Here is a 288,358-nt window from a genome sequence, read left to right as displayed (position 1 = left end):
GCAGCTGCTTTGGCAACAACCTGCCACACCACACCCAGGGAAAAGGGCCAAGTGTCAGGTGACCTTCCAGTGCAAGAAAAATAATGCAAGCTTACGCTGTGTAGCCTGCTACAAGTACACATGTGGAAAATGCAGTGCCAGATATGTGCCAACAGATCACACCAATGAACTGCTAAAATACTGGTCACTCACACACACACACACATACACAAACACCAGATGGTGCACACTTATGTAAATATATATTTTTCTATTAGTGGTAGTAGTAGTTTTTATGCTGGGAGACGGCTACGTGGAGATAAATGAGTGGAATTTACATACCATTTGTCTTCAGTATGCCTCTTCTATGCTTTTCTTTTTATTCTATTTTATTGTGTTTTCTTATTGTGTCAATTTGTTGGGCAGTCGTGCAATATATTTCACTTCATGCCGTACCGTGTATGTATGTGAATGTGACAAATAAAATGTGAATTTGAATTTATGTTGTATGTTTTTTGTTTAAGAAAATAAAAGCTTTGAACTTTGGAATCTTTGAATAAAATGTTTCTACCCCAATTGTACCCATGGTATGGCCCCTTACATATTGCTCCTAGATGACTGTGATCCCTGATTGTAAAGTCAATAGCACCTTGTACGTCGCTCTGTAAGTAATTGCTACATTTACAGAACAAAGGCAACTGTTCACACGTGATTAAGGATATTAGGTAAAAACAACCGGGCCAAATGGCCCCTCTCTGGTAGAGCTAGGGGGATAGGGCCAAATGGCCTCTCTCTGGTAGAGCTAGGGGGATAGAGCCAAATGGCCCCTCTCTGATAGTTCTATCATCGTCATCGAAACCAAAACTGATACCGATGCGGACAGGCTTTATTACCTCAAGCCGTATACTACAGGAGGGCCTAAAGTTCTCGTAAGAAGCTGCCAGCACATGCCAGAACATTGTGGCTACGCAGAAGCTATGAGACTGTTACGTGAATAATAATTCAATATTAATTGCAACAACACTGATGCAAAAGGCACTCAAGTGGCCGGAAATAAAGTCAGAGGACGGAAAATCGTAAACCACATTTTCCCTGTTTCTGGTAAACTGTTACAACACTATGTCAAACATTGACTACATGGATAAGTTAGATAACGCTACTAATTTGAGTTTTATTGCCTTAAAACTGCCCTACAAATTGCGTGAAAAATGGAAAAGTCACGTATATGAGTATGAGGAGCGCAATCAGAAAAGAGCTAAGTTTGTGCAGCTAATGAAATTCGTAGATCAAGAAGCAAAGGTAATGTTCAACCCACTTTTTGGAGACCCGAACGACTAGTGATAAAAAACACAGCAACAAATCTCCTCCAGGATTCAAGCAAAAAAGGGAAGGAAAAAGTACGACTGTACGACTACAGTAAAGAGTAGTAGTGCATTAGTTATCAGTGCCTTCACTAAACCTTGTGCATTCTGCGCTCAAGGTTATACATTAGACTACTATCCAAGATGGCGCCGAGTATGGCTGTCTCGTCGCGAGCACCCTCAAGCAATAGTGTTTTTTTGTATCTAATTCTAATTTTATTTTATTTTATTACTAGTAACACGTTATGTCTTTTTGTTTACGATCGCCAAACCTTACTAGATATAAGAGCAGGACTTTCTTACCGTTTTCCGGAGTTCGTTTTGGAACACAGATCTAACCCTAACCCTAACTCATTCACAAAGGACATGCTTAAACAGAGAACAAAAAGGATTAAGGGACAGGCAAATAACTCAATAACAGAAAACCATAAGTCTCTAACATTTAAGGACTTAACAAGGTCAGAAAACTAAGTTATTAAGTTTGTTCAAAACTGAACAACTAGTGATAAAAAACGCAGCAACAAATCTCCTCCAGGATTCAAGCAAAAAAGGGAAGGAAAAAGTACGACTGTACGACTACAGTAAAGAGTAGTAGTGCATTAGTTATCAGTGCCTTCACTAAACCTTGTGCATTCTGCGCTCAAGGTTATACATTAGACTACTATCCAAGATGGCGCCGAGTATGGCTGCCTCGTCGCGATCTCCCTCAAGCAATAGTGTTTTTTTGTATCTAATTCTATTTTTATTTTATTACTAGTAACATGTCTTTTTATGTCTTTTTGTTTATGATCGCCAAACCTTACTAGATATAAGAGCAGGACTTTCTTACTGTTTCCCGGAGTTCAAGTTTTGTAACACAGATCTAACCCTAACCCTAACTCATTCACAAAGGACATGCTTAAACAGAGAACAATAAGGATTAAGGGACAGGCAAATAACTCACTAATAGAAAACCCTAAGTCTCTAACAATTAAGGACTTAACAAGGGCAGAAAACAAAGTTATTAAGTTCATCCAAAACCAAAAATTCAAAGACGAAATTTCCATGTTACAAAAGGGTAGTGCATCCGTAAAAGGAAACAGTTGTCTCTCCAAACTAGATCCAGTACTGCAGGATGGAGTGCTAAGAGTTGGAGGACGTCTTGGTAGGTCTGCAATGCCTGAGCATGTAAAACACCCAGTCATTATACCCAGTGCTGAATTGCGTAAAGCTATTTTGCTTTAAATTGAAGGCATCCTCATGCAAAAGGGGATACAATGGATATTTAATCCTTCTGCTGGGTCTCATTTCGGTGGTATATGGGTAAGGCAGATAAGATCAGTCAGAAAGATCCTGAGGTCCGTATTAAAACAACAAACACTAAACGATGAGAGCTTGCATACATTCCTGTGTGAGGTGGAAGCAACAATAAACGACCATCCCCTTACCACTGCTACGGATGATCCCACAGACTTGGAGCCCCTGACACCCAACCACCTGCTGCTAATGAAAAAACAGCCAAACTTGCCTCCTGGACTTTTCAAAAAAGAGGACATTTACGAACGTCGCAAGTGGAAGCCAATTCAATACCTTGCCGACTTATTCTGGAAGCGATGGGTGTGTGAATACTTGCCCTTGCTTCAGGAGCGCCAAAAATGGTCTCAAGTGAGAAAAAAAAACGATTGGAGACGTAGTTCTAATAATTGATGAGTCTTCTCCAAGAAATTCATGGGTCGTCGGACGGATCACGAAAGTGTTCCCTGATAAAAAAGGACTTTTTAGACCATCGATAAGCTGTGCCTCATGTGTGAAATGGACTGTTAATTACCTTATAAAGTAGTTATGTTCCTTTCATTTGGTACGCAACGATATGTATACCTTAAGTAAAACCGTAAACAAGATGTTTAAAATGTTAAGAAAGTTAATTTTGTGGCCCTATTGTTGAGAAAAAAAAAAAAAAGTGTGTAATTGTCAGTCTCCCTGCCTGTCAATTAGGGGCTGGAAATATAAGGGCCATATTTCATTCTTGTGATTTGTTGTTGTGTTTATTTCATTTCAATTTAGTAGTTAAGCATTATACATTAAGTCCATTAAGTTTATTAGTTTAAGCATTTAGCATTATATTCGTAAGTTGTATTGTAACATCATTTTATAAGTTGTTCTGTGACATCATCCCACAGTTGTGTAGCTGCATGTCTAGTTGTTCAGTTGTTGTTAAGACACAGAAGGATACAGAAAGGTGTGGAGAACACAAGCTTTTGACCGTGATACTGTAAGTTAAAGAATACAGTAAAATAAGTTGTTGTAACTGTAATCTACCGAAGCAACAGAACACAGCAAACGACTTGTCGTGACTACAGTGGATTTATGCAAGAAACTGTAACAACCGTTGTACTTTGATGTTGAAAATAAAACAAGAGACAAAGAAATCAACCGACGTTTGGAGTCGTGAGTGACACTGTGTAACAAGAAAGACACGCGTCAGAACTTGTGAATAACATGCACGTACAGTGTGTACAAACAATATAGCACAATGCATGTGTGTGAATGGCTGAAATGTGGTTGTGAATAAACCTTTTAGTGAACGTAAAATGTTCGCGTGAACCTGCGCGCGCATGTGCGCTCTTTCACTTTTCCGCGCCAATATGAGAGATTTGTCTTTCCCAGAAATATAACAAACACACATTTATACGTGTTAAATAAGCGCTGTATTTGCGGTGCTGTGCGAAACGCACGCCGATGCCTTATTTCAGTCATAATATACAAATATGTTTTAGCTGTGTAGTAGACCGCGCGCACAACCTCTCGCGGGCGAGCCATTCTCTAAATGCGCCGTTTTAACGGGGGTGGGGATAAGAAACACCGCACCGGCAGAACTAAACTAATGATTTTGAATGCGTCGGGGAAAACAGCAAGGAAACTGACTGGCCATTTTAATAATTCATTGATAAGTTGCTGTCTTTTCGTTTCGGCTGTGAGTGGATGCGCTGTAGTAATCCACGTTTTATACGAATTACATAAGATGACATTTTGCTTTCTGTAAGTATATATTTTTCACGTCTGTGAGGCGAGTATACATGGAGTTTTGGTTCTTTTTCTGACACTCAAGTTCACCGAAACCGATACAGAACAGCGCTGTATCCCTGTTTGCTTTCATTAATTTACCAAATCATAATGTTTTGTCTTCATTGTGCGTGCCCCTTAAATAAAAGTAGAGTCTTATAAAGGCTATTTAGCTTATATAGTTTTATTATATCGTTTTTACCCATTAATCTGAGAACACCTTTGTCCCACCCACTTTTTCTGTGTTTTCTGGCTACGCGAGTGTTACACATGATAAAATATAAAGGCTTACTGTGTTAACATTTACTTTGCTTAAATTCGATGAAACTAAGAAACGCCTATATTTAATTTAAGTTCGGTAACACTTTATTTTGATAGTCCATCTGTTGACACTCTACTAGTTACCAGTAGTCATTTAGTAGCTTGTCAACAGTGCATCAGTTGACATTCAACAACATTGTTTTAACAGACAAGCAACATACAATCAACTAACTGTCTGTAGATTATAAACTGCATTTCACTTTCTATTCTATAGATTTTATAAAAAGTGCATGTTGACTGTCAGCATGTCTTTCTCAACAGGTTATTATCTAATAGTAACTACTCAGAATTAATCTATCAGTTGATAGTCTACAGCCATGTCAACATATGATCAAGAGCATATATCTTTAATCAAGGGTCTCAAATGCATCAGATAACTAATTACTTAACCATCTCTTTTTTATTTTCCCAAAATCACTAGTTTATTATCTGTTGATAGTCAACTAAACATTAGTTGCACATCTGTTGCTTGTCAACTAATGTACAGTTTACGTTCAGCAGACTATTAGTAGGCATTCTCTACTAAGCATATGTAGATACATTTTAGGACTGTCCAAATAAAGTGAAAAACAGTTGATAACTGTAGAAAGTCAATAAGCTATTAACAGAACACATACAGCCATCCATTAATAATAGACAACAGATTTACCATTTAAGATAAGAAGTCAGTACCAGACGATAAAATACAATAGACAAAACACTACAGGCAGGATATGAGAGAACGTTGTTTTATTAACAATATGTTAACACAAACCCATTGTTCACCAGGGTATCAGATCATAAAACAAAAAGAAAAACAATAAAATAAACATGCTGCACTGGCAGCACCATGTCACCGTATAGGGGTCACGCAACTTCACCATCAGCACACCAACATTTCACATTATGAAAAAATAAAACTTGCCTGTTTAACAATCTTACAAACAAACAAAAATATCCTGCTAACATCCTGTTACATCCTGCATACATTCAGTCTTTCTTGGCAGAAAAGGGGATGAGCTGTTTGTTGTTTTTCATTTCAATTATCTTTTCTGCCAGCTCACCAACTATTTTTTTCTGACAAATTTGCGCTAGTTTCAGAAGTGTGTATTTACCCTTGAACTGGCTTAGGAGACTTTTGTCAGCTATGTAAATCTCTGCAATTGCTGCCGTGTCTTTCACGGCATTTCTTGAAACGCGAGCTTCTTGAAAGCTGTGGTCATCCTGAAGCCTCTTTGCACATGTTTGAGGACACGCCGATATCTTTTCACCACATCCGAGATTGAGGCAACTGAAAGAAAAAACAATGTGAAGAAATCACCGATGAGTTCTGTTTTGTGTCTTGTGTGGTGTTTTAGTTGCAGGGTGAGACACAGGGTGAGACTTAGTTGCACAGTGCTTCCCAAAAAGCTGCAACTTGGATGAAGGTGTTTATCTTTGATTCAGAACATTTATTGTATTTTATAGTAGGCAGTGTGAGAGCAGTCTGCCAATTAAGCCCATGCAAGACTATTTGCTGATTACTGGTTAAAAAACAAAGAGAGATAAAAACTAGTCAGAATATTCTTCATATTTAACTATTAATTACAGGTTCACCTCATCCAGACATAATAGGTAAGTGCAGACAAATTGTTTCTCTATTTACTTCATTCGAAACATTTTTAAGAAACCTGTAATAAAAATACAAGTTGAATGCAGATCGTCACTGATTGAAGAAAAAAAAAAGGACAGATTTCAGAATTGACACATTGATTTCATGTAATTCAAAAGAGAGATGATAAGATTGATATTGGTGGACAGTGTGCAGAATGTCTCAAATCCTAAAAATATAACCTCAACACTTGATACCTAAACAAATACAGCATGTCTTAAGAGCCTACCATACCTCGCTCTCCTTTTCCGCCTGACCTCTTTGCCTTTTTGTTTTCCTTCGTTCTTTTTTTGCTTCTCTTCTTGCCATTCTTCTTTTTATACTTCTTTTTCTTCTTTTCCTTATCTGACGAGTCAGAGGTAGAGCTGAAGCTGGAGTCACTGCTGGAGTCAGTGCTGGAGTCAGAGCTTGAATCAGTGCTAGTGTCAGTGCTGGTGTCCACCATCATGGCCGGTGGCCCCTCATCTCCAGTGGCCATTATCTCAATGTTCCCATCTGTCAAATCATAAAACAAACATAAATAAAGTGTAAAGCTTATATATATACAGTGGTGTGAAAAACTATTTGCCCCCTTCCTGATTTCTTATTCTTTTGCATGTTTGTCACACAAAATGTTTCTGATCATCAAACACATTTAACTATTAGTCAAAGATAACATAATTGAACACAAAATGCAGTTTTTAAATGATGTTTTTTATTATTTAGGGAGAAAAAAAAACAAATCTACATGGCCCTGTGTGAAAAAGTGATTGCCCCCCTTGTTAAAAAATAAAACTTAACTGTGGTTTATCACACCTGAGTTCAATTTCTGTAGTCACCCCCAGGCCTGATTACTGCCACACCTGTTTCAATCAAGAAATCACTTAAATAGGAGCTACCTGACACAGAGAAGTAGACCAAAAACACCTCAAAAGCTAGACATCATGCCAAGATCCAAAGAAGGGAACAAATGAGAACAAAAGTAATTGAGATCTATCAGTCTGGTAAAGGTTATAAAGCCATTTCTAAAGCTTTGGGACTCCAGCGAACCACAGTGAGAGCCATTATCCACAAATGGCAAAAACATGGAACAGTGGTGAACCTTCCCAGGAGTGGCCGGCCGACCAAAATTACACAAAAGACCCCAGGACAACATCTAAAGAACTGCAGGCCTCACTTGCCTCAATTAAGGTCAGTGTTCACGACTCCACCATAAGAAAGAGACTGGGCAAAAACGGCCTGCATGGCAGATTTCCAAGGCGCAAACCACTTTTAAGCAAAAAGAACATTAAGGCTCGTCTCAATTTTGCTAAAAAACATCTCAATGATTGCCAAGACTTTTGGGAAAATACCTTGTGGACCGACGAGACAAAAGGTAAACTTTTTGGAAGGTGCGTGTCCCGTTACATCTGGCGTAAAAGTAACACAGCATTTCAGAAAAAGAACATCATACCAACAGTAAAATATGGTGGTGGTAGTGTGATGGTCTGGGGTTTTTTTGCTGCTTCAGGACCTGGAAGGCTTGCTGTGATAGATGGAACCATGAATTCTACTGTCTACCAAAAAATCCTGAAGGAGAATGTCCGGCCATCTGTTCGTCAACTCAAGCTGAAGCGATCTTGGGTGCTGCAGCAGGACAATGACCCAAAACACACCAGCAAATCCACCTCTGAATGGCTGAAGAAAAACAAAATGAAGACTTTGGAGTGGCCTAGTCAAAGTCCTGACCTGAATCCTATTGAGATGTTGTGGCATGACCTTAAAAAGGCGGTTCATGCTAGAAAACTCTCAAATAAAGCTGAATTACAACAATTCTGCAAAGATGAGTGGGCCAAAATTCCTCCAAAACGCTGTAAAAGACTCGTTGCAAGTTATCGCAAACGCTTGATTGCAGTTATTGCTGCTAAGGGTGGCCCAACCAGTTATTAGGTTCAGGGGGCAATTACTTTTTCACACAGGGCCATGTAGGTTTGAATTTTTTTTCTCCCTAAATAATAAAAACCATAATTTAAAAACTGCATTTTGTGTTTACTTGTGTTATCTTTGACTAATAGTTAAATGTGTTTGATGATCAGAAACATTTTGTGTGACAAACATGCAAAAGAATAATAAATCAGGAAGGGGGCAAATAGTTTTTCACACCACTGTATATATATATATATATATATATATATATATATATATATATATATATATACATACATACATACACCAAATACAAAAATGATTATCATTAAACAAGGACAGTATATTTTCACATTAAGAAAGCATAATAACAAATAATATAAATAGTAAACAAAACATAATTTGTATATTTTATTTTGGCATGCTGTGCCATGACTGTTGACATGCTGCTGCTCAAATTCTAAACATAAAAAAACATTACCATAAAAACACATTCTGTCAACTGTAACTGTTGTACAGAAGTAATGCTCAGTGCATCACAGACATCTCCACAATTATCTGTTAGAAGCTGGAACCTTCATGCTGAAGAAATTTACATGCTTAAAATTATGGTCATGTTGGGCCTCCGAGTGGCGCAGTGGTAAAGTGCTCGCCCTATCATCCGCGGATCGCTGGTTCGATCGCCCGGAGGAAAGCACTAGCCACTCCTTTAGCGTGCGCGAGCTCACAGACGCCCCTGATTGGCTGTAGAGCCGTGATTAATGTGGGAGCACTCATCCCTCCCCTCTGAGAGAGAGAGCTCGGCCAATCAGCTCTCTATAGGTCTCCGGCTGTGAGAGGTAACAGCATCATTTGGGGATCGATCCCCGGGTGATGCTGTTACCTCTCACAGCCTAGAGAGAGCCCCCTAGTGACGGTGAGGAATCCCAAAAAAATTAAATAAAAAAATTAAATATATATATATATATATATATATATATATATATATATATATATATATATATAGTCATGTTTATACATTTTTTTATGTTTTGGTTATTGTAACATATGGCTATGATGACATAGTATGGGCGATGCTTTTGAAATATAATATATTTTGCTATTATCGTATAATATCCTTTTTAATCCATACCGACATAAACTATGATAACGTGTTGTAGTGCAATTGTAATCTATGTACTCAAGCTCTAAACACATAGTATAATATCCAAATATTGTACTTATGTAATACGCTTGCATTGCTTACCTATGTATGTACTTCATCCATGTAAATAGACTGCAGTGTGATTGTGAGAAGAGTGACTTTGACCTAACACTTCTTTTCAACCGTCCACATCTTTTACGTCGACACTCCCTGGGAAGTTTTAGGACATCAAATTGTATGATATATATATATATTTTTTTTTTTACATATGCCCTTCAACACACACACACACACACACACTGAGTAAATTGGATATATAATTAATATAAAAAATTTTGTAAAATCGAATCATGTTAAGTACCAATATCTCAAAACATTTGAAGTACATGTTGAGAAATATTTAAATTGTTTTAAAAAAGTAATAAGGTGTTTAAAGAAATACAACAAACAAATGATTGTGCTCATAGTAGTGAGATACAAGAGTTACAAAATATGACAGTTTACAATAATTTATTCTTACCAGATGAAATAATCCTTGGTCTGGGAAGCAACCATGCTCGGTTTATGCCCACAGTTCTTGCATTTAATTTTCCGTTTCAACAAGCCAATCGTTTGCAACCATTTTATTAATTTTAAAGATGATTTTTTAGTTTCTCTAACATAAACTTTAGTCAAAAGTTTTCTCTCCAGTGAATCCATACTATGGAGTGATGGGTCGTTCTTGAACGATTCGTTCTTTTTGAACGAATCTTTTAAATGACTCAGATAAACGAGTATCTCGGAGAGTGATTCGTTCATTTTCTATTGGGCGCGCATGCGCAAAGCATCGCAAAACCTCCGTATGTTATATACAGGAAACAGTTTTGAATGATTCTCAGCAATGAGTCTTCGAGTCCCGAGTCGTACGCGGTGCAATAGATTTAAAAGAACGAACGACTCAGACTGAAAGATATAAGAGGTGAGCTGTTCATTATGTTTATTATGATATGTCCTTAGTTACATTGTAATATTTTCATAACTGGAATTATAGCCAAAATGTCTGTATGTTAACGTATTGGGGGTATTTTTTATTGAAAACGCAACATTTTAATTTATTTCTGATCAAAGAACCGAGTCACTTAAATGATTCGAACTTCCCATCACTAGCCGGAAGAGCTAGTAGGCTAACTATTCTTCAATTTAACGACCAAGACAACCAAAGAATTAAAATTTGGCGCACTTTCATTTCATTGGCTAATTATGTTATCAGCTACACCAACCATGGATGAGTGTTCACACGTGACCAAGCACTTCTACAATCGGATTGGCCAAAATCTCACGGCCTGAAAATTTCGTTGTCCAAATGGTAAGAGTTAACTTCTTTTGGGTAATATTGTTCTTTTTTCTTATAGAAAGTATTTTTTATTACTTGCATGTGAACTAAAATCATTATCAATTTACTATTCAGCATCAACATGTTTGATCCAGCACATTCAGTGCATCGTCCCTCACCTGGCATGGGGAGCAGTACGCTGGGTACCATGCATTTTACCCGGGCAAAGGCACAGAGGGGAAATGCCGAGAGCGAAGATGGAGGCGAATCCACGAACAAAAGTGGTAAGTTGTGTTTATAGACCTAAAGATAGTTTACATGAAGCTGATGTTTCGCGTAACGAAATAATATACAAAGTCAATTAAAATACACGAATGGACACAAATTCGCGTCGGACGATGCATCACAGAAATACGCGTCTGATATAATTGAGAAAGATTTGATTGGGTAATTCATGTACAGTATTACTTTTTTTTTAGTTAGTTCTTAATTATTTTAAAAATGTCATTAACATTGAAGAATTGAAATTACTTTTCTTGTATAGCCTGATGACTGCTGCCTCTACCCTGGGTACAATTCACTGAAATATTCTAAGTTATAACAAAGTTCTAAACAATGCAGCTTGAAAGTCGAACACTAATGCATTTTTTTTTTTGTTTCTGTATATATCAATTTTGTACACATTATTTGTAATTCTTCAATGTTTCCTTAAAGGAGAAGGCCACAAGATTTACAGATAATGTACTCACCCCCAAGTCATCCAATATGTTTTTTCTCAGATTTATTAGTCTAAACACACATTATACACATTAGCCATTAGGTAATATAACAACTGGGGGCAACAGGGCTAGCTTTTGATTTTGACTCTGTGCCGCTTACATATATTACAAATTTTATATGTCATATTGTGCAGCTGGTAAGATGGACAGTCTCAAGCCTGTTAAACAACACATTCTGTGGAAAAACAAGGCTAAGATGCTCCAGTCTCGGGTGGATGGGCTGCAGGAGGAAAATGACTTGCTGAGGAAGCCACTTGAAGAGAGGTCTGCACGAGAACAAGGTATGGATAAGTACAGCAGGTGGACCTCCAGAACTTGTGTGGGATTCAAAAGAATTCTGCCAGTACCATAACAATATGTTTAAAAATATTACTGCCAGCATTTCCATATTATTTTGAAAAATTATCAATCTGAAAAAGTGAAGACATGCATATGTGAAAGTAATTTGATCTAAAGCTATATGCTGCTGCTTTTTGTCCATGATATTTAATTGAAACAAAAAAGGGGTGCCTCAGTAGCCATCTACTTTTTCCATAGTAGGTCTAGACTTAGTGTTTAACTCTGCTTAAAAAATATTTACAGAAAAGGATATTTACATATAAACATACTTTTATTTAGACCATAATACTTACAGATTTAGTTGTTAAATTACTTTAATAATGTTAATTTAGTTGTCATTTGTAAGAAATTTGAATAAAGAATTGAAATTACTTCTCTTGTATAACCTGATAACTGCTGCCTCTACCCTGGGTAGAAGTCACTGAAATATCCTAATAGTTATAGAAAAGTTCTATACAATGCACCTGGGAAGTAGAACACTAATGCATTTTCTTCTTTTTGTACATATACAACCTGAGAGATTTTGTACACATTATTTGTAATGTCTCCTTAAACACAATGTTATCTCCACCACATTAATTAAATTCTTTAAAGTTTTGTGGTGCCTATAGGCACAGAGCTGAGGGTGAAGTTATGCTTTACACTTTATTTATGTTTGTTTTATCATTTGACAGATGGGAACATTGAGATAATGGCCACTGGAGATGAGGGGCCACCGGCCATGATGGTGGACACCAGCACTGACACTAGCACTGATTCAAGCTCTGACTCCAGCACTGACTCCAGCTCCAGCTCTACCTCTGACTCTTCAGATAAGGAAAAGAAGAAAAAGAAGTATAAAAAGAAGAATGGCAAGAAGAGAAGCAAAAAAAGAAAGAAGGAAAACAAAAAGGCAAAGAGGTCAGGCGGAAAAGGAGAGCGAGGTATGGTAGGCTCTTAGGACATGCTGTATTTGTTTAGGTATCAAGTGTTGAGGTTATATTTTTAGGATTTGAGACATTCTGCACACTGTCCACCAATATCAATCTTATCATCTCTCTTTTGAATTACATGAAATCAATGTGTCAATTCTGAAATCTGTGCTGTTTGTTTTTCTTCAATCAGTGACGATCTGCATTCAACTTGTATTTTTATTACAGGTTTCTTAAAAATGTTTCGAATGAAGTAAATAGAGAAACAATTTGTCTGCACTTACCTTTTATGTCTGGATGAGGTGAACCTGTAATTAATAGTTAAATATGAAGAATATTCTGACTAGTTTTTATCTCTCTTTGTTTTTTAACCATTAATCAGCAAATAGTCTTGCATGGGCTTAATTGGCAGACTGCTCTCACACTGCCTACTATAAAATACAATAAATGTTCTGAATCAAAGATAAACACTTTCATCCAAGTTGCAGCTTTTTGGGAAGCACTGTGCAACTAAGTCTCACCCTGTGTCTCACCCTGCAACTAAGACACCACACAAGACACAAAACAGAACTCATTGGTGATTTCTTCACATTGTTTTTTCTTTCAGTTGCCTCAATCTCGGATGTGGTGAAAAGATATCGGCGTGTCCTCAAACATGTGCAAAGAGGCTTCAGGATGACCACAGCTTTCAAGAAAGCTCGCGTTTCAAGAAATGCCGTGAAAGACACGGCAGCAATTGCAGAGATTTACATAGCTGACAAAAGTCTCCTAAGCCAGTTCAAGGGTAAATACACACTTCTGAAACTAGCGCAAATTTGTCAGAAAAAAATAGTTGGTGAGCTGGCAGAAAAGATAATTGAAATGAAAAACAACAAACAGCTCATCCCCTTTTCTGCCAAGAAAGCCTGAATGTATGCAGGATGTAACAGGATGTTAGCAGGATATTTTTGTTTGTTTGTAAGATTGTTAAACAGGCAAGTTTTATTTTTTCATAATGTGAAATGTTGGTGTGCTGATGGTGAAGTTGCGTGACCCCTATACGGTGACATGGTGCTGCCAGTGCAGCATGTTTATTTTATTGTTTTTCTTTTTGCTTTATGATCTGATACCCTGGAGAACAATGGGTTTGTGTTAACATATTGTTAATAAAACAACGTTCTCTCATATCCTGCCTGTAGTGTTTTGTCTATTGTATTTTATCGTCTGGTACTGACTTCTTATCTTAAATGGTAAATCTGTTGTCTATTATTAATGGATGGCTGTATGTGTTCTGTTAATAGCTTATTGACTTTCTACAGTTATCAACTGTTTTTCACTTTATTTGGACAGTCCTAAAATGTATTTACATATGCTTAGTAGAGAATGCCTACTAATAGTCTGCTGAACGTAAACTGTACATTAGTTGACAAGCAACAGATGTGCAACTAATGTTTAGTTGACTATCAACAGATAATAAACTAGTGATTTTGGGAAAATAAAAAAGAGATGGTTAAGTAATTAGTTATCTGATGCATTTGAGACCCTTGATTAAAGATATATGCTCTTGATCATATGTTGACATGGCTGTAGACTATCAACTGATAGATTAATTCTGAGTAGTTACTATTAGATAATAACCTGTTGAGAAAGACATGCTGACAGTCAACATGCACTTTTTATAAACTCCATAAAATAGAAAGTAAATTGAAGTTTATAATCTACAGACAGTTAGTTGATTGTATGTTGCTTGTCTGTTAAAACAATGTTGTTGAATGTCAACTGATGCACTGTTGACAAGCTACTAAATGACTACTGGTAACTAGTAGAGTGTCAACAGATGGACTATCAAAATAAAGTGTTACCAAAACAATTGAGTATAAATATAATGTTTTTTGTCTGCATTGCAATATACAGTATATATATATATATATCAATTCAATTCAATTCAATTCAATTTTATTTATATAGCGCTTTTAACAATGGTCATTGTCTCAAGGCAGCTTCACAAAAATAAAAAAAAATTTAAAAAAGAAAATATTTGGAAGTGGTATGTGTAAGGAAAATGTGCCTAGATAATAATGAGATGAATAAATGATGAATGAAATGTCTCTGATATGCAAGCCAAGGGTAATGGCGACAGTGGCAAGGAAAACCCCCTGAGATGACATTAGGAAGAAACCTTGAGAGGAACCAGACTCAATCAGGGAACCCATCCTCATTTGGGTGATAACAGATAGAAATTACAGTATATAACATCATGTGTGTTGTGCAGGTGAAAGTTCAATATAACAAAAGTTATTTAAATTAACATGAAGTCCAGTTCAGCACAGGGAGTCAGAAGGTGCAGAGGTCAGATGGGGTCATGATCACTGGAAGAACAGGAGCAGCATGCGTAGCTCCAACCATCATAAAACAGAATCCAGCTGGAGCTGGTCCTTCTCTGGATGCCTCAGAAACCTCGCAGGGTTGGCCTTTGTCTACTGAAGCTGGCACAATCTCCAGATGCCTCGGGATGGATAGGGTAAAGTACAGAACAAATGGAGAGAATTAGCGTAGTTACCATCCAGGATAGATGTACTGGAGTATGAGGTTATAGGATGAGTTACATGTATGCCAGATTAAAGAGATGCGTCTTGAGTCTACTTTTGAACTGGGAATGATATCTATATATCCATATTCATATATTCTATATATCCATGTCCATTCATATATCTTCATGAGACCTGAAAGAAAAGTTTTTTTCTGTAAGGATTTCTTGAATTTTGGTAGACCTCCTTTTGTCTACTCAGTGCTCAGCCTGTAAGTATTATATCATATTGTAGCCTTTTTCACTGCTACGAAGGGACTTCGAGAGACGAGTGAGCTTCCTTGCTGCCCAATGCAAATGGCTGGGAGTATTTTATTTATCATGGCACGAAACGGCATAAACCACACATTTAACAGTCAATAAACACACATCAACAGGACACACTTCTAACCCACACACACACACACCCTGGCCGAAGCCACTAACCCAAACACCTTTCCTCGACAAGGTGAACACCTAACAGCCCCTCCCGCAAAGCATGATGGTTACTAGTCCAAAACCCCGCCCACGCCACAATATAATAAGTAATATAGTTGGAAGCAACAATGAGCAGGCCCAAGCACCCTGCGCCATCACCACCCGGACAAAGTTATATCACTCAATGTGATGTTCCACAGAAGGTTCTTAACCACTTCTCTGTGTATGTTTTACCCCTAAAGAGATTCTGACATGTCCTGACATTTGTGTATTTTTCAGTTACTTATAAACATATACAGTGGTGTGAAAAACTCCTGATTTCTTATTCTTTTGCATGTTTGTCACACAAAATGTTTCTGATCATCAAACACATTTAACTATTAGTCAAAGATAACATAATTGAACACAAAATGCAGTTTTTAAATGATGGTTTTTATTATTTAGGGAGAAAAAAAATCCAAACCTACATGGCCCTGTGTGGAAAAGTGATTGCCCCCCTTGTTAAAGAATAACTTAACTGTGGTTTATCACACCTGAGTTCAATTTCTGTAGTCACCCCCAGGCCTGATTACTGCCACACCTGTTTCAATCAAGAAATCACTTAACACTAGAACTACCAGGTTTTTCTGACCCCTCCAGCCCTACCAGAGGTAGGCCAAATGGCCCCTTGGTTTTAAACTAACAACTTAATCACTGACAATTGACTCCCATTCATTTGTAAATGGGTGGCCGATTGGAATGTGTCACTCCCCTTCCCCCCACAAATGGAAGGGCAGAGTAAGAAAAGCTTTGAAGGACGCTGGGAAACCATATTTAAATCGAAGAGGAGAACAAAAACCAGGGAAAAATCCACCTAAAGAGTTGAGTGGAAGAAGCGTATGTGTGATGTGATCTCTTTCTCTCTGAACATGCTGAGGAGCACTAAACGCCACAAAAACAGTTAACCTATCAAAATAAACCACATACCATATATAATAATTTAAATGTACATAATTAAGGTAAAAAAAAAATAATAAAAAAAAAATATATATATGTGTGTATATATATATATATATATATATGTATGTATATATATATATATATATATATATATATATATATATATGAATGTATATATGTATGTATATATATATATATATATATATATATATATATATATATATATGTATATATGTATGTATATATCAATTGTGTCAATTTATCTTTGTTATTCACATTACAAATAAACATAATATGAATAAAAAACAAAGTTTTTATTTTTCAGGAAGATTAGGTGTATTCAGCAGTTTTGAATTAACAAACATGAAAGGTGAAACACTATATGCTTACACACTTCATCCATCATTTCATTCTATTTTATCTTAAATATGTGTGAAGAATAGAGTGAATCTTATAGTTACTTACACTATGTGTATCTGTTAGAAATAAAACACATGAGCAAATTAGATTCGAATGGGTTGTTATTGTTGCTTCCATAGACATCTTTGTGTATTTTACAAGCTCAACATGTGTTGTTTTACCAGTACATATGTGTGTTTAAATGTCTGAAACCTAAAATATGCCTTATGTGGTTAACCCTCTGGGGCCCGAGGTGATTTTGGGGCCCTTAAGATGTTTGGACATGTAATGTGTCACTCTCCTTCCCCCCAAGAAGTGTACTCTAAAGTACCTCACACATGGCTGTGGTTTGGATGACTGTGGGTAGGGCTGTTTACTGATGACAAGCTAAACTTGGAAATAAAAGTGATAGTTTACTACATGCATTCACAATCTTCAGGAACTTATCAGTATGAACAAGCTGCAAAGATACCAAGACATTACACTGCTGCTGAGGCTTTGGCTCTGCTGCAAAACAATGGGTGGCCCATTGTAATGTGTCACTCCCCTTCCCCCCAAGAAGTGTACTCTAAAGTACCTCACACGTGGCTGTGGTTTGGATGACTGTGGGCAGAGCTGTTTACTGATGACAAGCTAAACTTGGGAATAAAATGAATAGTTTACTACATGCATTCACAATCTTCAAGAACTTCGGTTCTTCTACATCGGTACGAACAAGCTGCAAAGATGCCAAGACATTACACTGCTGCTGAGGCTTTGGCTCTGCTGCAAAACATGGACTCTAGTGACTCGGATGGTGGGGAAGTATCCATTCACTTGCAAGAGAGTTCGGACTCTGACATGTCTTCAGGTGATGAGATGTGTTCCAGGTTAGAAAGTAGAACTCCTCTTAAGAAGAAAAGTCGGCTGGAGACACAGACCACACAGAAGAATTCCAGCTATGAGACGGCAAAAGATGGCACAGTGTGGGTTGAGGAAGAAGTAGGGAGGCCGCTTGCTCACGGCCAACTAGAAACATATACATGTGATGGAGAGCCAACAGGAGAAGTCAGAAGAACCATCAAAAATCACTTGCAGAGCTTCTTGTTTTTGGTGAGTTGGGACATCCTTCACACTATAAGAAAATGTACAGTTGAGTATGGCCGCAGGATGGAAGCAGATCGGGACATGTCTGTCTATGAACTAATGGCATTCATCTCCATCCTTCTCTGGAGGGGGGTGATCAGAATTCCGTCGCTGGCTGATGCATGGTCGGCAACATTGGGGATCTCGCACGTCAAGAGCACGATGGCCCGAAACCGCTTCCAGGACATCATGAGACACCTACGCTTCGATGACAAGGACACACGCACTCAACGGGTAGCAACGGACAAGTTCGCGGCAATCTTAAATGTTTGGCAGATGTTTGTTACTAACTGCATCAAGTCTTACAACCCGGGCCAGCACATCACTGTCGACGAGCAACTTTTTGCAACCAAGTCTCGCTGTCCTTTCCAGCAGTACATTGCCACAAAACCTGACAAGTTTGGAATCAAGTTTTGGGTTGCATGTGACTTATAGTCAAAATACATGTGCAACGCTATTCCTTATCTTATATCTATATCTTATCTTATAGCCAAATATGTGCCAACAGATCACACCAATGAACTGCTAAAATACTGGTCACTTACACACACACACACACACACACACACATACACAAACACCAGATGTTGCACACTTATGTAAATATATTTTTTTCTATTAGTGGTAGTAGTTTTTATGCTGGGAGAAGGCTACGTGGAGATAAATGAGTGGAATTTACATACCATTTGTCTTCAGTATGCCTCTTCTATGCTTTTCTTTTTATTCTATTTTATTGTGTTTTCTTATTGTGTCAATTTGTTGGGCAGTCGTGCGTTTTGTTTAAGAAAATAAACGCTTTGAACTTTGGAATCTTTGAATAAATTTTTTCTATACCAATTGTACCCTTACATATTGCTCCTAGATGACTGTGATCCCTGATCACAGTCAATAGCAACTTGTGCGTCGCTCTGTAAGTAATTGCCACATTTTCAGAACAAAGGCAACTGTTCACATGTGATTAAGAATATTAGGTAAAAACAACTGGGCCAAATGGGCCCTCTCTGGTGGAGCTAGGGGGATAGGGCCAAATGGCCCCTCTCTGGTAGTTCTAGTGTTAAATAGGAGCTACCTGACACAGAGAAGTAGACCAAAAGCACCTCAAAAGCTAGACATCATGCCAAGATCCAAAGAAATTCAGGAATAAATGAGAACAAAAGTAATTGAGATCTATCAGTCTGGTAATGGTTATAAACCCATTTCTAAAGCTTTGGGACTCCAGCGAACCACAGTGAGAGCCATTATCCACAAATGGCAAAAACATGGAACAGTGGTGAACCTTCTCAGGAGTGGCCGGCCGACCAAAATTACCCCAAGAGCGCAGAGACAACTCATCCGAGAGGCCACAAAAGACCCCAGGACAACATCTAAAGAACTGCAGGCCTCACTTGCCTCAATTAAGGTCAGTGTTCACGACTCCACCATAAGAAAGAGACTGGCAAAAACGGCCTGCATGGCAGATTTCCAAGGCGCAAACCACTTTTAAGCAAAAAGAACATTAAGGCTCGTCTCAATTTTGCTAAAAAACATCTCAATGATTGCCAAGACTTTTGGGGAAATACCTTGTGGACCGACGAGACAAAAGTTGAACTTTTTGGAAGGTGCGTGTCCCGTTACATCTGGCGTAAAAGTAACACAGCATTTCAGAAAAAAAACATCATACCAACAGTAAAATATGGTGGTGGTAGTGTGATGGTCTGGGGTTGTTTTGCTGCTTCAGGACCTGGAAGGCTTGCTGTGATAGATGGAACCATGAATTCTACTGTCTACCAAAAAATCCTGAAGGAGAATGTCCGGCCATCTGTTCGTCAACTCAAGCTGAAGCGATCTTGGGTGCTGCAGCAGGACAATTTCCCAAAACACACCAGCAAATCCACCTCTGAATGGCTGAAGAAAAACAAAATGAAGACTTTGGAGTGGCCTAGTCAAAGTCCTGACCTGAATCCTATTGAGATGTTGTGGCATGACCTTAAAAAGGAGGTTTATGCTAGAAAACCCTCAAATAAAGCTAAATTACAACAATTCTGCAAAGATGAGTGGGCCAAAATTCCTCCAGAGCGCTGTAAAAGACCCGTTGCAAGTTATCGCAAACACTTGATTGCAGTTATTGCTGCTAAGGGTGGCCCAACCAGTTATTAGGTTCAGGGGGCAATTACTTTTTCACACAGGGCCCTGTAGGTTTGGATTTTTTCTCTCCCTAAAAATTAAAAACCAACATTTAAAAACTGCATTTTGTGTTTACTTGTGTATTTTTGACTAATAGTTAAATTTGTTTGATGATCAGAAACATTTTGTGTGACAAACATGCAAAAGAATAAGAAATCAGGAAGGGGGCAAATAGTTTTTCACACCCATATAAATGTCTAAAGTCTGATAACATTGTATTCAGCACAAACTGGGCTACAATAATATATGAGCACCATTTATGTACAAGTTTGTATATAGGAGAAAAAACAGTTATGATTATTGAAAACAACAAAAAAATTAGTCACTGAAATAAATCCACAAAACACATTCATGACATTTGTGTACAAGACTTTTGTGACTTGGATCTTGTAGTGTAGAGGTTTTACTTCAAAAAGATGTGACAATCACCTCGCTCACTCATTTACAGAAAACAATACATTCATTTAAAATTTCTAAAACACTTTTTATTTAGAAAGGCCGTATGCGAGGAGGTGTAACTGAACATGAATAATGCTGTAATTCACAACAGAGAAGACAAAGACCAGCATAATGAGCTGTATAATTACTCCTTTCAGTCAGGTATGGGACTAAGGAAAGTGACATTTTAAGGCAAATGGTGCAAACAGGAACTGTACAAGATAAAATGGGTATATACTTTGTATAGTCACACATCCCTGTGCCTCTTGAAAGCAGTTCCTGTTCAACTGAAGACACAGGGAAACATTGCATGCCTGGCATTTCCAGGGTGTTTTTTGCCGCTTTCCATGCACTGCTTTGGTGTTATGGCACAGAGTTATGGCGAAACAGTGCTTGTTGAAAAAAAACAGCTTGAATAGACTAATGGGAAAATGTGAGTCAGCAGACGGCAGTGGTGGTCCAGGTTCCTGTGCGGGCAGGAATCCCAGAGTCTGTGGAGAGTGTCATCATCAGTCTGTGTTTTCCATGACATTGGCTGCATCTTGTTTGCCATTGCTATCTTAAGGACAGGTGGCTGATCATTTTTACTATTTAAAAAAGCAAACAGAAAAAACTATGAGCATGCTGATAACACAATAAAATAAAGTAACGTACATTATCATCATGTGATAATAACGGCTGTGTACATTCCTCCATCCGCGAATGCCACTGCCGCCTATGACGTCATTCATTCTGTAACTGGCAAACTCCAGACTCGGGTTTTTTTTTTCCCCTCTCGGCTCTTGACGAAGGCGGTCGCATCTGCTCTCCCTCCCTTATCTCTCCCCGCTTGCTTCTCTTGTCTGTCTTGTGAATATTATTCAGAGACTCTCCTCGTCTTGCTCTTGAAAATTAAAAAGGAATATGGATTTGATCAACTGGTCTCTGAATGCAATTGACACGATCTTCTCGACGAGAAGTGTGGGTTCTGGGGAACCTACTTGTCCTGCTGGGACGTTTGCTGCTGGATATACGATGGACAGTTGGGAGAAGTGGCGCATTGTGTGCCTGGCCGCACTGTCTCTGGAGGATGTTGAAGATATCTACCTATTCGGAACTCTGATAACTGGGATTCTGCTGATTGGATTAGGTGGGATACTTGGATATCGAAAAATCTTAAAAGCAGTCAGTCTCAACCCCAAGAGACTGGCTGGCTGGGAAATAGTGGTGACGAGAGCTGTCGGTAATCAGACTGTGGTTCTGGACCGCAAATTGGATAACATCTTGGAGAGACTAGCAGCTATGCAACGTGATTTGGACAGACCTGCAGACCAGTGATGGACATTAAATATCTGTGAAATTGGCAGATATTGTTCGAAACCTGGAAAATATGATTTTCTTTTTCGGCTGCCCCTTTTTTCTTCCAGCTACTGCATTCAAGGCCGTGGCTGGAGTCATAACAAACTCCCCGAAGACCAAGATAACGAGATGCTCTGGAATCTTACTATCTTACTCCCCCCCCCCCTCAAGGACACCTGGCGCAGACTATTACGGAATGTTACAGGCTTACAAACTGATACGCACGCACTCACGCACACACATAACAGCTACAGATAGACACTCTACCTTCCCCATATCCAACGCCTTCGTGTGCTTATTCCCTTCAGTGTGGGTAGGCGGAATCGGGACCAGCGCTCTCTAGCTGCAGGGACTGGAGCTGTTTGCCTACATTGGACATTTCCTATCCCCTGTACCCTAATCGTTGCAATGTTTATGTCCTGTGTTTACATGTTTTTATGTGCTTGTTGCTGAGGTATTTTTGTACCCCTGATCGCACACTGCCCTTTTCGAAGGACAGTCTGGGAGGGGATTTTTTACCCTCGTTATCCTAATGTATCTATTCCTTATCTTCTATGATGGCGCCGGTTAGGTGGCTGCCGTCGCGACTCTGTGGTCGCACAAAATCATTTCACTGCATATTGTACTCTGTATGATTGTGTATGTGACAAATAAAATTTGAATTTGAATTTGAATTTGAACCCTGATGCCTTTCTCCTGATTTCCGGTGATTTCAACCACACATCGCTGACCAAGACTATTCCCACTTTCACTCAATATGTGGATTGCCACACTAGGGGGGAGAGGAAACTAGACCTGCTGTATGCTAATGTTAAAGGTGCTTATAGTGCTGCAGCACTTCCTCCCCTGGGGAGGTCGGATCACAACCTGGTCCACCTCATGCCAACATGCAAACCCCTTGTTCAGAGACAGCCTGCTATAGTGAGGAGTGTAAGTAGGTGGTCAGAAGGAGCCACTGCTACATTACAGGATTGTTTTGAGGCTACGGGCTGGGAGGTTCTCAGTGCACCATATGGCGAGGACATTGATGGAATGACGGACTGCATCACGGAGTACATTAACTTCTGTGTTGACACATGTGCACCGATCGCTGTTTCCCTAACAACAAACCCTGGGTCACCAAGGACATTAAAGTGTGTTTAAATGCAAAAAAAAAATTGCTTTTAGGTCTGGTAATAAGGAAGCAATGAAGAAGCCTAAAAAAATGCTAACTGGTAAAATCAAGTAGGGGAAAGAGTCATACAGGAGTAAACTGGAACAAAGGCTGAAACAGAACAACACGAGAGAGGTGTGGAGGGGCATGAGGAGCATCACTGGCTATAAGACAAGCGGCCAGGCTATTAAGGAGTATGTGGAACATGCAAACGACCTCAACACTTCCTTCAATAGATTTGATGTCCCTAAGTCCCACACTTCTCCCAGCTTCAGCCCCAATCCACACTTTCCTGCTCCTATGTCCTCCCCTACACAGAGATCAGTCACAATCACTACTCCTGCACTCCCAGCAATCAATATCTCAGTGGATCAGGTAAAACATGGCCTAAGGAAGATCAGCCCCACAAAAGCTGTAGGTCCGGATAAGATCAATCCTAGAGTCCTGAAATCTTGTGCTCCCCAACTTTGTGATGTCCTCCAGCACGTCTTTAGCCTGAGTCTGTCTCTACAGAAAGTCCGTGCGTTGTGGCAAACATCATGCATTGTACCGGTACCCAAAACACCACGTCCTTGTGTCCAGAACGACTACAGGCCTGTTGCTTTGACATCGCACATTATGAAGGTGTTTGAGAGACTGATCCTGGATACACTTTGTCCCCTGGTGAAGTCCTCTCTGGACCCTCTTCAGTTTGCCTATCAGCCATTCATGGGAGTCGATGATGCCATAATATACCTGCTACATCGTACCTACTCTCACCTTGACAAGCCTAGGACCACTGTAAGGATGATGTTTTTTGACTTCTCCAGTGCCTTCAACACCATCCAACCGGCAGTACTGGGGCGGAAACTAATAAACAAACATTGACACCCGCTTGGTTTAGTGGATCATGGACTATCTGACCTGCCGTCCCCAGTATGTCTGACTACAGAACTGTGTGTCCGAGACTTTGATCTGCAGCACTGGAGCTCCCCAGGGGACTGTACTGTCTCCGTTTCTTTTCACCCTATATACATCTGACTTTAGATATAACTCAGAGTCATGCCACCTGCAGAAGTTCTCTGACGACTCTGTGGTTGTTGGGTGTGTAAAGGAGGGTGACACCTCTGAGTACCAGTCTGCAGTGGACTAATTCGTTTCCTGGTGTGAACGTAATCACCTACCACTGACAATCAGGAAAACAAAGGTGACGGTTGTAGATTTTACGAGAAGCAAGACCCCTGTGACTCCTATATCTGTCAAGGGGGAGATAGTGGACATGGTCTCTGAATAGAAATATTTGGGAGTCCATCTGGACAACAAACTTGACTGGTCACTCAACACAACGGCACTCTACAAGAAAGGACAGAGTCGGTTGTACTTTCTTTGAAGGCTCAGGTCTTTTAACGTCTGTAACACCATTCTGCGGATGTTCTATGAAACCGTTGTGGCGAGTGTCATTTTTTACGCTGTGGTCTGTTGGGGTGGTAACATTAAGGTGTCTGATAAGAACAAACTGGACAAGTCAATTAAAAAGGCCGGATCTGTGCTAGGCATGGAGCTTGACTCTGTGGATGTAGTAGCGAAGAGGAGGATTCTATCCAAAGTACAATTCATTTTGAACAATCCTTCTCACCTGCTATACAGTGTCTTCGCTGAACAGAGGAGCAGTTTCAGCCAGAGACTGATTACTATCAAGTGTTCCACAGAGCGCCACAGGAGATCCTTTCTCCCAATGGCCATAAAAGTTTACTACTCTTCTCTGTAACTCATACACACATGTATGTGGATTTTTCACTAACTGTTACACAACAGGACATTAACACTTACCGTATTAATAATATGATTACTGCAATACTACTTCTCAATAAAATATGTAATACAAGATTACGTATAATAACACAATATTACATACATATACTAGATTACTGTGCAATACTTACAAGATTATTATTATTATTATTTATTACCTTTATTACCTTTTCTTAGTTAACAACTGTGAGCACCTGTACCCGAGCATAAGCAATTTCCTGGGATTAATAAAGTTATTTGAATCTTGAATCTTGAATATAGATATATACACACATATGTGCACTTACTCAGTATAATTCTAAATTGTGCTCAAAATGCGAGCACCGAGGATCATGTATTATGCATGTGATCACAACTGAGCCAAGGGTCTCTCTCTTACGCTGCGGAATTGTCCGTAATAGTCTCCCCTGCTGGGTCTTAGTGCGCGTCTCTCACTGGTATAATCAACATTCATGCACATGTGTACTGTTTAACACTGTGATCATGTGAAACATAATTTATTTTGTGTCTGTATGTGTGTGTATACAGCGTGCGTGTACTGTTTTTTATAACACATGTGTGCGCGCGAGTAAAGCAAAGGAAAGTCTCAATACAGAGGTTAAAAATCTATTTTCTTTCTCAGCCTATCGCTATGTGTGCGCGTAATTTGACACTGTGCCGGTTCACACACACTCTCTCTCGTCTTAATGTGTGTGCGTGTTTGTTAAGCACCCCCTCTCTGCTCTACAAACACGCACACACATTAGGCGAGAGAGAGAAAGAGAGTGTGTGTGTGTGAACCGGCACAGTGTCAAATTACACGCACACACACTCTGCTCTCAACAGAAATCACAGTCGCGATTCTTTTCAATGGTAAAGTGCAGGTTCATTTGTTTTTAGTTTACTTTACAGCAGTGATTCCGTTAGTATGCGCTCACACGAGTGTCAGTAGCGATGTTCCTTGCTAATTTTTCCCGACAAAACAGTCTTTCCGTTAATGTATGTTTATGTTTGTGTGAGATTCAAATAAGACAGGTTTACTGTGTAAGATGAGAAGGGGGAGACAGGAGGGGCTGAAAGTCTCCTCTTACGTTAGCTTCACACACATACTGTGTAGGGACCATCTGACCATTTTGATTCATACACATTAAAATTCCATACAAACTTATATAATTCTTTTGATTGTGTAAAGCTGCTTTGGGACAATGACAATTGTTAAAAGCGCTATCACAATAAAAAGAAATTTATTGAACTGAATTAAATACAGCGCCTGCGCGCATAAACGGAAACACTTATCTGTCGGGTCTTATATGAACTTTTTTTAAGGTAAAATGCGGGTTAATTTGTTTTGTTTTTGCTTTATATTTTGTGTTAATTATTTTAATGTATTTATTTTTTTGGGCTGTGGAACGTATAATTTGAGTTTCCATTATTTGTTGGGGGAAAATAAAATTTGGTTTACGAGTGTTTTGGAAGATAAGGCCGCTTCCAGAACGAATTATGCTCGTAATCCAAGGTTCCACTGTAAATAAAAAAAATGTTAGCCTATACTGTTGAAATGGATGTGCAATTAATAGGTATGGACGCACAATATATACAGAGAGGCCCAAAAAATGTATCCACACTTTAAGATGAAAAATACACCCGTCTTGTGTAGGTGACATGGCAGCATCAGTGATGGTGATACAACTGACATTTTTAGAGGATAAAGATAATACTAACACTGATGCCATAATTCAATTTGAGTTAAAAAAAAAAAAAAAAAAGCCATAGATAGTTGTGAATGTGTGTATATATTTTTGTGTCTGTTGATGGGCAATAGGCTGGACAAATATTTGTTGATGGGCCATAAACCATGTAGTGCATTTCAAACATTTACACCTGAGACATAAGCAAACACCATCCACTGCCCCAAAAAAAAAAACCTTGTGTATTACAAATATATTGAAATCCTCAACAATACATTGCAAATATACTAACAAAAAGTTGTACCATCAGTTAATACATAAAAAGTATACTAACATCATGCTTTTATCAAATTTTGGAATTAAACTTTAAATATACTTCAAAATAATTGTATTATAGTAGACTTTTCAAAAATATATTATTGGAAAATATACTTTAAGTGAAAGGTTAGTCTAATTTTCAAAGTATACTTATTTAAGCTTTGTTTTTCAATGTATTTTTGGTATATTTTAAAAAAATATGCTTGAAATAATCATTGTACAAATGTACAGAAAGTACACATTAGAATACAATTTTTAATATACGGTAGTCTCAGTATATTATCAGTTAAATTTAAATGTACTTATTCATATGTACTTATATTTAGTGCACTACTCTCTCGTGCGTGCACGCTTTAGGCTACATTTACACTGTCAGTTAAATTCAGATTTTTTTGCTCATATGTGACACATATCGGATATGTTCTATGTCCATGTAAACAGGAAAAAAATGCATGCATTTTGATATTTCGAGATCGTTTTCAGGCCTCCTTCATATGTGGAAATAAATCAGATATGTGCTAATGTGATTGTCGTGTAAACAGACAGATCGGATTTTCTGAGGCATTGTGTTCTGTACAACTTTATTCTCCGGTGGAAGCATGTGTGGAATGATAACATCGCAGGTGACATGGAGGAGGAAAAGGTCCCCCTGCCTTTAAGAAATCAGTATGAGGTGAATGAAGCATATGCACAGGCTGCACTTTGTTTTTCCCTCCTCCTCCCGTTTCGAAACCATGGTGACGTTTCGCGAACTTTGCATATATTGCAGAGCTAGTGTCAAGCATATTTCACCACCGCCCATCTTGGCTAGTGTGTAGCGCAGGAATCTCCCTTTAAGTATGCACAATGTTTCAGATGCTATGGCAAGTATAAACACTTGAATCGGATATGGGTCATAGTTGAAAAAACGTGTAAACAGACGGTCAAAAAAATTAGATATAGGCAACAAATCAGAATTGGGGATTGAGACCTGCAGTGTAAATAGGGCTTTAGACTCGTTTTTGCATGCTGAATCTCTCTCACGTGCGCGCTCTCAAACTCATTTTTGTGCGCTGAAAATCACTTTTACGCCTTCAAGATAATTTATGTTTGCACTCTCTTACTCTACTGTGTGCTCACTGTCATAAAGCTACACTTGCACAAACTGCAGCAGCGTTATAAATCTGCAACTATTCCAGCCAACCAGAGACTAGAATCAGAATCAGAACTCTGGAGGCGGGCAGATTCGGATGGTCTGTTTTCCTGATTGGCTCCCCAGTCCTCCACTTTTAATTCGAATTAACGGCTGAAGCTGCATCGTTGCGTGTGTTAGTTTGTATCGTTATTATTTTATTTTTATCGGCATAAGGTAAATTTTATGGTTTTTGTTAGGTAATTTGTAATTAAGTACATACTTTAAGCTATAGAATGTATTGTCTAATGTGTTGTTGCTAAATCTTATGTACTTTGCTTGTGGTATAATTCTCCGTAGCTCTCAGCCTGTTTTCAGTCTCTGTGTAACAGAATCAACACACCAGGTTTAAACTAACACTGTACCTGTATACTTTAATACTAATGTCTGTCTGTGTTCAAACTACAGTTTATATTTTAGTTTGTATTTGTGAACACAAATAAACTATAGTAGTGCTTTTTTGTAGCCTTGAGCAAATTAAATCTGTTGAACTCATGCTTAAAATCTGCCTCTATATTACTGATGTAATGTGTTTTTAAAAAACATGTTATAGTGTAGAAAATGTATTTAGCATTTGTAAATTAGCCTAAACACCTTTAGTGTACTGGTAACACATTTGCAATACTGTAATATAGAAGGTTTTATGTACTGTATGATACAATAAAGTATATTTGTATTAACCACAAAGTGTACTTTTTTAGTATTTGTAATTGACCACAAATATAACAGCATGTTACAGCTGCAATTATAATATACTTAAAGTATATTAATCATATATTTGTAATGCAGTAAAAATAGCTGTAATGTACTTATAATACATTAAATATATACTTACATTGTATTAATTACTGTCAGGTAAGTACGTTAGTACACACACAGCCATATACTTTAAGGGTACTAAGTATACTTAAAGTTGTTCCACTTTATCACAAAAAAGTAAACTTAATACACTTAAAATTGTGCTTTTGTACAATTTAATTACAACTAAAATACATTTAGTGCAAAATTAGTTGTTCCAAAATAGCAAACTTCAAGTATACTGTACTAATCATTAGTCTGCTGCAAGTATACTGAAATATGCTTGGATTCAATAAACATAGCATACTTTTTTTTTACTTGGGTGGACATGCTTTACACACATATTTAACACATTCTAAACATTTACACCTAAGCAAGTATTTGTAAATATAAGCCAAACAAAAGGCATTATGAACATTTACACCACATAAATCCATAAACATCTCTTAGTTACACAAGGCAGTATTTTAGCCAGCTGGAGCTAGCTTGTTTATGCTAAATAACATTACCGATAGCAGTGTTATAAGCTAACCAAAACGGAGCCAAATATATATTAGTAACCATAATCTAAAGCTATCCAAAACGAGGTGAAATACATTAGAACATCTACAAACATCTCTCTGCAGTCTGCAGATCAGGGCGGGGCTGAATATGGGGCTGCACATGTCGCCCCGCCCACATAGTTTCTCATTGATTGTAAGTAAATTAATGACGTCGACGCAACGTTCCTCCCACAACTTCTCTCATTGGTTAGTGAAATGGATTGAAGTCGCTGACACTGGAAACAATACTGGAAGTTATACAAACGCTAAATCTTTTGCTTATTTATTCAGCTTTCAGATGCGTACAAATTTCAGTTAAGTTTTTTTTATTTTTATTCACGCTTATGACTGGTTTGTGGTTTAAGGTTACATACATTTACAAGCGAGACTTCCGTTGTTTAGTTCTCCCTTTTCTGGCAATCCGAGATGGTAAAAATGTCAACCAATCGAGTTTATTTACAGCTTTTTTTTATATTGTTAATAAAATACATAAATGTGGAATATTCTCACCACTATCCTTATGTTATTAAATTAATAAATAAAAAATTGTTGTTAAACATCAGAATTGTTTATAAATACAAACATTTATGACACATGAATGAATTATGATGACACATAAATGAATTTCACTGTTATTTATTTAGGATGATACTGTTCACAGTTATTTCTAGAGGATAGAGGAGAAAGCAGGTATTTATACATCTCTCCCAATTTAATAATGGCATGCGAAACAGCAGTCTGGGTCCTCTGTGACATCATAAAATCCTCGGAGGCAACCACATTTCCCATTGCCGCAATAACCGAAGCAGGTCTTGAATAACGTTTTACATATTTTGCATTCTTTAATTTCAAAACGCACTCGTAATTCAGCCCTTGATGCTTACTCTAATTTTTTTCAAGTTCACAACACCTGTAGCCAAAAACACACAGACAAAGCAGGACTTATCTAGGATTGTTAGCCATGATACAGCTTTAAAAATACAATAAGCAAAATTACATTTAAAAAAAACGGACAGATGCTTACTGTCAAGCCATAGTGTGCCTTCTGTCTGAACTCAGTCCTGTTTACAATTGCACTAAAGCAACTGCAAGTAAGTGAAATATTCATGTAGGCAGCATCTCCATCCTGTAGCACTACTTCCAAGTATGATCTCCAAGATCTCCATGAGTAACTGGAAAGTATATGGAAAAGGTTTAACCCCTTATTTGCTTGAATGAAACAGGACAGCATTCCAGCACTAAAGAGACTTACATCCAAAAGTTGCAACTCAGAAGTCATGATTGCCTTTTGTGCCTAAAAAGGATAGCAGAGATGACATGTAGTTATGCATATGTTAAGAAAATATGACAAAAATAAATAAATCATATTAAGTGTAATTAAATTACATTATTTTCAGTTTGCCTCTTGAGTCTCTTTGTTGCACCTCTTTCTTCTTCAGACCTGTAATGAAATGTAGTAAAAGAGAGTTATGTTATTATTTTTAAAACTTTTATTTACATAATAAAAAGTGCTACACCTTTAAAATAAAAAATTGACGGATTCCCATTAAACGTACAAAAGTTACTCTATTTGTGCTTTTGTTCATGACCCTAAATATATATATATATATATATATATATATAGACTTTCTAATTACTTTTTAATTATATGGCAAATATACGTTAGAGTTTTTACTTACCTCTGTAAAATCAAAGTTCCCTACGGTTAAATCTGACTTAAATCTGAACTAAGGATGCATTCCTGTAATATTACACATGGAAACAGTTCAATATTTTTAAAAAAATAATAATTGTTTACATACGGCACAAATTCAGGCAGAAGCAGACATAAGTAAACCTACACAAACCATCCAATGTCCTGGTACCCATGTTGGGAAGATAAACCAGTCAATGTTTGTATCCAGCTTTAAAAAAATACTACTGGTCATGACCAAAACTCAGAAAAGGTGTCAGGATTTAAAATTTTAAAAATGTAACTAATACATACAGACAAGTGTAAAAGTTGCTCTTCAAGCGCCCTATTTGGCCATGTAGCAACTTGATATGAATTGGCACAAAAAACATTTACATTCTGTATTAAAAAAAAAGAACATACTTTAAGCTATCCCTTTAAGCAGCGTAAGCAATCTGAGGACAAAATACAGACTCTATCACTTTAAGGCAACGGTTGAGAACCTGTGAATAAAGAACAAAAAAAAAAAATAATAAATAAAATAACGGAAACTCAACATAAACATCAATTCTATATGGAAATATTATGTGTCTTAGCTGTTTACCGTTCCCTCTATGTCTTTTTCCAGGCCTAGAGAGCACAGGTCTGATCGTGTTAGGGTTATGTTGTATACAGTTGTGAGTTGCTCATCTCAAACTTTCTGACATCCAAAGCATTGTTACGCTAGGATTTAAAAAAAAAAGAAAAACCAAAACCACCAAAATAAAATAAAAAACCTACGTGGATCAACTGTATTTTGCAAAATAAAATTCCCGAATGTAACTTACCAACTGCTGTTGCCCCCAATTTGGCATAGATCGCCAAAATGTTCTGCTTGCTTTAACAGAATTCAGGCTTCCACAGGATGTGAACACCACCCAGGGTCACATTGCGACTGGACAGCTGTACATAAGTAAAAGATATAAACAAATCTTAAATATTAAGCAAAGCACATAAACTTTATTGATTTAAAGAACAAGCTCAACCTGCATGTATTTCTTGCACATCAAGGGTTTCATTCAAAAATTGGACTGTCTTTGAATAATATGCTGCCACATTTAGTTCTGCTCCTTCTGTGCATGTTATGAAGATATAGTTAGTACAATAAAGTTTAAAAGTATAAGGAAGTTACCCTTCAGAATTCACATTCAGCACATAGAATATTTAAACATTATCCCATGTGATCTTTCCATTGCAATTTAACTAAAAATTACGATTGCCACTGAACAGTTGCTTGAGGTGCTCCTTCTTCTTCCTGTTCTTCCCAAGGTTCCAATGATGAAGTATATTTCGAGCAAGAAATATGTATGCAGATGGTCTTAAATGATTTAAGAAGTAATTATTTTTCTTTACTTCTGAAAACAGCTGCTCTGCATACTGACTATTAATTTTTCCAGCCAGCTCTGGTATGACACCAATAGTACGCAGCACATCTCTCTGATCTTTACTATTGTTTTGGTGGAAAACGTCACACAAGCAGTAATTGGGTGGCAGTCAGGAAAGGTGAAACTTTAACATCCCTTCTTTTGCTTTTTTATGTTTTTTAGGGTTAGGGTCTTTGCCCTCAAAGGGATAGAAAGGTGGGTGAAGTTGTTTTCGCTTATTTGTGTGTGCCACCAACCCTCTTGGATAGTCATAAATCGTTCAAAAAGAACGAATTGTTCATGAACCACCCATCACTATTCAATTAAAATGAAATTTTATTTGTATGGCGCTTTTAACAATTGTCATTGTCGCGAAGCAGCTTTTCACAATCAAAAGAATTATTTAAGTCTGTATGGAATGTGAGTGTGCATAAATCCAAATGAGCAGATCGTCCCTGGTGAGCAAGCAGCGGGCGAAAGTGGCAAGGAAAACTCCCTGAGATGGTAACAGGAAGAAATCTTGAGAGGAAACAGACTCAACAGGGAACCCATCTTCATCTGGGTGAAACAGAAAACAGAAATTTATCTGCATTTATACAGTGTGTCAGGTGTGTTAGTTCAGCTATAACAGTTGATGTTAATTGATGTTAATATGGAGTCCAGGTAGTTATTGGACACAATTGCAGTCTTAAACTATCGAGCAACCGCAGCCAAGTCAAGTCCTCAGAGAAACAGCTGTCAACACCAGTCGAGGCCAGAACCGTCTTATGGTAGAGTGAAACCATCCCCAGACACCAGACGCATCCCAAAGAGACACATGGAGCATCCATACGATGAGATCTTCAACCAGAAGCGGAGCACCAGGATGGGTCAGACAGGTCCGGAGGGCAGAGGGAGTCTGGATCAATGGCAGCTTCGGAACAACATGTGTAGCTCGACAGAAAGAGGGAAGAGAGAGAGGGGGAGATAGGAATGAGAGAGAGGGGGAGAGAGAACAGAAGAGGGGAGAGCAGAAGTGGAGAGATAACGGTTAGGTATGGTCGCAGTCACATAATGTATAATGTGAATGTATATTACTGTAACTGTAGAGTGCAAGCAGAGACTCCGGCAGGACTAACTATGACAGCATAACTAAAAGGGAGAGCCAGAAGGAAATGCAGACATGGGGGCTTCCTGAGATGTAAAGCAAACAAACACCTCACTGTCAACAAACCTAAGGGGGAATTGGGGAAGACAGCATCTAAACATACCAGTTCACAATAATACTCTATGTCCATGAGTCCCCCAGATCTGCCCCTTTACCCAAGACAAATCTATTTATAAAAATGCTTGATTAAATAAATAGGTTTTTGGCCTGGACTTAAACACTGAGACTGTGTCTGAGTCCTGAACACTATTTGGAAGACTATTCCATAATTTTGGGGCTTTGTAAGAAAAAGCTCTGCCCCCAGCTGTAGTTTTAACAATACGCAGTACTGACAAGCAGCCTGCATCCTTTGATCGAAGTAGGTGTGGCGGATCGTAAGACACTAGCAGTTTGCTCAGATACTGTAGCACGATACCATTTAATGCTTTATATGTCAAGAGAAGCATATTGAAATCAATGCAAAATTTCACGGGGAGCCAATGAAGTGAAGATAAGGTAGGTGTGATGTGCTCGTTTCTTCTGGTTCTAGTGAGGACTCTTGCTGCTGCATTCTGGACTAGCTAAAGCTTGTTTATGCATCTAGTTGAACAACCAGACAGTAAGGCATTACAATAGTCCAACCTAGAGGTGATAAAAGCATAAACTAGTTTTTTTGCATCGTTTAGTGACAGTATATTTCTCATCTTGGCAATATTTCTGAGGTGAAAGAATGCTATACTGGTAATATTATCTACATGAGCTTCAAATGAAAGGCTGGAATCTCTAATCACACCGAGGTCTTTTACTGTTGCACTTGATGAAACAGAAAGGCCATCTAAAGTTACAGTGTGATCTAACATTTTACTTCTGGCTGAATGCGGTCCTATGACAAGAACTTCTGTCTTATCAGGATTAAGCAGGAAGTTAATTAGCATCCAATTTCTTATGTCCTGCACACATTGCTCAATTTTAGTAAGCTGGTTTTTCTCATCTGGTTTAGCTGAAACATATAACTGTGTGTCGTCAGCATAACAATGAAAACTGATACCATGTTTACGGATTATGTTGCCGAGAGGAAGCATGAATAAGGAAAAAAGCAGTGGGCCTAAAACTGAACCTTGTGGAACACCAAACTTCACTAGAGAGCATGCAGAATAATCACCATTTAAGTCTACATACTGATAACGGTCGGTCAGATGGGATCTGAGCCATGAGAGGGCTGTACTGTTAATTCCTACTAAATTTTCTAATCTGTGAAGAACAATACCATGATCAATGGTGTGAATGCTGTGATTGAGTAATACAAGCATAGTTACACAACCCTGATCAGATAGGAGGTCATTTATTACTTTAACGAGTGCTGCTTCTGTGCTGTGATGGGGTGTAAATCTTGACTAATACAGTTGATGTATGCTATTTTTCTGTAGATATGAGCATAGCTCCTCCGCTACTATCTTTTCCAGAATCTAAGAGATGAAGGGGAGGTTTGATATTGGCCTGTAATTGGAGAGCTGACAGGGGTCGACGTCAGGTTCTTTATTATCGGTTTAATAACTGCTAATTTAAAAGCTTTTAAAACATACCCGATGCTGAGTGAGGAATTAATTATTCTCAACAGGGGTTCTGTTATTCCTGGTACTATCTATTCAAGAAAATGTGTCGGTATAGAATCTAATATACCGGTTAATGAATTTGCAGAAGAGATGAGTGAAATTAGTTCATTCCCTTCACGGGGAGTAAAGTATTCTAGCTTCCGATCTGACATGGCTAGTTTAACATCTGCATCAATTACATTGTCCAGTTTCAAAGCCTCAATTTTATGCCTGATATTTAAAATTTTATATTATATATTTAAGTCCTCACTATCGCACGATGTTGTTGTGGAGATTTCTGTAGTGGTCTTATTTCTAGTTAATTTTGCTACGGTGTTAAATAAAAATTTATCATTATTTTTGTTATTTTCTATAAGAGTGGAGAGATCTGTTGATGTAGCTACACTAAGAGCTTTTCTATAGTTCAGGATGCTCCTCCTCCATGCTATTTGAAATACTAACAATTTAGTTCACTAGAGTCCAGACCTTAACCCCATTGAGAATCTTTGGGATGAAGAAGGCTTCACGCAGCAGTCTGACTCTCACATTATAAATACAAGATCTTAAAAAAAAAAATTTTGTGACTCTAAATAGAATTTTATTTTTAAAGATGCAGTGGTGATGTAATTAAAGCAAAAGCAAAATTGGTTGGCTGAATAATGTTCCCAAATTGCCGATAGACTGTGATTGGGTGTGAGAAGTGGATAAAGTCTTTATGAACAGATAATCCAGAAGACTAACACTGGGCACGAAAATAAAAAATATAATATAATATAATATAATATAATATAATATAATATAATATAATATAATATAATATGAACACATAAAGTGTGTTTATGTCTGAGTCTTCAGAAAGAGGCTGGAGCTCAGTGATGTCGCTGCGTGTTACACACACTATTGTTTTAAAAGAAACTGAAAGTGTGACTTGAGAGCGTGTGAAGATAAGTGACTGCGTGATTCTCACACTCAATGTGAGAGAGTTGGCAGGTATGAAAATGTCTTTATATTATTTAATAATTCTGAGGCTAATAAAATATTTAGAAGGATTTATTAATTAATTTGCTTGATTGTGAATTAAATGTGAGTAGTCGACTGATCTCTCGCTCCCTCTCTCTCTTTTCACATCCCAGAATTTCTGGACATTTTTTATCACAGCGTTTGGAAACGAGAGGATAGTTTTTTTAAAGGCTTTGTCCCAATCCGCACTGTGCCCTACACCCCCCTCCCACCCCCACACAGACAGCAGTGTGACCCTACATGAAGTGTTTCTGCAGCTTAACGACACACCGCGGTTAGCGCGTGCATGATGACTTCCCGAGACATTCCCGCCGTAAGTCATCCAGACCAAAGAGGACAAGGACAACCCAAGTTGTTATCAATGCTCAGTTCAGAAGCCTGCATCTCTGATGGTATGGGGTTGCATGAGTGCGTGTGGCATGGGCAGCTTGCATGTCTGGAAAGGCACCATCAATGCAGAAAAATATATTCAGGTTCTAGAACAACATATGCTCCCATCCAGACGTCATCTCTTTCAGGGAAGACCCTGCATTTTTCAACAAGATAATGCCAGACCACATTCTGCATCAATCACAACATCATGGCTGCATAGGAGAAGGATCCGGGTACTGAAATGGCCAGTCTGCAGTCCAGATCTTTCACCTATAGAGAACATTTGGCGCATCATAAAGAGGAAGGTGCGACAAAGAAGGCCCAAGACGATTGAACAGTTAGAGGCCTGTATTAGACAAGAATGGGAAAGCATTCCTATTTCTAAACTTGAGAAACTGGTCTCCTCGGTCCCCAGATGTCTGAGTGTTGTAAGAAGAAGGGGAGATGCCACACAGTGGTGAAAATGGCCTATCATTTTCCCTTAAAATGATACATTTTCTCAGTTTAAACTTTTGTTCCGTGATTTATGTTCTATTCTGAATAAAATATTAGAAGTTGGCACCTCCACATCATTGCATTCAGTTTTTATTCACGATTTGTATAGTGTCCCAACTTTTTTGGAATCCGGTTTGTAGTCACAAACATGAGAAAAACATAGGATAAAGTGGTGGATTATTTCTTAAAAGTTAATATTTGTATATATTAACTATATATATATTATATAAATATATATATATATATATATATATATATATAGATATATACAGTATATATATATGTGTGTGTGTGTGTGTGTGTGTGTGTGTAGCAAACCTTTGTACCCCGTTCATAAACCCAATTCCCCAAGCCTCACAAGGCTTAATTAATTAGCCTACTGTGTTGTATTTTTCTTGTCATATGAACAGGTATGGATATATGGATTTATTCTTTAGTGCCAGCCTTTTACGTCTTTATGCAGCCTTTTTGAATCATTGATTGCACGTTCAAGTTTTATTTTAATTTTGCTCAGCATACCAGGGCCGGTTCTAGACCAGACCATTTGGGGGAGCAGTCAGAAATGTGAAGGGGGCATCATGTGTACACGTCATGATCGAGCACTCTTTTTTTCCCCTGTGCTTATAGTAACAGTATTGTCTTTGTTGAATTGTGTTGTTAGCTGCGTCCAAAGCCTGAAGAAGTGGATTGCACTTTGTCAGGCCTCTACCTTCAGACCTGTCCAACTTGGGTGTCCCACTTGAAGACTAAGCTCCTGCTGGTATAGCTCTTAAGGTCACTGAGGCACGCAAACCCCCTGACCACAATAAGGTGGCAATCCCTCAGGGGAAAACTAAAAACAAAAAATTTAATAAATGAAACAAAATAAAATAAAATATCCTTAATCCAGATTTTATCAATCAACAACATAACATTTATCTTAGCTGGATGGTCTAATTCTCAAAAACGTTTAACCTAAGGTAAGATTTAAGACAGTATAAAATATAACTTACTACTATAGGGGCCAAAATAGAACTTTATTCAAATAAAAGTAAATACATAAATAAATTGTATTATTTAAAAATTACAATTGTAGCTCTACAGGAAAAAAAAAAAAATAAATAAATGAAATTATACTTTAAATAAAACATTTATAATAAGTAAAATAAAAATAAAAAACAATAATAAACTGAAGTAAAATCAACACTGTCATCTGCTGGAGCTTTCCAATGTTTAAAATTTACAAAGGCACACTTCTTGCCTTCTTTCTTGAGGCAAAGTCGTACATGAGCTCTTCATATGATAAAGCCTTTGCTAATTCAGAGTTGATGCTGACAGTTGCCAGACCACTCATGCTCTCTTGTGCCATAGATGAGCCCAAGTACGTTTTGATGAGCTTCATTTAAAAAAGAATCACTCATCAGAGGTAACAGTTACAGGGAGCGTCACTGAATCATATTAAGAAATATGCGTTAGTCGTGAAATTATTACCGACATTAAAACACATTATTAACGTCGACAGAATAAAATAATAATATTAATTTTCACAGGATTATGAACGTACCTGAAAGTGTAAACATATAAAAACCCCATCTTTGCTGTTAATAAACAGAGACCTTTCTGACGGACAACGTGTCTGTGTGTGTTTGACCGAGTCTCTCCTGGCGCCAGAAAAGCTTACCAAAAGCACAGCGGACGGACCGAGCAATTCGCTTCTTCTACTACGCAACTTCAGAAAAACTTTACACACAATGAGTCCCGTAACCGGCTTATACAGCTGTCATGTGACCAACGTATTTAACCGTGAGGAGTCCAGTGGCGTATACAGACGTGAATAGTCGCGTTGAGACCGATGACAGACAGACATATCAGTGGCAGCTACTGTACTGGTAGCGTGCGAGTGACAGCTGCCAGTGCAATGCGCAAGTAGCGGTGACATGTGGAGTGGAAGCTGCCAGAGCCATGCGCGCACAGCGGTGACATGTGGAATAACAGCTGCCAGTGACATGCGCGCACAGCGGTGACATGTGGAGTGGCATATGCCCGTGGCACGGAAAGATTTTACCCCCTCTCGCAGTAAGAGTAAAATCTTTCCGTGCCACGGGCATGGCACGGAAAGATTTTACCCCCTCTCCGTAAGCGCGCAACTGGTGTTGATTTACCTCAGGCTTTAGCATCGTTAGCATCTTCCACAGACCCTGAGCTCACCCGCTGGAGCAGCGATAGAGGAAAAAGTCAGTCTATTCTAGTCATGTATTTCTTCACTTAGACAGGTAATATTCAGTTAAATAATAGAGAAGAGAGAAAAATAGATCTTAGTTTTCTCACGAATTGTGAAAATATTTAAGAGATTCTGGTGTTTTGTGGCAGAGAGTTTTTTTTCCCCTCAGCTTTATAAAACAAGTAGGACATTTATAATCAGTTAGAATGGAAACGGTGCGCGAGAAAGCGGAAGTGCGGCAAGCGGGCGGGAGTCTGTGCTAGGCTAAAAAACAAACCCTAGCTGGCCGGCTTTCCCGTCCATCATTTTATCTAACGTCTGCTCCCTGGACAATAAACTGGACTACGTCCGACTCCAGCAGGCTACACAGCGTGAGGTTAGAGACTGCTGTGTCTTTGTTTTCACGGAGACATGGCTCAGCGACAGACTACCGGACCGCTATTCAGCTAGACGGGCTAGCCTCGTTTCGCGCCGACAGAAATGCAGCTCTGTGCGGTAAGACTCGTGGTGGCGGCTTGTGTGTTTACATTAACACGAAATGGTGCAAGAACTCTGTGCTAGTTTCTAGTTATTGCTCATCACTAGTGGCGTTTGTGACTGTTAGATGCAGACCTTTTTATTTACCACGGGAATTCACCACTGTTTTCATTATCGGAGTATACATTCCACCTAGCGCTAATGCTAAGGAAGCACTATGGGAACTGTATACAAAGATCAGTGAACTGCAAAATACACACCCAGATGGACTGTTTATTGTTGCTGGAGATTTCAACCATGCAAATCTTAAATCAGTGCTTTCTAGATTCCATCAGTATGTGGACTTTGCAACGAGAGGGGATAACACGCTGGATCTTGTTTACACAAACATCCCCCGGCGCATATCGGGCAGAGCCCCGCCCCCACCTCGGCTACTCAGACCACATCTCTGTTATGCCAATTCCAGCATACAGACCACTCGTCAGGCGCTCAAAACCGGTTCTGAAGCAGGTGAAAATCTGGCCAGCAGGAGCCATCTCTGCTTTTCAGGATTGTTTCGAGAGCACTGACTGGAACATGTTTAGGGAGGCTGCAACGTACGGCGACTTTACTGACGTGGAGGAGTACACGTCATTAGTGACCAGCTACATTAACAAGTGCACCGATGACATCACTGTCTCCAAGAGCATCATCTCACGACCAAACCAGAAACCATGGATTACTGCGGAAGTGCGTGCACTTCTGAGGACCAGAGACTCTGCCTTCAAAGCGGGAGACAGAAAAGCAAGGGCCAAAATTTCTCGGGCCATCGGAGATGTAGGTGCATGTAATTCACAAGTTCTGACACGTGTCTTTAGTTACACAGTGTCACTGACGACATCAGACGTTTCGTTGATTTCTTTGTCTCTTGTTTATTTTCAACATCAAAAACAACGGTTGTTACAGTTTCTTGCATAAATCCACTGTAGTCACAACAAGTCGCTTGCTGTGTTCTGTAGCTTCGATAGATTACAGTTACAACAACTTATTTTACTGTATTCCTTTTAGCTTACTGTCTCACGGTCAAAAGCTTGTGTGCTCCACACCTTTCTGTATCCTTCCGTGTCTTAACAACAACTAACAACTAACGTGCGTGATAAACATGAAACTGCATAACTGTGGGATGATGTCACAGAACAACTCATGAAATGATGTCACAATACAAATTATAAGTATGATACTTAATGCTTAATGCTTAACTAATAAACTGAAATAAGATAAACATAACAACAAATCACAAGAATGAAATATGGCCCTTACATTTCCAGCCCCTAATTGACAGGCAGGAAGACTGACAATTACACACATTTTTTTGTTTTGTTGTTTTTCTTTTTTTTTTTTTACCATTGGGCCACAACATTTACTATTGGATTAAAATTTGAATTAACTTTCTTAACACTTTAAACATTTGTTAACGGTTTAACTTAAGGTATTCATATCGCTGCGTACCAAATGAAAGGAACATGACTACTTTATAGGTAATTAACAGTCCATTTCACATATGAGGCTGTAGGGAATATTTGATTTTTAGTATGTTTCATTGTATTCTGTGTGCATGAGAACAGAGTGATTTTCGTCCTGTTCTCACGACATAAGCTGTGCTTTCAAAAAACACATCCTATGGAAGTTTATGTTAAAGGTCGTAAAACTGTTAAACGCTCGTAAATTGAGAGCTACTCCTAAATTTATGTTCTTCCTTACCTTATCTGTTAAAAGCATTCTAGACTGGATGTAAACACTTCTGCATCCACCTTTTCTTTGGTTCTTTGTGTGTGTGCGTATATATACTCCTGTCTCCCACAATAAACTTTGAACGTCTCACTGAGCACTGACTTGTGTGTATCATTGAGGGGTTCCCTGGTACCAGGCGGGACAAGCAGAATACAGGCTGAGCACTGAGTAGACAAAAGGAGGTCTACCAAAATTCAAGAAATCCTTACAATTTGGGGGCTCTGTCCGGGATACCTCTAATCAGGTGAGTGCTGCTTTTAAATTTTTTTCTCTATAAGCATAGAGCAAGCACGCTCACTGGTTTTTGGTATCTGGACCATATGCAGTACGGGGGAGGATTGTCTTGGGGCTTTTACGCCTGTTTAGCGCGCGCTCGCTTCTGAAAGGTTCCTTGAACTGAAGCATAGTGTGGAAGCTGTATTCTGTTGCCCGCTCTTTGTTATTGTCTTTGTTGAGCTCTTTGTTGTTGTCTTTGTTGAAGTATTGTGTGTTGTTTGTTGAGGATATTGGTTTTTTCTGTCGCGGGTTTATTCACATTTATAAAATGGGTAATAAGAACACAACTACTTATCCAAAGCCGGACCCAGAAGAGGTTCCGCGTGACTGGATGAATAGGTGTGGACTTACTTACTTTACCACACCTTGGCTTGATAATTTATCAGGGTCGACTGAACCACAATCTCAATTTTTAACCTATCCACGAGGAGGTACTTTTAAGCCTGAATATCTAGCCTCTGCTTACTCTCAGATATATGAGGGTATCGGTGATCCAGGTTGGGATTATCCTTATATGGGTTCATGTTATCAAAAATGGGTAGAAATGAAAGCTCTTTGGGATAAATATTTAGACATAAAAGAAACTAAAATACAGAAGAAAAAGATTCCAAAGGTTACATCTGAAACTAAATTCAAGCCGCCTGTTTACTCAACCTTTCCGATTCCTCCTCCATATCCTGTTGACATAGTAACGTCAGCATCTAACCAACTAATTGTTGAGAAAATCTATCCTAATTTGAATCCCACTAATCCTTTTGTGAGCTGCCCATCTGTGCCTGTCTCCCCTGTACCCACAAAACCGTGCTCACCTTCGTCGGAAGTGTGTGCCTCAGGAAAGGGAAAGACTCCCAAGAAGGTGTCAGGACGAACTTCTGACAGCCCTCTATCGGATGATCCCGAGGATACTGATGGTGAGGATGATGATAATTCGGACGATGAAGGTCCGGATGAGAGGTCTCGCCCCAAACCTCGACAAGAAAATACTGCGTTTGTTTTCTCTATGGGACCAAAGGGTCCAAAAATCCTTCCACCATCCGTAAGCACGCTGAAGGACATTATTAAGATGCTCCCTTCTCCCAACAAACCTTTGCATTTTGTTGATATGCTGATAAAGGCTTCTAGGCACTGTCAGCTCGTGGGTGCGGATTACCGCTTTATTTTGCAATCGGTTTTGGGAGATGGGTACGATGAGGCTGATTTGATAAAAACAGTAAAATGCTTAGACCCTGAAAAAGACACATGGACTGTAGTGGTGAAACAGGAAGATGTAGAGGGTGGGGGAAGACGGAAAAAGAAGGAATATGACTTTCATTGGGGTAATTCTAATGAGGCTATGAAACTTTTAAAAGATGAGCTAACTACTTATCTTCTTGCACGTCAACAAGCTAGTCAAGATCTGTCACAGGTAACTAATTGTAGACAAGAAAAGAGTGAGACTACATCCAGGTTTCTGGAGCGGTTTCGAGAGACCTGGACCCTTTTGGGTGGTATGCCCCTCCCTGAAGAAAATCCTAACCCACTTTTCCTTACAACCTTCTTGAATAATTGTCGACCAGAAATTGTGAAAATTTTAAAGTTTCAATTGTCAGATCGTTCTACAATGACTATTAAAAAATTAGGTGAGCGTGTGAGAACACTAGAAGGAGATGGTATTTTAGAAAATAAACAAGTGGCATGTTTGTTTGTGGAAAGTGAAGGATACAGAGGTGGAAAAAAGGGAGGTAGAGGAGGCCGAAGAGGCCGTGGAAGAGGTAGAGGAGGTCTGCAGGGTCAGAGTGTACCCCGTAGATCTGGTTATTGTTATTATTGTTATAAAGAAGGTCACTGGGCTCGTGAATGTCACACGAAGGCCCGAGATGAGGGACGTAGTGGACAAAATGTGTATAATCAATTGAATGATGCTAATGAGGTGTTTTCTCCTAATCCTTCCCAGCAGCCACCACAGCGAGTACAACAACAACAACAGCAATATAGACCCAATCCCTTCTCAGGGATGCAGGTAGGAGCATATGATGCATAGGGATGCCCGCAGAGTTCCAGCCCCGCAATGTTACTTTGTACTTTCGAGTCACCTCAGGTTAAACAAGTGCTACAGAACCTTCAAACACAACATATGACGGCTCAGAGAAGGTCTGGGTATGAGATTATCCTTTGTTCTACAAGTAACTTAGAGATAAAATCCACCTCTTCTTTTGACACCCTTGGATATGCTCTGGCACGCTTGATCAATGCACAGGACGACACGTTAGTAGATACAGATCATGACTGCTGTTCAGAGATTATTCACTCCACTAGTATACGCCCTGATCTGTCTTCTACTCCATTAGCAACTGGTGACACTCTGTTTGTAGATGGTTCTTGTTCAAAACCGTATGATGGGAAATTTCTTTGTGGTTATGCTGTGTGTGCATTGCCAGATATAACCATTGAAGCTTACTCTCTCCCTTTCTCATCTGCTCAGGCAGCTGAACTTTTTGCTCTAACTCGTGCGTGTGTTCTTTCTGAGGGAAAAGATGTCACTATATACACTGATTCTCGTTACGCTTTTGGTATCGCTCATGACTTTGGCCGCATCTGGCAATCCAGGGGTTTTCGTTCTGCTGAGGGTAAGCCAATTTCTCATTCTTCTCTAGTTCAGGATTTGATAGACGCATGCCATCTACCTAGTACTCTCGCTATTGTAAAAACTAAGGGTCATTCTTCTGGGGACTCTATGGAAGTGCGAGGTAATTCTCTAGCTGATTGTATTGCTAAAAAAGCAGCTCAAAAACAGATTTTCTTTCCTGACTCTGGTTCTGATTTGATCAATACATCCTTTCTTGCTAGCTCTTTGATTCCTGATGTAGATTTATGGTCTTTGCAAGCTTCAGCCACGCCGAATGATTCCTCTTTTTGGCAAGCTCAAGGTGCCTATGTTGCTTCTGATGGTTTATGGTATTGTGCTGATGGTCGTTTGTGCCTGCCATCTCATTGTCTTCCGTTCCTCGTGCGCGAGTTCCACGGTGTTACACATCGCGCGCGAAGGGGGGTTAAGGAAGATATGAAAAAACTCTTTTGCATAGCCAACATGCTTGGAACAATTGATTCATTAATATCTAGATGTTTGGTGTGTGCTCAGAATAATGTGACAAAGGGTTTAGGTAAACACGAAAGTCTTCTATTACCTATTGCCCCGTTTGCAGAGTGGCAAATTGATTTTACGCATATGCCTGCATGTGGCACATTCAAATATCTTCTGGTTTTGGTAGACAAGTTTTCTAGGTGGGTGGAAGCTTTCCCGTGTGCTCGTGAGAATGCAAAGGTGGTGACCCGAGTCTTAGCGAAAGAAATAATACCTCGTTATGGCGTGCCTCATGCTATTGACTCAGATAAAGGAACACCTTTTACATCTCAGGTAACACAGAATTTGTGTAAATATCTTTCACTGTCCTGGTATTTTCACATTCCTTATCATCCACAGTCATCAGGTATAGTAGAAAGAACAAATAGGACACTGAAAGAAAAATTGACTAAAGCAATGCAAACCATGGGAAGTAAAAACTGGGTTGATCTGTTACCTGCTGTTCTAGCTGAAATGAGAATGACACCAAGAAAAGACGTGCACATGTCCCCACATGAAATTATATTTGGCAGACCCTTTCCCGTGCCATGGAGGAAAGGTAAACCCGCGATAGGAACAACTGATCTTGATGTACATATTGCTAAATATTCTGCTGCTCTGATAGATACTCTAACTAAACATTATGAACAAATTGCTAATGTGACTCCAATACCCTCAACAAAACCCACACATCCTTTTAATGTGGGAGATACTGTTCTGGTAAAATCTTTGACCCCCAGAAAACTGGGAGATTGTAAATATGATGGACCAGCAGAAATAATCGCAATTACTCGTACTGCTGTCTTAACTGATCTTTTTCCACAGTGGATCCATGCTACTAGGCTGAAGAGATGTCCTGTCGGCGTGAGACCAAAGGATGAATAAATGCGTGTGTATTATTATCTTTCTGTCTCTGTGATTTTTGTTTCCTAGACTAAAGACGTGCTGCAGTGATGTCCAACCCGTGATGTGACATAGAGAGAGTGACGTGACACAGAGGGATCGCCTGGGGTTGCCACTGAATGACTTTACTTCTGCTATTAGTGTAGCATTTCTGGTGGTGTCTTAGCGCCTCGTAAGGTGGGACGAGTGCAGATTGGGCGTGCCCGCACTCTGAGCACTGTATCGTCAAGAAAGGCAATAGTTCACCACTAGTAGTTATTTATGAGTTTGCACTCAACTTGTTATATTTCTGTGTATTCTTTTGGTCACACTCCATCCTGTAGAGTTTGTAGAACAGCACTAGGAGTGGAAACCTCTCCTGCCTTGAGATGAAGTTTCTTTTTGTCCTCCTAATCTTGAACAAGGGATTGTTGTACATAGTGCAACCTCATCCACATGATAATGTTTTTTGGAGATTCGCTAATTGGACCGCTAAGCAATATACCAAGGAGTCTTGTTATGTGTGCCAACATTTCCCTTCCGCTGTAGGACAGACGTCACTGAGACCCCTACCTGGTAATGAATCAGCTCTCTTAGTAGCTGCACGAGTTTGTATTAGTTCCTACTGTCGAAATGGTACTCAGTATATTAACTCTAACCTGACACATAGCTTATTTTTGAATCAAACAGGGTCTGACTGGTGGTGCAGACTGATGCACTACGATCATAATTTCTCAAACCCTTGTGACTATTCACTTACTGCTTTAGATATTAGCCTTCTCCGCTTCAGCACGAGGAAAAGAGCTCTCGTCACTGCTTTCCAGGTCTTCACTTTGCCCAATTTTAAATATCCTTATTGCTTTATAGGAAATGGCTCTGTATTTCTTGGAAACATGCATCTAGATATGTGTAGTGAAGCATATTTTCCCTATTCTCCAGATCGTTCTTGTCCTGAAGGTAATTGCTCAGTAATCCACCCTGGCCCCCGTGGGACCATTAATCACTATTCAGATTGGTATTGGGTTTGTGATAAGGCTGTTTACATTTTCCTCCCTGCTAACTGGGCTGGAATTTGTGCCCCTTCTCAATTTAGAGGCTCTTTTACACTGGTCACACGAAACCCACGTGGAACCCAACATCATGCTCGCCTTAAACGAGATAGTGATCCATTCCCTCCCCCTGATCATCAGTTACAGATTAAGGCAGTTAAATTTTGGCATGCTTTTTTTCCTCAATATGGTGTGACTCAGTTATGGAATCAGATTGAGGTAACACATTACAGGTTAGCTACTTTTGTTAATGCCACTAATATTGCTGTAGAAGGTATTAAAGGGGAATTAACTGCTCTTCGACTGACCACGGTACAGAATAGAATGGCCCTTGATTTAATCCTCGCAGAGAAGGGGGGTGTTTGTGCTATGATAGGTGATAGTTGTTGTACATACATTCCAGCTAATGATGATGAACATGGAAAAATTTCTACTGCTTTGGAAAAGATGCGCGAGGTTGCTTCTCAGTTAAAGGATGATGAAAAGGGTCAAGTAGGTTGGGGAGTTTGGTATACTTTGTTTGGTCAATGGGCTCCTTATCTCTCCCTTGTCGTACCGGTTTTGTTTATTTTATTGTTGTTATGTCTTTTAGGTCCATGTATTTTTCGCTGTGTGCAAAATCTTTTGTACAAGTATGTTTCAGGTTATGTTCCTGCGCCGCGTCCGATGACCTATTATCCGCCAGCGACTTCTTGAAAGCTCTGAGTTTTATTCAATGATATTTCTTATGAATAAAAGGGGGGAATTGTAGGGAATATTTGATTTTTAGTATGTTTCATTGTATTCTGTGTGCATGAGAACAGAGTGATTTTCGTCCTGTTCTCACGACATAAGCTGTGCTTTCAAAAAACACATCCTATGGAAGTTTATGTTAAAGGTCGTAAAACTGTTAAACGCTCGTAAATTGAGAGCTACTCCTAAATTTATGTTCTTCCTTACCTTATCTGTTAAAAGCATTCTAGACTGGATGTAAACACTTCTGCATCCACCTTTTCTTTGGTTCTTTGTGTGTGTGCGTATATATACTCCTGTCTCCCACAATAAACTTTGAACGTCTCACTGAGCACTGACTTGTGTGTATCATTGAGGGGTTCCCTGGTACCAGGCGGGACAAGCAGAATACAGGCTGAGCACTGAGTAGACAAAAGGAGGTCTACCAAAATTCAAGAAATCCTTACAGAGGCACAGCTTATCGATGAGTCTTTCCAGGGTACTGGTTTTAGTTTTGACCAGTACACGTCTCACAAGTCCTTTTTTATCAGGGAACACTTTCGTGATCCGTCCGACGACCCATGAATTTCTTGGAGAAGACTCATCAATTATTAGAACTACGTCTCTAATCGAGAGGTTTTTTCTTACCTGAGACCATTTTTGGCGCTCCTGAAGCAAGGGCAAGTATTCACGCACCCATCGCTTCCAGAATAGTTCGGCAAGGTATTGAATTTGCTTCCACTTGTGACTTGCATAAATGTCGTCTTTTTTGAAAAGTCCAGGAGGCAAGTTTGGCTGTTTTTTCATCAGCAGCAGGTGGTTAGGTGTCAGGGGCTCCAGGTCTGTGGGATCGTCTGTAGCGGTGGTAAGTGGACGGTCATTCATTATAGCTTCCACCTCACACAGGAATGTGTGCAAGCTCTCATCGTTTAGTGTTCTTTTAGTACAGACCTCAAGATTTTTTTAACTGACCTTATCTGCCTTTCCCATATTCCACCGAAGTGAGACCCAGCAGGAGGATTAAATATTCATTGTATCCCTTTTTGCATGAGGACGCCTTAAATTTTTGACTGATTCCACTGTTGGATAGCTTTACGCAATTCAGTCCCAGCGCCTATGAAGTTTGTTCCATTATCACTTCTCATAACTGACACCTGGCCTCTTCTGCACATGAAGTGTCGAATAGCATTTAAGCAGGAGTCTGTATCTAATGACTGCGCGACTTCAATGTGCACGGCTCTTGTTGTCAGACAAGTAAACAATACGCCATATCTTTTAACATTACTTCTACCCCGTTTGACCTCGAAGGGTCCAAAATAGTCTACCCCTACGTTAGTGAATGGTGGGTGATCTGGTGTTATTCTATCGCGTGGCAGTTCTGACATTTTTTGTTCACTATTCTTCGCTCTGATCTTTTTGCATGTCACACAACTGGACAGAAACTTTCTCACAAGGGAATTTGCTGTCGGAATCCAGTATTTCTGCCGCAATTTTGAAAGCATATAATTCCTTCCACAATGTCCGACCTGTTCGTGAGTGTCTTAAGATTAGAGTTGTAATGTGTGAGTCTTTGGGTATTATGATAGGGTGTTTTGCATGCTCAAGCATTGCAGACCTACCAAGACGTCCTCCAACTCTTAGCACTCCGTCCTGCAGTACTGGATCTAGTTGCATTACCCTTTTGTAACATGGAAATTTCATCTTTGAATTTTTGGTTTTGAACGAACTTAATGACTTCATTTTTCTGCCATTGTTAAGTCCTTAATTGTTAGAGACTTATGGTTTTCTGTTATTGAGTTGTTTGCCTGTCCCTTAATCCTTTTTGTTCTCTGTTAAAGCATGTCTTTAACGCAAAGAATCCAGGCAACAGATCTTTTTAGCTTATACCAGTCAGAGTGATAGTTAATCAGTTTACTCACGGCATCTGTGCTCTCGGTAGTTTTTACGAGATTCACTGAGGCTGAGTGTTTAATCTCAATGTCATCCTCTTTCGTCGACAGATCGTGAATGTTTTCAGGCCATTTACTCTCTGGTGTTTTGAGAAAGGATGGATCCAATTGTTATTTTTCATGAATTTTTCACAGGAAACTCCTCTGGATTTTTGAAGTGTTGACGTACCTCCACTGCTGTGGCTTGGTTGACTCTCGTATGATGGAGACTCTGTTAGCGACAAAGGTTTTAAAGCGAAGTTTTTCATTAACAATGTATCTCAAGACAGTTGTGATGTCGGTCCAAAACACAGAGTCCAGCAGTTCTATTTCCAGTTGACCTTTCAACATTTTGTCGTTGTTTACGGCGACCACTGCCGCTGTCAATTCCATTCGGGGGATAGTAGTTTGTTTCAAGGGCGCTATGCGAGAATTCCCCATCATGAATGCACAGTGTGTGAGTCCATCAGCATTTACTAACCTAATATATGAGACAACTCCATATCCCATTTCACTTGCATCTGAGAAGTGGTGAAGTTGTGCTGTAGTTGTAACTCCAAAGTCAACTGGTTTTACGCATCTTGCTACACTAAACTCAGACAATTGATGCAACTCGTGTAGCCAGGCCCTCCATCTTTTTATAAATTGTTCGGGAATGTCATCGTCCCAAGCGAGTCTCTCTTTACATAACTGCTGCATTAAGATCTTAGCTGGCAGTATAACTGGTGCAAGGAAGCCTAAGGGGTCATAAATTGAACTAGTGACTGACAAGATTCCTCTTCTAGTCACAGGCCGCTCTTTTAAACTAATCTTGAACTTGAGCGTGTCTGAATTAATACACCACAGCACCCCTAGAGCTCTCTCAACAGGGAGTACGTCTTTACTCAAATCTAAGTCCCTCATGTCTTTAATTCTCTCACCCTCAGGGATGGAAGCTAGCAATGTACGACTATTACTTGCCCACTTGGTGAGGTGAAACCCTCCACTTGCGCACAGTTTGGTGAGATTACTATATAGCGCAACTGCTTGACTATGACTAGAGACAGACTTCAAGCAGTCGTCTACATAAAAGTTTTTAAGTACTGTGTTGACTGCCTCGGCAGATGCATTGCTGCGGTTTTCTTCTGCTGTTTTCCTAAGGGCAAAGTTAGCTACGCTTGGAGATGATTTTGCACCAAACAAATGAACAACCATTTTATACTCAACCAAGTCCTGACTCACGTCTCCATTCGGCCACCACAGGAAACGCAACAAGTCTGTGTCCTTTTCCGGAACTCTAACCTGATAGTACATGGCTTCCACATCTGCCATCATGGCAACTTCTTCTTGTCTAAAGCGTGCGAGCACCCCAATGAGTGAGTTTGTCAGGTCGGGTCCCTGCAGAAGCTTGCTATTTAATGATATTCCCTGATAGCTGGCAGCACAGTCAAAGACTACCCTTAGCTTTTTCTTTTGAGGATGGTACACACCATGGTGAGGTATGTACCACACTTGCTCGTCTTGTCGACTTAGGTGGGGTGTGGGGACCCTGACTGCATGACCCTTCTCAAACATGTCGTTCATGAAGTTTAAATACTCTTCGTGAAAGGAGCGGTTATGCTTAAACTTCCGTTTGAGGTTCAGTGCGCGCTGCATGGCTGCGCTTCGGTTATTGGGCATTTGAATAGCTGCTTTCTTAAATGGGAGACCGATGTAGAAGTGATTATCGGTAAACTGCAGAGAGTTAGTTACAGAGTCTAAAAACTGATAGTCCTCCTGTGACAACTCAGCTTTGTCATCACAATTCCGTTCAGGAAAATCATGGTTGTACTGTTGTATCAGCATTTGTTCTACGCTTTCGATGGAAACTCTGTTGACTGCAACGCTCACTTGCTCATTGTCACATGTGCCTTCCTCGACCGACTCTCGAAGAGGTCCATTTATGGTCCATCCAAGAGCGGTCTTTACTGCGTATGGCCCATTGTGCCTGCTGTTAATTACTCGCCATGGTTCTAGGAGCCTGTGCTCTTTGTTACCTATGAGAATTTCAACTCCAGCATTAATGTGAGGCAGTTTTACTTCGCTGAGGTATGGCCACTTATCGATGTCGTGCTGTTGTGGAATGTTTTCCACTGAGACTGGGATACTCTTTTGTGTGAACACTTTGGGAAGTTCAACAAAGGTGTTTTCTTCCAGACTACTAACCTCTAGGTCAGTAAGCACGTAACTTTCTACTTGTTTCCTCGCATTCATGGTGCTTAACATGATGTCAATTTTTTTACCTTGTACGTTTAAACGCCTTGCTAATGACTCTGTACAAAAGGTAGCAGAGCTACCTGGGTCCATAAAGGCGTATACTTTTACTGTCTTGTTGCCTTTCTTGGACTTTATTTTAACAGGTACTATGGAGAGAATACAGTCATCTCCAGCCCCGATACACGCACTCGTTTCGTGACTCGCTGTAACAGGCAATGTTTGAACTGGTTTGGTTTCGTCAGCCTTTACGATCGCTTGAGCTGTGTCTTTTGCTGCAATGTGTAGCATGCAAGGATGTTTCTTTGAGCACAACTGACATGTAATTTTCTTCGTGCAGCCTTTGCTTAAATGTCCTTTTACTAAACAGCCAAAGCAGAATCCATTCTTTTTTAGAAAGTCCAATTTGACCTTATATGTCTCATTGTTAAACTGGTGGCATTCGTCTAGGGTATGATCTTGCTCACAGGATGCACAAGGTTTAGTGAAGGCACTAATAACTAATGCACCACTACTCTTTACTGTAATTGAGTCTTTATGATTTTTACCAACCTGTTTTACGCCGGTCGCAAAGCTGCTACCTCTCTTTTCTTCCATTTTTTGCTTGAATCCTGGAGGGGATTTGTTGCTGTGTTTTTTACCACTAGTCGAAACGTTCAGGTCTCCAAAAAGTGGGTTGGACATTACCTTTGCTTCTCGTTCTACGAATTTCATCAGCTGCACAGCTTAGCTCTTTCCTCATTGCGCTCCTCGTACTCGTATACGTGGCTTCTCCATTTTTCACGCAATTTGTAGGGCAGTTTTGAGGCAACACTCCTCAAGTTGGTAGCATTGTCTAGCTCATCCATGTAATCAATGCTTGACATGGTATTGTAACATTTTACTAGGAACAGGGAGAAAGTTTTTAGCGACTTTCCGTCCTCTGACTTTATTTCCGGCCAGTTGAGTGCCTTTTGCATCAGCGTTGTAGCGATTATTTGTCTATTTCCGAAATTGTCATGTAACAGTTTCATAGCCTCTGCGTAACCACGATGTTCTGGCATGAGCTGGCAGCTTGTCACTAGGTCCCTAGGCTGTCCTTCAGTATACTGCTCAAGAAAGAACAGCCTATCCAGATTGCTATCAGTTTTGGTTTCGATGGCATGTTTAAAGGCTCTTACAAAGGACGTGAATTCAAGAGGGTTACCGTCAAATGAAGGAACGTTGCGCGGAGGTAAGGAAAGTTGCCTCTGACTCTTCGCAAACATTTCTGTAAGATCTGCCTGAAGTGGCATCCTACTCTGAGGCTCCACTATGTCAGTGTTGTAAAGTGAGTGTTCGTTACCTTGGGTAGGTCGTTCCATTAGGGTGCTTGACATTATGGGTTTGGCACTCACTGGCATGCTTAAGTGGGTCGCTCGGAGGCGTGATGGCAGCTCGAGGTATTCCGTTGCCGAACTGTGGTCGCAGTGGTCGTTGTGCTCCGGTTCCGGGGGGCATGCACCACTTGTTTCGACGACCACGCTCCGTCTCGCAGGATGTTGTTTTTTACGGTTCTGGTAAGAATTTAGTTCAGCATCGGCTATTGCAAGCGCCGTTTCCATTTCCAGCCTTTCCTTTTGTGCCTTTAATTGTGCTTGTTTAGCCTTTAGTTGTGCTTCCTCCAGTTCCAGCGCCTGCCGATCTCTCAAGGTTACTGCTTTAGCCAGCAAAGCTGCTCTGTTGGCTTCTGCCCTTTTTAGTCTAGCTTCGGATGCTGCTGACGTTAAGGACCTCTTGGATGCCGCTGACGTTACGCTTCCCTGCCTTTGGGGGGCGGGCGTCTTGCGCTCCAGCATTGACACACTGTCGTTTGGCGAAACTCCGCCACCTGTTTGGGGCAACTTAAAGCGATTACTAGTGTCCGCGATCCACGACTTCACCATGTCACACGGCGAGGACAACGCCGCTATCGCCGAATCTGAGCAGGTGATGGTGCTCGACGAACTGAAGAGCGCCAGAGAAGGCAAGTGGAGTCAGTTGACTGTATTATACAATGAACTAGAGGCGCTTATGGACAATGCTTGTAATTTGCATGACGTTAAAGCCAAGCGCTGCCAATACAAAGCGCTGCTAAAGGACTTTATTGAAAGCAATGTAACCGTGCGATCGTGCGCAAAGGATGAAGAGCGCGAAACCGATCAGCACCACTGGTTTCACCCTAGATTAACGCGCTGCTCAGAATTCATGGTAAGAGTGAAGTCGTGGATCGCGGACACGCTCCGTCTCGCAGGATGTTGTTTTTCACGGTTCTGGTAAGAATTTAGTTCAGCATCGGCCATTGCAAGCGCTGTTTCCATTTCCAGCCTTTCCTTTTGTGCCTTTAATTGTGCTTGTTTAGCCTTCAGTTGTGCTTCCTCCAATTCCAGCGCCTGCCGATCTCTCAAAGTTGCTGCTTTAGCCAGCAAAGCTGCTCTGTTGGCTGGCTCCCCGTCGGGGAATCGAACCCCGGTCTTCCGCGGCGGCGGCCGGGGATTCTTTAGCTAAAAATCCCTAAACGGTTTCCTATTCATTTTCAATGGTAGTGCTAAATCACTACGGATGCGATATACTTTCGGCCGCCGGTGGCCGCTGCGGAGCCCGCCAGCGCCCGTTCCGCGCGCTGATTGGTCGAGCCGCCTTAGAAAAAACCCTAAACCGTTTCCCATTCATTTTCAATGGTAGTGCTAAACCACTACGGATGTAATATACTTTCGGCCGCCGGTGGCGCTGCGGGGCCCGCCGGCGTCGTTCCGCGCGCTGATTGGTCGAGACGGGAACCTGAGTGAGACAGACGGACACTGTGCGCCTGCGCGACACAGAGATCACGCTGATCGGTAAGTTTTTTCTTATATTATTATTAATTTTAACTTGAATAAGACACTAACAGATGAACAGACTTTATCTTAGCTCTTCCTATACATTTCTCGCCGCCATCGCCGTAATCTTTTTGTTTTTGCAGAGTTTATCGTGTGCGTTAACCTTCATCATTCACTGACCGCTCGTGCTCACGTCTAAACACACTGAACACATCATTCATTCATTTAGTTATGGGTTAGATGAAGTAGCAACGAGACTAAAACGCTAAATTTAATAAAAATAAATAAAAAAACGCTATATTTCATTCTGTTACATCTAACTCTAATGTGTTTATACCATAAGAAATGTTATATAGTATATTTATCCACTTTGGGTGAACTTCATGGTACTTACTTCAGTTCAGCAGGTACCTAATATGGTATTTTTGTTCATACAGTACCACAGTAAATATGTTTGTACACAATGCTGGTGTGGTAAAGCACAGGCAGTATCATATTAAATACCCACTGTAGTACCATGGTCTTCACAGAATTATCCTTTGGAGGGAACCATAACAGAACCATAACTGTTTGTACTGTTTGTGTAACAGTAAGTTAAACTGTATTGTGAAAAATGTATAGTTTTTGTGATAGCTCCTATGTATCCGATGGATTTTCATGCCAGTGTCAGGCCTTTGCCAGCTTTACGGATAATGTGTGTTTGTTTAATTTGTGTAAAAGGGAACCTAGACAGTTAGAATTAGATAGTACAGACAGTAAAAGTACCTGTACTGATATTTAATCTTTATAATCCTTGTTGTCCACTGAGCATTTATATAACATGTTATAAAAACTATGCTTGCTTGTGATGCTTAATTAAACAAAATATTTTTTCTTTGTAACAGGTAAAATGCACAAACAAGTTTGAATCCATGTATTGTAAATTAAAAACTGATGATCTGTATGCCTATTATGAAATGTGCATGCCTATGTAGTCTTTATTTCATTTTTATTTTTGAAACGACATCGACTGCCAGAGAAGTTACAGGCATCAGGACCTGAAAGAGCTGTCTAACCAAACGTCCTCCTGCGCTGGGACCACAAGTCGTTTTCCCAAACTAAATCTTTTATTAAATCTTTCCTTCTCATCCCAAACAGCTGACTTATACACACGGGTTACACTGGAATGGCAGGGAAGTAGATTACTGAACTGCAAAGGTATTTTTTTGTACAAGGATCTGTAGAATTATGGAGAAGGAAGGATCTGGGCATGGAGAAGGACATGAAATGGAGAGAATTTCAGGACTATAAATTCAATGAGATGAAAAGACAAAGATGGGAAAAGACAGAAATGATAATGTGAGAAAGGGGGAGACTGACCGTGGTTTCTCAAGTGTGTATTTTTTTTCTTCTTCTTGTTCTTTATAGTTTTTGTTATTGTTGCCAAGAGTGTTTAAAATACAGTATAATAATTTCTGCATGCTTCATTAAGAAAAGTGAATAATGTATAGTGAGAAGTAAAATAAATTAATGAGTGTGGAGATTGTAACAATTAATTGCAATTTCAATTAAAAGTGTTTCAGCTGAATAAGTGAAGTCAGTCTTATTATTTAACAGCCACAAACGAAGTTTTTGATATAACTATGACATTACATTATCAAGTTATGCTTCAGTACTAAATGCATGTTTGCAATTGAGATTTTTTTTTTTCTTAAGCTATGAAACATTAGCACTCACCTTACTATAATTTAATGATAATCATAAGCAAAAAGTATAAAACAAAGAATTTACATTTTCACCCAGAGCGGGATTCGAACCAGGGTCTAGACGATTTTATGCTATTAGTTGAGCAACGTCACACCACGTGGAAAGCCGCAAAAATGCTTCAATTTCATTGGCTGTCACCGAATGCCAGCTATTCACGACTTGCCCCGCGGTGACAGGCGGAGATACTGTCCACAAAGCTACAAAACACAGCAAGCGACTTGTCGTGACTACAGTGGATTTATGCAAGAAACTGTAACAACCGTTGTTTTTAATGTAGGTGCATGTTATTCACAAGTTCTGACGCGTGTCTTTTGTTACACAGTGTCACTGACGACATCAGACGTTTCGTTGATTTCTTTGTCTCTTGTTTATTTTCAACATCAAAAACAACGGTTGTTACAGTTTCTTGCATAAATCCACTGTAGTCACGACAAGTTGCTTGCTGTGTTCTGTAGCTTCGATAAATTACAGTTACAACAACTTATTTTACTGTATTCCTTTTAGCTTACTGTCTCACGGTCAAAAGCTTGTGTGCTCCACACCTTTCTGTATCCTTCCGTGTCTTAACAACAATAAGATAAACATAACAACAAATCACAAGAATGAAATATGGCCCTTACAAGAGAGGCGAAGCGCGCACACGCCCAGAGAATCCACAATCCCTTCAGGGACAGCGGCGACACATGGCGCATGTGGCAGGGCTTACAAGCCATCAAAAACTACAGGACGACATCACCTGCCTGTGACGTTGTTCAGCGCATCTGGGAGGGAGCTGTCACTTTCTACGCTCGGTTTGACAGGCAGAATGACGTGGCGGCGAGAAAGACCACCCCTCCTCCGAAAGACCAGGTGCTGTGTCTCACTACAGCTGAGGTGAGGAAAACTCTACGCAGAGTCAACCCACGTAAAGCTGCTGGACCAGACAACATCCCTGGCAGAGTGCTCAGAGAATGTGCTGAACAGCTGGCAGATGTTCTCACCGACATCTTTAACATCTCTCTGAGCAGCGCCGTCGTTCCCACGTGCTTCAAGGCCACCACCATCGTCCCCATGCCCAAGAAGTCTACTGTGTCCTCTCTCAATGACTACCTTCCCGTTGCACTCACACCCACCATCATGAAGTGCTTTGAGCGGCTCGTCATGAGACACATCAAGACCCTGCTCCCCTCCTCACTGGACCCACTGCAATTTGCGTACCGTCCTAACCGCTCAACAGACGACGCCATCTCCACTACACTACATCTTGCCCTCACAAACTTGGACAAGAAGGACACATATGTTCGAATGCTGTACATAGATTTCAGCTCAGCATTTAACACTATCATCCCCCAACAACTGATTGGGAAGCTGAACCTGTTTGGCCTGAACACCTCTCTTTGCAACTGGATCCTGGGCTTTCTGACTGGTAGGCCTTAGTCAGTACGGATCAGGAACTGCACCTCCAGCACCACCACACTGAGCACTGGGGCCCCACAAGGCTGTGTGCTCAGTCCCCTGTTGTTCACACTGCTGACTCACGACTGTGTAGCAACACACAGTTCGAACCACATTATTAAGTTCGCTGATGACACGACCGTGGTGGGTCTCATTAGCAAGAACGACGAGTCAGCGTACAGAGCTGAAGTGCAGAGGCTAACGGACTGGTGTAAAGACAACAACCTAAATGTCTCTAAATGTTGACAAGACAAAGGAGATGGTTGTTGACTTCAGGAGGACACGAGGCGACCATTCTCCGCTGAGCATCAACGGCTCCTCTGTGGGAATCGTCGAAAGCACCAAATTCCTGGGTGTCCACCTAGAAAAGGACCTCAGCTGGTCCCTTAACACCAGCTCCCTACACAAGAAGGGCCCAGCTTCCACCACCGATCCTGACCACCTTCTATAGAGGAACTATCGAGAGCATCCTGAGCGGCTGCATCACTGTCTGGTTTGGAAATTGTGCCATATCGGACCGCAAAACCCTACAGCGGATAGTGAGGACAGCGGAGAAGATCATCGGGGTCTCTCTCCCCTTTATTGAAGACATCTACACCACACGCTGCATCCGCAAAGCCACCAGCATTGTGGCTGATCGGACACACCCCTCTCACACACATTTCTTACATTGCCTACTTAATTTGAACTTGAACTTAATACACAGAGTTAAAAAACGACATAATGTGTGTAATAAGATACTTGATGTCGGTATGAAGGTATTGAGGACAGTAAAGTTTCCTGTAGCTAATAAATGTTAATGTTACTGTATTTAGGATAGTTAAGATAACTGACTAAATCATTTTACTAATATATGTTTCTCCTAATCAGTCTGTGCGCGGATAGACATGGACAAAAGGCTGACTGTATGTTAAGTACTTGAATAAATTCCAAACAGCAATTAATTATTACAAATAATATCATTATTTTGAAACCTCACAAATTCAGGCTGCCAAAATCCAGGTTCAGGTAAAAATAGACCTTTTCTTTCTTTCTTTCTTTCTTTCTTTCTTTTTTTCTGTCTATGGATATATTTTATAAGAGATTTTGATCATGTAGAACTGTAGTTAGACCAAGAATGTCATGCTGATTAGCAAAATAAAACTAAGTAACAGACATTTTTCCTTAGAATTACCATAATGGATTATATCATTGACAGGAAACGTATGTGATAAAGAAACCACCAAATCTGTGAAAAAAAAAATCAGCAACTTTAAAATCACAACCCTGTCCTATTTACCACACAAGGCTAACTTCACATCAGGTGTTTAAAATCACAAAACAGACCTCTCTGTAGGCCTTAAACCAGACCAACAATTCGTCTTAGTCCCCGGAACATAAAGCTTACATGTGTAACAAAGACGGACTCTCACACGATGGTAAGTATAAGGATGAGCTGCGAGGCTGGCTCTACCAGGGGGGGCAGCGTCCCCTCAAATAAAAAAATTTAAATGTTAAGAAATCATCAAAATCTGGACTAAGGATATTTTATTTTATTTATTTTTTTATTTAATTTAAAATTTTCAGTTTCCCGCCTGAGGAATTGCCACCTTATTGTGGTCAGGGGGTTTGCGTGCCTCAGTGACCTTAAGAGCTATACCAGCAGGAGCTTAGTCTTCAAGTGGGACACCCAAGTTGGACAGGTCTGAAGGTAGAGGTCTGAAAAAAGTGCAATCCACTTCTTCAGGCTTTGGACGCAACTAACAACACAATTCAGCAAGGACAATCAGTCCGTCCCTGCTTGATCGCTTCCTTAATATCATGTACAGAAATTTTTTTGGGACAGATCTTTAAAATTCCCAATGCATTTTTGTGCAGTCATAAAGTGAAAGTCATGACTTAAATTTGTTTCATCAATAAAATACAAGCCATACTGTATGCTGTCTTAATACTTTTGGCCACCACTGTAAGATGGGCAGATGATCGTCCAAGACCAGAGTTGAGCACGACTGCCTTAAGGGAACTTCCCTGGACAAAATTCCTCCAAACTAAACTCCATGTGACGATGTCAACACATACATCTTTTACTCAATGCGTTACCCTGGTATCATAAACATCTTGGATACCTGTTGCTGTTACTATGGCCATTACACATCTCTGAAATAAAATACTGAAAAAACCTTGAAACAAAAACTGGAACATTATAAACTGTATATTAAAAAATAGTACCTAACAACCTTTCGTCAAACTCAATCTTGACAGTTTTATTGCCCCTTTTATGACCTTTTATGACCTTGGAGTTGACCTTTGGATGACCTTTAGGATTTTTTATGACCTGGAGTTTCCGATAATAAAAAAAGGGGGGGGGGTATGGCGGGGGGTAACGATGCTTATGCGCTAGACATCGTTTTATTCACTTATTTAATTTATTTATTTCATAGATTTATTTCATTTATATACGTTTTTATTTATATACGTATTTATTTATTTATTATAAGAATTTGTTCAGGGTGTTTTTTATATGAAAAAATATGCTTGGTGCGGGGACTCGATTTCAAGGTGCTTGTGTTTAACTATTAAGACAGGGTGAATTTATTTATTACCAAAGGGTGAACAATGAAACATTTTATTAACTTTGGTAAAAAAAACTTGATGAGTTTTGAATGACTGAGGACTGTTGAAGTTGTTAGTTTTTAAGTTACTTAAAGAGAAGAAGAATAAACGTTACCAGAGGGCGAGAGCCCCGAGTCGTTGAAGAAGAAGGAAAAAGTTGGTCTCGATGATACGCCTAAAACGTTGTTGCGAATATGCCCGCGAGTCTAAGAAAAGAGTAAAGAAGACAAGCGCGAGGTCTGCGCGTAAACGTTTTTGCAGCGTGAGCTTGTCCGATGTTAAGAGCGTGTAGAGCATGAACAGCGAGTTCGCGTCTGGTGCGGCCAGAGTTTGGTGAAAGGGGAATCAAACGGGTTTCCTCTCGAGCGCTGTGATTGGCAGGATCTGCGCGTGACGGAACCCCGCCTCCGCCTCTTCTGCTTAGTCGCGAAAGGTGTTTATTTTTCAGTGCTCATCTAACTCTGTTGTTCTGAACACAGTTTTTAGGTAGGACTGTGCCTATTATGTCTTTTAAAAAGTTCTCTAACACTAGAGCTGAGGTGACCGTGTGTGTAGTGATTAGTAATAATAGAAGGAACAAAAGTTGATCCGTGAATTATCAGTGCACTTTGTGCCATGATCATTTTGTCAGGAATGGTATGATGATGAACTGATCCAACAGATCGGGTAAAAGTCTAGCCGGTTTTACATATGCTTATATATATACGAGGACCATGTGTTAAAAACCTGGTACTATAGTTTTCTTGAAAAGAACAAATCTGCGTTCTGTTTGTCATAGCAGGGGTTGTAATGGCATAGAGGTGTTAGTTAACATCCATTATCAGATTAGGATGTAATAAAAGTTTAGCCAGATATTTTTTTTCATGGGGAGATGGGGCTAATGTTTAATAGCATTGTTTATAAAATGTTTATGTCCATGCATGTGTAGCAGATTTTATATTTAAATTTAATTTCACTCAGAATCTGTCTTTTTATATTAATTCTTTAATATTTTGATATTTTACACTCTGGAAATGATTGTTTTATTGCTTATTTATTTTAATCTTATTGGTTTGCACTTGTGGTAAAATATTCGGATATGCTTTGTGACTGCTAAAAATGGGACACGGCCCCTTTAAGAGTTACCGCTTTTCCGGTTCCGGCTGCTCACCTTTAGTTCGCGCGCGGTAAGCGTGGCTGGAGAGAGGTGAGTTCTGATGGAGCTCTAGCGAAAAAAAAAAAAAAAAAAGTTTAATTATAGTTGGTTTATTGCGAGTAAAATGTATTTTTGTGATAAATATGCAATTTAACTGTAAGGAAGCCAGAATAGAGATTGTTTAATGCATGTTTTCTTTGGAAGTGACAGTGTATGTATGTTTGAATTCCATGGCTAAAATGATCTATTTTGACTCGCAGGTCATTTATAAGCAAACATGAAGTTTTTTTCTATTCATTTGGTTTTTAATTTATTTAGAATAATAATAAAAATATATGTTCTTTTGGAATATTTGTTGTCCGGTCTCCTTCAATTCACAACACAACGCAGAGACAAACCGGTCACACATGGGGTTGTAATAATATCTAGGTAGAGAAACATTCACACAGGATTAGGAATCCCCCTTACAGTTTTAATTTGATGTTTCACTAGACCCTAACATATAAGTTGAGTTAGCTCTCAATGCTCTCAAAATAGCCGGTAATGGGAGTTACACAAAGTATTTTCTTCAAAAAATCTTAACAAAAACTGATCTGAAGTAAACAGATCAGTAAATGTTCTTGGCTTGTTCTTGAGGGTTTATTTTTGTTTGTTTGTTTTCTTCCTCCTCACACTAAACCTTCACGCTCGAAAGTTCGGTTAGCTGCCATTGCTAGGTGTAAATATAATGTCATTTTAGAAACTTTTCAGAAAACTCTTAGAAAAACATCTGAGGTAAAAGTTGTTTTTCCTCTTCTTTTTCTTCCAGGTTTTGTCTTCCATTACAGTATTTCTTAACCCAAGTTAAAAGTAATTAGACTGGATTTTTAGCTACACAAATAATTGTTTGTAAAAAAAAATCTAACATACTGTATCCGAGTTAGAAGTTAATACTGTTGAATGTTTACACTTGTTTCATCGGTCATTAAACTTACACATATGACATTTCTTTTAGGTTTTATTAGTAAATGTTGTGAGCAATACTTTTATTTTAGAAACTCTAAAAAAAAAAAAAAAAATCTAACAAAATGTAAAAGTAGAAGTTCTTGATTGTTTAGACATGGTTCCTTTGTCACTAAACCTTCACGCTTGAAGGAGCTGTTAAGCATCAAGGCTATGTTTAAGTATAATGGGGTTTTAGAAACTTTTCAGAAAACTCTTCTAACAAATCACGGGTATTAGTTGATGTTCTTGGCGGTTTTGTCTTTTATTACAATATTTTGTCACCTATAAATGTTGAAAGTTATAGCACCGGAATTTTAGCTAGGCAAATGATTTCTTCATTCATAAAAATCAAACAACGTATCAGAAAAAAAAAGGGTTTGTCTTGTTTTCTTGTATATGTGTCTGCGTACGTGTGTATGTGTGTTTGTGAGGACGTAAGAAGAGGGTGGATAAAAAAAAAAAAATGCACAATGAGTTGTTAAACTTCTGTTACAAACCTAAGTTAAAGTCAACGTTCTTCATGGTTTTGTCCTGCGCCGTTATTCCTTTACTTTAGACAATTTTGACTACATAGTCTTTTTTTTTTTTTTTTTAATAAACATTTAGCAACATACTTAATTTGAGGGAATTGTTGATGTTTTTCATGTCTCCTCTGTCACTAATGCCTGAAAGTTCGGTCAGGGGTCATAGGGTGATAGTTAATAGAAGATAAGGGTTTAGGAGCATTTACGACGGGCGAGTGTCCTTGTGCCTGATGATGTAGTAAAAGCTTGGCCAGACAACTTTCAGTTCAAAGGAGATGCTAAACTTCTGTTAGAAACTTTTCTCAAAAACCTAAAGGTAAAAGTCAAAATTCTTTTTACGGTCTTGTCTTGTTTTCCCTGCATCACTATGCCTTCACCTGTGAAAGTTAAGGTAGCTAAATGTGATAATAAAGTTTATTTGCTTTGTAATATTTCTTAGTGAATTTGCAGATTTCCTCTCAAACCTAGTCATTTCTGTAGACAAAGTGTTAATTGCTGGAGATTTTAATATTCATTTTGAAAACCCAGAAGACCCTCTGAGAACTGCATTTATGTCTATACTGGACTCGGTAGGAGTAAATCAGTGTGTAGTAGGACCCACTCATAAAGCAGGTCACACTTTAGATTTAATAATATTATTTGGATTAAGTATAAGAAATTTATTCACAATACCACTATCTGAAGTTATCTCAGTTCACTATCTTGTCTCATTGCAAGTGTGTCACAATAATAATGTACACACAGCACCGCGCTACCGTATGAAACGTACATTCACATCAACTACCAAACAGAGTTTTATCAGTAATCTCCCAGAGTTCCCAACTTCGATTAGATCACCGTCTGACCCCACAGAACTCGATCAGGCGACTGAATATTTAGAGTCGACATTTCGCTATACCCTAGATAATGTAGCTCCAGTCAAAAGAAAAATTATTAGAGATAAAAAACTTGCTCCCTGGTATAACGATCACACGCGCACTTTAAAACAGACCGCTCGGAAATTAGAACGTAAATGGCGTCAAACTAAATTACTAGTATTTCAAATAGCATGGAAGGAGAGCATCCTGAACTATAGAAAAGCTCTTAGTGTAGCTAGATCAACATATCTCTCCACTCTTATAGAAGAAAATAAAAATAATCCTAGATTCTTATTTAATGCTGTAGCCAAATTAACCAGAAATAAGACCACTGCAGAAATCTCCACAACAACATCATGCAATAGTGAGGACTTCATGAACTTTTTTAATAATAAAATTGTAAATATTAGGCATAAAATTGAGGTTTTGAAACCGAACAATGTAATTGATGCAGATGTTAATCTAGCCATGTCAGACCAGAACCTAGAATACTTTACTCCCCTTGAAGAGAATGAACTAATTTCACTCATCTCTTCTTCAAATTCATCAACCTGTATATTAGATCCTGTACCGACACATTTTCTTAAACAGATAGTACCAGCAATAATAGAACCCCTGTTGAGAATAATTAATTCTTCACTCAGCATTGGATATGTTCCAAAATCTTTTAAATTAGCAGTTATCAAACCAATAATTAAGAAACCTGACCTCGACCCCTGTCAGCTGTCCAGTTACAGACCAATATCAAACCTCCCCTTTATCTCTAAGATCCTGGAAAAGATAGTAGCGGAGCAGCTATGCTCATATATACATAGGAATGGCATACATGAACTGTATCAGTCAGGATTTAGGCCTCATCACAGTACAGAGACGGCGCTCGTTAAAGTAGTAAATGACATTCTATTGGCCTCTGATCAGGGTTGTGTAACTATGCTTGTATTACTTGACCTCAGTGCAGCTTTTGACACTGTTGATCACGCTATTCTTCTTCACAGATTAGAAAATGTAGTGGGAATTAAGGGTACAGCCCTCTCCTGGCTCAGATCCTATCTGACCCATCGTTATCAGTATGTAGACTTAAATGGTGATTATTCTGCATGTTCTCTAGTGGAGTTTGGCGTTCCGCAGGGTTCAGTTTTAGGTCCACTGCTTTTTTCCCTTTACATGCTTCCTCTGGGCAACATAATCCGTAAGCATGGTATTAGTTTTCATTGTTATGCTGATGATACACAGTTATATGTCTCAGCAAAACCTGATGAGAAAAAACAGCTTACTAAAATTGAGCAATGTGTGCAGGACATAAGAAATTGGATGCTAACTAACTTCCTTCTGCTAAATCCGGATAAGACAGAAGTTCTAGTCATAGGACCGCATACAGCTAGGAGTAAAATTTTAGATCATACCGTAACTTTAGATGGCCTTTCTGTTCCATCAAATGCAACAGTGAAAGACCTTGGTGTGATTATTGATTCCAGCCTTTCATTTGAAGCACATGTAGATAATATTACCAGGATAGCATTCTTTCACCTCAGAAATATTGCCAGAATAAGAAATTTATTGTCGCTAAACGACGCAGAAAAACTAGTTCATGCTTTTATCACCTCTAGGTTGGACTATTGTAATGCCTTACTGTCTGGTTGTTCAGCTAGATGCATAAATAAGCTTCAGCTAGTCCAGAATGCAGCAGCGAGAGTCCTCACCAGAACCAGAAGATATGAGCACATCACCCCTATCTTATCTTCACTCCATTGGCTCCCTGTGAAATTTCGCATTGATTTTAAAATACTACTCTTGACATATAAAGCATTAAATGGTCTCGCGCCGCAGTACCTGAGCGAACTGCTAGTGTCTTACGATCCGCCACGCCTACTTCGATCAAAGGATGCAGGCTGCTTGTCAGTACCGCGTATTATGAAAAATACAGCTGGGGGCAGAGCTTTTTCTTACAAAGCCCCAAAGTTATGGAATAGTCTTCCAAATAGTGTTCGGGACTCAGACACAGTCTCAGTGTTTAAGTCCAGGCTAAAAACCTATTTATTTAGCCGAGCATTTTTATAAATAGATTTGCCATAGGTAAAGGAGCAGATCTGGGGGACTCATGGACGTAGAGTATTATGGTGAACTGGTATGTTTGGATGCTGTCTTCCTCACTCTCATTGATCACTCAGGTTTGCTGACGGTGAGGTGATTGTTTGCTTTACATGTCAGGAAGCCCTCATGTTTGTGTTTCCTTCTGGCTCTCCCTTTTAGTTATGCTGTCATAGTTAGTCCTGCCGGAGTCTCTGCTTGCACGCTACAGTTAATATACATTCACATTATACATTGTGTGACTGTGACCATACCTAACTGCCATCTCTCCTCTTCTTCTCTTTCCCCCCCTCTTTCTTTTTCCTCTCTCCTCCTGTCCCCCCCTTTCACTCTTTCTCTCTCTCTCTGTCGAGCTACACATGTCGTTCCTGAGCTGCCAGTGATCCAGACTCCCTCTGCCCTCCGGACCTGTCTGACCCATCCTGGTGCCCCGCTTCTGGCTGAAGATCTCGTCACATGGATGCCCCGTGTGTCTCTCTGGGATGCGTCTGGTGTCTGGGAATGATTCTCTCTACCTAGAAAATGGTTCTGGCCTTGACTGGTGTTGGCAACTGTTTCTCTGGGGACTTGACAGTTCGATAGTTCATGACTGGAACTTCTTACAAGTCTACCTGGGTCTTCAATAACTACCTGGACTCCATATTAACATCAATTAACATCAGCTATTATAGCTGAACTGCCTCCCACCCTACACACTGTATAAATGCAGATCATTTACTGCTTTTTGTTTCACCCAAATGAGGATGGGTTCCCTGTTGAGTCTGGTTCCACTCAAGGTTTCTTCCTCTTACCATCTCAGGGAGTTTTTCCTTGCCACTGTCGCCCTCGGCTTGCTCACCAGGGACAAACTGACCATTTTGATTCATACAAATTCACATTTCATACAAACCTAAATAATTCTTTTGACTATGTAAAGCTGCTTTGCGGCAATGAAAATTGCTAAAAGCGCTATACAAATAAAATTGAATTGAATTGAATTGAATTAATATTGACTAGACGGTCTTTTTCTATTTTAAAAACTTTAAGCAACATACTGTATTTGAGGGACTTGTTACGGTGTCTGTCACTAAGCCTTCATGTATGAAAGATCTGTTAAGCGTCACGGCTATGTGTAAGTACGATGTCATTTTAGAAACTTTTTCAGAAAAACTAACACATCTGAGGCAACATTTGTTGTTCTGTAGGGCCCATATAGTATATTATGTTTTACTGTCAGATGGAGTGAATGGGCCCTACAGGTCAAAACATAATATACTATATTATATTGTAATGGGAGACAAAACACTGAAGAACAACAAATGTTGCCTCAGATGTGTTAGTTTTTCTGAAAAAGTTTCTAAAATGACATCGTACTTACACATAGCCGTGACGCTTAACAGATCTTTCATACATGAAGGCTTAGTGACAGACACCGTAACAAGTCCCTCAAATACAGTATGTTGCTTAAAGTTTTTAAAATAGAAAAAGACCGTCTAGTCAATATTACAAAGCAAATAAACTTTATTATCACATTTAGCTACCTTAACTTTCACAGGTGAAGGCATAGTGATGCAGGGAAAACAAGACAAGACCGTAAAAAGAATTTTGACTTTTACCTTTAGGTTTTTGAGAAAAGTTTCTAACAGAAGTTTAGCATCTCCTTTGAACTGAAAGTTGTCTGGCCAAGCTTTTACTACATCATCAGGCACAAGGACACTCGCCCGTCGTAAATGCTCCTAAACCCTTATCTTCTATTAACTATCACCCTATGACCCCTGACCGAACTTTCAGGCATTAGTGACAGAGGAGACATGAAAAACATCAACAATTCCCTCAAATTAAGTATGTTGCTAAATGTTTATTAAAAAAAAAAAAAAAAAAGACTATGTAGTCAAAATTGTCTAAAGTAAAGGAATAACGGCGCAGGACAAAACCATGAAGAACGTTGACTTTAACTTAGGTTTGTAACAGAAGTTTAACAACTCATTGTGCATTTTTTTTTTTTTATCCACCCTCTTCTTACGTCCTCACAAACACACATACACACGTACGCAGACACATATACAAGAAAACAAGACAAACCCTTTTTTTTATGATACGTTGTTTGATTTTTATGAATGAAGAAATCATTTGCCTAGCTAAAATTCCGGTGCTATAACTTTCAACATTTATAGGTGACAAAATATTGTAATAAAAGACAAAACCGCCAAGAACATCAACTAATACCCGTGATTTGTTAGAAGAGTTTTCTGAAAAGTTTCTAAAACCCCATTATACTTAAACATAGCCTTGATGCTTAACAGCTCCTTCAAGCGTGAAGGTTTAGTGACTGAGGAACCAAGTCTAAACAATCAAGAACTTCTGTTTTTACAATTTTGTTAGATGTTTTTTTTTAAGTTTCTGAAATAAAATTATTACTCACAACAATTACTACAAGAAACTAAAAGAAATTTCATACATGTAAGTTTAATGACAGAGGAATCAGGTGTAATCATTCAACAGTATCAACTTCTAACTCGGATACAGTATGTTAGATTTTTACAAAAAAATTATTTGTGTAGCTAAAATTCCGGTCTAATTACTTTTAACTTAGGTAAAGAAATATTGGTAATAGAAGAAAAAAAACAACAAGAACAATAACTGTTGCCTAGGATGTGTTAGAAGAGTTTTCTGAAAAGTTTCTAAAGCTACCTTATACTTACATTTAGCCTTGACGCTTAACAGATCTTTCATACATGAAGGTTTAGGGATAGACAACACAACCAATTCCCTCAGATAAAGTATGCTGGTAAACGTTTATGAAAAGAAAAAGACTGTGTAGTCACAACTGCAATTCATATAAACTTTAATATTCATATTAAGCTACCCGGACTTTCGCGAGTGAAGGCATAGTGACAGGGAAAACAAGGCAAAACCATAAAGAACGTTGACTTAGATTTTAGGAAAAGTTCAACAGCTCATTGTGCATTTATTATTATTTTTAATCTACCCTCTTGTTACATCCCCATAAACATAGGTACGCAGACACACCTACTAGAAAAAAAGACAAAATTATTAAGGATATCGTTTTTTTTTTACCCTTAGATATGTTGTTTGATTTTATATATCATTTTATATATCATTTGTATAGCTAAAATTCCGGTGCACTAACTTTCATAGGTAAAGAAATATTGTAATGGAAGAAAAACATCAAAAACAACTGTTGCCCGGGATGTGTTAGAAGAGTTTTCTGAAAAGTTTCTAAAACATTATAAAAAACAAAACAAAACACATAGCCATGACGCTTAACAGATCTTCATACATGAAGGTTTAGCGACAGACATCGTAAACATTTCCCTCAAATACAGTATGCTGCTAAAAGTTTATGAAAAAAAGACTTTGAAGTCAAAATATGCATTGCATATAAAGTTTAATATTCACATTTAGCTACCAGAACTTTCACAGGTGAAGGCATAGTGATGCAGGGAAACAAGACAAATCCCTAAAGATTGCTGACTTTTACCTTAGATTTTTGAGAAAAGTTTCTAACAGAAGTTTAGCATCTTCTTTTGACCTGACAGTTGTCTGTCCAAGCTTTTACTACATCAGGCACAAGGACACTCAAACGTTGTAAAATGCTTCTAAAGGCTTATCTTCTATTAACTATTACCTCTATGACCCCTGACAGAACTTTCAGGCATTAGTGGCAGAGGAAACATGGGGGAAAAAAACAACAATTACCTCAAATAAAGTATATTGCTAAATTTTTACTTTTAAAATGTTTAATGTTCAAAAATTACAGTGCATATAAAGATTTAATATTTACATTTAGTTACCCGAACTTTCAAAAGTAAAGGCCTAGCGGCACAGGGCAAAACCATAAAGAACGTTGACTTTAACTTAGGTTTGTAACAGAAGTTTAAGAACTCATTGTGCATTTTTTTTATTTTATTTTTTATTTTTTTTATTTACCCTCTTGTTGCATCCCCACAAACACAGGTACACAGACACACCTACTAGAAAACAAGACAAAATTACGAAGGACATCAGTTTTTTTTTCTCAGATACGTTGTTTGATTTTTATGAATGAAGAAATCATTTGCATAACTAAAATTCCAGTGAAATAACATATAACTTAGGTGAAGAAATATTGTAATCAAAGACAAAACCGTCAAGAACAAAAACTAATGCCCGTGATGTGTAAGTTTTCTGAAAAGTTTCTAAAACGACATTGTACTTACACTTAGCCTTGACGATTAAACAGATCTTTCATACATTTAGGTTTAGTGACAGATGAAACAAGTCACAATTAAGAACCTCTACTTTTAAATTTTGTTAGATGTTTTTTTTTTTTTAAGTTTCTGAAATAAAATGATTACTCACAACAATTACTAAAAAAGAAATTATGCATGTAAGTTTAATCACAGAGGAATCAAGTCTAATCATTTAACAGTATCAACTTCTAACTCAAGTACGTTGTTGGATTTTTATGAAAAATAATGTGCAGCTAATTCCGGTGTAATAACTTTCATGGGTGAAGAAATATTGTAATCAAAGACAAAACCTTCGAGAACAAAAACTATTTCCTAAGATGTGTTAGAAGAGTTTTCTGAAAAGTTTCTAAAACAACATTATACTTAGACACATAGCCTTGGTGCTTAACAGATCTTGCGTGAAGGTTTAGTGACAAAGGAACCATGTCTAAACAATCAAGAACTTCTACTTTTACATTTTGTTAGATTTTTTTTTTTTTTTTTAGAGTTTCTAAAATAAAAGTATTGCTCACAACATTTACTAATAAAACCTAAAAGAAATGTCATATGTGTAAGTTTAATGACCGATGAAACAAGTGTAAACATTCAACAGTATTAACTTCTACCTCGGATACAGTATGTTAGATTTTTTTTTACAAACAATTATTTGTGTAGCTAAAAATCCAGTCTAATTACTTTTAACTTGGGTTAAGAAATACTGTAATGGAAGACAAAACCTGGAAGAAAAAGAAGAGGAAAAACAACTTTTACCTCAGATGTTTTTCTAAGAGTTTTCTGAAAAGTTTCTAAAATGACATTATATTTACACCTAGCAATGGCAGCTAACCGAACTTTCGAGCGTGAAGGTTTAGTGTGAGGAGGAAGAAAACAAACAAAAAAAATAAACCCTCAAGAACAAGCCAAGAACATTTACTGATCTGTTTACTTCAGATCAGTTTTTGTTAAGATTTTTTGAAGAAAATACTTTGTGTAACTCCCATTACCGGCTATTTTGAGAGCATTGAGAGCTAACTCAACTTATATGTTAGGGTCTAGTGAAACATCAAATTAAAACTGTAAGGGGGATTCCTAATCCTGTGTGAATGTTTCTCTACCTAGATATTATTACAACCCCATGTGTGACCGGTTTGTCTCTGCGTTGTGTTGTGAATTGAAGGAGACCGGACAACAAATATTCCAAAAGAACATATATTTTTATTATTATTCTAAATAAATTAAAAACCAAATGAATAGAAAAAAACTTCATGTTTGCTTATAAATGACCTGCGAGTCAAAATAGATCATTTTAGCCATGGAATTCAAACATACATACACTGTCACTTCCAAAGAAAACATGCATTAAACAATCTCTATTCTGGCTTCCTTACAGTTAAATTGCATATTTATCACAAAAATACATTTTACTCGCAATAAACCAACTATAATTAAACTTTTTTTTTTTTTTTTTTTCGCTAGAGCTCCATCAGAACTCACCTCTCTCCAGCCACGCTTACCGCGCGCGAACTAAAGGTGAGCAGCCGGAACCGGAAAAGCGGTAACTCTTAAAGGGGCCGTGTCCCATTTTTAGCAGTCACAAAGCATATCCGAATATTTTACCACAAGTGCAAACCAATAAGATTAAAATAAATAAGCAATAAAACAATCATTTCCAGAGTGTAAAATATCAAAATATTAAAGAATTAATATAAAAAGACAGATTCTGAGTGAAATTAAATTTAAATATAAAATCTGCTACACATGCATGGACATAAACATTTTATAAACAATGCTATTAAACATTAGCCCCATCTCCCCATGAAAAAAAATATCTGGCTAAACTTTTATTACATCCTAATCTGATAATGGATGTTAACTAACACCTCTATGCCATTACAACCCCTGCTATGACAAACAGAACGCAGATTTGTTCTTTTCAAGAAAACTATAGTACCAGGTTTTTAACACATGGTCCTCGTATATATATAAGCATATGTAAAACCGGCTAGACTTTTACCCGATCTGTTGGATCAGTTCATCATCATACCATTTCTGACAAAATGATCATGGCACAAAGTGCACTGATAATTCACGGATCAACTTTTGTTCCTTCTATTATTACTAATCACTACACACACGGTCACCTCAGCTCTAGTGTTAGAGAACTTTTTAAAAGACATAATAGGCACAGTCCTACCTAAAAACTGTGTTCAGAACAACAGAGTTAGATGAGCACTGAAAAATAAACACCTTTCGCGACTAAGCAGAAGAGGCGGAGGCGGGGTTCCGTCACGCGCAGATCCGGCCAATCACAGCGCTCGAGAGGAAACCCGTTTGATTCCCCTTTCACCAAACTCTGGCCGTACCAGACGCGAACTCGCTGTTCATGCTCTACACGCTCTTAACATCGGACAAGCTCACGCTGCAAAAACGTTTACGCGCAGACCTCGCGCTTGTCTTCTTTACTCTTTTCTTAGACTCGCGGGCATATTCGCAACAACGTTTTAGGCGTATCATCGAGACCAACTTTTTCCTTCTTCTTCAACGACTCGGGGCTCTCGCCCTCTGGTAACGTTTATTCTTCTTCTCTTTAAGTAACTTAAAAACTAACAACTTCAACAGTCCTCAGTCATTCAAAACTCATCAAGTTTTTTTTACCAAAGTTAATAAAATGTTTCATTGTTCACCCTTTGGTAATAAATAAATTCACCCTGTCTTAATAGTTAAACACAAGCACCTTGAAATCGAGTCCCCGCACCAAGCATATTTTTTCATATAAAAAACACCCTGAACAAATTCTTATAATAAATAAATAAATACGTATATAAATAAATACGTATATAAATGAAATAAATCTATGAAATAAATAAATTAAATAAGTGAATAAAACGATGTCTAGCGCATAAGCATCGTTACCCCCCGCCATACCCCCCCCCCCTTTTTTTATTATCGGAAACTCCAGGTCATAAAAAATCCTAAAGGTCATCCAAAGGTCAACTCAAAGGTCATAAAAGGTCATAAAAGGGGCAATAAAACTGTCAAGATTGAGTTTGACGAAAGGTTGTTAGGTACTATTTTTTTTAGTATTAGTCTTGTGTGGTGGTGTGATGATTGAGAGACCTTATCAAGTCTTCAAGTATATATTTTCAAGTATTTATATATAGTTTCAAGTATATATTTAGATTGGAATAACCAAAATAACTGCATTAAGCAGAGGGGTGTGTTTTACTAATAATTTGTTTATTTTTTGCACAAGGCACTACATCATTTTAATTATTTTGGTGTTATCAGAACACATAACACTTTTTAACACAAATATTCATGCTAAACTGAAGAGGGTTGTTGCTGGTATTTTGTTAACTTTACTGAAAAAAATCACTGCAAAAATGATTAAAAAATACAAAAATTAATAAAATTATTACAATAAAATTATTACAATTCAATAAAAGCCAATGTCATGTATGTATTTGTGGTTGTATGGACTACTATTTTATAAAGGTTTAGAGGAAATAAAAAAAAAAAAAAAGTTAAATTACTCATAAATAAAAAGTACATTTATAAATATTGTTATTTTTAATGTTTAATGTTAACTTATTTCTACTCAGTTTTATTGATTAATGTACCAGATGCAGTTACTCAGATTTACTACATTTTTTAGAGTGTATCTATCTCTCATCTGTTTGCATCTGTAGATTTCTTCTAAATTCACCAATTTATGCAATGATATATGCTTATTAGTAACTTTATTAAGCTTATTTAGTAGGCTTATTACTAACTTATTTTATTACATGATTTCTTGGTTGAATTCCAATGTAGATTGCGGTCTGTTATTTCTTGATAAAAGGCCGCTGTGCAGAGTATAACAGAACATGAAGAACAGAGCGTTGCTATGGACTCACAGGATTCTAACTGTAGAGACGTGGGGGCAGGGGTGTTCGCTTTAGAACTCCTGACCTGATTTTTAGATATACTATTCTTCAATAAATATATTTGTTTGACAGGGAAGCTGTGCGCAAACAGGAATATATATTATTTTTCAAAAAAAAAAAAAAAAGCATCCCAGAAAAAAGGGCACTTTCTCTTCTGGAATAAAAAGGGCAGTTGCTCAAGCCCCCTTTGATCTCTATGTGTGCACGTGCCTGATCTAGCTACACTAAGAGCTTTTCTATAATTCAGGATGCTTTCCTTCCATGCTATTTGAAATACTAACAATTTAGTTCACTGGAGTCCAGACCTTAACCCCATTGAGAATCTTTGGGATGGAGAAGGCTTGACGCTCACATTATTACGACAAGATCTTGAAGAGAAATGAACGTGACTCTGAATGGATTTCTTTTTTTAATGATGCAGCGGTGATGTAATCAAAACAAAAGATAATCCAGCAAAATTGGTTGGCTGAATAATGTTCCCAAATTGCCGATAGACTGTGATTGGGTGTGAGAAGTGGATAAAGTCTTTATGAACAGATAATCCGGAAGACTAACACTGGGCACGAAAATAAAAAATATAATATAATATAATATAATATAATATAATATAATATAATATAATATAATATAATATAATATAATATAATATAATATTGATCTAAATCTATATATTAATATAAAATGTCAGATGTATATTAAAATTACATTTTAATTTATATAGCCCTATATTTATTTTATTCCTCCAAATGAATGTAAACATATATGTTGATTTTGTTTATAATTTTGGAAGTGTATTATATTAAGTATACTAATTATAATTGTGTAATTTCATAAGCGATCAGGGAAACCTATTACAAAATTGTGCAAAACAAATATATAAAGCTCGGGCTGGTTACTGTATAAACAAAACTACACCATGGTGGAACAAAAAGCTATTAAAATGAAACTAAACACACAGGTTCCTGTTGCGGAGATCACTGAGCAAAACAAAGAAAGTAAGTGTTTCTGGTTTCATACTGTACATTTTACCGATGGATTTTACTCTCCGCTACATTAAACTGTTTTTTTTTTTTAAGGGATAAACAACATAAAACCGAGCTGGAACAAATGATGAAGGGTTTTTTTTGTGTGTGTTATGTAGTCGCTCTGTGTGTGCGATACATACAAAGCTAGAAATCCCCTGCAAAACACAAGAAAATTATATGTGAGTGAGAGAGAGGTAACTGGTATTTCTTTTACAGTTCTGTTGTATTTTCGTTGTATTTAAACACATGGTGTAAAACTTCAATTTCTACTCAGACAATCAATGTTTTGACAAATTTCTGTAAAATGAAATGTATTAACTGTATGTTATTCTACATTAAATGTATAATCAGATACACAATGAGGATGGGTTCCCTGTTGAGTCTGGTTCCTCTCAAGGTTTTTTCCTATTGCCATCTTAGGGAGTTTTTCCTTTCCGCTGTCGCCCTCAGCTTGTTCATCACGGATTATTAGACCATTTTAATTCATATACATTTACATTCCATACAAACTTAAAAAATTCTTTTGATTCTGTAAAACTGCTTTTCGACAATGACAATTGTTAAAAGCACTATACAAATAAAATTTAATTGAAAAAATTTAATTGAATTTTATGTATCAAACAATGAAGAATGAACTGCATTTAACTATGTAGTAAATAAACTCAAACTCATTAAGAAAACGTCTCGGGTTACTTTGCTGTAACCCTGTTCCCTGAAAAGGCGGGAATGAGATGCTGCTTGAAAACGCTATGGGAATATCTTTTCATGTTGCCGGTTGTGAAGCATGTGTGTACCAAGCATGTGTGCAGGTTATAAATAGGAGTGAGCCGGCCACATTCCTCAGATTGATTGTCTGAACGGACGTCCGGTCACGTGGGCAGTGCGGCATTGGGACGCAGCATCTCGTTCCCGCCTTTTCAGGGAACAGGGTTACAGCAAAGTAACCCGAGACATTCCCTTTCAAAGGCTACACTCGATGCTGCGTGAAAACGCTATGGGAACGAGAGTACCAACGTCGCCGCACTGCAAGTGTCTGGACCCCGCATTGTGTAGCGTGTGCGCACAAGGCTGAGAGGTCTCAGAACTATGTCTGGGAAGCTGACTCGAGGACTCGTGAGCCCGGAGTGGCATGAACATCCAGACTATAAAATCTAACAAATGTGTACGGAGAGGACCAACCCGCCGCATCACACACTTGTTGCAGGGGAATACCTCTTGCTAGTGCAATAGATGAAGCAGTCCCCCTGGTTGAATGAGCCCTGATTCCTAGAGGCGAAGTGAGCCCATGCGCCTCATAGGAGAGAGCAATAGCATCTCTCACCCAATGTGACATGGTCTGCGTAGTGGCGGCCACCCCCCCGGTTGTGGCCTCCATAGCATATAAAAAACTGCTCTGATCTACGCCACTGGCTGGTGCGGTGGACATAAATCCGAAGAGCACGTACTGGACACAATAGGTTAAGTTTCTCCTGCTCCGAAGCTGTAAAAGGCGGAGGACAGAAGGCTTCAAGAACAACAGGGTGCATGTTTGAAAATGCAACTTTCGGAAGATAGTTCGGGTGAGGATGCAGAATGGCCTTGACTAGCCCAGGGGCAGGCAGGATGGGGAGACTGACAAGGCGCGCAGATCCCCAATTCTCTTGAGAGAGGTAATGGCCATAAGAAAAACCATCTTAAGAATCAGAAGCCTGTCAGGCGCGGTTTGAAAGGAGTGTCAATTAGACCTTCGAGCACGATAGATAAATCCCATGAAGGGGTCGTGGCTCTAGTGGGTGGCCTCAACCATTTAGCTCCACGAATAAAACGGGCAACTAACGGGTGTTTTCCCACAGTAATCCCCTCGATTGGAACGAGGGCCACGTACGTCCTAAGGGTACTAGGTCACAAGCCCGAGGACAACTTATCTTGCAGGAACTTCAGCACTGATACAATTTGGCAGTGGACTGGGTCTACCTGCTTCGTCATGCACCAACTTTCAAAAACATTTAATTTGAGGACATAAGCTTTCCTAGTGGAGGGAGCTCTTTCGGCTAGAATAGTGTCAATAACGCTGGCTGGGAGACCAGCTTGACTTATTTGGTCCCGTTTAGGGGCCAAACGTGAAGGTTCCAAAGCTCGAGTCGGGGATGAAATATTGTCCCATGCGCCTGAGACAGAAGATCCCTCCTCACTGGAATCATCCAAGGTGAGCCATCGAGGAGAGATATTAGATCCGAGAACCATACTCTGGCCAGCCAACGGGGCGCTATCAATAAGAGGCGCAAACCGTGTTGACGGACGCTCGCCATGACTCCCGGGAGCAGAGATATTGGCGGGAACGCATAAAGGCGTAAATTGGGCCACGTATGGGCCATCGCGTCCAGACCCAGGGGAGCTGGATGAGTCAGAGAGTAGTAGAGAGGACATTGTGCTGTCTCTTGGGAGGCAAAGAGGTCCACCTGAGGATGGATTCGACACGAGCGGGAGACAATTGTGCCCGCATAGTGATCCAATCCCATCTGACACCCAAGTATGTTGTGCTCTGAGCCGGAACGAGAACGCTTTTGGTAGCGTTAAGTCTTAATCCCAGCGAATGGAGATTCGGTGGCAGATCAGCCTGATACGCCTGCAAAACCGCCATGGTGTGCAAGGAAGCGCCGACCTGACCTGCTGCTTGGGACACTTTCACTACCAGGGTAGAAGAAGTTCTACACGGCTTGGAGGGAAGTGTTGGTTTCTTTAATGAGGATGATGTTCCAGGAGAGAGATAGCCAGCAAGCGTCTCGTCTATCTGGGGCATCACCACATAACCTCGTGCTTTTGCATCAACGATGGTCGAATAAAACAAAGTCGATGGTACAAAAATACGGAAAGAAAAAGGATTTCTCCAAGAACGAGATAACTCGTTGTGGAGGTCATCAAAAAATGGGAGAGAGCGGTGTTTTGGCTCCATCTCCTGGCCACCCGACAGAAATCTGTCATCTAATTTAGATTGTTTTGGGTGAGCCTGCTCCTGTGGCCAGTCAATATGCAGTCGTTCGGCTGCACGCGTTATAACTTTGAGTAATTTCTCATATTCTCTCTCATCTTTAGAGGAGCGTTCTGAGGAAGCAACTTCCATTTCCACAGAAGCAGGAGAATGAGTCTCTTCAACACACCCGCGAGAAGCACCAGAGTGCGCTCGTGAAGTGGAAGGAGAGACATCGGGATCGGGGGAGAGGGTGAGAAAAAGGAGGGACTCCGTCTCTCGCGCCTCGGCCAGATCTGCTTGTGATCCCCATGAGTGCAGCGCGGCTCGTGGTTCCCTAAAGAACGCGAGGCGCGTGCGAAGCAGCTTCATGGGGAGAAAGATCACAGTGCTTATGGAAGTAAATTTTATTTGATTTTATTTGGTTTTATGTAACTTTACTTCCTTTTAAGGAATAAATGGTAGCCCATAGGAAAGTACTCAGAAATGTGTGTGCGAAGCTGCACGTATAGGCCTGAGATTCTGCTTGCATAAGTAGTCTGATATATACATTGAGGCCCCTAGGCTGGGGAAGCTTGATGAACCCCAGATGTTTAGGATGACATCATTGCATGTAGAATGAATTCTTTTGTCCTGGTTGACTATATAAGTGGCGAGCCGACGGGACAGTGTTGCGATTCTGCAGTCTCCCCCGGCCGTTATTGCATGATAAATAAAGGTCGTGATCTTCTGAAACCAAAGCCTGGGTCTTCAATCAATTTCCACAACATCTTGGCGCTGCGAGCAGGGTGGTGAAGGGGCAAAGGTGTGGCTGATCACCGTGGGCATCCTTGGCGGGCAGCACAAACAGGTGGCCACCTAAAAAGGTAAGCAACTTTTGCTTATATACTTAGTTTGTGTTGTTTGCTGGGATGACCCGTGGTGGTAAGGACACCTGATAAAGACCTCTCCAAATTAAGTAGTCTCTACATGGGCTTTGGTTCCAGAAAGAAATGCATGCATCAGCTTACTAACTGTTGTACTGATAGTAAATTGATAAAATAAGCATTGCATTTGTCTGTTTTGTTGTCAAGAGGGCATTGATTGATGGCAGCAATAACAGGTGGTATGAGAGAGCGCATTTGAGTATCTATTTAAGTTGCTAAGAGGGCAATATAAAAAGGTAGATAGTCTTGATATTAATTTGTCCTTATTGTCAAGTGGGCCTTGATTGGATGGCAATAGGGGAAAGCAGGTTAATACGGAGTTGCGCTTAATTAGTAATATTGTTTGTGTGAGGATACACAACAATTAATAAAATAATACCCTTTTGTATGAGGAACACTTTGGTGTCGTAAGCATTTTGTAGCCACCTTAAAATTTGTATTGTATGGGGTTTTGTGGCATTTATTGATATCTTTTCCTATGCGGAATGTACGGGTGTACATCATAAGCATTGTGTCATAACTTTCTATGTGGAGCACTATTTTGTGCCATTAAGTTGAATGCAATTGCAATTGTTTGTGTCTAATTGATGTTGTGTCTGTCTATTACTGTTTGAGTGTGTGAGAGCTCTATGTGTGCCTGAGTGTGCCTGAGAGAGAGAGAGAGAGAGAGAGAGAGGCTGGTTGAGTGAAATCATAAGCTTCGTGTCGAGTAAACAGGCCTGGACCTCCCAAAGGAAATTGTGTGTACAACCCTCAGAGGGGGGGCAGCTTGTAAAGAAGTATGTAAAGAATAAGCCCTATTTTCCAGGAAAAAAGGGATAAAGTATGAATGCTTAAGCCTATGACTGAATAAATAAATAAATAAATAAATAAATAAATAAAAAGTTTGAAGTGGTGAGTGTGTTTGAACCCTATATTAATACTGTGCAATTACTCGGTTACTGTGTATAAAATATACTGTGATTTTGGCAATATTGTACATTAAGAAGTGATTATCATTTAAAAGCTTGTTAAGGAAGGTGGATATTTCTGGCAGTATACAATATTGGAGGTTGTTGTAAGTAAAAGTTTATTCATTAAAATAAGTGCATAGGCACAAGTTAACGTACGACTAAGTTGTGGTGAAGTAGGTTATAAAGCATAATGGCAGCCTCTCCGGAGGAGATATTAGTGCTGAAACATCCTTTGTGTGCAGATCTCATAACTAAGGTCTCTAATAAATGGCAAAAGCGGACTAAAGATCTGTTTACTAAATGGCCAAAGGGAGGGTCATTTGATGTGAGACTGTGTTCGGAGATGGAAGTTTTGATCAGAAATTATAAAACGGCATCAAGAGAGAAAAAGCGTGTACAGAGAGAGTCGAAAAGACAGCAGGAGAGAGAGATCCTAGCGTTGTTTAAGAAGGAGGGGGAGGAGGTAGTAAAACAGAAAAAGCAAGCTAGGAAAAAATCTAAAAAATCAGGAAGTGAGGCCCAGAGTAATGGAGGGGACATTTTAGTCACCCCTCCCCCATATGTGCAGACTGAAGGACAGTTCCCCATGCTTAAAGGCGTGGTGGAAGTGTCGGGTGAGATGCAAATGGAAGGTCATGTAGATTTAGACGGAGACTACAGAGATTCGTGTGTGAAGTCAAGAAAGAGGCAGGAAAGGAAAACAGATAGAGAAGAAAGCACACCATTAGATTGTTACAAGGAAGTAAGGGCAGATCTACAGAGAGTGAAAAGGTTGTATGGGAAGGAAGATAAGTTAGAAGAATGGGAAGAGGTGCAAGCAAGTGGAGAGAGAACAGACAGGAGTGCTAAAACACCCGTAAAAAGTCAGATACAGTTAGATACAACATTAAGGACTGGGCGTGGGCCTTTGTGCAGTGGAGAGGAAGGGGGTGAAGAGGATTTGTCAGTTAATACGGGTAGTTGGAAACTGGGAAGGGACACGGGGAGACTTAGGGACCTGGCTCCACAATTTCCAATCTTAATTAAAGGTGCACGGGGACAATATGTACCATGGGCAACTCAGGATCTCGAGGGGCTTGTCAACCGCCTCCCTAACATTCACGAGGGTGCAGGGAAATGGATTAAGGTCTTAGAAGAGGAGACCTCAGGCAAGCTGTTGTCGGTGGGGGACATAAAAGCTCTGTTGGCAAAGATTTTAGGCGGAGGGAAATTGGAGGAGATCCTCCAGGCTTCTGACCTGAGCGAGGCCATAGATACATACCATATGGATGGGACTGTGTTTGATGCTTATCGTCCTTCTGTGTGGCAAGCTTTGCGTACTGAATATCCAACTAGAGTGGACCCAAAAGCTTTAAAGGGGGATGAGTTGGAAGAAACAGAGAATCCAACTCTGTACATCCAGAAGCAGCTAAAGAGATGGAAGCAAGAGACTGAAAGTGATCCAGAAGGAGATGCACTGTTGTCTACGCTGTTCAGACAAACCATAGTAAATGCTATGCCTCAACCAGTAAAAAGTAAACTGGAAGATGTGGTCGGCTTAACTTCTAAATCACACAAAGAATTCTGTGATCACGTCACACATGCTGTTGAACAGTATAGAAAAAATGAGCAGAAGTTGAGAGCTCAAGAAAAAGAACTGCAAAGAAAACTGGCTCAGTTACAGCTTGAAGAACTCACAAAGAAAAACAAGAGAAAAGTCCAAGCTACTCTAAGAACAGAGGAAGCAGAGCAAATGTCCGTGAGGGCCCCAAGCAATCCATCATCCACAGTCCAGCCAGCGGCAGTTACTGCGATGACAGCACCAGCCGCATTCTCTCCAAACTCAAACCAGATGCCTGCGCCTGTCATTAACGTTTTCACTCAAAAGCCAGGGCCGAGAGAGTGGAGAGCCAATCAACAACAGAGAGGACAAAGGAACCCTCAGTCTAGCTTTCCCCCAGGCGTATGTTGGGGGTGTGGACAAGCTGGACACAACCGATCAAACTGCCTTTCCCACCCATGGCCTCAAGCCCAAAGGAGTGCGGTGGGAGGGGGGTGGCAACAGCCTCCTCGAGATCAGGTTCAAGGCCCAGTAAACCCATGGGGGGGTCCAAAGCTGGGATATTAGGGGTGCCCAGAGAATCCTACAGGGGAGAATCAGTTACCTATTTTAACAACTAGTGCAGAACAAGAACCCATGTTACACATTGAGGTAGACGGTAAAAGTACACCCATGTTAGTTGATACAGGAGCGGTTTATACATGCTTAAACTTAAGTCATGCCTCACATCTCCCCATGTCTGGAAAATTTGCCAAGACAGTAGGATTCTCGGGAAAAAAGCAGTTAATTCCCATGACCGCTCCAGTCCGTCTACAAACTAACAACAAAAGTGTGACCCTACCTGTATTAGTTTCAAGTCAGACACCGGTAAATTTATTAGGAAGAGATGCTTTATGTAAATTAGGACTGCAAATATTGTGTTCCCCAGAGGGTGTGTATGTTGACATGAAAGGTATTAAAAATCAAATGGTAATGCTTGAGCCACAAGCAAATGTGTATTGGGTGGGACAGCTGGAAAAGGACGTTAGTCAAATAATCCATAAATGGGGAAAGTTTATTAAAGCACAAATTCCTGAAGCACAACTGCCTTGTTCGGCTTTCCACTGCACAATGATTTATGACCCAGCTAAAGACACTGACTTAGAACAGACATGGCAGAAAGAGACAAGAGAGAACAAGGTTGAGTTAATCACACAGTACATCATCATAGGCCAGCAAGGAGCAGCTATCAGTGTAGATGAGTGTGATTTTGTAAAAAGGTGGTTTAATGTAACTGATTCTGTTCCTCATGTGACGTTGTATGTAGGAAAAAACTACAGCTCAAAGGACTTAGGACCAATGATGAAAAAAGCTAAAGAGGTCCAGTGGAAATCAACCATAAATCCATTGATTTTTCATTCTGTAGATAAAAATTATATGAAAATCTTGTGTGGTAATAACTTGATTGGTACTCCTCAGGAAGTAGTAATTAGCAGCAACTCACAACCCCAAATGACATCAGCCTCTAAAGTAACTGACACTGCCGAGGAAGAATTGTATAGGGACATGGAAAATCAGGTCCAACCTGAATTATGGTCTCGGCATGATACAGATGTAGGTCTAATTAAGTCAGCCAGCCCAATTCAAGTACAACTTAAACCAAATGTAAAACTGCCCAGGATAAGACAATATCCTTTGCGACCTGAGGCAGAAGCTGGCATAAAAAACACTATTGAAGGCCTTGTAAAAGCATCTGTGCTAGAAGAGACAACGAGTTGTTGTAATACTCCAATTTTCCCAGTGATCAAGCCTGGTACAAATAAATGGCGTCTTGTGCATGATTTGCGTGCAATTAATAATATAACTGAAGATTACCCAGCTGATGTTCCAAATCCACACACACTGCTGACTAATGTCCCTCCCGATGCCAAGTACTTTACTGTGATTGATCTTTGTTCAGCTTTTTTCAGTATTCCGGTGGCGGAAGAGAGTAGGTATTTGTTTGCGTTTACATATGCGAGTAAACAATATACATATTGTAGAATGCCTCAAGGGTTCAAACACTCACCAAATATCTTTAATCAGGTGTTAAAAGCTGATTTATCAGATTTAATAATGGAGAGTAACCTGCTGCAATATATGGATGATCTCGTAATCTGCTCATCCTCTTTAGAAGCATGCCATAGAGATTCCATTAAAGTGCTCAACAAGCTTGCACAGGGAGGTCATAAAGTGTCTAAAGCTAAGTTGCAATACTGCAAGCCCCAAGTTGAATATTTAGGGCGGCAAATTTCTCATGGTTCAATAGCCATAGCGCCTACCCAGTTAGAAGGCATAAGTAAAGCACCGTTACCACAAACAGTTAAACAGTTGATGACCTTCCTAGGCTTAACAGGTTTCAGTGCTGACTGGATTGAGGAGTATGCAGTGAAAACAGCTCCACTGAGGGAGATAATGAAAGAAGAAGGAGTGCAAAATCTAAGTGCTCCCTTAAAGTGGAACACAGATGCATTGTTAGCTTTCGAATCCATCAAAAAAGAAATGCAGACAGCACCTACCTTAGGTATACCTGATTATACCAAACCGTTCTATCTGTATGTGGCTAACCGAGCTGATGGATATGCCTCAGCTGTGTTGATGCAGGAAACCTGCAGTGGTAGGAGGAAACAGCCCCTAGCTTATTACAGCACTAAGCTAGATAATGTAGCACAAGGTTATCCTCCTTGCTACCAACAGGGTCTTGCAGCAGTACATTATGCATATGACAAAGCATCCACTTTGACTATGGGTTACCCAGTAACAATTTACACACATCATAAGGTGGTAGAATTAATAGAACAAGGGAAATTTGTTCTTACTCAAGCTCGCATTCTAGCATATTCTTCACTGCTCACATATCCTGACATTACTATAAAGAGGTGTGACACAGTTAATCCAGCTGAATTGATTCCTTTAACTTTTGAAGGAGTAGCTCATGATTGTGTGGCGAATTCATTGTCATTTACCAGGTTACGGCCTGATCTTGAGTCTAAACCTATAGCTGACGCAGAAGTCACTTACTTCGTTGATGGATCTAGCTTTAGGGACCATGTAGGAAGTCACACTGGGTATTCAGTAGTAATGAAGGATGGAGAAGGTTTTAAACCTATTTTGTCTCAGCACTGTTCACAACCGTGTTCGGCTCAGTTAGCCGAGCTAAAAGCACTCACCGCTGCTTGCCAATTAGCCAAAGGACTAGTGGCAAATATTTTTACAGATTCAGCCTATTCGCATGGTGTATGTCATCTGTTTGGAGCAGTGTGGAAACAAAGAGGGTTTAAAAGAAGCGATGGAACTCCCATTCAGCATGCTGAGCAAATAAGTAAGCTAATGTCTGCTATGATGCTACCAAAAAGATTGGCTATCATTAAATGTCAGGCCCATAAAAAGGGAAATTATTATATCACTAAGGGTAACAACATAGCAGACTTAGAAGCAAAGCAAGCATCTAAGTGTCAACTAGCTGTACAAGTGCCAATAGTCCTTATAGAACCGCAGCCTCAGTTGGAGGATATTATTCGGATTCAACAGCAAGCAGGACCGTATGAGCATTCTATGTGGCTCCAGAGGGGAGCTCAGAAGGATGCACAGAGTATTTGGCGTTCACATGAAGGTCTGATCATAGCTCCTACAGCGTTGTTGAACATTTTGATTTCAGATGCTCATGGATTTGATCATTGTGCTAGAGGAGAGGTTGTGAGGAAAATCAAGCAACAAGGATATTGGTCTCCATATCTGCATGCTATGGTTGATGAGTTTCTAGCTTCATGTGAAATATGTGCTAAGCATAACGTTAGAAAAGGAACAGCGACACCTATTGGCCATATACCGGTACCAGAGGGACCTTTTAAGCATTTGGTTATGGATTATGTGGACATGATAAAGTGTGTTCGAGGCAAGAGATACATGCTTGTAGTAATTGACAGATTTAGTAGATGGGTAAAAGCAATGCCATCTGCTGATGAAGGGGCAGGAACAGTTGTGAAATTCCTCACAAGAGAGGTGATACCTAGGTTTGGAATTCCATCAGAAATCAGTTCAGACAACGGATCCGCGTTCATTCAGAAAACGGTAAAGCAGGTATTACAACAGTTGAGAATAAAGCAAAGATTTGGGTGTGTCTATCATCCGCAGTCCCAAGGTATGGTAGAGAGAATAAATGGAACACTCAAAGCTAAACTTAACAAGATTTGTGCTAGTACAAAACTTAACTGGGTTGATGCTTTACCTCTTGCACTAATGAGTTATCGCATGCAAATTAACAGAAATACCCATCTAACCCCGCATGAAATGCTTACGGGTCGACCCATGCCTGTGCCATTCTGTAGAGGGCCCTATAAAGGCCCACCTCTAGAACAATTACAACTGGAACTCAGATCATATATAAAGAAACTAACTGCCATACATAAAGCCATTTATGTGCAGGAAAAAAGCAAGGAGCCGGAGGAAGAGAAAGACGCGCCGTGTCCCATCACTCCAGGAGACCAGGTCTATCTGCGTGTGTTCAGGAGGAAGTGGCACGAACCCAGAAGGGAGGGGCCATACAAGGTCGTAGCAGCCACCCCCACAGCAGTCCAAGTGGAAGGCAAAACCACCTGGTATCACTTAAACCATTGCACATGAATCCCTAAAGTAAGTAAGGGAAAGAGTGCAGAAGAAGAAGAAGAAGACCCACCACCCGACAGTGATAACGTATAAGGTTTTGAAATCTGGGTAACGCGGTGGAGGAAATAAAGAAGAAAAATGGGGAAAATAGAGTGGGCAACCTACCTAATGTTCATTATTTTCCAGGTATTAAATCAAGCTGTGGTCAGCTCACCTTTACCAAGATCCAACCAGACTTCCCAAGAATTAACCTTACAGCAAGTAAATGTTGGTCAAAAGGTTCTTAGTTATCAATCTATGGGCAGGAAAAAGGAAAAACTCTTAAGCATGGCACAAAGTAATGAATGGTATAAATGGGCTGCCTACACAGCCCAGGAAAATAAAATAACTAGTTGTTTGGTTTGTACTCCATCACCATTAGAAAAGGTTATAGTGGTACCCAATCCATATGACTTTAGACATTGTGCAAAATTTACCCAACAGTTTTGTCATCTACATGTCTTCCGAAGACCTCTGTGTCCAGCTGAATGTTTAGCAATATTGAGTAGTCCAGATTACTTTAATAATTTCCATACACCTGAATGGGGGGAATGGTGCCAACAGCTAGATGTAAGAATTGAGGAAAAAAAGATAGAAATCCCCTCTGAGTATGAAATAGATTATACCCTTGAGTATGAATGTTTCAATAAAACAGTGGGAAATAACAGTGTGGGAGAATTTCAAGGTAATTGTATGATAATGTGGCATCTGGACACTGGCTCTTTTACACGAATGGATGTTCATAAGAAAACTATACTTCATGCAACAGTCACAGTGCAGGGTAATATAACTATAACACATAACTGCATGAATCAAACATTATTGTTTCCTTTAAAGTTCCGTTATGATGACCAATCAATACCAGTAGCTGATTTTTTCTGGCTTTGTGGAGGAACATTATTGAGGGCAACATTACCAAAAAGTTGGAGAGGAATCTGTGCTAGAATCCGGATGCTTCAAGAAATGTCAATAGCGGGCTGGAATATAGACCAGCCTGTACAGCGTAACTCAAAAGACCATCATAGAATGAGAAGGGCTTATCAGGCAGATCCCAACGTGTACATAGATTCAGTAGGCCAACCCAGGGGTATACCTAATGAATTTAAAGCCAGAGATGAGGTAAAATCTGGATTTGAGTCTATTTTTTTATGGATAACACCTAATAAAAATGCTGAATGGATTAACTATATTTACTACAATCAACAGAGATTTATTAATTATACCGAGGATGCTTTGGCTGCTTTAGGAGAACAATTAGTAGCTACTAGTACAATGACCTGGCAAAATAGACAAGCATTAAATTGGTTATTAGCTGAAAAAGGAGGTGTATGCATTCTGTTTGGTGATCAATGTTGTACATATATTCCTAATAACACAGCACCCGAGGGAAGTTTTACTAAAGCCATGAACCAACTAAAAAATCTGAGACGGGAAGTAACTGATAATGCTGGGAGAGATAGTAAAATATGGGACTGGTTAGATCTAAAACTGGGAGCTTGGGGAGCATGGTTTGCTAAATTTGGTATGTTTTTGGGATTTGCTATATTAATAGGAGGATTGTTGTTCTGTTGTGTGCTTCCTATATTAAAATCTTTGGTCATAAAAGCTACAGTTCAACAAATGGAAGTATTAAAATGGCAAGATGAAAAAATACCTTTAACCAATGACAAAGACATTTATGACCCTGACTGTGATTCACAAGAATCAGAAGAAGATTCAGGCACCTCGGACGAGGATGAAGAAGATGATTAACGATGAGCCATGCCTTGGGTGAAAGCACTGGCCAGGCCTCTCCCCAAAAGGCGACCCTCTACGATGCGCAAAGTATCTGGGTTGAAGATCCATATATTAGGACACAGCTGTTTGAAATTATATTTGCTTTTAAAATTGTACTGTATTATGCATGGATCAGTTTAAACTATATATATGTTACCCAAGCTATTTAGCTTAATGTAATCCTAGGAAATCACTGTATTACTCATATATGCATGTCATGTTATTGTGTTATGGAAAGTACTGTATAAGGTAAAGGAGGTCAAGTCTTTTACTCTGTCCTAGTCAAATGAGGGCGGAGAAGTTTGGCTCGATCTTCGCTAGAGTACAAATACATGGGTTGGTCATTGATAAAAGTCCAGTGATTTAAATTAATCACTAGCTAGTGTAAGAGGGGCTAGCACATGGATTTGCACTCTAGATAACCAGTGATATGGGACTTATAAGCCCCAGAGGGGGGGATATGGAAGTAAATTTTATTTGATTTTATTTGGTTTTATGTAACTTTACTTCCTTTTAAGGAATAAATGGTAGCCCATAGGAAAGTACTCAGAAATGTGTGTGCGAAGCTGCACGTATAGGCCTGAGATTCTGCTTGCATAAGCAGTCTGATATATACATTGAGGCCCCTAGGCTGGGGAAGCTTGATGAACCCCAGATGTTTAGGATGACATCATTGCATGTAGAATGAATTCTTTTGTCCTGGTTGACTATATAAGTGGCGAGCCGACGGGACAGTGTTGCGATTCTGCAGTCTCCCCCGGCCGTTATTGCATGATAAATAAAGGTCGTGATCTTCTGAAACCAAAGCCTGGGTCTTCAATCAATTTCCACAACATGCTCACACTCTCCATTAAGCACTATAAGAGTGTGCTTCTCACCCAAACATTTGAAGCAGAATGTATGCATATCGCACTCCAAAAGGAAATTTTCACAAGGAGGGGGACATCTTAATCTAAACTCCGCCATATTATCTGGTGAGTTTTATGAGATTTAATTCTGCTTGTTTTATATTTTTTGTTATGTAGCCTTTGAAAGGGAACTACTGAACAAGTAAGAAGGCAATGTTAATGTAAGATTAAACTCGATGCAAATACTTTAATGTCACTGTAAATATTGAGATGCATTTCCCTCTTTGGATAATACTGTCACTGCCCTCACTCTTTAATGCTGTGTAACTTTGCTGCAGTCTCTAAATGCATTTGAATCTCGATTTATTTGATTATATTGTTGATCTGTACATCATTGTTATGACTGATTCAGTTATTAACCCGTCTTTTTCTTGTAATTGGGGCCTTCACACAGCTGTAAATATGTGTTAATTTCAACAGGATTACGTCAGTATTATTTCTTTTCACTTGGGGAGAGAAAAGAGGCGGAGCCTCGTGCCGGTGCGCTCCGGCTGTACTACATCTGTGTGTGTGAGCGCGTGCACGCGGTAATGATGTAGTGATTCACCCACAAAATAAAGTGTGTTTATATCTGAGTCTTCGGAAAGAGGCTGGAGCTCAGTGATGTCGCTGCGTCTTACACACACTATTGTTTTAAAAGAAACTGAAAGTATGACGTGAGAGCGTGTGAAGATGAGTGACGGCGTGAGTCTCACACTCAATGTGAGAGAGTTGGCAGGTATGAAAATGTCTTCATATTATATAATAATTCTGAGGCTAATAAAAATATTCACGAGGATTTATTAATTCATTTGTTTGATTATGAATTTAATGTGAGTAGTCGACTGATCTCTCTCTCTCTCTCTATTTCTCTCTCTCTTTCTGTCTCTCTTTTCACATACCAGAATTTCTGGACATTTTTCATCACAGCGTTTGGAAACGAGAGGATAGTTTTTGTAAAGGCTTTGTCCCAATCCGCACTGTGCCCTACACCCCCCTCCCCCCTCCACACAGGCAGCAGTGTGACCCTACATGAAGTGTTTCTGCAGCTTTTTGACACACCGCGGTTAGCGCGCGCATGATGACTTCCCGAGACATTCCCGCCGTTAGCGCGCGACCGGTGTTGATTTACCTCAGGCTTTAGCATCGTTAGCATCTTCCACAGACTCTGAGCTCACGCGCTGGAGCAGCGACAGAGAAAAAAGTCAGTCTATTCTAGTCATTTATTTCTTCACTTAAACAGGTAATATTCAGTTAAAGTATAGAGAAGAGAGAAAAATAAATCTTAGTTTTTTTCCCACGAATTGTGAAAATAATTGAGAGATTCTGGTGTTTTAATTAATTTTGTGGCAGAGAAGTTTTGAAGTTTTTTCCCCTCAGCTTTATAAAACAAGTAGGACATTTATAATCAGTTAGAATGACTAATACACAGAGTTAAATAACGACATAATGTGTGTAATAAGATACTTGATGTCGGTATGAAGGTATTGAGGACAGTAAAGTTATCCTGTAGCTGATAAATGTTAATGTTACTGTATTTAGGATAGTTAAGATAACTGACTAAATCATTTTACTAATATATTTTTCTCCCAATCAGACTGTGCGAGGAAAGACATGGACAAGAGGCTGACTGTATGTTTAGTACTTAAATAAATTCCAAACAGCAATTAATTGTTAGAAATAACATCATTATTTTGAAACCTCACAAATTCAGGCTGCCAAAATCCAGGTTCAGGTAAAAATAGACCTTTTCTTCCTTCCTTTCTTTCTTTTTTTCTGTCTATGGATCCATTTTATATGAGATTCTGATCATGTGGAACTATAGTTTTTTTTAAACAGGTTAGACCAAAACATGTAATGTCATGCTTATTAGCAAAATAAAACTAAGTAACAGACATTTTTCCTTAGAATTACCATAATGGATTATATCATTGACAGGAAACGTATGTGATAAAGAAACCACCAAATCTGTGAAAAAAAAAAATTCAGCAACTTCAAAATCACAACCCTGTCCTATTCACCACACAAGGCTAACTTCACATCAGGTGTTTAAAATCACAAAAACAGATCTCTCTGTAGGCCTTAAACCAGACCAACAATTCTCGTCTTAGTTCCCAGAACATAAAGCTTACATTTGTAACAAAGACGGACTCTCACACGATGGTAAGTATAAGGATGAGTTGTGAGGCCGGCTCTACAGGGCGACAGCGCCTCAAATAAAAATTTTAAAATGTTAAGAAATCATCAAAATCTGGATTAAGGATATTTTATTTTTTTTGTTTTATTTATTTAATTTAAAATTTTTAGTTCCCCGCCAAAAAACAACTTATTGTGGTCAGGGGGTTTGCGTGCCTTGGTGACCTTAAGAGCTATACCAGCAGGAGCTTAGTCTTCAAGTGGGACACCCAAGTTGGACAGGTCTAAAGGTAGAGGTCTGAAAAAAGTGAAATCCAATTCTTTCAGGCTGAACTGTGAACAACACAATTCAGCAAGGACAATACTGTTACTATAAGCACGGGGGGGGGGGGGGGGAAGATAAAAGAGACAGACTGGTAAATTTCTGGGAAACAAAGAGTAAAGGTAAGTAGCACCGTAAAATACACTTCTTATGTGTGATCTCGGCGATCTGGTCCACTTTAGCTAATACGAGCCCCGACAATGACTGCAGCGTGGTGTCTGCTTTTTATGGGCGTGCCTTGATTGACTTCAGGTGATAGTGGTTAGTATTCTGGAGATAAAGGGCGTTGTGTTTGGCTGGTGTCGGAGCCTGGCCTGACTGTGACAACATGACATAAAACAGATGACACTAAGCCTTAGGTTGATTATCAGGTAAATTAAGTTAGTTAAATGAATAAACTTCCATAATATATTCTAAAAAAAAGTTATGTTTCAGTTTATAATTGCTTTTTTCGAAATAATTTGTCATAATAATGACTTGCTTAAATAATTGTATCCTAGTTTGAGACGTGTAAGCTTTCACATCCATTAGACAGCTGAGTCCTAATGAAGACATTAGTGTCAAACCAAGTTTTCAAACAAAATGGTGTAGTTGCTTCAATACAAATTTTCTCATTTTTCTGTAATAATAATTATTTTCATCAGTAAAAAGCAGGAAAACACTACAGTGTTGGCCAAAAGTATTGAGATGAAAATAAAATTCAATGTTTTAATGTTTTAAAAAAAATTATAATATAGCGACAAGATCAGGATAATATGAATAATTTCCAAATATAGCAGTCATTATTTTATATAATAAATATAATTTAGTATGTAGTCATTTATTTTTTAGAACCTGCTGAATCTGGAGTCAGAAAGACGTCTGCAGTTATCTGGCGTCACTCACTTAGTCTGTCCCTGCTTGATTGCTTCCTTTATCATGTACAGAATATTTTTGGGACAGAATTTTACAATTCCGAATGCATTTTTGTGCAGTCATAAAGTAAAAGTCCTGACATAAATTTGTTCCATCAATAAAATACAAGCCATACTGTATGCTGTCTTAATACTTTTGGCCACCACTGTAAGATGGGCAGGTGGTCGTCCAAGACAAGAGTTGAGCACCACTGCTTTAAGGGAACTTCCCTGGACAAAATTCCTCCAAAGGAAACACCATGTGACGATGTTAACACGTACATCTTGTACTCAATGCGTTACCCTGGTAACATAAACACCTTGGATACTTGTTGCTGTTACTATGGCCATTACACATCTCTGAAATAAAATATTGAAAAATCCATTAAAATAAAAACTGGTACATTATAAAATGTATATTATTGCAATGTACTATATAACTTATAAATGTTATATTATGCATAGATCTCTTACAAATCATGATAAAAGTAGTAATATTAGTAGTAATTTTTTTTGGTGGGGGGGGGGGGGGTGGTTTTGTTTGTTAATTTGGTTTTGAATTTGTTAATTTGTTTTCCGTTTTGTTAATTTGTATTGCACATATCGGCCAGTCCGATACAAACCGGAAGTGGTAGGTATAGTTTGCGAATGAAATGCTTACCACTGATTGGATGGGACATCTGTCACTCAAGATATACAGGAAGTAGGAACTTGTTTCTCTATCTTTGTTTCTTGTGTGTTCTGCTTCACTTTAAGCTACGATGGCCGTGAAGTGCAAAACAAATTAACAAAACTGACTTCAGGGCCACCGTAAGAACGCCATATTTGAAACCACAATAATGTTTGCACATTCATACACGCACAAATCTACCGCTACTACAGCACTTCCTGTATATCTTGAGTGACAGATGTCTTATCCAATTAGCGGTAAGCATTTCATTCGCAAACTATACCTACCTTTTCTGGTTTGTATCGGAAGGCCGAGAAGTGCAATACAAATTAACAAAACGGAAAACAAATTAACAAAACCAAAAACAAAATAACAAAACTCCCCCCTCCAAAAAAAATAGTTTTGGGTTTTGTTATTGTCACGAACGGGGTGTCTTTTAATGATGGTTGAAAAAGTATGAATAAAGACACAAACAAAGGAACAAACAAACTCAAACAATACTTAACTCTGTGCTAACAGGGGCTCTCTGGCCAGACACAGACACATAACACGCCCTGTGGCGAGACACAGGCAGGGGGAGACACATAACACGCCCTGTGGCAAGACACAGGCAGGGGGAGACACATAACACGCCCTGTGGCGAGACACAGGCAGAGGGAGGACAAACATAACACGCCCTGTGGCGAGACACAGGCAGGGGGAGGACAAACATAACAGGACACACAGACTATGCATGGAGCTGAGACTGGACACTAGAGGGAGACACCAGAGAGAAAAGAGACACTAGAGGGAGACACGTAGAGGGCTAAAGACATGGCAATCAGCTAGGCATGGCTTTTAGCTAAACATGGTTAAGCTGTGCTTAACCATGGCAGTTAGCTACACATACACCTAGCTAAGCATGTCTTTAGCCCCAACATGCACTAAGCTACACTTACCTAATAGCTTAACACACACTAGGGAATGGGGGCACAGAAACACAGACAGAGGAGAGGCGGCCCTCCAAGACTAAGCGAGGCGGCACTAACAAGCTAATCGGTACTCCAAAGCTAGGAGGGGCGGCACTCTAAAACTAGGCGCACTGGGGCACTAGGGGGATAGGAAACACAGGACAGCTAAAGACACAAAGGGGCTATGGCTAGAAGCATGCTAGTTACTGTAACGCAACATAGATTTTAGCTAAACACGCTCCTAACCAAACACACACCTAACTACTTACCTGACTTTAGCTAAACACACAAGAACACAGGAGGACAACAACCACAGTACTTACATACATTTAAGACAGGACCAAATCAGCTTCACTAACACAGACACACAAAACATACATAAAAACATTGCCAATAAGAGAGCCCAAGTCAACACAACTAAAATCAAAATAAACTAAACAAAAACAAACTAAAACTAAATGCCCACACAAGTGACAGTGGTGATACCAAAAATGCTCGACCCAGTTTCCCAGTCTAAACAGCTATTTATAAAGATGGATTGATGGCTACCTCGGTTCAGGTGTGCACTCGCATCACCTGACCGAGGTGCCTGCTGGGAAACTGAGTCAGCCAACAAAAAACTACAAAATGAAAAACAGTGACCTCTAGTGGCGGACCCTTACAGTTATTTGTTTTTTAATTTGTTTTCCGTTTTTTTAATTTGGTTTTGAATTTGTTATTTTGTTTTCAGTTTCGTTAATTTGTTTTGCACTTCAGGGCCACCGTACATTACTGTTCTATCGAAGTAATTTGTTTTGTGCAGCGGCAGCAATTTAAAAGATAATTTTCAGTCAAGTATATAGAAACTTGTTGCAAAAGTCATTATGTATTAATAAAGCTTTTTTTCTGAAGAGGCCGCACGAGGAAGTCCTTCATCTTCAATTCTGCGATTATTGGCATCTGCACCAACAAACCGAACAATGATTTAAACCTTTTTCTTGTACTACCAGAAGAAATGAATGAAGTTTATCCTTAGCAGGCTGTCGAGTTTGTGAAAATGTGTTTAGGGCTTACTTCAGTGCTGACATGTGAGTAACTCGAGCATTTATATTTTTATGGATTTTGTTAAGCAAACTTTGTTAATGTTAGGAATGGGTTTTGTTAGACAATGCTGTGTGAATATCACCTTACTATCTGAGTTGTTATCGTTGCTTGACAATTCTAGAGTAAGTTTCTAAATTACTGCTTACTGCTTTTTTGCAGTGGTACTCTGGAATAAACCTGGAGAGAAACAGTGAGCCAAGGAGTGATTACAGGTACCGTGCATGTGTCCCCTCACAGGACCCGTAGAAAGTAAATACCAAAATGTTACTTGTACTTGTACCGTACTGTTTTGATGAAATCCTGCCTTGTGCTGAAAACTGTGGTGTCAATATGTGGTGTTTAGTGTTAATATTGTGTTGGGACACAACAAATAAATCACTGTATAGCATTGCAAATGGTTTTACATGGGCTCCTGTGGTGCCATAAAATGTCAGTAATATTAGGAAACCTGTTAGATCCGGCTGGGTATAGAGTCAGAAACATGTCTGCAGTCCTCTGCACTATCCTGACATAGTGTCATTATGTGTCTGAGAGAGAGAGAGAGAGGAGGAGACTAGTTCAAAGTGAAAGTGAAAGTCTGAAGATCGTTTTTGTGGCGAGAAAAGTTATTTGCTGAGAAAAAATAACAGTGAGTACATGAACATAAATCTGTAGTGTGTGAGTGTTAGGATTATTTACTGAATGAAGATAAATTTAGTCTAAACATTACACACTTTACTATAAAAATGTGGATAACACAGTGTTAATGCAGTAACTAAACTTGAGGGAAATAAACGTGTGTGTGTGTGTCCTGTAGTGTTTCTTACAGATGTCTAAAGTTTACAGTTGTTATTTGTTAAAGTGAGAATCACATTAATATTCATTCTAAAAAATTCAACATAAAATTCTAAGAACTCCTCATATTGATTTTTTTATGTTTCTGTTTTGACTGATAAACCTTCATTTGATAGAAACACGATGCTTTCATTTCCTTAAGAAGTTCTGTCGAGTAAATGTGACTCTTTCTGAAGTGTTTTATTCTCTTGCAGTTTGTACCTACAGTATATATTTTTGCATTTACTCATATTAACAAAGAATCTTGATCTTTATATGTAACATATAAAGCATAAATTAAACGTAAAAATATCATTTGAGCTCCATCAGGCTGTTGGAGAGAGTGAACATCGGTATTTACATGATACTTTGAAGGAATTTTTAACCAAGGAATTTGATGTTTATATCAGTAATTTCCTAATCTCTGATTTTTTTACTCACCAGGATTAACCTAAATTTATGCTAGAAGAAGTTTGACTTTCTAAAATAATGTCAGCGGAGTGTGAGAAAATGACGTCTGAAAAGAGTCTAAAAGAGGAGCTGGGAGAGATGAAAAGGTAAGTAGTTTAGATTAGCAATTTAGGAAAAAAAGAAAAAAAAAACAGCTGGTAAGAAATTCTGTGTGACCAGAACCGGACCAGTTACCATGATTTACATAAACATCAGATGCTGAATGTGTGTTAAATTTAGAGACTTTATGAGATAAACATGCTAAGACATTTCTCTTTACCCTATAGTGGAACTGAGGAAAGGCTAAGGTCTCTTCTATCCAGCTGTGTGTCCTTTAAGAGTGACCAGTCAATGCCACAACCACTGAACTTTAAAGGGGGAACAGTCACTCATGAAAGGTAGTTTTTTCATTGATTGAAAAAAAATGTAATATTGTTCATTGATTGTCTAATGTAAAATAAAATGATTCTTTAAAGCTCAATTTTATATTAAATTTAAAATATCATCATCATGATTAGGAGCAGTGATTTTGTTTGTTTGTTATAATACTTGTTAATCAGTTATAAACAGATTAACTGCTTTTTAACTATAAAGTTTAATGAATCAGTTTACTTAATTGTTCAGCTGTCAATTATCTTCAAGAATGTCCAGGTTAGACTTCCTCATACTTGGGTTGAGTTCAGTCAGGGCTTTGTGCAGAACACCTGAGTTCTTCCACTCCAACACACTCTTCTAAATTCTCATTACACCTTTAAAGTTATGCAGAATAATCAAACATATACATGGTAATGAAAGATACTGAGTAAATATATGTGAATACGTTTTGCCCCACTGGCACACTATAAAGATGTTTAAAATACTGGCACACTGTAAAGATGTTTAAAATTGATGGCGCTGTTTAGGCGGCTGCCGTCGCGACTCTGTGGTCGCACAAAATCATTTCACTGCATATTGTACTCTGTATGATTGTGTATGTGAAAAATAAAATTTGAATTTGAAATTTGAAATAGTGTCCATGCCGTATGCCTTTGTTCATTGAAAGGCATGTCTTTCAGAGGTCAAGAGAGTGTCCAGGTGTGATAGGTTCTCCCCCCAGCTCGGGGTGAAGCTGTAAAACTGTCTGCTTTGTTTACCGAATCGCCAATTTACAACCTTCACTTTGGGGTTAACTTAAAAAAAAACAGTCATTTCTGTTGACTATGTGTTTCACTATAAAGTGTAGATTAGATTAGCAATTTAGAGAAAAAAAAAACCTGTTAAGAAATTCTGTGTGACCAGAACCAGGACCAGTTACCATGATTTACATAAACATCAGATGCAGAATGTATGTTAAATTTAGAGACTTTAGAAGATAAACATGCTAAGACATTTCTCTTTACTCTTTAGTGGAACTGAGATAAGGCCAAGGTCTCCTGGATCCAGCTGTGTGTCCTTTAAGAGTGACCAGTCAATGCCACACCCACTGAACTTTAAAGAGGGAACAGTCACTCATGAAAGGTAGTTTTTTCATTGATTGAAAATTTTATGTAAATTTGTTCATTGATTGTCTAATGTAAAATAAAATGGATTCTTGAAAGTTCAATTTTATATTAAATTTAAAATATCATCATCATCATGATTAGCAGCAGTGATTTAGTTTGTCTGTTATAATACTGTGTAGTGAATCAGTTTCTTAATCCTTCAGCTGTCAATCATCTTCAAGAATGTCCAGGTTGGACTTCCTCATACTTGGGTTGAGTTCAGTCAGGGCTCTGTGCAGAACACCTGAGTTCTTTCACTCCAACACACTCTTAACACAACATGTGTTCATGGAGATGGCTTTATGTACAGGGACATCGTCAGTAGGCCTGGAAATCACCAGACATCACCCGCTACAATGTTATCACAATACTTAAGTGTCGATTCAATTAATATTGCAATTCTGTAATTATTACAATTTTATAAGTATCCTAATTCAATGTTAATTGTTTTTTGTTTTGTTTTGTTTTCATCACAATTTTAAGACCTTGAAAAAAAATATGACAAACTTGTCATAACTGAAAAGTTTTTTGACCTTAGCTTTATTTAACAGCTTCACAACTGAATTGAACATGAATGATTAAATGTACTGTAGCCTGTTCCTTATATTAGTTTTCTCACTTAAAACCAAGGGCTGTCTGCCATAATTATTATTTCTAAACAAACATCACAGTCTCCACTGCCTTACACATTATTTATTCTGGAGAGCTCAATGTTTTATGTTTTTGGATCATTCTGTATCTACTGTAAAGACTGTTGTGTGTGAAAATCCCACGAGATCATAAGTTTCTTTCAACAATATTTTTATTGATTTTATAACAGGGATATTACAGGGTAGACATGTAATGTTAAAAACCTCCTTATAAATCCCTATAACACCCACCCCACCCCTCCCTAGCTCCAAGCCAGCTTTACAAGTACAAGGAAAGGCTAGACGCCAGGCACAACAAAGGAGAGAAACTAAAAAAAGAAAAAAGAACCTGGAGCTGGAAGTCTTTTAGTTTTGTGTACAACAACAAAAAGAGAAAAGAGAACAAACAAACAAACGATTAAATAGAAAAGGAATCAAACTATAGATGTATATGAAAAAAGCGAAGGAAGGGCCCCCACACCTGTTGGAATTTTAAGTCTGGATAATGGATTGAGTAGTGGATCTTCTCCAGGGACAGACAAGACATAATATCTCTGAGCCACTGGGCGTGAGTGGGTGAAGTGGCATCCTACCATTTGAATAAAAGAGAACGCCTGGCCAGGAGTGTCGCAAAAGATAACAAACGCTGTTTAGCTGGAGTTAAACGCTTGTCTTCCTCTCCAGTGACACCAAAGAGAGCGATCAGAGGATCTGGTTCAAGGTTACATTTCAATATGTACGACAAGGTTTTAAAAACATCCCTCCAGAATTTTTCCAAATTCGGGCATGTCCAGTACATATGAATAAGAGACGCCTCTCCACTTTTACATTTCTCACAACAAGGATCAATGTCTGGGTAAAAACGGGAAAGTTTAAGTTTGGAGAAATGAGCCCTGTGTACAACCTTAAACTGTAATAAAGAGTGGCGAGCACATAAGGAAGTTGAATTGACAAGTTTAAGAATTGAATTCCAAGTATCATCTGACAACGAGAGATTTAAATCTTTCTCCCAAGCAGTTTTAATTTTACTTAAAGGGGTGTAACTCAAACCCATCAATCCACCATAAATAGTGGATATTAGGCCTTTACGCAGCGGGGACAAACATAGGAGATTATCTATAATATTTGCAGCAGGAGCTTCAGGGAAGTTCGGTATTAAAGAGCGAATGAAGTGTCTTACTTGCAGGTATCTGAAAAAGTTTGAATTGGGTAGGTTAAACCTTTCAGAAAGCTGCTCAAACGATGCAAACTTATGGTCAACAAACAGATCTTTGCAAAGCTTGATACCCTTGTTGTACCATTCCTGAAACACTGAGTCATGTAAGGAGGGTTGGAAGAGATGGTTAGAGACAATAGGACTGGACAAAGAGAAGCCCAGAAGACCGCTGTGCTTTCTGAACTAAACCCATACTCTCAAGGTATGCCTAATAACTGAATTGTTGATTGATTTAATTGAGGAGATGGGTAGTGCAGATCCAAGGAGTGCAGATACAGAGAGATTTTTTACAGACTTTATCTCCATTTCCACCCAGGCAGGCCGATTAGGTTGATTATAAAAATATGCCCAAAAGATGACAGATCGAATGTTTGCTGCCCAGTAGTAAAAACGAAAATTAGGCAAAGCCATGCCACCGTCTCTTTTAGATCTTTGAAGTAGGGACTTATTTAATCGTGGATGTTTACCTTTCCAAAGGTAAGAGGATATAATTGAGTCTAAAGCACCAAAGTAAGATTTGGGAATGAAAACAGGTACAGACTGAAAGAGATATAAAAATTTAGGAAGAATACTCATTTTAATGGCATTAATGCGGCCCACCAGGGACATGGACAGTGGTGACCATTTTTCCAAGTCCTTTTTAGTTTGGGTTAACAACCTAGTAAAATTTTCTTTAAAAAGGTGTTTATGTTTCCTTGTGATTGTAATACCGAGATAGGTAAACTGATTTTTCACTATCTTGAATGGAAAATTGTACATACCAGTTGTTACTGCTGTATTATTAAGCAGAAAAAGTTCACTTTTGCGCAAATTCAATTTATACCCTGAAAAGTAGCTAAATTCACTAAGCAATGACAGCACAGGTGGAAGGGAGGAGATTGGATTTGATATAAAAAGTAGAAGATCATCTGCATAAAGGGAAACTTTATGTTCTTCTCCCTGCCTCCAAATCCCAGATATATCCCTACAACTGCGGAATGCAATTGCTAGTGGCTCAATGGCAAGGTTAAAGAGCAATGGGCTAAGAGGACACCCCTGACGAGTTCCCCGCTGAAGGCTGAATGGTTGGGACTGCTGAGCATTTGTCAGAACTGAGGCAGTAGGGTTTGAATATAATAATTTAACCCAAGTAATAAAACTTGGACCAAAATTAAATTTTTCTAAAGCCCTAAATAAATACTCCCATTCCACACGATCAAAAGCCTTTTCAGCATCTAAAGAAAGGACACACTCAGGGATCCCCTCTGATGGTGTGTACAGGACATCCATAAGACGTCGAATGTTAGAGTAAGAAAAGCGATTTTTGACGAAACCGGTCTGGTCCTCAGATATAATAGAGGGTAAAACAATCTCTAATCTTCGAGCCAAGACTTTAGCAAGGATTTTAACATCCACGTTGAGAAGAGAGATTGGTCTATATGAAGAGCACTCTGTTGGGTCTTTATCTCTCTTTGCTATAAGAGTGATGCGAGCCTCATTAAATGACGCAGGCATCTTACCTTGCTTAAAAGATTCAGAAAGAACCAAAGCTAGTTGTGGTGCAAGGTATGAGGAGAAAGATTTAAAAAACTCTACAGGGAAGCCATCAGGACCCGGGGACTTACCAGATTGCAATGATGAGATAGCGGAACTAATCTCCTCTTGTGATATGGGCTCTTCTAATCTTAATCTAAAATCAGGGGACAGTGTTGGGATATCTAGTTGATTCAAGAAATTCTCAAGTGAATTACAGTCCTTTGGAAACTCAGAAGTATATAATCGAGAATAAAAATTCTTGAATGCATCATTAATTTTAGAATGGTCGGTAGTAATGGTACCATCCTCCATCTGAATTTTTGTAATGTGTTGTTGTGCTCTAAAACCTCTTAACTGATTAGCTAAAAGTTTCCCAGATTTATCACCATGAATGTAAAATTGGCTCCTACTCTTTAATAATTGGCATTCGATTACATGCGTCGAGATGAGTTCAAAATTAGTTTGCAATTCTATGCGTTTTTTATACAGATCAGGGTTTTTAAATAGAGCATACTGCTGATCGATTTCTTTAATTTGGTTGGTCAAATCTTTTCGTTCTTTATATGCCTTCCTTTTCATATTTGCAGTATACGAAATTATCTGTCCCCTGAGGTAGGCTTTTAGAGCATCCCAAACAGTTAAACATGACACTTCAGGTGTTTCATTTGTGTTCAAGAAAAAAACTATCTGGTCTTCCATAAATTTTTTAAAATCATTCTCTATCAATAATGAAGAATTAAAGCGCCAATGTTTATTAATTTGAGGAAGATTGGGGAGCTTTATAGACATAACAACTGGTGCATGATCCGATATCACAATGCTCTGATAAGCGCAGGAGCTAACCATGGGGATCAGTTGATTATCCAAAAAGAAATAATCAATTCTGGAGAAAGTATGGTGAACATGTGAGAAAAAGGAGTATTCTCTCTTTTTTGGATTAAGGAAGCGCCATATGTCAGAGATACCAAAACTGCAAAGATAGGACTGAAGTAGCATGGCGGATTTACTCAGAGGTATAGGATTGGGAGATGACCTGTCAAGTGATGGATCTAAACAGCAGTTAAAATCTCCCCCTAATATGAGAGAGTATGAGCTCAGATCTGGTAGAACAGAGAAGAAATGTTCAAAGAAGGAAACGTCATCGTAATTAGGGGCATATAAATTAGCCAACACTACATTAGTATTAAATAACTTCCCTGAAACAATGATATAACGACCATGTATATCTGCAATAATATTATGCTGCTCAAAAGAAATGTTTGGATTAATGAGAATTGAGACACCCCTAGCTTTGGCCTGAAAGGTCGAGTGGTAGTGCTGCCCTCCCCAACGCGACATAAGACGAGAATTATCGGAACTGCGAATGTGAGTTTCTTGTAAAAATGCGATGGCAGTGTTAAGTTGTTTAAGGTGTGAGAGCACCTTCCTTCTTTTGACCGGATGGTTTAAACCCTTAACATTCCAGCTCACAAAGTTTAAAGAACTATTCATTCTCCCTGAGAGGAGATGCAGGTAGATAAACATAAATAATAATGAAATGCCCAGCGTCAGTCCTAAAACAGAAGTGTAAAACACAGAGCAACCTATCAAAGATACACCGTGTATACTGAACTAACACAATACTGGCTTTGGAGAACCCCCACCCCTGCCCCACACACCCCTCCCCCACACACCCCACTACCCCCAAACAAACAAAGATAGCTGCTAGGAAACAAAGCAGCAAGCTCTTCCATCCTTCCATTTTCCACCTAACCACTCTTCCTGCCGCTAACCACACCATCTTCTGCTCCGACACAGTTTACAAAAACTAAGAATTAAATATATAAATAAAACATTTCCCCACTCCAATAATGAAATCTCTCAATAAGAGAAAAACACAAAACAACCCCCCGCCCCCCACGTCACATTGTAACACTAAAAAAATAAATAAATAAACAGACATGTAAATTACACGTGACTAGAAATAGAGAAAATAATAATAGAAAACCAACAACAACTACACGTGTTTAACACAATACTCTTACCAGGAAATAACGTAAAAATGGCTGGATTTAAAGTTAAAAAGGGTACTTTCCTGAGAATTGTAGTATTAAAAAGAAATAAAACTATAATGCACTAGGTAGTTTTCGGCAGACTGTCTATGTGTTTCTGCGCCTCTTCTACCGAGCGAAGCCACTTCTTCTGTCCGGTAGAGAGAGTTATCCGGAGCCGTGCTGGATACAGGAGAGAAGGCCGGAGTCCACGGTTGTATAACTCAGACATAACGTCTCTATACTCGGCTCGCTGGCTTAAAACTTCGGGAGCGTAATCTTCCACGATACGAACCTGCTGACCGCGGTATTCCAGCTTCCCTCTCCGCCGAGCCTCCCGAACCAGAAGGTCTTTAACCTGGTACCGGTGCACACGGAGAATGACCGGCCGAGGTCTCTGACCTGAAGCGGGTTTGGATGCAGGTATGCGGTGGGCTCTGTCAATCTCAGGCGGGGAAGGGAGCGTTTCACTTCCAAACACCTCGCACAGAAACTTCGAGAAAAACTCGGTAGGGAGTCCACTCTCAGTACCCTCCGGAAGACCCAGGACACGCAGGTTCTGTCTCCTGCTCCGGCCTTCTAGGTCTACGACTTTGGCCGTTAACTTAGTGTTGTTTTCCCGAAGTCCGGAGCAGATGTTCTCTAACTCGCTCACACGCTGGCTCAGGTCATCTGTAGCGAGTTCTAACGAAGGTAAGCGCTGTCCATGGTCCTCTACTTGGGTTTGGATTTGGTCCAGTTTACTTTCCAGTAAACTTAACGAAGATTTAAATTCAGCCACTAACGCTTCACGTTGTTTATCTAACAGCGCAGAGATGGCCTCGACTGTTAGAGGGGTCACAGTGTCGTCCTTTTTCCCGGCCTTAACACTCCTTGTAGCCATTTTAAATGTGAAAAGTATGTAACCGTGGGGAAGAGTACAAAGTTATTGTATCCTAAAGATTTAGTTTAGCATTTAGAAACGAATAAGGGAGTGAAGGAATGTAAAATTGTCGGAGCACCTAACTTACACGTCTACTCCATGTGGCTGCTAACCGGAAGTCCAGATCATAAGTTTCTGAAATACTTTTATAGGTCATTCTGGTACCAACAACCATGTCACAGTTATAGTTACAGAGATCACAAATATCCTTCGTTCTGATGTTCAGTGTGAGCTTTATCCGAAGCTTCTGACCTGTGTTTACATGATTTTATGAACTGTACTGCTGGAACATGATCGGCCGATTAGATAACTGCAAAGATGTGTCGTTCAGATGTTCCTATTAAAATAGACAACTGATCTAAAGCGTTAATGTACAGCATCATAAAGAAACAGCACAGAAATCTGACAGGAACATTAAGAAATACAACTGAGTGAATTTGTGTCGTGAGTGTGTGGTGCTATAAATGTAAAGTTTACAGTGTTTGTTTATCCACAGAATCACAAAACAGAGCTCGAAAATCATCAGCAGAAATTCACTGGAGTCCATATTCAAGGTGTGTGTGTGTGTCTGTGTGTGTCTGTGTGTGTTGTGTGTGTAAGAGTGTAAACAGTCAAATATTACATAAGGAATTATTACTTTTCTAGATAATTTAGCTATGGGCTATTTTTATAATTAAAAAAGTAGATTAACATCATGTGCAGTTGTCCAAAATATTATCTGCTGTAATTCATCGTTTCTACCTCAAAGTGTAAACTCCTCTGTCATAAAGTCTTTCCCATGTGGAGAATAAAATAGTCACAGCTTTAACTTTGACGGTTACAAAGCATTAATGCTGAGGCTCCTTCCATACATGCTAAATAAACCTGTACTTAAAGAAACTTCACAATATCAATCATCAGCCTGAACACTGTTTAGTGTTTATGTAGTAAATCCACCATACAGGTCTCTGTGAATGAGCCGTTACTATAGAAACAATGACGTATTAGAAACACAGCATTAATATAAAGCTTTGATTTGTAGCTGCACTACTGTCAGAGATGCTGTTCATCAACACCCTCTGACCAATCGGAATCTAGAATTCAGCAGCACAGTAAAATCACATGTTATCACAATATGTAACATTCTTTTTTCAATTTTATTTCATTATGTTTTTCATCAGGAGCTGGAGCACAAATTTATCACATTATTGAAAAACAAGTTGAACAGATTTAAGAACCTACTTAGTGCTGATTACCCAGCATGCTCTGAGGAGGAGGAGGAGGAGGATCTGGACTGTGTTAGAGAGGGTGTGCTGAAGATCACACTACACCTTCTAAAGAACATGAAGCAGAAATACCTCGCTCACAAACTGCAGATCAGTAAGAGTTTTAGATTATTAAAATATTCTATAAATACTATAAAGGAGACAGACTGGTCTTCTGGTCTATATAATCATACTGATCCAGTTTTATTCACATTAATAAGATTTTTTTGTAAACAAATGAATTAGTAGTAGAGATAATCCTAGAAATACTGAGGAGGAGCTTCTTCACGCAGGCTATACAGGCTCTCAACCAGAACTCCACATAGGACTCAACTGATTGGACTTGCTATGTTTCCTTCACACATGTGTTGGAGCTCAACAAAAACCATCCAGACTGAACATTTGAACAGTTACACAGAACTGCAGCACACAGAACATATATGTTGCACATTTCTCGTTCTGTTCACATATAAATGAGGACCACTATTGAACTTTAAAGATGGACAATACCAGTGCTGCTCATCATTTCATTTCACACTCCATGACCACACACACTGCTGCTGTTTCACACTGCACACATTACACATTACATCTACTTTATACAGTTTATTTATACACTTCATACTTTTTACATTTTTACATATTTCTACTTTCTACTTTATTTTATTGTAACAAAATTACTAAATATTGTAGATTTTATATTTTACATTCTTTTTTTACTGGCATTTGCCTCTCTTATTTTCTCTTTAAGTCACAAAAAATCGTGTAAACATTTCACTACATATCATAACACATCACACATCATTCTTAAAATGTCTGTTGATTTTAATCCTATTCTTGATCAGTATTGATTTTATGTATTCATGTATTATACATACATGAAAATAATGACATCATATTTCTCCTGTTTGTTAGAGCTGGCCTCTGTGTATCAGCGGAAGCTCAAATCCAAACTTCTAGATAAATGTAAAAGAATTAATGAAGGAGTCTCACAGCATGGGACATCAACAGTTCTGAATCAGATCTACACAGAGCTCTACATCACAGAGGGAGGGAGTGGAGACGTCAATAATGAACATGAGGTGAGGCAGCTTGAGACAGCTGCCAGGAGACCAGCAGTAGAGGAGACACCCATCAAATGTAATGAGCTCTTTAAAGACAAGTGCATCAGAAGTGTGCTGACTAAAGGAGTAGCTGGAATTGGAAAAACTGTCTCTGTGCAGAAGTTCATTCTGGACTGGGCTGAAGGGACAGTTAATCAGGACATCCTCTTCCTGTTTCCTCTTCCCTTTAGAGAACTTAACTTGATAAAGCAGGAAAACTTTAGTTTGATTTCGCTTCTTCATCAGTTTTTCCCTGAACTTAAGGACTTGGAAGTAATAGACAGTGATGTCTACAAAATTCTGTTCATCTTTGATGGTCTGGATGAGTGTCGACTTCCGCTAAATTTCCAGAAGAATGAGATGTTGTGTGATGTGACAGAGTCAGTCTCAGTGGATGTGCTGCTCACAAACCTCATCAAGGGGAACCTGCTTCCCTCTGCTCGCCTCTGGATCACCACTCGACCAGCAGCAGCCAATCAGATTCCTCCTGAGTGTGTAGACCAGGTAACAGAGGTACGAGGGTTCAGTGATGCTCAAAAAGAGGAGTACTTCAGGAAGAAGATCAGTGATCAGAGCCTGGCCAATAAAATCATCAGACACATGAAGTCTTCCAGAAGCCTCTACATCATGTGCCACATTCCAGTCTTCTGCTGGATCTCAGCCACTGTTCTAGAGAGAATATTGGGTGAAGCAGAGAGTGGAGAGATCCCCAAGACCCTGACTCAAATGTTCACACACTTCCTGGTATTTCAGATCAAACACAAGGACCAAAAGTACCACCAGAAATGTGACCTTGATCTTCCCCAGACCAGAGAGAGTATCCTGGCTTTAGGCAAACTGGCGTTCCAACAGCTGGAGAAAGGAAACCTGATGTTCTATGAGGAAGACCTGAGAGAGTGTGGCATTGATGTTAAAGAAGTGGCAGTGTACTCAGGAGTGTGTACTCAGATCTTCAGAACCGAGTCTGGACTCCACCTGGGGAAGATGTTCAGCTTTGTGCATCTGAGTGTTCAGGAGTTTTTGGCTGCTTTATACACATTTATTTGCTTCCTCGACAAAAACACAACAATAAAACAAAGCACTGATCTGTCTGGTCTTTTCAATAAGTCAGAAATGTCTGAGTTCCTCAAGAGTGCAGTGGACCAGGCCTTACAGAGTGAGAACGGACACTTGGACCTGTTCCTCCGTTTCCTTTTGGGTCTTTCAGTGGAGTCTAATCAGAAGCTCATTCGAGGTCTGCTGACACACACAGGAAGCAGCTCTGACTGCCAAAAAGACACAGTCGAGTACATCAAGTTCAAGTTTGAACAAAATCCATCTCCAGAGAGATTAATTAATCTGTTCTACTGTCTGAACGAGTTAAATGATGATTCACTAGTGAAAGAGATCCAAAGCTACATGAGCTCAGGACGTCTCTCTGAAGCTGAACTCTCACCTGCTCAGTGGTCTGCTCTGGTCTTTGTGTTACTGACGTCAGAGGAGGATCTGGAAGTGTTTGAGCTTCAGAAGTTCATAAAGTCAGATGAATGCTTTAAGAGACTGCTGCCAGTCATACAGGAAGCCACAACAGCTCTGTAAGTAAAACCTGTTTCTTTTTTCAACAGAGAGGAACTGAAATGTTCTGATTGGATTTTACAGCAAAATGTCGATCTACTCTTAGTAACTTATTTATTCTAAATATGACTGCATTGGTACTGATACTGGTGTTGGACATCAGTCTGATACTGAGCTCATTTATGTGAAAAAACTATTCAATACCAACATCTTATATCAGGTGATACTATGTGATGTAGTGTGTGTTATAGAGCTAATGTACAGATAGATGAGAAACAGCAGTGATCTGCATATACTTAAACAGTTTTGAGCATTAATTGTTTAAGCTCCACTCACATTTTCTCCTTTCAGACTCAGTGAGTGTAACCTGACAGAGAGAAGCTGCTCGGCTTTACACACAGTTCTCAGCTCAGAATCCTCAAAGCTGACTGAGGTGGATCTGAGCAGGAATCCTCTGGAGGACTCTGGAGTGAAGCTGCTTTGTGCTGTACTGAAGAGTCCAAACTGTAAACTGGAGACACTGAGGTTGGTTCGTCTCTCCTATTACATAGGTATACAATATATGTAAAAGGTATACAATCAAGAAACACACAATACAGAGGAAGATGTATCTGCGCAGTATTTTATTAAATCTTGTGTTCTTGTCACTATAATATTTACATTTAGGCATTTATCCAGAGCGACTTACATTTTTATCTCATTACACATCTGATCGTTAAGGGCCTTGCTCAAGGGCCCAACAGTTGCAACTTGGTGGTTGTGGGGTTTGATCCTGGCATTTTTCGAACCGTAGTCTAATGCCTTAACCACTGAGCTACTCCTGGCCCACAATATGTTGATATACCTCCACTAAATCTTCTCACAATGTGCTTTAATTATTTTACACAGAACAGAGACATCAGTGGTGAGTCTGCTCACAGACAAATGAAAAAAGTTATGTAATTTTGTTTTCTCAGTTTTTTATCCTGGTAAATTATCTCGTGTGTGTTCCCTCCTCATGTCCAGCGTTCACGCCATAGAGGCCGCATTCACCACTGTCCTGATCGGGATAAACCTCATGATTAAAAGGAATATATATATATATATATATATGTATATGTATATATTAGTATACACATTTAAATCTAACTAATGCTGTAATCATTACTGCTGCACCAAAACATCTGGATTTGATGTGATTTGCTGTGAATCTGATGGATATTTATCACACAGTGATGATAAAGAGTCTACTGCACTGTGTGTACAGCCTGGACAGAGTAATTAATTATAAATGTTTAATGTTTATGATGGTTCTGTTCGTATTTAAAGATCTGTGTCTCAGCTGTGTTCTCTGTCTGCAGGCTGAGTAAGAGCGGTATTACAGAGAGAGGCTGTACTGATCTGATATCAGCTCTTACTTCAAACCCTTCACACCTGACAGAGCTGGACCTGAGTGAGAACACCCTGGGAAATGCAGGAGTGAAACAGATCTCTACTCTACTGAAGAGTTCATCCTGTAAACTCCAGAAACTTATGTATGTCAGTTAATAGCATAAGTTACTGGATCAGTGATATTTATACTTCACTGTCAGTATATTTGTATCCTGTAGGAACTGATTATAGAGTCACTCATTCAGCAGTGCATTTAGAGTAATCTTAGTCAGCAGTGGTTAAAGGTTAAAGTTAACAATGTTTACCTTCTTGTTGCTTCTCCAGGTTTTCAGACTGCAGTATAACAGGTGAAGGATACACTGCTCTGGTTAAAGCTCTGATGTCAAACCCCTCATCACACCTGATAGAGCTGGACCTCAGAGGGAACGACCCTGGAACATCAGGACTGAAGGAACTTAGGAATTTGATGAAAAATACAAAATGTAAACTGAATACTTTGAGGTGAGATTTTTTTCCCCATATTTTTAAAATCCAGCCTTAAATTTTCAGTAACTTTCCATTGTTGTGTAAAGCCACAGCTGTGAATTAAGCTTCAGTCGTCAGTGATGTTTTAAATTAATGTTTATTTAAAATCTGCTGATCACAGGGTCAAGTGCACCAACCGCCCCCTTATCTTACCCCAGATACCTTACCTCAGGGTGATTACATGGGACTGATGAGAATCACACAGTACATATAGAGATTCATATGTACATCATATCATATCAAAGGACGTAGATCAACTTTTTATTAGCTACAAATTAAATCATCCACCATCACCACATACCTAAATTAGACAATTTGGTCATATTCAGATTATTATTATTATTATTATTATTATCAGGTGATCCATGTGTGTATTAGTAAATTTTAATCACACTGTTGATTAGTAACACTGTTCACTACTTCAGTTTGACTGTTATACACTGTTCAGCTGATCAGTACATATCTAAAGCCCCCACTGCCCCCAGTGCACTACACAACTGCATGGACCCATATTTTTCTATAATGTCCTAATTCCAGTTTAAATAAGGAATTGTTTAAAATTGTAGTTTTAAAACATTAACACTGCATTTCTGTAAATATAACTAGTTTTAGCATTTATTCAGTTCAATTCGATTCATTTTTATGTATATAAGACTTGTAACAGAGGTCATTGTCACAAAGCAGCTTTACTGAATCTGAATAAAATGAGGGAAATCAGTATAAAATGTGTGAGAGAATATGTATAAATCAGATATATACAGATATATAAATGTATCTGTTCTCTCTCTCTCTCTCTCTCTCACTCTCTCTCTCTCTCCAGGTTGTTGAAAAGTCCTGATGCACAGAGAGCTTGTGATCATCTGACTGGTGTTCTGGGTATAAACTCCATACTGCAGACGGATCTGAATCTGAGCGGGAAAGTAGACGGAGACTCAGGAGTAGAGCAACTCTGTGTTTTACTGAAGGATCCACACTGCAGACCTGAAACACTTCAGTAAGAACTATTCTGTAATCATCTGGAAACTTTTACTTTTACAGAGCGACTTACAAAAAGTGCTTTAAAGTTTACATCATTGGATACATACTTACACTGGGTTAACTAGGTTAATAACTAAGTGCCATTAGTCCAACACAACTGGAAGAGTTTTTTTTGTTTGTTTGCTTTTTTGTTTTTTTGGAGGGGGGGGTTAGTCCAAGTACTGGAGAAACAGATGCGTCTTGAGTCGTTGTTGCATTACTAATGTAAATGTTGAATGGTTTGTTTTCAGGTTTGATTGGTTCGGTTTCTGTGCTTTTAGTACTAGTGAGTAGTTTAAAGAGAACAGGCTGTAAGTAGAGAACTGATTTCAGATTAAATCACCAAAGCACTTCAATACACACAGAACACAGACAATGGAGTATTAATAGGAGATTTTCTAGCCATAAACCCAGAGTTAAGTGTGATGAATTGTTCTTTCAGACTCAGTGAGTGTAATCTGACAGAGGGAGGATGTTCAGCTCTGCTCACAGCTCTCAGATCAGAATCCTCCACCCTGAGGGAGCTGAATCTGAGTAAGAACAGGATTCAGGATTCAGGAGTGAAGCTGCTCTCTGCAGAACTGAAGAATAAACACTGGAAACTGCGGACTGTGAGGTAACGTCTAATTACTACACACACATCTAATAGACTGACAGTACTGAACTCTCGCTTCTTTCACACAGACAGTGTGGGAATATTGTACCGTCATCACACCTTGGTGTTCTGTATAAAAGTAATGGAGGTGGAATCGGGGGTTGTTGTTGTTGTCATGGCTTTAATCCGGGAGCAGAGATAGTGATGATGCTAAGTGTAAATGTGGGTGAAAGTGAGACACACCATCGTGGAACATTTGTGATGTGTGATGTGTGTAACACACCACTGGAAGGTTTAAACTGCAGTAAACACTTAGCGGCTAACTCACAGGTACAGATCTGGCCTTTAAAAACGCACGTTTTCGGAAAAGGGATCCCACGACTTGCCGCGAGTGCGCGCGGCAAGCTGTGAAAATGCCCTTCAATACCTGTAGGGGGCAGTCGTGTTTCAGTCTAAAGTATTGTGTGTCTACTGAAGCCGAAAAATGTTATGTCTCTTAGGCGCCCATTGACGGCAAGCGACAGAGCTCATAAACGTGTCAAGCTCAAACTGTTATGTATTTATTCTTCAATTTCATTCAGAATTATTATTATTAGTAGTAGTAGTTCTCCGAATTTATTATTATTATTATTGTAACGCACCCGCACGTGTGCAAAAGGACTACAAAGATGTATCGTTAGCCTATAACAGTATTTATGCGCTTTAAACGCACATGGGTACTGGTGGCTCAGTGGTAGGTGATTCGCTTGCCATGCGGGAGACCCGGGTTCGATTCCCAGCCAGTGCTCAATATGCTGGTGTTACTTATGCTTCAGTACTAAATGCAGGTTTGCAATTGAGAATTTTTTTTTGCTTAAGCTATGAAACACATTAGCACTCACCTCACAGTTGCTGTAATTTAATGATTATCATATGCCAAAAGTGTAAAACAAAGAATTCACATTTATTACATTTTCACCCAGAGCGGGATTCGAACCAGAGTCTGGACGATTTTATAGGATATACAGATATTATACGGATATTATTTAAGCAACGCCACACCATGTGGAAAGCGGCAAAAATGCTTCAATTTCATTGGCTGTCACTAAGTGTCAGCTATTCACGATTGGCCCCCGCGGAACACAGAATCTCCGGGCTTCGACTGCGCTTTCTCCATTCGTTATTACAGGGGCGGACTGGGACCAAAAAGTGGCCCTGGACTTCCTGGCCCACAGCAGCCCACACCATAATACATTGGCTCATTAATGTAGAGATACATTTTTAACACCAGTTACTAGTATAAAAATATAACACAATACAGAAATCAATGCTATTTAAACATGTTATTTGAAGTATCACTGAACATATATTGGGTCAAAGAAACAAACAAAAAAAAGAACATCAAGACAAACAACATATAAATCTATAAAGACAATATTTTTTATTTTATTCTTTATTATGGTAGTCAATATTAACACGAAATAATGCTGAGAAACATTATTTCAATTAATATTGACCACCATCATAATTACTAGCACAAGTTAATGCTGGTACTAATTTTATTCTGTTTGATTGCCATTCTTTTTACTTGGCTCTGGTAGATGAGGGGAGACGTGTTGGTCATCATCAGCATGTATTATGATGTGGGATGTGGTGTGCTGCTGGATCCAGCCTCACTGTCCCTGACCTGTTATAGGCAGAATCTGTTCATTTAAAGCATTTCACAGCATTTACCTCTAAAGCTTTTTCTTATTTTCGCGTAACCTTTTCTTCTTCCTCCTTTTCATTCATGGAAATTATTATTAATTTGCTCAGAAAATTTGCTGCATCGAGAAAGGATCAATATCTAAAAATTGCCCACGTGTGTGGACAAAGAATACAAAAGTGTATAATCTTTAATAAAGTTAATCTATTACAATGTTGTTTCCAATGCTGAAGCAAACATGATTTTGTTTTAGTCTATTCATTGAATACAACGCGACAGCGCGCTCCGAGGTGAAGGGCACCCACAGTTACTGTAATCCCCCATCTCACCTTTACAACAGGTGTGAAGTCACCAAACCGATTTCGCTGCTGAGGGAATTCACAGAATTGGGGTTTTTAAAACAAATTAACAAGACCGAGCAGACTTCAGACAGGGGGTTTGGTTGGTTAGAAGTGGCGCTGACGGGGGGGGCGGGAGGGAGTCTCGCCCGCGGAGCAATTCAGTGTAGAACCGCCACTGCCTATTTTCCACCACATCACGTACTTCCCTGATCTCGGACTAAACTCCGCGCTTTGCTTTTATAATGTGGAGCAAGCCCGAGATCATATTAATGTAGCATTCATCATTCAAAGTTATTCATATCAGTGTATAGTAAGTGTGATTTGAAAAGTGCTATAACTCCACGTGCTACAGTTTCAGCCCAGTGGAACAATCTGACTACACGTGAAGTGCCATGAAAAAGTATTTGCCCCTTCCTATTTTTTTTCTTTGCATATTTGTCACACTTGTATAGGTGGAATTTTACCTAAACACTTTAGGTGAGAACGTATAGGTTAATATGTATAGGTGAGAACAGCTGATTCACACTTGGGGAGAGTGAATAATTTGCATTTGAATGTTGTCTGGCATTGTAAGCACACGCAGTGACACTAAAAGAACAATAGGATTAATAGGAATAGGAGGCACTAAAGAGGAGGATTTTAATTTAGACTATAAAAAAAATAACCTGCGTCTATTTTTAGGCGTGCCAGCTGCCACTTTTTAGTCTTATAATGCCCACATGACATGCTGGTACAGAGCTGGACATAGCTCTCATCCATGCCAATATTCCCGGGTTTGCGCTATAAAATACGAGTACGACGGCCATCCGCGAACAGCAGCTCCTGCCTCCGTCTGCTTGCGCTTGCTCTTCTTTGAAGTCTCTGGGGCGCGTTCCATTTGCCCCGTTTGCATGCCGCACTTCCGCGTTGTGTGCGCGCGTCTCATTCACACCGCGTAGTAAAATCCACTGTAAACCAACAAACCCCAAGTATTTTATAGCGCGGATGAACCCGGGATCATTAGCAAGGAGAGCTCTTCTTCACTATTCGTGCCTAATTCTGCAGCCCTGCTTCTTCGTATATCTGAAGGAGAGGCCGCCTAACTAGTGAGCGAGAAGCGATATTGATTTGGGCGCACGCCGTGACAGGCTGAAAAAAAACTATTGTCCTCAAAAATGTAACAGATGAGGACTCTGATTAATGTGCAAAAACTATATAATAAAACTATATAAGACTACATGCCTTTATAAGACTCAACTTTTATTTAAGCGCACTCACAATAACGAAAAAACGTGATTTTATAAATGTTTGAAAGCAAATAAGGTGCGCTGTTCTGTATTGTTTTTGGTGAACTTGAGCGCGTCAGAAAATGAACGCAAACGTTTTTTTAAATGGTCAGAGTCAGTCTGCTTGCTGTTTTCCCGACGCGTTCATAATCATTAGTCTACTTCTGCCGGTGCGCTCTGGAAAACTCCATGCATGCGGCTGAGCGCTGATTAAAACTATGGAGTAAATTAAAGAGGAGAATCACGATGCCGAATCGAAGTCCTGAGCCCAAACCTCATTTAAATTAAATTAACAAATATTATAAGTAAAAAAAAAACAATAGCCCACGTTTAGAAACCGTTTATAAATTCTTTTCGACATGAGTTGGCCCGGTGTTATGTGCAGAGCGCCGAGAGATTTCCTGAAGCTCCGAAATCACTGGGGCATTTTTTCTAAATAGATGCTATATTTAATAACTGATGGAGGTTTTGAGCTGTATATACACGCAGTTTTGAGGGGTTTAAAACGAATTAGTCCGAGCAGACCTACATGAAAGGTGAGAAGTGAGTAACTGCGCGCGCTGTCGCGGTGTATATACTGTACAACACGCGTTTATCAACCTTTTGATAAAAACGCTGCCTTTTGTAAAGTGAAAGTACTTTACAAAAGACAAACTGCTTTATTTTAGTCATGAATTCACAATCACATCACATTCCAGCTATTATTTCCAGCCGTGGTTAAATAATGTATGAAATAATTATTAAATGCTGGACACAAACAGCAAATATGATGATTATTATAAAAAGCCCGAAAAAGTTTGTGGTCATAAGATAATATTTACTTAATAATATAATATATATATATAGTTCATTCATGTCTTCTGATGATGTCGACACATTTTTTACGTTTTAAATAAGATATGTTGGCATATTCACGAATCAGGACATTCGCATAGTTAAGACTATCAGATAGCCTATAGGAAATTAAAAAATTAATTTCAACACCATGTAAACCGAGACATTGCCATGTCTTTCACTGTTTTGTCCCTGTTAAAACATTACAAAAAATATATAAGAAACTTATTAAGAATTTTAAAGCACGAATTTGGGCATCTCATTTCATCATTATGAAAATAATATGAAGCACATATACACACATTTATCATGAAAGATCTGTTGTAAAGCAAAATAAAATTCATGTTTGCTTCAGCATTGGGAACAATATTGTTTTAGACTAAGTAATTATACACAATTCTTCGTTGTACAGTACTTGGTCCGGCGTTTAAATAAAGTCCTTCCATGCGCCATCTGGCGGATATTCAGTGAAGCACAACACATTTATTTAAATTCCCGAATGTTGCTTACGGCAAGTTGCGGCGCCCCGCGCGCTAAATTGAGGCATCCCGCGGGAAAACACGCGCAGTCTTAATGACCACATCTGTATGTTACGAATGTGTATCATGAACAGTGTTAAAGCCAGAGTCCAGCAAAAACACCAAACTGAAGGATCGGCTGAGACTGAGACTGATCAGTAGTGACAGACATTTATTAAAATCTGTTTTTAAATATTTAAGTGTTTTAAAGTACAACTTACTGCCCTGAGTTTATTATAGCATTAATAGATACAGATAAGATTTTATTTTTCTTTTGACAAATTCCACCTTCTGTATCTATGATTGGTTTAGTTGTCTTAGCTGTGACAAAGAGCACAAAGGTGGGACTTAAACCCAGCATGTGTTCATTACAGTTAAGCATTTTTGAGTGATGTAAATGCTAGCAGAAGCACCTCACTTTTCCTCTTTGTGCTCTCGTGTGGATGTTTATCACTCAGTGATGATAAAGAGTCTACTGCACTGTGTGTACAGCCTGGACAGAGTAATTAGTTATAAATGTTTAATGTTTATGATGGTTGGTTATCTGTTCTGTATTTAAAGATCTGTGTCTCAGCTGTGTTCTCTGTCTGCAGGCTGAGTAAGAGCGGTATTACAGAGAGAGGCTGTACTGATCTGATATCAGCTCTTACTTCAAACCCTTCACACCTGACAGAGCTGGACCTGAGTGAGAACACCCTGGGAAATGCAGGAGTGAAACAGATCTCTACTCTACTGAAGAGTTCATCCTGTAAACTCCAGAAACTTGTGTATGTCAGTTATTAGCATAAGTTACTGGATCAGTGATATTTTTACTTCACTGTCAGTATATTTGTATCCTGTAGGAACTGATTATATAGTCACTCATTCAGCAGTGCATTTAGAGTAACAATGAATCTTATTCAGGAGTGAACAACTTAACAAGAGAATGTGAGGTCGGTACGTTGGAGTCGGTTTGTGAGTTTGTGCTTAAAAAGCAGCTGAGGCTGAATGTTGATGGGGCATAGAACAGAACCTCTTGCATAGCAAAATTACAGTACTGTGCAAAAGTCTTGACCCCTCCCCCATTTCTTCATAATAAATTTAATGTAGGTTAACTTCAAGAAATTAAAGAAATTTGTGTTTATGTAACATCCTCAGCAGCAACTACATTTTCACTCTCGTGTTCTTCAAACTCTCAGCATTCAGCATCAGCAGTATACTAATCACCGGCCTGAGCATCTGTCCCTTTACACCTTTAGAACTGCTTTAATTCTTCATGACTATAGATTAAACAAGGTGCTGGAAATGTTCCTTATAGATTTTTGTCCATATTGACATGAGAACATCACACATCTCGCTGCACGTCCATAATGCGACTCTCCCGTTCCATCACATCTGAAAGGTGCTCTATTGGATTGAGTTCTGGTGTCTGTAAAGTGTGTGAAAATCCCAGTAGATCCGCAGTTTCAGAAAACATCTGGCACTGACCTAAAGTATTAATTTTGTAGTCTTTACAGACTTTACAGTCTAATAAATTGTTTTCGTCCACACAGAACATTGGAGAGTCTGTACAAAGACTTTGCTTTTCTCATGTATTCCTTTAGTTCATTGATGTAAATCTCCATAACACACTGTATTTCTGCAGCGCTACAGCTCTGTGTTTTGGCTCAGTTTGCACCTCACATCTACCAAAAAGCCCTAAACTACAAAACACACACCATGTCGCTTAAATGTTTATGAACTTAAGTGTGATTGCTGTGTTCTCATCTGTCTAAGGAACCACAACCAGGGGGAAATATAGTAGGGTTAGATTCAATCTTAATAAATGTTCCATATATGAAACACCAAAATGAATCAAAAGAGAATAAAAGACTTTTATCCTCTATACCCCTTATATTGACTTACTTTTGTTCCAGACTTTCAGACTGCAGTATAAGAGAGGAAGGATACACTGCTCTGGCTGAAGCTCTGAAATCATCTCACCTGATAGAGCTGGATCTCAGAGGGAACGACCCTGGAGACTCAGGAGTGAAGCTGCTCACTGATTTACTACAGGATCCAAACTGTACACTGAACACACTGAGGTGAGGAAAACAATAAACAAACAAACAAATGAATAACTCACTAAATCAATCAATAAATAATCTAGATGCTCACTGAAAATGATTTAATTCTGCTAAATGATTTCATTACAATTATTCAGTGTCACTATATCACATCGTAATGTTAAAGGGTTTTCTGATTATCCAGGAAAAAGTTCTGAATAGAGTTTTGTATTAAATAAACCTAAACAATAACACTACAGACTGTTATTAACTGATTATTAAATGAATAATAATTTATTAAGAAATGATGGTTAGTGTGCACTAATTCTGTAGCTGATACAGCCGGATACAGATACACATTAAAATCAGAAACTGAATCACAGCTAAAGCACATAACCATCAGTTCCTTGTTGTTTCCATACACAGTTATTAATGTGCTGATGTTATTTACTCTACAGGTTGTTAAAAAGTGCTGATGCAGCGGAAGCCTGCAAGTGTCTCACTAACATTGTAGGTAAAAACCCGTTACTACACAAGGAGCTGGATCTAACCTACAGAACTAAAGACATTAAAGTGAATCAGCTCTCGGCTTTGCTGCAGGATCCACATTACAGACTGCAGAAACTCACGTAAGACACAACTCTACATGTGGGGATCGAACCGAGTATAAACAGTTAAACACTTTTCTCTTAACATTCGAGGACATTTAGATAAATTTATTATAGATAGTGATGTAATGGCTGATTTGTGGGTGTACATGTGATTTCATATTTTTGTCCTTAAACATCAACACAATGGATTTTACATGGAGCAGTTAAGATGTAATTTAAGTGTAGATCCCTTTAATTCAAAATGAACATGAATATTACACTAACCCTTTATAAATGATAGATCCTAAAATAAGTGCCTCTATTTTCACAAGCTCAAAAGTAATGGGACAAACTATCACAGAAAAAAAAATGCTCACAGTGAGTCGCTCATAGCAGTTTTGGTCCTACTTTTATGAGTAGGAGTAAGAGCAATTAAATAAAATTCTTAAATGTATTTTTTTAATAAAAATTAATTTGTATAGTGCTTTAAAAAATGTTCATTGTCGCAAAGCAGTTTTACACAATCCAAAATTATGGAAATGTGTGTGAAATGTAAAAAATGTGTATGAATCAAAATGATTAGATCAACAATCTACATTCAAACAACATTCATTCATCGACGTTCTTAAAATGCGAGATCACTCCTATCTCTATCAAAATGTAGGAGAGCTCTGGAGGTCCTAACTGGTTAGTAGTAGTGAGGAGATTGTAGAGACACGCGTAGAGGAGAGACGTTTTGATAACACAGAGAGACATAGAGGACATAAATGATACCTTTGGACGAACATGGAATACTTTTTTAGTAACACATCACATGCGGTCTGTAACTGGTTCTTTAACACATTTGGTATTCTGTCACCACAGGTGAATACTACTTTACATTTTTTAGTAGCAGTGAAGATGCACCTTTGAAACAGTGATGATTTGGGTTTGGCACAGCCAACGATGTGGGAAATAATAAATCAAACTTTGCTCTTACAGCACCACAGATCATGTGCAGATTCCTACATATTCCTCACATTATCCTGCTTTGATCACAAATTAAAATCAGGGCACTAACAAGGTAACTGACCCACACGGTGACGTGAAAAATGTGACGTACAAACTAGTGATAGAAAACTGATTGTACAAATATCACCAGCATTTTAATTTAGTTTTTATTTTCCACACCCACTGTGCTGCTCCTGGTGAGATTTTGTCCTGGACAGCTGCCCATGTCACCCCTACCTCAGTCTGTATCTGGTTATGTTTACGGTGTTAGAGACGGACAATTCTCGATTGTGTATCGCAGAGAAACTGATATGTTTTCTGCTGGACCCAAACGTAGTTATTACACATTTTTATGAGACACTGTTGGGGGAGGGGCAAGCGTAATGGGTTTCTTGGGGATGGGCACATTGTGGTGGATTTGAGGTTTGAAGGGACTGTGGACATGTGGACAGAGAGAGGTCTGGAGTCAGGTCAGGCCCAGCAGCTTTCCATATGTTGATGCTACAGAGGGCCGTCACACCTCATGAGTGCTCAAAACAACTGTGGAGTGTCAGACAAGTCAAAACTGGCTGGAGGTTGATTATTGTCTGTCAAAGTTGTTAAGATCCTCCACCTGGTTTTTCCTTTTGTAATCTGTGATGGTCTGGATGCCTTGTCACATCCTTCATGGATTTGTGTTACTATTAATGTCCTCTTCTATCTGAGGTTTGTAGTTGCATTTTTCAGACCTGATGTCTCTCTTGAGGTTTGCGCAGACAGTGCTGCAGGCTGAGAGATCTCATGATTTGAAGGTCATGTCTCATATTTATAATCAGATGTTTGACTTCGCTGTTCGTCCATGGATCCTCATTTGGGTCACTCAGATGCTTTTGCTAACGATGACATTGTCAGCACAGTGGTTAATGTAAGACAGTACAGATGAAGTGTTCACCTCCAGGGCAGTCTCATGGACAATTATATTCCATTCTGTATGTTCAAAACATAAGTTCTAGTGCTAGTTTAGCGTTAGCATGTGGCAGCATGTCTAATCCCATGGCAACAGTGACTGTATGTTCCCTAGGCGATCAGAAATGAAGCATTAAATATTCCAAGTATGGAGAGCAGAATGTACGAGTGTGTTCATGTTGGTGCATCATGTTTCATTAATGTAAACACAGAGCTCTGTCGGCACGATGAAGTGAGCGGCCTGCTGGCTCCACTGTGGTATTCAGTATGTTGTGGTTCAGCCATGTCTCCATAAAAATCTAAATACAGCCTCGTTTATGGTCCTCTGTGTAGCGATGGTCAGTTAGCGACTAATCTTACTTTATTTATTTATTTATTCATGCCCAGGCAGTGTATTAACCCAGTAACCCAGAATGATGAAGTACTTTCTTCTCTCTCTCTCTCTCTCTCTCCTGCAGACTCTGTAATCAAAATCACATTTCGTATCTAATAAATTGTACAGTTGAGTTTTGTATTATAACCCTAATGGTTATGTTTTTTAGTTCTCACCCAGTCATATGAGTCTGGTAAAAACAGAAGAATGTGTGTATGAAGAGCACAAACCACAGTTTAATATAGTAGTTTATAATACCACTTTAGTCATTTCTATATCTTTCCTTTCTCTGTTGGACCAAACAGTATTTTCTCTCTGCAGACTGAGTGGCTGTGTAAGTGTGAAATCCTGCACTGATGTGGTTTTAGCTCTCTGTACAAATCCATCACACATCAGAGAGCTGGATCTGAGTTGGTGTGAACTAGGAGACTCAGGAGCGGAGAAGCTCTGTAATCTACTGAAGAAACACGAGTGTAAACTGGAGACACTGAGGTGAGTAACTCAGTGATGTGATGAAACAGCTTTTTTTTTATAATGTATTTATTATTATTTTTTAAACATTTACAAACAGTTACAAACCAAACACACACAAAACAAAGAAAGAAAAAAAAACAACAACATCTGGCTCACCACTTCGTTAAATAACTGTAAGACAGAAATAAAATAAAAAAACACGCAATCAAAATGCTTTACATATTTGTATTTCAATATACCACACAATTACCTTTTTTAAAATTATTTATTTTTCCCCCTTTCCCTTTTTTCTTCCTTTCTTTCCCCTTTCCTTTTATAAACTCTTATTAAACAAAACCTCTAACAAGAATAGAGGATACATCTAAACCCATATATCTTAAGAAAGGGTCCCACCTTCTATGAAATATGGCATTTTTACTGTTAACAGCACAGGTTAAAAAATCCAGAACCATATTCCAGAATAACCCTGTGCCAAAATACCCTAGAAGGGGCTTCATCCTTTAACCAGTTCAGAAGAATACATTTACTTGCGCAAAATGTTAGAAAATTACAAACGTTGCTTTTTATGTTTGTCTAAGACCATATCGGTACATATTCCGAGCAACAAGTGTTTTGGGTCACAGCCAATATTTATAGACAAAATAACGCTAAGTTCTTGCTCCACCATAATCCAAAATTTTTAAATTTCCCTGCAAAACCAGAGACAGTGAGCAAGATATTCCTCCTTTGTTTTACATTTCAAGCACATTGAAAAGGAGTCATTTTTAAACTTGTAACTCCATGATGGAGAGATATGAGCTCTGCCGAAATGTCCTGGTTTATGAGTAAAGTAGTGTCCTTTTTTACAAAGTCTCCTAATTGTAGATAACGAAAGAAATCTTGTCGTGGAATACTGTACTTTACGACTAATTCGTTCGAAGGACAGTGGGCGGGGCGGCGGCTGACGACCAGCATGCCTTGCGGGGATGTCGGTGTGTTCACCATGTTGGGGAAAGGTGTTTGGGTTAGTGGCTTCGGCCCTGTTTGTGTGTGGGGGTGTGACGTGTGAAATGTGCTCCAGTTCAGGCTGAAGCTGAATTGGATGTAGGCTCCTGAGTGAAGGTGCTGCTCATGCCATACCTGCTGTGTGCCTAATAAAGTACTCCCAGCCATTGCATTGGGCAGCAAATAAGCTCACTCGTCTCTCCAGCATTCTTTCCGGCGTAAAAACGCTACATTGGTGTCAGAAGTGGGATGGAGAGTAACGGGTTCGAGCGCACAACGGAGGACCTTCTGAAAATCCAAGCGGGCCGCCGAGTAGCGGAGCGACTACTCGCGCAGAAGAAGCGCTTTCCTGACGGAGCTAGCGCGAGCACACCACGTCAACCAACGCGGAGCGGCAAGAAGAAAATCCCGGCGCTGGATCTCGGGGCGGAGGCTGACGTTGCGCAAGCGCCAGCTACAGCTCCGTGCGCCGTCAGCCGGCAAAGCGACGGCGCGGGTGACCGTAAGGCCGAGCGCGCTGAGCCCATAATGGCGGCACATCACGGCGAAAGAGCCGAGCGACCGCCCGCAGCTCAGTGGCGCTCGGTAGATGAACCTAGCTGGGGACAGGGCTACCCGTCGCGGCTAGGCCTCGACACCGCTTCCGAGATTCCGCGGCGACGCCGAGGCCAGGGACAGCCGGACTACCACTGCAACGTTCTCAGGGACAGCGTACACGAGCAGCCGCTAAACTAGCGCCAGGAGGACGCTGGGTAAGCCGCGCTGGGCTTTACGTCGACTGTGTGCTGGACGGTGTCTTACTGTGGGTGCTCGTGGAGCGCCATCGCGACGTAGAACCCTCGACGCTGAACATTCTCTCTGTGCAGTCCTCCAGGCTCTCAGCCTCAGGTGATCAGCCATCTGAGCCAGTGTGCAGCCGAGTTACTGCGTCACCCGCAGTCGCTCCACCGGTCTCACAGCTGAACTGTGAACCGCTCATCGCCAGGCAGAAGGGCCCCACCCAGCGCTCGCGGGCACCGCTGCAAGACTTTCGGGTGGGGGCACCTATGGGGCGAATGGGCGTGGACACTCACAGCCAGCTCGATGTCATCTACCGGGTGCGGTTGGCGGGGCGGGCACGAGTTTTGCTCCACCTTACCAGCCGCACGCCGGGGAAACATCGAACTCTGTGGAGGCCGGACCGCCTCAGGACTACGTTTGCGTTCATCCCTCACCTGCCAAAGTGTTCACCCTGATAGGGAAGGGTGTTTGGGTTAGTGGCTTCGGCCCTGTTTGTGTGTGGGGGTGTGAAATGTGCTCCAGTTCAAGCTGACGCTGAATTGGATGTAGGCTCCTGAGTGAAGGTGCTGCTCATGCCATACCTGCTGTGTGCTTAATAAAGTACTCCCAGCCATTGCATTGGGCAGCAAATAAGCTCACTCGTCTCTCCAGCATTCTTTCCGGCGTAAAAACGCTACAATATCATACAGATTGATGAGACCTTTATTTGGCCAAACACGAAAACTTGCATCCTCAGTCCCCGGCAGAAAATCCACATTATCACTAATAGGAGTAAAAGTTGAGGTGAGCCTGGAACGGCCCTCCAAACGCCTAATGACCTGCCATGCCTTGATAGCACTTATCGTGATGGGGTTACTACAGGCGGCTTTTACAGATTTAAACTTCTTAAGAAAAAGCAAATTTACCAAAAGGAGTTTGCTGAGTGAATTTTTAACATCAAACCATACTGTTTTAGGTCCTCTATGTTCCCAGTCAGAGATATAACATAAGTGAACACTTAGCTGATATTTCCGGATGTGGGGTAGGTCGAGACCCCCCACCGAGGACGAAAGCATTAAGGTTGACATTTTTATGCGTGCTTTCTTTTTTTTGGCCCATATAAAAGAACTAAACCAATCATTTAACTTTTTAATTGTCTTATAAGTAAAAATTATTGGAATCATTTGAATGGGATGAAGTAGTTTTGGAAGAATATTCATCTTCCGGAGGGAGATCCGACCCACCCAAGAAACATTCCACCTCTCCAAGTCCATCCGGATACACTCAAAAAGTGGAAGAAAGTTTACTTTATACATCTTTTCAAAGGAGCGGGTAACATTAATTCCCAGGTATATTAAACCTTTAGGGGCCCATCTAAATGGGAAGGATGATGATGCTTGGGGTATTTGTTTTAAACCACCTATAGGCATTGCCACTGATTTATGATAATTAATTCTATATCCCGAAAATTTACCAAATTTATCAATCATGTCCGAGAGAGCCGGGGAAGAGATATCTGGATTCATCATAAATATCAAAATATCGTCAGCGTATAAGGCAATCTTATGTTGATTTTTCCCTATTGTTAAGCCCCTAATTTTATCTGTTCTTATAGCTTCTGCCAGTGGTTCAATTAACAAAGCAAATAAAAGAGGCAAGAGAGGGCAGCCTTGTCTTGTTTCTCTCCCAACTTTGAATGTAGTGGAGCGACATCCATTAGTCAGCACGGCACCAAGAGGCTCATTGTACAATAACTTGATCCACTTGATAAGGTGCTTACCAAAACTAAATTTATGTAATGTGTAAAATAAATAGGGCCATTCGATGCGATCAAATGCCTTTTCTGCATCCAAGGAGATCACAAGGCCCTCTATTAACTGTTTTTTTAGCAAACTGTATTACATTCAACAAACGGTGCATGTTATTAATAGAGTTACATCCTATAATGAAGCCTATTCGGTCATCCTTTACTAGAACAGGGAGAAGGGACTCTAATCGTAATGCTAGTATTTTGGAGAGAATCTTTAAATCAATATTGTCGATATGATACAATCTTCCGTTTGCTTACCTTTTTTAAAATTAGGAATATATTTGCCTCTCTAAGAGATTGAGGCAAATAGCCTTTTACGAATGAGTCACTGAACATATTTAGTAAGGGATCAACTAACAAATTTCTAAATTCTTTAAAAAATTCGCTACTAAGCCCATCTGGGCCAGGCGCTTTACCAGATTGTAAACTCTTAATGGCCTCTAGAACTTCCTTTTAGATATAGGGGCATTAAGGTAGGTGTTCTGATCCTCTGATAGGGTGGGTAGGTTAAGGGTGGAAAAGAAGAGTTCCGTGGACTGTTTTGTATCCCCTTCTAATTCTGATTTATATAAATTCTCAAACCAGTCTTTAAATGTATTGTTAACACTAGAAGCGCCGCGCCAGTGTCACCTACTAAAAGCGCGGTTCAGCGGTCTTTTGACCGCCTATTGTTTTGAATGGGAAGCTGTTGCTGACACACAATGATCGCTAGATGGCGCTTTCACACAAAGCAAATAGTTTAGCTCCAAGATCAACTTGCACTTGGACAATGCGCCATTCATTCTCGCGTTGATAATCAGCGGTATCTTTTTTCATATTCAACTGAGAAAAGCTCTACTTAATTTTATATCGTATGGAGAACATTTATTCGTTTTTTCATTCTATTTGAAACTTCTGAACGTCTTGAATGGAGCAGGAGCAGTGATTTAGTTCTGAACTCGCTTCCGTGAAATTATCGCTAAAACAATAATGTGTTTGAATAAATCAGATCTACCACAGCAGATAATAAACTATGCTATGTCATTACCGAATCAAACACCACGACTATGCCTCATTTCGTTCGTCGGGAACGTGGTTCACTTGGCCGCGGTGTATTATAAACCTGCGGAATGTTTCACTGTTTATGCCCACATAAGATTCATGTAATAAAAGCGAGTGAAATGTGGAAGTGGCCACTCAATGAGAACTAAATCAAAGATTTCGGTAACTACACTGAGTGTATAGTGATACTAAACAGCTGAACAACTTTATCGTTTACCTCTGAGAAAAAAAGCTGTATTTTGTTTGTTTATATTTAGAATTTTTATAACAGTACAAGCAGACACACACACACACACACCTCCCCTGAGCCCTCGGTAAACATCCAATCACCGTCGGTATGCAAATGAGTCAAGACGAAGCCTAACGTGGGGTCGTGTCTGATTTCAGCGGTCACGGAGAGGAAAGACTTTGAAACAGATGCAGCGTTTTTTTCAGTTACAACAAGCACAGCGATGAGTCCACGTTGTTTCACTGGTTATGACATAGTGACACTAAACAGCTGAACAACTTCACTTTTTTGGGAAAAATAGCTGTATTTTGTTTGTTTATATGTAGAATTGAATAAATAAATGAATAACACCTTCATATCCCCTCTCAAGAGAGTGCCATAGTCTATTGTTAGTTTTAATGATTTGGCTGAAACTAATTATCACTACATAAGTACCCCAACACCATTGATCATGAGTTTCAGCTGAAACTAATTGTGTGTGTAATATGTGTGTGTGTGTGTGAGTAATCGAGGCCGGCTCTACGCAGAAGAGGGGCAGCGCACCCTCAAATATATTTGTCTGCACATGTTAATATATTCCTAAAATTTATATATTAAAGAAGCGTCCACGGAGTGGACCAGTTTATATATTAATCTTAATATTAATATATTAATCTAAGCTTGAACTTATCATTGTTTCGTTCAGATTCCGCTTCAGTGTGTTTCTTAATCTTTCCCCACATTTTTGTGTCAAACTATTATACACATATTATATATATGTGTATTTATATATATTATATAACAAATAAAATCCGTATTACTTGACCCTGAAGTTTAGTTTAGCACACAAAAAAACAGAAACGTCCTTTCTGGTAAATCAACTGCATATGTGTTTTATTTACAGCAATTCTTTAAAAATGAATATACATTGTACAGTACAAGGTAAACACGAGGAAGATTAAAAAATGAAAAAACAAACAGTATGTCTACTTTATAAACAGCTTAGTATATTGTGCGTCGAGATGCTAAAATCCCTTGCATGTTGCCCCTATATTTTGTGCTTCAATTCCAAGTGAAGAGATATTTGACCGGCAGCCTAGAAACAAAAGAACTGTAGGTGTGATCACAACCCCCTCCGAACGACCGTGCCATCAATCACTGACCACCTCAGAAGTTCCCTCCAATGTATGCTGATGTTTTGCAAGTTTTTTTAGCACCATTCAAAGGCTTACAATTCATTGAGCTTAGATTACTAGCAGATGACATAAGTTTTGTTTCTGAACATCTGCCGCTTGATTTTTATTTGCTTACGAACACAAGTTCCCTTCAACAGTGTGAATTCTGCCCATGATGCTTGCATCGCTTTATTAACATTCCAAGCATAGCTTTGGTGCATTCTTTGAGCATTTGCCACAGACAAGCCGCTTACAGGTCTGGCAGATATAAGAGGTTTTGTTCCCTGCACATCTGCCAATTTGACACTGCCTCCTTTTCGCAGGTGGAGAAGGAGTTTCAGGTAAAGGTCGCTTGCATACCATTGCCATTGCCCCTGCTGCCTTTTCCGTTTTCTGTTGCGCACATAGCTCCTTTACCAACTCCAGAATAAATCTCCTCCTGCTTATGGTCACATTCATGCACTGTTTATATAGAATATGTGCATTAATTGCCGCCAGGTCTAGGAGGTTGTAAAACACAGCCACGGGCCAGCGCCGGGTGCCTGCCTTTACTGAATACAGCCGAGCCATTTGATCCATAACATCAACGCCAACTTTAGTGCTGTTGTAGTAGGAAATTGTTTCAGGCAGTTTTTTTTTCGACATTATCAGTTGAAACTGCCTGATGCATTGTGCTCAGAAGGCATACATTTTTTTTCGTTTTGCCAGATAAATCGTGAGCGTGGCCTTTCCAGCCTTCAACAACCTGGTTGAATATCGTTCAAACTGTGCCTGTGTAAGGGGGCATTTCTCGTCTGATGTTATTAATTGTGCCAACAATAGTGGTTTTATTCGCCAAAAGATTGTTTGCAAGTCCCAACGAGGTGAAGAAATTGTCTGTTGTTATATTTCTTCCTTTCCCCAGTATTCATTTCTTATGAATACCAAAAAAAAACTAAATTTTCAGTTTACATTTACATTACATTTTAAGCAGATGGGCCATAAAACTGATCATATGTTTATATATATATATATATATATATATATATATATATATATATATATATATAAAGAGTCAAATTCAGGCTTTTACTATAGTGGATTCCAAGGACTTGTAACTTAAAATGTAACGTTTAGCTTAGATTTGGTTTATATTGGTTTATAATCTTATAGTAGAAAACACGAGGTAAATTTGACTATATTCATTTACTTAGGTTAAATGAATTGTAAGCCTTTGAATGGTGCTAAAAAAATTGCAAAACATCAGAATACATTGGAGGGAACTTCTGAGGTGGTCAGTGATTGATGGCACGGTCGTTCGGAGGGGGTTGTGATCACACCTACAGTTCTTTTGTTTCTAGGCTGCCGGTCAAATATCTCTTCACTTGGAATGGAAGCACAAAATATAGGGGCAACATGCAAGGGATTTTAGCATCTCGACGCACAATAAACTAAGCTGTGTATAACATAGACACTATTTGTTTTTTCATTTTGTAATCTTTCTCGTGTTTACCTTGTACTGTACAATGTATATTCATTTTTTAAAGAATTGCTGTAAATAAAACACATATGCAGTTGATTTACAAGAAACGTTTCTGTTTTTTGTGTGCACACTTAAGCGGAATCTGGACGAAACAATGCTGATAAGTTCAAGCTTAGATTAATATATAAACTGGTCCACTCCGTGACCGCTGAAATCCGACAGACGGTAATTGGATGTTTACCAAGGGCTCAGGAGAGGTGTGTGTGTGTGTGCGCGCGCGCATGCGTGCGCTGCAGCCTGTCCCTTTTTCAGCGGATTTTTCCGCTACTGCAGATCAGTTTAGCAACTTTATATCAACAATATATTTAATATATAAATTTTAGGAATATATTAACATGTGCAGACAAATATATTTGAGGGTGCGCTGCCCCTCATGCCCTGCGTAGAGCCGGCCTCGATTACTCACACACACACACATATTACACACACATATGAATTAGTTTCAGCTGAAACTCATGATCAATGGTGTTGGGGTACTTATGTAGTGATAATTAGTTTCAGCCAAATCATTAAAACTAACAATAGACTATGGCACTCTCTTGAGAGGGGATATGAAGGTGTTATTCATTTATTTATTCAATTCTACATATAAACAAACAAAATACAGCTATTTTTCTCAAAAAAGTGAAGTTGTTCAGCTGTTTAGTGTCACTATGTCATAACCAGTGAAACAACGTGTTTCAAAGTCTTTCCTCTCCTTGACCGCTGAAATCAGACACGACACCACGTTAGGCTACGTCTTGACTCATTTGCATACCGACGGTGATTGGATGTTTACCGAGGGCTCAGGGGAGGTGTGTGTGTGTGTGTGTGTGTGTGTCTGCTTGTACTGTTATAAAAATTCTAAATATAAACAAACAAAATACAGCTTTTTTTCTCAGAGGTAAACGATAAAGTTGTTCAGCTCATAGTGTCACTATACACTCAGTGTAGTTACCGAAATCTTTGATTTAGTTCTCATTAAGTGGCCACTTCCACATTTCACTCGCTTTTATTACATGAATCTTATGTGGGCATAAACAGTGAAACATTCCGCAGGTTTATAATACACCGCGGCCAAGTGAACCACGTTCCCGACGAACGAAACGAGGCATAGTCGTGGTGTTTGATTCGGTTATGACATAGCATAGTTTATTATCTGCTGTGGTAGATCTGATTTATTCAAACACATTAATAAAGCTTTATATCCTCAGGATGGGTCATTGCATTTTTTAGAGATAATTGCAACAGAAATTTTTAAACAGAATGAACAAACTAATGAATTTTCTCGAAACGTTATAAAATAAAGTAAAGCTAAATCCTCTAAATCTCCTTATAAAATATCGCTGATTATCAACGCCAGAATGAATGGCGAATTGTCAATATTTCACGGATAAAATATATATATATATACATATATATATATATATATATATATATATAAAACTGCATATATGGAATGAAACCTGAGACAGTTACACACTGAATGACGCATAGATAGTATGCGCGATTCCTTGCGCCATCTGCTGAGAGAAATGAGAATCGCAGGTTGGAAAAGGCAGGAAACGGCATGACCGGCGCGCAGCTGTCAGCGATTTCACGTAAATAAGAGCAAAATAGCTTTATACTGGCTTTTACTGGTGCGATTTTGAAAATTTAAGCATACAGGGTGATTAAGCTCACAGATCTAGGAAAAGTCATGGAAGGAGGGTCCTGGAAATTGAACGAGTGTGAAGTATTTTTTTTTTTTTACCCCCTTGCGGTCAAATGACCGCTGCTCGGCGCTTCTAGTGTTAATACATAAGTTGTCTAGAAAGTGGTTACCTCTCCCATCCACTATGGATATATATCCATCTAAAAAGAACTTGAACAAAAAACTGTTGAACATCGACAAAATTATACACTTTTTCTCCCGCTGGATAACGAGAGCACCAGTGAAAAGAGGTCTACTAACGACAAAAGGAAACCAAAATCCAACCCGATAAATTAAGCGGTAGTGTTGCTATTCATGACCGCATAACTTAAAGAATACAGTGAACGTGGTAAGTCAACATGCCCCAATGTTCCAGTTAAATTTACCTTACTTAAGCTCACACCAATGAATAATTATCTGGGATGCCTGTTGTATGTGTTGGGCAGTCAAGTATTACCAAAATACCTTCGCTGAGCCACGAAAGTTTACCTTGAGAAGGGCAGGGTATATTTGCCTGTATTCCACGCCTATAGACTTCAAACTTCTTTTAACTTCGTCGAACATCCTGCACTTGCGAAGGAGAGATGCAGAGAAGTCTTGAAAGAATATCACTGTGCTGTCTCCCTATTTCAAAGGGGAGCCACCGGTCCCAAGCTCCCGCGCGACATTTAACACTCGTTGCTTGTCTTGGAAGTTGTGAAACCTCACTAAGATGTGTCGCAGTCGCTGCGAAGGGGAATGCTTGGGGGCGAGTGATCGCGTTCTCCCTCTAGTTTTATACAGCCTGACTTCGCAGTAATGCAAAGAGTCTTAGAAAGCCATGTCTCAAAGAAGCATGTCGGGTTATCACCTTCCACTAATTCCATAAACTTCAGTAATTCGTTTATTATGCTCGTCTAGCTCAGGGCGATACAGTTGCAACAACTGTGAGATAGGATCCATCTTTTCGTCAATAAGCTTAGAGATATTGGCTGTAATCTCCGCAACCATGTCGGATATCGATAACGCAGACGGACTCGTGCTAGCACTAGCAGCGTCAGCTCGCTCTTTGGCCTCGTCAGAGTTGTTGGCAATCTGCGTTTTCTTACGTGACATGTTTTCTGACTGCCGCAAAAAGTAATTATTTATGCTCATAATGACCTACGTAAAATTTGTACTCCGTTTGTATTACGCGGTTGTAATAGTAACAAATTCAGCAAAGTGGCACCACCGCTTAACCACACACAACCTCCCTTCAAGCCGCCATCTTGAAAACCTCGATGAAACAGCTTTAATAACGTGCAGTAACAATAACAAAGCTCTCGTCAGCACTAACAAGTAATGTCTAACTAACTTGTCTAACCTGCTGTTTAGATCTGATTTATTATCAGTAATAAAGAGTAAATAAGAATTTATTTGAGGAGGATGTGGGATTAGGAACAACTAGTGAGAGGTAGACACTCACTAAAGGACAGAAAAAAAAAATTCAACCTGGACGTCTCATCACCGGATGAATTTGTTATGTGTTAGATCTTAAGATGTCCACATATTTTTCATGGTCAGATCAGAACCTCACAAGGACATTTAGATTACATTCAGAATTAGAACATTTATTTCTAGATGTATATTGGACATTCAGGTTAGAATTTCTTTTTGTCCTGTGTAGTGGAACTTTTGAATTGTAGCTATCAGTAATTTAGAGAACTCTTAATGTGGACATCAAATGTATACATAAACACCAATATTTACTAAAAAAATGACAAATGCATTTTTTTAAGCATTGCTTTTCCAACATTCATGTCCAATTCCTTTAAACAGGTTCAGAGATATTTCAAGTGGTAGACAAATCTTGAGCAAATAAACACAAATAAAAAATAAAACTATAAAAAAATATATGATAAATATAATAGTACATTACTAAGTCCTACTGAATTATTTTCTTTAGCAGATTACAAAATCTGAAAATGATCAATACCCAGTGGTGGATAAAGTACATGAATCCTGTACTTGAGTAAAAGCAGAGATCACCTGGGTAAAATATTACTCCAGTAAAAGTCCTTCATTTACATAACTACTTGTGAAAAAGGAAATAATTTTTCACCTTCAAATGTACTTAAGTATCAAAATTAAAAGTCCTGGGATTTTATTATGGCTTTATTGTTATTTTATTACTTTTGTGATTAGACACTCGCTTAAATTACTTGTTGAAATGGCCTTTGTGTCACTCTGGGCACAGATCTGTTAATACAGTGTGTTCAGAAAGTGTCACGCTCTCAGCGCTCTGCGCTGATCTAAGACCGCTCCTGTCATTTGACATTTCCATTCCCACGCTGTCATGCTCTTTATCACACACCCTTGTTTTCCCACGCTGTCATGTCACTTCCACGCCCCCGCTCCGCCCCGCCTGCGGTTTCTCATTCAGCGCTGATTTCTCTGAGCTTATAAGGAAGCGCAGTGCACTGGGTCTTTGCCAGATTATTGTGTCTCTCGAACCAGTTTTCTCGCGTTAACTTTGATAGCCTTCACGTTGCTCACGACCAAACGCGCGCTCTCTCGACTACGGCTTATCTTCACGTCTCGGCAAAGTCACCATGCTGACGGACTTCCCAGCTCACGACCCAACATGCGCTCTTGACTACGGCTCGTCTTCACGTCTCAGCACAGACACCACGCTAATGGACTTCACTGCTCACGACCCAACGCGCGCTTCCACGACTACGGCTTATCTTCATGTCCCAGCACGAACACCACACTGACGGATTTCCTGGCTCACTATCCAACGCGCTCTCTCCCTGACTTCAACCCAGCGCCACACTCGCGGCACGATTCCAGCGCCTACGGATTTGTCTGCTCTGCACGCGCTCATTCATCCTCGACCAGACAACGCCTCATTCCTGCGTCTGCACCTGCGTCTGGATCCGCGTCTGCGAACCGACAGACACCACGTCTCTTTGTGACAGATTGTGTCAGAATAATCTGGCCATACTATGGATCCAGCAGGATTAGACAGGATGAGACAGGCGCTGGACAATCTAGGCGCTCTCCTTGGGAAACATCAGGAGGAGCTAGTTACTACCAGACAGACGCTCACTGACGTCACCGCCCAAATGCAGCAGCTCCAGATACCTGCAGCACGATCCATGGCCCCTTCACGAGAGCCACGCCTGCCAGCGCTCCTCCCGATAAACTCACAGAATCACGCCCACTGCTCTCGGTAACACGAGTTATCAGCGGCCAACCTCACCCCATCCAGGTGCTCATCAACTCCGCTCCGATCGGAATCTGATCAGCTCCGCGACGACCAAGGCGTTGTCCGTCCAAGCTCTAGATGGGAGCCCCCTTCCAGCCATCGCCCACAGAACCCTTCCACTCACTCAAAAAACATCTGGGAACCACTTTGAGGAGATCTCCTTTTTCGTTATTAATAAGTCCTACGCCGCCTTAGTCCTCGGTCTTCCATGGCTAGCTCTTCACGGTCCCCAGATTGACTGGATCAAACATGTGATCACGGGTTGGAGCCCCTCTTGCGCCACGTCATGTCTTCACTCTGCACTCCCTACACTCCCTACTACAGCCAAGGCCGAGTACACCCCAGATATCTCCAACGTCCCCGCTCATTATCACAATCTCCAGCAAGTCTTCAGCAAGACCCGAGCCATGTCGCTTTCTCCTCGTCGCCCGTACGACTGCCCCATCGACCTTCTCCCAGGCACCTCTACGCTCAAAGGCCGACTGTACTCCTTGTCTCGCCAAGAGAGAGAATCCATGAACACAAACATCACAGAGGCCCTCGCCGCCGGAATCATCCGCCCATCCTCCTCCCCTGCGGGGGCACGCTTTTTCTTCGTGAAAAAGAAAGACGGGTCCCTTCGTCCATGTATAGATTACAGGGGCCTCAACGAAATCACTGTCAGGAACCGCTACCCACTTCCACTCATGGCGACCGCCTTCGAACTGCTCCAGTGGGGCCAACACGTTTGCTCGACTTACACGAAACTCGACTTGCGAAATGCTTACCACCTTGTCCGTATCCGTGAGGGAGACGAGTGGAAGACAGCCTTTAACACCCCTACGGGACATTATGAATATTTGGTGGTCCCCTTCGGCCTCACTAACGCTCCCGCCGTCTTCCAATCCCTTATTAATGATGTTCTCCGCGACTTCCTCAATTCCTTTGTATTCATTTACCTGGATGACATTTTAATTTTCTCTCAAGGATTGGGGGAACATCGTCACCACGTTCGTCAGGTTCTCCAGAGACTCTTAGAGAACAACCTCTATGTCAAAGCGGAGAAGTGTGAGTTCCACACATCCTTCACCACCTTCCTGCGGTTCGTCATCTCCCCGTCCATGTTGGAGATGGAACCAGCCAAGGTCTAGGCTGTCACTAGCTGGCCCACACCAACCTCACGGCGAGACCTCTAACGGTTCCTGGGGTTTGCCAACTTTTACCGCCGCTTCATACGAGGGTTCAGCTCCATCGCGCCTCCCCTGACCTTGCTAACCTTCACAAAGACCCGGTTCCGCTGGGATAAGGAAGCCGATCAAGCCTTCGCTAAACTCAAGCAAAGATTTACCTCTGCTCCCAGTCTCACTATCCCTGACCCATCTTTTCAGTTTGTGGTGGAGGGTGACGCCTCCAATACCAGGGTTGGTGGATCCTCTCCCAAAAGTCCACCCAAGACAACAAAATGCATCCATGTGCATTCTACTCCCGTCGTCTTTTTCAAATCGGTGCACTTCGTGCCCCTTTCTAAGCTGCCATCTGCCAAGGAGATTGCAGAACTACTCATCCTCCATGTATTTCGGCTCCATGGCCTCCCCACAGACATTGTGTCAAACCAGGGTCCTCAGTTCACCTCGCGGTTTTATGTGCGTTCCAGTGCTGCTTAGGCTACCAACCTCCACTCTTCCCAGTCCAAGAATTAGAGGTGGAGACGTGGCTATGCGCTAGGCGAACTCTACTACGAACCATCTCCTCTTACAAGAAACAGGCAGATCGCCACCGCACCAAAGCTCCCAAATACCGTGTAGGAGACCTGAGTCTCATGCCCAAGAGTCATGCTCGCCACAAAGGACATCCCCTTGAAGACTCTTTCACGTAAACTCTCCCCCCGCTTCGTCGGCCCGTTTACTATAACCAGGATAATCAACCCATGTGCAGTCCGACTTCTTCTCCCCTCGTCCATGCGACAGATTCACCCCACGTTTCACGTATCCCAGCTGCGACGCGCCATAAGTTGTCCATTCGAAGACATCGCGCCAGCTCCACAGCCTCCAAGCTCAGCAAGCGGCACTTTAGCTCCGCTGCCGTCAAGCGCCGCGGACGGCGCCTTAGCTTATCCGGATGTCGTGCCAGCTGGGCTGTGTGGCACGAAGACCCCAATGCCAACCACTTCACCCAGCGTCGGGGACATGGGTCCAGGGTCAGTTTGGCCGTCTTTAGGCTTGGGGAAATCTGTTCTGCTTGTCCTGCAACCCAACCCAGAAAACAATATCAACCGCCTTGGTGTTAGGAGGCAAGACACGGAGCACTGGAAAGGGAGCCCAGGACCTCCGTTAGCGCTCTGGAGGAGCGTTTTTAAAGGGGGAGTACTGTAAGGGTTAACCCATAGAGGGCGCCAAAACGCCACTTATTATGTTTGTTTTGTTTTAGTTTAGTTTCAGTTTGACTTCATTTCCCATAGGGCGCCTCGGTCAGGTGACAAGAGCGCACACCTGAATCGAGGCGAGTAATTTAAGTTGAGTAGTATAAATGGCCTGATTCTAGTGTAGTCAGGCGTCTAGCATTAGTTATTATTGTTATTTTGATGATGGTTGTTTTTCTGTAAAGAGCGTTAATATATTAAAGGTCTCTGAGGGCTCTAGGAAAAGAGCTTTTGTTTTTGGTTTGTAACTGTGCTAATATATCATTAAAAAGAAATGAACTCTCAGTCTGCTTCCTCTGCATTTATGCCTCACCAGCAACCGATTCGTGACAATTTTATGTTTCTTCAAGCATAACAGTCAAAATCCATCACATTAACTTTAATGTGTCATTTACTTTAAATTACTGTCCATTTATAATTTTAAATAATTATTAATAATTTAAAATTACTGTTTCTTTGTATTGAAATAATATTGAATTGAGACATCAAAATCATGTTTAGTATTTAATAAATTGTACAGTTAAGTTTTGTATTATAACCCTAATGGTTATGTTTTTTAGTTCTCACCCAGTCATATGAGTCTGGTAAAAACAGAAGAATGTGTGTATGAAGAGCACAAACCACAGTTTAATATAGTAGTTTATAATACTACTTTAGTCATTTCTATATCTTTCCTTTCTCTGTTGGACTAAACAGTATTTTTTCTCTGCAGACTGTATGCAAGTGTGAAATCCTGCACTAGTGTGGTTTCAGCCCTCTGTACAAATCCATCACACATCAGAGAGCTGGATCTGAGTGTGTGTGAACTAGGAGACTCAGGAGTGGAGAAGCTCTGTGATCTACTGAAGAAACACGAGTGTAAACTGAACACACTGTGGTGAGTCTGTCAAAAACAGAAGAATGTATATAAGATTGAAGAACACGAACCAGAGATTTAAAAATGTGTTTGTAATATTACTCGAGCCATTTCTCTGTCTATATTTATTACAATATTATACAGTATTTTTCAAACTATATAAACCTGACTGGTTATTAGATTTAAGGATTCTTATGTGATGTGGATTTTTTATAAAGCGGGAGGGTGTGGCCAAAAGTTATTAACAGCAAGGTGTGTATAACTATTAGACAGCTTCTTTACCTCAGACAAAATGGTACAAAAAGAGATTTAATCAACACCAAAAAGTAAAACATTTAAAAATATGTGCAGAAGCCCAAGGTGTCAAGACAAGTTAGAACTTTTTCAGATGTTTTATAGACAGATGAATTGAGTATGATTTATGATGGACCAGATGGATGGGCCTGTGGCTGGATCACTAAAATCAACTCCTAAACCTACTGCTAGTTTCCAGTAAACATTTTCTTTAAACAGTGATAAAGGAAAAAGTCTGCTTCATTGAAGTAGTACATTGCACAGAGCTCCTGATTAGTTACTGCTGATGCTGAATGCTGAGTGGTTGGAACAGACAAGAGGGGAAATGAGGTCGCTGCTGAGGATGTTACATAAAGAAGTTTCATCATGGTGCTTGATGGGTTTTGCAAATACACTTGACAATACTGTTCTTGCTAGAACTGTTCCAGAACAGCTGACCTTCATGTCTAAAAATAACAGCCGACTGTTGTTGTTGTTAATTACTTAATTTCGGAGTTTTGAGTTTTAGTTTTGGAATAAAAAAAAAAAACAGTATTGCACTAGAATATAGAAAATAAATCACTAAACAAAGAAAATTTAATTATAAGGTGTGTCCAAACTTTTAAATGGTTCTGTACAGATATATATTACATGTGTGCCTACATCATTATTTATCCCTGTGAAGTAAATAATATATAAAAATGTTTCTCTCTGCAGGTTAATGAAGTGCAGTATAACAGATAAACACTGTGCTGCTCTGACTGCTGCACTAAAGTTAAACTCCTCACATCTGAAAGATCTGGATCTGACGTGTAATAATTAGGAAATTCAGTCACACAACTTGAGAAATTACTGCAGCGTTCAGGAGGACGACTAGTGTAAGTAAACTTAACACACAGACAGAGTAGTGCAGAATGTGTACTTTCTGTAGAATATAATGTAGCTGTAAGAGTGAAGTGAAAGAGGAATATAAATGCTCAAATCAGCAGCATGTTGGTGATCATACTGAGAGAAGCACATAGAATATACCTTTAGGAACTGAATTAAAACACAACAGTAATTTGTCACTTCATGATAATAACTATACAGTTCTGATTTAATAGAAGTGAACTTTCATCTGATCCGTTTCTGTTCACAGAAATACCACTGCAGTTATAATCTCATTTTTCAAGTTTATTTTACTTTCATGCCAGATTTCTTGTGTTTATAAGTTTAACCAAATGTGATACGTGTGTAATTTTAATGATTATTACAAAGAAAAAGAGACACAGGGTACAGATTTAAAACATGTTTTTTCTGTTTTGATTTTTACAGACATGATTCCTTCATAAGTGAAATTAAACTTTCCTCTGATGGGAGAAAGGAAGCAGTGTGTACAATAAGTTAGGAAGCAGTGTGGATCGTGATTAAACTCAGCAGAACCAGGACAGTAGTGGAACAGACACTCAACAAACCCAGAATTCAGTCTTCAGGAGGTTTATATAAGATCACAGAACAGAATTAGAGTAATGAAACCAGTAACACCAGTAATACACAGAGACTAGAGGCTAAACAGGGGCTACACAAGCTCTCCCACCTCCAGTCCATAAAACAAATAGTACTAGATAAACTTCAAAGAAACTCATCAATGTAGGACAGAAGAAGACAAAAGTGTCCTGTGTCCTGTATGTGACTGTCTCCTATTTCAGTGAATTTACTGCTCACTTTCTGAACAATGAAGTATTTTAAAAAGTAAGTGTTTGTTTTGGCCATGTTCTGGTTTCTGGTGATTTGTTCCACAGAGTCTTTTAACACTAAACCTCTTATTCAGTATAAACTGAAATAAACATGTTTATAAAAAATAAAACTAAAGAAAAGACTGAATCTGTTGTTAATTTATGAATTATGTTTTATATTCAGTATCTATGTAAATTGTGCTCATAAGTAAAATCTTTATTTACTCTTCAAGACTCATGATTTTATTAATTACATAAAGTCTGAGTTCTTCACTACACTGATAACACACACATTAGTAGCACCACAAATAGATGCTGCTCTAATCCTACCAATAAATTCAACTAAATAAAAGGAAATTACACTGAGAACATTTCATTAAACTCATTCCAAATATGTACACAGGCTTCATGTGAATGAAATAAATGTACGTTTTACATGAACTGTTACATTTACAATTAGTTTTCACACATTCAACATGATTCCACATCAGTTTAACCTGGAACAACATTAAACTCTATGGACTCACCTGTCCTGAGGATTGAACCCAAGACCCTGGAGCTGTCAGGTGATAAAACTTTCACTCTACCTCATTCATTCACTCATTTTCCTTACCACGTATACTGTATATAGAGTCGTGGGAGACCTGGAGTCTATCTCATGAGACTTCAGGAGACATGGCGGGGTTCACCATGGACAATGGTCAATTCCTCACAGGGCACATACACATACACACATTCACACACTGAGGGCAATTTGAGAACGACCCCTCTGCAAAGAAGATATATTTCTCTATATATTAACTGTCAATATATTGAATGATTTAGTCTTCTGATCTAAATATATTCACAATATACTGAATAATATATTGTATTAACATATTCTAATATATTGAAAAATACATAAGGAATTGCCGCTATTCATATATTGAGAAATATACAGTATATCTTAATGTATGTAATTTACTATTTAACAATATACTTCATAATATATTGAATTTAATTAAATATATCTATCTATTTCTTTATAATATGCTTATGCAATATGCTTATGGCATTTGCTTAGGCATATACAAGACCATAATGAGATAAAAGCCAGATATAAATGAGATGTATGAAACACAAGTGAGAAATATTATAGTTTTATTGAACATATAAAAAATCCTCAGTTAACAGCATACAGTGATGAGCCACAACAAACACCACCTGAGACCCGTCAGTGTCCATACTGTCCTCTGTCCACCACAACATTAAAACCAGCAGGTTAATAATATTAAAAATATTATGGTTTATTATTACCACTAAATTTGTAAACCGAGCCCATGTGTAAAAATAAATGCATAAATAAAATAAACTTAGATGTGCAAACTACAACATAGTTTTTATTGTGTAATAAATCTTCAATTTATACAATATAACAGACGCCAGCAAAATCTAAATGATACAACACTAAATGATACAAAATGTCACCCAACCTGACAAAGATATTAAGTGTCACACTGCTCAACTCAAAGTATGATTTATACAGGAGTTACACAAAGTCTACAGCATTATGACAATCTTGCAGTGAAAATAATCAGTCAAAAAGGAGAAGAAAATTTTAAAGGGAAAATTAGTTGCTTGCTGTATGTAAGGGCTCCAAGAACTGGGCTGGAAAAGTTCTCTCTCACTGGCTACATCAGTCTTCTCTTGTGGTGGATGTCCAACAAGTTTGTCCAAAGTCTGTAACTCCTGAAGCTGCTTAGTATCTAATGGAACAAAGAAAATGTATTAAAACATTTGAGATTTAACTAAACACCATTCAGCTACTCCATTTCCAACTGTCTAAAGGTTGAAAGCTGGCCTTGAGTTTGCTCGTCAGCTGCTGCTTACCTGACTGATGATGTGATGCTGATGGAGACTCCGGAACATTCTCCAGCAGTTTCTTTGTTGAGATTGTTGTTCTCCTCTTTCAGTGGTTAGCAGTGGTTTTTTTGTTAACGAACTTAGAGGAGGATCTGAAAGTGTTTAATCTCCAGAAATATGCAGCATCAGAGGACTGTTTAATGCACTTGTATCCAGTAACCATGATATCCAGGAAAGCACTGTAGTTTTTTTTTTTATTATTTATAATAGGTTTTTTCCCTATGATTTGTATTAATGTATGAATTTGTTAGAATAAAATAAAAGTCTTTATTGTCATTGCAACAAGTACAACAAAATTAAAAGTGCCATCTCTCAATGCAAAAAAAAAACAAAAAAACATGATGAGAGTACAGTGGAATCTCGGATTGCAAGTAACCCGGTTTGCGAGCGTTCCTCAAGATGAGCAAAAATCTTTAATAAATTTTGTCTTGATAAACAAGCGAGTCTTGTCACTACCTCAACTCATCACCTCAACACCTTATTATCATGTTATGTTGTCGCACTGTCACTTTGTTGCTTTTGTTTGCACATTTGCACGTGCACTTTATGTTGTCTGTTGTCTGTAAAAACTCTGTAGATAGTCTTCCTTAGTTAGTTAGTTTTTACTTTATGTTGTAATTTATGTTAGGTCAATCTGTCTTGTCTCCGCTAGCCAGCTAACTAGGCCTTTTAGTTAGCTAGTTTAGTTTTTCTGTTAATTTATGTTGTAAATTTATGTTGCATGTAGCACCTTGGTCCTGGAGGAACGTTGTTTCGTTTCACTGTGTACTAACTGTATATGGTTGAAGTGACAATAAAGCCTACTTGAACTTGAACTTGAACAAGTACCAAATATCAAGTATCGCATGTGGCACGCATACACTTCTTGTTTCGATGCAAAGAGTAACATTATCACAACTGAACCAAAGTTTTTTTCGCATCTTTTATTTTGTGTTTGTAAGTGTGTGTGCTCACGCGGGGTTGGTATGTGTGTGCTCACACAGAGGTGTGTGTGTGTGTGTGTCCTACACAGCAGCCCCCATCCTTCCTCTTCTTCTCATGCTGGTCTCAATCACTGCAGCTAGGATTCTTTTGCAGTGATTGTGTCAAAACCTAATGACACACACGCTCTCTGTTTCCCGCGTTCACCTGCTTTGTTCTCCGCTCTTTTTAAACATGCCAATCCTTACCATTACTATTACTACTGCCATCTAGTGTACAGATGAACAATAAACCCACCTATCCACTAGATGGCTGTACTAATGGTAAGGATTTGCTTGTTCAAAAAGCGCGGAACACAAAGCATCTGAACATGGAAAGCAGAGAGCATGTGTGTCATTAGTTGTTGTAACTATTTCATGCCTTTCTGTTGTTGTCAATAAAGGCATTAGTTACAGAACTGTATTTAGCTCTGCATTTTTCAAAGGTGAAGTGCAGGTTAATTTGTTTTGTTTTTTTACTTTATACTTTGTAGTAATTCTTTTTATGTGAATATTTTTGGGTTGTGAAATGAATCGTCTGAGTTTCCATTATTTTTATATGGGGGAAATTCACTTTGATATACAAGTGTTTTGATATATGAGTTTTTTGATGTACAAGCACACTTCTGGAACCAATTATGCATACAATCCAATGTTGCACTGTGTTACAAATATTTTAAAACTCACTCAGACCATTCAAATGAGTCACAGTCATTCTACCTTTACTAAACTAAAAATAAGAGCATCACTGTTTAACAGGATAAATGTGACACCATCTGCATATTTGTGTTTCGTTTTGTTTCTTAATGAGAGAAAGGTGTATGAATGTTTTATATTACATGCAATCAAGCAAAATGATTTTACTTTGTTACAGACTGTGTGGTTGTAATCTCAGAGAGAAACGCGATGACGTTCTAGTAAAAGCTCAGAGTATTCATTTATGAGAGAGCTGGACCTCAGTGATAAACTGCAGGATTCAGGAGTCAAAGGGCTTTCTACTGGATTGATGAACCCACACTGTAAACTGGAGATTCTCAGGTAAAAACTTATTATTTTTCTTATGTTTCTTAACTCAAAACAGTTAAAGATGGTACTGTAAATATATTTTGTACTACAGTAAAATCTTGGATTGTGATTTACTTGGTCTGCGATTGTTTTACAAGACAAGCAAAAGGTTTTATAGATTTTAACCAGATAAAATACACTTCCCATACGAGTATACACTTCGTCTGCCGAGCGTCACATGATCACAACTAAGACAATAATTCCTCTCTCTCTTGTGCTGTAGCACAAGTGTGGTCCAAGTGTGGTGACTGTTCTATAGTAAATGTACTGCAACAACAGCCCTCAGGGAGACCAAAATGGTTAAAAAGGCTGTAGCAGTGTGGAAGATGAATCTGTTTAATGACAATCCAATGTCACATTTCCGTAAAATCAGCAAAAGGAGGAAAAATAAAAGTAAAAGATTCCAGTTTGCTATGGAGTTAATTATGTGCCAAAATTCAACAAACAAACACAATCTGCTTTGCAAAGAAATAATTGACTTTTTCACAAATGCGCCAACCTATTTTCTTACAAATGCAATGGAGCAACTTCCTCTTCCAAAACAGCAGATGGCGCTATTGGTCAATTTACTCTATTCTCCCGAGACCTCAAACAACGTGTTTATATGGTTTACTCTTATGTCCCAGAGGAATATGAGCGGGGAACAGTTTGGAGGTGTCTATTATATATCCAGACAGCCAGACATATTAATAATCCACTATCTTTAGGATAGAGCCCTGTAGGGGAATAATACAGTTATATCAAACCACAGCTGCATTTTAATGAACTATTGAAGGCTGAAAGAACTGCCATCATGTTTGGCTTTTTATATCCATAACAGACGTATGTGACATGATGCATCAAAATCTTTTATAATTAGTGATCATATCTACATTTAAATAATCTTTAACAAAGGTATAAGGGGGAAAAGCTATAAATGAACAGTAAACATACTGAATTACAGACAGAATTTTATTACAAACCTGCTTGTAAAAAGTTTCATAAATTTTATGCATGCTGGCTTATACAATGATTCTTGCATCTTACTGTATCTACTGTACACCTCGTGCTGCAACAGCTGTCTACAATGTAGGATTATACTACAGACACAGATTATTTAAAATATTAATAGAATAGAATAGAATAGAATAAAATAGAATAGAATAGAATAGAATAATTGATCTGAATCAATACAGATCTGGTCTTTAAAAACGCACGTTTTCGGAAAAGGGATCCCACGACTTGCCGCGAGTGCGCGCGGCAAGCTGTGAAAATGCCCTTCAATACCTGTAGGGGGCAGTCGTGTTTCAGTCTAAAGTATTGTGTGTCTACTGAAGCCGAAAAATGTTATGTCTCTTAGGCGCCCATTGACGGCAAGCGACAGAGCTCATAAACGTGTCAAGCTCAAACTGATATGTATTTATTCTTCATTTTCATTCAGAATTATTATTATTATTAGTAGTAGTTCTCCAAATTTATTATTATTATTATTATTATTATTATTGTAACGTACCCGCGCGTGTGCAAAAGGACTACAAAGATGTATGATGTTAGCCTATATTTATGCGCTTTAAACGCAGACGGGTACTGGTGGCTCAGTGGTAGGTGATTCGCCCGCCATGCGGAAGACCCGGGTTCGTTCCCGGCCAGTACTCAAAATTCCGGTGCTATTCGCTAAAATACCACGATATAGCCATTACATTATCAAGTTATGCTTCAGTACTAAATGCATGTTTGCAATTGAGAATTTTTTTTTCTTAAGCTATGAAACACATTAGCACTCACCTCACAGTTGCTATAATTTAATGATTATCATAAGCAAAAAGTGTAAAACAAAAGATTCACATTTATTACATTTTCACCCAGAGCGGGATTCGAACCAAGGTCTGGACGATTTTATAGGATATACGGATATTATACGGATATTATTTAAGCAACGCCACACCATGTGGAAAGCAACAAAAATGCTTCAATTTAATTGGCTGTCACTGAGTGTCAGCTATTCACGACTGGCCGTGAGTGTCAGCTATTCACGACTGGCCCCCGCGGAACACAGAATCCCCGGGCTTCGACTGCGCTTTCTCCATTCGTTATTACAGGGGCGGACTGGGACCAAAAAGTGGCCCTGGACTTCCTGGCCCACAGCAGCCCACACCATAATACATTGGCTCATTAATGTAGAGATACATTTATAACACCAGTTACTAGTATAAAAATATAACACAATACAGAAATCAATGCTATTTAAACATGTTATTTGAAGTATCACTGAACATATATTGGGTCAAAGAAACGAAAAAAAAAGAACATCAAGACAAACAACATATAAATCTATAAAGCAAAATTTTTAAAAGGAATGGCAATAAAACTGAACAGGTAAGCTGAAATAAAATCAGTAGCAGCAGTAGCTCACGCTAGTAAACTAGTTACTTATTTTAATTATTATGGTAGTCAATATTAACACGAAATAATGCTGAGAAACATTATTTCAATTAATATTGACCACCATCATAATAACTAGCACAAGTTAGTGCTGCTACTAATTTTATTCTGTTTGATTGCCATTCTTTTTACTTGGCTCTGGTAGATCAGGGGAGACGTGTTGGTCATCATCAGCATGTATTATGATGTGGGATGTGGTGCGCTGCTGGGTCCAGCCTCACTGTCCCTGACCTGTTATAGGCAGAATCTGTTCATTTGAAGCATTTCACAGCATTTACCTCTAAAGCTTTTTCTTATTTTCGCGTAACCTTTTCTTCTTCCTGCTTTTCATTCATGGAAATTATTATTAATTTGCTCAGAAAATTCGCTGCATCGAGAAAGGATCAATATCTAAAAATTTAAGATGCCCACGTGTGTGGACAAAGAATACAAAAGTGTATAATCTTTAATAAAGTTAGCCTAATACAATATTGTTTCCAATGCTGAAGCAAACATGATTTTGTTTTAGTCTATTCATTGAATACAACGCGACAGCGCGCTCCGAGGTGAAGCGCACCCACAGTTACTGTAATCCCCCATCTCACCTTTACAACAGGTGTGAAGTCATCAAACCGGTTTCGCTGCTGGGGGAATTTGCAGAATTGGGGGTTTTAAAACAAATTAACAAGACCGAGCAGACGTCAGAGAGGGGGTTTTGTTGGTTAAAAGTGGCGCTGACGGGGGGGGGGGGGGGAGTCTCGCCCGGGGAGCAATTCAGTGTAAAACCGCCACTGCCTCCACCACATCACCTACTTCCCTGATTTCGGACTAAACTCCGCGCTTTGCTTTTATAATGTGGAGCAAGCCCGAGATTATATTAACATAGAATTCATCATTCAAAGTTATTCATATCAGTGTATAGTTAGTGTGATTTGAAAAGTGCTATAACTCCACCTGCTACAGTTTCAGCCCAGTGGAACAATCTGACTACATGTGAAGTGCCATGAAAAAGTATTTGCCCCTTCCTATTTTTTTTCTTTTCATATTTTTTACACTTGTATAGGTGGAATTTTACCTAAACACTTTAGGTGAGAACGTATAGGTTAATATGTATAGGTGAGAACAGCTGATTCACACTTGGGGAGAGTGAATAATTTGCATTTGAATGTTGTCTGGCATTGTAAGCACACGCAGTGACACTAAAAGAACAATAGGATTAATAGGAATAGGAGGCACTAAAGAGGAGGATTTTAATTTAGACTATAAAAAAATTAACCTGCGTCTATTTTTAGGCGTGCCAGCTGCCACTTTTTAGTCTTATAATGCCCACATGACATGCTGTTGAGCTACCCATGCCAATGATCTCAGATTTGCACCCTGCGCTATAAAATACGAGTACGACGGCCATCCGCGGACAGCAGCTCCTGCCTCCGTCCACTCGCGCTGGCTCTTCTTTGAAGTCTCTGGGGCGCGTTCCAATTGCCCCGTTTGCATTTCGCACTTCCGCGTGGTGTACGCGCGTCTCATTCACACCGCGTAGTAAAATCCACTGTAAACCAACAAACCCCGAAGGGGAGGCGGCCTAACTAGTGAGCGAGGAGCGATATTGATTTGGGCGCACGCCGTGACAGGCTGAAAAAAAACTATTGTCCTCAAAAATGTAACAGATGAGGACTCTAAGGATTATATAATAAAACTATATAAGACTACATGCCTTTATAAGACTGAACTTTTATTTAAGCGCACTCACAATAACGAAAAAACGTGATTTTATAAATGTTTGAAAGCAAATAAGGTGCGCTGCTCTGTATTGTTTTTGGTGAACTTGAGCGCGTCAGAAAATGAACGCAAACGTTTTTTTAAATGGTCAGAGTCAGTCTGCTTGCTGTTTTCCCGACGCGTTCATAATCATTAGTCTACTTCTGCCGGTGCGCTCTGGAGAACTTTATGCATGCGGCTGAGCGCTGATTAAAACTATGGAGTAAATGAAAGAGGAGAATCACGATGCCGAATCGAAGTCCTGAGCCCAAACCTCATTTAAATTAAATTAACAAATACTATAAGTAAAAAAAAAAAACAATAGCCCACGTTTAGAAACCGTTTATAAATTCTTTCCGACATGAGTTGGCCCGGTGTTATGCCCAGAGCGCCGGGAGATTTCCTGAAGCTCCGAAATCACTGGGTCATTTTTTCTAAATAGATGCTATTGTTAATAACTGATGGAGGTTTGGGGCTGTATACACACACATTTTTGAGGGGTTTAAAACTAATTAGTCCGAGCAGACCTACATGAAAGGTGAGAAGTGAGTAACTGCGCGCGCTGTCGCGGTGTATATACTGTACAACACGCGTTTATCAACCTTTTGAAAAAACGCTGCCTTTTGTAAAGTGAAAGTACTTTACAAAAGACAAACTGCTTTATTTTAGTCATGAATTCACAATCACATCACATTCCAGCTATTATTTCCAGCCGTGGGTAAATAATGTATGAAATAATTATTAAATGCTGGACACAAACAGCAAATATGATGATTATTATAAAAAGCCCGAAAAAGTTTGTGGCCATAAGATAATATTTACTTAATAATATAATATATATAGTTCATTCATGTCTTCTGATGATGTCGACACATTTTTTACGTTTTAAATAAGATATGTTGGCATATTTACGAATCAGGACATTCGCATAGTTAAGACTATCAGATAGCCTACTATCAGGAAATTAAATTAATTTCAACACCATGTAAACCGAGACATTGCCATGTCTTTCACTGTTTTGTCCCTGTTAAAACATTACAAAAAATATATAAGAAACTTATTAAGAATTTTAAAGCACGAATTTGGGCATCTCACTTCATCACTATGAAAATAATATGAAGCACATATACACACATTTATCATGAAAGATCTGTTGTAAAGCAAAATAAAATTCATGTTTGCTTCAGCATTGGAAACAATATTGTTTTAGACTAAGTAATTATACACAGTTCTTTGTTGTACAGTACTTGGTCTGGCGTTTAAATAAAGTCCTTCCATGCGCCATCTGGCGGATATTCAGTGAAGCACAACACATTTATTTAAATTCCCGAATGTTGCTTACGGCAAGTCGCGGCGCGCCGCGCGCTAAATTGAGGCATCCCGCGGGAAAACACGCGCAGTCTTAATGGCCACATCTGTATATTAATATAAAATATCGGATGTATATTAACATCACATTTTAATTTATATAGCCCTATATTTATTTTATTCCTCCAAATGAATGTAAGAATATGTGTCGATTTTGTCTATAATTTTGAAAGTATATTATATTAAGTATACTAATTATAATTGTGTAATTTTAGGAGCGATCAGGGAAACCTGTTGCAAAATTGTGCAAAAAAAATATATAAAGCTCGGGCTGGTTACTGTATAAACAAAACTACACCAAGGTCGAACAAAAAGCTATTGAACTGAAACTAAACACACAGGTTCCTGTTGCGGAGATCACTGAGCAGAACAGTGAAAGTAAGTGTTTCTGGTTTCATACTGTACATTTTACTGATGGATTTTACTCTCCACTACAATAAACTGTTTTTTTAAATGGATAAACAACATAAAACCGAGTTGGAAAGAATAATAAAGATGTTTTTTTGTGTGTGTGTGTGTGTGTGTGTGTGTGTGTGTGTGTGTGTTCTGTAGTCGCTCTGTGTGTGTGTGTGTGTGTGTCGGGTGTAGGGGTGGTTTTCCAGCAAACACGTACAAAGCTAGAAAATCCCCTGAAAAACACAAGAAAATTATATGTGAGTGAGAGAGAGGTAACTGGTATTGCTTTTACAGTTCTGTTGTATTTTCCTTGTATTTAAACACATGGAGTAGAACTTCAATTTCTACTCAGACAATCAATTTCTTGACAAATTTCTGTAAAATGAAATGTATTAACTGTATGTTATTCTACATTAAATTTATAATCAGATACACCTGTACAATAAAAAATAAAAATGACATAAATGAGGATAAATAATATAATAATATGTTTGTTTGTTCAGGAAGCTGGAGGCGGGGATATGCTGAATAATATAAAATGACATCATGGTTTTGAAATTGTCATAAATGTAGTGTTAAGAATATTAGAGTATTGGAATAATTATAACTTGTGCACTTCAGAATCAGAAATCATTCATTTCTTGGTACTGCACGGGCATTTTGTGTTGGTGTTGGTAGTAAACTGTCATGTTGCTGGTACAAAGGGGTTCGGACACAAGCGCAGGTGCAGTAACCAAGAGTGTTTTATTTAATTATTACTCGCTGAAACAAAAGGGTCTTTGTAAACATAAATCAGAATATCCTTATCCTCCCAGGATACAAGGGTGTGGGGTTTAGACCCGCGACTTCGTGGTCGGTTCACTCCTGGGGAACATGTAAAGTACTTTTGGTCATGACATACAAAAACACAAACAGATTCTCTCACACAGAACGGTGGACGGACAGGAAGCTACGGGGTCGACTGGGTTAAATAGGGGAGCACATAAGGGAAACACAGGTGACACTAATTTAGAACTAATAACGGGACACATACACACAGACACACCAGGGGGAGACAAAGCTACGGCTCAGTAGTCCGGAGACCCCGATCTTCCTCCCTGAGACCGCGGTGGCACAGGTGTTACATAAACATTATTCACTTTTCAGGAAGAATGAGGAAATGAGCAAATTTATCATTTGATCTGCAGCCTGAAAGTCATCAAACCTGACGAACAAAACGAGTATTCTAAAGTATTCTTGTTCGTGCACTTTGTGCACAGGGACAACTATAATAAAATGCATATGTTGTTTTAACATTTATAGCCACCATTGTATTATCCCACACACCCATGCTCTCTCTTACACACACACACACACACACACACACATGAGAGAGAGAGATTGCACAATCCCTGCTTATACTAACATGGCATAGCTGTACTGAATGCACCATGAGCACTGCTAACCTCTGAATCTGATGTTTCTTATTATTCTGTCCCTAAACAATGCTTTTGTTCTTCTCCTTCTATATTGATAAATTCTGCTGTTACTGTTGTTTTGTTTATTTACACACTTTGGCAATATTAGTTCTTATGGTGGCCATGAACCAGCCATCTGTCAGTGAAGCTTATTTTAACTAAACTCAACTGAGGGAGCGACAGAACCCTAACCTGACTATCCAGTCAGTTCACCTTGATCTTTCTTTTTTCAACAGCCCAGAAGGCCAGACTGCTTATTTACTGTTAATTACTTAATAATAATAAAAATATTAAGCTTAATTACTGAGGCAGCAAGGTGGCCCTAGTGATTAGTACTATTATCTTGCACCTTCAGGGTTCAGGTTTGATTCCCATCTCTGTGCGCATGTGCTTGGTGGGTTTCCTCTGGGTTCTCTGGTTTCCTCCCACAGTACAAAGACATGCATATTAGGCTAACCAGCGTTTCCAAATTGGCAACAGTGTGTGAAATATATTGTCTCTCCCCAGTTAGAGAGAAAATTGTGGAATTTTCAGGAAAATAGTTGAAAAAAATTGTGACACCAGCAGATCACGTCAGCAGAACTCTCTTGACAAGAGTTACAATAAATTAGAGTAAATTGCTTACTGAATTTGGTACACTAATTGTTTACATGTAGACAAAGGGAAGTGGATTTTGTATGATTTAGAATCAAACATTCAAAGACTGTAAGTTTAAACATGTCTTGATTTCTACTTAGTTATGATTCCTTTATCGAGTGCGGTTGTGTGATTGCAGGTCTGCATTTATTCCTGGAGCACATTCCATTAAGGAAACGCACCACAGACCTGTGAAAATGAGTTCCCCTAATGAAGATGGAGATAAATATGAGAAGTAAGACAAGTGAAGTATCATAACCAGTACTATAACTAATTCATTAGGTATACAACAGTGATTTCGCTCCTGACTTGTCTATTATGGCAGTGGTGAGATTTTACACAAAGTGTGTACAGGAGCTCGGTGCTCGCTGTGATTTAAGGAAATACTGTCGAGCTTTAACTAGTGCTGCAGAATTTTCCCCATTCATTTAATCAATTTTAATTAATGTTTTAACATGATTTAAAAAATCTTTATTTGAGATTGTACATGCTTATACATATGCATCTTTAACACCCTTAAAAACTGTAAAAGTTTTACCAATTTTAAGACCAAGATCAGTTATTTCAGAACTTTTTCCACCTTTAATGTGACCTTTTACCTGTACAACTCAATAAAAAAATAAACTGAAATATTTTTAAAGACTAAAAATAAAAAACTAAAATTATGTGGTTAACTAAATATGTACACCCCTAAACTAATACTTTGTTGAAGCACTTTTTGATTTTTTTCTATCAGCATGGCACATCTTGACTTGGCAATATTTGCTCATTCTTCTTTGCAAAAATGCTCCAAATCTTTCTAACGATTCGTTCCATAACCCAAATCTTAATATAATTTAAAATAAAACAAATTAACCTGCACTTTACATTTTGATAGAATTATGGCTGTAGTGATTGAAATCAGAGAGAGGAGAGGAGGAAGGGGGCTGCTGTGTAGCACAAGCACGAGTACACACACATCTCTGCGCAAGCACACACACACACCACCACACAAGCACACACACATACAAACACAAAATAAAAGATGCTTTAGAGAAAAAACATTGGCTCAGTTGTGATCGCATTACTCTTGCCGTTAAAACAAGCAGCACATATATCAAGACTCGCTTTATCAAGACAAAATGTATTTAAAAATTTTGCTTATCTTGCGGAGCGCTCGCAAACCGGGTTACTTGTAATCCATGATTCCACTGTATTTGGAACTGTTCACAATTTCCTCCACCTTGACTAAGGCCCCAGTTCCAGCTGAAGAAAAACAGCCCCTAAGCATATGCTGCCACCACCACGCTTCATTGTGGATACAGTGTTCTTTTTGTCATGTGCGGTGTTGTTTTTGTGCCAAACATACCTTATGGAATTATGGCCAAAAAGTTCAAACCTTGGTTTCAGTAGACGATAACATTTTCCCACATGTTTTTGGGAGACAGATTTGTTTTTGCAAATGTTAAGCCAGACTTGGGTGTTTTTCTTCACCCTACCTGATAATCCAGACAAATAATGAATTCAGGAGATTGTTGTCACATGTACTACACAGCCAGTACCACCAGAAATTCTTGCACCTCCTCTTGGCAGTCTCCCTGACCAGTTTTCTTCTTGTTGTTTTATCAGTTTTGGAGCGACAGCCAGTTCTTGGCAATGTCACTGCTGCACCATATTTTCTCCACTTGATGATGACCGTCTTTATTGTGTTCCATGGTATATCTATTGCCTTGGAAATTCTTTTGTAGTCTCCTGGCTGATACCAATGAGAGCTCTCTGTGAACCATGGCTTTTGCTGTAAGATGCACCTAAGATGTAAGGAAAAGCCTACTACAACAGCTGAATTTAATTTGGGGTTAATCAGAGGCACTTTAAATGATGGCAGGTGTGTACTGACTCCTATTTAACATAAGTTTGAATGTCATTGCTTAATTCTGAACAACACATCCCCAGTTATATAAGGGTGTACACCAGTGGCGGCTGCTAGCTTTTGAAACAGGGGAAGCTCATATTTCTCTCTCCTCGTAAGTAAGACTACTAAATGGTTTTGCCAAAAGCAGGTCAACAATATTTGCCCCGTCTGCGTCTGCCATTATGTACAGCTTGCTAGCTGGCTAGTTTCCCCTTCCACGAGCTACTTTAATTATATGATCGAACTAACTTTACAATGCTGAAACAAGGAGCAAAGTCAAGAACGCTATAATATGTTTTTTTTATTATTTAAAGAATGATTTGTACAAACAAAAATGGTTTATATCACCAGCAAACAATACAGAGTGCAGCAGTTCGTCGTACCACCCTACCTGCAAATCCGCATGGGACTGAACTCGAATCTCTGTAGCGCTGATGTATACTTAAGACATGCTGTCAATCAAAAAAGGGGTTCCGCCCTTTAAACAGCTCCTCCAATCATCATGCAGCAGCCCAGCGTCCTGACATTAAAGGTGAAAAAAGTTCTGAAATGATCTATCTTGGTATGTGTACTTACCGCAGATGTGCTATTTTTAAACTGAATGATGTCATAGCCAAGATCAAGTAGCTCAGCTTGTTTAAGCTGAGGAATCTGACACTGAAACAGTTTTGATAAGTATCTGGCTCTGTTAATCCAGTTTTCTGCAACCCACAGAAACTCTCACACTGAACCTTAAATGTAAGCATCATTCAATATCAAAAGTGTCGTTAGATTTAATCCTATTTTAATGCACTAAACCTGCTTTGTAATGAATACCCTGATATTGTTTTTGAATTAGATATCAGAACAAAAGATCTCAGTCTCCTGCACCCAGCAATGTGTCTATGCGGAGTGACAAGTCAATGAACGCAACTATAGTGTTTCAACAGGCAGAGAAAGAAAGGTAAAGAATGTCCAGTGAACCATGTTAACAATGCTTACAACGTAATTAAGTTAATAATGGGATTTTAAGGAGAGTTTTTAAAAACAAATAAAAAAAATAATTATGTAGGAATTGTTTTTAATTAGATACCAGAAAGAAAAATCTCACGCACCTGTACCCAGCATTGTGTCTATGCGGAGTGACAAGTCAATGAACGCAACAATAGTGTTTCAACAGACAGAAAAAGAAAGGTAAGGAATGTCTTGTGAACAGTTCTAACAGTACTTGCACCATAAGTCAATGATGGGGTTAAAAAAAAAAATTAAGAAGTGAGTTTAATTATGTAGGAATAAGAATGTAGGAGACACTGAGATAAATCTAATGTGAGTGTGGAATGTGTCCAGATCATTGGCTTTTTGTTGTTGTTTTTTTTTTACTAACTAATTTCAAACTGATGTATGTGAAAGGGTTATTAATCAGAAGAATTTTGCATCACCTAAACATTGTTTGGTGTCTATGAAGAGCGATCAGTCACTGGGTTCACCAACAGTGCTGCAGGGCAGGTAAGGAATAGCTAATGAATGATACAATTTTTATTGCAACTTTATTTTACTTTATTTTACTTCTGATTTTAGAACATAAATTATATTACAAAAAAAAGAAAAAAGTTTAATCTCTATTTGTATATATAATTATTACCTGGTGCAATTTGATTGAAAGTGTACCTATTGTATTGTTTTTCCCTTTCTTTTGTATTATATACTGTACTGTGTATAAATATTTATTTTTAATAATGTTTGTTTTTTTCTTTATTTTTTCTTACACACACACACACACACACACACACACACACACACACACTTGGTATAGAAAAGAATCACCCCATTTGCACATCTAGACTTTGCAATATTTGCCCACTCTTCTTTACAGAACTGCTCAAGTTAAGTTAAATGTGACAGTGACCGTTTGTGGACTGCAATCTTCAAGTCTTTCCACAGATTTTCAATGGGGTTAAAGTCAGTTGACTAGGCCATGCATGGACAGTCACCTTTTTTCTCCTTCAACCACTTTGTGGTCAGTTTTGCTGTGTGCTTTAGGTCATTATCATGTTGGAAGGTAAACCTTCTTCACATTGACAACTTTCTGGCAGATTTTTATCTATACATATCCAATGGTGTTGTGGTCAAATGTGACATGTGGCATTTCTTGAGGAGTGGCTTTCGTCTTGCAACCCTCCCATACAAGCCACATTTGTGAATAATTTGTGATATTGTTGTCACATGCACACAGTGAACAATCTTTGTCATAAATTCCTGCCACTGCTTTAAATCTGCTATTGGTCTCTTGGTAGCGTCTCTGATCAGTTTATACCTGGCTCTTTTATCCTGTTTTAAGTGACACCCTGATCCAGGGAGGGTCTGTGTTGCTCCAAATACCTTCCACTGCTTAATGATAGACTTCACTGTGCTTCTAGGCAATGACAAAGCCTTTATTTTTTGTATTCGTCTCCTGATTTGTAGCTGTGCACGACTTTATCCGGGAGATCTTCTGACAGTGATTCAGTTTTTTTTCCTGACATGTTGGTGTTGGAGTAAATAGAGCTGGATAAACTGTGTTTATCTTCATTTCAGGCTGCCAAGCAACATAATATGATAAAAGATGGTGATTCTTTTTTATACTGACAGGGGGCCAATGAAATATTAGATTGTGTGACTTTTTTTTTTGGTCAGGCAGTATATATTTATCTCACACAAATTAATCACCTAATATGGATATAAAAATTGTGATCATTAATTATTTTTGAAGACCAGTCAGTTTCTGGGTGGTAACTATAAATCCAGTTTATCACACCACTGACAAGCTGTTTTATTCCTTACTTAACATCAGATTAATATTGTCTTTTTTTAAGAGACAAACATGGCATAACAAATACATCCATGGGGCTGGATGCTGATTTCCAGGACCAGGTACTGTACAGTATATGGTGCTATTATTATTATCCGTAGTAGTAGTATGCATTTTATTTATAGAACACTTTTCATAGGGACACAATCTTATAGTACTTACCAAACAGATATGGCTAAGAGGGCTGAAAAAGCAAAATAACTAACTAAAAACTTTAGTCAACAGGCGAGTTTTTAGGCTTGATTTTAAAAGAGACGGAAACTGAAGAATTAAGGGAGTTTGGGAGGGATTTCCTCAGGCAGGGTGCAGCAGAACTGAAAGCTCTGTCCCCCATGGAACATCTCAAACATCTCACTCAGAAACATCTCGGTTCTTAGAGGGAAATTTCTTAGATACAATTTTTTGAACAATTGTTAAATGTTCAAATTCCCAGGGATTTTAGAGGGACTCGAAATGTAGATTAGAAATCAGAGTTATGTTTAATAGTAAGAGCAGTTCCACACACAATGTTAGGAGAACTGGAACTAAACATTGTGTCCATAAGAAAACCACTTGTTAGCGAAGCATAAAGATTTTACTTTGGAGTCACAGATGATGGTCACATTTACAGTATGTTGTATGTAGCACCTTGGACCTGGAGGAACACCGTTTCATTTCACTGTGAACTGTACAGTATATGGTTGAAATAACAATAAAAAGTGCATCAGGGTAAGAAGGGTAGTGTAGAAGCCATGCACCCATCATGCCCTGTGGTGGTGTTATGATTTGGGGTTGCTTCAGGTGCTCAGGTCTAGACTTAGCAATGTTATGCGGCAATAAAATAAAGTCAGCTGATGACCTGAGTGTACAGAATGACCAGGTTATAACATTTATGAAGTTTTTCTTCCCCGATGGCATGGCCATATTCCAGATCTCAGATTGTGAGTATTTCTAGTTAGGAATCATTTTCCCACCTGAACTTAACAGCAGTTTGCTACGGCAGAAGATAAAACTCTTAAGCAAGGGAGTGATACAAATGGTTCCACGTTTGGAAGCCTACTCAGGTTGGCACAGCCTATATTTTGTTGTTCCAAAGAGAGGGGTCACACTGTGGGCATAGCCTACGAATACCTGGTGCTGCTGTTTGGTTTGTCGTTAGTTCCAAATTGTTAGAACAATGAGAGGATCACCTGCTCCTCAGCATAGTGTCAATTATTCCATTTGTTATCCTCCCAGTTTTTTTTTCAACAACCCTGTTATAGAATTCTGTTAGCAGGAAAAACTGTGTCTCAGTGAGATTCTATAATCCCCCAAATATTTCATGATATGTCTTCATTGATGTTATCATTGATTAAGTAATTAATTAATTAATTAATTAGTTAATTTGTTTTTTTTAATTAAGAATTTCTTTTTAGCATGTGCAACCAGGATATACATCATGCAGTTTTAGAGTGATGGAAACCAAAGAGCATCAGAGCAGTATCAGAGGTGAGGTACAGAACATCAAACTTGTACAAAAAAAAAAATTACCACAGATTTGTAGTTTTTGATTAATCATATCATGGGTGTAATGTAATTTCATTACCTATGGGAAATCTTAAAACACAAACAAAAGCAAACATTTTTTTTTACTTTCTTTGTGTTTTAGAACCAGATCTTGTGTGCAAGCAAGAATTTAAATCTAAACTGCAGAATAAATTCCGGACAATTAATGAAGGAATGCCTCTGCATGGCAGGCCAAGACTTCTAAATGACATTTACACAGACCTTCACATCATATCTTGTGAAAACAAACACATCAGTGATGAACATGAGGTCAGAAATATTGAAAAGGCATGTAGGAGACTAAGAACAGATGAGTCAATCAGCTATAATGACATATTTCTACCCTTACCTGGAGATGAGAAACCCATCAGAGCCATGCTAACAGAAGGCATTGCTGGAATTGGGAAATCAGTATCTGTGCAGAAGTTTGTTCTGGACTGGGCTGAAGGAAAAGCAAATCAACATTTGGACTTCATTTTTCCATTTACCTTTAGGGAGCTAAATTTTAAAAAGGAGCAAAATCTCAGTGTGTTGGAGCTTCTTCATTGTTTTTTTCCAGAAACCAAAGACCAAACTGTGGACTATCATCATTACAAAATCATGTTCATCTTTGATGGACTGGATGAGTCTCGTTTAAAATTAGATTTTACAAAAAGCAAAATGTTGACAGATCTAACAGCGTCAGATTCAGTAGACGTACTGTTAACAAATCTTATTAAAGGGAATCTGCTTCCATCTGCATTCCTCTGGATAACATCTCGACCTGCAGCATCCGGTCAGATTCCACCTGTTTATATTAACAGAGTAACGGAGATACGAGGGTTTAATGACCCTCAGAAAGACGAATACTTTAGAAAAAAAATCAGTGATCAAACCCTGGCTAATAAAATTATCTTACACCTGAAGTCATCACGAAGTCTTTACATTATGTGCCACATGCCAGTCTTCTGTTGGATTACAGCGACTGTTCTCGAGGGAATGTTCAGTGAAGCAGGAACTGGAGACGTCCCCAAGACGCTGACTCAAATGTTCACACATTTCCTGATCTTACAGCTCAAACGTGGATCCCAAAAGTACCAAAGACATGAAATGGATCCTGGACAGATTGCAGACATTGTACTTAAACTGGGAAAACTGGCATTTCAGCAGTTGGAGAAGGGAAACCTGGTCTTCTATGAGGAGGACATCACTGAGTGTGGCATTAATGGTCTAGAGGCCACGGTGTACTCAGGAGTTTGAACTCAGATCTTCATTAAAGAAGTCACTTTACATCTGGGGATGGTGTACAGCTTTGCGCATCTAAGTGTTTAGGAGCATTTTTTTCTCTCATTTGTCAATGGAAATCTTTTAAAACTACAAATCCCTAAAACCTTTGGCCTCTCCAACAAGGCAATGCTGTTAGATCTTCTAAAGGCAGCAGTAGACAAGGCCTTACAGAGTAAGAATGGACACCTGGACTTTTTCCTCCGCTTCCTTATGGGTCTCTCACTGGAGTCCAATTCAGTTCTCTTACAAGACCTACTGACAGAGACAGGACACAGATATCTGAGGGAAAATGGTGACACAAAAGAGAAAATAACCACATACATCAAGGAGAAGATCAGGAAGAATCCATCATTAGACAAATCCATCAATCTGTTCTATTGTTTAAATGAACTAAATGACGAATCTTTGGTACAGGAAGTTCAAACATTTTTGAGTAAAACAAAAAATAATCAACTACATGGAGTGAAACTTTCTCCAGTTTAATGGTCAGCTCTGGTTTTTGTCCTGCTGAACTTGGAGGAGGAGCTGGAAGAGTTTAATCTGCAGAAATTTGCAGCATCAGACGAAGGTTTGAAGATCTTGTCCCCAGTTGTCTCAGTATCGAGAAAGGCTCTGTAAGTTTTGTTAGGATTTTTCTGTGATTGTGGTTCATTTGTTGTAGTTCAGTAATGATAGGATGAATACGTTTTTAATTTCGTAGAGACCAGCCATCATTCTCATTGTGGCCAAATGCCAGTAGAGCTGTTCAGTTTTCAACAATATAGGGTTGGTTATATTTAGAGAATTCAGAAAAAAAAACATGAATGATTTATGAAAAATGATGCCAAATAATAGTCTTACTTCATACAGTATAAAAAGGTGTATAATGTACTGTATAATTAGGTGTTTGGTGACTTTATATCGAAGTAGTTTTTGATACCCATGGCCTTTATTTTTTGTCTTAGGCTGTGTGGTTGTAATCTCACAAAGAAAAGTGCACAAGTTCTGGCAAAAGTTATCAGCTCAGGTTCTCGGTGTGTAAAAGAGCTAGACCTGAGTGATAATAAACTGAGGGATTCAGGAGTCATACAGCTTTCTGCTGGATTGGAAAGTCCAAACTGTATACTGGAAGTCCTTAGGTAAGACCTTCATTTGATAATTATGTTAACCAAACAAGAAGAGGCTAGTAATGTGTACTGTAATACTCTGGGAAAATGAACTTCTGTTAGTCTTCAGTGATGGACTACTGAAGTAAAACCCTGTCCTCAAGGGTTACATTTGACAAATCAAACACTCGGCTCTCATATGTGGGAGAAACTGAAATCTCAGAAAGACACTTAGACACCCATAGTGAGTATTAAACCATTGGATTAATACAGCAACAAAGTCAAATGTCTTTTTCTCCTGCAGGTTGCGTAACTGCAGCATTACAGAAGAAGGCTGTCTCGCTCTTGCTGAAGCTCTGAGGACAAAGTCACACCTGAGAGAGCTCGATCTGCGCGGTAATGATTTAGGAGAACAGGGAGTGAAGCTGCTGTCTGAAATACAGGAGGATGAAAAGTACACACTGGAGGTGTTGAGGTGAGTTACTGATATATTCATTCTTACACAAGATATAAATAGTGTGTATAAGGGAAATATTTTTAATTTAATATCTCCCAGCCATAAGATATAATAGCATGGTTGCTATTAATACCAAATTTCTAGCCATAAAGTGTGTCATGTATGCAACTTTTAATATGTTATGGAATGTCTTGATATGTAATGTTGCCCCCAAGTCATTATTTGGCATCAAGAGATTTAAAAAAAAATGCATTGTATCTTCTCAACCTTCAGCAAGTGAGATCAAATCATAATGACCACTCACAGCATGAACAGTAAAGTAAATATTACCTTTTAAAATTCTTACACTATATATACACTGGATGCACAATTATTAGGCAAGGTGTATTTCAGAGGATTTATTTTATTGTTGAACAAATACAGTGCTCTCATTCAGCTGAAAATATAAATAAACCTCAAACCTGAATGTTTAACAAAGGAAAAGTGAGTTTTGGCTTTTTAGTGGGAATATACAGTACAGTATAAGTTTGCAGAATTATTTACATTTACATTTAGGCATTTGGCAGACGCTCTTATCCAGAGCGACTTACATAAAGTGCTTTAATGTTTACATAATTGGATACATACTTACACTGGGTTAACTAGGTTAATAACTAAGTGCCAATAGTCCAACACAACTAAGAAGAGTTTTTTTTTTTTTGAGGGGGGGTTAGTCCAAGTACTGGAGAATTATTATGCAACTAAATGAAAAACAATTTTTTTCCCGATCCCAATTGTATATTTAAAACTTTAAGAGCAAGAGTACTTCTTTCCAGTAAGTGCCATGAGTCTTTCATCCATGGAGTCTAGACTGGTCTTAAATCTGTTGGGAAGGCCTTTGCTATCCGCCAAGCAATAGTGTACTTGGATGCAGGTAATGGAGTGTTGTCCTGAATTAACATCATATTCTACTTGAATAATGCAGAATTCTTACTTTACCGCTACATTAAGAGAGTTTATTTTAAAAACTGGCAGTAGGTTCGGGAGTTGATTTTAAGTACATGTTCAACACAAAAGGTCCAACTAGTTGATTCTTAACAACAGCCCTGTGAGTCTTGTTCAGTGGTTTCCTTACCTTGGCCATGTCTTTAAGCACTGAACATCTTGTACACTCCAGATAGTGTGGTTCTGGAATATGGTGGCATTAGAGGATAGTAGGTTCCTAGTAGAGTCATGTTTAATTCTTCTCAGGTCTTTTGTGGTTAACTTGCCTCTTTTCTTCTTCACACATTTTGTGGTCCTGTTGACTGCAACAAAACAGGTGATTGTCCTGTGATCACCCCTCAATAGCGTATCTATTTCAAAAGTGTTGCATCCCTCTGAAAGACATTTTACAATTCAACAGTGTTAAACCCCATTTTGTCTCAGGTAAAGAAACTGCCTAATAATTATGCACACATTGATATACTGTAGGGTGCTAACAACCCCCTCAATACATAAACACATATCACCTGAGAATGCTTGAATCCAGTTAGCATTCAAGTTCGGAGTTTGAAAATATGCATAGAAATAACAATAAATTCAGGATACGCTCGTGCCTAATAATTGTGCTTGCAATGTACAAGTTCCACATTCCCACTCGGTCTTTAAAAGTTATATCAAGCATGGTGTTATTATCAGTGAAGCGAATGAAGCTGGACATGGAATTAGTGATAGTGATGTGGGACAGGTATGGAGAGAAGCTTCATAGCTCCATAGTGCCTGGACACACTGACACAAGCAGCTTCCAGCAGACAAATTCTACCAGCAACCAAGAACTTTAAAATGATATGATACAAAAAAGAAAAGAAAAATAAAACTTCAGTGGCAATTAAACACCCAAATCATCCTGTTAACGGAGAATACACTAAACAGTGCTTTGGTATAGTTAAGATTAAAACATCACAGTTTTAATGTTTTGACTTTCATGTAATTGATATAATTTTAAAGGAAGTGACCTAGAATTTTATTATCATCATATTAGTTATGTTAGCTGATATAGTTTTGTAAGTAAAAGCAGTAAAAATGAGTTAAATGTTTTCAGAAGGTGTGTGCAGGGGGTATGGATGGGACTTTCTGTATGAATGGAATACATGTGGATGTCTGAGAATTTTGTCCAATTATCTTACAGACTCTGAATCTCCAGACCTGACCTGGTGTAAGGATGAAGTCACAACACAACATCTGAACCTTTTGTCAGTTGTTTATTACTGTATATCTGTTATTGTGAGCTGATTTCTACGCTGGGGTCAGAGCGCAGGGTCAGCTGGGATATAGCGCCCCCTGGATCAGAGAGGGTTAAGGGCCTTGCTCAGGAGTTTAACAGTGGCAACTTGGGCTCGAACCATCAAATTTTTTGATCAATAATACAGCAACCTACAGCCTTAACTGACTGAGCCACCACTGGCCTTATTTATTCTCACTGTGGCTGTTTATAATCTGTTTCTTTAATATTTCTTGTAAAACTATTTTAATAAACAAATGTTGATTTTTTTTAGACAGCAAAAACTTGGAATGTAGGAACAGAACATTATTTTAGTTTTTATATGATCAGTATTGTAAATGTGTAACACTTTGTCTTGTTCCTGATCTGTGACATGATGTTTCATATTATTAACATTAATGATTAAAGATGGGTGAATGAATGTATCATTTGTTCATTAGGTTTCAATTCCTTTTTTGACTGCTTATAAGTGATCAAGAAACCACTCCAGTAACGTAAGATAAATTTTTTGATGGCTTTAAAAAAAAATATATATATATATATATATATATATATTAAAATGTCAGTTGCATCACAGATTGTCTTGTACAGAAAGTGCCTGAAGAGTGACGTGGTTGGACCAGCCAATTATGTGTGTGTGTGTGTGTGTGTGTGTGTGTGTGTGTGTTTCTTGTGACATGTTACAGATAAACATTACAATCTTTTACATTAAACTGTATTTCTAATGAGATAAAGAACACAAAACTGCTTTCCTTCCGAGTCAGAGTGGATGATAAATTCCCTGGTTTGTTGTGTTGTGTAGCCGCACTGACAGGAGCTCTATTCTGCCCTGTGTGTTTGGGTTCAGAGTGTGTGCTCCAAAAAACCTGAGTTTACTGCTTCTGTTATTTTTGTATGTTAGTGGAAAAAGGTCCTGTGATCTGATGAATCTAGACTTTTCCAGAATGATACAGTAGGTGCGTCAGGGTAAGAAGGGAGATAGATGAAGTGATGCACATCATGCCTAGTGTCTACCGTACAAGCAGTGTTATGATTTGGGGTTGCTTCTGTTGCTCAGGTCAAAATATTGGCACTGAATGGCCAGATTTTTTCATCAATAAATATTTTTCTGCCCTGATGGTACGGGTATATTCCAAGACGACGATACCAGGATTCATTGGATAATGTGTGTGAGCGGTTCAGGGAGCATGAGGGATCAGTGTACATATTGCATTCATCTAAAGATCTCTGAAGGACATACCCTCCCATTTTATCTGGGCTTGGGACCGGCACTGCATCTAGTGGCTGGGAATCGAACCCGGGCCTTCCGCATGGCAGGCGAAACATCTACTACACCATAGAGAGAAAAACTCAGGGTTACAATAAAAGATAAAATGTTTTTCTGAGTGTAATGATTTAGCTGTTTTGTTATGGGCCCAATCCCCAGCCTTTTAGACACTCAAGACAATGTGTTGGAAGCAATCTGCTAGCTTTATTCTGCATTTCACTATTTTTCAGCTTGAGTTCTAAATTGAATTTTCTTCAATGTGTACTTTGGCAGACAAGAGTTGCACATGATTCTGACATATAAACTTAAACGATATTATGTAACACCAGTTTGTGTTCTATATAAATAAGTAAAAATGTATTAGCCCACTGGCAAAAGAAATGTACACTAATATAAGAGGAGTGCAGAAAGGGTTAAACCCTCTGTGGTCTGAGGGCTGCAGTGACCTTTGCATTATGAATAGATGTCTAGACTCTAGATGAAATGACATACTGTAGTGGAAGTTCTGTAATTAAGAGGTGTTTATTTCCACGCACATTGTTCTGATAAAATGGGGAAAAACAGCATCAGGAAGCTTCTGTGTGAAAATGTATAAAGCAATGGGAGGTTATAAACAGTGAGCAGTGATTATAGAGACTCTGGAGGCCGTGTGGCTGCTGTGTGTGACCTGAACTGAAACTCACATCAAAGCTCAAAGGTTTGTTTGTTCTTGTTGCGGTGACATTAAGTGTCTTCAGTTTCACTCTGTATATCCACTGACATTTTACTGATGCTTCACTTTATTCCCAGTAAAGAATGAAACAGTGCTTGGGTTTGTAGTCGCACCGTCGGAGGAAGAGGGCTCACTGTGATTTTCACTGTTGTGTGTGTGTGTGTGTGTGTGTGTTAATGGAGTTGGTGTATGTGGTTCTGTAGTATTTTCCCTCGTATTAAAACTTATAACTGGTTATAGTTTCTAACCAAATATTCGGCTATTTCTGGCCAATTTTCTGCAGAGTTAAATAGTTATTAACTACATTATTTAATATTAAATTGATAATTAACAACATTTGTTCACTTAAATATAAAATATAATAAAATAAAGGAGTATAAATAAAATGTTTCCGTGTTCAGGGAGCTGTAGATGGGAATTCCAATAAAAATTGAATAAAATGTTGAATAAAATGACGTCATGTTTTGAGCTCTTTGTAAAAGTAGTGTAAAGAATATTGAAATATTGTCAACGTTAGGGTGTTTTTGTCTGTTTGTTTGTTTGTTTGTACTGATGGTGAAGTGAACTAAACAAATTCATTATCTGATCTGAATCCTGCTGAGCTTGTAGTCGCCCTGAACAAATGGAAATGTCATTTTTCTTAAATAAATATAATTCTTCATCCACTAGGTGGCGCCATAAAGTGCGTTAATGTCAAAACAAGTTAAAGCCTTTAAAACTTAAAGCATTTTAGCTTTTATTTGTTTTGCTGTTTTTTTCCTTTTTCTTTTTATAAACATATACAGGGCTCAGGATTGTGTAGTATAGAGAGTAATATTCTCTTTTTCAGCACAACCAAGGCAACATGATGAACTGAATTTTATTTTATTTGAACCAACTATACAAACATAAAAAAAGACGAACAAATGGGTCACACAGGCAAAGAAATATTACAAATACACATGGTCACATGTTTTAATGGTTGCTTTTGGTTGTTTGTGTGACAAGAAATAATAATAACATGATCATCTTGAGAGACATTTTGTGACGTCATTCCGATATTCCTATAGTAGTAAAATATACATATTATAAAGGTAATGATAACTTGTTCTATCTGACATATCCAAAAACCCAAATACACAGTTTAAAGTCTGAAGCCTCTCCGTTAAAACACACTGACAAGGTTTACATATAAGCACAGAAATGTTTTTTTTTTATCATCATTGGTCTATGTTGTGTTGCCAATTGTTAATCAGGTCAAAGACTTTGTTAATTTCATATTTTATTATATCCTGACTAATAGTATTTCACAAATCTGACTGATAAACAAACCCTTACTGATAAATATTGGTAATAAATACTTTTGTTGGGAACAGTGGTGATTACACTAAATAAATTTTTGCCTGTCAAAACATTTGAAATTGGCATCAAACACTTATAAATTAATTATTTAATGAAGTAATTAGCTGGTTAATTTTTCTCATTGATTAAATATTTCTCTTAAAGCTCAAAAAAATACAGTGGGCAGTGTTAGAGTGATAGAGAACAGAGAGAATCATGGCAGTGCCAGAGGTAAGATAAAGAACATTAAGCTTTCAGGAGGAGCAAAAGCAATTATATCACATTTATAATTTTTGTTCATTAATTATATCATATGTGAAGTTTTATTTAATTACCAAGGAACGATTTAAAATCATTTATTTAACTTAAAAATCCTACATGTTAATAATTCTAAGAGAATAAGGAAAAACGTGTTTTTGTATGGCTCTCTTCACGTCTTTAGAACCTCGTGAGAAAGCAAAGATTCAAATACAAGTTGAAGAAGAAATTTCAAATAATTAACGAGGGAATACTTATGTATGGAAAGTCAAGATATTTAAATGAGATTAACACAGAACTCTACAGCACATCAGATTGTGGGTGTGGACACATCAATGATGAACATGAGGTCAGGAGTATTGAAATAGGCAGGAGACTAACACCAGAGGGGTTCATCAATTGTTATGAGATATTTAAACCCTTACATGGAGATGAGAAACCCATCAGAGCTGTGCTAATGGAAGATTGCTGGAATTAGAAAAACAGTGTCTGTGCAGAAGTTTGTTCCAAATCAGGATTTGTACTTCATTTTTCAATTTAACTTTGGGGAGCTAAATTTTAAAAAGCAGCAAGATCTCAGTGTGTTGGAGCTTCTTCATTGTTTTCTCTCAGAAACCAAAAACCAAACTGTGGACTATCATCATTATGAAATTATGTTCATTTTTGATGGACTGAATGAGTCTTGTTTGACTCTTAATTTCTCAAGCACCAACATGTTGACAGATCTAACAGAGTCAGCTTCAGGAGACGTACTGTTAACAAATGTTATTAAAGAAAATCTGCTTCCATCTGCACTCCTCTGGATAACATCTCGACCTGCAGCATCCAGTCAGATTCCACCTGTTTATATTAACAGAGTAACGGAGATACGAGGGTTTAATGACCCTCAGAAAGACGAGTACTTCAGAAAAAGAATCAGTGATCAAACCCTGGCTAATAAAGTCATCACAAAAACTGAAGACATCACAAAGTCTTTACATTATGTGCCACATGCCAGTCTTCTGTTGGATTACAGCGACTGTTCTCAAGGGAATGTTCAGTGAAGCAGGAACTGGAGACATCCCCAAGACGCATTGTGACGCATTCAAATGCTCACACATTTCCTGATCTTACAGATCAAACATGGATCCCAAAAGTACAAAAAGCCTGAAATGAATCCTGGACAGATCGCAGACAAACTGGCAAAACTCGCATTTCAGCAGCTGAAGAAGGGAAACCTGATCTTCTATGAGGAGGACATCACTGAGTGTGGCATTGATGTCAGAGAGGCCACAGTGTACTCAGGAGTTTGCACTCAGATCTTTATTGAGGAAGTCACTTCACATCTTGTGCATCTGAGTGTTCAGGAGCATCTTCCTGCAGTGTATGCTTTTCTCTCATGTGTCTATGGAAATTTAAAAAAACAAACCCCTAAAATATTCAGTCTCTTCAACAAGGCAACACTGTTAAAGGCAGCAGTAAATAAGGCCTTACAGAGTAAGAATGGACAACTGGACTTTTTCCTCCTCTTATTTTTGGGTCTCTTACTGCAATCCAATTCGGTTCTCTTACTAGATCAGGAAGAATCCATCATTAGACAAACCCATCAATCTGTTCTATTGTTTAAATGAACTGAATGACCAGTCTCTGGTACAGAATGTCAAAAAATTTTGAGTAAAACAGAAAATAATTAACTACATGGAGTCAAACTTTCTCCAGTTGAATGGTCAGCTCTGGTTTTTGTCCTGCTGAACTCAGAGAATGAGCAATCAGATGATGGTTTGAAGATCTTATCCCCAGTTGTCTCAGCATCCAGAAAGGTTCTGTAAGTTTTTTATTAGATAAATTTTAATTATGTAAGAATTAGAAGCCCAGTCATCCATGAGAAAATCTGAGTAGAACCGTTGCTTCTTGGAAAGGAGCCAGTTGACATGTTCTGGGCATCTGTTAAGGATGCCACCAGGATGTCCCCCTAGGTGGAAGGAGGCCATGGGGCACACTGAGGATTAGATAGAGAGATTATATCTCCACACCTATCTGGGAACGCCTTGAAATCTGTCAGTCAGTGTTGTTTGAGGTGGATGGGGAAAGAAAAGTTCAAGATGGATGGATGGATGGATGGATGGATAGATAAATGGATGTTAATCAAATAAAGCAGTAAGTGATTGTTGCTCAAGCAGAGTGTGTACTAAAAGAAGGAGCAAAAGGTGTAGGTGATAGGATGGTAATCTGTATTACTCTTGGGGAATTAACTTCCGAACTGGCCACTAAAGTAAATCCCCATCATCAGGGAGAACCCCAAAGCCAACCCCAACAAGATGCTGATGATCATTCCAAAAACCATGAGTAATTGAAGAGCATGGGATGTCACTATAATTTATTTATGGAAGACCATCTAAGCAATGCACCACTGTCCACGCACATTGACAGCAGGATATTGTATTTTTGTACTCGTGTTTGTCTTGATCACTGAGAGCAAGAGAGTTCAGATATACTGAGGCAAATTTGCATCCACAAACCGCATATAACTGAGTTCATGAACAGGAAAATCCCTGTGATGTGAGCAGCGGAACAGATGTTAATGGAAGCTGCTGTCCGAAATAAAGGAGGATGAAAAGTACACACTGGAGACAATATTGTGAGTTACTGATTTATTAATCCTTATATAGAATATGAATTATGTATATACTGTAATGTCACCTGGAAAATCTTCACATTCTAAAAAGGTCTGTTACTGTTACCTTGGATAACAGCCATAACAAATATTACTTGGCCCAAAAAAAAAAGTTGCAAAAGAGTTTTCACTCAGTAACCTTTAGCTTTGACTACACACACACACACACACACACACACACAAACACACACACACACTGTGGTGTCCAGGTCATGTGTGAAAATGATTCCTCATGCAGCAGACTTCCTTTTTTTGCCCCATAACGTTACTGAGTCTCGACCTGAGTAACTGATCAACCCCAGATCATAACACTGTCTCCAGAGGCTTGTACAGTGGACACTATGCATGATGGGAGCATCGCTTCATGTCCTTCCCTTCTTACCCTGACACGCCCATCACTCTGGAATAGGGTCAATCTGGACTCATCAGGTCACATGACCTTTTTCCTTCGCTCCACAGTCCATTCTTTATGCTCCCTAGCAAACTGAAGCTTTTTTTAATTGGTTCTCACCACATTATATGTTGGTGCGTTTGTGTGTGTTTTTGTGGAAAGTCTCTTACTTTCACTATTAATCATACTTTAACTCCAATCTGGCTTCCAGCTGTTTCACTATCAACCAAAAACCCTAACACATATATTAAAGAAAATAATGCTCAGCAGGTAAATGCAGTAAAAAATTGTTTTTAAAAGAAGTGTTTACTTAGGAATAGACATGACTGTATATACTGTATGAACTTCATGCATGGGGATGTCTAACAATACTGTGCAATTATCTTACAGACTCTGTAACTCCAGACCTTACCCGGTGGAAGGAGTCACAACACAACATGTGAACCTTTTGGCAGTTTATTGTTTTCTTGTTTATTATTAGTTCATTGTATATATCTATGTATCATCTTTCATAATAAAAGGAATAATCAAGAAAAATATTTAATGGACTTTCAAAGCAATATAATGACTTTAGAGACTTAAAACTCAAATGTCTTAAAATTATTTATGTGAATTATGATTACATAAATGGCTTGATTTATATATAAATATATATAAAATGCACCAGTGTGTGTGTGTGTGTGTGTGTGTGTGTGTGTGTGTGTGTGTGTGTGTGTGTGTGTGAGGCTATGTCAAACAGTTTGGGGAAAATGTGACCATACATGTAAAACAGTCGGTTTCTTAGAAGCGTTCACACTTTCAAAAAGAAGCACCAAAAAACCTGCAACCCGGAATTGGAAACTATGACACATTTTGAACAAACACAGGAAAAAAATGTCTCATGTTTTTAGTAATAACATTGAAGGATGTAAAGGTTTTATTTCTGCATGTGTGTAAAAAATTTTGGCTCGGTTTCCTTAGAAGAGCCAGCTCTTCCCCCAAATGACTCTTCATTTAGTATCACTCCTAAATTTTGAACAGTTGTTGGTAAGCAATTTTTATACTCTGTGTTTTAATAAAGTCTAATTTTATCCTTTTCTTCTTCGTTAAAAATGCACAGTTATTATTGTTTAACTTTTTTTTTCTACTGGGGAGAACATAAGTACATGGTTCTTATGGCCTGGACAAAAGTTTTAAATCGTTTGTCCTTCACAGTGGAAAAGGGTTTGGAATAAATGTGCTTATTTTGGTTTGAATTGCAGAAGGACGTGGTGTATCTGCAGTTTTCGGTAAGACAGTGGATGCTGCAGCAGAAGTATTTGGCTCAGAACAGGACACTGAGGGACCCATCCACTCATTCTGCACTCAGTCTTGTAGTCTTCAATATCACTAAAATGCAGTCAAATGTATTTTTGTCCCCACTTTTTCCTGACGCGCTTGTATAAACATCCGGCTTCCCAGGGACTCTCTGTCGCTCTGCATTCCTGTCCTGTACCACTTAGAGATGAGCGAATCCAGGTTCATCCAGACTGAATAATCCGATACTTTATACAGTACTGTACAGTATGACTCAAAATCACAAATCCTTCTCTTCATTTACTCAGTAGTGGTGGGGGCCAAGATGGCGGCGATGTAGGCGGCTGTGTGTTTGCTCTTCGGGGAAATAAAGGTGAAGTGGTGATATAACCAACTGTTTAGATTGGTGATAATGCACACACAATAACTGTAAAAGTGATATAATTCCCTTACGCATGGGAAAAAGAGAAAAGAAGAAAGTTAAACAAGCGCATGACATCATGGCTTCTAGCGCGTCTGATGTGGTTGAACTCTTTGAAGATTTAGCTTTGGCCTCTAGTATCATTGGACTTATGTCACAGAGAGATATAGAATCACGATGGTTTGATACTTGTCCAGACTTTGATAACGAGGTCGTTCTTGCTGTCCTGACAGACACTCCTCAGAAACCAGCTGCGAAAAAATCGAAGCGTGCGGAATCTATCGTCGGTGGTAATGGTAATGAAGATGTCTTGGCTGCAATACGCGAACTGGCTTTAAAACACGATAAAACTTTTCAGGAAATTTCAGCGATCGAAGTTACTACTGAAGCTACCTCGAATCAAATTATGAGTCTAACTGCGACCGTGCAACAGCTTATTGTGGATGTTGGTTTTCATAAAGAGGGAATTGATCATCTGCAATCAGAAGTCCAAGCGCTGAAAAAGGAAAACAAGTTAATGAAAGCAGGTGTACAGGAATGTAGCCGTTACAGTTGGAGATGGTGACTAAAGTTGCACGGTATTGCGGAAAAAGAAAGCGAAGATGTCAGAAGCGTGGTGCTTAACATGCTAGAGAAGGTTGCTCCTGGGATTGGAGACAGACTCCAGGACAGTGTTAATGTCGCCCACCGTCTGGGTCCGAAACGATCGAAAGGGTAAGGCCAGCTAAGCTGAGTTTTAAGGCTATCTCACTCATGCTTGTTCTAAAAGACTTAAAACGGTAAACAACACCATCTGTGCCAGTCTTAGTAACAGAATAGTTACTATGTTTATTTAGCCTTGGTTGTTGTTATTTTGATGATTAATCTTGACCTCATTTATTTTATTTATTTCACCTTAAAGTCAGTATAATTACAGGTTATTAACCAGCTCTCCTTTCTTGTTTAGGGTTAAGCTAAAGGGAACTACTCTTTTGTTGTTTGTTTTAAATTGTTTGGTGGTTCTTTCATGGAGTTCAAGTTCAAGTCTTTGTCTATTGTAACACTAAATGTTCGAGGTTTGCAGGACAATTTGAAAAGAAAAGCAATTTTTTTATTTTGTAAAAAAAAGTGCAGCTGATCTTATCTTTCTTCAAGAAATCCACTCAGGGGAAACGGATGTTAGCTTTTGGAGGAATCAGTGGGGAAACTCAATCTTCTTTAGTCATGGTAGCAATCACTCAGCTGGAGTTGCAATTATTTTACACCGTTTTAAAGGTACTATTTTAGAAACTTTAAGTTCTGAAGAAGGCAGATAGGTTATAGCTATAATCAAACAAGATAATACCACTTTTATAACTTGCTGTGTATATGGTTATAATTCTAATACATCCAATAGAGCAATGTTTTCTCAACTAGTTGATAAACTTCAGAATTTAAATAAAAAATATAGTGATGCTTATTTTATTTTAGGAGGGGACTTCAATGAATGTACAGATAATTATTTGGATAGACACCCCCCTAGACTCCACGGTGGAATGAGTAATGACTTAATTTTTTCGATTTGTACGGATCTCTCTCTGACTGATACATGGCGATTCTATAATCCTTATACAAAAAAAATTACTTGGACAAATAATACTTGTGCTCTTAGATCTAGAATTGATTTATTTTTAATTTCTTCTTCCATCATCAGTTATGTAAAAGATATTTCTCATGCTATTGCCCCTCTATCAGATCATAAATTAGTCTTTTTAAAGCTGAGTGACATCCATGATAACCCAAGACTTAGGAAACTATTGGAAACTTAATAATACTTTGTTAAAAGATAAAAAAATTCAATGATAGTGTTATCAATCTTATTAAAGAATTATTCACTGACTCAACTGAGGATTATAAAAATATAAAGCTAGACATATAGCAATTAAAAGAGGTAAAAAAATTAAAAAAGAGTAAACATCAAACTGATTTGGAGTTGGTTAATTAACTTAATACTTTACTAGCTAAAAGTGATATTACAGAAGAGGATACTTTAGAAATAAATAGGCTAAATTTGGAGCTTGATGAAGCCTACTTAGATTTAGCCAAAGGTGCATATACAAGATCTCGTGCTGAATGACGCCCAGGGCGTCATCTCTCTTATACCTAAACCAGATAAAGATCCTTTAATAATCGATAAGTGGAGGCCCATTTCTTTGTTAACATTAGATATGTTAACAAAGAAATGGGTATGCCAAAAGATTAAGCTATGGTTTAGGAAACATTATTTCAGAATGTCAGTCTGGTTTTATGAAAGGCCGTCACATTTCTAACATAATAAGATTAGTATTAGACTTGCTGGATTATTCCAACTCAATCTGTTCAGATGGTCTCATACTCTTTCTTGATTTTCATGAAGCTTTTGACTCCATAGAACACAAATTTATATTTTGTATTCTAGAATTATTTGGTTTTGGTAAAGCTTTTATTGAGACTGTTACCATGTTTTAAAGGGGTATTAATAGCTCAGTGATTGTAAACTTTGACACCTCTAAGAGATTTGACATCCATCGTGGAGTCAGACAGGGCTGTCCAATCTCCCAATTTTTATTTATTTTAGCCACAGAGTTACTCTGTTTAAGAATCACCCAAGATAAGAATTTGAAAGAAATTAGTGTATTTGATAAGGAGATCAAAATTGCACAGTTAGCGGATGACACTACTCTGTTCTTGAAAGACAAAAAGCAGTGACTAAAAGCTCTGGAATTAGTTGAACATTTTTCTTGTGCCTGTAAGGGTCCTCCACTAGAGGTCACTGTTTTTATTTTGTAGTTTTTGTTGGCCGACTCAGTTTCCCAGCAGGCACCTCGGTCAGGTGAGGCAGTGCACACCTGAACCGAGGTAGCCATCAATCAATCTATAAATAGCTGTTTAGACTGGGAAACTGGGTTGAGCATTTTTGGTAACACCACTGTCATTTGTGTGGGCATTTTGTTCTGTTTTGTTATTTGTTTAGTTTGTACTTTGATTTTAGTTGTGTTGACTTGGCCTCTCTTATTGGCAATGTTTCTGTGTATCTTGTGTGTCTGTGTTAGTGGAGCTGATTCAGTCCTGTGTTCTTGTGTTTAGCTAGAGCAGGTAAGTAGGTAGGTGTGTGTTTGGCTAGGAGCGTGTTTAGCTAAGATCTATGTTGTGTTACAGTAACTAGCATGCTTCTAGCCATAGCCCCTCTGTGTCTCTAGCTGTCCTGTGTTTCCTCTCACCCTAGTGTCCCAGTGCGCCTAGTTTTAGAGTGCTGTCCCTCCGGGCTTTGGAGTAACGACTAGCTTGTGAGTGCCGCCTCGCTTAGTCTTGGAGGGCTGCCTCGCCTAGCCACTGGGTATCCTCTGTCTGTTTCTGTGCCCCCATTCCCTAGTGTGTGTTAATCTATTAGGTAAGTGTAGCTTAGTGCATGTTGGGGCTAAAGACATGCTTAGCTAGGTGTATGTGTAGCTACTTGCCATGGTTAAGCAATGCTTAGCCATGTTTAGCTAAAAGCCATGCCTAGCTGATTGCCATGTCTTTAGCCCTCATCCCGTCCCTCTCTTGGTCTCTCGTCTCTAGTCTTTACGTGTCTCCCGTTCTCTCTAGTGTCTCCCGTTTCAGCTCCACGCCTCGTTTGTGTCCTGTTTTGTGTCTCCTGCCTGTGTCTCGCCACAGGGCATGTTTTGTGTCTCCCCCTGCCTGTGTCTCGCCACAGGGCGTGTTTTGTGTCTCCCCCTGCCTGTGTCTCGCCACAGGGCGTGTTTTGTGTCTCCCCCTGCCTGTGTCTCGCCACAGGGCGTGTTTTGTGTCTCCCCCTGCCTGTGTCTCGCCACAGGGCGTGTTTTGTGTCTCCCCCTGCCTGTGTCTCGCCACAGGGCGTGTTTTGTGTCTCCCCCTGCCTGTGTCTCGCCACAGGGCGTGTTTTGTGTCTCCCCCTGCCTGTGTCTCGCCACAGGGCGTGTTTTGTGTCTCCCCCTGCCTGTGTCTCGCCACAGGGCGTGTTTTGTGTCTCCCCCTGCCTGTGTCTCGCCACAGGGCGTGTTTTGTGTCTCCCCCTGCCTGTGTCTCGCCACAGGGCGTGTTTTGTGTCTCCCCCTGCCTGTGTCTCGCCACAGGGCGTGTTTTGTGTCTCCCCCTGCCTGTGTCTCGCCACAGGGCGTGTTTTGTGTCTCCCCCTGCCTGTGTCTCGCCACAGGGCGTGTTTTGTGTCTCCCCCTGCCTGTGTCTTGCCAGAGAGCCCCTGTTAGCACAAAGTTAAGTATGGTTTGAGTTTGTTTGTTCCTTTGTTTGTATCTTTATTTATACTTTGTGTTTACCCTTTATTAAAAGACTCTTTTTTTTGGTTACACCACCCCTCTGCCTCTATGCCTGCTCCTTCCGCCCACGGCGTTCAACACCTGCCAATACACCCAGTTCATGACAGTGCCACATGTCGAAGTGTGAAATTATTTCAGTCCATGATATACAGTAGATGATGTACTTTTAGAAGGTATTCCAGTTAAGAATAGTGTAAAATATTTAGGAATTCATATCACAAGAAATTTTATTTGTAGACATAATTTAAACTTTTCTGATAAAATTATTAAAACTAAATATATTTTTAACAACTGGCTTCAAAGGGATCACTCTTTATACGGTCGTGTTCTTTTGTCCAAGGTTGAAGGGCTTTCTCGTTTTGCATATTCTGCTCTTTCTTTATTTGTCAGCGATAAAAAGGAAATTAATAAACTATTTTTGGATTTTGTTTGGAAAAATAGACCCTACAAATTAAAAAGAGAAGCGCTTGCTAACTCTAGGAGCGAAGGTGGTCATGATTTTTTGGATTTTGCTGATACAGTGAATACTAAGTAAATTGGCTGAAGAGAGACCTTAAAAATACAATGTCTATTTTTTTTTTTAAATTTCAAATAAGATCTTTGACCAACTTGGTGGCTTACCTTTTTTATTAAAATCCAATTTCCTTCCCAGTAAATTACCTATTTCCTTATCCAATTTTCATCCGCAATGCCTTCTTTCATGGAAACTGTGTTTTATTCATGGCTTCTCCCCCCACAAAGTTATAATTTGGAATAATGAAATATAACTGTCAGAAATAGGTCTCTTTTTTCCCCTAGATGGTTTAATAACAACTTTAATTGTATTCTATCTGTGTTTGATGATTCCGGTAACATCTTAACTTATGAACAATTTATGAATCTTCATAATTTTCCAGTCCCACCAAAAGAATATAATACCTTAATGAAAGCTATACCAACTGGCTTGATTCAGTTTAATTTAAGTTTAATAAAGGCAACATTGCTTATCCATCTTTACGCTTGGATGGAATTAATATTTTAGATCGAAAATGTAATAAACATATTCGCAAGATTTTTCAGTCAAAAAGAAAAATTACTCCAAGAGGGAAATTTTACTGGAGTTCATTTATAATAAATGTAAATTGGAGAAAGGCCTGGCTATTACCAAATAAGTTTTGTATTTCTAACAAAGTTAAGGAGATTCACTTTAAAATTCTTCATAAAATTTATCCAGTTAATTCGACCATTTCGAGATGATGAGTCTTGCTCTTTTTGTGGAATTGTGGAGGAAACTGCTGCTCACCTGTTTTTTGATTGTGGTATTACTAAAAAATTATGGATTGACTTAAGTGCTTATGTTTCTAACCTTACAAATGTGACCCATACCTTTGAGCTCAAGGATGTTATATTTTATTATGAAAACCCAAAGCTACCATCTGCCGAATATGTTGTTCATTTTATCATATTGAATGCAAAGTTTTTTTTATTCATAAACAAAAATGGTGTAAACCTCCTGTAACTTTCACCCTCTTTCTTGCTGAATTTAACCATCTTGTTTCCTCTCTTAGACTTACGAATAAAAAAAAAAAAAGTGTACAGTTTTTGGTGCATTTTGACAAATTTTCTGAAAGGATGTAACTTTATGTAATATTTTATTTACTTATTTTTCTTCTCTCTGTACTTATCTTTATGGATAATAATCTGTAAATGCAAACCAAAGACCTTTGTTTGCTTATTTTTATGTATGAATGTACATTGTAAAACTATATCAATGTCTTTCTTCACTCTAAAAAATAAAACTGTGCTGTACTCAATTTTTTTGGTGAAACATTTTTACACTTAAAAATATTGAGTAAATATTAAAAAATATAAAAATCATGTAAAATATACTTCATGAATTGAGTACAAGTAAGTAAAAAAATTAAGTAGACCTAAATAACTATATTTAGTACAATGATGTACAAAATTGAGTAAATGTAATGAAAATCTAAAGTTAATGCAAAGTGAAAATGGGTAAAATAATTGAGTAGATATAATTGAAATGGAAGGTAGAAGATACTAAAAATTATACTATTATTTAACAAACAAATGTGCTACATTTACTAAATATTTTAACTGAATGAAAGAAACAATACACACATTTTCATTTTAATGAAACATTTATTTGCCAAATTTGACAAGACATGAAGTCTAAACTCAACCTGGTTTACATGCAAATGACATGTAACAAGATCATAAACAAAGAGCTGAATTTATGTTATTAGTAAACAGTTTCAGAAACAATACTTATGCCACAAGTATTATACAGTTAACACATGGAAAGTAGACTTTTGTATTAGATCCTAATGAGTCACATTTTACATCTGAAAGATTGCACACCTTCACACTTTAGTTTCCTGCAAACTGTGGGATCCATACAAATGTGTGTGCAGACCTTCTCAGGTCTTAAAGAAGCAATGACAGTCTAAATGAACACAGGACACTAAATATCCATGACCAACAGTACCACTCCATAATGATCGAAATTCCTTTTGATGATGCGACAAATGCACACAGTTTACACCGCCATCCCATAATGCTGGCACCTAAAAAGGAACAATAGTATACAAGTAAGTACAAGTGTGACTGTTACTGTAAAGTCTACCAGACTGGTAAAATAGTACTTCCATTCAAATACATACTTTTTGGACTAATAGTCTATTTCTATCTTTGATTCAATGGTTACACATTTAATACTTCTGTAACATTTAAAAAGTTGACATTTACCTCCTGTTTTATCTCCATTCAACTTCTCTTCATTAGTGGTGTTGGTGCTGTGAAAGAGATATAGAAAATATATAACATGTTTCACACAAACACACACACACAAAATCAATCAGTTTTAGTTTCTTTTACTTACATAATGTTTCACTTCAATATTTTAATTTCATATTACTTTCTCCCAATTCTAATTCTGAGAGAAATGTTGTATTTTCACTAAATCTTTATATTTCATAGCTTTAGTTATTAGTACAGTACTTAGCACTTTTATTTTATAACATCTGCTGCTGCGTGCTCAGTGTTTAATCATGTTAAAAATACTCATATACAGTAACGGATAAAACAGAACCCGGACACTGCACCTCATTTCTGCTGTTTAAACCGGATTTGTTCTGAGTTTCTTCCTTAAAGTGTCGGAGTGACCGAGCAGACTCGCGGTTCAGTGTGTGAGGTGGACCGGTACACATGCGGTTATTATTTAAACATGTTAGTTTTATATCCCCTCCACAGTGGCGGTAGGCTGCGCAAAATCACCGCATTTGGCGGGAGAAATTCAAATATTGCGGCACAACCGCCGCTGGTTACACCGAGAAACCCGGAAAAAACGCGGACATGCACGCGCTGCTGCTCGGTGTTAAATCTCTTCTTTTACACCAGAGTTTAAGTGTCTGTATTAAACGCGCTTTAGCTGAGCAGTTCAGGGGTTGGAACAAACAAGCTAAATCACACTGAACCCCAGGACTGGCCTGTTGCTAGCTATCGTTAGCTCTGGAGCTCGGCTGTGACAGGATTCAGAACAGTAACTCACACACTATAAAGTTGTGTGTGCAGGCAGACAGAGTCATTATTACAGTAACTTGTGTTAGCTGTTTACTCACCAGGATTTGTAAGGAATGTTCCAGAATGTTCCAGGTGCTTCATGTCCATTCTCACAGCCTCACAGCCTCCTTGTCTCTGATGTTACACCAGATTTCCCATGAGCACTTGCACAGGGCAATTTACTCAATTATTTAAGTTTTTGTTGTTAAACATAAAAATATTGAGCTGGAATAATTTATAATTGTAGTTCTTGAAACTAATCAGTACAATTACTCCATTAACAGATATTTTGATTAAAATGTATCAAAAAATATAAAGTGCATGTTAAAAATATAATTCAGTTTGTCAAATACTGATTTTTACTAGTGAAGTAAACTTAAATTATAGTGTAAATTTAAGACAAAATGAATAATTGTTTTTTTAGGCATTTATTTTGATTTGTCTAACTCAAACAATCATGTATGTGACTTTTAGAGATTTTATTAAGGTAACATAACCTGTTTATAACTGTGAAATTTACAAGGCCACAGAATCATTTTTTAGAGTGTATCCTGTTCTTGTATGTTTTAATTCTTGCATTAATAATAATAATTTACTCAGTAGTTGATTCTGAGGATTTGTTGAGCGCCCCTAGTGGACGACTGAGGCACAAACAGGCAGAATCCGTATCACAATGATATAAGAAACCGCAGCTGTTTCACTTTTACAGAATTGTGTGATTAGACTCAGTGCTCTATAATCTGATTTTATTAACACCAAACATATTTGTTACATGTCGGTGTGATGTAGATGTGTATTATGAACACAAACTTTCCAACACAACTCAACTTCACCAGGGGGGTATTCCAGAAAGCAGGTTATGTGACATACCCGGGTAAGTTTGAGGGTAAGTTAGTGGATAAGCTCAACTTTCGGTTCCAAAAACGGAGGTAACTTTCTGGGTATGTATGTAACCATAGCAACTTACTCTCTGAAGATGAGCTGCTCGGTAGGAGGTTATGTTCCAGGGTCAGTTTGTTTCAGAAGGTTATTGAACATGGCGGCCCTTTTGATGATGATCCTGTGGACCTGAAGGCACAAATTATACGAGGTTTTTTTTCGCCGGGAGAGAGTTATAAGACCGTGTATTGATGTTTTTTCATTTCCTAATGATTATTTGAAAGAGCGTTATTGGTGTTCAATGGAATCGTTAATTTACTTAACACATCTCTTGAAACCGCATATTGTAAATGTCACAAACGGTCTGCGCTTAGAAAACATTCTGTATAGCACTTCGGGTTTTTTGCGTCAAGGCATTTTTTGTACAACGTGGGCGATGCAGAGCATGTGGGAAAGGCAACTGTGTGTCTGGCACTTAAACACTTCTTACACACATGTGTACAGTTCCCTGGCCATAAACCTCTGTGTGTTATTGGAGGAATTCCACAGAGTGGCAGGTTTGTTCTTTATAGTAAAATCCATGACGCATATTTAATATGTAGTCATACTATTTATATCTACTGTATACATGTGTTCATCCTGTACACACACACACATACTTAATCCTTCCATATATGACTTTCTATTTCAGGGTTTCCAAATGTAATTGGGTGCATTGATGGCAAACACATTCCTATTAAAGCTTCTTCAGTAAATGAGGGAGACGATGTTAATAGGAAATCTATTCATAGTATCAATGTTCAGGTAACAACTTAATTTTGTGTGCTTAATTTTTTGCCTTGTTAAAATCATTAAACTCATTACTTTTTTAATATGTGAGGCAACTCACATCATTACTAATGATGATGCAAAATGGCCAGGATCTGTGCATGATGCCAGAATTATGCATTGAATAGAGCAGGGTATGTTTTGCTCTATTCAATGTTTTGCTCTATTCAATGTATTTTTTTAAAATATATATTAGTATTGTACACTTGAATCATTACAGGACAGTACAATGGTTACTTGCTGGGGACAGAGGATACCCTTGTCTGCCCTATTTAATGACCCCCTACCCTGAACCTGATCCTGGACCACAGACACGCTTTAACCTGGCTCACAGCCGAACACGGGCCAAGGTGGAGATGACCATAGGGATCCTCAAGTCTAGGTTTCAGTGTCTGTGTGGGCTCCAGGTCAGTCCAGAGAGGGCATGCAACATCATAGTGGCTTGTGTTGTGCTTCACAACATTGTCACTATAAGAGGAGAGAGCCACCTTCCTTGTATTGAAGAAGATGGCCCAGAGGAACCTCTACAGATTTTTGCACACAACATGGAAGTGATGGAAGACAGGATTTGTCAAAATTACTTTTATTAAATTGTTTGCACTGGTCTGCTGCACAGTTCATTTCTTTATTTCCTGAAAAACAATGAAAGTAAAATGAAATAAAATGTGTTTTTTTAATGACATTGCTTTATATACACAACACTTTTAACATGCAACAGATTAATATACGCACAAGTTCTCACCTTAAGGTGACGCTCCAGTAATTCAATTTCTAGTGTTGCTTTTTTAATGGATAGCCTTTTCTCTTCCATTTAAGGTCCATCTCCATGTCACTTTTTCTTATTTGTTTTTGAAGATGAACCTTATACAGCTCCTACAGGAAGGAAACTAGGATTTATTATTAAAAATAATTAAATAAATAAAATTCTGTCAGACAATAAAATTAAAATATGGACAACTGCACACAAATTCTTACATTGATTAGATTGTGCATTGAGGTTAAAGGACCTTCATCCGTGGGTAAATCCCCAGGTATGTACTGTGAAAGCACAATGACAGTTTGTTACTCTAATGTAAAAAGGTTAGACGGGCTTCAGCCTTCTGTCTATTAGCTCCATGACAGAAAGAATATACTAAATCATGTTAAATAAATAGTTCAGTGATCGTGTAATCAAATATTACCTTTTTGCAGAACGTTTTTGTGTTTCATTTTCACTTGGCTTCTGGCTCCAGAAGGATTACACCTTATTAAATAAGAAACCATAAATTCCTAGTCAGTATACATTGGTATTTTAACCTAAAGAAATGAATGGCAGTAAAAGTAAAGGCTTTCATTTAACAGCCAAAAGGATGCGGAAGGGGTGTTTAATTATTTTGTATTATAATAAAAGGGGAGGCGATGTTACATTTGCAATTTAATACACTCACGCATTTACTCTGTCTTTTATTTTTTGCCATGCCGGCTCTCTTTCTTTATGCAGCCGTATTGCTTTTTATCATTATTATTGGCTTGAATTCCTCATATGTGTGCATTAAAACCTCTGTGAAATACGCCGCTCTCTTTATTTCACATTGATTTTCCATTTTGACTTGTGAAATCAGTAATCTATTGAAAATGTCTTTATAAATGCACCGTGCACGCGCACTAACTCTGGGTAACCAGTAGAGTGTTGATTAAACTTACTCTTATCAGGGGTACCGACATACTCGCGGTACTGTATGCGGGTTTGGGGTTAATCAACCCAGGGGTTAAGATTAACCAAATGGTAAGTTAACCAAGCTTTCTGGAAAACCCCCCAGGTCTAGGCTGAGCAACATTATGTGCCCAAAATATTGGCACTGAATGACCAGATTTTTTCATCAATAAATATTTTTCTGCCCTGATATATTCCAAGATGACGATGCCAAGATTCATTGGATAATGTGTGTGAGCCGTTCAGGGAGCATGAGGGATCAGTGTACATATTGCATCTATGTAAAGATCTCCAAAGGACATAAACATTTGTCTATAAGGGTAGAAAAAGATTTATTATTATTTTTATTATTATTAATAAATGTCACTTATACTTCTAACTATACATTACTCAGAGTATAATATTACACAGCTTGGTTTTCTTTCTCTGTAATACTGTATGTTTCATGTCATGTTTTTTAAGTATATATATATATATATAAAGAGAGAGAAAGAGAGAGAGAGGAAAACTCAGGGTTACAATAAAAGATAAAATGTTTTTCTGAGTGTTATAATTTAGCTGTTGTTATGGGTCCAATCCCCAGCCTTTTAGACACTCAAAACAATGTCTTCAAAGCAATCTGCTAGCTTTATTCTGCATTTCACTATTTTTCTGCTTGAGTTTGAAATTTCATTTTCTTCTATGTGTACTTTGGCAGACTAATAAAAAAGAGTCAGAATAATAATTCTGACATATGAACATAAACGATAGTATGAAACACCAGTTTGTGTTCCATATAAATAAGTAAAAATGTATTAGCCCACTGGCAAAAGAAATGTACACTAATATAAGAGGAGTGCAGAAAGGGTTAAACCCTCTGGGGTCTGAGGGCTGCAGTGACCTTTGCATTATGAATAGATGTCTAGACTCTAGATGAAATGGCATACTGTAGTCAAAGTTCTGTAATTAAGAGGTGTTTATTTCCACACACATTGTTCTGATAAAATGGGGAAAAAAACAGCATCAGGAAGGCTTCTTTTCTGCTGGAAAATGTATAAATCCAGGGGACTGGGACCAAAAAGTGGCCCTGGACTTTCTGGCCCACAGCAGCCCACATCATAATATATTGGCTCATTAATGTAGAGATAAATTTTTAACACCAGTTACTAGTATAAAAATATAACACAATACAGAAATCAATGCTATTTAAACATATTATTTCAAGTATCACTGAATATACACCGCATTCCAAATTATTATGCAAATTGGATTTGTTTTTAAATCAAACTCATGGATGGTATTGTGTCTCAGGGCTCTTTGGATCACTGAAATGAATCTCAGACACGTGTGATAATTAGTTTGCCAGATAAACCCAATCCACATTATTAAGCAGGCCACAGATTTCAAGCAAAATGGGAAAGAAAAAGGATCTCTCTGCTGCCGAAAAGTGTCAAATTGGAAAAGTTATGAAAACATTAGATATTTCACGAAAACTCATCGTACTGTGAAGATATTTGTGGCTGATTCAGAGCACAGACAAGTTTGTGCGGATCAAAGCAGAATGAAGAAGGTTTCTGCAAGACAAATTCATCAGATTAAAAGAGCAGCTGCTGAAATGCCATTACAAAGCAGCAAACAGGTATTTGAAGCTGCTGGTGCCTCTGGAGTCCCACGAACCTCAAGGTGTAGGATCCTTTAAAGGCTTGCAGTTGTGCATAAACCTTCTATTCGGCCACCCCTAACTAATGCTCACAAGCAGAAATGGTTGCAGTAGGCCAAGGCATACATGAAGACAAGATTTTAAACAGTCTTGTTTACTGATGAGTGTCGTGCAACCCTGGATGGTCCAGATGGATGGAGTAGTGGATGGTTGGTGGGTGGCCACCATGTCCCAACAAGGCTGCGACGTCAACAAGGAGGTGCCAGAGTCATGTTTTGGGCCAGAAACATTGGAAGAGAGCTGGTAGGCCCATTTAGGGTCCCTGAAGGTAAAAATGACCTCTGCAAAGTATATTGACTGACCACTTTCTTCCATGGTACAAAAAGAAGAACCGTGCCTTCCGTAACAAAATCATCTTCATGCACGACAATGCACCATCTCATGCTGCAAAAAATACCTGTGTCATTGGCTGCTATGGGAATAATAGATGAGAAACTCATAGTGTGGCCACCATCCTCCCCTGACCTCAAACCCATTGAAAACCTTTGGAGCATTCTCAAGCAAAAGATCTATGAGGGTGGGAGGCGGTTTGCATCAAAACAGCAGCTCTGGGAGGCTATTCTGACATTCTGGGAGGCTATTCAAGACATTCAAGCAGAAACTGTCCAAAAACTTCACAAGTTCAATGGATGCAAGAATTGTGAAGGTGATATCAAATAATGGGTCCTATGTTAAGATGTAACATGCCCTGTTAGGATGTTTTTGATTTAAATAGCTACACTCAAAAAAATGAACTTGGCTACCTGTTACATGTACTAAAATGTAATATGTTTTTTGTACATAATAATTTCATGTTTCCAAGATGAACATGAATAAATTATGTTGTATTTGCATGAAATTCAACGACTTAACATGTATTAGATTCAATCATGTTGAGATAAACCAAAGAGATCTTGTCACTATGGAAACCGGAAATTTTAGATCAAACATCGCGAGAAGATATCGCGAGAAGAGAACAGTTTGTTGAGAAGACAAACGTTTGGCGGGCGTGTGGAAAAGGTAAGCAGGAATTTATTCCCATCTTTCTAAATAGAAACGAAATACTGAACATAAATGTCACCTGCTGTTTAGCGATGTTTAGTCACGTTATTTTGGTTTAAGCTATTTCTTGTATTTTTAATCACACTTAAAATACAGACGGTTATATGCGCGTGCTTAATCTGCGGTTCGGTTCTGGTTTCGGTCTGTTCTCATGAGTTGTGAAGCGAGAGGAACAAAGTATAAATATTGTTTATTTGCTAAATTAAGTATCATGAATTTTAATTAAATATCTATCTTTTTACAGCAGGTTGTGACTGAAAAGTGTCCTGTCTGCATCTGACTTGAAGAGTTTCCTGACCAACCGTATCTAACTGTCATATTTAAAAATCATAATGTACAGTTATAAAGTATAAGACTTTTCTGTTTGTTTTTTATTTTTTTTTACCCATGATTAATACTTATTTGTGGTGTTTTATATTTTGTACATCTTTTCAAATTGATTTGTAAGTTGCTGCTGGTGTAAAATAAAAATCTCTATTTTATCACATTTGTCTTATGCTTCCTTCCTTTACAGAATTCTGCTGACCAGGGCTTAAAATTTAAATTTACGTGAGTTGGATCAACTTAATTTACAACTGAAAAATTTGTTGTACCAACACTATTCATTTATGTTAACAGTATTAAATTATGTTGGACGCAGCTGTAGTAAATAAGTTAAATGAACCCAATAAAATTTATTTGACTGAACCTAAGAACATTAAGTTTTGCCAACAAAATTACTTAATGCTGAAAGAGAGCCATTAAATCAGGTGGAAATTCTTTCCATGATTTAATTATGTTCATTCAACGAGTTATTTTTTTGAGTGTATTGATGTCATTAAATATGACCTCCTAAAGCTGCAAATTCAACAAAAGCCTATTTTCAGTTCTTTACAACCTATAAAATGTTTTAACTCTGTTGTGCATAATAATTTGGAACAGTGCGTTTTCAGTTTTTTATTTTTGAAATATATATTGTTGTCATTAGGAAGTTTGTTCAATAAAATTCAAACTATACCCTAATAGTTGATGACTAGAAAACTATACTGACTGTCATTTGCATTTAATAATTATGAATATTAGGGAAATATATCATTTGCGTAATAATTTGGAACGCCGTGTATGTTGGGTCATATTAGTACAAAAAAAAAAAAAGAAAAGGAAAAAAGAAAAGAACATCAGGACAAACAACATATAAAACTATAAAGACAATATTTTAAAAAGAATGGCAATAAAACTGAACAGGTAAGCTGAAATAAAATCAGTAGCAACATTAGCCCATCGCTAGTAAACTACACTGCGTTCCAAAGTATTACGTTCTTCTAGGATTGTTTTAAACTCACATGGAATATCATCATCAGCTGTATCACTGGTACTTGAGGCAGATGGCATTGGTTGTGCCCCACCTCCAAAATATTTCAACAGTGCCCCTAAAAAGTTTCATAAGAGTATAGTTGAATAAACAGAATTTTATTTTAACAGAAAAGCTATTTCAACAACAATAACAACAAACAACAATTATTTTAACATCAACCTATATGGCACCGCAGCAAGTCATCTGAACACCTAAAACATTAAGACATAATGATAGTGTGGCGTGGGCGGGGCGGCGGCTGACGACCAGCATGCCTTGCAGGGATGTCGGTGTGTTTACCCTGATGGAGAAGGGTGTTTGGGTTAGTGGCTTCGGCCCTGTTTGTGTGTGTGGGGGTGTGACGTGTGAAATGTGCTCTGGTTCAGGCTGAAGCTGAATTGGATGTAGGTTCCTGAGTGAAGGTGCTGCTCATGCCATACCTGCTGTGTGCCTAATAAAGTACTCCCAGCCATTGCATTGGGCAGCAAATAAGCTCACTCGTCTCTCCAGCATTCTTTCCGGCGTAAAAAGGCTAAATTGGTGTCAGAAGTGGGATGAAGAGTAACGGGTTCGAGCGCACAACGGAGGACCTTCTGAAAATCCAAGTGGGCCGCCGAGTAGCGGAGCGACTATTCGCGCAGAAGAAGCGCTTTCCTGACGGAGCTAGCGCGAGCACACCACGTCAACCAACGCGGAGCGGCAAGAAGAAAATCCCGGCGCTGGATCTCGGGGCGGAGGCTGACGGTGCGCAAGCGCCAGCTACAGCTCCGTGCGCCGGCGAAGCGACGGCGCGGGTGACTGTAAGGAGGCGCTGCGCGAGGCCAAGCGCGCTGAGCCCATAATGGCGGAACATCACGGCAAAAGAGCCGAGCGACCGCCCGCAGCTCAGTGGCGCTCGGTAGGTGAACCTAGCCAGGGACAGGGACCGCCGGACTACCGCTGCAACGTTCTCAGGCCTGAGGGACAGCCGGACTACCGCTGCAACGTTCTCAGGCCTGAGGGACAGCGTACACGAGCAGCCGCTAAACTAGCGCCAGGAGGACGCTTGGTAAGCCGCGATGGGCTTTACGTCGACCGTGTGCTGGACGGCGTCTTACTGTGGGCGCTCGTGGAGCGCCGTTGCGACATAGAACCCGTCTGAGCCAGCGTGCAGCCGAGTTACAGCGTCACCCGCACCAGCGCTCGCGGGCACCGCTGCAAGACTTTCGGGTGGGGCACCTATGGGGCGAATGGGCGTGGACACTCACAGCCAGCTCGATGTCATCTACCGGGTGCGGTTGGCGGGGCGGGCACGAGTTTTGCTCCACCCGGACCGTCTTGCGCCTTGCCAGCCGCACGCCGGGGAAGCATCGAACTCTGTGGAGGCCGGACTGCCTCAGGACTACGTTCGCGTTCATCCCTCACCTGCCAAAGGAGGCCGACCGCCTCCACGCCTCCGAAACAAAGTTCGTCGTGGTGACCAGGGATTTTAACATCAACCATGGTCACAGCTCGGGTGGCGGCTGACGACCAGCATGCCTTGCGGGGATGTCGGTGTGTTCACCCTGATGGGGAAGGGTGTTTGGGTTAGTGGCTTCGGCCCTGTTGTGTGTTTGTTGGGGGTGTGACGTGTGAAATGTGCTCCGGTTCAGGCTGACGCTGAATTGGATGTAGGCTCCTGAGTGAAGGTGCTGCTCATGCCATACCTGCTGTATGCCTAATAAAGTACTCCCAGCCATTGCATTGGGCAGCAAATAAGCTCACTCGTCCCTCCAGCATTCTTTCCGGCGTAAAAGCGCTACAATATAATAACACAGACCCCAAACGTAGGCCAGTCCAGTGTAAGTAATGTTAAACTGTTATCATTAGCAAAGTTATAAAACAGAAGTTTATTTTTTATTATGCATCATAATTTTTGTCTCATCCTTTGCACAAAGGATTTCTCTGCACCAGAAAGATATGTCCTTTTTTGTGACGTTATTAATTGTTTTGCTGCAGTGACACGGCTTCTTCAATAAATTTAAGTTAACTTACCTCAGGCATCGTATGGCTCATACTCCAACTGTGCATGCATCCTGCAGCAGCCAGTTAAAATAATATTGTTTTATATAATAATGTTTTTTAAATTAAATAATGGATTTCATTACCAATATGATATCAACTGAAATATTAAACCTATATAAATTATACTCTCGGGGGCCCCTTGGTGGCCCCTTTGGCCGGCTCTGAGTTAAAGCACTGTATAGAGAAGAGAGAAAAATAAATCTTAGTTTTTTTCTCACAAATTGTGAAAATATTTGAAAGATTCTGGTGTTTTAATTGATTTTGTGGCAGAGAAGTTTTGAAGTTTTTTCCCCTCAGCTTTATAAAACAAGTAGGACATTTATAATCAGTTAGAATGACTAATACACAGAGTTAAATAACGACATAATGTGTGTAATAAGATACTTGATGTCGGTATGAAGGTATTGAGGACATTAAAGTTATCCTGTAGCTGATAAATGTTAATGTTACTGTATTTAGGATAGTTAAGATAACTGAAGATCATTTTACTAATATATTTTTCTCCTAATCAGACTGTGCGAGGAGAGACATGGACAAGAGGCTGACTGTATGTTTAGTACTTAAATAAATTCCAAACAGCAATTAATTGTTAAAAATATCATCATTATTTTAAAACCTCACAAATTCAGGCTGCCAAAATCCAGGTTCAGGTAAAAATAGACTCTTTCTTTCTTTCTTTCTTTCTTTCTTTCTTTTTGTCTTTGGATCTATTTTATAGAGATTCTGATCATGTAGAACTGTAGTTTTTTTTTTAAAAACTGGTTATAAGTAGACCAAGAATGTCATGCTTATTAGCAAAATAAAACTAACACACATTTTTCCTTAGAATTACCATAATGGATTATATCATTGACAGGAAACGTATGTGATAAAAATCTAAGAAACCACCAAATCTGTGAGAAAAAAAATTCAGTAACTTCAAAATCTCAACCCCGTCCTATTCACCACACAAGGCTAACTTCACATCAGGTGTTTATAATCACAAAAACAGATCTCTCTGTAGGCCTTAAAGCAGCCCAACAATTCTCGTCTTAGTGCCCAGAACATAAAGTTTACATGTGTAACAAAGACAAACTCTCACACGATGGTAAGTATAAGGATGAGCTGTGTTTATTTTCAGAAAGATCATTAGGAGATGAAGAGTCATATAATGCAAGTCTTTATTCAAAAGTTACTTTCGCTGCGTGACAGATGTCGGTTGAGATTTCCTCCTGTTTCTTTTTGTGGAGACAATGGTTAGCGAGGAGTTTCTTATGGAAGAGACCTGGGAGTGACGGGAGGCATACACCACGGAGCCTAAGCCTTAGGTTGATTATCAATTAAATTAAGTTAATTAAATTAATCAACTTCCATAATATTTCTAAAAAAAAAAGTTATATTTTAGTTTATAATTGCTTTCTTTAAAATAATTTGTCATAATAATGACTTGCTTAAATAATTGTATATCTTAGTTTGAGACATGTGAGCTTTCACATCCATTAGACAGCTGAGTCCTAATGAAGACATCAGTGTCAAACCAAGGTTTTAAACAAAATGGTGTAGTTGCTTTAATACAAATTTTGTCTAATTTTTCTGTAATAATAATTATTTTCATCAGTAAAAAGCAGGAAAACACTACAGTGTTGGCCAAAAGTATTGAGACGAAAGTAAAATTTAATGTTTTAATGATTTAAAAAAAAAAAAAATAAATAGCGACAAGATCAGGATAATAAGAATAATTTTCAAATACAACAGTCAGTTTTATTTTATATAATAAATATAATTTAGTATGTAAATTCAAATTCAAATTCAAATTTTATTTGTCACATACACAGTCATACACAGTACGAAATGTAGTGAAATGCATTATACAACTGCCATTGACCCTAAAAGAGAATTAAAATTTACAAATAAGAAATAAATATGAATAAAAGAAATACGATAGAAAAATTAAATAGAAAAATTAAATTAAACTGGGAAAAATAGAACTAAAAATAAAAATAGAAATATAATGTACATAAAAATAGAAATATACTGTACAATTTGAAATATACTGTACTGGGTGTGCAAATATGCATAGAACAAAGTGTCTTTGTGCAGAGGTTATTAAAGTGTCTTTGTGCACTGCTCCAGGATGTAAACGTAAATAAAGGTGGTCAGAGCAGTCGTGACGGCAGCCGACCTCACCGGCGCCATCTTGGATATCTTGGATTGTTTTGTAGTCATTCATTTATGTAGTCATTCATTTTTTAGAACCTGCTGGATCCGAAGTCAGAAAGATGTCTGCAGTACTCTGGCGTCACTCACTCAGTCCGTCCCTGCTTGATGGCTTCCTTAATATCATGTACAGAATTTTTTTTGGGACAGAACTTAAGATTCCCAATGCATTTTTTGTGCATAAATTTGCTCCATCAATAAAATACAAGCCATACTATATGCTGTCCTAATACTTTTGGCCACCACTGTAAGATGGGCAGGTGGTCGTCCAAGACCAGAGTTGAGCATCACTGCTTTAAGGGAACTTCCCTGGACAAAATTCCTCTAAACGAAACTCCATGTGACGATGTTAGCACATACATCTTTTACTCAATGCGTTACCCTGGTGACATAAACACCTTGGATACCTGTTGCTGTTATCTTCTGTATTTTGCAATGCATTGAGGTCTAGTCCTATTTGCTAATGTTTTAAATAACGATACATTTCAGTATTTGTTTGGAAACTGATTGGAGTGTATAAGTGCAAAGCTGATCAAATCTCATTACTCTTCTATCGAAGTAATTTGTTTTGTGTAGCAGCAGCAATTTAAAAGATAATTTTCAGTCAAGTATATAGGAACTTGCTGCAAACGTCATTATGTATTTACAGTATAAAACTTTTATTCTGAAGAGGCCACACGAGGAAGTCCTTCGTCTTTAACTCTGCGATTATTGGCATCTGCACCAACAAACAAACAGTAACTTAAACCTTTTTCTTTATTTTCTTGACAGTATTTTATTTATAAAGGTTGTACTACCAAAAGCAATGCATAAAGTTTATCCTTAGCAGGCTGTCGAGTTTGTGAAAATGTGTTTAGGGCTTACTTTAGTGCCGACATGTGAGTAACTCGAGCATTTATATTGTAGCGTTTTTACCGCTCAACAGAACTTGGAGAGACAAGTTAGCTTCCTGGCTGCCCAATGCAAAATGGCTGGGAGTACTTTATTGAGCAACAGCACATCCTACAGTCACTAAACAGACATCTACCCACACACACACACAACCTGGCCGAAGCCACTACCCCAAACACCTTTCCCCAACACGGTGAACACATCATAACCCCTCCCGCAAAGCATGATGGTCGTCTGTCAAACCCCACCCACGCCACACTGCCCCCACCCGAGCTGTGACCGTCCCCGGTCACCATGGCGAACTCAGTCCTGGAGGCGTGACGGTGGCCGGCGCTGGCGTTGTGAACGCCGGAGTCCTTCCGCGGGGGAAGGAGGGGTGCAGCCCCCCTCCCGAGGCGGACCGGCCTCCACAGAGTTTAATGTTTCACTGGCGTTGGGCCGATAGGGAGCGAGACGGTCTCGGTGGAGCACGACCACTCGCGACCGCCCCGTCAACCGCACCCGGTAGACTACATCGGAGAGCTGGGCAATGACTGTGCAGGGGCCCACCCAGTGAGACATGAGCTTATTCCCCCGGAAGAAAAAGGAGAGCCCCCTTTTTCTTCCGGGGGAATACACCCACACCTGCTCCCCAGCAGCAAAGTCTCGCCCCTGGCTGCGAGTGTCATACACGCGGCGCTGCTTAACACCAGCGTCCGCCAAGTGTCTACGTGCCAACTCATGGACACGGAACAGTTTGTCTTTCAGTACAAAAAAATAATCCAACCCCGGCTTCGTGGGTAAATCCACCTGTGGGGGGGAACCGAACACAAGGTCCACGGGCGTGCGCAACTCGCGACCGAACATTAACGCAGCTGGCGTCAGCTGTGAGGACTCCTGCACTGCTGTGCGATAAGCCCAAAGCACGAGAGGCAAATGTTCGTCCCAATCCTTTTGACGATCGCTGGTAAGCACGGCGAGTTGGGTGGTGAGCGTGCGATTGAAGCGTTCCATGAGGCCATCACTCTGCGGATGAGAGGGCGTGGTGCGGGTCTTTTTCACCCTGAGGCGCTCGCACACCGCCGCAAACACCTCCGCCTCGAAGTTACGCCCCTGATCGCTGTGCAACTGCTCCGGGGCGCCGAATCGGCAGAACACCTCATCCACCAGCACTCGAGCCGTCGTGGAAGCGCTCTGGTCAGGGACAGCAAACGCCTCCGGCCACTTGGTGAAATAATCCATGGCCACTAGCACATACCGGTTCCCACGATCGGAGATAGGAAACGGCCCAAGAATGTCCACGCCCATACGCTCCATAGGTGCCCCCACCCGAAAGTCTTGCAGAGGTGCCCGCGAGCGCTGGGTAGGTCCCTTTTTTGCCGTGCAGACGTCGCATCTGTGCACAAAGAGTTCACTATCCGTGTGGCAGCCCGGCCAGTAGAAGCAAGCGCGCAACCGCCGCAGCGTTTTAGTGACTCCGAAGTGTCCCGCACCCGCATGCCCGTGTACCATTCCCAACACTCGTGACCGCAGATTCCGCGGCACCAGCAGCTGAAAAGATTCGCCAGCGCCGCATGGTCGTTCCCAGTGACGGTAGAGTAAACCTCCCCGCAACACTAGTCTGTTGAACTGGGAGTGGAGAGCTTTTTCCTCGGGCCCCAGGTGAGCAACCGCGGCATAATCCGGTCTCTGGCCCGCGTTAACCCACCCCAGCACCCGCTGCAGCGCCGGATCCTTCTCCTGCTCGGCAGTTAACTGATCACAGTCCATCTGGGGCACAGGCGAAACGGCTACAGGCGATAGTTTACGCGACGCAGTAACTCGGCTGCACACCGGATCGGACGGCTGGTTACCGACAGGGGCTCCGGAGGACTGCGCAGGGAGAACATTCGGCTTCACGGGGGTCGGAGAGTGTTCGATGTCGCGATCACCCACGCGCTCCTCCACCCGCTCGCAGTGCCGACAACGCTCTTTGCTGCACGGCCGGCGGGATAAAGCATCGGCGTTGGCATGTTGTTTTCCCGCTCGGTGCTGAACGGTAAAATGGTAGTCCTGCAACCGCTCGAGCCATCGCGCTAACTGCCCCTCGGGCTCTTTAAAACTAAGCAGCCACATCAGCGAAGCGTGATCGGTCCGCAGCAGGAAGGATTGCCCGTATAAATACGGCCTAAAATGTTTAAGTGCCGCGACGACCGCTAGCAGCTCTCGCCGGGTGACGCAGTAGTTCCTCTCCGGTCCTGACAACGCGCGGCTGAAGTAAGCTATAGCATGCTCTTTACCCTCGGAAACCTGAGACAGGACGGCCCCCAGCCCTACATCGCTTGCGTCCGTGTCGAGGATAAACATACGAGATGTATCAGGATATCCGAGAACGGGCGACGTGACCAAAGCTTCCCGTAACCGAGTAAAAGCACGCGCGTGCACCCTGTCCCAGCGAAACGGCTGATTCTTTCTTGTGAGCCCGTGCAGCGGACTGGCGATTGTGGCAAAATCCTTCACAAACCGGCGATAGTAAGAGGCTAACCCGAGGAAGGTGCGCAGTTGTGACACATTTAGCGGTTCAGGCCAATTCTGCACGGCCGCAATTTTTGCTGGATCGGTGGCAATACCTCTAGCACTAATTACGTGTCCTAGAAAACCCGTCTCCCGCCGCAACAGCTGGCACTTTTTGGGGTTGAGCCGCAAATTCGCCCGCCTGATAGCCAAAAATACTTCACGTAAGTTAGCTAGCGCGACCTCAAACTCCTTGCCGTGCACCAATAAATCGTCCAGGTAAACGACACAACGGTTGCGAGGAATATCCGTCAACACTTTCTCCATCAACCGTTCGAACGTCGCTGGCGCGTTACAGAGGCCGAACGGCATGCGCCGGAATTGCCATAGCCCTTGACCGATCGAGAACGCGGTTTTTGGTCGTGCTTCCGGGGCGAGCTCTACTTGCCAATACAACCGCGCTCGCCTTGATCTAATACTCCCCAGCGCAGCAGCGAAACCGTAGAGCCAGTGTCCACGAGCGCCCGTAGCGAAACGTTGTCCAGGCCACAGTTCACGTAGACACCCGCGCGATTTCCTACGCGTCCTGACCGGAAGTTGAACCCGGCCGTTGGGGAAGCAAAGACGGCTGTAGGAGGCGGCTTCTCCTCGGCTAGTTTTAACGGCTGCTGGAGTACGTTGTCCTCAGGCCTGAGAACGTCGCAGCGGTAATCCGTCAGTCCCTGGCCTCGGCGTGGTCGCGGAATCTCGGAGGCTAAGTCGAGGCCTAGCCGCGACGGGTAGCCCTGTCCCCGGCTAGGTTCAACTACCGAGCGGCCCCGAGCCACGGGAAAACGCTCGGCTCTCTCGCCGTGGTGGTCTGCCATGATGGGCTCTGCGCGCTCGGCTTCGCGCAGCGCCTCAAACAGGGAAGCCGGTGCCGCCAACCGGATGTGCTCGCGAAGCCGCGACGGCCGAATTCCCCGCAGGAACGCACGCCGTGCTAGCTCTTCCTGCTGGACGGGCCCGAATTCCGGGTAGCCCCGGCGTGCGAGAGATCTCAGGTCCATGGCGAACGCCCCTAGTGGCTCGGAGGCGCTCCGCACGCGGGTTGCCAGCTCCTCGCACGCGGCCTCGTTACGGTCATTCGCGCCGAACCGGAAGTGGAGCGAGTCCCGCAACTTCGCCCAGTCCTTCCGCTCATCCGGACGAAGGTCTTCCAACGCCCGGAGTGCTTCGCCCTCCAGCGAGAGGGCCACCCGGACGGCTGTTTCCGCCGGGGACCAGCCCGCGAAGTCAGCGGCTAGCTCCACCTGGGCGATGAATGCGTGGGGCGTGATAGCGCCGTTGTAGGACGGCAGGTGCAGCTGCAGGTCGCCTCGCCGGCTGACGGCGCACGGAGCTGTTGCTTGCTCTGGGGTGCGCTCTAAGCCGTTACTCTCCATCCCACTTCTGACACCAAATGTAGCGTTTTTACCGCTCAACAGAACTTGGAGAGACAAGTTAGCTTCCTGGCTGCCCAATGCAAAATGGCTGGGAGTACTTTATTGAGCAACAGCACATCCTACAGTCACTAAACAGACATCTACCCACACACACACACAACCTGGCCGAAGCCACTACCCCAAACACCTTTCCCCAACACGGTGAACACATCATAACCCCTCCCGCAAAGCATGATGGTCGTCTGTCAAACCCCACCCACGCCACAATATTTTCATGGATTTTGTTAATTAAACTTTGTTAATGTTAGGAATGGGTTTTGTTAGACAATGCTGTGTGAATATCACCTTACTATCTGAGTTGTTATCGTTGCTTGACAATTCTAGAGTAAGTTTATAAATTACTGCTTACTGCTTTTTTGCAGTGGTACTCTGGAATAAACCTGGAGAGAAACAGTTAGCCAAGGAGTGATTACAGGTACCGTGCATGTGTCCCCTCACAGGACCCGTAGAAAGTAAATACCAAAATGTTACTTGTACTGTACTGTTTTGATGAAATCCTGCCTTGTGCTGAAAACTCTGGTGTCAATATGTGGTGGTTAGTGTTAATATTGTGTTGGGACACAACAAATAAATCACTGTATAGCAATGCAAATGGTTTTCCATGGGCTCCTGTGGTGCCATAAAATGTCAGTAATATTAGGAAACCCGCTGGATCCGGCTGGGTATAGAGTCAGAAACATGTCTGCAGTCCTCTGCACTATCCTGACATAGTGTCATCACGTGTCTGAGAGAGAGAGAGAGAGAGAGAGAGAGAGAGACGAGAAGGAGACTAGTACAAAGTAAAAGTGAAAGTCTGAAGGTTGTTTTTGTGGCGAGAAAAACATGAAGTTATTTGCTGGGAGTAATAACAGTGAGTACATGAACATAAATCTGTAATGTGTGAGTGTTAGAATTATTTACTGAATGAAGATAAATTCTGTCTAAACATTACACACTTTACTATAAAAAAAATGTGGATAACACAGTGTTAATGCAGTAACTAAACCTGAGGGAAATAAACAGGTGTGTGTGTGTCCTCTGGTGTTTCTTACAGATGTCTAAAGTTTACAGTTGTTATTTGTTAAAGTGAGAATCACATTAATATTCATTCTAACAATTCATGACATATTTCCACTACATTTTTCTTCTTTTCACAAACAAAATAATCAGCAATAAACCCATAAACACAATGCCACTTCCTGATTTTATAACACACACACACACAAAGTGCCATTTTAGAGTAAAATGCAGAAATGTCAGATCAGAACTCCTCATAATGATTTTTTAATGTTTCTGTTTTGACTGATAAACCTTCATGTGATAGAAACACGATATTCTCATGCAGTTTGTACCTACAGTATATATTTTTGTATTTACTCATATTAACAAAGAATCTTGATCTTTATATTTAACACTATATAAAATATCTCTTTACAAAGGCTTAGTTTATTGAAACTTTCATATCATTTGAGCTCCATCAGGCTGTTGGAGAGAGTGAACATCTGTATTTACATGATACTGTGAAGGAATTGGATATTTATATTAGTAATTTCCTAATCTCTGATTTTTTACTCACCAGGATTAACCTTAATTTATGCTATAAGAAGTTTGACTTTCTAAAATAATGTCAGCGGAGTGTGAGAAAATGACGTCTGAAAAGAGTCTAGAAGAGGAGCTGGGAGAGATGAAAAGGTAAGTAGTTTAGATTAGCAATTTAGGGAAAAAAAAGAAAAAAAAACACCTGGTAAGAAATTCTGTGTGACCAGAACCAGGACCAGTTACCATGATTTACATAAACATCAGATGCAGAATGTATGTTAAATTTAGAGACTTTAGAAGATAAACATGCTAAGACATTTCTCTTTACTCTTTAGTGGAACTGAGATAAGGCCAAGGTCTTCTGAATCCAGCTGTGTGTCCTTTAAGAGTGACCACTCATTGCCACTCTTTATCAACTTTAAAGAGGGAACAGTCACTCAGGAAAGGTAGTTTTTTCATTGATTGAAAATTTTTTTGTAAATTTGTTCATTGATTGTCTAATGTAAAATAAAATGGACTCCTAAAAGTTCAATTTTATATTAAAATTAAAATATCATCATCATCATCATGATTAGCAGCAGTGATTTAGTTTGTTTGTTATAATACTTGTTCATCTGTTATAAATAGATTAAAAGCTTTTTTAACTATAAAGTGTAGTGAATCAGTTTACTTAATCCTTCAGCTGTCAATCATCTTTAAGAATGTCCAGGTTAGACTTCCTCATACTTGGGTTGAGTTCAGTCAGGGCTCTGTGCAGAACACCTGAGTTCTTCCACTCCAACACACACTTAACACAACATGTGTTCATGGAGATGACTTTATGTACAGGGGCATCATCAGTAGGCCTAGGAATCACCAGACATCGCCCGCTACAATGTTATCACAATACTTAGATGTTCAATTAATATTGCAATTCTGTAATTATCACAATTTTATAAGTACCCTAAATTAATGTTTATTGTTTTTTGTTTTGTTTTGTTTTCATCACAATTTTAAGACCTTAAACTTGACTTGAAAAAAACTTGACAAAAAGTTGTCATAACTGAAAAGTTTTTTGACCTTAGCTTTATTAAACAGCTTCACAACTGAATTGAACATGAATGTAGCTCGTTCCTAATATTAGTTTCCTCATTTTAAAACCAAGGGCCGTCTGCCATAATAATTATTTTTAAACAAACGTCACTAATAATTCACTCCTGCCACACAGGATGGTGATGTGTGAATAGTTTAGAGTGTACTACCTGTAGGGTTATTAAAAATGGCAACATTTTACTGCCTCAAACACCTCCACAGTCTTGAGCCAGTGTAAGCCTGTAAGTGTAAGTGTGTGTAATGTGTGGGTTTGAGACTAATTTGCTCAGAGTTTGGAGAAAAAGGTCGATCAGAGGGTTTTAATGTGCACAACTTTTGATATTGTAATGCAATAAAAAGTGTTTCTGTTGCGCCACTCGGATGCTTGTGCACATGCACAGAATCGGTTTTATCCAAAGTGATTGGTCGAGGCTGATCAAGCTGAAAAACCAGGACCGGTTACCATGATTTACATAAACATCAGATGCAGAATGTATGTTAAATTTAGAGACTTTAGAAGATAAACATGCTAAGACATTTCTCTTTACTCTTTAGTGGAACTGAGATAAGGCCAAGGTCTCCTGGATCCAGCTGTGTGTCCTTTAAGAGTGACCAGTCAATGCCACACCCATTCAACTTTAAAGAGGGAACAGTCACTCATGAAAGGTAGTTTTTTTATTGATTAAAAAATTTGATGTAAATTTGTTCATTGATTGTCGAATGTAAAATAAAATGGATTCTTGAAAGTTAAATTTTGTATTAAATTTAAAATATCATCAACATCATGATGAGAAGCAGTGATTTAGTTTGTTTGTTATAATACCTATTAATCTGTTATAAACAGATTAACAGCTTTTTTAACTATAAAGTGTAGTGAATCAGTTTACTTAATCCTTCAGCTGTCAATCATCTTCAAGAATGTCCAGGTTAGACTTCCTCATACTTGGGTTGAGTTCAGTCAGGGCTCTGTGCAGAACACCTGAGTTCTTCCACTCCAACACACTCTTAACACAACATGTCTTCATGGAGATGACTTTATGTACAGGGACATCGTCAGTAGGCCTGGGAATCACCAGACATCACCCGCTACAATGTTATTACAATACTTAGGTGTCGATTCAATTAATATTGCAATTCTGTAATTATTACAATTTTATAAGTATCCTAATTCAATGTTAATGTTTTTTGTTTTGTTTTGTTTTCATCACAATTTTAAGACCTTGAACTTGAATTGAAAAAAACAAGACAAAGTTGTCATAACTGAAAAGTTTTTTGATCTTAGCTTTATTCAACAGCTTCACAACTGAATTGAACATGAATAATTAAATGTACTGTAGCCCGTTCCTTATATTAGTTTTCTAACTTAAAACCAAGGGCTGTCTGCCATAATTATTATTTCTAAACAAACGTCAGTCTCCACTGCCTCCACATTATTTATCCTGCAGAGCTCAATGCTTTATGTTTTTGGATCATTCTGTATCTACTGCAAAGACTGTTGTGTGTGAAAATCCCACAAGATCATAAGTTTCTGAAATACTTTGTACAGGTCATTCTGGTACCAACAACCATGTCACAGTTATAGTTACAGAGATCACAAATTTCCTTCGTTCTGATGATCAGTGTGAGCTTTACCCGAAGCTTCTGTCCTGTATTTACATGATTTTATGAACTGTACTGCTGCAACATGATCGGCCGATTAGATAACTGCAAAGATGTGTCGATGTTCAGATGTTCCTATTAAAATGGACAACTGATCTAAAGCATTAATGTGCAGCATCATAAAGAAACAGCACAGAAATCTGACAGACCTGGAACATTAAGAAATACAACTGAGTGAATTTGTGTCGTGAGTGTGTGGTGCTATAAATGTAACGTTTACAGTGTTTGTTTATCCACAGAATCACAAAACAGAGCTCGAAAATCATCTGCAGAAATTCACTGGAGTCCATATTCAAGGTGTGTGTGTGTGTGTAAGTGTAAACAGTCAAATATTACATAAGGCATTGTTACTTTTCTTCATAATTTAGCTATGGGCTATTTTTAAAATTAAAAATTAGATTAACATCATGTGCAGTTGTCCAAAATATTAAATATATAATAAAAGAATTATCTGCTGTAATAGTGTCATAGTTTCTACCCCAAAGTGTAAACTCCTCTGTCATAAAGTCTTTCCCATGTGGGAATAAAATAGTCACAGCTTTAACTTTGACGGTTACAAAGCATTAATGCTGAGGCTCCTTCCATACATGCTAAATAAACCTGTACTTAAAGAAACTTCACAATATCAATCATCAGCCTGAACACTGTTTAGTGTTTATGTAGTAAATCCACCATACAGGTCTCTGTGAATGAGTCGTTACTATAGAAACAATGACGTATTAGAAAGACAGCATTAATATAAAGCTTTGATTTGTAGCTGCACTAGAGTCAGAGCTGCTGTTCATCAACACCCTCTGACCAATCAGAATCTAGAATTCAGCAGAACAATAAAATCACATGTTATCACAATATGTAACGTTCTTTTTTCAATTTTATTTCATTATGTTTTTCATCAGGAGCTGGAGCACAAATTTATCACATTATTGAAAAACAACTTGAACAGATTCAAGAACCTACTTAGTGCTGATTACCCAGCATGCTCTGAGGAGGAGGAGGAGGAGGAGGACTGTGTTAGAGAGGGTGTGCTGAAGATCACACTACACCTCCTGAAGAACATGAAGCAGGAAGACCTCGCTCAAAAACTGCAGATCAGTAAGAGTTTTAGATTATTAAAATATTCTATAAATTCTATAAAGGAGACAGACTGGTCTTCTGGTCTATATAATTATACTGATACATTTTATTCACATTAATAAGATTTTTTTGTAAACAAATGAATTAGTAGTAGAGATAATCCTAGAGAGACTGAGGAGGAGCTTCTTCACGCAGGCTATACAGGCTCTCAACCAGAACTCCACATAGGACTCAACTGATTGGACTTGCTATGTTTCCTTCACACGTGTTGGAGCTCAACAAAAACCAACCAGACTGAACATTTAAACATTTACACAGAACTGCAGCACACAGAACATATATGTTGCACATTTCTCGTTCTGTTTACATATAAATGAGGACCACTATTGAACTTTAAAGATGGACAATACCACTGCTGCTCATTTCATTTCACACTCCATGACCACACACACTGCTGCTGTTTCACACATTACACATTCCATCTACTTTATACAGTTTATTTATTCACTTCATATTTTTTACATTTTTACATATTTCTACTTTATACTTTATTTTATTGTAACAAAATTACTACATATTGTAGATTTTATATTTTACATTCTTTTTTTACTGGCATTTGCCTCTCTTATTTTCTCTTTAAGTCACAAAAAATCGTGTAAACATTTCACTACATATCATACTGTGTCTGGTCGTGTATTTGACGGATAAAAATTTTAATTAGAATTTTAAATTTGATTCTTAAAATGTCTGTTTGTTTTTATGTATTTATTAGAAATGAATCCTTTTTTTGATCAGTATTGATTTTATGTATTTATGTATTATATGTACATAAAAATAATGACATCACATTTCTCCTGTTTGTTAGAGCTGGCCTCTGTGTATCAGCGGAAGCTCAAATCCAAACTTCTAGATAAATGTAAAAGAATTAATGAAGGAGTCTCACAGCATGGGACATCAACAGTTCTGAATCAGATCTACACAGAGCTCTACATCACAGAGGGAGGGAGTGGAGACGTCAATAATGAACATGAGGTGAGACAGCTTGAGACGATGTCCAGGAGACCAGCAGTAGAGGAGACACCCATCAAATGTAATGAGCTCTTTAAAGACAAGTGCATCAGAAGTGTGCTGACTAAAGGAGTAGCTGGAATTGGAAAAACTGTCTCTGTGCAGAAGTTCATTCTGGACTGGGCTGAAGGGACAGTTAATCAGGACATCCTCTTCCTGTTTCCTCTTCCCTTTAGAGAACTTAACTTGATAAAGCAGGAAAACTTTAGTTTGATTTCGCTTCTTCATCAGTTTTTCCCTGAACTTAAGGACTTGGATGTAATAGACAGTAATGTCTACAAAGTTCTGTTCATCTTTGATGGTCTGGATGAGTGTCGACTTCCTCTAAATTTCCAGAAGAATGAGATGTTGTGTGATGAGACAGAGTCAGCCTCAGTGGATGTGCTGCTCACAAACCTCATCAAGGGGAACCTGCTTCCCTCTGCTCGCCTCTGGATCACCACTCGACCAGCAGCAGCCAATCAGATTCCTCCTGAGTGTGTAGACCAGGTAACAGAGGTACGAGGATTCAGTAATGCTCAGAAAGAGGAGTACTTCAGGAAGAAGATCAGTGATCAGAGCCTGGCCAATAAAATCATCAGACACATGAAGTCTTCCAGAAGCCTCTACATCATGTGCCACATTCCAGTCTTCTGCTGGATATCAGCCTCTGTTCTAGAGAGAATGTTGAATGAAACAGAGAGTGGAGAGATCCCCAAGACTCTGACTCAAATGTTCACACACTTCCTGGTCTTTCAGATCAAACACAAGGACCAAAAGTACCAGCAGAAATGTGACCTTGATCTTCCCCAGACCAGAGAGAGTATCCTGGCTTTGGGAAAACTGGCTTTCCAACAGCTAGAGAAAGGAAACCTCATGTTCTATGAAGAAGACCTGAAAGAGTGTGGCATTGATGTTAAAGAAGTGGCAGTGTACTCAGGAGTGTGTACTCAGATCTTCAGAACCGAGTCTGGACTTTACCTGGGGAAGATGTTCAGCTTTGTGCATCTGAGTGTTCAGGAGTTTTTGGCTGCTTTATACACATTTCTCTGCTTCCTCGACAAAAAGACAACAATAAAACAAACCACTGATCTGTCTGGTCTTTTCAATAAGTCAGAAATGTCTGAGTTCCTCAAGAGTGCAGTGGACCAGGCCTTACAGAGTGAGAACGGACACTTGGACTTGTTTCTTCGCTTCCTTCTGGGTCTCTCAGTGGAGTCTAATCAGAAGCTCATTGGAGGTCTGCTGTCATACACAGGAAGCAGTTCTGACTACCAAAAGGACACGGTCGAGTACATCAAGTTCAAGTTTGAACAAAATCCATCTCCAGAGAGATTAATTAATCTGTTCTACTGTCTGAATGAGTTAAATGATGATTCACTAGTGAAAGAGATCCAAAGCTACATGAGCTCAGGACGTCTCTCTGAAGCTGAACTCTCACCTGCTCAGTGGTCTGCTCTGGTCTTTGTGTTACTGACGTCAGAGGAGGATCTTGAAGTGTTTATGCTTCAGAAGTTCATAAGATCAGATGAATGCTTTAAGAGACTGCTGCCAGTCGTACAGGAAGCCACAACAGCTCTGTAAGTAAAACTGTTCTGATTGGATTTTACAGCAAATGTCGATCTACTCTTAGTAATTTATTTTATTCTAAATATGACTGCATTGGTACTGATACTGGTGTTGGACATCAGTCTGATACTGAGCTATTTTATGTTAAAAAACTATTCAATACCAACATCTGATATCAGGTGATACTATGTGATGTAGTGTGTGTTAAAGAGCTAATGTATTCTATAGACGAGAAACAGCAGTGATCTGCATATACTTCAACAATTAATGTTTAAAACAGTTTTTTTAAGCTCCTCTGACATTTTCTACTTTTAGACTCAGTGAGTGTAACCTGACAGAGAGAAGCTGCTCGACTTTACACACAGTTCTCAGCTCAGAATCCTCCAAGCTGACTGAGGTGGATCTGAGCAGGAATCCTCTGGAGGACTCAGGAGTGAAGCTGCTTTGTGCTGGACTGAAGAGTCCAAACTGTAAACTGGAGACACTGAGGTTGGTTTGTCTCTCCTATTACATAGACTTTACATAAAGGGTATACAATTAAGAAACGCACATTACAGAGGAAGATGTATCTGCACAGTAATTCATTAATTCTTGTGTTCTTGTCACCATCATTATAATATGGTGATATACCTCACTAATTAATCTCACAATGTTTTTTATTTATTTTACACAGTACAGTGACATCAGTGATGAGTCTGCTCACAGACAAATGGATAAGTTTATATAATGATTTTGTTTTCTCTGTAGACTTTCAGACTGCAGTATAACAGGGGAAGGATACACTGCTCTGGCTGAAGCTCTGAAATCATCTCACCTGATAGAGCTGGATCTCAGAGGGAACGACCCTGGAGACTCAGGAGTGAAGCTGCTCACTGATTTACTACAGGATCCAGACTGTACACTGAACACACTGAGGTGAGGAAAATATACAGAACACAAGTTATTATAAAATCATATTCATGAACATATGTAGGGACGTTAAAGAATAAAAGTGTTTATCATTAAATATTAAATATGTAGGGTTTCAGCTCTGGGTTAGAGGTGAATCGAATCCTTAAGTATTCGGGTTAATTTTATTAAACTGATTTAAGATTTATAGCATAGACTTCATAAACGTTTAGCATGATTTAGGGTATCTTACCAATTCTACTTATCCCGTGGCCAACGATGATAATACAAAATCTGGTATTTACCAGTTATGAGCAAGATAACGTGAAACCTGGGTAAATGTTTACACTTTCAAATACATGACTAAGACAACAGTTCTTTATAAAGAAACAAGAATTTATTTGACTAATCTACGATACATGAAACTACGCTACTTTAACACACACACACGAACATACAAACAGTTTGGAGTGTGAAAGTTAATTTCTTTTTCTAGTACGGTTTACTAGACCTGAGAAAGTTACAAGAGCAGAGCCTTGGGTTTAATCCTACAGTTTAGTTATGAATCGAGCACCACTTTTTTACAAGTTATGAAGCTTTGTTTGTTTACTTGCGTTACGTGAGAGTTGTTCTCGTTGGTTCGCCTTCAGCGAAAGGAATTACGGCGTTGCTTATTGGTGGGTGTGCTGAGGTTGAAATGATGTCTTTGGGGATTCAATTCAATTCAATTCAATTTTATTTGTATAGCGCTTTTAGCAATTTTCATTGCCGCAAAGCAGCTTTACATAGTCAAAAGAATTATTTAGGTTTGTATGAAATGTGAATTTGTATGAATCAAAATGGTCAGTTTGTCCCTGGTGAGCAAGCCGAGGGCGACAGTGGCAAGGAAAAACTCCCTGAGATGGTAAGAGGAAGAAACCTTGAGAGGAACCAGACTCAACAGGGAACCCATCCTCATTTGGGTGAAACAAAAAGCAGTAAATGATCTGCATTTATACAGTGTGTAGGGTGGGAGGCAGTTCAGCTATAATAGCTGATGTTAATTGATGTTAATATGGAGTCCAGGTAGTTATTGAAGACCCAGGTAGACTTGTAAGAAGTTCCAGTCATGAACTATCGAACTGTCAAGTCCCCAGAGAAACAGTTGCCAACACCAGTCAAGGCCAGAACCATTTTCTAGGTAGAGAGGATCATTCCCAGACACCAGACGCATCCCAGAGAGACACACGGGGCATCCATGTGACGAGATCTTCAGCCAGAAGCGGGGCACCAGGATGGGTCAGACAGGTCCGGAGGGCAGAGGGAGTCTGGATCACTGGCAGCTCAGGAACGACATGTGTAGCTCGACAGAGAGAGAGAGAAAGAGTGAAAAGGGGGGGACAGGAGGAGAGAGGAAAAAGAAAGAGGGGGGTAAAGAGAAGAAGAGAAGAGATGGCAGTTAGGTATGGTGAGTGAGGAAGACAGCATCCAAACATACCAGTTTACCATAATACTCTACGTCCATGAGTCCCCCAGATCTGCTCCTTTACCTATGGCAAATCTATTTAAAAAAATGCTTGGCTAAATAAATAGGTTTTTAGCCTGGACTTAAACACTGAGACTGTGTCTGAGTCCCGAACACTATTTGGAAGACTATTCCATAACTTTGGGGCTTTGTAAGAAAAAGCTCTGCCCCCAGCTGTATTTTTCATAATACGCGGTACTGACAAGCAGCCTGCATCCTTTGATCGAAGTAGGCGTGGCGGATCGTAAGACACTAGCAGTTCGCTCAGGTACTGCGGCGCGAGACCATTTAATGCTTTATATGTCAAGAGTAGTATTTTAAAATCAATGCGAAATTTCACAGGGAGCCAATGGAGTGAAGATAAGATAGGGGTGATGTGCTCATATCTTCTGGTTCTGGTGAGGACTCTCGCTGCTGCATTTTGGACTAGCTGAAGCTTATTTATGCATCTAGCTGAACAACCAGACAGTAAGGCATTACAATAGTCCAACCTAGAGGTGATAAAAGCATGAACTAGTTTTTCTGCGTCGTTTAGCGACAATAAATTTCTTATTCTGGCAATATTTCTGAGGTGAAAGAATGCTATCCTGGTAATATTATCTACATGTGCTTCAAATGAAAGGCTGGAATCAATAATCACACCAAGGTCTTTCACTGTTGCATTTGATGGAACAGAAAGGCCATCTAAAGTTACGGTATGATCTAAAATTTTACTCCTAGCTGTATGCGGTCCTATGACTAGAACTTCTGTCTTATCCGGATTTAGCAGAAGGAAGTTAGTTAGCATCCAATTTCTTATGTCCTGCACACATTGCTCAATTTTAGTAAGCTGTTTTTTCTCATCAGGTTTTGCTGAGACATATAACTGTGTATCATCAGCATAACAATGAAAACTAATACCATGCTTACGGATTATGTTGCCCAGAGGAAGCATGTAAAGGGAAAAAAGCAGTGGACCTAAAACTGAACCCTGCGGAACGCCAAACTCCACTAGAGAACATGCAGAATAATCACCATTTAAGTCTACATACTGATAACGATGGGTCAGATAGGATCTGAGCCAGGAGAGGGCTGTACCCTTAATTCCCACTACATTTTCTAATCTGTGAAGAAGAATAGCGTGATCAACAGTGTCAAAAGCTGCACTGAGGTCAAGTAATACAAGCATAGTTACACAACCCTGATCAGAGGCCAATAGAATATCATTTACTACTTTAACGAGCGCCGTCTCTGTACTGTGATGAGGCCTAAATCCTGACTGATACAGTTCATGTATGCCATTCCTATGTATATATGAGCATAGCTGCTCCGCTACTATCTTTTCCAGGATCTTAGAGATAAAGGGGAGGTTTGATATTGGTCTGTAACTGGACAGCTGACAGGGGTCGAGGTCAGGTTTCTTAATTATTGGTTTGATAACTGCTAATTTAAAAGATTTTGGAACATATCCAATGCTGAGTGAAGAATTAATTATTCTCAACAGGGGTTCTATTATTGCTGGTACTATCTGTTTAAGAAAATGTGTCGGTACAGGATCTAATATACAGGTTGATGAATTTGAAGAAGAGATGAGTGAAATTAGTTCATTCTCTTCAAGGGGAGTAAAGTATTCTAGGTTCTGGTCTGACATGGCTAGATTAACATCTGCATCAATTACATTGTTCGGTTTCAAAACCTCAATTTTATGCCTAATATTTACAATTTTATTATTAAAAAAGTTCATGAAGTCCTCACTATTGCATGATGTTGTTGTGGAGATTTCTGCAGTGGTCTTATTTCTGGTTAATTTGGCTACAGCATTAAATAAGAATCTAGGATTATTTTTATTTTCTTCTATAAGAGTGGAGAGATATGTTGATCTAGCTATACTAAGAGCTTTTCTATAGTTCAGGATGCTCTCCTTCCATGCTATTTGAAATACTAGTAATTTAGTTTGACGCCATTTACGTTCTAATTTCCGAGCGGTCTGTTTTAAAGTGCGCGTGTGATCGTTATACCAGGGAGCAAGTTTTTTATCTCTAATAATTTTTCTTTTGACTGGAGCTACATTATCTAGGGTATAGCGAAATGTCGACTCTAAATATTCAGTCGCCTGATCGAGTTCTGTGGGGTCAGACGGTGATCTAATCGAAGTTGGGAACTCTGGGAGATTACTGATAAAGCTCTGTTTGGTAGTTGATGTGAATGTACGTTTCATACGGTAGCGCGGCGCTGTGTGTACATTATTATTGTGACACACTTGCAATGAGACAAGATAGTGATCTGAGATAACTTCAGATAGTGGTATTGTGAATAAATTTCTTATACTTAATCCAAATAATATTATTAAATCTAAAGTGTGACCTGCTTTATGAGTGGGTCCTACTACACACTGATTTACTCCTACCGAGTCCAGTATAGACATAAATGTAGTTCTCAGAGGGTCTTCTGGGTTTTCAAAATGAATATTAAAATCTCCAGCAATTAACACTTTGTCTACAGAAATGACTAGGTTTGAGAGGAAATCTGCAAATTCACTAAGAAATTCCGAGTACGGCCCTGGAGGTCTGTAAATGACAATTAGCGGGATCGACTGAGCTGACTTAATATAGTTAAATACACTTATGTTACTATAAAGAATTTCAAATGAATTAAATTTGTGTCCGTGTTTTTGTACAATAGTCAAATTATCATTGTGAATAACTGCGACGCCTCCTCCTCTACCAGTTAACCGAGGCTGGTGTATGTAGCTGTATCCAGGAGGACTAGCTTCATTTAGAGCTACATACTCGTCCTGTTTAATCCAGGTTTCTGTTAAACAGAGTATATCAAACTCCTGATCTGTGATAATTTCATTAACTATAACTGCTTTAGATGCGAGAGATCTAATATTTAACAGTCCTAGCTTCAGATCAGAGGTGCCGGCTGCGCATTCAGTCTGATCCAAGTTTGTGGTCTTTATGCTAATTAAATTACTAAAACAGACTTTCTGAGTCTTTCTAAATTTGTTTTTAGCTCGGGGAACAGACACAGTCTCAATAGAGTGAACCCTGAGTGACGACTCTATGCAGCTAGCAGACGGTTGGTTTAGCGTAAGGGATCTAATGTTGAGAAGTCCAAACTTTAGAGGTAGACTTCGATTACTTATTTGGGCTTTTTCTGGTTTAATGGTTACCAGATTGTTTCGGCTGGATTTAACGAATTTATTCTTTTTTCTCACTAATCGGGGAATAGACACAGTTTCTATAGTACAAGCTATGTGTGTGCGTCTATTAGTATGGTGGGTTGTATTGTGGCTGATATCTAAAGAATCTGAGGTATGACTTACCGCAAGTCAGATGGTTCGTAATGTCCTGGAGATGTTGTCAGAGAGGACCGCTGCTCCAGCTCTGCTAGGGTGCAGGCCATCTGTGCGGTAGAGCCTAGGACGCTCCCAGAAAACATTCCAGTTATCAACAAAGGGTAATCTCTGTTGTTGACACCAAGATTGTAACCATTCATTGAAGGCAAATAATCTACTGAACCTCTCGATTCCTCTCTGAAATGTCGGAAGTGGTCCAGATACGACGATCTTTGTTGTGGGTGATGTGCTGCGGACCTTCTCAACCAGGCTCCTGAAGTCCTTCTTTAGGATCTCCGTCTGCCTCAGCCTGATGTCGTTGGTGCCAGCATGGAGAACCACAGCTCGAATGTTCTTCCTCAGGGCCGCAGGCACCTGTGCAGCAACATCAAGAACACGTGCACCAGGTAAACAGCGCGTGTACGCCTTACCTTTAGCTGTGGTAGCACGCACGTGCCGGACAATGGAGTCTCCGATGACCAGCGCGTCGTGTGCCGTCTCGCGGAGAGGAGCGAAGCGGTTTCGGGTTGAGATCTCGAAGACGGGTGGTGGCGGAGGAGGAGAGGTCCTCGCCCGGGGCTTGGCGCGCGTCTTCCGCTGCTGAAGTTTCCAGGCCTCGTGGTATCCCGGCGCCGGGGTGAAGGAAAGCTGGGCAGGCTGCGTTCTCGGTGCGTTGGACCTGGGCAGAGAAGCACGCGGAGTAGAGGTTGTCGGAGAATTCTCATGCCGAGAATTTACCTGGGACAGGTGAGCGTCGGTCCGCGACGATTCCAGCGTGGCTTTCCGCTGCTGTAGCCGGGCCAGCTTCACCTGTAGGTCGCGGATCAGCTTCTCCACGGCCTCCATCTCCAAGTCCACCGAGTGCAGCTCCAATGTCTCCTCACCTGCACACAGGGGCAGAGACCCAACCGACATGGTGTCTAAAAATAGAAATAACCGGTGCGAAAGAGCGTAAACAAACTTGTGATAGCCGGGCTAACGGGCTAGCGATGCTAATGAAAAGCCGGCTAGAAGCGGTGTGCTGCAAAACAATTAAAACTTATGCGAAATAAACTTATACGAAAACGATATAACACGCGTTTCGAGTGAATATATTATAAGGTAGTATGAAATACTTATCTGTTATATGTTTACTCTTCGTAAGGGGACGAAAAAGTAGAAAAATTGGTCAGTCTGGCGGAGCTCGGGAAAAGCAGGCTTGACCCTTCAGGAGAACCCTTCAGAAAGGCGTTGGTTGCCTGGTTACCCATGGCGGCGCTCTGAAACTTCTTCTGAGGGTTTCTTCGTTGCAGGACTTCTGGCACAAAGTCATGTTGAGAGACATGAAGTTCTTGAAATGTTCTTGAAGAGTAGATTAAAGAGAGGCCGAGCCTGCTTGCTTCCTTTAGACGGCGTGACGTTCAGCCGCAGAGCGCGAGTGGTCGAGCTTGCTGGTTACCTCATGCCGCGGGTCCGTCCCACAGCCGTTTGCCTCAATCAGAGGTGGTTGTGGGCGTAGCTACGCCCCACATGGTTCCTACTTTTCGTGCATACAGTACATTAACCTATGGTCTGGTCTGTCACGTAGAAGGCCACCTCAGTGGAGTTTTAGTAATTTAGACAAAGTGTATGAATCAGAATCAGAATCAGAAAGAGTTTTATTGCCAAGTACGCTTACACGTAAAAGGAATTTGTTTTAGTGACAGAGCTTCCAGAACAGAAAACAAATGACAAGACAAAAACAGCACGACAAAAAAAAAAAAAAAAAAAAAAAACATTTGACATCAAATGGAGTAGGGTGTGAGATACTTTTTAAATAAGTTATATAAATATCTGAAATCTGTGGTATTATACAGTATATTGCACTGTGATACTGTACACAATATTGCACATATATTTATTGACAGTTGATGTTTAACTGTTCATGAGGGAGATTGCCTGGGGAAAAAAACTATTTTTGTGCCTGACTGGCCTAATGTTAGGTGCTCTATAGCGTCGACCCGACGGCAAAAGTTCAAATAAAAGGTGGCCTGGGTGTGAGGGGTCCAAAGTGATATTCCGAGCCCTTTTCCTCACTCTGGATGTGTACAGTTCTTGTGGCGTGGGCAGGGCAGTGCCAATAATTCTTTCAGCAGTCCGAACCGTCCTTTGTAGTCTTCTGATGTCTGTTTTCGTAGCTGAGCCAAACCAGACAGTTATTGAAGTGCACAGGACGGATTCAGTGACGGCTGAGTAGAACTGTGTGAGCAGCTCCTGTGGCAGGTTGAATTTCTTTAGCTGGCGAAGGAAATACAACCTCTGGTGGGCCTTTTTAACAATAGAGTCAATGTGAATGTCCCACTTCAGGTCCTGAGAGATGGTCGTGCCCAGGAACCGGAATGACTCTACTGCTGTCACAGTGCTGTTCATGATGGTGAGTGGGGGAAGTGCAGGTGGGTTCCTCCTGAAGTCCACAATCATCTCCACTGTTTTGAGCGTGTTCAGCTCCAGGTTGTTGAGACTGCACCAGACAGCCAGTTGCTCGACCTGACTTCTGTAAGCAGACTCGTCACCGTCCTGAATGAGGCCGATGATTGTGGTGTCATCTGCAAATTTCAGGAGCTTGACAGTGGGGTCTGTAGAGGTGCAGTCATTGGTGTACAGGGAGAAAAGCAGTGGGGAGAGAACGCATCCCTGAGGGGCTCCAGTATTGGTGGTGTGGCTGTTGGACATGAATTCCCCCAGTCTCACTAGCTGCTGCCTGTCTGTCAGAAAGCTGGTGATCCAGTGACAGATAGAGCTAGGAACAGAGAGCTGGTTTAGTTTGGTCTGAAGCAGTGCTGGGATGATCGTATTAAAAGCTGATGAAAAGTCTATAAACAAGACCCTTGCATAAGCCCCTGGTTTGTCCAGATGTTGGAGGATGAAGTGCAGTCCCATGTTGACTGCATCATCAACAGACCTGTTTTCTCTATAGGCAAACTGCAGGGGGTCCAGTAAGGGTCCTGTGATGTCCCTCAGATAGGCCAACACCAGTCTTTCAAATGACTTCATGACCACAGATGTTAGGGCGACTGGTCTGTAGTCATTAAGTCCTGTGATTTTAGGTTTTTTTGGAATGGGGATGATTGTGGAACGTTCAAAGCACAAAGGCACTTCACATTGTTCCAGTGATGTGTTGAAGATGGGAGCCAGCTGGTCAGCACAGGATTTCAGACAGGCTGGTGTCACGCCGTCTGGGCCTGGAGCTTTCCTTCTCTTTTGTTTTAGAAAGATCTGGCGAACAACCTTTTCACAGACCTGGAGTGCAGGGGGGGAAGAGAGGATGGTTGCTAGAGGTGATAATGGTGGTGTAGAAAGAGGGTCAGGACAGGGGTGTGGTGTGAAACTGGGTGTTTCAAATCTACAATAGAACTCATTCAGGTCATCAACCAGTTGTTGATTCCCTACAGAGTTGGGGGTTGGCGTCTTGTAGTTAGTGATGGTTTTCAGGCCTTTCCACACAGAAACAGGGTCGTTTACAGAAAACTGATTTTCTAGTTTTTCAGAGTAGCTTCTCTTAGCCGCTCTGATTGCCCTTGTTAGTGTGTTCCTGGCCTGTTTGTACAAGATCCTGTCCCCACTCCTGTAGGCATCCTCTTTGGCCTGACGAAGCTGTCTGAGTTTTGCTGTAAACCATGGTTTGTCATTGTTACAGATGGAGCCACGCCAAATAGCCGCGGAAGTGTGAATTGCGTACGAATGGCGTACGGCTGCCTTATGCACGCCGTAGTCCCCCCTCCTTTTTCTTCGAGAAAGGCGTGTCAAGATTTCACAGTAAACACGCCCATTCAAGCCCTATTTATGCATTGTCCTGGTTCCACCACTAGATGGCGCTTCGTTCTCAAGGACACGTTAACACAAGCCAGCAATTTAGCTGCGCTGAGTTGCAATCACGTGATTTTAACAACACACCCCCACCGAACTGACGCTGCCAAACTGCACTAGAGATGAAGATGGCGGATTAATGGACTATTCGCGGTAAGTGGTGTTTTAATTTATAAAATTTGTTTGGGATTAGTTTACAGTTTATTTCTTAGTTTAGTTTTTTACCGGCCGTTTTGAAAATCACTGGCAGCACCAGCAGCGGTCAGATGTAACTTTAGATAACTTAATGATCTGTTTACCAAGTCTGGAGTTAACATTACAGCTTACTGTTAGTGTCACAAACTCACAATGTCACTCCTCTTCAACTAAAAAAGACACTAAAGCTTTAAAAATACTATTAATGTCCCTATTACAAAAGCTGCACTACCGGATGAAGAGTGTTAGTGCTCTATAAAAATGCCTTTAGAGTCTGACCGCGTGTTGTCTGGATAAATTCAGCATTTATTTATTCTTTGGGTAAGAGTTAATCTGCAGGTTATTTCTGTGAATATAATGTGATGCAGTTCATGAAGGACACAAGCTGAGGATAGATGTACAGGAGCTCGCGAGCTAAACGCTCATAACAGGGTTTATATTTTTCTCAGTTTGCCCGTGACTTTGCGCGATAGCGCGAGCGCTCAGTTACCGAGCTGGATAAAAACTCTGAAGTGTTTATCAGTTAAGGGGGAGGGGGAGGTGTGTGTGTGGGGAGGTGTGGGGGGCTTCAGTACTGGGTAAGTTATAGTTTGGCTTCAGAGATGAACTAATATATACGAGTGTTATATCGCCTAACTTATTTGTATGAAAAGCGCATTTTAATTTAATGCAGACGATAATACAGACAGACCGGGGTTAACACTAACAAAGTTCACTGGTTAAAGTTATCCCAGTTTATTTACATCCCAGAATTCCCCAAAACAGTAGGTTTACTAATATCTTTTATATTTATTACAACTAGATATTCTGTAAAGTTTATTTATCTTTGTCTTCACTAAATTCTCCTGTTGTCTTTAAGCAGAGCTCCGCTGTGGAGGATTGGGGGGTCAGACGGATGACGGTTGGCCTTTTGGAGATACTGGAGGAGCCTGAACAAGCTGTTGAGGGAGCTGTAGGAGGGATGATGTCACAGTGCAACAGCTTTAGAATGACGTTTGGTCAGGTCTACTGTATATTCTGAACATAGAATTGCAAAACGTCTGATACTTTAGGGGGAAAAAAGACTTAAACTGTTACATCTTTAATAGTTTTTAAAAATAGATATTTTAATATAAAAGAACCAGATAGAGACTGATAAGCAGCTGGTGTTATCCGGGTATTTTAATGACCTTTAAGCAAAAATTAAACATGTTTTCACCTGTTTTATACAAATTATTTGTTTTTACTTTTACCTTTGACTAGTTTTGAAAGAATAAATTTTATTTTTAAAGTCATGTGTGCGTGTTTCAATTGTTGGGGGATTGTTTGTGTATTTAAAAATATATTTACTTAAACCAACAACTTCAATGTGCAAAAAATGGGACCCGATGTTGTTTTAAATAGTCAAAGAGTTGGGCTAATAATAATAATAATGATAACTATTATTATAACTGGTTATAGAAACAAATGAAAACAACAGTTAAACACTTGATCATATGTATCTGTGCTAGTTTGTGATTGTGACCCATAATCATTTTTTTTCTCAGTATTATTTTTTGGGGGGTTTTAAGAATCCATTAAAAGAGCAAAGACAAACTTGGAAGGTAAGAAACCTCAGTGGAGAATACTGACTATGACATGGTGCTAATTGCTCTGTGTGTGTGTGTGTGTGTGTGTTTGGCGGGGGGAGGGGTACTTCAGGCTTACTTGTCTGCGCCCAAAATGTTTGTGTTAAACCAACGGAGAAATGCAGGAGCGCGCGCGCGCACACACACCTCTCATCCACAAACGCTTTAACTGTTGTCTTGTAAATCGTTGATTAAACCTATGAACACAGCTGTTCAGCATCAGTCCTAAACACAAGCGCAGGGTCTGTTTTTGTCCTTAATTAAAAGACACCAATATGTTAATAATTTACACAATGATAACATGTTTATGTATAATGTTTATTTTGCCAGAAAAGGTAATAAGCAATATTTAAAATAAAACAAACCAGGAAGTAAGTGTTTCATACATTAAAGTGCTGTGTATAACCAAGTGCTCCAACAGACATAGCAACAGTATACAGAGTGTGTGCGCGGTGGAGGATTGGAAGGTGAAAGAAAGATAATCATTTACAAGACAAAAGACGTTCAGAGGTGTGTTATGTCCTAAAACGCCCCCCCCCCCGTCACGGATTGCCCCCCATTACGCAATCGCTATCTTCAAAGAAAAGCCGCCGCCCCTTTTCATTTTAATGCTATAGCGAGTGTTTTTTCTTCCCCTCCGCTCGGTTTTGTAAACACAGTTGCGTTCAGTAACACGGTGGAACCAATTACCTAAACAGCAGCAACAACAACCATTATGATCACACTTTGTTGAATTTATATTGCTTAAATATTTCGCAGCTCTGTCCTCTTTGCATTGCTACGTGTTTATTTACTTCCTTTTCGCATCGCACGTAATGCACTCTAAAATCGACACTATCAAACTTGGAAATTATATAATATTCAATCAAACATCAAGTTATTAAAAGTAACGAATTTGTCACTACTCTTCTATCATGCAGCACGGCTAAAAGATAATAAAAATTACACCAAAGTGCTGCAGGTTTGGTGTCCGTGAGCTTTTCTTAATCAGAGTTAGATGGGGGGCATTTTGTGGCTGCTCCAGTTACACTCTACTTAGATATTACACAGAGGGGAGTTCACTTCTGTTCTCTTCATCCTAGCTTAATTTCATCTCATGAAATAATAGTAAGTTTTGTAAAGTCTGAGTTCATCTCCCCAGACAGTGTTGTGTATGGACAGGGTAGCGTCATGGCAGGATTGGTGTCATTTTTATTATCTTTTTAGCCGTGCTGCATAAGAGAAGAGTAGTGACAAATTCATTACTTTCGTTACTAGACTATTTTGTCTGCAAGTGAAATACATCGATACGTTAATAATTTACACCACGATAACATTACTGCAGAAGGATCTAGAGACGTGACTTTGAGACGTTCACAGTATATTTGAACCGTAGACAGTGTTTATTTTGCAGAACATTACAAAACAGCCATGTCCAATAAAACAGTGCATCTTTAATAAGCCACATTGGTTTTGAGTCAGTAGTAAAATTAACGAAAGACTGAGAAGCCCCGTGATTTTTATATATATATTTTAATGCTCAAATTAACGTTTCAGAGTAGCCTATATAATTTGTCTTGTCATCTCTTTACAGCGTTGGCTGATTTTGTGATTGAGACCCATGGGTTACATTGAAATATTTTTATTATTAGTAGTAAGCCAGTCTTTAGTAACCTTGGATAAATCACAATATAAGCCCTCTCCCGCGCACGCGCGCTCTCTCTCTCTCACACACACACACACACACACGTACACACAAACAAATAAAACGTAAAATCGCGTAAAACCAAATGAAACTATGGCAAAAATATATAAGCAGTAAAAATTACAGTAGTATCCTGTAGGTGAATCCTGTCCTGATAACAGGCGCTGACCCTCTGGAACTGTTTAGTTCTGTTAGTATTGTGTTCAAGTGTGAATGTTTATGGGGATTTAATCTGTCTCTGCTGCCGCATCTATTCACCGTAGTGATAAGTGATTAATGTCCCATCAGATCTTTGATGGGGAAACGTTATGCTGGTTAAATGACTAAAGACATACTGATCCGTATGAACAGATATTTGTTTCAGATATTATGCCTTATTAATCGATTTGTTATGCCAATTTTTGACTATCAGCGAAAAAAAACATCAGCGAAAACATCAAAAATATAACGAAAACAAACCCAAGCAGGAGTTAAATTTTAAGCTTTACTTTGCAGCAAAATATTATCTACCAGTGTATTAAACGGAAATAGATAAAAACACCGTAATGTAAAATACTGTACATAGCCCGCATTGTATTCCGTACCTACAACGACCGGTATAGATAAATTACAGATGTTACCGTGTCTTTAAGGATTATTAAGGATGTCGTGAAAAATATTGCAATAAGTAGTTTTATTAATTAATTAATTTAATCATTAATTAAAAATAGCATAAGCATCATGGATTGTGTATTAAGGGGTTTAAATCTGTTTTATGAATCGTTTTTTATCCCTCTTTTTTACCACATCATCTATTGATGAAACTATGTTGACGTAAGTTATGTTATATTTATTAAATATAGTAACCGGATGCTTGGACACTGCAGAAGCAGTCAATGCTCCATCTGGCGGAATTATACAGCATTGCAACCATCTTTTTAGAAAGCGCATGGGGGCGTTTATGGGGCGGGGCATCGTTAACTACGTCATCGCGGGGGATCACATTCCGTGCACGGATCGATCATGGTCCTGTCACGGTCCTGTCATGGACCTATCATGCTCCAAGCGGCTGTTTGACGTGGCTCCCACTGTATATGTCAAAAAAGTCCTGGTAGGGATGCACATGTCCTCACAGAAACTGATGTAGGATGTTACAGAATCTGTGAGCTCGTCCAGATTGGTGGCAGCAGCTTCAAAAACACTCCAATCAGTGCAGTCAAAACAGGCCTGTAATTCCTGCTCTGCTTCACTGGTCCATCTCTTTACTGTCCTTACTACAGGCTTAGCAGTTTTAAGTTTTTGCCTATAGGTCGGGAGAAGATGAACCAGGCAGTGGTCAGAAAGTCCTAAAGCTGCTCTGGGGATAGAGCGATATGCATCCTTTATTGTGGTGTAGCAGTGATCCAAAGTATTTTTGTCTCTGGTGGGGCATGTAATGTGCTGTTTGTATTTAGGCAGTTCACGTTTAAGGTTTGCTTTGTTAAAATCCCCAAGTATAATTAAAACCGAGTCCGGGTGTTGTTGCTCCGTGTCTGTGATGTGAGCAGCCAGCTGTTGCAATGCTGTGTTCACACACGCTTGTGGAGGAATGTACACACTCACAAGAATGAACGAGGTAAACTCCCGCGGCGAATAGAAAGGCTTGCAGTTGATGAAATATGCCTCTAGATCAGGACAGCACATCTTCTCCAAAGGTATCACATTTGTACAACAACGTTCATTGATGTAAAAGCATGTCCCACCACCTTGGGATTTCCCTGTTGATTCTGTGTCACGATCCGCTCTAAACAGCTGGAAGCCCTGCAGGTGTAGCGCGTTGTCCGGAATGGCTTCATTCAGCCAGGTTTCCGTGAAACACAGCGCAGCAGAGTTTGAAAAGTCCTTATTTTTCCTGGAGAGCAGGAAAAGTTCGTCCATTTTATTGGGTAAAGAGCGGAGATTCGCCAGATGTATACTCGGCAGCGCAGTTCTAAAGCCGCGCTGTCGGAGCTTGACGAGCGCGCCGGCTCTCTTCCCCCGCCTGCGCTTCTTAAAGCATTTCAACAGTGCCGCTGCTCCGCCGGTTACAATGTTCAGAAAAACATTTGAGAAGTCGAAAACTGGTTGGAAATTGTGTGATGTGTCCTGCTGAATGTTCAGCAGTTCATCTCTGGTATAAGTGATAACATTTGAGAAACAAAAAACAGGACAAACTAACAAAAACAGTAAGACAGATAGAGAGCTCCACACCGAGGCAGCCATACGCGGCACCATCTTATTAACATGAATCCTGGTCATATGATGAACTTTTCATACACATTAATGCTCTTTGAATACAACAAGCTTTTATTCGATCCTATACCTTGCATACTCATTCATACCTTTATTTATAGAAAGTGGTTATACATGTTGATTACACTTCCTAAGTATAGGATAAACATGTTGAACACAAAATAAAACATCAAACATCCTATGTGAGCACATACATGTAATTTTATATTTGCCCTACTGGCATACTTTAACTGATTGTCTTTATAAATGTACCTGAAGCAGGTTCTTTGTTCTTGAGCCACGAGATGAAGCAGAAAACACATTCTGGTGGTCAGCAACTGCCAGGGGGGTTGTGAAACTGTATTCTTCCTCATGTGCAAGGAGGTTGCTTGCAGATTTAACACCATCTGAGTTGGAGATGTGTAAACTGCTTCTTTCTTGTTTGCTGATGTTGTGTCTTTCTTCTTCAACGGCTTGCTGATTTGTACCGTTTGAGGTTGGGGTTGGTGAAAGACTTCTGGGTTTCCTCTTTTGACCGGGTCAAGCTTCCAGCTGCTTTGTATTACCGAGAGACATAACGTTGTCATCATGGCGCCGTTTTGCTAGAAGGTGGCAGATTCACGGCTCCCTTTTCGGTGGCCTGCTAGTGCCTACAATATCTTAATGATGTGTGTATTATGCAAGCAGAGGTGTGATTGTACGTTCTGAACCTACATTTCATTTGATTCACATGAATTTGGAAAAAAAAGAAACTGTTTATGACTCACTACTGCTCAACATTTTTATACTATTTAACAGTTTAAAGCTTACACTTGTGTGCTGTGATTTTCACACTGTTGTGTATTGTGCTTGCAGTGATGTAATCAGGAATTAATGAGAAATAAGGAACTGTATGAAATAAAATCACAAATATTGTCCTGATCTTCACATTTAAACTGGTAAAACAATCTTTACACTCAAAAGTATATTTATGACAGATCCACTAAAAAAGATTATACAGTGGAACCTCAGATTGCGAGTAACCTGGTTTGCAAGAAAAGCAGAAATTGTTAATAAATTTTGTCTTGATAAATGAAATTTGTCTTTATTTATGAGTGCCAGGTATCATTGAGTATCATGTGGCACACATGCGCTTCTTGTTTAGATGCTGAGAGTCACGTGATCACAACTAAGCCAATGGTTCTTCTCTAAAGCATCTTTTAATTTGATTGTGTGCGTGTGTGTGCGCTCGTGCGGTGGTGGGGGTGTGTGTTTGTGTGTGTGTGTGTGTGTGTGTGTGTGTGGCGTTCCCTTCCCCTCTACCTTCTCTCCTCTCTCTGGTCTCAATCACTGCAGCTACTGTAGGATTCTTTTTGTAGTAAAGTGGGTTTATTGTTCACCTATCCACTAGATGGCAGTAGAGAGTAATTGTAAGGATTTTCATGTCCAAAAAGAGCGGAGAACAAGCCGCTGAATGCAGGAAGCAGAGAGCATGTGTGTCATTAGTTTTTGTTGTAACTATTTAAGACCTTTCTGTTGTTGTCAATAAAGGCATAAGTTAAAGAACTGTCGGCTCTGTGGTACTACACTTTTCAAAAGTGCAGGTTAATTTGTTTTATTTTTACTTTATATTTTGTATTAATTATTTTTAGATGAATATTTTTGGGTTGCAGAATTAATCGTCTAAGTTTTCATTGTTTCTTATGAGAAAAATTCACTTTGATATACGAGTGTTTTGATACACAAGCACGCTTCTGAAACAAATTAGAATGATTAGATTCTGCTGTAATAACATATTTAATAATTTTTACTTTTCTTTCATCAGCTACTTCACCGGCTGGGTGTAGATATCAGGCTAATAGATCTAAAGTCTAATTCTGTACACTTGTACTGTTTGTGTGATTTTTTTTTTTTGCAGTCTGTTGAAAAGTGCTGAGGCGGAGGAAGCCTGTGCTTCTTTAACTGAGCTTCTGGGTACAAACCCTTTACTGCAGAGAGAACTGGATCTGAGTGGGAAAATATCTGGAGACTCAGGAGTGAAGCAGCTCTCTGTTCTACTAAAGGATCCACACTGCAGACCTGAGAAACTCAGGTGTGTGTTCTGATTTCTGCACCTAATCTCGTTCTCCTTAGAACCAGTAGTTGGTTTTAACTCACAGCTCCAGGGTGCTTGTGTTTTTTTTTTTTTATCCTGGTAAATTATTTCTTGAAGTATGTGAATGTTTGTGAAGGACTGAAGTGCAGTGTGTGTTCCTTCCTCATGTCCAACAATCACACCATAGATGCCGCATTTACCACTGACCAGGATAAACCTCATGATTAAGAGGGTAACCCGCAGGTCGGGTTGGGGCGAGTAAAGAAATTGTCACTTTATTTCCGGGGGAGGGTTGGGGCGAGTCATTAAAAACAAAATTAAATAAAAAATTCATGTATGTTGCATGCACTTTACTATAGCCTATATTTAATATTTGGGAATACCTATTTTTATATTTTATTAAGTTTTTTGATAAGGTTACGTCACGTGACAAGTCACGAAAGCGCCAAGCAGCTACCGCTGCCAGTCACAACAAAAACAAAGAAATAAAAGTGAAGATGGAGGACGAGGTGCGGGAGAAATTGAGGTCGGGAATTTACATCATTAAAAGAAAAAAAGGTCAGGCTGCTAAATCTAATGTTTTAGCATTCTTTTTTTGCACAGCGAACGTAAAAACGCTAAATGAACATTTCCGTGTGATAAATGAAAAAAAAAAAAGTCAGTGGTTACTTAGCGTAGGCTGTAAACTGTAGGCCTGCCCTATACAAATCTAAAATAAAGAATTGTTTAGCCTAGATTACAAACGCTTGTAAATGTTTAAAATGTGTATCATTATTATCAATGACCTGATTTATCGTTCATATTCATAATCATATGTTGTTGCCAGTTTACAGGGCGATGTTTCCAAGCACTTTCAGGCTGAAATAAAGGCTGTTTTCAGTTGAATTACAATGGCTAGTATGTCTATTTAATGGTTGCGGGGCTGGGCTGGGGCGGGCCAAATAATTTCATAAAAGCGGGACCCGCGGGTTGGAAAAATACCCGACCCGCGCATTACTAGTATACACACATTTAAATCTAACTAATGCTGTAATCGTTACTGCTGCACCAAAACATCTGGATTTGATGTGATTTGCTGTGAATCTGATGATTGTTTATTCTGGGAAATGCAGGAGTGAAACAGATCTCTACTCTACTGAAGAGTTCATCCTGTAAACTCCAGAAACTTGTGTATGTCATTTAATAGCATAAGTTACTGGATCAGTGATATTTTTACTTTACTGTCAGTATATTTGTATCCTGTAGGAACTGATTATAGAGTCACTCATTCAGCAGTGCATTTAGATTAATCTTAGTCAGTAGTGGTTAAAGGTTAAAGTTAACAATGTTTACCTTCTTGTTCCTTCTCCAGACTTTCAGACTGCAGTATAACAGGTGAAGGATACACTGCTCTGGTTAAAGCTCTGATGTCAAACCCCTCATCACACCTGATAAAGCTGGACCTCAGAGGGAACGACCCTGGAACATCAGGACTGAAGGAACTTAGGAATTTGATGAAAAATACAAAATGTAAACTAAAAACTTTGAGGTGGGATCTTTTTCCCCAGTATTTGTAAAATCCAGCCTTAAATTCTCAGTAACTTTTCATTGTTGTGTAAAGCCACACCTGTGAATTAAAATCGTCATCAGTGATGTTTTAAATTAATGTTTATTCAAAATCTGCTGATCACAGGGTCAAGTGTTCCAACCGCCCTCTTATCTTACCCCAGATACCTTACCTCAGGGTGATTACATGGGACTGATGAGAATCACACAGTACATATAGAGATTCATATGTACATCATATCAAAAGACATAGATCAACTTTTTATTCGGTACAAATTACATCATCCACCATCACCTCATACCTGATAACTCACAAATCTCATCATACCATAGTCTTCTTCATACTGCAGTGTACAATCTTTATTTTTTATTCCCCCCCCCTTATCTCCTTCAGTGATGTATACGAGAGTTTCCAAAACATGTTTTTGTTTTACGCAAGAACTAAATTAGACAATTTGGCCATATTCAAATTATTATTATTATTGTTATTACTATTTTCATTATTATTATTGTTATTATCATCAGGTGATCCATGTGTGTATTAGTAAATTTTAATCACACTGTTGATTAGTAACACTGTTCACTACTTCAGTTTGACTGTTCTTGTCATGAAGGCTCCAAAGGCCAGGCTAGGCGACACTCAAAGGCCAGGCTAGGCGACACTCAAAGGCCAGGCTAGGCGACACTCAAAGGCCAGGCTAGGCGACACTCAAAGGCCAGGCTAGGCGACACTCAAAGGCCAGGCTAGGCGACACTCAAAGGCCAGGCTAGGCGACACTCAAAGGCCAGGCTAGGCGACACTCAAAGGCTAGGCACACTGGGCAACTAGGGAGGTAGGAAACACAGGACAGCTAGAGACACAGAGGGGCTATGGCTAGAAGCATGCTAGTTACTGTAACTCAACATAGAATTTAGCTAAACATGCTCCTAGCCACACACACACCTAACTACTTACCTGCTCTAGCTAAACACAAGAACACAGGAGGACAGGACTGAATCAGCTCCACTAACACAGACACACAAAACATACACAGAAACATTGCCAATAAGAGAGCCCAAGTCAACACAACTAAAATCAAAGTACAAACTAAACAGATAACAAAACAGAACAAACCAAAATGCCCACATAAATGACAGTGGTGGTACCAAAAATGCTTGACCCAGTTTCCCAGTCTAAACAGCTATTTATAGATTGATTGATGGCTACCTCGGTTCAGGTGTGCACTGCCTCACCTGACCGAGGTGCCTGCTGGGAAACTGAGTCGGCCAACAAAAACTACAAAATAAAAACAGTGACCTCTAGTGGAGGACCCTTACAGTTCTACACTGTTCAGCTAATCAGTACATATCTAAAGCCCCCACTGCCCCCAGTGCACTACACAACTGCATGGACCCATATTTTTCTATAATGTCCAAATAAATTCCAGTTTAAATAAGGAATTGTTTAAAATTGTAGTTTTAAAACATTAACACTGCATTGCTGTAAATATAATTAGTGTTAGAATTTATTCAGTTCAATTTTATTCATTTTTATGTATATAAGACTTTTAACAGAGGTCATTGTCACAAAGCAGCTTTACTGAATCTGAATAAAATGAGGGAAATCAGTATAAAATGTGTGAGAATATGTATAAATCAGATATAAACAGATATCTAAATGTATCTGTTCTCTCTCTCTCCAGGTTGTTGAAAAGTCCTGATGCACAGAGAGCTTGTGATCATCTGACTGGTGTTCTGGGTATAAACCCCATACTGCAGACGGATCTGAATCTGAGCGGGAAAATAGACGGAGACTCAGGAGTAGAGCAACTCTGTGTTTTACTGAAGGATCCACACTGCAGACCTGAAACACTTCAGTAAGAACTATTCTGTAATCATCTGGAAACTTTCATTACTAATGTAAATGTTGAATGGTTTGTTTTCAGGTTTGATTGGTTGAGTTTCTGTGCTTTTAGTACTAGTGAGTAGTTTAACACTAGAAGCGCAGAGCAGCGGTCATTTGACCGCAATAGGAAAAAAAAATACTTCACACTTGATCAAATTCCAGGACCCTCCTTTTCTGACTTTTTCTAGCTCTGTGAGCTTAATCACACAGCATGCTTACATTTTCAAAATCGCACCGGTAAAAGCCAGTATAAAGCCATTTTGCTCTTATTTATGTGAAATTGCTGACAGCTGCGCGACCATCATGCTGTTTCCTGCCTTTTCCAACCAGTGATTCTCATTTCTCTCAGCAGATGGCGCAAGGGATCGCACCAACTATCCATGCGTCATTCAGTGCGTATATGTAACTATCTTAGGTTTTATTCCATATATGCAGTTTATATATATATATATATATATATATATATATATATATATGTTTCCGTGAAATATCGACAATTCGCCATTCATTCTGGGGTTGATAATCAGCGATATTTTATAAGGACAATTAGGGGATTTCGCTTTACTTCATTTTTATAAGGATTTGAGAAAATTAATTAGTTTGTTCGTTCTGTTAGAAGCTTCCGTGAAATTATCTCTAAAACAATGTAATGACCCCTCCTGAGGATATAAAGCCTCATTATTGAATTTGAATAAATCAGATCTACCACAGCAGATAATAAACTATGCTATGTCATAACCGAAGCAAACACCACGATTATGCCTCGTTTCGTTCAGTGTTGCTAGGCAACGACGACGCGCCTAATCGGCGGGAACGTGGTTCACTTGGCCGCGGTGTATTATAAACCTGCGAATTGTTTCACTGCTTATGCTCATGTAATAAAAGCGAGGGAAATGTGGAAGGATGTGTGGCCACTCAATGAGAACTTAATCAAAGATTTTCGGTAACTACACTGAGTGTAACATCTGCATAGTGACACTAAACAGCTGAACAACTTCACTTTCCCGTTTACCTCTGAGGAAAAAAGCTGTATTTTGTTTGTTTATATTCAGAGTAACACCTTCCAACCACCTCTCATAGTCTGTTGTTAGTTTTAGTGATTTGGCAGAAACTAATTATCACTACATAAGTACCCCAACACCATTGATCATGAGTTTCAGCTGAAACTAATTCTATACATGAAACAGAACAGTTTATCAACTTGAAATATACTAATTTTAGGAATATATTAACATGTGCAGACATTTAGTTGAGGGGGCGCTGCCCCTCTTGCCCCTGAATAGAGCCAGCCTCGATTATATACGCACACAGACACACAGACACACACGCACACACACACACACACACACATATATATATATATATATATATATATATATATATATATATATGTAATATATAATATGCATGTTTATACATTTGGAATCTGCATCTACATTTTCTGTTACATGTATGAAGTTGTTCAGCTGTTTAGTGTCACTATGTCATAAACAGTGAAACAACGTGGACTCATCGCTGTGCGTGTTGTAACTGAAAAAACGCTGCAACTGCTTCAAAGTCTTTTCACTCCGTGACCGCTGAAATCCGACACGACACTACGTTAGGCTACGTCTTGACTAGGTTGCATACCGACGGTGATTGGATGTTGACCGAGGGGTCAGGGGAGGTGTGTGTCTGTGTGTGTGTTTGTGTGTGCGAGCGCCTACTTCTTGCACTGTTATAAAAATTCTAAATATAAACAAACAAAATACAGTTTTTTTTCAGAGGTAAATGGAAAAGTGAAGTTGTTCAGCTGTTTAGTGTCACTATGCAGATGTTACACTCAGTGTAGTTACCGAAATCTTTGATTTAGTTCTCATTCAGTGGCCACACATCACTTCCACATTTCCCTCGCTTTTATTACATGAGCATAAGCAGTGAAACATTCCGCAGGTTTATAATACACCGCGGCCAAGTGAACCACGTTCCCGCCAATTAGGCGCGTCGTCGTTGCCTAGCAACACTGAACGAAACGAGGCATAATCGTGGTGTTTGCTTTGGTTATGACATAGCATAGTTTATTATCTGCTGTGGTAGATCTGATTTATACAAATTTTATATTGTTTTAGCGATAATTTCACGGAAGCGAGTTCAGAAATAAATCGCTGCTCCGAGACGTTCAGAAGCTTCAAATAGAATGAACAAACTAATAAATTTTCTCCATACGATATAAAATTAAGTAGAGCTTTTCTCTTTGTTATAGTACGAAGCCCCTAGATGGGCAAAGGAGGAGAAAAAACGGCAGAAAAAAGTCATGCCAAAAACTTTGGGTTATAATGCAAAACGTTTTTTCCCTCTTCCTTTGTCCCCTTAGAGACTCTGTAGTAGGTTTTCTCAGTTGAATATGAAAAAAAGATACCGCTGATTATCAACGCGGGAATGAATGGCGCATTGTCCAAGTGCAAGTTGATCTTGGAGCTAAACTATTTGCTTTGGGTGAAAGCGCCATCTAGCGATCATTGTGTGTCAGCAGCAGCTTCCCATTCAAAACAATAGGCGGTCAAAAGACCGCTGAACCGCGTTATAAGTAGGTGACACTGGCGCGACGCTTCCAGTGTTAAAGAGAACAGGCTGTAAGTAGAGAACTGATTTCAGATTAAATCACCAAAGCACTTCAATACACACAGAACGCAGACAATGGAGTATTAATGGGAGATTTTCTAGCCATAAACCCAGAGTTAAGTGTGATGAATTGTTCTTTCAGACTCAGTGAGTGTAATCTGACAGAGAGAGGATGTTCAGCTCTGCTCACAGCTCTCAGATCAGAATCCTCCACCCTGAGGGAGCTGAATCTGAGTAAGAACAGGATTCAGGATTCAGGAGTGAAGCTGCTCTCTGCAGAACTGAAGAATAAACACTGGACACTGCAGACTGTCAGGTAACGTCTAATTAGTACACACACATCTAATACACTGACAGTACTGAACTCTCGCCCCTTTCACACAGACAGTGTGGGAATATTGTACCGTCATCACACCTTGGTGTTCTGTATAAAAGTAATGGGGTGGAATCGGGGGTTGTTGTTGTTGTCATGGCTTTAATCCGGGAGCAGAGATAGTGATGAGGCTGAGAGTAAATGTGGGTGAAAGTGAGACACACCATCATGGAACATTTGAGATGTGTGATGTGTGTAACACACCACTGGGAGGTTTAAACTGCAGTAAACACTTAGCGGCTAACTCACTGATATGTTATGAATGTGTATCATGAACAGTGTTAAAGCCAGAGTCCACCAAAACACTGAACTGAAGGATCGACTGAGACTGAGACTGATCAGTAGTGACAGACATTTATTAAAATCTGTTTTAAAATATTTAAGTGTTTTAAAGTACAGCTAACTGCCCTGAGTTCATTATAGCATTAATAGATACAGATAAGATTTTGATTTTCTTTTGACAAGTTCCAACTTCTGTATCTATGATTGGTTTAGTTTTCTTAGTTGTGACAAAGAGCACAAAGGTGGGACTTAACCAGCATGTGTTCATTACAGTTAGGTATTTTTAAGTGATGTAAATGCTAGCAGAAGCACCTCACCTCAATTTTCCTCTTAGTGCTCTCGTGTGGATGTTTATCACACAGTGATGATAAAGAGTCTACTGCACTGTGTGTACAGCCTGGACAGAGTAATAAGTTATAAATGTTTAATGTTTATGATGGTTGGTTATCTGTTCTGTATTTAAAGATCTGTGTCTCAGCTGTGTTCTCTGTCTGCAGGCTGAGTAAGAGCGGTATTACAGAGAGAGGCTGTACTGATCTGATATCAGCTCTTACTTCAAACCCTTCACACCTGACAGAGCTGGACCTGAGTGAGAACACCCTGGGAAATGCAGGAGTGAAACAGATCTCTACTCTACTGAAAAGTTCATCCTGTAAACTCCAGAAACTTGCGTATGTCATTTAATAGCATAAGTTACTGGATCAGTGATATTTTTACTTCACTGTCAGTATATTTGTATCCAGTAGGAACTGATTATAGAGTCACTTATTCAGCAGTGCATTTAGAGTAACAATGAATCTTAGTCAGGAGTGAACAACTTAACAAGAGAATGTGAGTTACGTTAGAGTCGGTTTGTGAGTTTAAACCCATTAAAAAGCAGCTGAGGCTGAATGTTGACAGGGCATAGAACAGAACCTCTCGCATAGCAAAATTACAGTACTGTGCAAAAGTCTTGACAGATCTGGTGACTGTGAAGTGTCTGAAAATCCCAGCAGATCAGCAGTTTTGGAAAAACTCAGACACATGAATTATTAATTTTGTTGTCTTTACAGACTTTACAGTCAAATAAAATGTTTTCGTCCACACAGAACATTGGAGAAGACGTGTCTGTACAAAGACTTTGCTTTTGTTAAGTATTCCTTTAGTTCATTGATGTAAATCTCCATAACACACTGTATTTCTGCAGCACTACAGCTCTGTCTTTTGGCTCAGTTTGCACCTCACATCTACCAAAAAGCCCTAAACCACAAAACACACAGCATGTTAGTCACAGCTTTCTCACTTTGTTTGGAAGTGGACTGAGATCACGCCGCTTAAATGTTCTTGAACTTGAGTGTGATTGCTGTGTTCTCATCTGTCTAAAGAACCACAACCAGGGGGAAATATAGTAGGGTTAGATTCAATCTTAATAAATGTTCCATATGTGAAGCACCAAAATGAATCAAAATAGAATAAAAAACTTTTATCCCCTTTACCCCTTATATTGACTTACTTTTGTTCCAGACTTTCAGACTGCAGTATAACAGAGGAAGGATACACTGCTCTGGCTGAAGCTCTGAAATCATCTCACCTGATAGAGCTGGATCTCAGAGGGAACGACCCTGGAGACTCAGGAGTGAAGCTGCTCACTGATTTACTACAGGATCCAGACTGTACACTGAACACACTGAGGTGAGGAAAACAATAAACAAACAAACAAATGAATAACTCACTAAATCAATGAATAAATAATCTAGATTCTCACTGAAAATGATTTAATTCTGCTGAATGATTTAATTACAATTATTCAGTGTCACTATATCACATCGTAATGTTAAAGGGTTTTCTGATTATCCAGGAAAAAGTTCTGAATAGAGTTTTGTGTTGAATAAACCTAAACAATAACACTACAGACTCTTATTAACTAATTATTAAATGAATAATAATTTATTAAGAAATGATGGTTAGTATGCACTAATTCTGTAGCTGATACATTCGGATACAGATACACATTAAAATCAGAAACTGAATCACAGCTAAAGCACATAACCATCAGTTCCTTGTTGTTTCCATACACAGTTATTAATGTGCTGATGTTATTTACTCTACAGGTTGTTAAAAAGTGCTGATGCAGAGGAAGCCTGCAAGTGTCTCACTAACATTGTGGGTAAAAACCCGTTACTGCACAAAGAGCTGAATCTGAGCTACAGAACTGAAGACATTAAAGTGAATCAGCTCTCGGCTTTGCTGCAGGATCCACATTACAGACTGCAGAAACTCACGTAAGACACAACTCTACATGTGGGGATCGAACCGAGTGTAAACAGTTAAACACTTTTCTCTTAACATTCCAGGACATTTAGATAAATTTACTATAGATAGTGATGTAATGGCTGATTTGTAGGTGTACATCTGATTTCATATTTTTGTTTTTATACATCAACACAATGGATTTTACATGGAACTTTAATTTAAAATAAACATGAATATTACACTAACTCTTTATAAATTATAGAAATAAAAAAAACAGTGCCTCTATTTTGATAAGCTCAAAAGTAATGGAACAAACTATCACAGAAACAAAAATGCTCATAGTGAATTGCTCGTAGCAATTTTGGTCCTACTTTTATGAGTAGGAGTAAGAGCAATTAAATTAAATTTTTTAATGTAATTTTCTTTTTTAATAAAATTTAATTTGTATAGTGCTTTTAAAAATTGTCATTGTCGCAAAGCAGCTTTACACAATCCAAAATTATGGAAATGTGTGTTAAATGTGAAAAATGTGTATGAATCAAAATGATTAGATCGTCCCAACATTCATTCATCGATGTTCTTAAAATGTGAAATCACTTCTATCTCTATCAAAAAGTAGGAGAGTTCTGGAGGTCCTAACTGGTTAGTAGTAGTGAGGAAATGGTGTTCAGGCAGAGACACGCGCAGAGGAGAGACGTTTTGGTAACACAGAGAGACAGAGAGGACATAAATGATCCCTTTGGACGAACAAGGAATACTTTTTTTAGTAACACATCACATGGGGTCTGTAACTGGTTCTTTAACACATTTGGTATTCTGTCACCACAGGTGAATACTACTTTACATTTTTTAGTAACAGTGAAGATGCACCTTTGAAACAGTGATGATTTGGGTTTGGCACAGGCGACGATGTGGGAAATAATAAATCAAACTTTGCTCTTACAGCACCACAGATCATGTGCAGATTCCTACATTTCCCTCACATTATCCTGCTTTGATCACAAATTAGAATCAGGGCACTAACAAGGTAACTGACCCACACGGTGACGTGAAAAATGTGACGTACAAACTAGTGATAGAAAACTGATTGTGCAAATATCACCAGCATTCTGGTTTAGTTTTTATTTTCCGCACCCACTGTGCTGCTCCTGGTGAGATTCTGCCCTGGACAGCTGCCCATGTCACCCCTACCTCAGTCTGCATCTGGTTATGTTTTCTGTGTTAGAGACGGACAATTCTCCATTGTGTATCCCAGGAGAAACTGATATGTTTTTTGCTGTAACCAAACGTAGTTATTACACATTTTTATGAGACACTGTTGGGGGAGGGGCAAACATAATGGGTTTCTTGGGGACAGGCACATTGTGGTGGATTTGAGGCATGAAGGGACTGTGCATGTGGACAGAGAGAGGTTGAAAATGTGTGTAAATACCCCTGATAGTTGGGAAGCACAGGTCTGGAGTCAGGTCAGGCTCAGCAGCTTTCTATATGTTGATGCTACAGCGGGCTGTCACACCTCATAAGTGCTTAAAACAACAGTCTGTGGAGTGTCAGACAGGTCAAAACTGGCTGGAGGTTGATTATTGTCTTTGTCAAAGCAAGAAGTTGTTAAGATCCTCCACCTGGTTTCCAGTGTTGTTAGTTGCTGTAGACTGTGTGTGATTTTTCCTTTTGTAATCTGTGATGGTCTGGATGCTTTGTCACATCCTTCATGGATTTGTTACTATTAATGTCCTCTTCTATCTGAGGTTTGTAGTTGCATTTTTCAGACCTGATGTCTCTCTTGAGGTTTGCGCAGACAGTGCTGCAGGCTGAGAGATCTCATGATTTGAAGGTCATGTCTCATATTTATAATCAGATGTTTGACTTTGCTGTTCGTCCATGTATCCTCATTTGGATCACTCAGATGCTTTTGCTAACGGTGACATTGTCAGCACAGTGGTTAATGTAAGACAATGAAGTGTCCACCTCCATGTCTGTCTCATGGACAATTATATTCCATTCTGTATGTTCAAAACATAAGTTCTAGTGCTAGCTTAGCGTTAGCATGTGGCAGCATGTATACTGCCATGACAACAGTGACTGTATGTTCCCTAGGCGAGTGAAACGGTCAGAAATAAAGCATTAAATATTCCAAGTATGGAGAGCAGAATGTACGAGTGTGTTCATGTTGGTGCATCATGTTTCATTAATGTAAACACAGAGCTCTGTCGGCACGATGAAGTGAGCGGCCTGCTGGCTCCACTGTGGTATTCAGTATGTTGTGGTTCAGCCATGTCTCCATAAAAATCTAAATACAGCCTCGTTTATGGTCCTCTGTGTAGCGATGGTCAGTCTGAGCTTTTGTTAGCGACTGATATTACATTATTTATTTATTTATTTATTTATGCCCAGGCAGTGTATTAACCCAGTAACCCAGAATGACTAAGTACTTTCCTCTCTCTCTCTCTCTCTCCTGCAGAGTCTGTAATTAAAATCACGTTTAGTAATTAATAAATTGTACAGTTGAGTTTTGTATTATAACCCTAATGGTTATGTTTTTTAGTTCTCACCCAGTCATATGAGTCTGGTAAAAACAGAAGAATGTGTGTATGAAGAGCACAAACCACAGTTTAATATAGTAGTTTATAATACTACTTTAGTCATTTCTATATCTTTCCTTTCTCTGTTGGACTAAACAGTATTTTCTCTCTGCAGACTGTGTAAGAGTGTAAGTGTGAAATCCTGCACTGATGTGGTTTCAGCTCTCTGTACAAATCCATCACACATCAGAGAGCTGGATCTGAGGTGGTGTGAACTAGGAGACTCAGGAGTGGAGAAGCTCTGTGATCTACTGAAGAAACACGAGTGTAAACTGGAGACACTGCGGTGAGTAACTCAGTGATGTGATGAAACAGCTTTAATAACATGCAGTAACAATTACAAAGCTCTCGCCAGCACTAACAAGTAATGTCTAACTAACATGTCTAACCTGCTGTTTAGATCTGATTTATTATCAGTAATAAAGAGTAAATAAGGATTTATTTGAGGAGGATGTGGGATTAGGAACAAGTAGTGAGAGGTAGACACTCACTAAAGGACACCAGAAAAACATCCACACTGGACGTCTCATGACCGGCCGAATGTGTTATGTGTTAGGTCTTAAGATGTCCACAGAGAGACATATTTTCCAGGGACCGATCAGAACCTCACAAGGACATTTAGATTACATTCAGAATTAGTGAGAAAGACATTTATTTCCAGATGTATATTGGACATTCAGGTTAGAATTTTTTTTGTCCTGTGTAGGGCAATTTATAAATTGTAACTATCAGTAATTTAGAGAACTCTTAATGTGGACATTAAATTTATACATAAACACCAATATTTACTAAAATAATGACAAATGCATTTATTTTAAGCATTGCTGTTCCAACATTTATGAACAATTACTTTAAACCGATTCAGAGCTATTTAAAGTGGTACACACATCTTCAGCAAATAAACACAAATAAAAAATAAAACTATAAAAAAATATATGATAAATATAATAGTACATTACTAAATCCTACAGATGTCGCCATTAAAAACGCACGTTTCGAGAAAAGGGATCCTGCGAATTGCCTCGGCTGCGCGCGGCAAGCTGTGAAAATCCCCTTCATTACCTGTAGGGGGCAGTCGTGTTTCAGTCTGAAGTATTGTCTGTCTAATGAAGCCGAAAATGTGTTATGTCTCTTTGGCGCCCGTTGACATCAAGCGACAGAGCTCATAAACGTGTCGAGCTCAAACTGTAAATACTGATATGTATTTATTCTTCATTTTCAAAAGTATAAAATCCAACTATTAAGTCTGATTTAATTGCTATCATTAATCATTTTAAATTGTATAATCTATTTTAGGCAGAGGCGTCCACTCTGTTTTCTTAATTTATCTAAACCCCCTACAGTATTTGCCAACAGCGCACACAGTTTGATAAATTCACACCTATCGTGAATGAAAGGTGAGAAGAGATTCCGCAGAATCTTCTGACACAGTGCTTGCTCTGAAGGACTATACAGTGGTTACTTAATCGGAATGTAGGTTCTACCGTCGCGGCGCTCGGCGGTAGCATTTGGCTTTGTGCGTTTGCTGGCTTTTACCGCTGAGTGGCGCTATATAACTACAGACTGACGCCTCATGCCTTAGTTCATTCTCTGCTGGATTAATGAGACACGGAGTTTTAGAACTGCACGTAGTAGCGGATAAAATCAAGTAAAACATTGTAGTTAAACAAATTTATAATCACAGAACTAAAATTACAGTACAAATGTAGAATTCACACTGACATGCGGGCACACAGCTGACGATAAGTGTTGGTGCGCGGAGTGGCAGAACTGAGCACGAGGAGGCAGCGCTCCTGCACACATTTCCCCGTGACGGCGCTTCTCCCGTTGTCGATGGCCGGTGCGAGTCCTCGCTGACGCAAAAACTTAACACAAACGTCCTCGCAGCCTTTTCCTCTACGGCAGCGGGGCTGCGAAGGCGGGCACGGTGCGGGAGTGAAGATGCAGCGGGAGCTCGCACAGCTCTTTCTCGTGCTGTCCTCAGCGCGGAGATCAAAGGGCGGAATTCTAGTGTCCTTGTTTAAAGTCCCTGGGCGCGTCACATCGCCCCACTGACATGCTACTTTTATATTCTCCATTACATCACGTACTTCTCAGACCTCGGACAAAACTCCGCGCCTTGCTTTTATAATGCAGAGCAAGCCCGAGATCATATTAACGTTAATTATCGGTACGTTACCCAAACGACTCAGTTCAGATGTAAGTAAATGGATAGAAAGTAAATGGCTGTGCTGTTTGGGGGAGGGACGTGCTAATGATTTGGTCGGCTCTGTGTGTGTGTAAGAGAGAGGGGTGTCGCGGTCGTTGATTATTAAGTGAAACAAAGGCTCAGCTGAAAAATGTTAGGCACATCTGTCACTTAACCCCCAATAAAAGGTATTTGAGTGTTATGATAGTTGTAATATAACAGATGCACACTGAATACCAAACCTAAACCAGGCATGAAGATTAATAAAACAAGATAGCCCCCATACCCGTTTTTTTAAAATAAAAATACCAAAGAATATTATTGTTTATAGAGTGATTAAAAACAATGCAATTTACGCTATTTTAAGAAAAATCTCAAGTTCTTCCATTCCAAGGATTAAAAAGGTAACAATGTCAACTTTAGAATCTAGAATCTAGAAGATTAAAATTACACAAATTTAAATCACTGAAAGTCAGCCTCAGATTCAAGAGGTTTTTAAAGTGGTGAGAAGTGCATTTCAGTTTCTCTGAATGTATAGGTGACAACAGCTGATTCACACCTGGGGAGGGTGAATAATTTGTATTTGAATGTTGTCTGGCATTGTAAAGCACTATAGTGACACTAAAAGAACAACCCAGGATTTATAGGAATAAGAGGCCCTGATTATACTGCATAAATATTATTTAGCACAAAAAAATTCCTCACGCTCGGGAAACCTATAAGTATCAAATACTTGGGGTTTGTTGGGTTACAGTGGATTTTACTACGCGGTGTGAGTGCAACGGCCATCCGTCCGCTCGCGCTGACTCTGCTCTCCGCGGATGGCCGGACCGGCCCCTCCCACCTCTCGCTCCTTTGAAGTCCCTGAGCCGCGTTCCATTTGCCCCGCTTGCATGCCGCACTTCCGCGTTGTTGCACGCGCGTTGCATACACAGCGCGTAGTAAAATCCAGTGTAGCCCAACAAACCCCGAGTATTTTATAGCGCGCGGTGCAAGCCCGGAATCATTAGCAACGATAGCTCACCAGTCGTGTGTAATTCCGCGGTCCCGCTGCTTCGCATGTCTGAAGGGGAGGCCGCCTAACTAGTGAGCGAGGAGCGATATTGATTTGGGCGCACGCCGTGACAGGCTGAAAAAAACGTTGTCAGATTAATGTGCAAAAACTATATAATAAAACTATATAAGACTACATGGCCTTTATAAGACTCAACTTTTATTTAATCGCACTCACAATAACGAAAAAACGTAATGCTTTTGTAAATGTTTAAAAGCAAATAAGGTGCGCGGTTCTGTATTGTTTTTGGTAAACTTGAGCGCGTCAGAAAATGAACGCAAACATTTATTTTAAATGGTCAGAGTCAGTCTGCTTGCTGTTTTCCCGACGCATTCATAATCGTTAGTCTACTTCTGCCGGTGCGCTCTGGAAAACTTCATGAGTGCTGATTTAGACTACATAGGAAATTAAAGAGGAGGATTACGATGCCGAATCGAAGTCCTGAGCCCAAACCTCATTTAAATTAAATTAACAAATATTATAAGTAAAAAACAATAGCCCACGTTCAGAAACCGTTTATAAATTCTTTCCGACATGAGTTGGGCCGGTGTTATGCGCAGAGCGCCGGGAGATTTCCTGAAGCTCCCAAATCGCGGGGCATTTTTTCTAAATAGACGCTATCTTTAATAACTGATGGAGGTTTTGAGCTCTATACACATGCATTCCTGCCTAAACAACTCTTAAAACTACACCTGTGACACAATAACAGTAATATTTCGAACATTCTGCAGGCTGATATTTGGAGAAACGAAAGAATAATGAATAAACCAGTATATTTGTAAACTACATCTCATATGAGCCAACATGAGCAACCCAACAATGTTTTTAAAGTACCTGAAATAATCCAGAACTTAAATAACAATAAACAGATACAGAGATACGTTATATAACAGCCACTATTGTATTTACTGCAACGAGCGAAAAAATGTCACTTTGCGCCACCTGGCGGCCATTTTACGATGACTTTGAAATGCAACTGATTTATTTTGGCCGCTGACGTTTTTACACGGTGGTGAGCGCGACGGTAATAACCATTCCAATTGAGTAACTACTGTACCCGACAAGAATATAGAGAATAAAAATCATGTTTATAATAAGATAAATAATTAAATAATAAAATAATATAAAATTTTACTTTATTTTAGAACTTTATCTAAAAGCCAGACCGACCAAGTTTCTCATTCACTGCTGAAGTAGTTAAATATGCTTATACTGTAGATACGTAGGTTACATTTTAAAAGTACAATCGCAAGTAAATTACAAACTGCATGTAATGTTGTAAAATATAAATAAAACAGTATTAGACACAAATATATGATATGGTAGTATATAAAATGAAAAAGCTCAACGAGTGCTCAAATGTAAAGCAAACGCAATTATTAATTTATTGTGTGTATTTAACTTCATTCAGCCGTTTAAGTTATATAAAAAATAACGTTCCTACCAGCCTACTATTATTTTCTGTTCAAATTTAAAGATGCCCGCGCATGTGTGCAAAAAGACGAATACAAAGAATACAAAAGTGTATAATCTTTAATAAAGTTAGCCTAATACAATATTGTTTCCAATGCTATAGCAAACATGATTTTGTTTTAGTCTATTCGCTGAATACAACGCGACAGCGTGCTCCGAGGTGACACCCAGATCCCCCAGTTACTGTAATCCCTTTTCTCACCTTTCATTCACGATAGGTGTGAAGTTATTAAACCGGTTTCACTTATAGGGGAATTCACAGAATTGAGGAGTTTAAAATGATTTAACAAGACCGAGCAGACGTTGCTGCCTTAAATTTATTTTGCCAGCAAAACTTAAAAATATTCTACAGTAGGTGGACAACCAGAATGGTTATTACCGTCGAACTCACTGCCGTGGGAAAACGGCAGCAATCAAAATAAATCAGTTGCATTTTAAAGTAATTGGTGAAATGACCGCCAGGTGGCACAAAGTGACATTTTTCACTCTACGCAGTTTTAAAATATAATGAAGTCATAAAAAGTCTTGAAAATATGTTGTATCGAAAAAATACTATAGTGATTGTAATTTACACATCTGGGAACTTTATACAACAAAAATGAAAAATCTGAACCAGAGATATTGATATTTATTGTATAATAATGAGTCAAAAAAACAAACATTAGTTAAATGTTGTTTGGACAGAATATCAAGTTCACTAGCTGATCATTTTATTTGTACAAAGAATGAACTGTTATATAGCCTATCTCTGTTTGTATCTGTTTATTGTTATTTTTAAAAAATTTATTCAAAAATACATTAAACTTTAAATATAGAAATAACTGGTAAAATAGCCTTTCAGAATAAAACATTACAATAACTCAAAAAAGACGCACTAAGAATGCTGTGGTGTTTCTGTAAACACTGTCAAGAACTAACCTGAGATGACCAGAAGACGTAGCTTTAGCGGTTAGCCCTGTGTAGCATGACTGGTAAACCCAAACGCGGAGTGACACGAATAGGCAGGATAATCAGGCAGTTAGTCTAAGGACTCTCACGATTGGGGAGCAAGGGAAAGACACAATCTAACCCGCGTCCTATAAATACACACTCAGCAAGAAAGCGAAGCCAAAAAGGTGAGTACTCACAGTTAGATGACCTCAAACGAGGCAACATGGGGCAACTCAATGACTGAGCGTTGTACTGTGGTTTGTTTACTCCTTTTATACTTCCTGGTTCGCGACCGCATTACTTCCGGGTCCTAGTGCCGGTCGCGGCTTGAGTGTGCATGACAGTACGCCCCTGTCCAGGACTGGCTCCTGACGGTCCTGGGGTGAAGGATACCCGACGACGGTAGTCTCGAATGAGTTCGGGGTCGAGGATGAACCGGGCCGGAATCCACGAGGGCGTGAATCGAGGATCCGACGCACGGTGTAGGCGGGACCACCGTCAATGATGCGGGGAGGAGTAGCAGGGGGGGTGGGTGGAATCATTGGAAAGGTGATGAAGGGTTTTAGTTGAGATGTGTGGAAAACCGCGTGGATCCGGAGCGCCGCAGGCAGCTGGAGCCGGTAGGTGACAGGGTTTATCCTTAGGGTGATGCGGTATGGTCCTATGAAGCGAGGTGAGAGTTTCTTGGATTCGGTGTGAAGGTGGAGGTTCTTTGTGGATAACCATAACTTGTCACCTACTTTGTACAAACGTCCCGGAGGGTGTCGACGGCGGTGTTGAGTGGTGTATTGTTGATTGGCCTTCTGGATAGCGAGGTTGGCTTGGTTCCAGAGCCGTCGACACCTACGGACCAACTGTTGGGCCGATGGTACGTCGACCTCCGGTTCTTGATGGGCAAACATCGGAGGTTGGAAACCATAGCATACCTCAAATGGGCTTAGGTTGGTGGCTGATGAGACGTGCAGGTTGTGGGAAAGTTCTGCCCATGTGAGGTAGCGGGCCCAGGAGCACTGGCGGTCGGCCACAAAACACCTTAGGTAGCGCTCCAGTTGTTGGTTGGTCCGTTCCGTCTGACCATTAGTCTGAGGATGGTATCCGGATGACAGACTACTGGTGGAGTTGATCAGACGGCAGAAGGCCTTCCAGAACCGGGCGGTGAACTGGGGCCCCCTGTCCGAGACGATGTCTTTGGGGAACCCATGCAGGCGGACTACGTGTTCCAGTATTAGTTCAGCGGTGGTTTTGGCTGATGGGAGTCCGGTGAGGGCCACCAGGTGCACAGCCTTGGAGAACCGGTCAACAATGGTGAGGATAGTGTTTTTCCCTTCGGAAACCGGCAGGCCCGTGATGAAGTCCAGGGCGATGTGCGTCCAGGGCCGCCGAGGAACAGGAAGTGGTTGGAGCTCTCCCGGGGGTGGCTGATTGGTGTCCTTGGCCCTGGCGCACACCGGGCACACCTGGACGAACTCGATGATGTCCCTTCTCATTGATGGCCACCAGAACACCCGTCGGATGAACGAGAGGGTCCTTCTTGTCTCTTGGTGTCCGGCGACCGCGGAGGAGTGGCCCCATTGGAATACGTCTGATCTCACGTTCTGGGGTACGTAGAGTCGTCCAGGCGGCACGCCTGCCGGTCCGGCCTCTGCAGTCTGTGCCTGGCGGACCCTTGTCTCCAAGTTCCACTGAAGAGGTGCGATGATCCGGGAAGAGGGGATGACAGGCACGGGATCCGCCCGGGGAAGGTCTTCGTCGTGTTGTCTTGAAAGTGCGTCGGCCTTGGTGTTCTTGGACCCCGGGCGGTACGACAGGTGGAAGTCATACTGTTCAAAAAAAAGAGCCCACCGTGGCTGTCGTGGATTCAGTTGTCTTAAGTTCCTGATGGTGATGTGGTTCTGATGGTCGGTCCAGACGATGAACGGCTCACTGGCGCCCTGGAGCCAGTGACGCCATTCCTCCAAGGCCCACTTTATGCCCAGCAGTTCGCGGTCCCCTACCCCGTATCGCTGCTGAGTGGGGTTGAATTTTTTGGAGAAGAAACCACACGGGTGCAGTTTCTGGTCTGGACCTCGTTGAGAGAGAACGGCGCCGGCGCCCACATCCGACGCGTCCACCTCCACAACGAAAGGTTGGTTGGCGTCTGGGTGGAGAAGGATGGGAGCGGTGGTGAAACGATGACACAGATCTTGAAAGGTGGAGATGGCAGCAGGTGCTGCAACTGCCTTGGTACAGTTGCAGCACCAAGGCAGTTAATGGTGCTACAACTTTACTGTAGCCCCGGATAAAGCGACGATAGAAGTTCGCAAACCCCAGAAAACGTTGAAGCTGTTTAAGGGTCCTGGGTAGGGGCCAGTGACGCACAGCTTCGAGCTTCTGTGGATCCATGGCCACACCCTGGGGCGAGATGACAAAACCCAGGAACGTGGTGGAGTGCTCGTGGAAAGCACATTTTTCCAGCTTGCAGTACAGTTGGTGAGCGAGCAATCTCTTAAGAACCGCCCGAACATGTTGGATGTGCTCCTTGAGGTTATGGGAATAAATAAGGATATCGTCTAGGTAGACGAACACCCATCGGCCCAGCATGTCTCTGAGGACGTCATTAATAAATTGTTGGAAGGCCGAGGGTGCGTTGCAGGATCCAAAGGGTATGACCAGGCTCTCGTAGTGTCCAGTGGGTGTGATGAACGCCGTCTTCCACTCATCGCCCTCTCTGATACGCACCAAGTTGTAGGCGCTCCGGAGGTCCAACTTCGTGAAAATGGTGGCACCAGAGAGGGCGTCCAGGGCAGAGTTGGTGAGTGGCAGCGGGTGTCGGTTCTTTATTGTGATCTTGTTTAGCCCCCGATAGTCGACACATGGGCGAAGTTCGCCCCCTTTCTTCTTCACGAAGAAAAACCCCGCGGCGGCTGGTGAGGAGGAGGGCCGCATGGTACCGTGGTGCAGGGCGTTGGCAACGTACTCCTCCATAGCCTGTGTCTCGGTGGTCGATAGAGATTAGAGATGGCCACGGGGGGGGGGGGGGGGATTTGGGGGCGGAGCCTGGCTGAAGTTCAATCACCAGGTCGTATGGGCGATGAGGTGGTAGGTGAGTGGCTCTTCTTTTGCAGAACACTTCAGCCAGGTCTCGATATTTAGGTGGAATGGCGTCGGTGTCGACGTCGGGGACCTCTGACTCCTTGGAACACGTCCCAGCCGATGCCCAGAGGCAGAGCTCGGTACAGGTCGGCCCCCACTGAAGGATCCGGTTCTGTGCCCATGAGATAAGAGGGTGTGCTGCAGTAACCATGGATAACCGAGGATGACAGGAGGTGATGCGATGGGTGTGAGGAAAAACTGTAGCTGTTCTTGATGTTGATCGACGGTGAATGTGAGAAGTTGGGTGTGGTGAGTGATGGGGCTAGATAACCGGGGCCGACCGTCGACGGATGTGATGTGAAGCGGCTGGGATAACGCCTCGATCTTTACCCCCATTTCTTTGGCATAAGTGGAGTCAATGAAGTTCCCCGCGGCACCGGAATCGATGAACGCGGTACTTCGGTTTCGTTTGTGGCCAAATTGGAGGGTTACCTGAACCGCGAGACGCGAAGTGGTGGTGTTGGTGGTGGTGGAGAGGTGGATGGCGCCCGGTGAGTCTCTTCCCCTGCTCACCGGGGCTGCGCGTTTCCCGGGCGTAGCGGGCAGATCGCCCGGTGATGGGCCGCTGACCCACAATAGGCGCACAGACCCTCTCGGAACCGGCGTTCTCGTTCTGTGAAGTTTTGTGAAGATTCATCTCGTTATTATCTAGACACATTTTTCTCACACATACACAATTTATATATATATATATATATATATATATATATATATTTTAAGAATTTCTTTCATCTTTGTGAAGCTGCTTCGAGACAATGACCATTGTTAAAAGCGCTATATAAATAAAATTGAATTGAATTGAATTGAATTATATGGCTCTTTATCGGAGTAAATCATTTAGTAAAAAGCCTGTAACTTTCCATTTAAAACAGATACATCTGTATAAATAAATTGTTTAAATGTATGTATTATGAGCTATTGATCAGTGATTTATGTAAACGACGTGCTAATGACGATTTGGTCTGCTGTGTGTGTGTGTGTGTATAAGAGAGAGGTGTCAAGAGGTCTTACATACTCATGATAAGGAAAATCTTAATTTCTTCTATTCCAGTAAAACAGTAATAATGTCAATTTTAGAATCTAGAATCCAGAAGATGAAATTTGCAGAAATTTAAAAAGAGGCCTGAATCACTGCAGGTCTTCAACATTCATGTCTTAAAGTGTGGAGGGGTGCATTTCATTTATCTGAATGTATAGGTGGGAGCTAAACCATTTAAAGCCTTGTATGTAAGTAATACTATTTTGTAATTAATTCTAAACTGAACAGGTAGCCAGTGCAGGGATGATAATATTGGGGTTATATGATCATATTTTTTGGATCTGGTGAGAACCCTGGCGGCTGCATTTTGGACGAACTGAAGCTTGTTTATTGAGGATGCAGGACAACCACCTAGTAATGCATTACAATAGTCCAGTTTGGAGGTCATGAATGCATGAACTAGCTTTTCTGCATCAGATACGGATAAGATGCTCCTAAGTTTGGCGATATTTCTAAGATGGAAAAAGGCTGTTTTTGTGATATTGGAAATATGATTTTCAAAGGACAAGTTACTGTCTAATATTACGCCCAGGTCTTTTACTGTCGAGCTGGTAGTAACAGTACATCCTTCTAAACGCAGGCTGAATTGTGAAAGCTGTTGTGTGCTGGTTTTTGGGCCGATGAGTAATATCTCTGTCTTGTCTGAGTTTAGAAAGTTATTGGTCATCCAATCCGTTATGTCCTGGACACACTCGGTTAATCTATACAATTTAGGTATTTCGTTTGGTTTCGTTGAGATATATAATTGGGTATCATCAGCATCACAATGGAAACTAATCCCATGTCTTCTAATGATGTTACCCAAGGGAAGCATGTATATTGAGAACAGCAGAGGTCCTAAAACTGACCCTTGTGGGACCCCATATTTCACTGGCATTACACCAGACAGTTCTCCATTTAGATCTACAAAATGGTATCGATCAGACAGGTATGATCTAAACCATTTTAACCATATAAGAACAGTGGCAGCTGGCACACCTAAAAATAAATGCAGGATTATTTTTTATATGAAGTTTTCCAGAGCGCACCGGCAGAAGTAGAGTAATGATTATGAATGCGTCGGGAGAAACAGCAATGAAACTCACTCTGACCATTTTAATAATTCAGTGATAAATTAGTGATTTCTTTGGTTTCGGTTGTGCTGAATGTGATCATGTTATCTTGTCGTCTCCGCACCAGTGAACGCGCCTACAATTCACTTTTCATACGAATTACATAATCTAATAATTTGTTTTTTATTATTTTATATAAAAGCAGACATTTCACTTTCTATAAGTGTATATTTTTCACGTCTGTGAGGCGAGTATACACTGTGTTTTGGTTCATTTTCTGACGCGCTCAAGTTCACCAAAAACAAAGTTTTTTTTGTCATTGTGAGTGCAACTAAATAAAAGTAGAGTCTTATAAAGGCTATGTAGCTTATATAGTTTTACTATATAGTTTTTGCACATTAATCTGACAGTGTTTAAATTTTATAGTCGTTTAGTTTCATTTATTTCAGTTAATAAATCTACTACAAATTTAAAGAACACAAAATATAAGATGACACAAGACCCTACACGTGTAGCTTTTCTAATTACACATAATCAAATCTAAAGGCTCAGTGTGTTACCGTTTATGTTGCTTAAATTCGATCCTAAAAATATTGAATTTAATTTTAATTATAAATTTGTACTGTAATGTTACTACTGTGATTATGAATTTGTTTAATTACAATGTTTCACTTGATTTTATCTGCAACTACGTGCGGCTCTAGACGAGCTGCGGCTCATTAATCCTGGAGAGAACGACCTGATGCCTGAGGCGTCAGTCTGTAGTTATATAGCGCCACTCAGCGGTAAAAGCCAGCAAACGCACAAACCCAAATGCTGTCGCCATGCGCCGCAATGGTAAAAGTAACATACCGCTTGTCCACCTACTGTATATTTAATAAAACTGTATTGAAACAAAGTTGTGCGTTTTCCTTATTAAATATCGCTTCCGGGACATTGTTGTCCAAACGTTGTATGTATGTGGAAAACAGTGAACCCTAAGCACAAGAAATGACGAGTAAAGGAATGTACGTAACATTAACACCTTTACCGTGTTTAAATGTATAAAGAATTACTGCATTATGTTTCAATCATCCTTAATTTAAAATTTTTTCCTAATTATATTGTTAGGGGGTGCGGTGTGGAGATCCGCACCAAAAGATGTTTTATTGATTATGAGAGCCCTGACGCAGGGATTTAGAGGGGGTCAGTAAAATAGGATTTGTGAGCGAGGCCGGCTCTACACAGGGATAAATGTCTTGCCCCCTCAAATCAGATGTTAATATACTCACAAAATTAATATATTGCAAGTTGATAAAATGATCTGCGGTAGCGGAAAAATCCGCAGAAAAGGGACACTACATAATACGGTATTAGATTTCCCTCATGTCCCTCCGCCAGGGGGCGGACTGGGACCAAAAAGTGGCCCTGGACTTTCTGGCCCACCGCAGCCCACATTATAATACATTGGCTCGATAATGTAGAAACATTTTTAACACCAGTTACAAGTATAAAAATATAACACAATACAGAAATCAATGCTATTTAAACATATTATTTGAAGTATCACTGAACATATATTGGGTCATATTAGTAAATCAAAGAAACAAAGGAAAAAACATCAAGACAAACAACATTTAAATCTATAAAGACAATATTTTAAGAATGGCAATAAAACTGAACAGGTCTGCTGAAATAAAATCTGTAGCATCATTAGCTTACGCTAGTAAACTAGTTACTTATTTAAATTTTTTTGGTAGTCAATATTAATTCAAAATAATGCTGAGAAACAATATTTTAAATTAATATTGACTACCATAATAATTACTAGCACGAGTTAATACGAGTTAGTACGAGTTAATGCTGCTACTGATTTTATTCCAGCTTACCTGTTCAGTTTGATTGCCATCCTTTTCACTTGGCTCTTGTAGATCAGGGGAGGGTCATCATCAGCAGGCACTGGTTCATTATCACTGACCTGCTGCACTTATACCACCCATCAGTGTAAGCTGTATCTTACACTGCATCAAGATGATACCCTCTGCGAAATAGCCCGTTAATTCATGCTCGTGTTTGGATGAGAAGGACAGGCCTGGACTGACCAAAGGGCATGCTGCGCAATGCCCGGTGGGCCGACGCACATTTTTGGGCTGGGGCTGTCAGTCATAATTTAATATTTTTTAAAAAGTTTATTAGGCCAATTTATTTATTACCGCAACGGTAGAGTATCTGAGACACGAATCGCGGCCCATTGGTTGACTGTCTTAAAGGACATTGAACTAGTCTAATGAAATCTCAGGCCACGCCCTGCCTCCCTCCTGGCCTGCCCTTATCTCCCCTTGACAAAACCTGCTATTTAGAGTTCGACCGGAGTTTGAGATGTGTTCGTCTATAACAATGGATAAACCAGAAAAAGAGAGAAAAGAGCAAGGGGGGTGCAGAGAAGCTGCGGGAAAAAAGACGCAAAAACCTACAAGTGGAAGCAGCAAACTGTGCGAAAATCACAGAAGTGTTTGCCACCACCACACGTTCAATTGCAGCTGCTGGTGTAGGACCATCAACATCAGGCAACAGTGCAGAGGCAGTCCAGAGTGCTCAGGCTGCCGGAGCGGCACAAGGGAGTGTAGAACAGAGTAACGTCAACGTTAGTTACACAGATGAAGAAGGAGTAGCTATTAAAATTGATTCGGAGGAGGAGGAGGTGGTGAGAGACGTGACCCAGCAGGGACAGATTGAGGAAGGCTTCAGAATAGCTACGAGTCCGGTAAGAAGTAGCCGAAATGTTGGCAGAGTGAAGGGAGGGACATTTATGTAGGGAAGACAGAGGGCTTTTTTGTGGTGTGTGTGTGTGTGTGTGTGTGTGTGTGTGTGTGTGTGTGTGTGTGTGTGTGTCACTCGTGCATTTGAGTGTTTGTCGACAACCTGCACCACTAGCCTACCTAGCTACTTCTCGCAAATGAACCGTCTGCCAATTAGGCTAGGCTACATTGCCATCCACATCACATTAACGAGTGGTCTCACGTCTGTCATGATTGATCGAAATTGTTGTCAATCTTCACGCAGTACAACAAATAAACCCCTGAGCTATATAAATGACATGGCTGACTATCGGATTTCTAGGTAGACACACGTAGGTCCACACACACGCAGAATGATGATAGTCCATGGAATTAACAATGAAAATGTTAAGTGTAGCCTACATCTTCACTAAGTAGTAAGCTATCTGGAGGATTTGTAGGCTAACACTGTGCAAATGCTCAAATTATTGCAGTCAGACTTAAAAACATTTAATAGTAGACTATGAGTTTTGTGCAGAACTTCATCCTTGCTAGGTTGGAGGTCACTCACGTGTGTGTGTGTGTGTGTATGTGAGAGAGACAGAGGGAGAGAAAGAGAGAGAGAATTGCTGACTGTATAATAACAATAATAATAATTAAGAATAATTTTTTATCAAGGTTATTCGCTTCCATGCAGGTTACTGTGGTTTAATGTTTGAAACAAAACAGTGAGCGCATCTATCCTTTGATGTGTCATATGCCTCAGCTTATTGTTTAAATAATCATGGTGGGCCGCGATGGCCAAAAATGTCAGGGCCGTTTTTTGGTCCCAGTCCAGCCCTGGAGAAGGACAAACTAGTCGATGCCCGTTCTTTTATTTGCTGCATTGTCAGGTTATAGTACAAACTTTCGGGTGGATCCTGCACTTAAATCCAACTAAAAACTACTGAAAAGAAAACAAAACTCAGGCTCTATATCCCAGCTTACATCTCGCATTCGCGTTCAACTTCACACACACCGGACCTCATACCCACAATGCCCCCCCTGCACTGGACTACACTCCTGTAAACAGCTGTCGTAAATTAACCTCTCTCTCCAGCAACAACACGCTCTTTGTCGGCGGCGCCCGTGTGATCGACGCACTCATCCATATGAGTAGGAAAAAGAGATGCAATATTATGGTTTCCGTCATTTTTTATATATTTGTGTACTGACTGGGTCGGTCTTGGCCAGCGGCCCACCGGGAAAACTCGGTACTCCAGATGGCCAGTCCGCCACTGCCCTCCGCTGCATGTATTCATTCACAGGCTGCAGCCCGCACACAGGGAAATAGGAGACTGTTGTTTTAGAGTGGATTGGAGAAAAGAGAGCTGTTCATTTACTATAAAAATAACTAAAAATATAAAAAATATTAAAAAAAACAATATGATCTGTTCTATAGGCCATCTGCCCATCTTTTTTTTATTATTCATAAGACAACCTTTCAGTTTTGTAAATATTCTAGTTATAGTCTGTTAAGTCTTACTATTAGACTAAACAGTCTAGTTATAGTCTCTAGTCTTAAGATCTATACCAGCAGGAGCTTAGTCTTCAAGTGGGAGACCCAAGTTGGACAGGTCTGAAGGTAGAGGCCTGACAAAGTGCATTCCACTTCTCCAGGCTTCTGATGCAGCTAACAACACAATTCAGCAAGGATAATACTGTTTCTATAAGCACAGGGGAAAAACAGTGCTCAAACATAATGCGTACACATGATGCCCCCTTCACATTTCTGACTGCCCCCCCATACAGTAGTTACCCAATTGGAATAGTTATTACCGTTGCGCTCACCGCCATGTAAAATCGACAGCGGCCAAAATAAATCAGTTGCATTTCAAAGTCATTCGTAAAATGGCCGCCAGGTGGCGCAAAGTGACATTTTCACTCGTTGCAGTAAATACAATGGTGATGGTAATTTCCACATGAGTACTTTACACAACAAAAAAAATCTGAACCAGAGCTATTGATATGTACTGTACAATAATGAGTAAAAAAAAACACTGGTTAAATGTTGTTTAGATCAAGTTCACTAGCTGACAATTTGATTTGTACAGAGTATAAACTATAGCTATATATAGCGTATCTCTTTATCTGTTTATTGTTATTTAAGTTCTTGATTATTTCAGGTACTTTAAACACATTGTTGGGTTGCTAATGTTGGGTCATATGAGATTTAGTTTACAAATAAACACCTGGTTGGGGTATTTTGACCCAACAACTGGTTTATTCATTATTCTTTCGTTTCTCCAAATAGCAGCCTGCAAAATGTTTAAAATATTACTGTTATTGTGTCACAGGTGTAGTTTTTTAGAGTTGTTTAGACAGGAATGTGTGTGTATACAGCTCAAAACCTCCATCAGTTATTAAAGATAGCATCTATTTAGAAAAAATGCCCAAGCGATTTCGAAGCTTCAGGAAATCTCCCGGCGCTCTGCGCAGAACACCGGGCCAACTCATGTTGGAAAAAATTTATAAACGGTTTCTAAACGTGGGCTATTGTTTTTTTCTTATAATATTTGTTATTTTAAATGAGGTTTGGGCTCAGGACTTCGATTCGGCATCGTAATCCTCTTCTTTCATTTACTCCATAGTCTAAATCAGCACTCAGCCGCATGCATGAGTTTTTCCAGAACGCACCGGCAGAAGTAGACTAATGATTATGAATACGCGGGAAAACAGCAAGCAGACCAAAAACAATACAGAACAGCGCACCTTACAACACTTACAAAATCATAACGTTTTTTTCGTTATTATGAGTGCGCTTAACTAGGCACGCGGAACTAGGCACGGCTGGTGAGCTCTCCCTGCTAATGATCCCAGGCTTGCACCCCGCACTAAAAAAACACTCAGGGTTTGTTGGGTTACAGTGGATTTTACTACGCAGTGTGAGTGTGACGCGCGCAACAACGCAGAAGTGCGGCATGCAAGCGGGGCAAATTGAATGCGCCCCAGGGACTTCAAAGAAGCGAGAGATGGGAGGGGCCAGTCCGGCCATCAATGGAGAGCAGAGTCAGCGCGAGCGGACGGAGGCAGGAGCTGCTTTCCTCGCGGGCCCACGCTGCCACTTTGTCTGCTGCTCACTGCTCACCAGCCTGTGCCCGCATGCCAACCAAACCTGCACGTGCACATTCCTTCCTTTCCATACTCACTCCCTTAACACTTTCCTTCCTATTTTTTCCCATAAGACCTCGCCTCGAGTCAGTGCTTCATGGAGCCGCCCGTGCACTTAGGGTCGAACCCGTTCCACGGCCCAAATGTTGTCAACAATATAAAAATTTTTTATTTTTTTTTTAAACGTTTTATGCTTGTTTTAATATTATTTTGAAGTAAATGAAACAGTAATTATGGAGTGATATCCCGGAAAATATTCAAAAGGAATTGCAAATTACATTTGCAATTGCGTTTTCCATATGTGGACGCACAAAGTGTGCCATAATTCAAATGCAATTGCAAACTTTGCATTACCGTTTGCTGTTTCGCCTTCGTGAACGCACACTGACTGCCAAATTTCAAATAAAAAAGAAAAGTCCATTTGCATTTGTATTTCCCATGTCTTACAAGTCATGAGCCTGCCATATTTAAATAGCAAAATCAATGACCATGTTTGCTTTTTCACTTTCTCTGCGTCACGCGTCAAGCCGGACAAAATTCAAACGCAATCGCTAATCCATTTGCAATTGCATTTCCAACACAGTACACAGAAACCTGTCAATCAGCATCAGGGGCAGGTCTATACTGTGGGGCGGGATAGTGTGGGGATTGACGTCACTTGCATTCGCCAACCAAGAGAGGGGAATTTAAGCAATGGAGGTGAACCGAGATTATCTCATTTGTTTATCAAGAAATAAACACAGAAATATGACAAATCGCATATTTTCTTACTCTGGAGTGGACAGAGAAGCTATTACAAATAAATATATTTTTAGATCGTCTCCTGTTACAGCCTGCTGGAGCTAAATCTTTACCGGCGCTTTATAGAGATAGTCACTAAGGGACCGTCTAAAAAGTGCATGACCAAGACCCAACCGTTTATTTACAGAAGAATACACAAGATTACAGAGAAATACCTCACAGGACATCAAACATATTACACTGTTAGGCTACAGTATGGATTATTTGTTTATTTATTTGTTTAATTAATTAATAATTACTTTAATGTACATTTTAAAATAAATGATTACACCGACAATTCTTGTGGCAATAAAACAGATAATTTGTTAAATGAGAGTTAGGGTGTTTTTTTTATTATTAAAATAATAATCATAATAATAATTGTAAAGATATGTATAAAAATTAATGCACTTTGGTACAGTCTATTATGAGTTGCAAAAAATGCCCTTTAAATCAACAAAATTCAATAACTTTTTTGCTATAGAAATTTAGCATTTAGAAAATGTAAAACCAACTGTACTATAATGCACTCTATCCTCGCTAATAACTCCAACCCTTCCCTTTGCAATATTTAGTTTGATATTACTTCAGTAAATTTTTTTTGTCATTTTTTGAAAAAAAAAATGGAATCAAACTGAAACTGATAAAGTGGATTATAGTACAACTGATTTTACATGCCTAATCCACATAACCATACCTGCCACGGATTGCCCCCTATATATATATTGCTTATTTATAATAAAAATCACTGTGTGTAATTTTTCATCATAAACAATATTTATTTAGTGTAAACATTTTTGTATTACATGACAAACCCCACACGTGACGTCAATCCCCACACTATCCTGCCCCACAGTATAGACCCGCCCCTGACGCTGATTGACAGGTTTCTGTGTAACGTGTTGGAAATGCAATTACAAATGGATTAGCGATTGCATTTGAATTTTGGCCGGCTTGACGCGCGACGCAGAGAAAGTGAAAAAGCAAACGTGGTCATTGATTTGCAATTCCTTTTGAATATTGTCCGGGATATCACTCCATAAGTAATAGCTAAAATAGTGAAATTAATAGTTAAAATATTAACAAGGGGAATGTTTGCTGTCATGTGGGCATTATAAGATTTGTATTAAAAACTTCTAACTAAAAGGTGGCAGCTGGCACGCCTAAAAATAGACGCAGGTTAATTTTTTTATAGTCTAAATAAAAATCCTCCTCTTTAATTTCCTATAGTCAATCGCACACAAAGTTTTCCAGAGCGCGGAGAAATTTTGTTGTGCTAAATAATATTTGTGCAGTATAATCAGAGCCTCTTATTCCTATTTATCCTGGGTTGTTGTTCTTTTAGTGTCACTGTGCTTTACAATGCCAGACAACATTCAAATACAAATTATTCACCCTCCCCAGGTGTGAATCAGCTGTTCTCACCTATACATTCAGAGGAACTGTAATGCACCTCTCCACACTTTAAAAACCTCTTGAATCTGAGGCTCTTTTAAGGACTTTCAGTGATTAAGGCCTCTTTCTAAATTTGTGTAAATTTTAATCCTCTGGATTCAAGATTCTAAAGTTGACATTGTTACCGTTTTTAATCCTTGCAATGGAAGAAGTTGAGATTTTTCTTATGATAGCATAAATTGCATTGTTTAAAAAAACGGTAAAAACGGTTATGGGGCTATCTTGGTTTATTAATCCTCGGGTCTGGTTTAGGTTTAGTATCCAGTGTGCACCGTTTGTACATCTGTTATTTTACAACTACAGTGGAACCTCGGATTACGAGCTTAATTCGTTCCGGAAGTGGGCTCGTATTCCAAAACACTCGTAAACCAAACTTAATTTTCCCATAGGAAATAATGGAAACTTAAATTATTCGTTTTACAGCCCCAAAAAATAAATACATAAATATAATTAATACAAAATATAAAATTAAAATGAAACAAATTAACCTGTACTTTACCCTAAAAAAATGTAAAAATTAAGCCCGATAGATAAGGGTTTTCATTTGTGCACGCAGAGTGTGTGTGTGTAAAATGTGTGCGTGCGCACACACACACTCACATTAACGGATAGACCGTTTTTAAAACCATTTAAAAATTAGCAAGGAACATTCCTAGTCACACTCACGTGAGCGCATACTAACAGGATCACTGCTGTAAGTAAAACAACAACAACAAAAAACAAATTAAACAGCTCCTCACCTTTGAAAACAATCGCGACAGAGAGAAGTTTGTGTGTTTATTTGGCAACCTGAGAGGAGGGGGGCTGAAGGGGGGCTCGCTCGCGTTTACGGCCCCCTTCTCTCAGGTTGCCAAACAAACACACAAACTCTCTGCCTTACACAGACACAAACACACAGCGCACTCAAAAACACTGCAGGCACTAAGACCCAGCAGGGGAGACGATAGGTCTCGGCTTTACAGCTCCCCTTCTCTCAGGTTGCCAAATAAACACAAAAACTTCTCTCTGTCGCGATTGTTTTTAAAGCTGTTTAATTTTTTTGTTGTTGTTGTTGTTTTACTTTACAGTAGTGATCCCGTTAGTATGCGCTCACGCGAGTGTGACTAGCGATGTTCCTTGCTAATTTTTAAATGGTTTTAAAAACGGTCTCTCCGTTAATGTGTGTGTGTGCGTGTGCACGCACATTACACACACACAGCGTGTGTGTGTGTGTGTGTGTGTGTGTATTCACCCAGCAGGAGAGACGATTACCTACAATTCCGCTGCAAGAGAGAGAAAAAACGTTGGCTCACTTGTGATGACGTAACGCTCGTTGTTAAAACAAGAAGCGCATGCGTGAAACATGATACTCTGTGCTCGTAAACTAAGACAATGCTCGTTTTTCAAGTAAAAAATTATTCAAAATTGTTGCTCGTCTTGCAAAACACTCGTAAACCACGTTACTCGTAATCCGAGGTTCCATTGTACATCATAACACTCAGAAAGACCTTTTACTTGGGGTTAAGTGACTGATGGGCCTAACATTTTTCAGCTGAGCCTCTATTTCACTGAATAATTTTTATGAGTATGTAAGACCTCTTGACACCTCTCTCTCTCTTTCTCTCTCTCTTTCTCACACACACACACAGCAGACCAAATCGTCATTAGGACGTCCCTCCCCCAAACAGCGCAGCCATTTACTTTCTTTCCATTTACTTACATCTGAACTGAGTCGTTTACATAAATCACTGATCAATAGCTCATCATATCAATTTATTCATACAGATGTTCCTGTTTTACATGAAAATTTACAGGCTTATTACTGAATGATTTACTCTGACAGAGCCATAAGAACAGTGGCAGCTGGAACACCTAAAACAGATGCAGGATTATTTTTAATCATCTAAATAAAAATACTTTTCTAAACGTGGGCTATTGTTATTAACTTGCAATATTTGTTAATTTAATTTAAATGGGGTTTGGTCTCCGGAATGTTGAGCATCGTGATCCTCCTCTTTACTTTCCTACGTAGAATCAGCGCTTAATCCCATGCATAAAGTTTTGTAAATTCGTTTACTGTTTAACTTGTATTTCATAAGGTTTTGCCAGCGGTGGTACAGTGCAACGGGGGTCATTATTTACTATAAAAAAAAATTATGATGATCTGTCACGGCGCGCCTGTGATAGGCGTGCGCCCAAATCTACTATCGCTACTCGCTCACTCCGTAGGCTCCCTGAAAAGGCGGCAAAGGGACGGAGCCGCCTATTCGTGTCGGCAGGCGGTAATTAACGTTAATATGATCTCAGGCTTGCTCCGCATTATAAAAGCAAGGTGCGGAGTTTAGTCCGAGGTCCGGGAAGTACGTGATGTGGTGGAGAATAGGAGAACTAACTTTTGTGTCAGCGAGGACTCGCGCCGGCCATCGACAGCGGGAGAAGCGCCGTCATGGAGGAGCGTGCAGGAGTGCTGCCTCTGCGTCCTCCGTTCTGCCACTTCGTCCACCGCCACTTATTGTCAGCTGTGTTCCCGCATGCCAGTGTGGCACAGCCCGCGGAACTGCACATGCACAACCTTTATCTTTTTCCCTTTCTTTCATTTTCCCTTCTTCAACCCTTTCCTTCCCCATTTTACCTAAATAAATTACTGCGATTACCCTTTTTCCCGTAAGACCTCGCCTCATGTCCGTGCTTTATGGTGATGCCCGTGCAACATGGCTCGAACCTATTACAAGTCGTTATAACGGTGCGTTATAACAGTCTACTGCATTTCATTCTTATAATAACGCAAAAACACAAGCGGGGCTGAATAACCGACATCAACTGATGCAGTAGAACATCCTGACAATGTTATAATTTTATGGTCATTTATTTCAGTTAATAAATCTACTACAAATTTAAAGAACACAAGATATAAGATGACACAAAACCCTACACGCGTCTTTTCTAATTACACGTGATAAAATCTAAAGGCTCACTGTGTTAACATTTATTTTGAGTAAATTTGATCCTAATAAGATTGAATTTAATTTGAATTCTACATTTGTACTGTAATTTTAGTACTGTAATCATGAATTCGTTTAATTACAATGTGTCACTTGATTTTATCCGCTACTATGTGTGGCTCTAGACGAGCTCATTAATCCTGGGGAGAATGAACTAAGGGCTGAGGCATCAGTCTGTAGTTATATAGCGCCACTCAGCGGTAAAAGCCAGCAAACGCACAAATCCAAATGCTTCCGCCGAGCGACGCGACGGTAGAATCAACATTCCGATTGAGTAACCACTGTATGTGCCTGTCTAGAACCGGCCCTGGCTGTGAGAGCTTATGACAGACACAGGAAGACATTTCCGTTTGGAGATAGCGTGGGATTATTAATTAAGAAACTTAAAAGGAAACCAAAAGAAAACTGAAAACACAAAATAACCAGAGCTCCGCCGTCTACGCGAGAACGGACGGGATTCTGGAAACTAAAACAAAAATCTGAACAGTTTATGTGCGGCTCTGCCCCTCGCGCATAAACCATATCCACAAATACTTCAACAAAATACACTTATCATGAATTGCATTTTATATAAATGTTACATATGAGACGCGCGCACAAACACATACTTATATAATATATTCACATACAAACACATACTGTATACACATAAAAACATAATATATTCAGTAAATTTGTCGATTACACCCAAAGTAATTATGAAGTCTGATTTGCACCTCGCGGGAAAACACACGCAGTCTTAATGGCGACATCTGTACTGAATTATTTTCTTTAGCAGATTACAAACTCTGAAAATGATCAATACCCAGTGGTGGATGAAGTACATGAATCCTGTACTTGAGTAAAAGCAGAGATCCCCTGGGTAAAATATTACTCCAGTAAAAGTCCTTCATTTACATTTCTACTTGTGAAAAAGGAAAGAATTTCTTACCTTCAAATGTACTTGAGTATCAAAATTAAAAGTCCTGTGATTTATTATGGCTTTATTGTTATTTTATTACTTTTGTGATCAGACACTCGCTTAAATTACTTGTTGAAACGGCCTTTGTGTCACTCTGGGCACAGATCTGTTAATACAGTGTGTTCAGAAAGTCTCTCCACAGCGGACACGTACAGTAGTAGTAGTGTGTTGACGCGCTCTTGTTTGGCTCCACCAGTCCGAGGAGTTCTTTCCTTTACATCGGCCGTGTATTTTTGTGTAAAAATGTTAACCATCGAAGAACGTGTTTTTGTAGTGGAGCGCGTTTTTAAAGCTGGAGATAAATACTCAGATTTAGTTTGTGGGAAATTTCAAGCAGCTTTTCCAGACACAAGAATACGACATCGCGACCCTGTGTGAGATTTAATAATAAATACATGAGTGAGAATAATAATGAGTTTCATTAAACCAATATTTTCCCATAAACTTCTCTCTCTGGCCACAGTGGAGGGACTTTTTAAACGCACTGTATAAGGTCATAAAATATTCTGACACTGATGTCAATTAACGTTATCTTGAATAAGCCACATGCAGGTGAGTCATTTTTATTAGGGAGATCTGAGTGAAATACCAGTAAGGAAACTTTACTCTTAAGATTTAGTTTAAACTGAACATCTCTGCACATGGCTACCAGGATTCCTCTAAGTAAAACATTTTAAACAATTTAAACCAAATGATCGCCTGCAAGTTTCACCATTTCGTGAGCTGAATGGGCGGCGCGTTGTCATGAAGAAGACACACTTCACTTTTGTTCACCCGGGTCCACCATTTTGGTTTTGACCCTCTAGTGGCATCATGTGGAACTACACTGTGGGTTTTTAAACAAGAAGAAACGTTCACAAACACATCCATTTTCAGAGACATAATTTGGGCAAATATGGATTATATCACAGGAGTCGTAATAAAAATCAACACATCAGTTGAACACGTGTGGGTCACACCACATCACCATGAGCTTACTCATCATCTTTTTACTTTATAATTAATAGTTTATTTTATGTTTCTAAGAGTCAAAATCCATCACATTAACAGTCATTAACTTTAAATTACTGTCCGTTTATAATTTTAAATATTAAAAATGATTCATAATTTAAAATGTTTTTTTTTCTTTGTATTAAAATAATATTGAGTTGAGACATCAAAATCACGTTTAGTATTTAATAAATTGTACAGTTGAGTTTTGTATTATAACCCTAATGGTTATGTTTTTTAGTTCTCACCCAGTCATATGAGTCTGGTAAAAACAGAAGAATGTGTGTATGAAGAGCACAAACCACAGTTTAATATAGTAGTTTATAATACTACTTTAGTCATTTCTATATCTTTCCTTTCTCTGTTGGACTAAACAGTATTTTCTCTCTGCAGACTGTGTGAGAGTGTAAGTGTGAAATCCTGCACTGATGTGGTTTCAGCTCTCTGTACAAATCCATCACACATCAGAGAGCTGAATCTGGGTGTATGTGAGCTAGGAGACTCAGGAGTGGAGAAGCTCTGTGATCTACTGAAGAAACACGAGTGTAAACTGGAGACACTGCGGTGAGTAACTCAGTGATGTGATGAAACAGCTTTAATAACATGCAGTAACAATTACAAAGCTCTCGCCAGCACTAACAAGTAATGTCTAACTAACATGTCTAACCTGCTGTTTAGATCTGATTTATTATCAGTAATAAAGAGTAAATAAGGATTTATTTGAGGAGGATGTGGGATTAGGAACAAGTAGTGAGAGGTAGACACTCACTAAAGGACACCAGAAAAACATCCACACTGGACGTCTCATGACCGGCCGAATGTGTTATGTGTTAGATCTTAAGATGTCCACAGAGAGACATATTTTCCATGGACAGATCAGAACCTCACAAGGACATTTAGATTACATTCAGAATTAGTTAGAAAGACATTTATTTCTAGATGTATATTGGACATTCAGATTAGAATTTCTTTTTGTCCTGTGTAGGGCAATTATTGAATTGTAGCTATCAGTAATTTAGAGAACTCTTAATGTGGACATTACATTTATACATAAACACCAATATTTACTAAAATAATGACAAATGCATTTATTTTAAGCATTGCTGTTCCAACATTCATGAAAATGACTTTAAACAGGTTCAGAGCAATTTAAAGTGGTACACACATCTTGAGCAAATAAACACAATTTAAAAATAAAGTAATAAAAAAATATATATAATAAATATAATAGTACATTACTAAATCCTATAAATGTCGCCATTAAAAACGCACGTTCGAAAAATGGAATCCCGTGACTTGCCGCAGCTTTGCGTGGCAAGCTGTGAAAATGCCCTTCATTACCTGTAGGGGGCAGTTTTGTTTCGGTCCGAAGTATTGTGTGTCTACTGAAGCCGAAAATGTGTTATGTCTCTTAGGCGCCCATTGACAGCAAGCGAAAGAGCTCATAAACGTGTCGAGCTCAAACTGTAAATACTGATATGTATTTATTCTTCATTTTCTTTGTTCTTCAAATGATGGTAGTTCTTTAACTGCGCTTTCTCCATTCAGTATTATTATTATTATTAGTAGTAGTGCTCTGAATTTATTATTGTTTTTATTCTTATTATTGTTGTAACGCACCCATGCGTGTGTGCAAAAAGACAAAGTACAACTAATAATACAAAAATGTATGATATGTTAGCCTAAAACAATATTGTTTTATTGTGTTTATGCGCTTTAAATATACACTAAACAATAAACACTGCCTTGTGCAAAGTGAAAGTGAGTTGCGCGTGCGGCTTTTTGATCAAAAGGCTGATAAACGCGTGCGCAGATATGAGCAGATTTATCGATAAAACTACAGACATGAAATGAAACAAACACAAAAATATGTACTACTCTCTGAATACAACGCGACAGCACGCAGAATCCCCGGGCTTTGACTGCGCTTCGTCCATTCATTAGTAAAAATACTGATCTGATCCGCCTAACTAGTGAACGAGGAGCGATATTGATTTGGGCGCACGCCGTGACAGGCTGAAAAAAAAACTATTGTCCTCAAAAATGTAACAGATGAGGATTCAGATTAATGTGCAAAAAATATATAATAAAACTATATAAGACTACATGCCTTTATAAGACTCAACTTTTATTTAAGCGCACTCACAATAACGAAAAAACGTGATTTTATAAATGTTTGAAAGCAAATAAGCTGCGCTGTTCTGTATTGTTTTTGGTGAACTTGAGCGCGACAGAAAATGAACGCAAATGTTTTTTTAAATGGTCAGAGTCAGTCTGCTTGCTGTTTTCCCGACGTGTTCATAATCATTAGTCTACTTCTGCCGGTGCGCTCTGGAAAACTTTATGCATGCGGCTAAGCGCTGATTAAAACTATGGAGTAAATTGAAGAGGAGAATCACGATGCCGAATTAAAGTCCTGAGCCCAAACCTCATTTAAATTAAATTAACAAATACTATAAGTAAAAAAAAACAATAGCCCACGTTTAGAAACCGTTTATAAATTCTTTCCGACATGAGTTGGCCCGGTGTTATGCGCAGAGCGCCGGGAGATTTCCTGAAGCTCCGAAATCACTGGGGCATTTTTTCTAAATAGATGCTATCGTTAATAACTGATGGAGGTTTTGAGCTGTATACACACGCATTTTTGAGGGGTTTAAAACGAATTAGTCCGAGCAGACCTACATGAAAGGTGAGAAGTGAGTAACTGCGCGCGCTGTCGCGGTGTATATACTGTACAACACACGTTTATCAACCTTTTGAAAAAACGCTGCCTTTTGTAAAGTGAAAGTACTTTACAAAAGACAAACAGCTTTATTTCAGTCATGAATTCACAATCACATCACATTCCAGCTATTATTTCCAGCCGTGGTTAAATAATGTATGGAATAATTATTAAATGCTGGACACAAACAGCAAATATGATGATTATTATAAAAAGCCAGAAGTAGTTCATGGTCATAAAATAATATTTACTTAATAATATAATATATATAGTCCATTCATGTCTTCTGATGATGTCGACACATTTTTACGTTTTAAATAAGACATGTTGGCATATTCACGAATCGGGACATTCGCATAGTTAAGACTATCAGATAGCCTACTATCAGGAAATTAAATTAATTTCAAGACCATTTAAACCGAGGTATTACCATGTCTTCATTGTTTAGTCTTTTTTAAAACATTACAAAAAATATATAAGAAACTTATTTAAGCATTGAATTTTTAAGCATGATTTTGGGCATCTCATTTTATCATTATAAAAATTATATTAAGCACATATACACAAATTCATCATAAAGATCTATTGTAAAATAAAATAAATTCTTGCTTCAGCATTGGAAAAAATAATTGTTAGGTTTTAAATGACGATGTAGCGTGTCCGAGCTAAGTTTTAAGCTAAGAGAAGAAGAGTTTTAGCTTGTTGTGTCCGCTGCACCTTGATACACTTACCGGTCCGGGCCCGATCGACCGGGAGAGACAAACACACACACACACACGCAGGCATGATGTCTGAAGATCTCTGTTTATTCATAGCAAAGAAAGCACATTTAAACGGTGCTACGTCCCGAACATCAAAAGAACCAGTCATTAACATGTCAGTCATAGAGGGACCCGGAGACATACAGGTGAGAGGAGATGCATTTACATTCTCCTGATTAAGCAAAAGGGTTCTAGCGGAATGTATCCTCATCTGGATACAGGATATAGAAGGTGTTACCACAGAAGGCATGAGGAAGCACAGTGAGGGGTCTGTTCTCAGAGCACAGGAATCTTCTTATTAGATTACATTGTCTTACTACTTTATAAAACCTTACATTGCCCCCTTAAATTCTAACAGAATTTACTACAGTTTATGGCATAAAAGAGATTTACAAAATCTAATTAAAAAAATTTAACTAATCAAAACCCTGTGCCTGTGTAAAGAAATGAGAAGATATGCCCCCTTTTGTGGTGTCTTCATGACGCCTGTGGTTCTATTAAGCTACAGGAACTGATAATGAACTTCCTCTCTGTAAGTTTAATATTTACCTCTAGAGACAGAGCCCTGAACTTCAAACCTCCGTTTAAGAATTCAGCAGGCCATCTCCAGCCCTTCTGGTCTTTTATCAATAGACTCCATTCAAAACCAGTTCCCCAGACCATGAAGCCAAACATCTCTCTCCACAATTGACTAGGAGAGAGTAAAAGACTTCAAGTCTGACTAATCTACCTGTACATCAGATATAACATGTGAAGGTGCCAATCATAACTTCATACATCAGATATAACATGTCAAGGTGCCAATCATAACTTCATACAGTCTATAATGTGTGTACAATTCTGCCATGTGTGTTTTCAGACTATTACAGTAGTGTGTACTGTATGTGTATGAGGTAAGGTGAGGAAAATCAGTGTCCAAAACATCCAAGTCATCTTCCAAGCTGATCTCTTCTTCGACCCAGATACTTTACGTATAGTAGAGAGTCTGTTGGAGCCCATAAGAGAGGTTACTAGCACTTCATTATGGGCCCGTGCCTTTAAGCCTTCACTACAGAAGAGACGTATCAGCATATGAATTAGTAAAATCTCAGATTAGAGTTACATATGGATGATTTAGCGATATCTCTGATGAATTGTTCCCGAATTCCTCCTTGTCTGATGTTGCTATGAGAAAGCCTTCGGTTAGACATAAACAACATTCATAAATTTCATTGGACACAATAAAATCAACCATCAGCTGATCCAATGAAATTTCTGTATCTAAAATAAAAGAGAAGGTTGTTTAATAGCATCACACATTGTCACGATTTGTTATGCGGCCTGATTTCTTCCAGTGTACTTTTGTTCTGTTGAGGAAATTATGATTACATCTTGCTGCTGCTGTTTTTCCTGTAAAAGCAATATAGTTATGGGTAACAGTCATGAGTACAGTCACATACAACATGGAAGACATGAATCTTTGTCACATACAACCTGTACAAATGTTTGTCATGTTAGGTGTGTTAGTTTGATTAGTTGAAGTCAGTCAGTCAGTTCTTTGTCTGTGTCAGGAGTGCATGCCGCTCTGTCATGAGCTCTCAAGTCGAGTCTGTGCTTAATTTCCAGCAGCGGAGCTCAACGCTGCACAATTTGGTTTCCAACTTGTGCCAATAGTTGGTTATTTCTCAATCATGAATTAATCCATTTACTTACTTATTTTTGTTACTGCAGTCGTTATATTGTGTGCACACATGTAATAATTTCATAAGCATGCTTTGATTGTTGGTAAATTGTAGTGTATCAAAGTTAGGCGGACACTTCAAGATGATCAGTTTTATTACGGACACTTTAAGCTCGTTTTATTGACTTATTCCAGAATATATATATTAAAATTTTTAAATATTGTAACTTACACACCGTACCTTGTTCCTGAGAAATGCTCAGGAAATGGATTTTAGCCTTACACTAAGTCCATGTCCTCTAACCAAGGTGGGGATTTACATATTTATTCAAAACTAATATTGCAATTTAGAATGCAACTACCGTGATTTAACGAGGCATTCGGCAGTCCCTAACCATTCTGCCTTGTTCCTGAGAACACCCGCTCAGTGAAACGAGCCTCGGTTGCGCCTGGCCGATCTCGCACGTAACTACGACAAGGAGAGCAATACCCAAAAAAAGCTAAATTATGCACATCGTAAGTGTATAACTGCAACTGCACGCCGCTCCCTGTTCCAAAGTCCGCACTCTAAGGAATATGGATATTTTAACCAATTAATTAATTTTATTTGTTACCCACGCGCCGCTACGCCAGGGCCAGCTTATACACTAATGCACATCACAAATGCCTCACTAAATTACAGAAATTCTTCCAAAAATTACAAATTGCTTTGAACGGTATGAATACATTCGCCACATATGCCCCCTTAAATTACCGAAGGGAATTTTAATTAATTCGACTTTCCTATGAAGGGAACGCAAACTAATAAACGCAACTTCTTAAATTTCAGGTATAGCAGGTGAACAAAAACAGTTATCTATTATTATTATTAATTTATTATTATTATAATTATTATCATTATTATTATTAATGTATTATTAATTTTCATGTTTTTTTTTTTTTTTTTTAGGATCAGAATCTATTGAACATAAAAACAAATTAAAATGTCATGTGACTAGACCTTGTGTCTAGTTGTACCCAATTTAGATGGAGAACTTGTTTAAAAACTGTTGAAATGTACACAAAACTGTTCAAAATCTTCTTTCTGCCTGTACTCCATCTCTAATAGTCACTTCTGTATAAAGTCAGTATCCCTTCTATGCACATGTCCACAGCATCTTAATCTGGCCTCTCTAACTTTGTCTCCAAACTGCCCTACTTGCACTGTTCCTCCAATATACACATGCCAAATCCTGTCCATTCTTGTCACTATCAAAGCAAATTGCACCATCTTTAGCTCCGCCCCTACAGCCAGTTTCCTTTCTTTTCATCAGCAGCGATGTCTACAAACCATACAAGACCGCTGGTTTCACAACAATTCTATAAACTTTTCGTTTCATACTTGCTTATACCTTTCTGGCACAGATAATTCCTGTTACTGTTCTCTGCTTGGACTCTCATCTTCACACCAAAACTTTCCTCAATATTTGTTAAATTCATGCACTCCAGATTTCAGTGTGTAACATTCCAAACAAGTGACAACACTTAACTACAATTACATAATACTACAAGAGCCAAATGTTGCATTCAGTGCCCAATGGAAAAAGAATCAACATGGAATAATACCAAAGCTAACTACAAGCAAGCCAACAATTATCATGAATATTGTAATAAAAAACAGCGTGAAAAACAACTGAACATCTGAATGTATATTTGCCCATTTCGCTATTCTGACCACGTTACAGGGACTACAGTTAAAGCACGCTGACAGCGGGTCAGCGCCCGCGTCTAGTAACCCAAAGCAACTGTCGACGCGGGTTGATGACGTAGTAAGTTAGTGACATGTAGTAATGAAGCGTTGTAATGTTTCTATTTCACTAAGTACTGAGCTGTTGTAAATAACAGAGTATTTCGCCTGCTTGTCATAATCATTTGCAAATACCATATGCATTTCAATTGTTTTTACCAAAATAATTAACTAGTTGTTTAAACCGCGACTCGAAACGCGGAAAAAATTATGTTAAAAATAAACAACGGTTCTCTAAAACACGGTGGTACTGACACCACAATGAAGGTTTTTAATTCAAAACACCGCGAATATTTCTTTAAACATGACGTGACAAAAGTTATATAAAACTTGCTCCGGATTACAAAACCTTTTTAGACAGGACGAGTAAAATTTATTACGGTTAACAAAACTTATTTATAAAACATAACGTAAATTAAACTTTATTTTAACCAAATCTTACGAGAACAAAATCTTCCCTGACCGAGAAAAAAAAATCAGAAAGAGCAAAATAAACACTTACTTTTTCCTCTGAGAGGGAAGACCGGACTGAGCCCCCAAATTGTTAGGTTTTAAATGACGATGTAGCGTGTCCGAGCTAAGTTTTAAGCTAAAAGATTTATTGCTTGTTGTTTTCGCCGCACCTTGTTACACTTACCGGTCCGGGCCCGATCGACCGGGAGAGAAAACCACACACGCGGGCATAATGTCTGAAGATCTCTGTTTATTCTCAGCAAAGAGAGCACATTTAAACGGTGCTACGTCCCGAACATCAAAAGAACCAGTCATTAACATGTCAGTCATAGAGGGACCCGGAGACAGACAGGTGAGAGGAGATGCATTTGCATTCTCCTGATTAAACAAAAGGACTCTAGCAGACAGGAGCCATTTGGACGTATCCTCGTCTGGATACAGGATATAGAAGGTGTTACCACAGAAGGCATGAGGAAGCACAGTGGGGGTCTGTTCTCAGAGCACAGGAACCTTCTTATTAGATTACATTGTCTAACTACATTATAAAACCTTAAAATATTGTTTTAGACTAAGTAATTATACACAGTTTTTCGTTGTACAGTACTTGGTCCGGCGTTTAAATAAAGTCCTTTCATGCGCCATCTGGCGGATATTCAGTGAAGCACAACACATTTATTTAAATTCCCAAACGTTGCTTACGGCAAGTCGCGGCGCGCCGCGCGCTAAATTGAGGCATCCCGCGGGAAAACACGCGCAGTCTTAATGGCCACATTTGTAATGGGTTTCTGTGAACTCATCGTTGGGTTGTTTATGCTGGGTCAAAATTCTGTGTTATTTCGGGTCCTTTAATCACACTGTTAGGTTGCTTTTGCTATGATTACTAAAAGTGCTGCATGATTAAACTCAATGCAAAAAAGGGAAAAAGGAACTTCTTCGTTTCCTCCCTTTTGTTATGGTGTTTATGCAGTAACCCATGGGTGAACACGATGATTTAAGAATTTAATTAAACACAAATATATAAGTGGCATTTTAATTCAAATCCAACATTTAAATGGTTAGTGATTGGTGCGTGGGCGTCAACTCACACGTTCTGTAATATTCCATCGTCATTCATATTGACGTTGTTTTAGAGCCATTTACTAAAGCATTCTCTGGTTAGTAAGTAAGTAAGTAAGCAAATAAAAGAGAAATGAATAAATAGCTTTAAATGGTACTTCAGCGTAGTAAAAGTACCCAAGCATGAGTTTATATATAATGAAAATATTATGTATAAAGAAAATCTAATGTATATATTTGTGTTTAATTAAATTCTTAACATTTTAATTGTTAGTGCTTGTTGCAGACATTTAGCTCAGTGGTTAAGGCATTGGACTATGGTTCGGACGATCCCAGGTTCAAACCCCACAACCACCAACCACCACTGTTGGGCCCTTGAGCAAGGTCAGCTGCTCAGATGTGTAATGACATAAAAAATCTTCTGACACAGTGCTTGCTCTTAAGGACTATACTCGACAAGAATATAGAGAATAAGAATCATGTTTATAATAAGATAATTAATTAAATAATAAAATTATATCAAATAAGAACTTTATCTAAAAGCCAGACCGACCAAATTTCTCATTCACTGCTAAAGTAGTTAAATATGCTTATACTGTAGATACGTAGGTTACATTTTAAAAGTACAATCGCAAGTAAATTACAAACTGCATGTAATGTTGTAAAATATAAATAAAACAGTATTAGACACAAATATATGATATGGTAGTATATAAAATGAAAAAGCTCAACGAGTGCTCAAATGTAAAGCAAACGCAATTATTAATTTATTTTGTGTATTTAACTTCATTCAGCTGTTTAAGTTATATAAAAAATAACGTTCCTACCAGCCCACTATTATTTTCTGTTCAAATTTAAAGATGCCCGCGCGTGTGTGCGAAAAGACGAATACAAAGAATACAAAAGTGTATAATCCTTAATAAAGTTAGCCTAATACAATATTGTTTCCAATGCTGAAGCAAACATGATTTTGTTTTAGTCTATTCGCTGAATACAACGCGACAGCGTGCTCCGAGGTGACACCCAGACCCCCCAGTTACTGTAATCCCTCTTCTCACCTTTCATTCACGATAGGTGTGAAGTTATCAAACCGGTTTCGCTTATGGGGGAATTCACAGAATTTAGGGGTTTAAAATGATTTAACAAGACCGAGCAGACGTCTCTGCCTAAAATGTATTTCGCCAGCAAAACTTAAAAATATTCTACAGTAGGTGGACAACCAGAATGGTTTTTACTGTCGCGTTAACCGCCGTGGGAAAACGGCAGCAGCCAAAATAAATCAGTTGCATTGGTGGCGCAAAGTGACATTTTTCACTCTACGCAGTTTTAAATAGAATTAGTCATAAAAAGTCTTAACAATATGTTGTATCAAAGAAATACTACAGTGATTGTAATTTTCACATCTGGGAACTTTATACAACAAAAATGAAAAATCTGAACCAGAGATATTGATATTTATTGTATAATAATAAGTCAAAAAAACAAACATTAGTTAAATGTTGTTTGGACAGAATATCAAGTTCACTAGCTGATCATTTTATTTGTACAAAGAATGAACTGTTATAAAGGCTATCCCCGTTTTGTGTCTGTTTTTTGTTATTTTAAAAAATTAATTCAAAAATACATTAAACTTTAAATATAGAAATAACTGGTAAAATAGCCTTTCAGAATAAAACATTACAATAACACAAAAAAGACGCACTAAGAATGCTGTGGTGTTTCTGTAAACACATCGTTGGGTGGTTTATGCTGGGTCAAAATTCTGGGTTATTTCGGGTACTTTAAACACATTGTTGTGTTGCTCATGTTGGGTCAAATGAGATGTAATGAGTCATTTACAAATGAACACCTGGTTGGGTTATTCTGACCCAACAACTGGTTTATTCTTTATTCTCTGTTTTCTCCAAACGGCAGCCTGCAAAATGTTTGAAATATTACTGTTATTGTGTACAAGTGTAGTAAACCGGCCCAACGCAGCCTCGGACAGAATTTCTAAATTGGGCTATTGTTGTTTACTTACAGTATTTGTTAATTTAATTTATATAAGGTTTGAGCTCGGGGTTTGGTATCTGTAACGGGTTCGAGCCTATTTGCACGGGTGGCACCATGAAGCACGGACACGAGGCGAGGTCTTACGGGAAAAGGGATAATTTATTTAGGTAAAATAGGGAAGGAAAGGATTAAAAGAGGGAGGACAGAAAGAATGGGGAAGAGATGAAGTGCACATGTAGGTCCGGCTGGCATGCGGGCACACAGCTCGTGACAGGTGGCGGTGGGCAGAGTGGCAGAACGGAGCACGCAGAGGCAGCGCGCCTGCACGGTGTGAAGGCGCCGCGGGAGCGCGAGGTTTAAAGGGCGGAATTCCAGTGTCCTGTTTAAAGTCCCTGGGCCGCGTCACATCGCCCCGCTCGCATGCCACTCTGTCCTGCTCCACCGCATCACGTACTTCCCGGACTAAACTCCGCGCCTTGCTTTTATAATGCGGAGCTCGAGATCCTAACGTTAATTATCGCCAGCCATCACAGGCGCACGCCGTGACATATCGTGATCCTCGTCTTTAACCCCCTACGTAGTCTTATCAGCGCTCACCTGCAGGTACAAAGTAAAAAAAATGTGTTGGGGAAAAAACAGCAAGGAGACTGACTCTGACCATTTAAATAATTCACTTATACACGGAGTTTCGGTTCATTTTCTGACGCGCTCAAGTTCACCGAAAACAATACAGAATAGCGTTTGCTTTAATTATTTTACAAAATCATAGTTTTTTCGTCATTGTGACGCCTAAAAATAGATGCAGGATTATTTTATATAGTCTAAATAAAACTGCTTTTCTAAACGTGGGCTATTGTTGTTTGTCTCCTTCTCTTTAATTCCCTACAAGGTCTAATTAGCGCTCACCCGCACACAAAGTTTTCTCGAGCGCGGAGGAATTTTGTTGTAATATTTAATAATATTTATGCCGTATAATCATTGGCTCTTAATCCTATTTGTCCTGTGATGTTGTTCTTTTAGTGTTACTATGTGTGCTTTACAATGGCAGGCAACATTCAAATGCAAATTATTCACCCTCCCAAGGTGTCAATCAGCTGTTCTCACCTATACATTCAGATAAATGAAATGCACCCCTCCACACTCTAAGACATGGATTTTGAAGACCTGCAGTGATTCAGGCCTCTTTTTAAATTTCTGCAAATTTTATCTTCTGGATTCTAGATTCTAAAATTGACATTATTACTGTTTTACTGGAATAGAAGAAATTAAGATTTTCCTTATCATGAGTATGTAAGACCTCTTGACACCTCTCTCTTACACACACACACACACACACACACAGCAGACCAAATCGTCATTAGCACGTCGTTTACATAAATCACTGATCAATAGCTCATGATACATACATTTAAACAATTTATTCATACAGATGTACCTGTATTTCATGGAAAGTTACAGGCTTTTTACTGAATGATTTACTCTGATAAAGAGCCATATAATTCAATTCAATTCAATTTTATTTATATAGCGCTTTTAACAATGGTCATTGTCTCGAAGCAGCTTCACAAAGATGAAAGAAATTCATTAAAAAAAAAAATATATATATATATATATATATATATATATATATATATATATAATAAAATAATAATAAATTGTGTATGTGTGAGAAAAATGTGTCTAGATAATAACGAGATGAATGAATGAAATTTCTCTGATGAGCAAGCCAAGGGTGACGGCGACAGTGGCAAGGAAAAACTCCCTGAGATGGTAATAGGAAGAAACCTTGAGAGGAACCAGACTCAACAGGGAACCCATCCTCATTTGGGTGATAACAGATAGAGATGATATAACACCATGTGTGTTATGCAGCTGAAAGTACAGTACAATATAACAGAAATTCTTTAAATTAACATGAAGTCCAGTTCAGCATAGGGATGAGTCAGTAGGTGCAGAGGGCAGATGGGGTCTGGATCACTGGGAGCACAGGAGCAGGATGTGTAGCTCCAAACATAATAAGGCAGAATCCAGCTGGAGCTGGTCCTTCTCTGGATGCCTCAGGATCCTCGCAGGGTTTTCCTTTGTCTACTGAAGCTGGCACAATCTTCAGATACCTCGGGATGGGTAGAAAAGTACAGAACAGGTGGAGAGAATTAGCGTAGTTGCCATTCAGGATAGATGTACTGAAGTATGAAGTTATGGGATGAGTTACGCGTATGCCAGATTAAAGAGATGCGTCTTGAGTCTACTTTTAAACTGGGAAACTGTGATTGAGCCCCGAACACTGTCTGGAAGGCTATTCCAAAGTTTTGGAGCTAAATATGAAAAAGCCCTACCCCCTTTTGTAGATTTTGAAATTCTGGGAATTACAAGAAGTCCGGAGTTTTGTGATCTTAAGGAGCGTGGTGGATTATAGCGTTTCAGAAGACTGGTTAGGTATGTGGGAGCTAAACCATTTAAAGCATTGTATGTAAGTAATACTATTTTGTAATTAATTCTAAACTGAACAGATAGCTAGTGCAGGGATGATAATATTGGGGTTCTATGATCATATTTTCTGGATCTGGTGAGAACCCTGGCGGCTGCATTTTGGATTAACTGAAGCTTGTTTATTGAGGATGCAGGACAACCACCTAGTAATGCATTACAATAGTCCAGTTTGGAGGTCATGAATGCATGAACTAGCTTTTCTGCATCAGATACGGATAAGATGCTCCTAAGTTTGGCGATATTTCTAAGATGGAAAAAGGCTGTTTTTGTGATATTGGAAATATAATTTTCAAAGGACAAGTTACTGTCTAATATTACGCCCAGGTCTTTTACTGTCGAGCTGTAGGTAGCAGTACATACTTCTAAACGCAGGCTGAATTGTGAAAGCTGTTGTGTGCTGGTTTTTGGGCCGATGAGTAATATCTCTGTCTTGTCTGAGTTTAGTAACATAAAGTTATTGGTCATCCAATCTTTTATGTCCTGGACACACTCGGTTAATCTAGACAATTTAGGTATTTCGTTTGGTTTTGTTGAGATAAATAAATTGGGTATCACCAGCATCACAATGGAAACTAATCCCATGTCTTCTAATGATGTTACCCAAGGGAAGCATGTATATTGAGAACAGCAAGAGGTCCTAAAACTGACCCTTGTGGGACCCCATATTTCACTGGCATTACACCAGACAGTTCTCCATTTAGATCTACAAAATGGTATCGATCAGACAGGTATGATCTAAACCATTTTAACCATATAAGAACAGTGGCAGCAGGCACACCTAAAAATAAATGCAGGATTATTTTTTATATGAAGTTTTCCAGAGCGCACCGGCAGAAGTAGAGTAATGATTATGAATGCGTCGGGAGAAACAGCAAAGCAACTCACTCTGACCATTTTATTAATTCAGTGATAAATTAGTGATTTCTTTGGTTTCGGTTGTGCTGAATGTGATCATGTTATCTTGTCGTCTCCGCACCAGTGAACGCGCCTACAATTCACTTTTCATACGAATTACATAATCTAATAATTTGTTTTTTTATTATTTTATATAAAAGCAGACATTTCACTTTCTATAAGTATATATTTTTTACGTCTGTGAGGCGAGTATACACTGTGTTTTCGTTCAATTTCTGACGCGCTCAAGTTCACCAAAAACAAAGTTTTTTCGTCATTGTGAGCGCACCTAAATAAAAGTAGAATCTTATAAAGGCTATGTAGCTTATATAGTTTTACTATATAGTTTTTGCACATTAATCTGACAGTGTTTAAATTTTATAGTCGTTTAGTTTCATTTATTTCAGTTAATAAATCTACTACAAATTTAAAGAACACAAAATATAAGATGACACAAGACCCTACACGTGTAGCTTTTCTAATTACACATAATAAAATCTACCGTTTATGTTGCTTAAAATCGATCCTAAAAATATTGAATTTAATTTTAATTATAAATTTGTACTGTAATGCTACTATTGTGATTATGAATTAGTTTAATTACAAGGTTTCACTTGATTTTATCTGCAACTATGCGCGGCTCTAGACAAGCTGCGGCTCATTAAGCCTGGAGAGAACAACCTGATGCCTGAGGCGTCAGTCTATAGTTATATAGCGCCACTCAGCGGTAAAAGCCAAACCCAAATGCTGTCGCCATGCGCCGCAATGGTAAAAGTAACATACCGCTTGTCCACCTACTGTATATTTAATAAAACTGTATTGAAACAAAATTGTGCGTTTTCCTTATTAAATATCGCTTCCGGGACATTGTTGTCCAAACGTTGTATGTATGCGGAAAACAGTGAAACCTAAGCACAAACAGGACGAATAAAGGAATGTACGAAACATTAACACCTTTACCGTGTTCAAATGAATAAAGAGTTACTGCATTATGTTTCAAGACATCCTTAATTTACATTTTTCTCCTAATTATATTGTTAGGGGGTGCGGTGTGGAGATCCGCACCAAGAGATGTTTTACTGATTATAAGAGCCCTGACGCAGGGATTTAGAGGGGGTCAGTAAAATAGGAGTTGTGAGTGAGGCCGGCTCTAAGCAGGGATAATGTCTTGCCCCCTCAAATCAAATTTTTGAAATGTTGAGAAATCACATGTTAATATACTCACAAAATTAATATATTGCAAGTTGATAAAATGATCTGCGGTAGCGGAAAAACCCGCCGAAAAAGGGACGCTACATAATACGGTATTAGATTTCCCTCATGTCCCTCCGCCAGGGGGCGGACTGGGACCAAAAAGTGGCCCTGGACTTTCTGGCCCACCGCAGCCCACATTATAATACATTGGCTCGATAATGTAGAAACATTTTTAACACCAGTTACAAGTATAAAAATATAACACAATACAGAAATCAATGCTATTTAAACATATTATTTGAAGTATCACTGAACATATATTGGGTCATATTAGTAAATCAAAGAAACAAAGGAAAAAACATCAAGACAAACAACATTTAAATCTATAAAGACAATATTTTAAGAATGGCAATAAAACTGAACAGGTCTGCTGAAATAAAATCTGTAGCATCATTAGCTTACGCTAGTAAACTAGTTACTTATTTTAATTATTTTGGTAGTCAATATTAATTCAAAATAATGCTGAGAAACAATATTTTAAATTAATATTGACTACCATAATAATTACTAGCACGAGTTAATACGAGTTAGTACGAGTTAATGCTGCTACTGATTTTATTCCAGCTTACCTGTTCAGTTTGATTGCCATCCTTTTCACTTGGCTCTTGTAGATCAGGGGAGGGTCATCATCAGCAGGCACTGGTTCATTATCACTGACCTGCTGCACTTACAGCTTACACTGATGTGTGGTATATCTTACACTGCATCAAGATGATACCCTCTGCGAAATAGCCCGTTAATTCATGCTCGTGTTTGGATGAGAAGGACAGGCCTGGACTGACCATAGGGCATACCGGGCAATGCCCGGTGGGCCGACGCACATTTTTGGGCCGGGGCTGTCAGTCATAATTTAATATTTTTTAAAAAGTTTATTAGGCCAATTTATTTATTACCGCAACGGTAGAGTATCTGAGACACGAATCGCGGCCCATTGGTTGACTGTCTTAAAGGACATTGAACTAGTCTAATGAAATCTCAGGGCACGCCCTGCCTCCCTCCCGGCCTGCCCTTATCTCCCCTTGACAAAACCTGCTATTTAGAGTTCGACCGGAGTTTGAGATGTGTTCGTCTATAACAATGGATAAACCAGAAAAAGAGAGAAAAGAGCAAGGGGGGTGCAGAGAAGCTGCGGGAAAAAAGACGCAAAAGCCTACAAGTGGAAGCAGCAAAATGTGCGAAAATCACAGAAATGTTTGCCACCACCACACGTTCAATTGCAGCTGCTGGTGTAGGACCATCAACATCAGGCAACAGTGCAGAGGCAGTCCAGAGTGCTCAGGCTGCCGGAGCGGCACAAGGGAGTGTAGAACAGAGTAACGTCAACGTTAGTTACACAGATGAAGAAGGAGTAGCTATTAAAATTGATTCGGAGGAGGAGGAGGTGGTGAGAGACGTGACCCAGCAGGGACAGATTGAGGAAGGCTTCAGAATAGCTACGAGTCCGGTAAGAAGTAGCCGAAATGTTGGCAGAGTAAAGTGAGGGACATTTATGTAGGGAAGACAGAGGGCTTTTTTGTGGTGTGTGTGTGTGTGTGTGTCACTCGTGCATTTGAGTGTTTGTCGACAACCTGCACCACTAGCCTACCTGCTACTTGCAAATGAACCGTCTGCCAATTAGGCTAGGCTACATTGCCATCCACATCACATTAACGAGTGGTCTCACGTCTGTCATGATTGATCGAAATTGTTGTCAATCTTCACGCAGTACAACAAATAAACCCCTGAGCTATATAAATGACATGGCTGACTATCGGATTTCTTGGTAGACACACGCAGGCCTACACACACGCAGAATGATGATAGTCCATGGAATTAACAATGAAAATGTTAAGTGTAGCCTACATCTTCACTAAGTAGTAAGCTATCTGGAGGATTTGTAGGCTAACACTGTGCAAATGCTCAAATTATTGCAGTCAGACTTAAAAACATTTAATAGTAGACTATGAGTTTTGTGCAGAACTTCATCCTTGCTAGGTTGGAGGTCACTCACGTGTGTGTGTGTGTGTGTGTGTGTGTGTGTGTGTGTGTGTGAGAGAGAGAAACAGAGGGAGAGAGAGAGAGAGAGAATTGCTAATAAAAGACTGTATAATAACAATAATAATAATTAAGAATAATTTTTTATCAAGGTTATTCGCTTCCATGCAGGTTACTGTGGTTTAATGTTTGAAACAAAACAGTGAGCGCATCTATCCTTTGATGTGTCATATGCCTCAGCTTATTGTTTATATAATCATGGTGGGCCGCGATGGCCAAAAATGCCAGGGCTGTTTTTTGGTCCCAGTCCAGCCCTGGAGAAGGACAAACTGGTCGATGCTGTTTTTTTTATTTGCTGCATTGTCAGGTTATAGTACAATTCTGCACTTAAATCCAACTTAAAACTACTGAAAAGAAAACAAAACTCAGGCTCTATATCCCAGCTTACATCTCGCATTCGCGTTCAACTTCACACACACCGGACCTCATACCCACAATGCCCCCCTGCACTGGACTACACTCCCATAAACAGCTGTCGTAAATCAACCTCTCTCTCCATCAACAACACGCTCTTTGTCAGCGGCGCCCGTGCGATCGACGCACTCATCCATATGAGTAGGAAAAAGAGATGCAATATTATGGTTTCCGTCATTTTTTATATATTTGTGTACTGACTGGGTCGGTCTTGGCCAGCGGCCCACCGGGAAAACTCGGTACTCCAGATGGCCAGTCCGCCACTGCCCTCCGCTGCATGTATTCATTCACAGGCTGCAGCCCGCACACAGGGAAATAGGAGACTGTTGTTTTAGAGTGGATTGGAGAAAAGAGAGCTGTTCATTTACTATAAAAAGTAAAATATATAAAAAATATATAAAAACATATCTGTTCTATAGCCCATCTGCTTTAACCTAGTTTTATTTATTATTCATAAGACAACCTTTCAGTTTTGTAAATATTTTAGTTATAGTCTTACTATTAGACTTAACAGTCTAGTTATAGTCTCTAGTCTTAAGAGCTATACCAGCAGGAGCTTAGTCTTTAAGTGGGAGACCCAAGTTGGACAGGTCTGAAGGTAGAGGCCTGACAAAGTGCCTCCAGGCTTCTGATGCAGCTAACAACACAGTTCAGCAAGGATAATACTGTTACTATAAGCACAGGGGGAAAAACAGTGCTCAAACATAATGCGTACACATGATGCCCCCTTCACATTTCTGACTGCCCCCCCATAACGTAGTTACCCAATTGGAATGGTTATTACCGTTGCGCTTACCGCCATGTAAAATCGACAGCGGCCAAAATAAATCAGTTGCATTTCAAAGTCATTCGTAAAATGGCCGCCAGGTGGCGCAAAGTGACATTTTCACTCGTTGCAGTAAATACAATGGTGATGGTAATTTCCACATGAGTACTTTACACAACAAAAAAAATCTGAACCAGAGCTATTGATATGTACTCTACAATAATGAGTAAAAAAAAAACACTGGTTAAATGTTGTTTAGATCAAGTTCACTAGCTGACAATTTGATTTGTACAGAGTATAAACTATAGCTATATATAGCGTATCTCTTTATCTGTTTATTGTTATTTAAGTTCTGGATTATTTCAGGTACTTTAAACACATTGTTGTGCTGCTCATGTTGGGTCATATGAGATTTAGTTTACAAATAAACACCTGGTTGGGGTATTTTGACCCAACAACTGGTTTATTCATTATTCTTTCGTTTCTCCAAATGGCAGCCTGCAAAATGTTTAAAATATTACTGTTATTGTGTCACAGGTGTAGTTTTAAGAGTTGTTTAGACAGGAATGCGTGTGTATACAGCTCAAAACCTCCATCAGTTATTAAAGATAGCGTCTATTTAGAAAAAATGCCCCAGTGATTTCGGAGCTTCAGGAAATCTCCCGGCGCTCTGCGCATAACACCGGGCCAACTGATGTCGAAAAGAATTTATAAACGTTTTCTAAACGTGGGCTATTGTTTTTTACTTATAATATTTGTTAATTTAAATGAGGTTTGGGCACAGGGCTTCGATTCGGCATCGTAATCCTCCTCTTTCATTTACTCCGTAGTCTAAATCAGCACTCAGCCGCATGCATGAAGTTTTCCAGAGCGCACCGGCAGAAGTAGACTAATGATTATGAATACGCGGGAAAACAGCAAGCAGACTGACTCTGACCATTTAAAAAAAACGTTTGCGTTCATTTTCTGACGCGCTCAAGTTCACCAAAAACAATACAAAACAGCGCACCTTACAACACTTACAAAATCATAACGTTTTTTTCGTTATTATGAGTGCGGTAAATAAAAGTTGAGTCTTATAAAGGCCATGTAGTCTTATATAGTTTTATTATATAGTTTTTGCACATTAATCTGAGTCCTCATCTGTTACATTTTTGAGGACGATTGTTTTTTCAGCCTGTCACGGCGTGCGCCCAAATCAATATCGCTCCTCGCTCACTAGTTAGGCGGCCTCCCCTTCAGATATGCGAAGGAGTGGGGCCACGGAACTAGGCACGGCTGGTGAGCTCTCCCTGCTAATGATCCCAGGCTTGCACCCCGCACTAAAAAAACACTCAGGGTTTGTTGGGTTACAGTGGATTTTACTACGCAGTGTGAGTGTGACGCGCGCAACAAAGTGCGGCATGCAAGCGGGGCAAATTGAATGCGCCCCAGGGACTTCAAAGAAGCGAGAGATGGGAGGGGCCAGTCCGGCCATCAATGGAGAGCAGAGTCAGCGCGAGCGGACGGAGGCAGGAGCTGCTTTCCTCGCGGGCCCACGCTGCCACTTTGTCTGCTGCTCACTGCTCACCAGCCTGTGCCCGCATGCCAACCAAACCTGCACGTGCACATTCCTTCCTTTCCATACTCACTCCCTTAACACTTTCCTTCCTTTTTTTTTTTTTGTAAGACCTCGCCTCGAGTCAGTGCTTCATGGAGCCGCCCGTGCACTTAGGGTCGAACCCGTTCCACGGCCCAAATGTTGTCAACAATATAATTTTTTTTTTTTTTTTTTTTTTTAAACGTTTTATGCTTGTTTTAATATTATTTTGAAGTAAATGAAACAGTAATTATGGAGTGATATCCCGGACAATATTCAAAAGGAATTGCAAATTACATTTGCAATTGCGTTTCCCATATGTGGACGCACAAAGTGTGCCATAATTCAAATGCAATTGCAAACTTTGCATTACCGTTTGCTGTTTCGCCTTCGTGAACGCACACTGACTGCCAAATTTCAAATAAAAAAGAAAAGTCCATTTGCATTTGTATTTCCCATGTCTTACAAGTCATGAGCCTGCCATATTTAAATAGCAAAATCAATGACCACGTTTGCTTTTTCACTTTCTCTGCGTCGCGCGTCAAGCCGGCCAAAATTCAAACGCAATCGCTAATCCATTTGCAATTGCATTTCCAACACGTTACACAGAAACCTGTCAATCAGTGTCAGGGGCGGGTCTATCCTGTGGGGCGGGATTGTGTGGGGATTGACGTAACTTGCATTCGCCAACCAAGAGAGGGGAATTTAAGCAATGGAGGTGAACCGAGATTATCTCATTTGTTTATCAAGAAATAAACACAGAAATATGACAAATCGCATATCTTCTTACTCTGGAGTGGACAGAAAAGCTCTTACAAATAAATATATTTTTAGATCTGTTACTGCCTGCTGGAGCTAAATCTTTACCGGCGCTTAAAAGTGCATGACCAAGACCCAACCGTTTATTTACAGAAGAATACACAAGATTACAGAGAAATACCTCACAGGACATCAAACATATAACACTGTTAGGCTACAGTATGAATTATTTGTTTATTTATTTGTTTAATTAATTAATAATTACTTTAATGTACATTTTAAAATAAATGATTACACCGACAATTCTTGTGGCAATAAAACAGATAATTTGTTAAATGAGAGTTAGGGTGTTTTTTTTTATTATTAAAATAATAATAATAATTGTAAAGATATGTATGAAAATGAATGCACTTTGGTACAGTCTATTATGAGTTGCAAAAAATGACAATTAAATCAACAAAATTCAATAACTTTTTTGCTATAGAAATTTAGCATTTAGAAAATGTAAAACCAACTGTACTATAATGCACTCTATCCTCGCTAATAACTACAACCCTTCCCTTTGCAATATTCAGTTTGATATTAATTCAGTAAATTTTTTTAGTCATTTTTTGAAAAAAAAAATTAAATCAAACTGAAACTGATAGAGTGGATTATAGTACAACTGGTTTTACGTGTCTAAACCACATAACGAAAAAGCTATTGAATTGTTTTTTAGGGTTATGCGCTAAAATGCCTCCCTGCCACGGATTGCCCCCCCCCACATAACCTCTATCAAATATTATATTAGAACATAAATTAATAGGTTTATGATTTACAAATTGCACCAAACGAATTTGATTATAAAATAAGCAATATAAAAAAGACATGTTGTATAGGGAAAAAATATATAAAATAATTTTTTTTTTTTCCCTATACAACATGTCTTTTTTGTATTGCTTATTTTATAATCAAATTCCTTTTAAATATTGTCCGGGATATCACTCCATACGTAATAGCTAAAATAGTGAAATTAATGATTAAAATATTAACAAGGGGAATGTTTGCTGTCATGTGGGCATTATAAGATTTGTATTAAAAACTTCTAACTAAAAGGTGGCAGCTGGCACGCCTAAAAATAGACGCAGGTTAATTTTTTTATAGTCTAAATAAAAATCCTCCTCTTTAATTTCCTATAGTCAATCGCACACATGTAGTTTTCCAGAGCGCGGAAAAAATTTTGTTGTGCTAAATAATATTTGTGCAGTATAATCAGAGCCTCTTATTTCTATTTATCCTGGGTTGTTGTTCTTTTAGTGTCACTGCGCTTTACAATGCCAGACAACATTCAAATGCAAATTATTCACCCTCCCCAGGTGTGAATCAGCTGTTCTCACCTATACATTCAGAGGAACTGTAATGCACCTCTCCACACTTTAAAAACCTCTTGAATCTGAGGCTCTTTTAAAGACTTTCAGTGATTAAGGCCTCTTTCTAAATTTGTGTAAATTTTAATCCTCTGGATTCTAGATTCTAAAGTTGACATTGTTACCGTTTTTAATCCTTGCAATGGAAGAAGTTGAGATTTTTCTCATGATAGCATAAATTGCATTGTTTAAAAAAACGGTAAAAACGGTTATGGGGCTATCTTGGTTTATTAATCCTCGGGTCTGGTTTAGGTTTAGTATCCAGTGTGCACCGTTTGTACATCTGTTATTTTACAACTATATCATAACACTCAGAAAGACCTTTTATTTGGGGCCTAACATTTTTCAGCTGAGCCTCTATTTCACTGAATAATCCACGACTTTTTATGAGTATGAAAGACCTCTTGACACCTCTCTCTCTCTCTCTCTCTCTCTTACACACACACACAGCAGACCAAATCGTCATTAGGACGTCCCTCGCCCAAACAGTGCAGCCATTTACTTTCTTTCTATTTACTTACATCTGAACTGAGTCGTTTACATAAATCACTGATCAATAGCTTATCATATCAATTTATTCATACAGATGTTCCTGTTTTACATGAAAATTTACAGGCTTATTACTGAATGATTTACTCTGACAGAGCCATAAGAACAGTGGCAGCTGGAACACCTAAAACAGATGCAGGATTATTTTTTATAATCTAAATAAAAATACTTTTCTAAACGTGGGCTATTGTTATTAACTTGCAATATTTGTTAATTTAATTTAAATGGGGTTTGGTCTCCGGAATGTTGAGCATCGCGATCCTCCTCTTTACTTTCCTACGTAGAATCACCACTTAATCCCATGCATAAAGTTTTGTAAATTCGTTTACTGTTTAACTTGTATTTCATAAGGTTTTGCCAGCGGTGGTACAGGGCAACGGGGGTCATTATTTGCTATTAAAGAAAATTATGATGATCTGTCACAGCGTGCGCCTGTGATAGGCGTGCGCCCAAATCTACTATCGCTACTCGCTCACTCCGTAGGCTCCCTGAAAAGGCGGCAAAGGGACGGAGCCGCCTATTCAAGTCGGCGGGCGATAATTAACGTTAATATGATCTCAGGCTTGCTCCGCATTATAAAAGCAAGGTGCGGAGTTTAGTCCGAGGTCCGGGAAGTACGTGATGTGGTGGAGAATAGGAGAACTAACTTTTGTGTCAGCGAGGACTCGTGCCGGCCATCGACAGCGGAAGAAGCGCCGTCACGGAGGAGCGTGCAGGAGTGCTGCCTTCGCGTGCTCCGTTCTTCCGCTCCGCCCAACCCCAACTTATCGTCAGCTGTGTGCCCGCATGCCAGTGTGGCACAGCCCGCGGAACTGCACATGCACAACCTTTATCTCTTTCCCTTTTTTTTATTCTCCCTCCTTCAACCCTTTCCTTCCCCATTTTACCTAAATAAATTACTGCGATTACCCCTTTTCCCGTAAGACCTCGCCTCGTGTCCGTGCTTTATGGTGCTGCCCGTGCAACATGGCTCGAACCTATTACAAGTCGTTATAACAGTGCGTTATAACAGTCTACTGCATTTCATTCTTATAATAACGCAAAAACACAAGCGGGGCTGAATAACCGACATCAACTGATGCAGTAGAACATCCTGACAATGTTATAATTTTATGGTCATTCATTTCAGTTAATAAATCTACTACAAATTTAAAGAACACAAGATATAAGACGACACAAAACCCTACACGCGTCTTTTCTAATTACACGTGATAAAATCTAAAGGCTCACTGTGTTAACATTTATTTTGAGTAAATTTGATCCTAATAAGATTGAATTTAATTTAAATTCTACATTTGTACTGTAATTTTAGTACTGTAATCATAAATTCGTTTAACTACAATGTTAACTTGATTTTATCCGCTACTACGTGCAGCTCTAAAGGAGCACGGCTCATTAATCCTTAAGAGAATGAACTAAGGCATGAGGCGTCAGTCTGTAGTTATATAGCGCCACTCAGCGGTAAAAGCCAGCAAACGCACAAACCCAAATGCTTCCGCCGAGCGCCGCGACGGTAGAACCAACATTCCGATTTAGTAACCACTGTATGTGCCTGTCTAGAACCGGCCCTGGCTGTGAGAGCTTATGACAGACACGGGAAGACATTTCCGTTTGGAGATAGCGTGGGATTATTAATTAAGAAACCAAAAAAAAAATGAAAACACAAAATAACCAGAGCTCCGCCGTCTACGCGAGAACAGACGGGATTCTGGAAACTAAAACAAAAATCTGAACAGTTTATGTGCGGCTCTGCCCCTCGCGCATAAACCATATCCACAAATACTTCAACAAAATACACTTATCATAGATTGCATTTTATATAAATGTTACATATAAGACGCGCGCACAAACACATACTTATATAATATATTCACATACAAACACATACTGTATACACATAAAAACATAATATATTCAGTAAATTTGTGAATTACACTTAAAGTAATTATGAAGTCTGATTTGCACCTCGCGGGAAAACACACGCAGTCTTAATGGCGACATCTGTACTGAACTATTTTCTTTAGCAGATTACAAAATCTAAAAATGATCAATACCCAGTGGTGGATAAAGTACATGAATCCTGTACCTGAGTAAAAGCGGAGATCCCCTCTGTAAAATATTACTCCAGTAAAAGTCCTTCATTTACATTTCTACTTGTGAAAAAGGAAAGAATTTCTCACCTTCACATGTACTTGAGTATCAAAATTAAAAGTCCTGTGATTTATTATGGCTTTATTGTTATTTTATTACTTTTGTGATCAGACACTCGCTTAAATTACTTGTTGAAACGGCCTTTGTGTCACTCTGGGCACAGATCTGTTAATACAGTGTGTTCAGAAAGTCTCTCCACAGCGGACACGTACAGTAGTAGTAGTGTGTTGACGCGCTGTTGTTTGGCTCCACCAGTCTGTTGTACGTATCCCAGGAGTTCTTTCCTTTACATCGGCCGTGTATTTTTGTGTAAAAATGTTAACCATCGAAGAACGTGTTTTTGTAGTGGAGCGCGTTTTTAAAGCTGGAGATAAATACTCAGATTTAGTTTGTGGGAAATTTCAAGCAGCTTTTCCAGACACAAGAATACGACATCGCGACCCTGTGTGAGATTTAATAATAAATACATTCAATTCAATTCAATTTTATTTGTATAGCGCTTTTAGCAATTTTTCATTGCCGCAAAGCAGCTTTACACAGATAAAAGAATTATTTAGGTTTGTATGAAATGTGAATTTGTATGAATCAAAATGGTCAGTTTGTCCCTGGTGAGCAAGCCGAGGGCGACAGTGGCAAGGAAAAACTCCCTGAGATGGTAATAGGAAGAAACCTTGAGAGGAACCAGACTCAACAGGGAACCCATCCTCATTTGGGTGAAACAGAAAGCAGTAAATGATCTGCATTTATACAGTGTGTAGGGTGGGAGGCAGTTCAGCTATAATAGCTGATGTTAATTGATGTTAATATGGAGTCCAGGTGGTTATTGAAGACCCAGGTAGACTTGTAAGAAGTTCCAGTCATGAACTATCGAACTGTCAAGTCCCCAGAGAAACAGTTGCCAACACCAGTCAAGGCCAGAACCATTTTCTAGGTAGAGAGAATCATTCCCAGACACCAGACGCATCCCAGAGAGACACACAGGGCATCCATGTGACGAGATCTTCAGCCAGAAGCGGGGCACCAGGATGGGTCAGACAGGTCCGGAGGGCAGAGGGAGTCTGGATCACTGGCAGCTCAGGAACGACATGTGTAGCTCGACAGAGAGAAAGAGTGAAAGGGGGGGACAGGAGGAGAGAGGAAAAAGAAAGAGGGGGGGAAAGAGAAGAAGAGGAGAGATGGCAGTTAGGTATGGTCACAGTCACACAATGTATAATGTGAATGTATATTAACTGTAGAGTGCAAGCAGAGACTCCGGCAGGACTAACTATGACAGCATAACTAAAAGGGAGGAGCCAGAAGGAAACACAAACATGAGGGCTTCCTGACATGTAAAGCAAACAATCACCTCACCGTCAGCAAACCTGAGTGATCAATGAGAGTGAGGAAGACAGCATCCAAACATACCAGTTCACCATAATACTCTACGTCCATGAGTCCCCCAGATCTGCTCCTTTACCTAAGGCAAATCTATTTATAAAAATGCTTGGCTAAATAAATAGGTTTTTAGCCTGGACTTAAACACTGAGACTGTGTCTGAGTCCCGAACACTATTTGGAAGACTATTCCATAACTTTAGGGCTTTGTAAGAAAAAGCTTTGCCCCTGCTGTAGTTTTCATAATACGTGGTACTGACAAACAGCCTGCATCCTTTGATCGAAGTAGGCGTGGCGGATCGTAAGACACTAGCAGTTCGCTCAGGTACTGCGGCGCGAGACCATTTAATGCTTTATATGTCAAGAGTAGTATTTTAAAATCAATGCGAAATTTCACAGGAAGCCAATGGAGTGAAGATAAGATAGGGGTTATGTGCTCATATCTTCTGGTTCTAGTGAGGACTCTCGCTGCTGCATTCTGGACTAGCTGAAGCTTATTTATGCATCTAGCTGAACAACCAGACAGTAAGGCATTACAATAGTCCAACCTAGAGGTGATAAAAGCATGAACTAGTTTTTCTGCATCGTTTAGCGACAATAAATTTCTTATCTTGGTAATATTTCTGAGGTGAAAGAATGCTATCCTGGTAATATTATCTACATGTGCTTCAAATGAAAGGCTGGAATCAATAATCACACCAAGGTCTTTCACTGTTGCATTTGATGGAACAGAAAGGCCATCTAAAGTTATGTTGTGATCTAAAATTTTACTCCTAGCTGTATGCGGTCCTATGACTAGAACTTCTGTCTTATCCGGATTTAGCAGAAGGAAGTTAATTAGCATCCAATTTCTTATGTCCTGCACACATTGCTCAATTTTAGTAAGCTGTTTTTTCTCATCAGGTTTTGCTGAGACATATAACTGTGTATCGTCAGCATAACAATAAATAACATGAGTGAGAATAATAATGAGTTTCATTAAACCAATATTTTCCCATAAACTTCTCTCTCTGGCCACAGTGGAGGGACTTTTTAAACGCACTGTATAAGGTCATAAAATATTCTGACACTGATGTCAATTAACGTTATCTTGAATAAGCCACATGCATGTGAGTCATTTTTATTAGAGAGATCTGAGTGAAATACCAGTAAGGAAACTTTACTTTTAAGATTTAGTTTAAACTGAACATCTCTGCACATGGCTACCAGGATTCCTCTAAGTAAAACATTTCAAACTATTTAAACCAAATGATGCAGAATTTCATACCCCAAGTCACCCACAAGTTTCACCATTTCGTGAGCTGAATGGGCGGCGCATTGTCATGAAGAAGGCACACTTCACTTTTGTTCACCCGGGTGACCATTTTGGTTTTGACCCTCTAGTGGCATCATGTGGAACTACACTGTGGGTTTTTAAACAAGAAGAAACGTTCACAAACACACCCATTTCCAGAGACTATCAGAAAAATCAAGACATCAGTTGAACACGTGTGGGTCACACCACGTCACCATGAGCTTACTCATCATCTTTTTACTTTATAATTAATAGTTTATTTTATTTTTCTAAGAGTCAGAATTCATCACATTAACCGTCATTAACTTTAAATTACTGTCCGTTTATAATTTATTTTATAAGTTTATAAATTATTAATCATTTAAAATGTTTTTTTTCTTTGTATTGAAATAATATTGAATTGAGACATCAAAATCACGTTTAGTATTTAATAAATTGTACAGTTGAGTTTTGTATTATAACCCTAATGGTTATGTTTTTTAGTTCTCACCCAGTCATATGAGTCTGGTAAAAACAGAAGAATGTGTGTATGAAGAGCACAAACCACAGTTTAATATAGTAGTTTATAATACTACTTTAGTCATTTCTATATCTTTCCTTTCTCTGTTGGACTAAACAGTATTTTCTCTCTGCAGACTGTGTCAGAGTGTAAGTGTGAAATCCTGCACTGATGTGGTTTCAGCTCTCTGTACAAATCCATCACACATCAGAGAGCTGGATCGAGTAAATGTGAACTAGGAGACTCAGGAGTGGAGAAGCTCTGTGATCTACTGAAGAAACACGAGTGTAAACTGGAGACACTGAGGTGAGTCTGTCAAAAACAGAAGAATGTACATAAGATTGAAGAACACGAACCAGAGATTTAGAAATGTGTTTGTAATATTACTCGAGCCATTTCTCTCTATATATTTATTACATTATTATATTTTCCAAACTATATAAACCTGACTGGTTATTAGATTTAAGGATTCTTATGTGATATGGATTTTTATAATGAGGGAGGGTGTGGCCTAAAGTTATTAACAGCCTCTAGCAAGGTGTGTATAACTATTAGACAGCTTCTTTACCTCAGGCAAAATGGGACAAAAAGGGATTTAATCAACACCAAAAAGTAAAACATTTAAAAATATGTCCAGAAGCACAAGGTGTCAAGACAAGTTAGAACTTTTTTCAGATGTTTTATAGACAGATGAATTGAGTATGATTTATGATGGACCAGATGGACGGGCCTGTGGCTGGATCACTAATGGACACACGGCACCACTTTAAGTCAGACACTAGTAAGGTGGAGGAAGGGGACTTGTACAGGCTGCTATTATTGAGGATGAGCTAGTTTAGACGACGTTAAAATCAACTCCCAAACCTACTGCTAGTTTCTAGAAGACATTTTCTTTAAACAGTGGTACAGGAAGAAGTCGACATCATTGAAGTAGGACATTGTACAGAGCTCCTGATTAGTTCAATGCTGATGCTGAATGCTGAGTGGTTGGAACAGACGAGAGGGGAAATGAGGTCGCTGCTGAGGATGTTACATAAAGAAGTTTCATCATGGTGCTTGATGGGTTTTGCAAATACACTTGACAATACTGTTCTTGCTAGAACTGTTCCAGAACAGCTGACCTTCATGTCTAAAAATAACAGCCGACTGTTGTTGTTGGACTGTTGTTGTTGACTGGAGTTTTGAGTTTTAGTTTTGGAATTAAAAAAAACAGTATTGCACTAGAATATAGAAAATAAATCACTAAACAAAGAAAATTGAATTATAAGGTGTGTCCAAACTTTTGACTGGTTCTGTACAGATATATATTACGTGTGTGTCTACATCATTATTTATCCCTGTGAAGTAAATAATATATAAAAATGTTTCTCTCTGCAGGTTAATATATTGCAGTATAACAGATAGACACTGTGCTGCTCTGACTGCTGCACTAAAGTTAAACTCCTCACATCTGAAACTTCTGGATCTGAGGGAGAATAAACTGGGAAATTCAGTCACACAACTCGAGGAATTACTGCAGTGTTCAGGAGGACGACTAGCGTAAGTAAACTTAACACACAGACAAAGTAGTGCAGAATGTGTACTTTCTGTAGAATATAATGTAGCTGTAAGAGTGAAGTGAAAGAGGAATATAAATGCTCAAATCAGCAGCATGTTGGTGATCATACTGAGAGAAGCACATAGAATATACCTTTAGGAACTGAATTAAAACAGTACAGTAATTTGTCACTTCATGATAATAACTATACAGTTCTGATTTAATAAAAGTGAACTTTCATCTGAAATACCACAAAAATACCACTGCAGTTATAATCTCATCTTACAAGTTTATTTTCCTTTCATGCCATATAGTTTAACTAAATGTGATATGTGTGTAGTTTTAATGATAATTACAAAGACAAAGAGACACAGGGTACAGATTTGAAACATTTTTTTTTCTGTTTTGATTTTTACAGACATAACTACTTCAGAAGGTAAATTAAAAATTCCTCTGATTGGAGAAAGGAAGCAGCGTGTACAGTAAGTTAGGAGCAGTGTGGATCATGATTAAACTCAGCAGCACCAGGACAGTAGTGGAACAGACACTCAACAAACCCAGAATTCAGTCTTCAGGAGGTTTATATAAGATCACAGAACAGAATTGGAGTAATGAAACCAGTAACACCAGTAATACACAGAGACTAGAGGCTAAACAGGGGCTACACAAGCTCTCCCACCTCCAGTCCATAAAACAAATAGTACTAGATAAACTTCAAAGAAACTCATCAATGTAGGACAGAAGAAGACAAAAGTGTCCTGTGTCCTGTATGTGACTGTCTCCTATTTCAGTGAATTTACTGCTCACTTTCTGAACAATGAAGTATTTTAAAAAGTAATAGTTTGTTTTTGGCCATGTTCTGGTTTCTGGTGATTTGTTCCACAGAGTGTCTTTTAACATTAAACCTCTTATTCAGTGTAAACTGAAATAAACCTGTTTATAAAAAAGGAAACTAAAGAAGAGACTGAATCTGTTGTTAATTTATAAATTATACTTTATATTCAGTATCTATGTAAATTGTGCTCATAAGTAAAATCTTTATTTACTCCTCACGACTCATGTTTTTATTAATTACATAAAGTCTGTAGTTCTTCACTACACTAATAACACACACATTAATAGCACCACAAATAGATGCTGCTCTAATCCTACCAATAAATTCAACTAAATAAAAGGAAATTACACTGAGAACATTTCATTAAACTCATTCCAAATATGTACACAGGCTTCATGTGAATGAAATAAATGTATATTTTACATAACCTGTTACATTTACAATTAGTTTTCACACATTCAACATGATTTCACATCAGTTAAACTGGAACAACATTGAACTCTATGGACTCACCTGACCTGAGGATCGAACCCAAGACCCTGGAGGCGTCACTCTACCTCATTCATTCACTCATTTTCTTTACCATGTATACTGTATATAGAGTCGTGGGAGACCTGGAGTCTATCCCAGGAGACTTCAGGAGACATGGCCAGGTTCTCCATGGGCAATCCCTTGCAGGGCACATACACACACACATTCACACACACAGGGCAATTTAAGAACGACTGCTCTGTGAAGAAAATATATTTCTCTATATATTAACTGTCAATATATTGAATGATTTGATGTTCTGATCTAAATATATTCACAATATACTGAATAATATATTGTATTAACATATTATAATATATTGAAAAATACATAAGGAATTGCCGCTATTTATATATTGAGAAATATACAGTATATCTTATTGTATGTAATTTACTATTTAACAATATACTTCATAATATATTGAATTTGATTAAATATATCTCTTTATAATATACTTATGCAATATGCTTATGGCTCATTTGCTTAGGCATATACAAGACCATAATGAGATTAAAGCCAGATATAAATGAGATGCATGAAACACAAGTGAGAAATATTATAGTTTTATTGAACATATCAAACATCCTCAGTTAACAGCATACAGTGATGAGCCACAACAAACACCACCTGAGACCCGTCAGTGTCCATATTGACCTCTGTCCACCACAACATTAAAACCAGCAGGTTAATAATATTAAATTTATTATGGTTTATTATTACCACTAAATTTGTAAACCGAGCCTATGTGTAAAAATAAATGCATATATAAAATAAACTTAGATGTGCAAACTACAACATACAGTTTTTATTGTGTAATACATTTTCAATTTACACAATATAACAGACACCAGCAAAATCTGCCAATTCAAGACACTAAATGATACAAAATGTCACCCAACCTGACAAAGATATTAAGTGTTACACTGCTGAATCCACTGAACCTTAAATGTAAGCACCATTCAATATCAAAAGTGTTGTTAGATTTAATCCTATTTGAATGCACTAAACCTGCTTTGTGATGAATACCCTGATATTGTTTTTGAATTAGATATCAGAACAAAAGATCTCAGTCTCCTGCACCCAGCATTGTGTCTATGCGGAGTGACAAGTCAATGAACGCAACTATAGTGTTTCAACAAGCAGAGAAAGAAAGGTAAGGAATGTCCAGTGAACCATGTTAACAATGCTTACAACGTAATTAAGTTAATAATGGGATTTTAATAAGATTTTTTAAAAACAAGTAAAAAAAAATAATTATGTAGGAATTGTTTTTAATTAGATATCAGAAAGAAAAATCTCACGCACCTGTACCCAGCATTGTGTCTATGCGAAGTGACAAGTCAATGAACGCAACAATAGTGTTTCAACAGACAGAAAAAGAAAGGTAAGGAATGTCTTGTGAACAGTTCTAACAGTATTTACACCATAAGTCAATCATGTGATTAAAAAAAAAATTTTTAAGAAGTGAAAAAAAAAAAGAGTTTAATTATGTAGATATAAGAATGTAGGAGACACTGAGATAAATCTAATGTGAGTGTGGAATGTGTCCAGATTGTTGTTGTTTTTTTTTTTTTTTTTTTTTACTAACTAATTTCAAACTGATGTATGTGAAAGGGTTATTAATCAGAAGAATTTTGCATCACCTAAACATTGTTTGGTGTCTATGAAGAGCGATCAGTCACTGGGTGCACCAACAGTGCTGCAGGACAGGTAAGGAAAAGCTAATGAATGATACAATTTTTATTGCAACTTTATTTTACTTTATTTCTGATTTTAGAACATAAATTATATTACAAAAAAAAGAAAAAAAGTTTAATC

The 288,358-nt window shown here is 39.3% G+C and overlaps 4 protein-coding genes, 3 long non-coding RNA genes and 1 pseudogene across 11 annotated transcripts; 5 read left to right on the top strand and 3 right to left on the bottom strand.

Annotated features, from left to right (window-relative positions):
* Nucleotides 1-5,860: 5,860 nt before the first annotated feature.
* LOC128528134 (NF-kappa-B-activating protein-like) lies at nt 5,861-6,819 on the bottom strand. Its single transcript, XM_053500889.1, has 2 exons — nt 6,568-6,819; nt 5,861-5,973 (listed from the first exon to the last, which is right to left on the bottom strand). The coding sequence occupies exons 1-2, from the start codon at nt 6,809-6,811 to the stop codon at nt 5,861-5,863; spliced, it is 357 nt and encodes a 118-aa protein (XP_053356864.1). The 5' UTR covers nt 6,812-6,819.
* A 3,996-nt stretch (nt 6,820-10,815) lies between these two features.
* Nucleotides 10,816-13,771, top strand: LOC128528133 (protein FAM133A-like). Its single transcript, XM_053500888.1, has 4 exons — nt 10,816-10,957; nt 11,587-11,733; nt 12,466-12,714; nt 13,310-13,771. The coding sequence occupies exons 1-4, from the start codon at nt 10,816-10,818 to the stop codon at nt 13,609-13,611; spliced, it is 840 nt and encodes a 279-aa protein (XP_053356863.1). The 3' UTR covers nt 13,612-13,771.
* Nucleotides 13,772-97,568: 83,797 nt separating this feature from the next.
* LOC128527602 (NACHT, LRR and PYD domains-containing protein 3-like) lies at nt 97,569-256,688 on the top strand. Of its 4 annotated transcripts, XM_053500067.1 has the most exons (16): nt 195,835-195,891; nt 196,600-196,712; nt 196,895-197,005; nt 199,529-199,586; nt 200,186-200,381; nt 201,229-202,990; nt 203,295-203,468; nt 203,727-203,894; nt 220,128-220,301; nt 221,656-221,832; nt 223,532-223,705; nt 226,478-226,651; nt 228,494-228,661; nt 229,081-229,251; nt 231,920-232,090; nt 256,139-256,688. In XM_053500067.1, the coding sequence occupies exons 2-16, from the start codon at nt 196,645-196,647 to the stop codon at nt 256,311-256,313; spliced, it is 3,921 nt and encodes a 1,306-aa protein (XP_053356042.1). In that variant the 5' UTR covers nt 195,835-195,891; nt 196,600-196,644; the 3' UTR covers nt 256,314-256,688. The 4 variants fall into 4 exon arrangements, with proteins under 4 accessions (XP_053356040.1, XP_053356042.1, XP_053356041.1 ...); XM_053500065.1 differs by lacking the exons at nt 195,835-195,891; nt 196,600-196,712; nt 196,895-197,005; ... (1 more) ...; nt 200,186-200,381; nt 201,229-202,990 and adding exons at nt 97,569-97,675; nt 104,507-104,564; nt 105,171-105,369; nt 106,170-107,931; nt 108,263-108,436 and having other exon boundaries at nt 256,139-256,684; XM_053500066.1 differs by lacking the exon at nt 195,835-195,891 and having other exon boundaries at nt 196,429-196,712.
* On the top strand, nt 118,542-137,114 carry LOC128527624 (uncharacterized). Its single transcript, XR_008360898.1, has 3 exons — nt 118,542-118,714; nt 121,305-121,475; nt 136,968-137,114. It is a non-coding gene; the product is annotated as an uncharacterized LOC128527624 (long non-coding RNA).
* On the top strand, nt 149,124-155,812 carry LOC128527623 (uncharacterized). 2 transcript variants are annotated; one of them, XR_008360896.1, is made up of 5 exons: nt 149,124-149,204; nt 151,180-151,275; nt 153,770-153,874; nt 154,000-154,104; nt 155,763-155,812. It is a non-coding gene; the product is annotated as an uncharacterized LOC128527623 (long non-coding RNA). The 2 variants fall into 2 exon arrangements; XR_008360897.1 differs by lacking the exons at nt 149,124-149,204; nt 151,180-151,275; nt 155,763-155,812 and adding exons at nt 153,450-153,669; nt 154,321-154,410.
* Nucleotides 157,137-162,753, top strand: LOC128527612 (NLR family CARD domain-containing protein 3-like; annotated as a pseudogene).
* On the bottom strand, nt 177,259-178,596 carry LOC128527626 (uncharacterized). Its single transcript, XR_008360900.1, has 3 exons — nt 178,542-178,596; nt 177,670-177,716; nt 177,259-177,488 (listed from the first exon to the last, which is right to left on the bottom strand). It is a non-coding gene; the product is annotated as an uncharacterized LOC128527626 (long non-coding RNA).
* LOC128527618 (uncharacterized) lies at nt 208,236-228,647 on the bottom strand. Its single transcript, XM_053500082.1, has 2 exons — nt 228,561-228,647; nt 208,236-209,574 (listed from the first exon to the last, which is right to left on the bottom strand). The coding sequence occupies exon 2, from the start codon at nt 209,534-209,536 to the stop codon at nt 208,685-208,687; it is 852 nt and encodes a 283-aa protein (XP_053356057.1). The 5' UTR covers nt 209,537-209,574; nt 228,561-228,647; the 3' UTR covers nt 208,236-208,684.
* Nucleotides 256,689-288,358: the final 31,670 nt, after the last annotated feature.

This window comes from Clarias gariepinus, chromosome 7 (assembly GCF_024256425.1).
Source record: "Clarias gariepinus isolate MV-2021 ecotype Netherlands chromosome 7, CGAR_prim_01v2, whole genome shotgun sequence".
NCBI lineage: Eukaryota > Metazoa > Chordata > Actinopteri > Siluriformes > Clariidae > Clarias > Clarias gariepinus.
The sequence above is the reverse complement of the archived record's forward strand: the minus strand, read 5'-3'. Positions and strand labels throughout refer to the sequence as shown.

Bases quoted from the DNA above. Each gene is read 5' to 3' on its own strand.
- LOC128527618 (XM_053500082.1), bottom strand. From the start codon at position 209,536: ATGGAGGCCGTGGAGAAGCTGATCCGCGACCTACAGGTGAAGCTGGCC.
- LOC128528133 (XM_053500888.1), top strand. From the start codon at position 10,816: ATGTTTGATCCAGCACATTCAGTGCATCGTCCCTCACCTGGCATGGGG. The intron at 11,734-12,465 runs GTATGGATAAGT...ATCATTTGACAG, and splicing joins GAGGTCTGCACGAGAACAAG to ATGGGAACATTGAGATAATG. The intron at 12,715-13,309 runs GTATGGTAGGCT...TTTTTCTTTCAG, and splicing joins AGGCGGAAAAGGAGAGCGAG to TTGCCTCAATCTCGGATGTG.
- LOC128527602 (XM_053500065.1), top strand. From the start codon at position 97,629: ATGCCACACCCACTGAACTTTAAAGAGGGAACAGTCACTCATGAAAG. The intron at 203,469-203,726 runs GTTGGTTTGTCT...TTTTCTCTGTAG, and splicing joins TGTAAACTGGAGACACTGAG to ACTTTCAGACTGCAGTATAA. The intron at 228,662-229,080 runs GTGAGGAAAACA...TTTACTCTACAG, and splicing joins TGTACACTGAACACACTGAG to GTTGTTAAAAAGTGCTGATG.
- LOC128528134 (XM_053500889.1), bottom strand. From the start codon at position 6,811: ATGGCCACTGGAGATGAGGGGCCACCGGCCATGATGGTGGACACCAGC. The intron at 5,974-6,567 runs GTATGGTAGGCT...TTTTTCTTTCAG, and splicing joins AGGCGGAAAAGGAGAGCGAG to TTGCCTCAATCTCGGATGTG.